This window comes from Varroa destructor, unplaced genomic scaffold, assembly GCF_002443255.2.
Source record: "Varroa destructor unplaced genomic scaffold, Vdes_3.0 BEIS01000001.1, whole genome shotgun sequence".
NCBI classification, from domain to species: Eukaryota; Metazoa; Arthropoda; class Arachnida; order Mesostigmata; family Varroidae; genus Varroa; species Varroa destructor.
This window is the reverse complement of record NW_019211454.1, coordinates 63,158,321-63,413,934: the sequence shown is the minus strand read 5'-3', so window position 1 is coordinate 63,413,934 and position 255,614 is coordinate 63,158,321. Positions and strand designations below refer to the sequence as shown.

General features: G+C 39.7%; 4 protein-coding genes and 5 long non-coding RNA genes across 21 annotated transcripts in view; 3 read left to right on the top strand and 6 right to left on the bottom strand.

The window, feature by feature from the left end:
* The window catches only part of LOC111243328 (uncharacterized), a 9,092-nt gene extending 4,029 nt beyond the window's left edge, over window positions 1-5,063 (bottom strand). Inside the window, exons 1-2 of the long non-coding RNA XR_002670424.2 lie at window positions 4,601-5,063; window positions 3,228-3,418 (exon numbers count right to left, since the gene is read on the bottom strand). This is a non-coding gene — a long non-coding RNA (uncharacterized LOC111243328). The remainder of the gene's footprint in view (window positions 1-3,227; window positions 3,419-4,600) is intronic.
* Window positions 3,685-7,242, top strand: LOC111243322 (MFS-type transporter SLC18B1-like). The gene is made up of 3 exons (XM_022788684.2): window positions 3,685-4,284; window positions 5,355-5,831; window positions 6,210-7,242. Exons 1-3 carry the CDS (start codon window positions 4,144-4,146, stop codon window positions 6,903-6,905), a joined length of 1,314 nt encoding a protein of 437 aa, XP_022644419.1. The 5' UTR covers window positions 3,685-4,143; the 3' UTR covers window positions 6,906-7,242.
* A 13,367-nt stretch (window positions 7,243-20,609) lies between these two features.
* LOC111243321 (cytochrome P450 4V2-like) lies at window positions 20,610-204,588 on the top strand. 5 transcript variants are annotated; one of them, XM_022788682.2, is made up of 10 exons: window positions 20,618-20,761; window positions 20,928-21,394; window positions 58,583-58,753; window positions 163,176-163,374; window positions 184,260-184,447; window positions 197,434-197,629; window positions 198,541-198,709; window positions 199,645-199,915; window positions 201,763-201,942; window positions 203,140-204,588. In XM_022788682.2, the coding sequence occupies exons 2-10, from the start codon at window positions 21,340-21,342 to the stop codon at window positions 203,313-203,315; spliced, it is 1,605 nt and encodes a 534-aa protein (XP_022644417.1). In that variant the 5' UTR covers window positions 20,618-20,761; window positions 20,928-21,339; the 3' UTR covers window positions 203,316-204,588. The 5 variants fall into 5 exon arrangements, 4 of the variants coding, with proteins under 4 accessions (XP_086832732.1, XP_022644417.1, XP_022644416.1 ...); XR_015318400.1 differs by lacking the exons at window positions 20,618-20,761; window positions 20,928-21,394; window positions 58,583-58,753 and adding exons at window positions 122,220-122,427; window positions 131,480-132,522; window positions 202,523-202,657 and having other exon boundaries at window positions 203,140-203,373; XM_086976606.1 differs by having other exon boundaries at window positions 20,610-21,394.
* LOC111243327 (uncharacterized) lies at window positions 39,899-46,576 on the bottom strand. Its single transcript, XR_002670423.2, has 3 exons — window positions 45,450-46,576; window positions 44,293-44,624; window positions 39,899-40,055 (listed from the first exon to the last, which is right to left on the bottom strand). It is a non-coding gene; the product is annotated as an uncharacterized LOC111243327 (long non-coding RNA).
* On the top strand, window positions 62,652-70,006 carry LOC147758956 (uncharacterized). 3 transcript variants are annotated; one of them, XR_015318407.1, is made up of 3 exons: window positions 64,340-65,720; window positions 65,904-66,085; window positions 69,867-70,006. It is a non-coding gene; the product is annotated as an uncharacterized LOC147758956 (long non-coding RNA). The 3 variants fall into 3 exon arrangements; XR_015318405.1 differs by lacking the exon at window positions 65,904-66,085 and having other exon boundaries at window positions 62,652-65,720; window positions 69,867-70,004; XR_015318406.1 differs by lacking the exon at window positions 64,340-65,720 and having other exon boundaries at window positions 65,737-66,085.
* On the bottom strand, window positions 67,584-97,596 carry LOC147758955 (uncharacterized). The gene is made up of 2 exons (XR_015318408.1): window positions 96,917-97,596; window positions 67,584-68,346 (listed from the first exon to the last, which is right to left on the bottom strand). It is a non-coding gene; the product is annotated as an uncharacterized LOC147758955 (long non-coding RNA).
* On the bottom strand, window positions 113,236-116,821 carry LOC147758954 (uncharacterized). Its single transcript, XR_015318559.1, has 3 exons — window positions 115,965-116,821; window positions 115,519-115,671; window positions 113,236-114,036 (listed from the first exon to the last, which is right to left on the bottom strand). It is a non-coding gene; the product is annotated as an uncharacterized LOC147758954 (long non-coding RNA).
* LOC111243324 (erlin-1-like) lies at window positions 188,639-196,381 on the bottom strand. Its single transcript, XM_022788688.2, has 4 exons — window positions 196,136-196,381; window positions 192,469-192,790; window positions 189,601-189,874; window positions 188,639-189,188 (listed from the first exon to the last, which is right to left on the bottom strand). Exons 1-4 carry the CDS (start codon window positions 196,240-196,242, stop codon window positions 188,902-188,904), a joined length of 990 nt encoding a protein of 329 aa, XP_022644423.1. The 5' UTR covers window positions 196,243-196,381; the 3' UTR covers window positions 188,639-188,901.
* Window positions 204,589-204,734: 146 nt separating the features above from the next.
* On the bottom strand, window positions 204,735-215,684 carry spz4 (Spaetzle domain-containing protein 4). 7 transcript variants are annotated; one of them, XM_022788679.2, is made up of 10 exons: window positions 214,658-215,684; window positions 211,910-212,058; window positions 209,600-209,899; window positions 209,025-209,188; window positions 208,413-208,514; window positions 208,068-208,225; window positions 207,415-207,662; window positions 206,293-206,373; window positions 206,039-206,161; window positions 204,735-205,628 (listed from the first exon to the last, which is right to left on the bottom strand). In XM_022788679.2, exons 1-10 carry the CDS (start codon window positions 214,706-214,708, stop codon window positions 205,439-205,441), a joined length of 1,566 nt encoding a protein of 521 aa, XP_022644414.1. In that variant the 5' UTR covers window positions 214,709-215,684; the 3' UTR covers window positions 204,735-205,438. The 7 variants fall into 7 exon arrangements, with proteins under 7 accessions (XP_022644414.1, XP_022644410.1, XP_086832728.1 ...); XM_022788675.2 differs by having other exon boundaries at window positions 208,830-209,188; window positions 214,658-215,683; XM_086976602.1 differs by having other exon boundaries at window positions 208,428-208,514; window positions 214,658-215,683.
* Window positions 215,685-255,614: the final 39,930 nt, after the last annotated feature.

Below are 255,614 nucleotides of genomic sequence, written 5' to 3'. Positions count from 1 at the left end.
TATATATATGTATATATATGTTTTTCACTCGTAATACGCATGTAATTGCTCATAGTTAATACGCTACTGAAACTTTAATCCAAATTTTAAGAAAGTCGGAAATGCTCTCTAAGGAAGAAACGAATAACTGTGAGCTCTTAGCCACCATTGCAAATGCACTAGGCTAGGATCTGTGTCTGTTGGGGCAACCTAACTTCCTTAGGCCTATGATAGCGTTTTATAGATCTCTTTGTACATACAGGACATAACTGTATAACGACGTTCCCCCCTCTATTTTTATATAGGCGTTATCTTCCTTAGATTAACACCGGCCCCACCGTCATAATATCCTGCACGATCCACCCAAAAATATGTCGCATCTGGGGGGCTTTGTAGCCGTATCGACATGGGCGTTTGTGTTATTACTCTCACTGTGAAAACACAACGGCTATAATCCAAGAAAAGCATTTAAAGCATAAGTCTTGTCCTATATTCCGCCGTTGTGTCCTGCAGAAATAGTACCTACCTATATACTGATTGGGCTGGATGCCTACTGGATGAAGTAGCCAAACAAGCCGGCAGCTGCATTTGCACTCAGTTCTGCGCCTAACAAAACTCTCCAGTTAGCAGTACACCAATAGTAGGTGGCAATGAAAATGCACGCCAACTCGACTAGGTGTTAATTTCTCCCATGAGGCTAGATTGGTGGACCAAGGATGTGTTGCCTGGAACGACTGAGTTAGGGTCTGTTTTCGGGAACGATTAAGGACAGACCGCCGCCAACCCATACAGCAGCCGCTTATCCAGTACCTAACGTCATCACTCTTAACCACTCTGGCCCAGCCTGGCAAGACCAAACCTTTCTAATGGCAGCAAGAGTCACGCATAGGCATACCTATACAACTATACACACAACGCCAACAGCCTCCAAGGCCGTTGTATCAACAACGAGGATAGCGGAAACAAAGCGGTATGGGGGAGACGAGCGAGTAAACCTCTGAAGTAGCTATAGCCAGTTGCAGAGTTGGTCCCGATGAGAGACTTTCGGCGGCGCGGCCACGCACCCGAGAAATACTACAAGGAATAGGTTCTACAGCAAAAAAGGGAGTCACCGCAAAACAGGCACTGGTTAACCTTTTACACGCACGTACGAACATCGCCGACATTACTACGACTGCTAGCGCATCTAGGAAGAAGGAAAAGGCCAATTAAATGCGGAAGATGAAAAAGGAGGGGGGGGGGGGGGGGGCATAAGCAGAAGGCTAGACCTGTTTGACCCTACACACCTGCTGGGGGCCGCGCGGACGAGACGTGCAGTTATTCTTGCTGTTTATATCGAGGTAAACCACAAGTCATTACACGGCAACGATGGATTGTACTGCCATAAAGTAAGGCACATCCTTTAGCAGTTATTCCTAAGTACAAGTTGTACATTGCAATGCCATACTGCAGTGAGTGTGGAACCTCTCTGCCCACTGATCCGCGATAGTGGCGGAAAAGAACAAACAATGAACTCGCAAAGAGCAAGAGGGAAAAGTGGTAGGATTAAAGCAAATGGTCGAAACGGAATGAACTTTGAGGGACGTAGCAACTGCAAAAGGTTTCGTTCGTAGCATGCAATGCCAGAAGCTAGGTGAAGATCACTGCAGAAAACAAGCCTGTACGAGATGTAACAAGATGTAACTTGTATTGCGATCACTACTCCAACGATGTTATCTATCAGAGAATAGGTCCCACAGGAGACGGAAACTTCGACACGTCTACAAAGGCTACCCAACTAGAAAAATAGGAAAAAGAATACGTTGTCATGGTAGATTTAGGAACCGTAGATTGTTCTGCGCTTCTAACTATTAATGGACTCATTTATAATATTATAGCGTTTATTATGACCGTATCTTTGTACTTATATTCTGGTAGAAACAACCTCCCTGTCGTGTACTAACTGTATATTAACATGAATAAATGATAAAACGCAGCATGGCTGAATCGTAGCCACGCCGCTGAATGTACAATGGGATATTTACTAGCATCAATAGGTCCAGAATACGAAGTAGTTCACCTGTGACTCTGTGTTTGCACTGGTGTATTCTATCTCCAAGAAAGGCGTGCTTATGTTAAGCTGTTACGGTTAAATTTGGCGGATTTTGAAATTAAATGATTATTGGTTTATGGGTCGCTAGCGAGGACCAGACCAAAAAACGAGGTCGCATTGGAGGGTTCAGTGGCGGTGTCAACTGGATTTGGATGTAAGATTATGGTAGTACCTATAATGGACATAAAGAGCATCTACTACTAGGCGATATTCGCCGAAAATGAGACAACAAAAGCAGATCATTCTATCAAGTTTCTCAAAAGACTCATGACCCGTTGGCCCGGTAATTGTCTAATTAACTGATGCCTTTGCCATGCCTCGAATACTTCCTCAGTCGAACAATAAAATGTTCAACATCGGCTTGAATCCGCTTATTCTCCCAGTCGAAGCCCGTACGATTACGGGGCATTTTACAGCCTGCAAAGGTCTACTGGCGTGCAAGCGCGTCCCGTTATTGATTCAGTCTGAGACGTAATTAATATGAAAAAAATGCATGGAAGCGCGAGTGGGAAATATATATATGGCTGTTTACAAGCTTTTAGAGCATCGGAACATGTGCGCAAAGGCAATGAGAAGAAGCACCGGCATGTATTCAGAAAATCATCATTCCAACCCAGATAATTCAATTTTAAATTCCACCGAATTTTACTTGCGGCAGCCTAATATATGTATGTATTGAATTATAGTTCAGTTACCCGAAATTTTTCATTTTATAGATCATAAACCCGACATCTTGAATAACTACGATATGCTATGATGCTTAAAAAAATTCCAGCCATTGACAAATCGAACTGGCTAAAGGGCTCGAACGGGGTGGAATAAATGATACAGATAGAACAATGCGTAGAAATAGTTTATTGGAAATCCGTGAGAGTTTTAACGAAATCTGACTGAAAATTCGGCTGGAAAATTATAAAATCAGATCAGGGAACGTCGCACTCCAGATACAGCTGGGTATCATTTCTATAAGATCTTTACTAAAAGCCCTACCATTTTATTATCATTATTGATTGCACGCCTTATTTGTAATATAGAAAATTTCGCGCTCCCACAGTGGGGAAGCAGGCTCGAAAAAAGCGGCATTGAAGGCCACTTTTACCTGCAATAACGCTACGTAGTTGAGAGGCATCTATTCATTGTTAGTACAGCCGATTACCTGTCAAGTTGGAACGACGTATAATTTTTGCGTTTTTTTCTTGCTGGCTGTTCAACTGGGTCAAGTACGTCCTTCGTTGTATTACCGTGTAACTTTAATGGCCCATTAGCAGCCAGCGTAGTCCTTAAGCATGAAGAGAGCGATCATTGCGCCCGACTCAATCGGAGGGTAAGTGCTCGTATTAGATATACCTGGTGAGGGAAATAAAATATCTCGCGGATATGTAAGTATTAATGGTACACCGCAGTGTGCGCCATAATTAATGATCTATTTTCATACATTACTATACAACTATACGCACATGGCGAACCGTACATTTGACATGGCGTTCAGCAGTTAGTAAATTACGTAGATCAAACATCCTAGTTTTAACGTTGTCTGAGTCGGCTGCGTTTCGCCCTCACTCAACCGCTCCTAGACATTTTATTGTCGTAATTAATAGATTACATGTGCATTGCTAATGCATGGCTCTTCGTGTGCATTGTTCGACATTCGTTTGAGTGCTCTTTATACCTCTGCCCCCTTGATTTAAATCGAACCCGTCAAGCCAAAGACGTCTGTCTTCCAGCAAACACCGCTCGGAACTCTACTAGCGAGAGACGGTTACGATCCGAGATGACTTACGTGAAAAATCTCAGGTATAAGCTGTGAGCTTCGTTATGTTCGACCATGTAAAGAGCCAGCTTCTATCGTGTCTTCGCTCGAAGTCTCTATTCACCAGCACCAAACGAAACTAGTAGATGCGGGCGTACGTGCTTACGTGTCTGAGTGTGTCTTGCAGTGAAAAGCCTGCCGTGATGTCCTTTCGAGTAAGAGAGTCTGAGTGAACGTTTAAGCGGCAAAATTTTTGGTTTAAAACTAAGAAACCAGGCAGGAAAGCACCGAGGACACTTTAACACATGAAAGACAGTGCTCAATGGCAAAAATGTTGACAAGCAGACAAATAATAGTGCTGATCATCGCGCTAGTCGAAAGCTTCATTCTCAGTGCCCACTATGCTGTGTTTATGCCTTTCTATCCAAACGTGGCCAAGGACAAGGGAAACACGCCATCAGAGGTGAGACTAGGGATACTTAAATGGCACAAAACTTCCAGTGTTATCAGCTGCGCACTAAATTTCTACAGTAATTATAGGAGCAGCTAAATGTTTCTTATTATTTGTTCTATAAATTTTGATCTGCTTTGACATCGAAACGTATTAGCCAGTAAGCTTCATATATGCCATATAGGAAATTTAGCAATCTGAGTAAACAATAAGTAGCACCATGTTGACAAATCAGCTTGGATGTTGTCGAACCGGCTCTGCATATATTGCCTTTCGGTTATTTTCATTACTACATTTTTTCCATTTCATCTAACGACATCTCACCTACCTGCTGCGCATTGCTCATGTGTACGAGGCACGCAAGATGGCGATCTTGTTATTGGGTTCCAGCGAATCCTGTTAAACACAGACGAATCTTACCGGATTTCGTCTATGAGCAGAAGCTAGAAAAGGACATGAGACGATTCGCACATTTAGATTGCACTTAGATTGATGCAGAACATATGAGCACTTCCAAAAGGGCACTGCCGTGACGAAAAATACGATTACATAGTCTCGAATAGTTTAAACTTGGGCACATACGTTAGTAATACATTTTGTCTATTACGATCATTATTTGCACTATCGTGCATTGAGAAATCAAAATGTAAGTATTGCCGCTAAAATCTAGTAGACTATCATGTAACCAATTGCTAACCCCACGTACGGGGGTTGGCTTCGAACGATCTTTTTGGAACGAGCGATTTGGAACTTTGTAGTTCTGTCGTGCTAGTTCGGTGAATCCGTAGGTAACTTCTATGAAAGCCAAATATCGTTTCAAGTCGGCACTGGTATAATCTAACATGGCTCAGTAGTTCAGGCCATAACATGAATTCAAGTTAAGTTTGAAACGAGGACAGAATTAGAATAAAATAAAAATGCCAGGCATGTATGCGACAGATAAAAGTTGGTACCCGATAGTTAAAACATATGTCTATATAAGCTCCATCCTGTGTATAGGTAGCTGACACACCTAACCTTGGCGTTCGGGCTTGTTACTTGGCCTTAAACTTTCGATGATTTGCTTTTTGGTCGGCTTTCAGATAGGAGCGTTCTTCGCTGTGGGTTCATTTGTGGGATTGGTTGGAGCTCCGGTCGCAGGATGGTTTCTCAAACAGGGTGTATCGCCTAAGAAAATGGTGATCTTTGGATTACTGCTTAGTGGTGTATTCTTAACTGTCCACGGATTACACATAAACTTATTTTCAAAAAGTAGCGATTTTTTCTATGCAAACGCAGTCACCCGGGTAATTCATGCGATTGGTCCTCTCGCAGCTACAACAGCAATTTATCCGATCGTTGCTGTCGAGATGGATGATCAGAAAGGCGTTTATATCCCGTTACTTGAAGCCGCTTATAATATGGGTCTCATGATTTGGCCAAGCATTGGGGCGATAATGTTTGATAACTTCGGCTATATGTTCCCTTTTTTCTCTGTCGGACTTTGCGCGATCATCATGGGTCTCATCGTAGCGGTCCTAATGCCTTCTCCAAAAAACACTACGGATGATGAGGAACAGGTTGGTTGGTCTTCAGCTCTTGTCGCCTGAATGTAAGAAACTCTAAAATGGGCTCCATTTTTATGGGCTTTTTGAAGTTGCTTAAGAAAGGCTAGATCATTGCTGATCCCATTTTTGTAAATATGTTATTTCTCTTTTGCAACATTATAAAAATCGAGTTGTTTTTCTTCACAAATATGTTCACTTAAATATCGATAATCTAATTCGAAAACTTCGCTTGAGTCCACAGATAAAATTGTATAATTAAAACATGTAGGTTATACATATCGCGTCAACGCATCACATATAGATAATGTAGTTCTTGCTTAACTCAATTGAGTTATTTAACTAAATGTAAGTCATTTATTTTTTATTGTATTTCTGATACTTTTCTTTCAGATCGGTTTTGATAAGATCGATTGCACCCTATTACTGATCCTAACAAACATCGGTGTCTGTTATCTCACTATTGGTTTTAACGATATCACGCTCTCAACCGAACTGAAAGCTGCCTTCGATTTAACGCACACTCAGGTTGGCTACTGCTTTGCGGTGTCTACTATCTGCTATGGAGTATGCATTTACCTTTGGGGTTTAGCTGTCGCTAATCCTAAGGGGAGATGTATTTCTCAGGGAACCTGCTACGTTCTATCGATGGTGGGCCTGTTCCTAATGGAACCTTGTCAGTTCATCGGGTTCGAACCAACTCTATTGGTGCGCCTGGCTGGCCAGGCCGCGATGGGCATCGGTTTAGCTGGCCTGTTTACCGCATCTCTTGTATCTGGCATGGCATACCTAACAGAGGAGCTACTGTTGCCAGACAACGTTGCGACACACGGTTTCTTCTCGGGCTTAATCTTTTTTTCACTTTGTGGTGGATATCTGATAGGACAAGGCGTATTTGCGGGAGTTATCATTGATATGGTTGGATACAATTCTGCTGTAATATTTATTACCGGTACAATTGGTTTCGTGTTTATAATCGATGTCCTATTCAAAATTGGGCGCTGCTGCACCCGTTCCAGAAGGCTAAACTATAAGAGGATCGGATCTGATTCAAAGGACACTGAACGTCACACAGTGCACAATACCTGAGCCTAAAATATCTACCAAACAAATTGTACCTTTCTCTTAAGCTAAATACAATATAGTAATTATCGAACGGACCTAGGTTAGCCATTGCAGCATTATGTTTCCAAACTACCAATTAAGATTTTTAACTTGACGAAAAAATTTAGCTGAATAATGCATTTACGGTATGTATATGTACAAAAAAGCACAGTCAATTAATCTGCTAGCAAAAAAAAAACGAGACAAGCACCTACTGTAAACAATTTATATATATTTTTAAAGGACATTTTAAAAAGCAATTTATCTTAAGCATTATCACTTAAATTGACTAAAGAAAATATATACAGAATAGTTCATCGCATATGGCTGTCGTTTTTACTTTATCAATAAACATAAAAATTAAGCATTTTTAGCAGATTATTCGGAAAGTAAGTAAGTACTTTTTGATCCTCTTTTAGCGTCAATATTGCTATAAAATAGGAATCTGGCTTCCACAGAATTTCTAGACGATACAGCAAATTCATTTAATGGCCTAAAAGTTAGTTAGGCACATACAAATTGTAAGTTCAGTTATTTTCTTGTAGTAAAAGTCCTATAAATGTAATTATAAACCAGCTCTATATATTAAAACCAGCTCACAATCTACTCATAGGACTTTCTGAATTAAAACTTTACGATATAGAGACACTCGAACGGAGTCAACGAAACTATCCCTTTTCGAAACCTGCCCATAATTTCAAGCATGAACGTATCGTCCACAGACACGTATCAATAAAACTTATTCTAAATTCACATAAATCATTTTGGTTAGGTTAAAAATAGTTAAACGTCCTCTGAGAAGATGTCGTCAACCCGCCTACTTCGTATTGACAGAATGAAATAGGAAGTGTTTGTTTTCAATTCTGAATGCAGGAAAGGCTTAATTTAACACTCGAATTTCTCGAAATCGTCTACGTTCGATCTTTGTCAGTACTTTCTTGTCAAAGTAGTGTTGTAATATCAATAACTTAGACGAAAAACTTCTACAAAGAAGCCCCTGTAGTTTACTCGCTTTTGTCTTACCTTCCTGACTACCCGTTTTACCTGATCTGTCAAGTTCAGGCTACAATACAATGGTTTGCCAAACCAAAGAGAAAACGAATGTGCTGTAAGGATCCTGCCCATAGAAAAACAGATCTTGAAAACAGCGCAGCTGATAACATCTCGTGGTGGATTTAACACCTAGATGAAGCTAAGTCTAACGAAAATGAAAAGTAAAGGCTCTTCTATGATATACGCGTACACGACTGTGAAACTTAAAAGTCTGCTATATAGAATTGGAGTTGGTATCGGTTGGATGTAGCAGTTACACATTTCAATGAAAAGTAAAGCAAGCCGATCCGCCATTTTGTAGAATCCTGTTAGATCTTAGTTTATGCTTAATAGTAAATAATATTACTCTCGTAAAAGATTATGGTCGATGTTTGGAAGGGGGTCGTGCAGTCGAAGGGTGTATCGGCGGAAATTCTGATTAGGCATAACTATCCGTAAGCTTTTATCTTGAGTATATTTCGTATGTTCGCAAAGATGATTTGGCTTCTGTTTCAACTCTTGTGCTAAACTTTTCTTTCTAATCTTCAGTAACTACATGGAACTCCTTTAGCCTTTGATAAATACATAAAACCAACTAAATGTATACACAGAAGCAAAACAGAAACGCGAAATATTTATTGATCAGCAATGCAACCACAATAACATAGCACGCCAACGCTCGAATCATTAAAGCCTGTTTGTCGGTGTGAAAACTGGATGGTGTATCGTCTGCCGATACTACAATATTATATAATATTGAACTCAGTGGTGTTGCAAACAATACAGCGTATCAGGGCCATGGGAAACGTACTCTACTAGTATCAGTCGAACTTGACAGCTCCCCGAGCGACAATTTTTGAGGCCGGCGAAACCCGCCGCGCCGAATTTTCGACAACGAAAACTGAAGTTCTGTCGGGCGGAGGCTGATGCGGCCGTTTTACACAGTAACGTTGGAGAAAGGAAGAAACGCAGACCGGCATCGATTCGCATAACAAGAAAGACTAACGGGTTCCATAAGTAGTTTCGGCTGTAATCAATTCGATACTCATTAATCTGTAGACGCAAAGCAGAAAACCCGACTGTCTGATTTACTATTATCGTAAAGATGAAGCTAATTCGTGTACCGTAATTCAAGCACGGGTGCCACTACAGGTGTCGTTCGTGTTGTAGTATTGCCAGATCCTGGTTGATTACTAGGTCGCGGTAATTATATGAACATTAAGGCTTATTGCTAGCCTTATAGAAGAAGAAAACGAATGTAGTAGAATTTACGATACTAGTTCACTATCATATACGAGCGTTTTTCGTTAGTTAAGGCACGATTCCGTACTTGAATCGTGGAGTTTATCACCTTCATACAAACAATCTAGTCGATTATTCACAGATACTTCGCTTATAAGAGATGTGTTCAACGTCTATGTTGTTGTGCCTGATTGGTAGGCCACCCAAAGAAAAATTGGAACGTAAGACATTTCAAATCAATTGAATTAGATAATCGTGACATGAATGATTGTGCCGCCTCTATTTAGCTAGGTCTTGGACGCCCGGCAATTTTTGTTCCAATGCCTCCACCAGGTTTGAGTGATTGTGACAAAAGCGCGAAACTAACGGTGACTGCGTATATAAACTAAATTCACGGATATACAAAAACAGTTGAAATAGAAATATTGTTGATAAACATGCTCATGTTTGATGTGAAGGCAAATATAAATAAATATACTAGATATAACTGGGCATAACGCATCACAGCGCTTATATATACATCTTACAGCGGTAAAAATGCTTTCTACGCTGGCCGGCTGTTCGTGAAGAGGGCCAAGCCAAGAAATGGGTCCCAGAAGCCAAAGCTTAGGTGCAGTCGGTATCCTAATGCCCGACAACTTGTCAACTGAAGGTTTATATATATATATAAAACACAAATCAGTTGATGAAAACTAGACTACAACAATGAGGCCTACTGAATGTTATACTAAGCAGTGATTGGAACGCCGAAATTTCGGCTTTCTCAGAGAATGATGATCCTGCGAGAGTCTCCTACAATAATTCGCGCTCAAAGTGGAGCTAGCCACAATAAATATAGTGGGTGGAAGGAAGGAAATACGCCACAGAACTATATGTCAGGCTACGCACCGTACAGGAGCAAACGATTTAATACGGCGAGGAATATGCTAGTCCGCTACCATATTCGTAATATACATAATAGAAGATCATGCGACATATACCTCAGAAATTTACAGAACCGACCAGAAAAAGAAAAACGCATAATTCTAAGGGGGACTATAAGACGAAATCTGAATGCTGCACCCCAACCTGCGCCACTAACCCAAGGAGGTAAAGTAAGCAATCAATTTATCAAACAACTACAACAGGTTACAAGCTAGTACAATCGTTTATTGGCTAAGCAGGCTTAAACCATACCTAGTCCCATCTGAGCGACAAGCACCCGTACTCAAAAACTAACTTACCCATATTTTTTGCATAGCGAAACAGGCGAAAGCTTCCTATCGTCCAACGTACGCACTCAGGCTAAACCATCGTCAGCCAAAGGCAGTAACTGTAGAAAATAGTTACGAACGCCAAGTACCTCCCAACGACACTTAGCCCAAATGCATATCCTAAGTGTATATTAATGCCAGTGAAAAAAGAAGAACACACTCAACTCCTGGAAGGATAATGCTGGAATACGAACGAATAAACAGGAAATCCTGTTGATAGTGCGAAGAAAAGACACCGACAGGAGTAAGCGCGATGTTTTCAACCGACTCAGATAAGCTAAGGCAGCTGAGATACGCATACGTAGCAAACCAATTCAATGATGTCCTAGCTAGAAGGGGTAAAATTATGTGCGAGTCGGCGAAGAGCAGCGTACCGCTAATGGTGAAAAGTCAGTGCAGATCAGGACCTCCACAAGCTACCAATGCATGAGAATATTCGCTGCCCTACATAGGTTAAAGGCAAAGCTGAAGTAAAGCACAATAAACGCAGGGACAGAGGAAAATGAAATAAGGAGGAACAGGTGAAATTGTAATATATACGTTAAATATAAACCAAAACATATCTTCGTTGATGCTACTGAAGCACGCGACTAGACGCATACGACAGGAACCCTGCATGAAATGCAGCTGCTACACGAATCATCGCGGTTTGTATGACAAAACAGCCCGATCCTAAGCGACGAAGACCCAGTTTTTTTAAAGCTTCAAAGTGTTCGATATAATTGTTCTTTTTTAAGGAATTATGATTGAGCTGATGAATTTTGTGAACGACATAATCACTATGTTCGCTTTGTCTAAATAGATTAATGTATGTATGGCTTTCGGTTTGCTTCATGAATGCGTGCAGGAGAGTCCATTGTCGAGATGGTTTGTTCTGCATTGAAAACTCAGAGCATACGTAGTTAAGACATTTGGTATACGAGGACACATTTGACATGGCCTTAAGTAACTTTAAGGCTTAATATTTGATATTCAACTACCTGACCTTCGAGAAAAATTACTGCTCACGGCAAAATGATTACTTTTCTATTCTTTAAACCCAGTTTTCTACCTGAGTAGATAAACCCCGCGTGCTCGTCCGCGTGGGCAGGTTCATTTGAAGACGCCATACTCCCAAGGGGAGTATGTTTACCCCGTTTAGCATCATGCGAGTCATTCAATTTCTTTCTATTCATTTTGATTGACGAAGACCAATGTGTGATCAGCGCGTAAATAATCTGAGAAAAAATGACCTTCTTTTTAATGCAGCTCAGCCATACACGTGGTTTACTTTGCAACGTTGAAATGGAATTAGCTTCGTTTTTTGCTACAGTCTTCAAAAATATCTCAGCAAGACCCTTTTAGCCACAACGAAAAAAACACCTGTTCGAACAACAACATATAAGTGGTAAAAGGTCTTCGTATACTTAATACCTTTTTATACACTGTTGTCTCGTGCTCGCACTCGATCTGCTCTTGCAACATTCTTAACAGCAAAGCAGATCAACAAGGATTTGTTTTTTTGGGGGTACTCACTAGAACCGACCAATTATAATCTCTGCAGAAACCAAAGCTACCATGATTGCCAGCATTGACGGGTAGCTCATTGTTGCCATGTGGCTGGCTTTATTCGCTCGCTTAACGCGACGTCGTCCTAACGCTCGATGCTATTTACGAACGAGCTCTTACTAATTTGGAGATAGGAATAATGAGCTTGGCGAAGATCATTTGCAACTGATATATATATATGAAGTTCAAAAGTCTACCGGGCTGTCGTAACATTATAGAAAATTCTTACAATGACCGCAAGCGAGGGCGGGGATAGATAGGCAAGTCGATAGACCTACTCTAACATCGAAGAATATACTCTAACATCAAGGCAAGAACAGATGGCAATTGCCGTTAGCCATTATGAATTATAATAACGGCAAACGAGATTTTCGGGTTGGCGCAAGGCTATCGCACAGAGGCGGAAGATAAGAAACGCGCCGGGCCTAGCAGCCGAGCGAAGCCGCGATTCAAAATTATCGAAGATGCAATCAGGGTTATGCTTAGGTGCATACGTTCGAGAAGGAGGTACTTCGAATCTTTCTATGGGACGAACACATCGCTTCAGCCAACGTCCACTTGACGGACCGATTGTTATTAAAGTAAAATAGGTTCTGGGGGGTCATACCTCCATCCACGACAGGCCCTCGACGACAGCGACAAAGTAAGTTATATACGTAATGTTGCTTCGAAAATATCGTTGTCGGTTAACTAAGGTGGATCTGCTGAACGAGTTTGGCCCGTGCACTCAATATTGAATGTCGCAATTAGTATAAGTAAGCACGTATAATAATAGTAAAAATTCGGCGACAGAAGACGGTAAGATGGTTATAATACGTAATGCTTCCACGGTAGTCCTAGCAACACTGGATGGACAAGGAATAACACGATAGCTGTCCGTCATTGATAAAGTCGACCTGCATACATAACAACATTTGAATGAATGAAAATTATAAAAAAAGTTATAACAAATCGAATGTAAATATGCTATTAGTACTATTCTGATAAATAGCTGAGACTCTTCTGTTCAACGACGTCTCTCTTCTATGATATCGAAAACAAAGCCAGCAAAGCAGACGCTTACTTACGTTTTGTGTTGTCGGAATAGACGCGGTCGAAGTCTAGCTATCCATGAATGACGCGCGTCCTTCTAACGAATTGCGAACGAGTGGCAATCATTGAATGCGGAACACAGCAAAACAGGCAATGGCCGCCATAATTGTTCGACAATGCCAAAACGCCCCAGGTGAGAGCGTTAAAAGTAGGCGCGTCGCTGCTGTAAGCCACAGGGAAAAAAGGGGAGTAACGATAATTCTTGAATCGTCATATGAATAGCCATCGGTTACAGCCTCAGTGAGTTTATACTCAATAAACTCGAATTGTAGGTTTAAATCAAGAGAGGTTTGTTTGTATTAATATTATTTAAGTGGTAATGCCACCGCCAAGATTAAAGTCAAGGCCGGCCCTGTGTAGTTCGTACGTAGACAAACATTTAAAGCGGTTTGGCCCGTGTTTGCGCGCGAAAACTTAACCTGTGTTCGTGCAGTGCGTTATCTTTGTTTTAAAAATCTACATAAACTCTAACAAAACTTTGTGTACATTTTAATGAATGAAAAATGGTCGTTAGGGAATAGCCAATTAGAAGCAATAGACACTCCATTAACGTTATACCCCTTCACATATGGCCATTGTTATAAATCCTAGCTACCATAATTTGTAACATTAAAGCATAAGTATTTTTGATGCGATTTGAAGAACTGCGCGCAGCGTCCACAAGGCTTCTGCTAAAATACAATAATATATCCATGAAAAATAATTTTCCCAGTGAGCCAAGAATGCATTGTACCTTGATTAGCTAAAACTAAAGGATATGTTTAACTAAATACACGTATTCGTTAGTGTATATGGGGTCAATATACCAACGCTTTATTTCCTATCTCTCTCCCCAAAAAAAAAACAACAATCAAAGATCTTGATTATACTAAGAAAGAACATTCATGCACTAACGGCACACTCCCCGCGGGGGTACAAAATATGCGAGCAACTTTCCTTTCGCATCGTATCTTATTAATAGTTTTTTACTTAAAGTGCAATTTTTTCTACTAAGTTAAAAAGTTGAAATATTATTAAGTTGATACATAAGCACAATTGAAGAAGCACGCAGTTGGCGTTCGCATCGGCTGTCGAAAGTTCCTGACAGCCTAAGCCACACTCCGATCAATAGTAAATAATTCTCCGAAGGAAAACTTGTCGTAACTTCGCTGCAGAGTTACATTTGCTGAACAGGTCAGCACTATCTGTATTTATGAAGGAATATGTTCGTTTAGCAGCGGAGTAGAGCGGTAGAGAAGCCCGTTTGATACGATGTACCTGTAGGTGTCGGCCTGTTGTCTGAAGCGGTCTGGTCGGCCTTCGCACGTCTCTAGCCTAAAAAATCTACAATTGATCCTTGAATCAAAAGACCGCTTGCCCCTTTTAAATTTGCTTATTCAAGTTTATACATGCGGATGTCTTTGCAGAACGAAAGTCTAGACGATTGGAAATTTATGAAAAATTAAATAGACGCAAATGTACGGGCGAAAACTTAGTCATTGAATGAATGATAACAAGTGTTCAACGTTGTAGATAAATGCTGGAAACATCAAGCACCGTTCTGCTAGTAATTTGGGGAGGGTTAAAGTAGAGCTGCTCGTGTGAATTTCAGTGCAACAGTATAAACCCTGTATTTTTCGCTGGGCAGGATTAACGTCAAAAATCATCATTAATAAATGTCATTCAGGCAATACTGATGATTGATATGATACTTTAAAAGGCCATTCGATTGGTGGCGTTAGTCTCCTATAAGGCATATAGCATTGTCAACAGTAAATTAGTATAGTCATTAAATTTTGAGCCGCTATCAACCGTTTTACGCGGGGATGATCAATTTAGAGATGTTATAGTTAAAGTTATGTACACGAGGCTTAGTAGACGAGGCAAGAGAAGTCAATTCTAGGAAAAGATGACCTACGACAAACGACTACCTAAATTTCCGCTGTGCCAAGTAAAAATAACCGAAGAATATTTATTCAATTATACAAAGGGCAGTTAATTGCTTATGCGGCAGGCTTTCGGTTGCCAGGACTGCAGAATGAGTGAAGATCAATCTAGGGGGGGACTAAACTAATCTTTCGTGAATTAGAAGCACGTTATGAGAATATAGAACGAGTAGTACTTATTTCATAGCCCAAGCATCTAACGCTAGTATAGGTTGACAATATAGGGTTCATATAACGACTTCGGTAATACATTGCGTACAACTAAGTAGTTTTCGTTGTTTCGAAGAGATATTTACGGCACTGAAAGTGCAGTTAATACCAACGAAAAATTGATCTTTTTCTAGATGAAACGCGTTCTAATCAAATGTAGGCCATCGTTACGGTGCGCCTTAAATGAACATATTTAAGTCGTAGTGGATGGGTCTCAAAGGGTCATGTGGCACTATTCGACAATAAAATACAGGAAAGACCGACGGTTAATAATAAAGCAACACTCAGCAACGTTAGATGAGAGGATTCTGTGATGCACACATAAATCTTATTGGCACAAGTTTTATAACCCTAATTGTAATGTTCTATGAAATAAAGGCCGTCACGAAACACCCCCAATAATGACAAAAGGATTTGAATGATTCGACCGTGCGATGGAAGAATTCTCAATCGTTGGAATCATACGCTGTGTTGAAGTAATCTACTGATTTATCCCGTGTGAGTCCTACTTAATGTTTATTTATTATTTATTACAACGGAAAAAAACGGTGCCTCTATCACTTCCAAGGAGAATTAAAAGCGAATACTTGCCAGAGAAGCTATAGACTAATAGAGAGCATAGCCTATGTTCGTACTGGAAGACATTCGGAAGCATTTGGGATAACGAAGAGATTTGCCATTGCGATCGCGAGAAGCAAAATGGTTTATGATTACATTCCCACATGACAACTTCCTTAGATAAGATCGTTAACATGTCTCGCGCTTAAGGTTGGATATACCTCTGCTATCAGCAATTCAAAGGTCCGTCTCCCGTCAAACCGCAATCGTATCAGTAGAATACGGGACCATCTCTACGGAATTGACCGCCAACTCGGATTCAGTTTTCTTCGGGATTCCACAAGGCTCTGTCCTTGGTTCAGCTATCGCTATAGTGCCGCACGAGGTTCAGTCTACAAGTTGCGGCACGCTTTTGGTATTCTGTTACACAAGCAACTTTTTCATTAGCCCTTGCCCTTGTAATTCAAAGTAAAGGTCCTAAACATGTACAGCTGGAGATGCACTGAAATGCTATAATCAAACCTTTGTCTTCTTGAAAGGAAACTGATCGAACGATATGAAAAGGCTTTTGAAAGAGTAGGTGAAGGATGAATGATCAGATGATAGTTTGTCATTTCGTAAACTACTATGTGGCCTATCCATTTTATTACGCTTGCGCTAAAGCCTAACATGCGTTGCTGAGTTATATAAAAACTGTGCAGGGGCCACGTACCAGTCCCTCTCAATATTATCAGAGGTTACGAAAGGGTGAGTGTACAATGCAAAGTTTATTTTGGTCAAAACATTATCAAAGGTCTCACAATATATTTACATAGGGCGGGCTCTTCATGAAACAATTTTGCCATTTCCTATGAAAAGGAGTTGCAAGCAGTATCCATCCAGTGCTACTTCTAAATCGCTCATTGACACACCATGCAGATCATTCCTATAACTTTATGAATTTGCAAAGAGAGTGGTCCTGATGCAACTTACGCAACCTGCTTGTGGAGAGATACAATGCTGCGTATTTTAGAAAACACTGTTGGACACCCTGTATAACAATTAATTAATAAATTGAGGACCATATTTATGTAAAAATTGGCTTCTTATGTATATGGCGCGCGCGTCAGTCAATATCTGCTTCCTTAAAAATAAAACCTGCTTATTTTGAAAAGAATATATACTTCCTTATACTTTACTCTTGGAAACGTGAATCGCTTTGTATAGATCAAGTCTGCGTTCTGAGAGCCGTCCACACTCATGCGTTTTTGTTGCCCACAAAAAATCGTTTAGTCTTCAAAGTGAGTTTTTAGACACCAATTTTAATCTGTTTGAACTAACCTTCTGCGTCCCAGGCATTATGAACGTCTGCCATGTCGTCGACATATTAGACATTGCAGCAGAAGCCCCTGTTAGCTCTATCTGTTTTTGCCTCCGTTACGCTAGGCTAGAAACGAGCCTAGCAAACCTCCTCTAGGGATTTGTCACCTTCGGAACAGACGCGGCAGAACTTGTTCTGTTTTGGGCAGAGACACGTGGCGGAAATCAAAGAGCTATGGAAAATCGGTCATGCGTGACCGTTTCTCTTTTCTGGTAACTCTGGAAAAATATAGCTTATCCTTTCAGGCATCTGAAAAGTTAGGTAAGCTGGCTGGCCATAAGGGCACAACAAACAACGGATAGTGATATATGGGGTTGCGTCTGGACGGTGCAGCCATAATGGATGTGGCGACGTCCTTTTTGTGGAAGCTACTGTCGAACCTCGCGATATCTCGGGGGACTCTATACAGCAGCGCGAAGAAACGTGGAGGCAAAGCGGATCATTTACATGAGCTAACGAGTATGCGACTACCCATCGTTGCCATTGTTGTGTCCTGTTTCCGCGTAAGTGGTCTCGTTGAAATGAGCATTATTTACGCGTAAATATGGAAATAATGTTTTATTTCTTTGCGATCGAGTGCATGGCACGAACATGTCTTATATTATATATGCACACGCCTGCTATTTTCATTAGGCCTCTGTAGTCAGCTCTTTAGCCTAGTAAACCGTAATGCACGTTTGCAGTACGTTCAAGTGAAGGGAGTTTAAAAAAATGTTTACGTTCTTTTAAAACCCAAAAATGCATTCTATTATTGGATTAACCCAATGAGTATGCATAAAAGAACAAACCACATATTGGATTTGTATGTTAATGAAAAAAACGCATGATTGAGCCGAGATATGTTTAACAGTAAATGGTGCACGGCTGCAAATAGTTTTAAGTTAGTTTCCAACTGAGTTGTGTTAACCAAGAAATTGATATAATAAATATTTTTTTCAACTTCTACAAACACACAGAAGCAAAATCAATGGTACTAACAATAATAATAATCATACTCTTTACTTAATCTTCTGTATCAAGTATGTAATACCTCTAGTAAGTGGTAACCCAGCGGAAAAAGCAAAATGGGCATTTCTTTGTGTGCATTATTACAGCGGCCGTTCAGAGTAATAAGAGGCTGTTGACGGATGCTGTGCCCTTGGATACAACCGATATTTTTTCCCTTTCTAATAGGCCAGAGACCAGACGTCGCCCACCACCGGAATCTAGGCCCGAGCGGCGCCCGGGGCTAATCAAGCCTCGGAGGATCAAACGCGACGTAGCTGATCAGCCTATTGGTTTCATTTGGACATATTCGGTAAACGGAGACCTTCATAGTTAACTGGATGTTTGTACGCACTTTGCCTTTGTCAACGCTGGTTGGCAGATCGTATTAAAGACAGAAGTCAAAAAATAAGGAGGTTATTAGGAAAACATGCTCAAAAGAGAGCGAGTTCCAGGATTCAGGCCAGAGTAGGCTAGACTAAGAGTCGTATATATGTTGTCAAATTAATATTCAGAGAGAATTCGGGCAGAAGGAGATAGTCTAAAAGGCGTTTGCGTCCATCTACATTAAAATAGATTTCCTTTCGCTCTGAGAAGTATGAAACCGCTGTGGTGATTTTAACGCGTACGCACATTCCTACCAACGTGAGTTTCGCTGAGGCTGCATAGTGGCTCCTTTAAAGAAGCTCTGAAGGCCACGTGGGCAGGAAAGCAATCATCTCTTCTTCAATACCTGGAAGGTCCCACAGAGATACATCGAGATACTGAGCTTGTGCCTAAGCTGCTAGGCGCAGCAGCGATAGCGTGGACAGTGTTACAGAAAAAATAGCGACATGTCTCAATGCAAAGGGAATTACCCGATCACCCAAGGACGTACATAGAGATGGACTGTAGTACACACATTAATGCCTCTTGCTACGCAGCTAAATGGAAAGCACGTTAGAAGCTTTCTTTTCATACCTGTCTCCGTACCTCTTAAGCGGAAAACAGAAAAAAAATTCAAAGAATACTGGATGCTTTCACAGCTGGCGGTCAAGTATAATGGGTTGTAAACTGCTTAATCAAAAAAACTCTGCAAATCAGTGTTATGCTAACAAAATTAATAATATTCGTGTCATTGTCCACAAAAGATTTGTCTTTATTAGGCAATGAACGCGAAGTGTGTGAGCGGTGCAGTCATCAGAGAATTAAAGAGACCAGTCTGAAAATGGTTTAGAAAAAAACTACTAAAAGCCAAACAAAATGTTTTAATATAGATTTCATTGAACTTACGTGTATCTTTGATTTATTATTAGCCAGCATTACAAGGCATTGTTGTGACCATTGTCAAAAAATGTTACTAGGAAATTGCTTATTAATTTATTTGGTCTAATTAGGCGCTTTACGTAAGATTACTTGTCTTGTTTCAGTTACGTGTAAGGAACCATATGAATTATTAAGTGACTGCGTCAAAAAACGTGCATGCACGTACAAAGACTACAGCAAATTGATTCCAAAAAAGTATAGATAATGCTTGACATTGCCTACACTGAAATCACTCACTTCCATTGGATACTTCAACGTGGTGGTAGAACTATGTCGATGGCTATCACCGCTGTTGGATTTGATCAAATGACCGCAACAGACCTTTATGGATTGCCCCATGATGAACAAGGTTATCATTTAAATGGCAAATGAACCTTTAGCGACATTCGAATCAGCCTACTACGCATAGGCAGATATCAGGACCGAGTAGTTTACGTGGCCTTCCAGGCAATCATTATTGACCGCCTTTTAGGCACCGCGCGACCGCTGCTTTGTACCATCCCGTTGGTCAGTCTATGGTAGATAAGCTCGCAAAGTTTTCAGCACCCTCGTTCTAATGTTCTTGAAATATTTTTAAACAGGTTATACATCGTTACTACGTAATAAAGAAGCAGGAGCCAAATTCCAGTGAAGCGATATTTTCGTGGGCGATAATTTCGTGGGTTTATTATGGCTTGCATATGGCATGACGTTAATTAAAAAAAAGTTATAATGAGTGGGTGGCTTCTAGTCTATAACTGAAGTTAAGGCACTTACAAATTAACATCCGAATTGTCTTGAAACAGTGCATCAGGATAAACAACAGCCAAATATATTCTACTGTGGAGGGGCCCATTAAACCGCCGCTTTGTGCACCCAAATCTACCTATAGTTCAATCCTAGCTCTAAGAGAAGACATGGCGTTTCCATTGGAATCGCTCGCCGCGATTTATTTCTTCTGAGGCCTAACTTCCCGCAGGCAACAAAAGCGACCGTGATCGTGGCTCACGTTTCTCCGAATATTTTCTTCCTGTATACTTCCGTAAACTTTCTCTCCGACTACAAGAGCCATCCCGGGTGTGAAACTGCCCCCAACGAAGCTGAGGGAGACGTTGAGGGCACACCCTTTCCACCTGGCTCTCTCCCACCACGACAAACAGCCAGGGAAACGGTCGACTCACGTTGGCTCGCTCGACTCGGTCCAACTCCTGCAGCAGTAGTAAACGCTAGTAAGGCCGACCAAGATCGAACTGATACTGGAGTGAATTTAAAGCTGCTCATCTGCCTTGTCTCCAAGCTCTGTCAACGACTCCTGTGTGGTCCAGTGGATCTAATCAACTAGTCACTAACGCGGTAACGCTGTGTTATGTGTTGCCAATGTACAACACCATAGAATCCATCTTCTAGAGGACAATCACACTAATAATTCGAAAAGTAACAGCAATAATTGATAAACTTTTTATTTCACGTGGATATTGTGGTTAAAATGTTCTTGGTTATATGGCTTTTTGATCTGCAGATCTAAGCAAAAAAAAAGCTTTCCAGTGTGTAGTTCTGCTGGACGGGGGCAAGTGTGTCTTGCATTGCGATTTCCTCGAGGTGCTACCTACTGGGTTCGGTTTCGGAAGCTCCACCCGAGACGGCGCAACCGGAAGGCGCGCAGGAAGTGACTAATGGCCTTCAACAGGACGGAAAAGCTTGAACTGTGCCGCCGTTGTTTCTATAACAACGACTGCGATTGCTGACATTACAATGATAAGCCTTGCGAACTGCTGCACGGGTTTGACTAGCGTGTAAAGTAAGACACAGATTTCTCTAGCTGGTTGTGAGAATCGTGAGATCGCAGGGTTGCTTGATGTGTGAGCCTGCTTATGTTAAAAAGAGGATAATAATCAAGGATTAGCGAACAGATAGAAAATAACTGAAACGCCATGGACAAATGGGTTGTAGCGGGAGCACTGCTAATAGCTACAGGAGTTGAGCAAGGTAGGAAACTCACATTCCTCATTAAACCTTTATACATATATAAATAATAATGTGCTTCAAGAACATGCTTACAGGTCTACGCAAATATAGGATTCAGAAATCTAAACTATAATACTAGCTAAATTTTAAAGAAGATGACGACCTTTTATTTAATATTTAAATAAACGCACGGTACGTTTAGCATACAATGTTTAGCTGCAAAGAAACACGCTGACGAAAAAAATGTTCAGTAACTTCAGAACACCTAATTCTTTAGTAAGTCTACTGTAGGCCTATCAAGTGAATGCCGAACCTTGATATTTGCCTTTGATTTATGATAACTCGCGTTGACTGCCGCGACAAGGGTTATTATTAAACAAGGTTTTGGTATTTTCTTTAGCTTTTGCTGTGGTTCGCTGTTGAAAGATAGAGGTTACCATAAGAGTGCATTTATCGTTATTTTATCTAGTAGTTACAAGATCTTCTTCCTTTTGCAAAAATGCCAGTATCGTGTTTTAGGTAGGTGATGCTGATTCATGACTGGCAAAGTCGCGCTAACTTGTTACGGAAAGACTTTATTTTCTTTTGTCTGGAGTGTCGCGGGCACCTGTTCCTTCACCAAGTCGAATGGTGAAGACAATCCAGTGTCTCCAAACATAGCAACTATCAAGCCTAGTATTTATCCAAAGCTCATAAAGTTCAAACTAGAATCTCTTACTTGCGATACTTAGTCATAAATATTTGAATTAGGGTAGCCTTCAGCAGGGAAAAGTGCAACAATGTGAGCTATCGATTTTACAGCCACTCCCGCAACCTATAGCCAGAACATCGTATAAGCCTGATAACAGGTTTATCCTGATCGACATTATGAGGCAAAACCCACAGATTTTACTGTTACTATTGATGAAAAGTATGCGTACGTGTAATCATAAAATTAAGTTATTACCAAGACTTGTCAATATCTATTTGCATTATTCTAACGGCTTAGGCCCACTCGTGCTGATAGAGAGCCGTTCATAGTTTACCTGTAACTGCCGAGATCACCTTTGTTTAGCCTACCGTTGTCACTTATTGTTGGCTATTGGTGCGCTGTCCTAAAGCAGAATATTGGCTCTGTAAACATGAACAACGCTATTTTTATAACGTGAAGATGTTATGGCGATGAACTGATAGTAGGCCGATGTACGTACTTCGCTGCTTGAGCAATGGCCACCCTGTGCCGTGTTTGATATCAACAATCGATAGAAACCGCTGAACGACTGGACAGGTAAGGACCCCCAGCCTGCGTGAGATGTTTCAGAAAATGCGGTCCTCCCTTCGCCAAGGCACAATGGAAGTTGAGAAAACAGAAATTCCTCCAGCCGACCGATTCAAATTAACCGAAGAAGGCCTTGGGGGCAATATTCATGATCTTCATTTGCCTGTCCCTATATTTCGAGTTTTACGTCTGGTATTGCCGTTAGGTATTTCATCAGACGGCTGACCTTCAGCGTGAAAGGAAGCATATCCAAGTTCACGTCTAGGTCATAACGTGTCCGGCAGCGGCAGGCAAACGAATTTGCCTGTCTGGCTATCTGTTAGAAATGTGAGCGTTTTTCAACACATTGAATTCGGATTGAGCGTATAATAACTAACTTGGATATAGTCAGGTAATATATTGTGTTTAGTATTATTTTCGAAAATACACCAAATGGGTGTTTTTTTATTTTGTCAGTGTAAAAAGACTAGACGTTTATTTAGAGAAGAGCTGTACTAAAATATAGGGTGCCTTTTATTTTCGGCATTCATAACAGTGTCATGAACGTACTTTTCGAGAACCGTGTCAACCGATTAAATCTATTAAATATTTTATTTAGAAATTCAAAAATTAACAATAGTAGTATACCTTAGGATTAAATAGGTTATTTTCTCAAAACGATAATATGTCTTACGTTGATTCGGTTCGGTTCCCGTGTCTATTCCTGTTTTGTCGTAACTTTTAAAAGCTTTGTCCCTAAAAGTTTGAAGATAGGAGGCTTAATTGGTGCTTCACGCCGCAGTATCTTTTTCTACTATCAGTATTTGCTCGACAGCAGAGAAATTCAACAGAACCCAAATGATTCGGTTCGAATAACGTAGACTTCACGACATAACTTCAAGGTGCGTTACTACAATTTCATCATGATCAAAGCTGTAATTAGATTGCCAACTTAAGAAAGCCCGGTGACGTCCAGGATTTAAATGTCCGCAGAAGCAATATCATGCTGCCAGCATTTAACGTTGCCTTTCTTCGAAAAATCAAATGAATGCATTATGCCAGATCGAATAACACATAGACACTCTGTGTCGGATTTAGTTCCGATAGCCGCACATGGTTCTGCCGGGACTAATATCAACTAACACATCCTCTCCGTTAAACTTAACTACCAGACCCAAACTTCATTTAATAACAATAAAATGGTAGGGCAAGTGGTATGTGCCTACGGATGGACTGGTCCTAATCACCTCCAGGTTTCCGGCCTCACCGGACGCGCAGATTCTTACTATCCGCCAGCGTCCGAGGCACTCTATTCCCTTCAGGACGTCTTTGGCTGTGGTCCTTCCGAGCTTTCACTCCGCACACACATGAACTCTAGAAGTTCTGCTAGCCCTGTTCTAGGCAACTCGAGAAGGGATCTTGTTTTGAAGAGGGTACCCTTTCTGATACATTTAGTCAAGTACCACCAACTTTGGTTCCGTTCTTTGTTTTCGCAACCTAGAGAGTGAACAGATTAGTAACATATGGCACAGTCAGCCTTGCCTCTTGGATTGCAGTGAACACATATGTCGGATGAGGTTTATCCAATCCTGTGTGGGTAAAACTGTTAATCCATATAACCTGTTATGGTCTGTGTTGCGTAAGTCTACCTTTCCTCCGAGACACTCCAGCAGTTTTCCGATATCTGGAATCATGTCACGGACTCCGGTTCTAAGATGTCCGGCATCTATAGTCGCCCATTCAACCTTCATGATTGCCTTGTGCTTAGCTTCACTGGAGCCTTCAGGAATCGCTTCCTCTCGTCAACCTTCAAGTCCCACGGGACTGTTCCAGCCAAAACAAAGGCCCCTGACGTACTGTCCTATATACTTAGGAAATGAATGCGCAGTGCAGTCGCCCCTTGTGTCTTATGGAAAAGCTTTTTACTTGTTGTGACACTTGTAAACGATCTGAGTCAAACTGAGAAATCAAAGAGCGCTATCGACTCGGTGACCTCGCTCATATATATTAGGCAAAATCCTTACTATAGTGTTCCTTATTCTATTAGCTTTCCTAGGAGTAGCCTAGTAAATCTAGTGCAGGTATATAGTTGGATATCTAACATCCTTTACCATCCTAATCTGTCTGTCTATTAAAAGGAGGTTTGTTCTCATTACCAATTTTTTCTGCAATATTGGTATATAGCTTCATCTCCGCGGCCATTTTTTGCCTGTCGTGCGACGGCCAGATCGTCTACATATGCCAGCAGCTCTACGCCGCTCTGAACGTATTTTCATTAATATTTTCCCAGCGGCGGAGTCCTGAGGGCCGAATCATGCATCAGGTCGGCCTTGGCTAGGATGTATCGCCGTCAGAACTGAAAGGTTTTTACAAAATCTGAACTGCCTTTAGGATAACGGTTTATGCTCTTCAACAAATGGTCGCGGTTTGTGTCTGATAATTGCTTTCAAACTTCTAGACAGCAAACTTTGCGGGCAGATCGGCTCAAACCCCCGTTTTTCTCCGGGTGAGTACCACTTCTGCGTTTTTTCATACAGCAGTGGGCAGACCTCTGCGCATGGTCCTTGCAGCTAATGTGGGCACTACCTCCGAAAACTTCTTTTATTTTGACCGCTATAGGCAAGATATCGTCTGACCAAATGCTTTCACTTGTTTGATCCGCTATGTTGCCCTGAAGATTTCGGCCGTCGTGATCGCAAATGGTCTCGTTTTCCTGGTCCGTTGCTGTATGTCTAAGCGCAAATGCTGTTCGTGGGAACACTTAGTCTCGGGAAAACGGTTTTTTTAGTATATGGACTCTGCCTTTTTCCGACATACCTAGCTTAGCGGCTCCCCTTATTTTCCCACGGATCATCTTGCAAAGTTTTTGCTTCCATGAATCCTCCTCGAGCTCTGCAAGAAAGTTTTTCAGACAGCGTTTTTGCTCTCACCTATGGCGTGCTTGAATGGGAATGGGGTGAACAGGCTCGCTATCATTTCATAGTCGCCTCTAGCTCTTTTGGTTGCTCCCTTAGCTTGGTGGCAGCTCCTCTGTGCTTCCGCGACCTAGGAGTTTTATCAGGGCTTGTGTTGCGCATATTTTTTTTCCTAGAGTGGTTGACCGGCCCGCTTGCTGGTTTATATGGCCTGTATGGCCTGTACAGAGCTTGCTATAGATTCTCAGTGCTCTTAACAATACTTTTTTTCTGATTACTCTGCTTAAAGCGTTTTTCAGTACTTCTGTGCTCTGGAATCCGTATTGGACTTTCGGTGGGGACGGTTGACAAAGTGTGTTCGTAACGATTACATATTCTTCGGTGATGACTTAGGTTTTCCCCTCAGCCGAGCACTTGCCATTCTGCGATCATTGCTACTATATCGCTGCTGCAACTGCGAAGATCTACGTGCCATTCCTACCCTGCCTGATAAAATGTTTGCTCCCATCCTTTGTTCATTACGTACAGATTAGTCGAAGCCACTTAGTCCAGCGGTGCGACAAAGTCTCCAGCAAGGAGAACCCTGTTTAGCTACGGATTGAAGCCATCTGATTAATTAGATAAGAGTTGTTCTCTTCCGGCGTGATATAGCAGAAATATACTTTTCCCACCCTTTCCAGCTCTGTTCAAGCAATACTTTGCTCTCGTCTTGTTTTTTTGTTAGTGGAAAGCCGTCTATTTTTATGTAGGCGCCCCTGTGCGTGTCTGCAACCTAGCCCAATATACTAGTTTTAAGTACTATGTTTGGTTCGCGTATAAGGATGAGCGTGTTCCCCTTTCATTTAATACCTCATCCATCATTGCATAGGCAGTTCGACTACGAATGCAGCGCGTCTGTACTATTTTAATCGGAACTATTGGCGCCGGTTGACACTTTGGTGATTCGATCCCCATAAGGTAACTGACACCTAATCTGGTCCGAAAGTCTAGTAGATGACAAAGTTATGCTCGAAACTGTTGGAAGAACAACGAATATCCCTAACTGGAGGATTAGGTCGAGTATGTAGACGACAGCATGGAGAAAATGGAGAAATCGGGACATATAGTAGACAACGTAGTTAACATAGCATTTTACCATCATAGTTCTCCCTTCGAAGCTCGATATTTCGGTGCTCTATCTTTGCAGGCTATAGGCCGGAGGACAAACATCGATTTTTGATGTGTACTTTACGAAATTTCAGAAGAGAAGACCAATTAAATCGTAGAATCGATAATGGTACTCATAAACCGCCGAATATCATTCTATCGCTTTCTGCATAAAATAGACAGATAACCAGTGCAAGCTTTAAGCAAACAATAGAAAGTATTGTTCTTGATATCCCGCCCTGTTACTATATTGTCCGCAACCATTCCATTGGCTTACGTCTTCGATTTATAATGTACTAATATTTTATAAGAAGATAATCTTATTGCTTGTGTACGATCGGAGTTGATGCTCGAAGAAATTTCTTCATACAGTTATCATAGAAAAGCATGTAGGTTAGAAAAGCTTATTAGAGAAACTGCAACTAGTCATAATTATGGTAGAATATAATAAAAGAATACTGCCAGCTTAAAAGGAAGTTATACTGAAACATCGGTGTAGAGAAAAGCTCAAAACATAATAATTCATATTTTGCATTACTCAGTTTAGTAGTGTCCTACACCTTTCGGTGACGTTTAATGTCGAAGTTATCTTGTTTGTCACTTAGATACAGCAGCCTACTTAAAACATGAGCGATGCATTATTGTACAGTAGGTCCTGTAAAGTCTACCCCATTGTAGCTTGTATTTACCGGCGCAGTGAACCCATGTATTTGTTGAATTAGCCCTTTTAGGTCGAGCATGAGTGTCGCATGTTTATATATATATATATTGAAGTATCAGCGTCAATGTGAGTTCACGTTCTGCTTCGGCCAGAAAAATGATCAATGCCTTCCTAAAAGTTTTCCCCTTCTTCTGCTGCCCAGCCTTTTACTTACCTCATTGGATAACATAGGCAGCGCGCTTGGTCGCAGCTTGTTCTGGTAATGATGGCAACGCTCGGAAGTGAACCGTCTATCATTTCTATGCTTGAGCAGCTCAGTAAACAAAGCGCATATAGAAAGGGAAAAGAAGGAATTTCGATCGCTGCCAATGGAAACGTGAGCTAGAGTTTTCAGCACTGATAACACGTAGGCGCTCTAATTTTTAAATTACGTTATAAACATAAAATATGCATCTATCTCATAACTATGTCCGCGGGTATTAATTGTAAAGCCTTCTCTCGTAGCACTCGAAAATAGGCCGGCTCGAGTAACGAGCATCCCTAAAGGGGCGGATTGTGCCTTCATCGAACGCGTTCCATAACAGCTCCCTTTATAAATGTACGCCAATTACCTCTGCTGCGATCGTCACCAGTTGTAGCCAACGTAATGCATTATAATAATCTTTTTATTGCAAGAACAAAATTATCTGGCCTCGATTTGATTGAAAGAAGTTGGTGACAGCAAGCAAATCGCCTTGTTATTCTGACAATTCTCAAGTGACTTATCGCAGTAGTATCTGTTTTTTTCCCCTTTTTTTTTTGCTTTGACAGAAACATTGCTTCGATCCAAAAGTCAGCTGGCCTGCCCTTATGCAACTTTCAACACTGCTTTGGCGTTACTATGACGCGAGCGTCTTAGGCGCAGTTAAAGGTAGTGGCGGAAAGATTTCGTAGCCGTCTAAAGCTCGAAAAACCTCGTTTGACTAACGAGCACACGCGTGCACCAAAACGTAATTCCGTTAGCTTATTCCGGCGCTATAAGTAGATAACGTCGGGAAGCCATGTAAATCGTTATATAGTCCCCCAATTTATTACGACCCCAGTCTACTTTGCCCACGGTGTGTTTTCTCCTTGTGCCCTATGATGAGCACGCTTTAGCTAGGAAATGATGTGTGGCTGAAGGCGACATCTCCAAACGGCGGATCGGCGTAGATCGCTCAAATATGCTGCAAAAATTAATATCCAATATTCATAGAAGGACGTCGAGATTTACAGTAGCGGCGATAGCGGGAAACGGACGTCGCGGTCATTGATGTATCGATGTGGGAGGGAAAGTGATATTTCCCTAGCCTGCATGTTGAGCTTCTTCTCTCTCGGCGATAGCCTATTAAACGATCGGCTTTGACCCACTGCAAATTAGATTCACGCTGCACTTAGGTAGACCAACATAATCCGAATGAACGATAGCCATATTCAATTGTAAACAGAAGTGGGCTTTTTACCAAAACGTTTTACTAAAAATAATAATATATAACAGGTAAATCCAATTGGCTTTTATTAAATAAACCATTGTTGTTTAACATACGATATGACTGTTTTGAGAGAAGGTTTGTATCAAACGCGTTTATTTTAAGAATTATATCTATAGATGTACCTCGAAAAATAACTTGTCGTTCGCTAGTACTCATAACGCGATGGTCACACGAAGTCAAGAATAGGTCATAAAACGTTCAAAGCAAAAAAAACTACCTTTCTGCTGTCCGTTCAAAGTATGGCTCGATATCCTATAACTTGTCAGCCAGCCATTCAACAGAAAGGTCAAATATAACTTTTTACTAGGCAACGATAGGTTTCGATCGGTTCTCTGTTTAGTAAGCGCTTTTCAGATCAATCAGTCTTGCTATGGAGTAGCTTTCCTTACACTGTTCATCTATTTTATGTTCACACAACAGTTGGGAAGCTAAGTTTAACTTCAAAAGAAGAGACGCTTTTGAGCTCACTTCAGCTACTTTTCACTCATCTGATACACTAACCTAAATGATACCAACCGCATCTTAGCCCTCCACTCTGAACTGTTTCTGATCTTCAACAACCTCTACATCTTAAAGAGCCGCCAAAGCAACCGTTCCCTGTCTAGAAATAAAAATACAATGGTAACCTTTGAATAATATAGCTAGTCAAAGAAAACTAATAGATCGAGTTATTATTTGACTTATTATTATTTTACTTATTATATTATTATTTATGACACCAGTACCAGTTTATACCATTTGCAAAGATATACTATTTTTTCACTATATTTGATAATCTACATTTTTTTTTGTAGAAAAATGCGGAACCTGATTATTTGCTGAATTGACATTGTTGATACATCTAAGTTGTAAGTAAGTAAGAGAGTACCTCGATACAAACCAAATGCTTTATTCGAAGATGCGTTCTGTAGAAGTGAAGGGGCCGCAAAATATTTCTCTTCTAAGTGAAGAAAGCAAAAAATACACTTATCCAGATAGCTGCTAATATGTGCAAAATGGCAACCCTATCTATACCTATTCTGTAACTCGTTCTTCAGGCTAATGGAAGAGGAAATAATACACACAAATTTCTTCACAGCTTAATTACCATTGCCTTGCTGGATTGCTACTATTTTTCCGAGGCGTTCCTATGTAATGGACTACTGATACTTACTGAGACCAAATTGTAAATAAGATCGATCTCTTTTCTCAAAGAAGAAAAACAGAGTGTTACAGTCAACAGTAAGACTGGCTGAGAGCGAGAGCATAGTGATATTATAGCGTATGATGGGATCATACGATGTTAGGGCTGCTACTATTGGCCAGGATGTACATAACATATGAGTCCACTAAAAACTCGCACTGTTAATGTACTTCCTGTGTTATAATTGGATATTCAAGCACCAAGTCCATCCCAATTCAGATTTTGTTTATTATCTAACATTATAACCTATGCCTGGTGAATACTAACTATTTATATTGTTGTTAAGTTTTGTATCCCTTCTCATTTGTTATCCACTGACCTCCTAAAACTAATCGGTTTAGGAAATTCCATGGAAAAAGGCAACCTTTATACAGTCCCGAGTGGTAACTTATTCGAACGTAAAAGGCCATAGAGACAGTGTCTCTTTTATTTCAGCAGAAGCCTAATGCGCTGTCAGACCCAGTACTACTGATTAGCTGTATCGCACCATATTATTTGTAACCCTGAAAGAGTAAAAACGAGATGTGGAGAAAATTTTGATCTGGTGAAATTGATATAGAACGTTTTTTAATGGACGCTATAATATATAAATCCGATTCTATTTTGTTTCGTTTAAAGTCAAATCAGGACAGCGGCTAGGACTATCTATTTTAAAGCGCACTATAAGGCCAAGAAAAATCTCAAAAGCTAACACACGCAATGCTTGAATGTTTCATATGCTGTGGCTATACGTATAGATGAGGCTCAGTGGTTTTCCAAATTGAAAACGGTACCCTAACTGTTTCGAAACACACAAACAGGATTTACACGTGACCGTTATAATGTTGCATAACGAATCATTTTCATCGGAGATAGCTGAAATGTCCTCGTTGAAACGTTTATCGATAACGTGACGCCAATTGTATTTCTATTCCGTTTCGAACGTTTGTGAGCATTCGTTTTTCTTCAGACGGTTTTATCCAGTAGTTTAAAAGATTGCTGTGATATGAGACACACACACGCACGCACGGACATATGTATAGCAAAGGTGTTCGTACAACCATTTAGATAAATGGAAATGAAAAAAAAGGCAATGCTTCCTGTAAGGTCCGTTTACGCACATGGGATAAGGCAGTAGAGTTTATTATTTACGAGTAGGTAGAAAATAGAAAGGATCATATCATGTTGAATATAGCAGTAAAATTGTAATTGTAATTTAAAGATTTTACTGAACGGTTGTGGCGTGAAAGCGTTTTGTGACGCCTGCGACGGCCTTGAGGGACTCCTCGTGTCCTACTCCATCAGTAGCATTCTGTTTTTACGGCAAATTCAAAATATCCATCAATTCGGAGTGTTTAGCAGCGCTGTCCGTGTGAAGTAGTGACTACCAGAAGTAGAATATTTTACTTGGCCCCCCTATTTTAGTGGCAACTCGGCGCTCCCGATTGTCTGAAGGCACGCCTTAGAGATCAAATTTTCTGCAGCCTCCTCTCGGCCTCTGCCTTCATCTGCGAAATGTGTTTCAGAGAAACTGTATTCCAAAAAACAAAAAAGAAAACGTCCGAACAGTGCACGTTGGCGTCGCGTCTGTCATGATTTGTCGTTAAAGCCAAAGCTGACGTAGTTTGTGACTCGCGGCTGCCGAATTCAGATTTATTCGGATCGCTGCGAAGTGAGGGTAGAATTGCAAGTCTTTTTTGCCGTTCGCTCCCAAAAAGAAGATGATGTCGTTTGAGTCCTTCTTCCTATTTGGTTGGGTTGGGTCGGGTCGGGTCGCAACAGAAGGAACGATGACCAAAAATTATGTTCGTATTCCATGTTTGAAGTAGCCGCGTACTAGCGGTTACCTCATATCGTTTGAGCAGAGATAGGGACCTAAAGGGGTACTAACCCATGGTTAAATTGCCGACCTCAACAGTAACAACAAAAATTGCCTTTGGTCAGCTGTTTATAGTTTTTGTAAGCAGAAGTGAATAACAAACGAACAAAAATAAATCAATTCGGATGCTGAGTATTTCGCTAGAATCAATTTGATATGGTCAAATGTGCGTAAATTGCAATCTCGCTAGCCTATGTTGGTTACAGATAGACCGATATGCACGAGTATCTATGAATTTCTCAGATGACGTTTGTACTATTCCTGACGTTGACCTAGCATAATATTCTATTGCTGCTCTGTTCAAAAGGACATAACGGTATTGATTCGTAGCGGGAACAACGTCAATGAGAAACGGGTCCATATACATTATTGTTAGCATATTTTGCATGCGTCGACCTGCTCTACTTCGGAAATCGTAGGAGAGATCTAGGATAATGGGTGCGTACAAAGGCTGCTGTCGTAGAAGACTCCAAACGTGTCTGCGTTAACCATTGTTATGTCGTTGAACCAGTTTTAAATGTACTGCACACGTATGTAGAGGACAGATAAAATAGGATGCTATTAGTACGATTGTTAAAAATCTTTTTTTTAGTTGCCTCAGTCATTTCAGGAGATGTTCTAACAATGATAAAACGTTAAATACGCATTAGAAAGATGCAACGTAAATTATATTGATGAAAAACTTTTCCGCAGCCATTGTGACTAGCTGTCTCTGTATCATGCTCATGTCCGCCTTTATGTCAACACACTTGAACACGAGGAGTAAACAGCTCTTGACAACTCTATGATATGGCACAAAATTGTATAGAGTTTCTTGGCTTTGATCAAATTCGACAAGAGTGTATCATTAATGACTAGCTTTTAGCAAAAGAGAAAAAAAATACTGTTGAAGATGAGTGTAAACGTGCCTGTTTCGTGAGCGGCACCAGCTCGAGATGGTATTTACGTTGACTATGTAGCAATTCAATTTAGACAGTACAGAGAACCACTTGTTAAAAAGGCATCTGTGTACATTTGTATACTTTATCGTCTGCTTGAGAGATGTATAGCATAATTGCGACAACGTTTCTTGTATGCTGGATCGAAAATTCAGATTGGTCATCTGAGTCGGTACTTTGAACGGCACAGATAAAAAAAAAAATAGAGAATTTGGTTAATAGGAAAAAAACTCTGCTGTAGTTTATGCATATTGACATCGGTGAGAAGCTATTAAGAGTAGTTTTCCCATAATTTTGCCTACGTTAAGGTGAACATGGTACCGACTAGTTAGATGTGTGTTAATAGCTAGACTAGTTGAGAGATTCGATCGTGGATCTGATGCGATTGCGTCATAAATGCAGCAACGTTTTTTCCACGTTAGTACTTGATGTCGACGAAAAATAAACAGATAGATTCCAGAACGCCGCTTTCGAAAGTTAGGGACCTCATAGGAGTCCTGTTTCGCCTTGTCCTGTATATCAAAGCGACAGGAGTTTCTCCGAAATTCACCTTTTATTGACGAAGTGGTAACCTCCTCGCTGTAAGGGGGATTTAAGTTGGCCGACGAGTGAGCTAACACATACAATACCGTTTTTATATAGCGTTCAACTCGCACACGTTCAGGAAATAGGTAAAAGTATTTAGATTTGATTTTCAAGTATATCTGCTATTTCATACATTAGGCGATACATGAAAGTTAATTGTTGTTATTAAATTCGCATGAATTTATATCCTATTAGACACCCTATTAGTCGTCTACCTGAATTGACGAACAACGCATTTGCTTGATGTAAATTCCGCTCGTTCCTGTCTCTAGGTTTTTTTTCGACCATCACTGACAAACTAACGTTGTCGTAGTTCTACTAAAAGCTTTCAAAGACACAAGTTTTATTTTGTGTGAGATTAAATCGTGGAAAAAATGCTTGACTAACTATTGCATCGTAAGGAGTTTTGGTGCCTACCAACATTTTCTTGCATGTTGACGACTAACATAAATGAAACGTTAAGCATGCGTTGGGTACTAGTTCCGACCTAGCGTATCGCCTTTTTTTTTTTGAAGAGGACTGAGACGCGTGCGATGATGAACATGCATGTACAACTTCGTTAAAAGCAAAAGATAATGTTTGTAAAGTACTATCAATTAATCGACAAAAACAAAGGTGGCCTTGTATAAGTTAGGAACGTACCTACGGCCTTCAGGAAGACCTCTTGTGGCATCGCTTTGATCGAACCGAAGCGTTATAGCAAATTCTAATCTACATTAATACTAGACTAAAAGATTACGTAGCGGTCACTGTTGTCAAAGCCCTAGCCCCAAAGATGGGCTAGACTGCTTGCTAGGTGCTGAAACAACGCTATCAGCATAATGAGCATAATCTACCCAGTTATCAAATTTGGGTACCAAGTTGAGAATTAATGCGATTACGTCCATTATATGAAAAACGTAGTGAAGACCTAGCTACTACGACGTATCTCAGTTATAGATTGGTGAAGTAAATGAATGCCATCGTCAACATGATGGTCTCAGGTTGTAACTTCACGCCTGTTTGAGAATATTGATATCCCCGGGCTTGCCAAATAAAAATTAAGGCGTTATTATCTGACCATGTCCTCTGTACCGACAGATTTCAGGATACTAGCGGGTCTGAAAAAAGTTAAGTGTTTGGGCGCATATAGGTTCCAATGCATCAGGATACCCATGGTGAACAGAACAGACTTGCTCATGCTTTCTCTCGATATACGTGATTTGTTATATAACAAACAAGCCACTTTTATCAGTTAGCATTTAGTGAAGCGTACTGTTCGTATACGGGGATAGCCATTCTTAACAGCCCTACAACGGCGGGTCACGGGATTCTCATTGTAAAGCGTAGCGTTTTAACATAATCATTGAGACAACCTTTTGGAATTTGAAGTGACAAGAAGGTTCTGAATTGAGCTCTATCTATGGAGTACACCAGTTCAGTGGCCAAAAAGGCCACAGTACCAGTTGATTATCTCATCAATGCGGCCTGGTTTATTGTTTCCTTAAAAAATTTCTCTCTGAAAACTCTCCGGCCGTCCGAACTCCGTGTATCTTGCTGACCTATGACACAATGGATACTCAGTCAGTATCCATTGTGTCATAAGCTGAGTCACACTGAGCTCAGGCCATTGACTGAGTCACGATGGTATCAACATGTACGCGTAGCAAGATCGCATCCAATCGTCTTTACGAAATTGTGTACTTGCCTTGCTCCTTTGCTGTACGTATATAAAACGGGTAGCATTCTATACAGGTTGTGTATCTAGAACGAGGTTAAGCGGTCTTACAGGTTGATACGGCGCTAGTTTGTATGCGTAGGGATTTATTTTACAGCGCATACAATAAAGTTTATGATTTTGTTCCATGTTTCTGGTCCGTATAGAGGTTGACAAGGCTCTAGCTCTGCATTGACAAATAATAGAACAGTCAAGGACAGCTACTTAGATTAAACAAAATCCACTATGGGATTATAGTGGCTTAGTCTAGTCCACACCGAGACTACAGATTGTTTTTGTTGTTTACCTTTGTAATTCAAATGTCAAATACAGATCTACCCTGTCATCTTGTTCAGTAATAAATCATAAGCACCATCAGAGGATTCCGCATTCATCAAACGCAGTATTGCTTGTATAATTACCAGATTTAAGCTTTTCTAAATATCGAATCGTACCTTGATTAAATTTGACTATAACCTGTGTAGAACCCCGCAGTTAATTTTAGCATCAGCTGAATATATCTACAAGAATTACTCAGCCCTTGCAGACTCCCGCTAAATGATTATCATCTACTGCCAAAAAAAACGACAAGCTGCTTTTAGCTGCAAACATGGAGCTTTTACCATCTAAGAACAGCTGATTTGAACTATGAGGTATAACGATACCTATAGTGAAAGCCATTATCCATTCCTTACATTAAGATGGTACCTCCGATCGCAATGCTTGTTATGAGTAAAGATCTTGTATGTGATGAGACGAATCTAGATCCAAAATAGTTGACTTCAAAGCCAAGAGAGCTGATTTTCCTTGCCGTGCAACGGAATAAAATTAATTCTAATGTTGAAGTTCATTGAAAACAGGACTGGACCTACAATAACTTCCTGACCGGTGCTTGTTATCCGTAGTTAGCGGAAGTTAATTCCATTCTACTATCCAACCGTTGATAGTTCGAAGTACGTCCAAAGGACGATTTGAACGGATATTTGTCGCTTCGTAGTTAGCATAGAAAGACATAGGTAAGAGGTTCTTGTCTTGAATGCCTTTCAGTTATTTACTGGGCCGTTTTTTAAGTCAGTATGTGTGTGATAATTAGGTCAACGTATGCGATTATTTTATTGAGCTTACTACGTGTTGACTGCTATTATCAATATATCTGTAAGTAACGTAAATTTTAAGCCGATACCAAAATTGCTTTTTGTGAAGGTGCACACTTAATTATCCACCGTCGACCTGCGACAACGCATCAGAAAATGCCCGTATATTACGAGATGCGTAGGAATGCATGAATTACTATTTTATTATCACTAGATATAATAGTATTTGTTTGGCCTTATGTAGCATGAGCCGAAGATGTCCGGCGTGTAGGTTCGAATGCTAAGGCTCATCGTACGCTCGATCAGCTCTACGTGCGTTCGTCATGATGTCCCTACTTGGCTTAAACACTTAATCTCAACTGTCTATTAAATACTTTACTAAGACATACATCGATCTCACTATTTCATAAAACAACAATAACTAGAACAAATTTTGGCCTTATCTCTAAATGCCGATCGAGAACTTCGTAAGGAAAGCGTTGTTAGTGCTATATACAATGAATAGGATTGAAGGCCCTTAACGGAGAGTAGATCATATGACGGCATTTTGACTGCTCACCAGTTAGTTGTAGCTGGTAGGAATAAACTTTGCTGGCTGACGAAAATCACATTGGGCATTCGGAATATCAAGCCCGCTTTAGTAAGTCGGGTGAGAATATATTAATGGCGTGATGTAAAAGAACTTATAGATATACATGGCTTTATGCCGATAGTTCCCTCTGGGATTCGCTTTTTGTTATTATCGACCTAATTGAAAACTGAAGGCCCAGTTTCCTTCATCTTCGGGAAACAACTATTTTTCATTTTCCTTAGACCTGCATGCATTTAGCCTTGTTACTTGTTCGTTCGTTCACCCTTTCTGTCGCCCCTCCTGCAAGATTATATGTGAAAAAAGTTAAATACACTTCCAGACGGAGAAGTAGCCGCAACAAATAGAAGACGTTCCCCCATCGTAGTTTGTATAATTATCAGCCAGCTTTCAGTTCTTGCGTTCACGTCCGCGTTTCACTTTCCACATCAGCCAAACGCTGAATCGAACCGTGGCTGCGTCCCTGAATGTATGCAGGGCCCCGTCCGATTCGATATACGTGCACGTGTGTATGTGTATTTCAGCCGATGAGCATGAATGCTTCATATATATATGTAGCACAATGAAAGAAGACGTTTGCTTGGTCGGAACTTCTAGCTCCAAAATGGCAACGTCTGTGCCAGCAGCAAACCCACTCAATATGTGGCTTTTTCAGCGGTCGACAGTAATAATGTCAGTGTCACTAAGAGAACTCTCGCAGAAGGTCGTTTGATATTCTGGCCTTTCCTAGGCCGCTAGGTACCGCCGAAAGCTCTTTGATTCTTTCTCTATGGCTTTGTCGAATTCTCGTTCTCATACGCGATGAAAACACGTCATTGAGTTAAAGAGGATAGGCTGTATTCAGTATGGCCAGATGCTGGTTACCCGTCAGCCAAGTCAGGAATGGCCTTGCATGTACCGCCCGCTTTTCCGCTTGCTGCCCATCTTACGTCGACCACAAAATTTTGCAGTAACAACTGCCCCTTAACAGACTAACGGGGCGGTGAAAAACAATACAATGGCATAATTGACGCCAGAAGGTTTGTTTGTTCTATGGACCTTGGCAAGATCTCATTTCTAACTGTACCCTTCCTTACATTTCGGTGGGTTGAGGACGGCTGGTCGATGTGGGTGCTACAGGCCATTAGATAGTGCTATGGCCCAATGTTGTATTTGCACACAAACTAAAGAAACCGTTTTTACTCGCACTGCATTTGTATCGCTTGCGGTAGGTCAGTGCCTATAGCTCCTTAAGCCTACACAAGCCACTCGCACGTGGGCTTCATTGTGTTTAAAACCAACCGTCAGCGACACAACAACATTACGGATACGAAACAAAGTCCCCCCCCCCCCCCAAAAGAAAACCCAATACGATAGCCAAACAAGACAAAAGTGTTGCCACGAGCACCGCTAATAGTGATGACCAACTGGTAAGGCGAAATTGTTCGTAAACAAAAAAAAAAAAACAGATCTACGGTATCAACGACGTGTGCAATGTACTACTTTTAGTCATACATATTCATCAAGTCACAGGTAATAGTGTAGACGTATAATTTTACCTCAGTATTTTCATTTGCCGCGACGTTTTTGCCCAGGCTCGAACGTCGTGAGCAGGGGGCGAGAATTCAGTATAAGACCTACGGACCTTATGCCTCAGGCCACCCGCACGATGGCTTAACTCCGTTGGGCTACTAGCGTGGGCCACCATCTATTATAGTTCCAGGAACTAGAATACGCGGCTTTCATTGACGCCCAAGTTCACATACAGGCTCAGACGACAAGGTTAGCAGGCGCAGCGGTCGTTCACCAAAACAACACAGTAGGTTAGCTAATATAGCCGTTGCAATTTATGGCAATAGATGTCAGCCAGTCTGATTTTCTCCTAACGTACATGTTGTTGAAACCACAACGGACAGCTTGTTGCAACAATCATTTCTTTTTCATATGCCGCTCTCAAATGATTAGTCATTAACCATTCTCGAGCACGCTTTCATCACGAATACCAAAATGGTGTTTAAGGATGAGCAAGTGACTGTGTCTAAATTTGTGTGTAAACCGTAACATATTATGTCTGGGCCAGAGTTCAACAAGGACGTAGAACAATAGAGCGACGAATTGCAGGCATAAGAGCAGTGGTTATATCGAATACTCCGTAGATGCCGTTAAGCACGTACAGGATTTCTACAGCCATTTACAATATTACCACAATGATGTTGGTTGTCTGCCCACCAAATCCAAAATCAACTGCTTGAAATTTATTCGTGTATATATATATGTATATATATATATATATAGTATAATAAAAAATTTAAAAAAATGGTATGATAATGAATACATGCATTCACTGTCTGGAAGATGCCAAGCGTTTGGTGCTACTGAGTTCGTGATAAATCTCGTGCCCTTCCTGATGAAAAAACTTGTTTTTTTTGTTAACGAAATTTCAAATCTAAAAATACGATAGTCTTGGCATTAATTCAAATCCTGAAGTGATTGCTCATAATTTCATCGTAAATACACTAAAATATGTGGGTAGATTCTTCAAGAAAAGTTTTCATGCAGGAACCCGGGTAGGGGTGGGTGACTGACTGTCGCTACGAGACGCTTGCATTATATTACGAGTTCGGCGTGAAAAAAACGATTTCTTCACTCAGGGTGCCTAGCAGTCGGTCACTTGTTACTCGGGGGGCGTGATGATATTTGTGGCACAGTGTCTCTTCAATTAGCGCAGGATCTGCTCCATCTATCAAGTGAAAATGCCTGATATTAACAACGTTCTGCGGCCACTAGGGAGGTATGCAGTATCCCGACAAAAAACATTCGCGACTTACGACCCCCGCGTGTCCTTGCGTATCGTTGATCACAACTCCCCAAGCCGTCAGCAGACAATAGAATACGGTTTCGACGCACGATTATTATACGATAAGAAATCGTATCTAGGTATTTTTTATACATTTATATATATCGAAGAAATTTCAGTTGCTAACAGTCATTTTGTTCGGGTACAAATATCCACTCTATTGTCATACCAACGGGCTAAGAATCACGACAGGGAAGCAACGAAGAGCGACAAAGTAATTTGCAAAAGTGCCCGTTTATTAAAGCTGTACGGTAAAAGTGATTGAACTGATAGCAGATCGTTTTTATTAGAAATATCAACAGCGAATCGGGGAGACAAAGCTCTTCAGCCCATTAGTTGAGAGTGTCCTTATAAGCTTGGTAGACCCGCATAAGTTATTTGTAACCCAGGGCTGAACCGTCCTCGGGTCCGCCCTCTCCCAGCAGCTCTTATGCTGAAACAAATTCACAGCACGATTTTCCTTATTTGCAATTGTACATTTTTTAACTATCGTATCACTATGGTAGAATTTAATTACGAGTAAGTAGTTTCCTATGAAGCAAATTATAATAAGATAGCCAATGTGCCAATTAACCGCAAAACGGAAACTAATCTATGTTAACCTAGCGATGAATCGATGATGGAGAATATTGGCAAAGTTGGTCGGATGGCCTATAACACTGTGTAAACATAAGCCTTTGTCGTTGTTTTGGAGGGAGCCCATGAAACGTTTACGAATTCGTTCCCAGTTTTGAAAAATAGAAGGCGTCCTATTTATAGCCAACGAACAGATGCAGATCTCCAGCAAATATTTAGTATTTATTTGACTTTTTGTTTATTTTAATATTTATGCAAAATCTATTTGTATGTATCCAAATGTATGTACACTATGCTAATTGTTAGTTAAATTTTGAGTCATAATATTTTTGTCCATCGGATGCTGCACACAGAGTTGTTTCACTTATCTGTGGTACGCAATCGCGGAAGGATATTTCGATAAAAGCGAATATTCTCACAGGAAGAGCGAAACTAGTTCCAGATATATTCGGCAATCTGCTTGAAAAAATCTGCCAGAGGGGTGCTCAATGAAGACACAATCGTTGTAAAGCTAAAGCTTTTATTTTCCGTCGGGGGGCAACGTTTGCTGTAGATATTTTTTGCAGACTACCTAATACGATCAGATTTACTGGCAACATACGCTACTCTTTCGTATTCGAATCTAACTTACTTTAACGGCTAGTTATACTTACAAATAACAGTCTTTACATATTATTTTTAAGATTAACCTATTTTCCCGTCGCCTTATAAAGATAGCAAATAAAAGCGGAATGATCGCAAGAACTCAAATATTATATCTCACCCTATATCGTTGTTATTCTAAACTATGTAGTTCTCAAAAAAGGTAGCATCTATATTTCGAGTTTTCACGTCCGCCATGAACGTTAGGGACCGTATCAGGCCGCTGGTTTCCAGCACGAAAGGAACAATCTGCCTATGTTTGGGTTCTAACCTGGCCTAATATAGTCCAATGGTTGCATGTTCGGTAGATTCAGTTATTTTTCGGATGCTTTCTGTGTGTGTACGACAAAGGTACAGGAACCGATTATTGGTATACAAGTGACTTGTTTAGAGCGTACTGGCCATATTGATTTAAACTGAGTTAATAAACGCCCTTCTTTACTTACTCTTCACCGGTTTTGAAAGCGGAACAACCCACTGGTTTTCATTTAACAATTCTTGTTCATTTTAGTGAAAGTTGACCTCCAGGGTCCAATCAGTAAATTTTCTATTGACCGCCGGCTCAAGATTTCACTTAACTTAATATGACATCGACATGCTATTTTTAAAGTTGTAACGCCTCCATAAATTATATAAGACATGGTACTAAATCTGTATTCATGTACTGACAACTTCCAACGTCAAGAATTAGCAAACTATTGAATTTGTAGTAGATAAATGGCTTTTTTAAACACAATCATAAAAAAAAAAACGTGAGAGTTGGGTTGCACTCAAAGAGACAAGAGAGAATTTTTTAAGGGCTTTAATTATGCGATATTTGCCGCAGTGCTAAATAAAAGCTTTCGATTAGAATTCTGCCTCGTCCATCTAGACGTATTAGAGGGGCCCACATGCAAAATGACCGGATATTTTGCTTTAGGGGTTCGACTGATCCATTATGTCTATGACACTCGACTCGTACGTCAATGTATACAACTAATTTTATATATCTGTAACTTCCATTGTTCATCTGCACCGAACGTGGTGCTGTTTATTGATTGGCTCGCACTGGAAATTGTATGTTGTTGGCAAAAACATCAGTGGGCAATCATTAGTTAGGTTTATGAATTTATCGATGAAGCAAATATCCAGGGACAACTTTTCTATGCAAGGGCTAGCATTGTTTTTTTTGAGTGCAGATGGTCTTAGAAGTACATTAGGGATCTAAAAATACTCATTTGATATTGATGACAAAGAACCCCTTAGCGTGAAAGGAACCCCTTTTTTACCGACCCTATTACGCCTTTTGACAGGCAGAAGGGGAAAAATCGCGATTATGAGCGGACGCTGATGCTGGCTAAATCTTGAGATGCTGCTTATGATGGTAAGATAGACTGTTTTTATGCATTAATATAGAACCTAGACAGCAAAAAGGATACCTCTCATGCACTCATTGGATAAAGGTAAAAACAAGTGATATAGAAGAAGAAGAAGAAGCCATGGAGAATGGCAGAGTGCTTTAACTCTAAGATCGGTCACAACTACGAAAACGTCTTCGATTGTTTACTTCAAGCAGCTAATATGAGCTCCTGATTGGTGTCCTCCTAGCGAAGTAGCGCCTGAGGGAAGATTAGGAAGGCTTGCTGCAGGTGCAAACGAGATAAGGTCAAATATCTAGAACTGCGTGATAGTAAAACAAAAAAGAATAGTGGCCTATATACTACTTCTATTCGTTCATGCGTGCACCAAGGGCTAGTTTAAAATACAAAAAAAAAACATCTAAAAATAGAGCTGTGGCCTAGCGTTGATCAGCGATCCTTCACAGCCACGATTCGAACATTATTTAGGAAGTAAACAGCTGTAACGGTTTTTTGAGGAAAAGGACCTGCGGAGTAAGAATGTAGCTATATGACGATGTCAACTAAATAAAACCGGTCTCTAAAAATCAATGTTTATAAAATCTATTGCACACCAATGCGTAGAAACAGCGAAGAGTCAATCTAAATCGGCTAATAAAATCCACACCACTTCATACCATTGAAACGCTAAGCAAAGCTCTACAAAATATCAAAATGTGCTAATTTTCATCCTTTTGGTTCGTCAGAATTTGTTCAATTCAAAATACCGATCTTCTTTTTAAGTTGGATCTCTTATAGGAAAAATGTGGGGTATTAACTTAGTTTCGGAAATACTTAGATCTCGCTGCTTAACATCGAAGTCAGATAGATCAGTTATATAGGTATATGAGGATACCATTTTGAATGATTTCTATATTTTCACTGTATGCGAGGTATCAGATCAATCGTTTTACCTACGCTATACCTCCACTTCGTAGTTAAACACGGGTATAATTTTTTTGTATAAATGTATAAGCTCGTTTTGAGCGCTAACTATATCTTCGTACAGAATTTTCCGCTAACAAGGAAAACAGGTTCCTTTCTGAAGCGACCAACTATTTTCAGTCATTACTAATTCGAGCTCTTCGCTTGTGCTTTTCAAAAAGTAGCCCTTAAGCACTTGCAGCTTGTTTCTTTGTCATTACGTCTATTTATGTATATTACTACTACTCATTACGTATGTATTTATGTATTATAGGCTAATTACTATAATATTAATTTAATTTAAATTATAATTAAATTAAATTATAATAAGCTGCAGTAGCAGCTTATTATAGCCTCGTGATTTCGTTGTTGTGCAGCGATCCGTGCTATACCACCTGTGATATTTGTTCTTTTTATCATCAGGGCAGTCGTATTGCTGGAGCCACAATCATATACACTGTGATAACAAATGTGTTTTAGGGAAAAGCTTTATTTATTTTTATTTACCTTTAGAGCATGTGTAAAGTGCGAAAATATAATCCACTAATATGCTTGTTTTATAGCTACGAGCCCTGTAATATTTCTACTGTAGTACCACCCCCGCGATGAACGCGGTTTTGTCTTGGCGTGTCATTGTGTATCGTCGTTATACTTCATGATGTACTTAAACACAAAAAAAAATGCATCTAAACTAGTGGTTCCTGACCCTCTATCTAATCTGATGTAGTTGCGTTTCAACGATAACGCATCTGAAATTTATTCGGGTATAGAATCTGCCTGGGAGACAGAAAACGGTGGTTCAATAGTTGGGACGCGTTATTCCAAATAAGAAACCCCAATAGTTTATCGACTCGAACCACGCATGTTACAATCTAATCATTACCGAATAATTGATTTTTTTCTTGATGATTTTCCTCTATGAAAAGTGACGATCGAGACTTAAGACTCTTATTCTTTCGCCTAACCTTTAGGGCGCACTGTTCTCTTTCTGAAATCTTTATTTTTTATTCCGAATTAGTAATCCATAAATTGCGTCGTTCGTTTTCCGCCAATTGTCTCGTACACTAAGACTACCTGACTCACACAACAATTTCACAAACAAAAAATCAGCAAAGGCTTTGAAACTGCTAGAAATTTAGCAGACTTACTTACCCTTGAAAGGTATTGTCGCATACCTCTCGCGAAGTAAAAATTTTCGTTTTTCCACATTAGTACAGCATGTCCACGAAATATTCAGCCTGTTATTTAAATAAATTTGAAATTGAGGAATTAATTCTCCCGTTTGTCCAGCTAGTAGGTTTCACACTAACAGGCGTCTTGTTGTCGTTTGCGTTTATAAGGCAATAGCCAGTTTAAAATGGCGTCTTTCCAGAAGACTCTCATAAACAAAAGCGAACATATAGATAGCGACAGTAGTTGAAGTGGAGTAGTCGGTTTTTTCTGTCTTCGGCACTTAATATACATGCAGTTCAGTTGCAGCGTTCCTATAAAAGAGGGATAGTTAATAAATCAATACGTTGCGGTGGCGTCCCGGTCCAAATTGTTTCCATAAAGAGGGCGCACGCGCAGGTTTCAGCTAAATCGTGTTATATTTAAATAATGCGCCATAAAACTAGTAGCGCAAGCAAAACATTAGGCCAGCACAAATTCTCCAATAATCCAATTTGAACTGAGGCTTTTGTCAGAACTTCTTTACCAATGATGATAGATAGCTAAGTAAATAAAAACATACCAAGTATTTATGATGCATTATGTTGTTGAAAAAGCACTTAAAGTTCGGCGCTATACTGTACGTACTGCTATCATCCAAATGCCACTTTTTTCTTCCTATGGAATAGTCTCCGCCAAATACAACGCACTGTGCCGTTGTTTCTTTCAGTCTTAGAATCCAGTATTAGAAATGGGTGGTCAACTTTTCTTTTTCATTTTTGGATCTCCTCAATCGTCTTAAATAACTACTCTTCCTGATATTTTTTTGGGTTTAATAACAGAAATAATAGTCACAGGCGGCCGAATCTGGCGCATACGGCCGTTGGGGAAATACAGATATCGAATTCATGTTAAAAAGAAGTAATCACTTTTAAACAAAGGCCTAATCGTGATGAAAAATATACTGTTTTCATCACTCAGTCATGCCACGGTCCGTCATGACTTCTGTAAGATATCTTCTGTAGACTCCCTAAGAGTGATTCGGCTATTACGCTTAAGTACGAGCTTTTCCGCTCTCGAAACATTTTCGTCCATACTTGCTATGGCAGGTCAGAATCGCTCTGCCGTGCGTTCAGAATTGATTGATAATTGTGACTCACCCTTCTAGTAAAATTTTGTACAGCATGAGCAGTACTTGCAAGTGCTTGATCTCGTTCTTAAGTCGAAAAAACAAGACATGGCCGAAGGTTATTCACTTCCAAGTGCTTGCAAAACAAGAAGAACACTACGAATGTGTATAGCAAACAGACAGGCAATACACTGATGTTTGATCAATCATCGATGACGAAAGCTGCCTGTAACTTGCAGCTAATAAGTTATTAATGTTCCGGATAAGGCAGAACAAGAAGCAATAAACAAATTTCAGAAGGATACTGTCTGACGCAGGGCTTTAATGTCACCAGAAATAAATGCGACCTAAAGCTCTTAAGATCGTTGTGCGATTATTGTGGCACTATTCGAGCTGACCAAAGTTTACATGCAGTCGAAAATCTATATTGATGCTGAAAGTCCAAGAGAGTCTACTATTCATGTAGGTCTAAGTGACTATTAAGGTCCCTTTTTGATGCGCAATCAACAACGCGAAAAGGACATGCATATGTTCATTACGTAAACGGTTTATTATCGCACTATATATTAGCAAATGGTGTATGGCAGACCAGAAGCAGCACCAAAAAACCCAATTTATGGCAAACTGGCTGAATCATTACGGTCGCTATTTCCTATCGTATTCTACAAGTGACATTTTTTCAATAATGCGTTGGTCTACCCGCTTAGTATCGAAGGAAACGCAGTTAGTGCGACGCCTAGAAAGAAATAATTATGCTTGAACAAATTGTATCGGAATATCCTCCTGTAGAAGTCGAGACGACAAACAACGCGGTTCTACCCGCGACGAAAGGAGACGGCTATCATGATGCGTCAGCAAGGGTCTCCACTCAGTCGGAGCTCAACTCGGAAGAGGCAAAAGAGTCCTTTCGGATTTATCAGGAGGCCGTTTCGTTGGGTCTAGTACCGACTCAGCAGGAGATGTACGAACGCGTTGTTACTGCTACGAAGCTAAGGCGCTCGATTCTAGGATTCTATATAATTGCTGTGATTTTAATGTACTTTATTTTGTGGCTGTTCGTTTTCGCTCTCGTACTTCCCGATGCCAATGAACTTCTCCGAACTTATGCTCAGCTGGCGGTGACGCAAACTAGGAGGAAGACGTGCACGCCGGAATCTTCCGCGAAAAGCCCTCTGGTTATTGTGAATTTGGAAGTTGTTGTGTATAACAACAGTTCTGACAGTAATCAAACTCTGCTCTAAAATTCCGGCTGGTACGGTTGAGTATGATTGAGCGAAGTAGCGGCTATGGTGCTCCACAGATCTCGAATGCCGACGCTATGGCGTGACTGCTGTATTCGAATATGACAATATCGGTCGGCAGTGGCACCAAGAAAAGATGAGAACACGTACGCGTGTATGCGTTCCTAAATTCGTCATGAATACGGAGCGGTTTGCGCATTATAGGAATCAGGCGAACGATCTGAGTAATATACAATCGGTATGAGTACATTCTGAGTATTTGGTGCGATGAAAAACGGATCCGTATGGTTACATCGCATGGAAACAAAGTTCGGTGGTAGTAAGCCCATTGCACAAGTTACATTGGAGTAGTGCAAAGCTATATCTGCTGATGCTGTGCATAGATAGTGTTAACGATAAAGTAATCATTAAAATAATATCAGAGTAAACATGATGAACCCCAATTTAATTCAGGTGGATAAATCAGTAGGGTCATAGCTGAACGAAATAGGGTAGCCAGAGCATATATAATAAACAAAATTAAATAGATAAAAGGCACCTGTTATCTTCTTCTTAAGTTTTTTTTCAATGTTGGCTAGCATTACAAGTTTAGAAGCCTTTTTTGGCGAAAATGGATGAAAACCAGAGATCTACTATGCAGGTCAAAACCCCTCGTTGAATAGTGTTACTGACTTTTCAATGTGGCTTCATGAGCAGCGAAATGTGGTGCCGCCACGTGGTAATAAGGATAGTGTTGCAATTGTAATAGTGGTAGTAAATTTAACGTTAAGTCCCAGGGAAATCTCGACCATTGGTTTTCAGCTTAGTTGGAGCGTGTGTGTTGTTATTATTATTGTAGACTTTACTACAATTGACCAGAAGTAAAAAAAAAAACGAGTATAGATACGCCTATATCTTGGACGGACAGCGTCGGAGGTAAGAGTTGGTGATATATATGTACTTTTATATATTATATATCTTATATCAGATAGTTGTCGAAAATTACACGAACGTATATAAATCATGATATCTTATTAAGTTGGTGGTGTTTAAAACAGTTTATTTTAAAATGGAACGAGAAACGTAGGCATATTCTCGTTCCAAAAATTGTACGAAGATCAGGTTTACACTGAACAGGAGAACCGCTATTAGGAAATTTGCCCCTATAAATGAAATGGCTAAGCGTGACTGAAAAATTTAGAACGGAAACGGATATTGCAGAGCGGACACATTATATGGCGTGTTTTTTAGCACTTAGTTCACTAGAACTCAACTTTTTTTTAGAATTGTATCTGGAGTCTACAAGATTTCCCAGACAAGAAGTTTACTAAAGATTAACAAAATAACACAAATAGGCCACGCCAAATTCCGAATAACGATAAAAACGTGTATACGTGTACTCTCCGTGGAAAATGCTAGACACAGCTGGGATAGATACCAGTTCTCGGCCAGGTTTAGCCGGAGTTAACTGACCTTCCAGTCGCCTGTGTCTGTCCAGCCAAAAACGGCGTTCTATGTAGGCATGCGAAACAGTTGCTTTTTTTGTTTATCAGACATCATCAAATATCGATCTGGCTTAATAATACGTTAAGGCTAGGTTGACCATGGAATACTCAGATTCATCAATGCCTATCGCAATGGTGTAAATACTCGTGTGAATCACCCAATAAGTACAACACAACTTATCTAACAGACATAGTTTTTAAATAGATTTCTCCCTTAGTCTCTTGTTTTTCTTCTATATCGTTAGCCTTTCTCTGATTAAAGTTTGGCACACAAGCGCAACTTCGTTCTTTTCTCCTTCATCACGCCACACTTCTGTCCGCAACAGAAAATTTGAAAATGGAGTATACTCTACAAACTACATAGGCTATTTAGATGTATACGTGCAACCGAACAGTTAGCACCACAGCTCCGACAGGAATCGCTCACAGAATACCGCGAATATCACAGCTGGAGGCAGCTCTTCCTGGATGCGATAGGACGGATCGTACATCACTATCAACTTTTCAGGACTACCCCCGCCCCCCACGCATTTACAACTGGTCGTAGCGACTTGAGGTAATAGCAAGCCAGTAACGTTGAGTTGCGAATCAGGCTTAACAATGACAGACAAAAGCTTTGCTGGATACGCACATTGTACTAGACTAACAGAAAGTTTGAATTACTATATCTTGAGACTGTGTGAAGATGACTGTGATCCGCTCTGACAATTCCGGATTTGAATGTTCGCTAGCTGAAACGCAAAGACCTGCTCTCGTTGTAGCGTTATTGATGAGATGCCTTCTCCTTAGGCCATGGTTCTGTCGTCCAGCTTAATTTTCCTGTCCGCCTTTTTTATTTAGACTCTATGTACATATGATGTCGATTTATCAACGACGTGTCGGATACGAAGCGGGCAACAGACTACATTGTTCAATCGAAGCTGACGCAAGGGACAAACTGGAGGCGGGGTTGAAAAGAAGGTCCCGGGAAGATAACATAGTGCCACAAGAAACAATGTCAGCAAATCACAAACTGCAGCCGAATGGCCAAATGCATATGTTGCGCGATGTTTTCTGATCACAGCATTTTTATGATTATTGGATATAAATGAATAGCAAAGTTGCAACCGATAGCAGAGGTGCCGGAGGCGCGCAGATAGGAGTGTCAAAAAGGGTTGATGTTATCGAAATAACAATAATAATAAAGGAAGTTTCTATATCCAATTTAGCTATGGCAAACGGTACGGAAATGACGGACATCGTCTGCTATCGGATATGGCAGTTTTATATGTGAACGTGTGGATACATTATATGCTAATGTAGGCGGCAGACAGATATTTTTAAGCAACGATTCTATAGCCTATGGCCACGTTAAGTGGTAGGGTGGAAATCAAGTGTTAAACCCAGTATATAAATTATTATAGTCCTATATAGTGCTCCGTCGTTTTAGTAGATGATAACTTTTCTGTTCTTGCATCTCAAAGGCCTCTGATGATTGGTCCATACGTACTAATTGTATTGTCGCCGCGAAACCCACAGAGTTAATGCTGTAGATGACGCGCGCTATAAAAGACCAAAACCCAGAACCAATAAGGTATTGTGTCTGCAGCAAAAAAAAAACGCGCACGACTATTAATGGCTAAGGCTTTCGAATATATATATCCTTGCCGCCCTCCTTTACAGCTGCCAGGCCGTTGTCGTCTTTCCACTATTTAAGCTTTTCCTTCTCTAATAGTAACAGCACGAGTAAAGCCAGTACGAGCGGTTGCTATCGTAGGTCTAATAGTCGCCATAATATGTGCTGATTATTACGAGACCCCGCCTATGTACGTCCATGCTGTATGTTTGCCGTTCATGGTGAGTATGGGAGCAGAGCAACATGATGACTAACCGGATCCGAGAAATAATTTGACCGTCGTCTTGGCAGATTATTAAAACGGTCATTGTCTAGATTGAGAGAGAAGAAACGAAACAACGACAGGGGACCGGGCAAAAACGGGTTCACACGTATGCGCATTATTTCTATCTCATTGAACTGAGAACAAGTCGCTTTCTTACAACTCACTTAAAAAAAACTGGGCTCTATGTACGAATGTGGATAGGTTAACTTGCCACAGCTACAGAAGTGTGAGCCCATGTGAACGATGAACCAATTTTTATTACGGGCGATGGTAATTTCCTTGTCTGGTCACACTTTACACTGGTCATACGAGCGTAATATTCAGTTCAAAATGTAGTCTACTAAAAAGACGCTAGGACAGCATCTAGATAGTTCTATTGCATATGTATCGAAAATACGTAATATTTTGCGATATCTGGTGATGGTGTGGGAATTTAAACGAGAGAAAAAAAAAAACGGAGCAGCTAATTTGGTCTAGTTATAGGTCTTGTGCTTTTACCTGAAAGAAACCAGCGAGTCAGGGGTAAAATCCTAGCCTGAACTAGTATGGAAGGGAAATTCAAGATCTGGAGGATCATGGATACTCGAAGTGATAAGCTTTTTGAGGTCTGAATGGACGAGATAGCTGCAAGGCATGAGGAATTGATCATCTAGGCTTTGCATCCGAGGTGAGAGGTGCGAATGACGTTAGGGCGTAGGAAGTAGGGTGACAGAGTGCAACTTGCAGGTTTCACCAAAAAGGGCAATAGTGTTGAGATTTATAACTAACAGAAAATAGTTAGCTGGCCGATGCCTTTTAGAAGAACCACGGGGATAGTTCTCGATATTCTGACTTGAACGAATATCGGATTAAACAGCTCACGAAGCAGCATCGTCAAGGAATATGAGTTAAAATAACGCTTGTATGAAGACAGCATGGCCCAGCAAGTCGAAGGCTTTATTGATATAAAAAATTTGACATTTTTTCCGTACCTTTATCAGAAGAAAGTAAACGTTTGTTGAATCAGAGTTTCAATGGATGTTAACATTGATTGGGTGTCGCGCAGGGGAGGTGAGAATCAGAATGCCGAACAAAGGCGCTAAATCAAGGTTAGAGCTGGTAACGACGACAGGCAGAACTGATTATATCACGTAGAGAAAAAGAATGAACAGAGCTGGTTGAAAAAAAACACATTGACTTTACAGTCTCGTCTAGGTTCGTGTAGGGCCGGAGTCTTGTATAGCAGTGGCTGGAAGGCAATCCTACACACTTTGATTTTCCATATGGTCGTATATGCTATCATAGCAGACACATTTGGATTATTTAAGAAGATTTATATACACTGAGAAAGTTTTGCCAAAGAAACATATTATTTCTACGTCGTGCGTTGTGTAAGACACTTTCTTACGGTAAGAAGAATACGTTTTTTTCATGTGTAGAAGTACAAGCAGAAATACTTTCGAGCCGAACTATGCGGTAACAATCGAAACACGACAAAAATAAGAGGAAGGTGTATTTTAAAATGAACAATCTAGAAAAATTAGCACAATTAATAAATCGACCTGTAGTTGATAAACAATGTGATGCTGCTGTGACATGTAGTAGAAGCATAGGATGCGAGAGAGTATAACGCAGGTCATAAGCCTACTAACCGGCCAACTGGAGATGTTGACTTAGGGAACACAAACTTCATTCAGTTAAGTTAAACAACAAAAACGTTCGCAAAATAACTTGATGGTGAAAAAAACGAAGCACTTCCTATGCCGAGCGACTTGATGACACACATTAACGGCTTGATGACGAAAGTCTACAGGACCTCTACCGTAACCTTTATCGGTTATTGCTTTAATATTATATCATGCCAAAGCACAAAAATGTAGCATCGAGAGAATTAAATATCGGGTCCCCTGATACCGTTGCTGATTATTTTCAACCAAAGTTCGCTTCCACGATCGTGCTGCAAAAGGACAAAAAAGTAGATTTACGTTGAGCTGTGTGAGGACCCTAAAAAGGCTACTGAGAGTAAACTAGGCCGTGTCATGTTGTATCTATATTTTTACTTTATATTTGTTGGTGTCTTGGATTTACTTGTCAATAGATATCACGCGAAAGACAAATGTGATCTAAACCAATAATTCACTTCTACTAAAACGAAGGCGAGCATGTTACAGGCACCGGGCTGAAGAGGTCGGCAGATAAATATTTCACCAACCGCATAACAACCAAAAAAAGCTGGGAAAAATATCAGGAAAACCCAATTGCAGTAGGAGTAACAAACTTTCATCTAGAAAGTAATACCTATGGGCTTGGGGTGACCATTGCGATCAAATCGTCGCTTCCCAATTACATCACACAATAATCGTGTAATAACTGCAAATATTTCATTTCTCTTATATAAAAGTAAGAATACTTCACGTTTAACCGATACAATTCTCAGCAATACGCGACTGATTCAGCATTGCATACAAACTTGGCCTATTTAAACAAATTTCTAAGCCTTAAATGATCGAAGCGCTATGAACTCTTAATTGCAATGTTCAAGTTTACTTCCTTAAGACAAAAGTAAGATTTATACATAAGAAACGGTGTATTAATAAACATCTAAAAAAATATTCGTTTCTCAAGATCAGCTTTTTTACATATGCATACATGCGAATGTCCACAAGTATATCCTGTACAAGTTAAACATTCGCACGCTCAGTCGTCGCCCTTTTTAGTGAGGTACAGGATATGTACCAACAGCGTACGGTTGTGTGCCTGTTTCCATATACCCCTGGGGTGCGGCATCAGTACTTGAATCCGCGCGCCATTTGTCGATAAGGGGGAAATCCGCTAGGAAAGCGCGTAGGCTAGCGTACGTTAGCGGTGAGAACCAGCTTGACCTGGTTTAGTCGGCTGGTTAGTTCGTGGGAGTGTGGCGTCTGATGGTACCCGTGATTCACGATTAGCGATTAGCGGCAAACGAGAAAGTCGTTCTCGGCCCGTCTTTCTACTCGGGAAAATGGTTGCCCTATGAATGTGAAGAACGGTCAATAACTGCTAGAAAAGATGAATGCAGCGAAATATCCGTAGCCAAATCGGGGGAAAAACGGAGAGAAAACCGGGCGCTGCTATCCCATCGTGCCGTCCTGGTTTCGGATATATCCTGATTAGGATCACATGCTATAGTGAAAAAATTGACAGTGAATTATGGCCTGGGCCTGTAGTGGATTAGAATATTCGAATGTATTTGCAACAGGGGGTATTGTAAACTGCCAGTAGTATTGCAAAACTCGCAGTTTGCTTTTCCCTTAGCCCTGAAATCGAAGCCTAACTACCAATTTGCACAGAGGCCTTAGTTCGTTTCATTTAAGCTAGAGCACTATGATACATTATTTGTGAAGTGATGACTTACAAAGCTCACGGAACATGTTTGTGACACGGTACACTATTATAAAGCAAGCAAGCTGAGCCTCAGCGGCAGTTTCAGGCCAAAGTAACTTTGCTAACAATTTTCAAAGTGTGCTCCACATTTCGTACGAATTTATTCATAAGCAAAAATTTTATGCCTTAGGCCTGCTTTAATCTGGTGCGTCACTCTCGAGAAAAAAAACCGTCTAATCTTACTTCGATCACTATCCGTTTCGTTATCAATACACGACGCTATGCTTTGCCGTAACAACGACATGATTAACAATTTACCACCGTGGCTGGATCAGGGTTCGCCGCGTCTGATGAATTTTGTCTCCGCCCTATACCGTTCGCCTATTTTCTTTTAAATACCCCATTTAATGCCGCCACACAAAGTTAGAATGCTATCAGACATATCATGATTGTAACTTCAGTTGGCTATATACTTAGATCCAATTTTATACTATTATAGAAGTTTCACTGAGGAGATTACGTAGCGGAATGAAAATAGTCCCTTGCTTTTGCTGTCGGCAAATAGCTTTAGTAAATAATAGTAGTAACTTAGAGTCGGTTGCAATTCAGTGAGTGAATACCACCGGAAGGCTGAGACTGATGTGGGAAAGTGGGAAAAACCGAAACGCGGTCCGGATTCGTATGAACTGAGAATAGGAGTCCTGGAGAGCCACTTTAGGGTAGAGGACGACGTTGCCGATAGAGAGCAAAAGTCGTCAGCACTAATGACATTGTTCCTCGTAGAAAGACGGGCTTTTAGCTGATTGTCAGCATCCCTACAAGTGCGGACCTGTTCCGCTGTTTACACGATAGCTACATTTAGCTCTTGTCGTACCCATCGACTCGCTAGCTGCGATAAAAACGGTAAAAGAAGCTGCAATAATGGTGGCCAAATACACAGCAACAACAACAACAATGATAATTGCACCGAAAACAACAGATGCAAGATAGGATCGGTCTGCCTCCTGTAATGGAAAGAGCTAAGGAGAACAGTTTGTATACGAAAAAACCGATAGGCGTTTGCTCATACAGTAGCGTTGCAAAATAAATCATAAATAAATGGTAGAATCATTAAATAAACTGTAGAAACATCTATATTAAAAATATACATATATACTTAAATGAACGGATGAGCTAAAATCGACTTCGGCATTAAGATATCAACGTTTGATTTCTCGTTCTAAAAACAACGCATGTTCATACTGTTGGAAGGAGATCTGTAGACCCAGCTCAGGTCTTAGACGAGACATAAGGCACAGGAACTGCTCAATAACTATAACAGAATAATACTGCAGACGATATCGTGTGTTGTATTTACCCTGGCTACGGTTAGAAACAGAGGTTTCTGACAGTCAACTTATACTAAGTCAACTGTCTCACCTATCCAAAGACAGTCGTTTTGTTTAATTGGAGCTAGGCGTGAATATATCTTTAACTAATTTTAGACAATCTTTATAGAAGTATCATGTTTGTTGTTTCAAATGCGCATTTTCATATTATTAATTAGTAAGATAATTTGAGAGCAATGAACAGGAAACTATTTGCGATATATCTACTCTAAGAACCCTATAAAAAAAAAAAAAAAAAAAAAAAAAGGTACTTATTTAACAAACTGCAAGTATCTCGGTGAGTAACGTCGTTTAGCAATAGCTTAACTTTTGAAAATTTATATCGATTTCCTTTCAGAGCATGATAGCGCTCGAATATATATGCGTCACAAGAATCACCCTTTCATACATATATCAAGTAGACAGATCTGGAAAAAGGTTTCGTTGCGTCTTTCAGTGGAAAAGCAAATTTTTACAAACATAGTAATATATTTGGTCGGCAATATGCTTTGCCTAGCAGGTGTCCGATGTTTTCGTACTTCGTGTAGCAGGCTTTTTGTGAGCCTGCTAGAATGTCGAATTAGGCCATTCGAACGGGTATCATGGCGTTCGAAAGCCGATTTGTGTTTCTGGTGATCGCTAAACCGTACGCGACACATAAACATACACTCATTTAACTTCTGCTTTCAGCTTTCGTGGACAAGCTGTGAGAATCTATTTATTACGTTTATTGCACACCTATTCGAATACTAAAATAAGGAAATGCAAGTTATGCAAATGTTATTTGCTCTATCTATACGAGAACGACCTAGAAAATAATTGATTAATGTCATGGGGCATTATCGTCCTTGCGTTATGACTGTCGTTTTTTTAACAACTTTCAACAATAGGCTGCAAATTTTTAGATTGAAGTCAGCTCGCCGCACTTGGTGGATCCTCGAGTTGCATATTCAGTGAGATAGTGCATAGGAAGGTGTAAGGTATGAGCCTTGCTATGACACACAACACGCATGGACGGGACAACGTAAGCGTCTCGAACGACTGCTACATCTTCGTTCTGCACCTGATCCCAGCCTTGAAGGCTGGCCTTTATTAGTCTTGCATACACCTGCCTTCAGGCTTGTCTTGCTGGTTGTCATAGCTATCTTCAAGCTGTATGGCACTTCTGGGAGTAACTGCCAATATCAATATGCGAGAAATAAGCACTGGCCTCAACAGATAAACAATATCACACTCTTCCATTGTCTCCAAATGCTACTGAAACAAACTTGACAGCAAGTATGATATACACCAAGCTGAAGTAAAGATAATGAACGTAAAGAACTACTACGTACAGCAGATTGTCTCGTTCTCACATTGGCCGCCCAAAAGCGTCGGAAGAAGAGCACGTTGAGTAAACAACACCCATTCAGTACCAGGACGTGTTTTGTTTTCGGAGATTACGCAATAATTGCTCTGGTTAATTTTGTCTGATTCTTGATATATTTAAATTGTTTTATTGTTTCCAAATGATCTAACCATAACCTAATGGCAACACGGCCGGAGGAACGGCAAGCCATGATAGCTATTTTAATGATTTGTATGTATTTAACAATTAATATTGGTCAACAACAAATTGCACGACATAAAAAAGAGGGCGTTTGTTGCTGATTTTCTATATGGCAGTCGTGCCATATAGAAAATCAGCAACTGTGTGTCAATATGCTGTTCATTGACTGCATAATGGAACGTTTCGACACTATTTTTACCTCAACGGATCCTATAAACTACTCTCACTTTCTGAAGAAAAGAAGCCAGTCAACATTCAATCGACTTGGCCATTGCGGACAAGAAGCTATGGAGACTGCCAGTCATCATGACGCAACAGTATGAGCTGGGTTTTTCTGTGCATTAAGACGCTTGCTTCGAAGGGTAATAGCGCTAGCTCTGAACCTTCATGTAGCAATAAGCCAGTTTTCACTTAAACGGCAAGCTTGCTTCTGTGCGACCCTCGCTGTAGGTCGATAGAAGGTACACGATCCCATTTCGTATTTTCTTCTAAACGTTACTGACCTAAGTATTAGCCTATTGTAGCACATTCAGACACTTCATGGAACTAGAAGCGTTTTCGTTAGAAAACCTGGAATCGCTGCCCAATCTACAACGGATAATAAGATCCTACATTAACGTGTTCGAAATGAATGGTCGCGTAACAGACTCCTAAGCCAATCAGACTAGATAAAATATTTTGCAAACGAGCACCCCTTCGAAGGTCGTACACCGAAAACAGCACGCAGAAGTGTTTCAATTTAGTGAATGAACATCTTCCGTAACAGGTAAGACCAGCCTATACATAGGGTTAGGTTAGTTCTAAAGGGCACTTACCGAGAATACTGCATTGCTTAGGTTGGCAATCGAACAAAGCTACTTTTGGGTCAGAATTCAACGATTGAACAATTAATTCACTTAATGCTGCCCATTGATTACTGCCCTTGCATATATATTCGATATGCTGGGTAATAAATTTGAATGGTTTTTTTCTTTCTAGATCAAAATATATAGCGATCTCATTGTGTTTCCGTAGCTCATTCGTCTGACTTGTTAGTTAGCTTCCTTTTATACATTCATATTGATTACAAACATATCCACACAATGTTGAAATTAATTTCAATAACTTTGATGCTATATACTGAATGCCGAGTGCCATATAGAGTCGACGGTAAATGGAGGGAAACGGATGTCACATAGGGTAAACCTAGGACAGAATACATAGCGAAATTTTTAAGTGCATGATTAATCTTCCATCTAGTTTGACGACAACAAGCACAAAAATTAGGTCAGGTCGGAGTCCAACGCAAGAACGTAGTGATGATACAAAAGTGGGCGGATACACAAATTTTGTGTTTATGTTGAACTGCTGTAATGTTGAAGTGAAAGATTTTAGTGAAAGCTGGATGCGCCCCTGTGCACCCCACAAAAACACAGATCAGATTGTTCGAAACATATTGCTTTTTAAATCGTATTGTATCGTAACGTATCGTAAAAAACGTATCGTATCGTAAACAAATGATATTATATTAGCGGGATATATATACATACAGAACCAATACACAGGACAATTACTGGTATGACTCGAACACCGGTAACGTTAGAGTTACTTGATATCGATTATTCGAGAAAAATGGCCAAAATGAAATAGGTTAAGTGCTTTTACCAGGTGTCTCTATATATTTTGATAGAGAAATATACATTTTAAAGGGACTTAACTATGCGATTTAGTCATGATTGAATCATAGCGTTTGGTCCCCGTGATAGCTTAATCTGTAACATACTTGTCTGCTAATCATATTGTACGTTACGGTCTAACTTGGAACCCGGACATATTTGAGAAGCCACCCGTCTATATAAATCAACGTGGGTAACCCTCTAACATTTCAATTATCGCTATTCGTTAAAAATGATGGCACTTCCGTGTACAGCCTTAAAAAAAGAAGCTGAACCTGACCAACCAGACCCTATTCAGCGACATTCAATATAGGGTTCCAAAGTCGTGATTGACGGCGATCGTATCTCGAGATGCGTTTCATAGCGGACAGTTGGATGTCCAGTGTTCCATGAAAATTTCGTATAAACTTTTCGTTTCGGAACGTTTCACGTTATTATGGTTACACTGTTTGAGTGCGTAAACGATGTCTAGATCAAAATGATCGTACACGGATAGACCGACTTACGTCTAATGGCGTCAGTTGGCATGAACGAACGTCGTTTATCATAAACTTTCCTGGGATATATCATGAAGCGGTCTGCACTCAAAATAGATTACACTTGTTCTAATATTTGTTTTAATGCTCTTTTGGTGGCTATATTTTAGGGGTCGGGATCAGCTGTTGGATATGTAATTCTGAGTACGATACAAAGTGCTCGGATCCTTTCGACAACAGAACGTCAGCCCTAGTCGACTGTGCCAGAAAAGATAGCCAGAGGATTCAGAACATGGGGTTTCCCACTGAAGGACAGGTGTGTCGTAAGATTATCCAGAAAGGTACGTAAGCAGATTTTCATGGAAGTATTATTTAAGTTTAAGCTTGAATTCATTCAATCAACAAAAAAAACCGGTAAGATTGTGCGACCTGTCAGCACTGTTTAATTATTGTCTGCGAGGTCGAATCATTGTCGATTCACTATTCGCTCTTACCTATATCTATGAGTTTTTTATTTCAAGGTTGTAGGTTTTGTATCAAGTTAGACTTGGTGATTTGCTTCAGGTCCTAATCTTTTAGTATAAACTCCATAGTGAATTTTTTTGGATTGCTATAGAAGGTTTACAAGCTCGATAAAATTCATAACATATAATAGCCTCAAATGAGTGGATTCATTTGCACCGTACCACCGTACGAGATGTCATAGGTAAAATAAAGAAGCGTGTGTACTTTCTATTTGTTCAAAGCGGTAGTGGTTGACTGAAAATGCTTTCCATTACAAGCTTTTTACTTTTCTCTGTCTTAAGCACACGTTTAACCTAGCTTCCTTTAGTGTATTTACGGCCCATGCGCACACCAAACTCCTATGCATATTTTTAACGTTTCATTGAAAGAAATTCTGTCGAGTAGAGTCGAAATCGGCTCGAAAAGTTACTCGTTCGGAAGCAAGGGCAATCTAACAGCGAAGCCAGAGCCATCCGGGAGTGTTTTTGGGACTCTGCTGGAATTCTGGGCTGAATTCGACAAGGCTGATGTACGCTACATCCACAAGTAGTTCGGACATCCCATCTCGGTATAGCTCTCTTATATATACACATGTCTACCGGCCTAATGGCAATGTCCCTCTTTATCGAAACGTCTTTGACAATATCATGTCGCTGGATTTACGATATGGGCCAGCATTGCCGAGTGAGAAACAAAACAAATCTAAAAGCACTTTCCCGCTAGCCATTTTCCCTCGTGTGTCAAATAATATCCCAGCCGAACCCCCATTAGATTCAGACGGTCCACACTCGGCCTTTACTTGGCAAGTTAAAGAGCAGTAGCCAGCTGGTCTTATTTTAACCCCACAAAGCTCAGGCGCCAGGCATTCCACTGTTAGTCTGTGAACCCTATAATAGGAAAGAGCCCTATAGTCCCACATAGAGTCTTATAGACACAGAGTTAACTGTAACGGTAAGCAAAAAAAAATACAGTAAGAGGCTCACACACGATAAATAGGTTTCGAAAATGAGGGAGCAAAAAAAGCAGTTATTAATTATGGAAAATAGGATGAATTGCGATTGTTACAAGTCTAGCTTGGCCTAGTGATAATATATTATGGCTGTTATCAGAGAATTAAGGTGCCTGCGAGAAAATCTAAAATATTCAACCTACTATATAGAGGGCACACATCACGCTCCAAATATAGCTCATAATCTGAGGTGATAGAAAACAAATAATGTGTAAAAAAAAATGTATTTCAATACAGTTGCCTTGAGAAACAATACGCGAGGCGGAGCTGCGCACTGCCGAATTAGGCGGCAAATTAAAAAAAATCATTCAGCCATAAATATGTACAATGGTAACGAAATCGTCTGCTTATTAAATAAGGTATACGCAGCTCTTCTAGCGATAGCACACAGCATTAAAGGACTGGCGCTTACCATGGGAGGATGATATACGCTACATTATCCTATCTCTGGAGGAAATACTGATGTCGTACTTGTCTGAACGCGATACGCCAGAGCGGGCCTGAAGTTTTCGCAAGTTAAATATTATTATACTTTTCTTCAATGTGACGCACGTATGGGTGTTTTTACTTGATACAATTTAGTATTCCAGTTACCGTCGAATTACGAAAAGGATGTTCACTGCGATATTTTGTAAAGTAACCATTTAATCCAAAAACCAGAACAACATACTCGTTTAAGAGTTTCGTTTGAGAGCAGGAAAAAGCATCTACCTAATGGAACTTTGCGCCATAGATAATACACACTTAATTAACAAAACCAGCTGCTCGTAGCTATTATATTTTCACTACTGGATTATCTACCTACGCTTAGCATGTAAAGATCTATTCAAATTAAGGCAGGTATATACGATATATACTTCATATGTATGTGCCTATTTTACTTAAACTTCGGATTGACAATTTGTTTTGTAGACTGCTATACGGCTGCATCGTTACGCGGATTAAACAAAGCCTTTGTCGTCCTCAAAAATTAACTGTTCAACGTAGTGTGCCGGGGCCCTCTCTAGCTTGGGCCCTGAAACCCAAGTATCTAGCCTAACGACTGAGTGGTAAGTAAAGAATCCCAATCCATTTATTGCTGGGACCTGACAGAATCAACTGAAAGGGCAAATCCTCGTATGGTACCTGACTCACTTGTGATCACATCTCGAGACCAGTTTGTTGCGACGTTCTACAGACAGTATTTTCGTATCGTGTTGTTGGGTAATTAAACAATGTCCCTTAAGTGCATCTGTCGTAAGAGAGCGATCGGTGTATACAATAAAGTCATATTATTAGATTTCTATCATTACGTTCCATTTTTTAATGTTACCACATTCATAAAGATGGCGATTAGGCCGAGCAACGTCTTAAATGAAATTCACTTTCGGTCCAGGAAACGGAACGAGAAAGGACGCGTCTGAAATAGCACTACACAATACCTCGGTACCTTGTAGAAGCGTTCACTTTGTTCAGGTCTACTTCGTTGAAGACATACTGTACTGTGTCTTGCTGACTACTACTTCAGATGACCACTCATCATCCTCTAAGTATTTTTTTTTTCATTCAAATACTCTATAGTTCAATAGCTTTTAAAGCTGCCGACATCGTCCTACACAAGCATGTCAGAAACTACTCAAGGAACAATGGGTCCTCAATGTTCGTGTTTAACGTACACGAATATAATAGATTAATTTTGTAATAATAATAATAATAATAATTAACGCAATGGAAGGTTTTGCCGTTATGAGGCTGGTACATTGTCTTTCCGTATCATTTGGGTTCTCAAAAGCTTTCGAGATAATCAAAACATATATTTTTTTTATATATACAAGTAATGGTTGTTTTTAATTATTGTTTTTGTTTTGTAATTTACCGTGATCATTTGATCCACGTGGCGAAATTTTGCTATTTGAGTTATTCGGTTATTTGAGCTCCTTAGATGGCTCTTTCGGTTAATACTCAACAATATTTACTATTTACCTTACATTTGTTCTATTGTATAAAGGATGGGGAAACAGTATCGATTATTACAGTAAGGGCCCCATAGGCAAAAGATTTCAACTACCTTATAATTACCTTCTTTCAGAAATAACTTGAGTCGGTTCTAGACAGGCTGAAAATGTCGACTGAAATGCATTTTTCAGGCCAGATGTCTTCTTTTCGAACTGAACGAGCCATTCCTGAAAAGTATTTTGAGCCATAGGGTCCTCATGCTTCATTTGTTCCCTGTTTTTTCGGTAGCTTTTGAAAATGCTTCCACCATGTATATCTGTTTCTGAAGCCTGAGAAAGCGATGATCTTAAAACGATAGCAGGGCTCTTATTCAGCCGCCTAACACTATACAGGACGTTAAAAATAGGAAGTTCTAAAGTAAGGGTAATGGGCAAGAACAGACATTACGTATACACTAATGAATGTTTTGAAAAGACTATCAAATATTAACGCGAATGCTTAGCATAGCCGCTTCTCATTGCTCATGCTAACGAAGTGATTGAAACGTGTCTGAAGCAGAGATATAGGTTAGAAAGCATGAAATGTTATAAATACACTAGGGAGGAAGGCTAGTTATACAATAGGAAGTTAGAGACCATAACCTGTATGTACGCTTTCGAGTTATACCTGAACAATTTATTTGTCTGGGGGCTAAAGTGGGAACCAAGCTTACACCAGACTAATAAGATGGCGTCGCAGTTTCATTCGATGAAGATTCCACCATTTGAGTTAATAATCTATTCAAGTTATTCTGGAACCACCATTTTGCCAAAAGGAATATGTATATTATTATACCACGACATGGTAAAGTTACTTTGCTGAACAACATTAATGTAACTTGGCATGAAAGCGTTCATCGGCGTGATTATCTAATAAGAATTAAAAGTTGTATTCTCTCCTTCTTCGACATGAACACAAGATCTTCGGTCTATTTGTAGATGAACCGTAAACGCTTATTGACCACAGGTATTTTTGTAGCCTTGGGTAAAGTGAAGCTAATTAGGTTTTCAATGCTGTGCTCCCTTACTCAGTCTATAAATGACATCGAGAAATATTTTATCAGGGTATCCGGCTGAGCTGCGTTGTAACGCATAGAACAATACAATTTGTACCGACAGACTTATGCGACTTCAACTTCAGGGAAATCTATGCACTTGAAAGAAAAAGCGAAAACAGTGGATGTTCGATTATCCTTTCGGTTTGTTATAATTGAATCCCAGCCGCTTTATTTTGAAAATCGTTTGAAGTTAACTACATCGATTTATCATGCATAAACAGTGGGGAATTGCCTACTCTAGGCTACAACTTACAGACATATAGAATTCCAGATTTTTATCGACCATTTCGCCAGCAACCCATACTTTTTCTATTCTATCGATTCAAACGATAATTAGCTACTGATGCATAGAAATTGCTTCCAGAAAATGTTACGAAACACCTTTCCAGCAGGGGAAAAAAGATTTCATTGCAGTAACTATAATATGGTAGCCTTTCAAACATGATTTAGGGTATTTTTTCCGCCCAGTTTCGCAGTATAAAACGATGTGTATTACATTAAAACGATGTTCACGGCCCGTTCGTCCATATGAATATAGGTGGGCTTACGGGTGTCAATGGGGGGTCAGACTAAGAAGAAAAACAATGTGAGTATATTCTTGCCTTCGTACAATATCTGCTCAAAAGTTTAAAAAAAGAAGCTAATTTGAGAGAGAGAGAGAGAGAGAGAGCTCTTCATCTAGAGCGGGTTTTACTTAACTCGGCCAGAAAATTATGCTTTGGTCATATCTTTTCTATCCTTCAATGTGGAGCAGTATGGCTTTTGCAGGATGAATTGTCGTCTGTACAGTTGTTTTCTAGCGATCTAGATTTAAATGGGTAAGCATATCGTATAGCGACTGGTATTGCTTTTACTCGCAAGAATAAGAAGGACGAACTTTTTTCTTATTTTTACAGTTTGTCCAGTTTTCATCATACGTCCAGCAGGTTCATGAGACGCATCATATTCTTCGAATTATCAAAAAAAAAAAAAAATAATAATTTCTAACGTGGAAATCAGATTTAGGTTAGTTCTACTAGGAGATAGTCGTTGATTTCCCAATCAATCATTTGGGTTAGTTCTTAAAAATCAGCTGCGAAATGACTGTCATTGTAATAATAATCATCATAATCATAGTAATGAATCGTGTGCTCTTTGGATAGTAAAACATATATAAAGTGAAATGTCCAGCTGCTCGTATGTTCTCCTAGCGACGCACCGAACAGAACTCCTTTCCCTACCCGATAAAAGTGTTTCTATTAAAGATTTAATAAAAAACGACAATTTAACTTAAACGTCTAAGACATAAGCACAAAGTTTATAGAAATACAATATTCTTATGAGTAACGCACCGTTAATCAAGCCACTTATGTCCATGCTATTTTAGTTAGAGCAGCTTCAAACTCCCTAACAAATAGCCGATATGTGTTCATAGGAACTTTAACATTGTTGTGTCATAAGTTAGCTGAATGAACATTTAGTAGGGTGAGATCGTTGAAAAATATATCGAAGTCGACATGTCGACGCATGAGGCTGTGTTGTTAATACCGTCACATTTATTCTGCCATCTCAGCACGTACACTCGGCCACAGTTTTTGCTGACTAAAAAAAAAACCCCTTTTTGTAGCAGTAGTTATCGTCAGGACTTCATCATGTAAACGGCGTTGAAGCCTTCAAAGGTAAAGTAAAACTATGCTGGGCCCAGCTTTGAGTATACCACAAAGCGATGCTAAAGAAAAATGCGATGGGCAATGCAGGAACTGAACAGGGAGCTAATAGAAAATATTGAACGAGCCGAATGAGTAGCTCTTGTTAACATAACGTAATAAAAGGCCATCTTATCATACAGGTCTTGAAGTTTCGTTTCTTTGATACCAATACGTCTCTCTACAAATATTTCGTTGATTAAGTAGTGCTAGCATTAGTTATAACAAGTATAAAAAAAAAACAATTATTGTTCTTCTTGGGGCTGAGTACGTGATGGTGCAGTGGTAACGCTGGTGGTAACTCATAAGGTGGTCTAGGTTGGAAACTGGACGTACGGACCTTGGTACGAGTGGCCGGCCGCTCGAAACAATGCTCAATAGCAGTCCGAAACTCAAAACGTTTATACAAGTACCGTTTTGGCCTCTGTAGTATTTCTCCTTAATCGAAATCTATGTAAAACAATAACCGCCATATGAAACAACTGCGACGAAAGCAACAATAATTGGCTAATGGGTATTGTTGATGCTTACATTAGTAGATTTCCTGCTAGAGTTTCTTCTCATTGATAATATGCACGCGAGACTGCATTATTAATGAACACAGTAACGTTACACCTTCAACAGCTGTTAAATTATACAAGCGCATATGAAACAAGCGTAAAATGGAAAAACCTTAATACGTGACTATACGTTAGCGTATTCGGCGGCCGTAGAATGCAGTCGGTGGCCTCTAACCCATCGTTTTGTAGTGCCGGCGCGAGTCGGTACCAAAAGTCAAACGAACCTAACAATGCGTAGGAAAAAGAAAGACAGCGCCTTAAAAGAGACTTAAAGCTCATCTGTCGTACCCTTGCCCATGACTACCTAGTCGACGTGATCGTCGTCCTCTAAAGATATGAATGAACAAATGGAGATCAAGTAGCCAGTTGAACGTATGTGGTACAGAACGTCGTTCTTACCAATTTGATTGATAAAGAAGGCTCTAGGCCCTGTATTGTTCGTCTGCTCTTTTGTTCATCCACAACTCAACTATGGCGGTAGCCCTCGCCGTGGCAGCAGCTCCGCCAAACGAAGAAAAGGTAGATAGACATTCAGACGATCACCTGTTACTTCCCGTTGCCGTGTGACTACTCCTAGAATGTACTCGTATTTCTACACGATGGCATAAGCACTAATCCATACACACTTTCGGAGTTTTCATTCGAAGCAACATAGACGACGTAGATGGTTAATTTCTCATTCCTTCCTCTTTTTACTGCCAGTAGGCCAATGGATGTATGGCAAACTACGCGCGTTTCAACACGACCGAAGGATAGACCGCGTCGTTTGAGCGTACTTCAATTGCACGTCTAACACGCTACGCAACACTTACAGCTGGTAGCCTCAAGCATAGCATCTGTGTTGTGTCTGTTATGGTGGTAAAGAGACAGCTTCGATTAAGATGGTAATGGGATTGAATTCGATGGTTCTGCAGTTATTGATTATGAGGGATTTGTTTATTTAGATTTTACCCTAATCATACCTTGTTGATTAACAAATCTACTAAAACAAACGAATGTTATGGAGTATTTGGATTGCTTAGATAATGGTTATTTTTACGTAATTCTTTGTAAGATATAAACACATACATGGAGAATATGCCTAGTGGATTCTCTCTCTCTGTATATAAAGGTTTATTGTTAGATTAGACAGATATTAAAAAAAGCATGTATCTTCCACCATTACATTGCTACTGAACATGTTACCTCTGCGAAAGACTGTCAATATTTGCCCATAACACGCTGTTCTCGGTAACTACCTGTTGTTGCGTATCTGTTTAAACGAGTCTTCTCTCTGCTTTTACATTACCCTGCTGCTCTCCGGTTAATTTCACGTTTCCGCATATAGCATTTATACATACGATGGCGATTATTCTTTTCAGTTTCCGCTTGTTATAGCACTGTTTTGAACAGAGACAGTGTACCTTTCACGATTCAGTGGTCTGCCAGTGGCCTCCACCGTCCTCTCTGTGCAGTTCCCATACTGACGATGGCAGTCTATTGAATTTTTTTGAAATATCAGTAATATATAGAAAGTGCTCCGTATGCCAACCTTTTAGATGCTACTCAGAAATAACATTCGCAGTATGATACTAACGCTAATACATGCTAGGCTGATCTTATCTGTTATTGATCGCATTAGAATTTTGAGAAGAAACAGGGACAAATGGAGCTGTTTGTAATCTGTAGGATAAATAGATGGTGTCGTATGGCGAAGAGGTGAAAATTACAAGGGTAAACGTTATTTACATTTTATAGTGGCGGTTGTCCGAAGTGCCTTAGATTCGCCACCCTTTCAAGCCAGCCTAACCTCCTTTTTTAGGTTATAGCTAACGTCCTTTATGAACATTTCTTTATCCAAAAGAAGAAAAAGTTCGTAGGCGCTGTCATCTAAACTGTACAAACAACATGATTTTGTCCCTTGTTGCCACTGTAGCTGTTGTCATCGATGCCGTCTTAAAATAGATGGGAACGTCTAAAGAATCCAAAATTAGAGATGTGCCTATACAAAACCGATTCTATCCTAACTGACGTCCACCCAGAACCTAGAACAAGCTTCTAGTTGCTAAAATGGGTAAACACTTAGTCTCCGGCTAACTCCTCATGTGGTGAGTTGCGGGTAACACGCTTCATCCTATACAGTGTTTGAAACTGGACTTCACATTATAAAGCTATCTTAAAATAGACGACGTTCGGAAACATATTAGGCATGTAAAAAAAGGGGGGTTTGAAATATTTTTTTACTATTTAAAACGTGGTAAAAGTTAAACGCTTAGGACTCATACCTTTGTCTTTCCTCCCAATTGTTAGGCGCTGTTGGCAGAGGACTGAGCGACTGTCGCTAACAGTATGAGAAGCTAACCATGAACACAATTATTTTTAGATAAATTATGTTCCAAAGGGTATTATATATAATCAATAAGTAAAGCTTTTTATTAAGAATTTTGGTAAGACAAGCGTTTACGACCAACGAAAATCGTAAATGCGTACAACATATAATTTTTGCTGTCATGACTACCGTTACTAGCATTTTTTCGTATCCTTCCTTCAGAATCAAAAATTTTCTCCGCGTTGTCAATTCTGTTCGTTCGAATGACCATTATCTAAAAATTGATGCATTTAGCGTCCCTAGACGTTGAGCGAAGTATTGTACGGCGTGCATAGAAGAAGTTCTCAACTTTATTTTAGGCACGTATAAGGCGCGGGTTTCACCAATGGTTTTTGCTCCGGAGTTTAGCTCGTTTGCTAAAACCCGCAGATTTTCCAAAGAGTTTTCATTTCAAATGCAAACAAGTCTTTTAGCTACTTTCTCTCGCTATGATAAAGTCCCGTCCTTTGCTCGCCAGTTGAACGTTACGGCTCCGCCCATCGGCTGATGTGCCAGCTAACTTGTCGGCACATTACAAAATTCCACTTTCGTCTGTTCCGGTGACACACGCGTCGATTCCGTGCGTCGCCCGGCCTCGTTGGCTGAACTCGCGAAGGTCTGCAACCGTCGGCCTGACATAGTGTGCAGCGCCAGTTCTGTCACACCATCCTCGTTTTTCCCTCATAGGACGTTCGGGGTCCTCCCTGAGCCTCGACAGTGAGCTTTTATCTTAAACCATCATTACTCTTTGCTGCTGTCCTAAGGACGAAAACGACCGCGAAGCTAAAAAAAAAAGCACTACGACAAAAATGTTAGTGTAGTAATGAAAAAATCGGGGTACAGCTGCTTTTCTTTTACCAAAGCCCAAGATGTACTAGTTATTGTTGTCTATTTTAAAGGGATAAATCGGGATCAGGTTAACTAACCGCTACAGGTCTTAGCTATCTTATTTTTATGGAATATGAGAAGAGGCGGGTTTTCCTTCTGCCATCGTTGGGATATTCGCAGCTCTCTCTTGATTTAGATAATATATCTACTATTAATGGTGAATGATTCGGAGTAGCGTGCGTTAACTTATAGTACGTCTTCGATGCTTTATTTGTCGTCTGGTCGCCCACGCTCGTGAATGGCCCGCAGCTCGTTAGACGAACACCAACACATAGCCAATTTAAATATGTAGTTCGCCTTAATGGCAACCGTCGAATACTGAGACCTTTAATTAGCACTTGGAGGCTTCTACAAAAATGTAAATGTTCAGTTTAACTGGGGAACGACGTGTTCTGTTTGAAAAACATTTAGCTTCCTCAAGAATGTTATGAGCTCTACCGTTGCTAGATGTCGTCTTCGAATGTAACGAAACCACGAAATAGACTATACTTTCTGCATCTGCATCCACAAATCGACTTTATCCTGCCATATACGACGATATATAGATACAGCATGGTTTAGTTGAGCGAATAGGTGAGGATTACTCTATGCCTGAGTAAGTTGATATCATTCTCGATTTTAATAAAGTTTAAGTTTAATAAATAAAACTCATGGGGCGCGTAATAACCTTACTTCAAATATATAAGATAATATAATAGCATAAAAAATTTTGCTCATAAATGATCTCGACAATAAAATATAAAGCCGGAGAAACACGTTCGTGCTGTTTATTTACAAGCTCAATCGCCACTACTCGTGTGTCTAAATAATTTCGGATAGAGCTTCAATCAGCTATTTAACCCCTAGTATAGTTACCCTGGGCTCCTGGACTCCCTTCGCAATTACAGGATTTAACCCGTGACGAAGTATTGATATCAGATTTTAAGTTGGGCTTGTTGATAGAAAATATGGATCAGTCAATCAAGTTTGTATACCTGCAGGAGTATCTGCGATGTAACAAATAGGTTGCACTTGATTTATCTTAAAGCACAATGCTTTGTTGATCTTTAATTGAAATATATATGATCTGAACGTCTTTTTGAACGAACTTTTGAAGCTCGTTACTCAATTAGGCAAGTTATGTGAAACGATGGCCAAAGGCAACTATGTCACGATATGAACAGGGTTCATATGGGAATAGTAAGAACTCTTCGGCAACGTTACGGTAGACGATTTCCTACTCAATCGAAGAATATTCAATCAGAATTGACGAACAGTAAAGTATAGCCTTCATGAAGATGCTAATGATCTTTTATTGACTAACTAAAGTTTATCGATTTGTCAAAAGGGTATCTCTTTTGCAGCAGTAGAAACGCGACTAGATCAAAGACTTCGACGTTTCGCCGGCTACTGTAAATTAATTTTTTGTCCTTTGTTTGACTTCATTTTAGTTGAAGGAAAAATTCGCATCATTCGGGACTGCGGTTACATCATCGATAGAAGCGTTCATGCGACAGCTGTTAACCCGAATGGAACACACACGCAAATTGGCGATTCGGCCTGTATAAAGCGTGCAGGCACGTTTTCCGTACTCATGCAGTACTGTTCATGCACGAGTGATGGCTGCAACGCTGGCGCAACGCTACGGCCCGCGGCAGCGATCAACGTCGGTTTGTTATTGGTGTCCTTTCGTTTGATCTCAGAAAGCGCCAGCTATTTGAAAGATGGCTTGTAATGGCAGTATAGGAATACAATTGAAATGACAATAATACTAATTAATAATCAAAACCAAGACGCACCCGCAAATTGGAATAAAAGTAAATTACCAAACATAACAGTAAGAGCGCTAACGGCAGCAACGTAGAGAATGTATATAGTAATCAAGACGCTACTTATATGTATATTGGATGATCTACGTAAACTTTGGTGCTACAAACAAATGAACCAATGTATATACACGCGGAAACAGTCATACTAGCTAAATCAGGATACTTCCTTTATGACCGTGAACAAGCGCAAGATCAGATGCCAACCTACCACACAACGAGTCAATCAATACGAAAACAATTATGAATCCACCGAAACTTTCAGCTATCGAACGTCGACGCTTACATTGTGATATATGATCGAATGAATTTTACCGTACCGTACCGTACCTACCGTAAAGTACTGCTAAGCAGTAAACGGAAACGCGACGACGTTGTATTAGGTGGCTTGGATGGATGTACACAACAAAGACAGAGTAAGCAAATGCAAAATATGCGATTTGTAAGCTGGTGAAAAATTGAAATAATCCATCGATGGCAAGCCTATCGGGTAAATCGATCCTAGGTTAAGACAGTTTTGATACCATAATTGGGCAACAATAGTTCTGACGAGCCAGTTCATGCGCTTGTTTCGAAGCTGGTCTAGTTGTTTATCAGTTCCTATGGAACCTCATATTAAATGGCAAAGAAGACAATAAATATTCACAATGTTGCTTGCAGTTAGCGTTCAACTCTCCTAGTCAAACAGTGCAGGACACGTCTAGTCATGGGCTGGACGTACAATGTTCCTTGGCCTGCGATACGGTAACAATAGGTGTAAGCATGTCAGACAAAGGCCAAAGAACAAAAATAAGTTCTAGCTGAGGATCCGATTGAAGATCGAAAAGAAACCTTTCGAAAGGTTGACAATGTTCTTAAAGTTGAAGAGTTAAAGCTGAAAAAATCTATATTCTACGCTATAAAGGATATGCGGGCGGACGGACGGAAATAATCAAACAAATCTATTTCCGAGCTGATTTAAGGATTATAGATGTTAAGCGTGATACGATGGTAAGTTACAGAGAGGGGGAACAGAACAATCGGTGCTGAATGACCAACATTAGCGTCAACGGAAAATAGGACAAAGCGGTTGAAAACTTAGTCTCGTAAGATAGAAATTTACATTCGGCTTGTGTGGCATTTATTATGGGGTATCATGATAAGGTTGCCGTAAAGGGACGACGCTAAAAAATGAAAACACTTGAACAGAAACTTAAATAAATTGATTTGTAGGTACATGTGCCCCTGCAAGTCAGACGTATAGGTGTAGTACGATATTCACGAGCGAGAGAGAAGGAAAATCTTGAAAAATGTTTCGATGCATGGTGTTGCTCATTTGTGAGGTAGCACTGAAAAAACGGATTCGGTGGAAGCAGACCAGCGATTGATGCACAACGCTAACAAAAAAACACAGACAAATAGACAAACACGAATACCGATTTTATGCAACCATACTTTGCTAGCGGACCACAACAGTCGTTCCCTCTATGTAAATTGAGCAGTCAACGTAAGAAAGTTTAGAGAAATAGTCCAGCGACATGGTAAAGGGTTAATTATACTGATGCCGAAAGTTATTAATGAAACGAGTGAGAGTACGATGGGTATGCTTGTATTGCGAGTGTAACAAATAATCAAAAAGAAACCTATACACAGAAAATGCACTTCCAGTGCTAATACCCAATCATTTTTGTACTCAATATTTGGTGCCAATGGCGGCATCATAAAATAACCATATCTAATAACGGACGAAAACAAACGAAAAAGGAACTTGTGAAAACTATGATGATATTATATAATTACCACAGTAACAACCCGTAATATAATACGTATATATATATATATATCCTCACGGCAAAACGACTAGATAATAAAATACAGGGTTGTATATTAAACAGGGTTATTTCGAGCATACACTTCGGCGATTACGGATGATGCAGATCTATGACAATGGTAAATTAGCTGGTAAAATCAAGATCACTATCACGCTGCCGAGGTTCATCGTATGCCTGAGGAAGTTATCTAATGTATATACTGACAGGCTGTCGTCTATGCCATGTAATGTGTTTGGAAAGACAGTAAATCCTATCACATTCAACTGCATACGGTGCAAACCATTATAGAGTTTCCAGGCAAAAAGACACTTTCTTTCTAATGCTAAGATATTGCAAGGGCTTTCAAGACCCCTGTACTTGTAATATTCCATATGACAAATAAAATGTAATGATATTACCGATACATAGAAACAATTAGATTCTAAAACGGAACTCGAACCTCGTTCGGCATTTTGCGGCCTATTATCCAGCCGTTTGGCCGTGTTGCTGGAGCTCTGACCGTCACACCCTGGGGATCTGAAAGACAGGTGATGATCGTCACCAGATTTTCGTTTCAAAGTAGATCTGTTTAACTCTGGTTGAATCTTGTACGGATCCGCTTAAAGCTAACATGACCAGATACAATTGCTGAATATCAGACATTGTCATATATAATAAAAAAGGGATACTAGCAGCTATAGTTGACTCCGGATAGCCTTGAGGATAAGAAAAACCTTTTTCGCGAATCAGGACCTGTGGATGAATAGGTGGATATCGATAGCTTAGCCACTGCATAAATTATGCATGACACCGTTGCTCTACGCTATTCTTCACAAGCGTTTTCTTTATAATAAAACTTGATCAGACAAGACCAGCTAATGCGGCCAAGGCAATAGAGTGTTCTCTACCACACAAATCAAGAAATGAATCGTTTTTTTTTAGAGGATGTTGTTGCCTGTCAATTCAGTCGAGCACCGTGGCCTTATCATCCATATACATCATACCAGAGCGCTCACAAGCGTCACACATTATTCACAAGTTAAGATTTCGATAGCCTAAGTAGTCTACGCGTAACACTACTCAATGCTAACACGAGGAACCTAGTTCTGACCGAATTTAATCATAGTGTAGTCAGTATAGGTCTAGTTCAATTGCAATTTTGATATAGGCTCACCTTCGCATTGATATAAGTGCGATTTCTATTGAGTCCAATTTGCAACTATTCGGACCATTTACGATCTGACAGAGCCGAATCGGAATTATCTCTCAGTTTCCACGATGAAGAAGTGAGTTAACTTTGGGTCCAGTATCGCCTTCATGCCTCTTTTATATGTGCGAGTCGCGTGCGAATGGGGTCATGTAGAATACTGACCCTCTTGCTTGGTCCGTTGTCAGTGCTTGCATGATGCCAGGCCACATAGGGCGAAAGAAGAACAATGGAAAGGGGAACGCGAGCGACAATCATCACGATATGGTATTTTATGTCGAGTGTCTCGGACAGGCAAACTGTCCAGTGGCGAAGCTATGAAGGCCAACTTTGCATGTTCATCCTCTATGATTTATGGAAGCGTATTCTTGGCCCACACAGCACGACATAACGTTTGCTGCTAGTTGTTCCTTTAGAGGAGCGGCGGATAATCTATAGTGATATAGAAGCGGGTGGGCCCGAAGGGAGCACGGCTAAATGGTACCGTGCTTATGGCCTGGAACTGCCACAACCAAAGCGACGAGGGATGGGAAAGCCATCGTCATCATCACTGACTGCAGCAAGGCGTGGTCAAACGTGTACCTGGAATGCGGTGGATTTGCCTGCTGATATGTAGAATTGGCGGCCAGAAGACTTCCCTCTTTTGCCTTCCCTTAAACGCCTGGAAACGTCATATCCAACACGACACGTCACTGTGCGGTGTGCAGAGAATAAATTCAACATGAATCACACAATGTCACAATCAAGCAATGATTATTTCATAGGTAGGAATGAAGTGGAGCAAATTATTTCAGATCAGATCTATATATAGATATTAGATCAGATCTATATATGTATTAGATAAGATAAGAAAACGGTTTCAAGACTCGTTTCTTTCGCGATGTATTATTATGCGATTCGACAGTGTCAGCCAGCGAAAAAAAAAAGAAAATAAATAAACGATGACGGGCAATGAAAAGACACTTCACCAGAAAATTGTGTGATCTATTTTTAGTTCATCTAATTAAATGTAATAGCATGATGACAACACTTGATAGATCGTATGTTTTCCATCTTTAAATGGTTGTAACAATATGATAACCGTTGATTTAATTCAACCGAAATGAAGTCACGAAAAAACTAGAGTATGCATCAACGATTTTTACGGTGTCGCCAGACTAGATCTAATAATGTTCCGTAGAAAATTTGCCTCTAAGAATAAAACTTCAACAAGAAGTAGATTGGAAAAATGTACGTGTAACCGGACAAACAGCGTCATCTTTTCGACGGAATGAAAGTAGCTAGATGTGTAAAAAAAAACCTGATTTTTGAGTAAATATATATGAATGGCATTGGGAATTGCCTGGCTTAATCTAATTAGTTTATACGTATCAACCACGTTCTAAATTAAATGGATATTTCTGCTAATTACTGTAAAGCTAAGCTTTTAAATCTATAAAGTAACTTCATCGTGTAAAGATGATGAAGTGTCTAATTTTCTTAAATGTGAAAACTGCTGTTATATCTTGCTTAATTAAATAAATATTAATACTGTCCCCCCTGCATCACATATATATGTTTCGTTAGTCATTCTCCCACCTGTTACAAATATATAGTTCAATACAATAGAGTCCCCACTTCTTGAAACAGGAAAAAAGAAGCGCTCTTCTTAGCGCAGGAATATTCCGCAGTGCCATATGTTGACGAGCAATCTATAGAGCATCTATAAATGGCCTGGGATCTACGATGTGATTACAGATATATACTATGAAGCCTCTTTTAATCTGTTAAAAAAGAGCAAGCGCATCATTAGAAGGTGGCATTTTTTAGCGAAAAATGTATGCGACACAAGGTACGGTTCTCGAATCTTTATAGACGGGCAAATCAGATCATAACTATAGCAGGCCGGACAATAGAATTGTGAAGAACAAGGGTAAACTTGTTCAGTGTGCACGAAATGTTTTTCTCCTTTCTTAGTTAGAGAAAATAAACGTTGGTCATCAGTAGCCTCGAGTGTCCCTATTTTGTTTGATACTCTAGCGCTTTGGCGGGGAGGAACAGTACTTTAGGCTCTCCAATGTTGGGGTAGTCCTCACTCCTTGTTTAAGTCGCCTAGCTTTCCTAAACTAGACCGATATTATTATTAATGTTCATTATATTATTCTTCTAAGGGAGACTCACCTTATTTTTTAACCATCGTTGGACATGTCCGAAAGAATCCAAAGTTCTCTTGTTAATCGAAATCAGAAATCTTATAACGAACAAAAACAATCACGACTCACTCGTGATCTCTTATGAAATTCATTGACGAAATAAATTTTCAACAGGATTTATGTAATTTTATCTTTTGCCATTATCTTTTACATCGACTGTGTAGTTTTATTTTTTAAAAAAGGTTTATTATGAAAAAAAAATTGCCTTAAACTGTGGGTATTTTCCAAGTTGCAATATAGAGAGCTCGGTGAAGATCACACAAAGTCAGAGATCTGGGCCAAGCCGGGTTTGCAGCAATATAAATCGGGGTCCTTCGTAGAGTGCTGATGATTTTTGGGGAAAGAGCTTATCCTTTGCCAATATATACTTTTGCATTGGCTACTTTGACGACACCACTTCAACATAATTCCAGACAAGGTTTTTTCCCTAGGGATTACTGCGTTTCAACCCGAAGCATAGCCAAAACATCATAATCTTCCTTTGAGCTATAACGTATCTTGCCGCTCCTGTCCGAGCGTCGTCAAACGCTACCGTAACTACTACGCTTTGGCGATGATTAGCAGATACTCGTTTCTACCTTTAGGCTCTGTAGTTTCATCGTCATAGTCGCTGGATTTACAAAATACCGTAAGCATCGCCTAGCAGAGGATAAAACTACTTTCGTCAAGTACTAGAATTTTGTTGATTCAGTCTTATCCAAGTAGCTTTTTCATTTTTCTGGGTTACTACACAATATTTTATTCGGTGATCAATAGATAGTAATGATACTATTTACTGTAGCAAAGCTTGGCTAGAAGCTATTCGATTGTACGAAACAGACCGGGGTTAGCAGCGGTATGGGAAATCGCAGAAAAGGTTTAGAAAGTAATTTCGAATAGATAAATAAAATTTGATTTACAGTTCTTCCATGTATCTTGCCATAAGGTAATTCTAAGATGTTTTTAAGCATTTATTATGCCTACAATGCGTTCGGAGAGGATGTGTGAGAGTCTTTCCTCTATGACCTCGTTGTTATGTTGAGCTTGACAATGAATATATTATAATATGTTTCAGTGTATGAGCCTGAAAGTTGATTTGGCCAAAAAAACTAAGGATATTCAACCACAAAGGTGATCACAAAGAAGTTCTCCTCGTTCAAACACCAGATAGTTTTAGGTAAGTCTTCTGCTAATTAACTCGTATAAGTGGTCATTGGAATGTATACTTATTCAATCTAGTTGTAAGTGAAAAGAGTGATAAAAACGAGGAGAATCTTTCATAGTAATTAGAGTATATCATATATATGTATAGATTCTTAAACAGGTAGTACATGATTTTATGTTAAGTGTGAACGTTCTTCCACTTTCTATCAGTGGAAAATAAAGTATTGAAATAATCAGACAGTCAGATGTCACGTATTGGTCGAACATATATATATACATATAGCAAGATAATTTTGATTATCTATACTTAGTAAGCAGTGTAAACGAACGTCCCGATGTTTTATCCTTTATTACATTTGGATGCGCATCTGATTTTTTGACATTGCTTGATCACTACGTTGACTCACTATGGCGCTACATGCACATAACCCATATTCCGTCTTTAGCCAATTGTAAATATTTTGGTCATATACTATTAACAAATAAATGTCTATGAGCACATTTGTGAACGGCTGCTGAGTCGAGTAATCTGGTTATCTTTAGGCAACGGCGCTAGCCTCTACGTTCTAAGCGTATAGTATACCATAATTGATTGGTACCGTTGTTACGTAAACAGTTCCATATAGCCGTCCGGCTATATGGCAACAAGGATTTACCTTAGGGGCAAGAAAGGTGTAGCAAATTTCAACGAATCCAGCAGCTATAATTGTTCAGAACTCTCAGAGCCAACGATGAATGTATTGAAAATAATCAAACATTTCTTTTTGCTTTTCAAGCTTTCAACTTGTGAGACATACCTAGGCTAACTGCATATCGAGGCTATCGGGCCGTCGTTTTAATATAGCCGATTAGTACAAACTTGGTAACTTCGAACATGGCTTGCTTTAAGAGCGATTTCAACGAATTGGTATTTAGAAATATGCTGAATATCATGGGCATGTCAGGGGCAAAGGAACTTCACTCATGTAAGCAGCATGACACGCAATCGAACAAGTATATCATTCTGTACTCGGCTCATGATAATGACGCTATGATGATGATGAAAAACGTTCTTTAAAGAAACTGAGTTTCAGGAAGAATGTTTTTAAAATCCAGACGTTACGCTTAGTCGTTGAGCCTGTTGATTCTATCCGTGTTGGCAATTAGAAACTATATCACCCGATTATTCCAATATGTCTTTGGAACGGAATTGCAATACGACGCTCAGTGGAGGACTGAAACAATCGTTCGTCATGGTGCGTCTGTTGTGCACACGGATCTTGTGTCTTACAAGGCTTCTATCCACGAGGCCTATAAGTAGGGCAAAGCATCGTCTCCTGAACTATACCATCCTACTTAGTAGTACATTAGTGAAACTCGAATGGTGCATACTACAACAGGCTATGATGTCCAGATTTAACAGCAATGGAGAGTCTGACCCGAATGGTAAAGTTTATTTTTGTGATCATAAGGTTACTTTCGCGTTCGATGTTCTCGGTGGCAGCTGCCTTCCACCGTCGAACGAGTGGCACCATTCGATAGACACATACAAGAAAACCGAAGGAAAATATATGCTTGCTCTGTAGGAACTGTGTTCAAATTATTAAACTTTGTCCGGCTAATATTTCAAACCTGTCCTAACAATGACCTGAGCTTATGTAGCATCAACTGCCAACAGGTTGCTAAAAAAGTGTGTGTCAAATTATCGAAATTTCATGAAACAACTAATAAATAATAAGCACGCTAACATCAATATATTTTAACTCTGTTACAGAATACGGGTTAAAGGATCTTCTACTCCAGAGAAAAAGTAGTTCGGCGGCTTATATTGCCGCATGCGTTCGTAACGGCTGGAGTTCACTACAGCTACTGAAATACATCTAAACCAACTATGAACCCATGAGGAACGAACGTTAGAAATTATTTTCCTCTGTCTAGTCGTGAAAAAACGACATGATGTTTATAATTTATAATAAATCTGCACGAAAATTTGTGTATACCAATCCAGCGTACATATCCTACGAATTGATCATCCATGCCTTTTTTAAGCTGTGACATATTGTGCCGATGGCATTTTAGTAGACCATACTGTGCTTATTTAATTGAGGCATGCGGCGTACGATATTGATCTTTTCACTTTGTCTACTTTGTCTGAATGCACGTTCGGTAGACTTGCAGCAGCTACAGGCTCAATACATTTTTTCATTCGCCCCGACATATATAATACTTACTTGTTGTTCGTTATTGCCTGTAGCCCGCTGGGCACGTGCCTGTACTAATTTTCATATCTACCTAATTTTGCCTATATTCCCAGAGGCTAACAGCAAGTGAGGCTGTTTGTGAATTGGTTGCGCTGAACGCATTCACGCCAATGTCGATCTATGTATCCTGGGCCTACGAATACATCTCTGTAAGTCCTGTTGTACTCTGCATCATCGCGAATATCTTGCCGACGTCCTTTTCAACACTGCTACTAATAAAATTATTCGACGGCTGGCGCTACTGCTTCAGCATCTATAAGGAAACGTAGTAAAGGCCACGACGTCGGCAAAGGTGACAGGCATGAGCATACGTCCTATCACGGTTTTCCATTTCCACATCCGATTCGCCCTGTGCTGCTTTGTGTAAATTGTTTTTTATGTGTTCCATATGGCGTGTGCACTGCGCCTCACGTGCCAGCCTCGTCCTACACATCACCATCCGTGACAAGCGGATGGTCGTCTGGATCTGTGCAGCGCCTTCATCGTTCCTTTGGCTGCGTTGCGGCAGTTTTACTGTTAGCGAGAGCAGCTCTGGCTACGGGATTGAGAGATAGACAAGCCGGCCAATTCCTTTGGCCTGAGCTTTAGATTTCCCAATTCTCAGCTGACATCGCCCCAACTCCTTCGCCACCCAGGCGCCCAGTTACATGCAGGGTGTGTCAGGCTTCGGGGACGGCAAACCTGCAACATCTTCGTAATGTGTAAGTCGTTCGAAGTAGAGGGGTATGACTGGCCTCGGTGGTCTTGACAAGGATACAGGGTGTAGAAAAATTGACGTGCCCGCAAGCTGCTTGACGCGTTACGGCAAGAAACGAATGAAAAGTCCCAGTTTTTTCGACACCACCGACGAGCTCAGTACTTCACTTTCCTCAAGATAGACATGCTGGAACACATACGCAACAATTGCACAGACGCAATGTAAATATGCGTACCAAACACGGAGACAAATATGGACAGTGCTGTCTTAACTGATCCCAGAATGAAAAAAATCAAACGTACACAGTAGCAAAGACCATGAGAAGAAACTTCAGCTAATCAAACATAGCCCCGGGCTATGTTGTTTGAATTTGTTGTTACTACCGTTCGTAACTCATACTAATTCGCTTTAGCTTTACCGAAATTATTTACTAATAACGGCATTGGGAATGTCACATTTCATTGTGTGACGGCACAAAAAGACGATTGTGCTTCTCTCATTTTAGACTTTAGTAGATTTTAGTTTGTTGAAGCGGATTGTTGCATTAAATACACTGCTTGTTGTAGTAACCTGCATGGAATACTTAGGGCAAACATAATTTCGTTGCAATACAATGTGGACTGAAGCAGTAATAGTATTACCATTTAAAAATTGGAGCAAGCTTTATTCCAGCTAAGCATCGATGCATTTGGATAGGACGTGTAACCTATTTGTCACAGTCCACAAATGGGTCCCTGCTAAGTATCCTATAGCGTGACTTTGACTCTGTACGCCGACCTCGTTGCCGGACCTAACTCACCTTGTTACTAGATGCATAAAACACCTTTAGCTAAAAAATCCCGTGGAAACCCTAGCATATGCCTACCTGCGTCTTGTTTACAGTGCCGACAGCTAACTGGGGCCGTTCCGTAAGATACGCGAGCATTGAGGTCTGAAACTTCGTTGTATGATACATAAGCACAGTCAAGCGGCCCGGGTGTTGACAACACAGTAGCTTGATTTTCCGCGACAAAAAAGTTGTAACTAACTACATGGTAGTCATAGTGAGATATTGAGAACGAGAATATTAGGCCGTCAGAAGGCCGTGATCCACGTTGGTCCATATTATCAATGACCTTCATCATCTTCACAGAAAAGTAATAATAAATACTCTCGCATTCCAAAAAACGGCGCACATACAATGGGTATTATGAAAAACTGAAAAAAAATCATAATCGAGAAAAGAAATATGAATTTGCTCGATTTTTTCGGACATTCCAAGTACAAATAACAGTTTATTATACTACCCTTTTTTTTGGTAATGGTTAAGGTTTTGCACTGAAAATGGATTTAGATCTACTTTAATACGTACTAACACAGTAGAAATAACAAAGGCGAAATTAGAAAAAAATTTGTCTGAAATGCGGTTCAGATTTACTCGTGCAAAACTTTCAATCGTCATAAAAAATAAGGTAAAATGTTTAAGCAGACCTATTAAGCTGTTGCGAGAGAATATGGTGATTTTAGACACTTTTGCTCTAGTTGGGCTAGAATTATTATTCTTTAATTGTGTTGCTCTTTTTTATTTTTTACACATTTGTACCCGGACTCTGGCAACTTCCGGAGAGCCATATGCCTTCCATTCACGTTCCCATGCAATTTCTCTATTTATGCCCTTTTGAAGTAAATTAACGGTGGAATATGCTCGGCATAGCTGCTTTCTTTAGAGCATAAAATGCTTCGTAATCACACGGGCTTAGATCGGGAAAATAAGCAATTCGAAGATATTCTTTTGCTTCGTCTTTGAAACATGGTATTAAGATCTGGCGTTGTTATTAAGTATCCAGATTGCGCGCTTGCGAGTACCAGCGAGCCAGTTACCTTTTGAAGGATCCCAGGTAGTGAGGTGCATTCGTTGTTTTACTTTCAGTACATAGGTATCTTGTAGTAGCAGATTCTTTGATGTTGATTGCAACTAATAATATAACTTTACGTCCAAACCCAATCAACACTGAAGTGCTTTTCATTTCTCTTTAGGGGACGCCATCTCCCCCTGGTCCTTTTTCATAACTAGCGGCAGAGACTAAACCATGCCCCGTCTACAGCAACTGCATGTTCCAGATAAGTTAGTTGCTAACTTAAGTCAATTTAACTAGAGACTTGGAATCAATTCATGGGGGCAATTTTCTTTTATCCAGTTTCCGCATTTACTAAAATGCCAATGTTTTGGCCAACAGATCCCTTAAAATCCAAGCTCTATTTTCTCGCAAAAAGTCTCCTCAATTGCTGCAGAGTGTCCTAACATCTGGTGATCTCTTTGCTAATTTTCAACAATTCAATCTCCATAACAATGTTGCCGCCAATCTTCCATGCATTTTCGCAGCGCTGCAGTCCTTGAACAACGAAAATTAGATCAATGAAAGTTGGTTTTCAAGATCGAAATATATTTTTCCTTTGCTTTAACTCTTTTCTCTCAAAGCAAACCCGACTGTGTTTCACTGTTCACAAGTTTCTAAAAGACTGAAGTATTTTCCAGCTAAATTTTGTACACTATCTACTATGTGTAGTTCAAAAGCTGGTTAATTTTATATATATATATATATATTTTTTTTTTCCGTTGGGTTCGCTTGCCACTGCTCCGTTATGTACTTGTTCGATTAATATGTAAGCATATGTAAATTATTTATAATATTAGAACCACAACAGCTGATGTTGATGAAGCATTTTTTTAGAAGGGCACCAAATTTAGTATGGCATTTTCTTTGTTCGTTAAAATATCGTAGCGTTCATGATGAATAATGAATAGTTGCCATGGCTACGAGAAATGGACGTAGGATCGGAAACGAGCCAGTAAACTTTATTCTTTAGTTGCACATACGCTTGGCGATATGGCCATGCTTTATACCATACAAGGAAGCTTTAGACCCATGTACCCCTACACTTGACAACGTGGCGCAAGTAAATAGCTTACAACTTAAGTAGTATGAACTTAGACACACATTAAGCCTTCTATGAAGTTCTTTAAGCTGATAATGCTTCTCAGGTTTAGTAAAAAGATTAATTTTTTATGGCACACCGTAAGCAGTTATCTTCGCCGACTCCCGTCTCGTCGACGTCCCGACTGATACATAACCTCTACAATTTTTTCAATAGTTAATACGACTTTCCTGTTCTACAAAGTAGCCGCCATTATTTAGAGTAAAATAGTAAGAATACCTCTGTTTCTAAAAATTAAGTAAATGTATGTCGCATGGCGGAAATTCAGTAAGGTAAAGCCGCAACGTTCTGATGAAAACTGCGCTAAAAAAATTAAAAAAAAACCAACGTGAGGATGCGACAGGGAATTCAAGGTCGATTCAAGAGCCAGATTACTTTAAATTGGCAGAAACTCTATCATGGCTTTAAACCGTTTCGGAGTTCGCCGATAGGCGCTGGGACGAACGGTAGTGTTCTCCTTCAGCAGATGTCAATAGGCGAGGTTCAGCAGAAGTTTGTCCGTGTTATAGATGTGCCAGCGTATGACGTCGTTTAATAGTTTAATCATAAAAACAAATTCACTGAAAAGACCACTCGAAGAATAACGGTAAGCCAAAATGGTCAGACACGTAAAAAAGAACCGGTTTGTGCGTATTACGATATCCTGCCATAATGCTACAGCACGTCAACTGACCTTTCGCCACTTCTTCTGATCTTCGCCCTTTCGGGTAAATCAGCCGTTTTATCTCTGAGCTGTGAATGTACTTACGACGTTCAATGTATATATGTGTGATATCACTATGTAAGTTCCCGCAATCTCGAACACATAGATGTTGGCGCAGCATGCTGCATGATCGTCGTCTCGGAAAAACTATTCGCAATGAAGAACGTAGAGATTGCGGCTTTCATAAGCAAAATAAATTGATGTTTTCGTTGTTTTGATTATACCCGTAGTGCGTAGTTGTGAAGATATCTTATTTTCGGTTATATCATTTGTGCATTAACCGAGTATCAATGGAAGGGTTTCTTCTGTCGTCTCTAAAACATGGAAGATCCATACATAAGGTAGGTTTTTCGCCATATCCTCGGATAAACCCATCGGCATATTAACCTTAAAGCCCCGTAGCCTATTTGAAGAAAAGTTGGTGAGGAGTTTCGGGTACGCTTTATGTAAATAGCACCCTATATTCTTTACGAGAACTTGTTTCCGGAAATATGATTGAGCCAATCTATCGGAGCACTTATCTTAGTCTACCTATTTGCCCCTGACATTTGCTTATACGCCATTTATTACTAAACCGGCTGCTTGTCCTCCCAAGCAGCTGAATTGACGCTGTCATACTGAATTGAAATATTGTCCAAATTCCCTTTGATTTTAATAGTAATATAATGTCGTCGGTGCGTTGAAGCGCTGTGTGATATTTTAAGCGTTCCATGATTCTTATATTGTGTCGCTGTGCATGTATACTTTTACCAATAGTTCTGTAAAAAAAATAATTAATATTCTGAGTACGTATTTATTTGAATAATAAGCGTTATGGGTTCATTTTAAAGTTGTATGTAATTCATTGGAGGTGATCAATATCTAGACTAGAATAGACATACGAGTTATCGTTGATCGCCGGTCGTTTCTGTTTTGCAAAAACTAGGCAAATGGAAACATTTTCACTTATCGAGAGTCTGCTCTCGTTTCGTTCGAAAGAGGTTGTGTCCGGTCCTACCAGGAAACGCCAGAGTATTAGTTGTTTCGACCGAATCTCAAGACGACCCCATTATACTTTACCTCCTTCGGCGGTTCGATATTACGTTGAGAAGACACTAAGCTGGAGGCAGATAGGGGTGACACTTAGCAAAACGCGATAGCTACCAGCGAGCGGACGGTGAAAGGAAAGCAAGAGGATTAAACTGGGGTAATATTTATGTCGTCAGAAAAAGGGTTAGGGCTTTAGGGTTACTAAAGTACTGACCTCTATGAAAATCCATATTTTGTGTAGTTCTCTCTTGAATAAATGCAATGAATTTGATTTGGGGGTGGAACACAACTACATTTAGTTGCAATAACAAAGTAGAAATTGTGAAATAGTGGACTTAATATACTGGTCTCATGAAGTGGGTCACTAATATAGGCTGCAACTGCGTTGCGGAGGTTGTGGCGGATCATTGCTCTATGACTTTTCCAAAACCAGATATCACTATAGTTTGAAAGAGAAATTCAATACGGATGTTGATTGCACATAGCAGTATGAAGAAATATGTTGTCGGTGTTGGTGCTTATCGGTGGCGTTGAAATAAATTCCGCATGTTCCGTGATGCTGGAACCAGTTTCCATACAAACTGAGTTCACGACCTTGATGCCAAACATGACAAAACAGCAGGCTCACGAGCGTAATTCTATACTAAGTCATGTTAAAGGCCCTCAGAAGGCCAATTAAGGAGACACTGCTTTTTGAAGGCCCCCGAGTGAAATTTTGAAGAGTCACGAAGTTCATTTAAAATTACCTTGTATTTGTACCCTCTCCAAAAACGTATTAGCGATTCTTGAAGTAGTATTTGAATGTACTAATCCGGCACGTATCTTATTGGACATGCCAGGAATGCTCAGTGTCCAGTCATCGATATAGGTAAGTGGCTGTATTAAAGAGGGCAAAAACAGAACGCAATATCATCTGAGGCGTTTTGCGAGTGGAAAAGTAAAGCGATATATTAAGCGGAAAAAATCCCCAGTTTTCGACCACTTAACCGGACATCATCTCCGTGCTGTGATATCCCTTCGCGGAGATACGGTTATCTACCACACGATTATGCTTAGTTCGTTCAAGGAGCTATTCATGACAAGTCGAGTTATCATTACTGGAACCCTAGAACTAAGGCTAATGAAAAGGGTAGTTTGTTAAACGTTACGTACTATTAAACGTATTAAAGGTCGATGGTTTCGCCAATGATAATTTCACCGAATACTTCCAATATAACTAATAATAACTATTTAACTATTAATAGTTAGAGAAGTACAGAGTCAGTAAATTTCGAGTGTCATGAATGGTCACGCATTGGTTTTTTCAGGTTTATTAACTGCATCCTTCGTATATTTGTGTACTTTTTTGCGTGTCTTCAATTTGCGATTTGCGCCGCTTAATAATTCTTTCCGTTCGATAAAACTGTTACATTGAAATTAAAAGAAAGCATTGGTCAGCTCATTTAGCATGGTTCTTAGCTTCGTTTTCAATTGGCCTTAAGCGCTACAAGGGAGAATTAAGAAAACAAGGGAAGCGTTGACTGAAATCTTCGCAACTACCCCTCAGTTCAAAACGGCGGCATATAGAAACTGTTCTGAACTGAAGCCTTTCATTTGATAAGCCTTTGAGAATTCATTTAGATCATAAACTAATCTGATGAAAACATCTTGCTTTTCAGTTCCCTTTTAGCGCAACGGCGTCGATGTATCTATGTCGCTCACTATCGCTGGCTTACTTCTGGTACTTGCTAACGGTTAAAATTAATTTTTGATGAATCTGATTGAAATTCTATTATTTTACTATTTCTATTTTTTATATTTAAATGTTTTTTTGTTGCGTGAACTTTATGATAATGTTACACCTGTCGCATGGTGTCGCACTATAAGATGGCAGTCCTAGTCTTTGAATTAAATACTGTGCATATATGAAGGTGATTAAGGGTAATTGTATAGGTATGTACGTGGTACATCGAAGTTGACGTTAGCAACTTTGTTCTGTCATTTCGCATACTCACGAAGTTGTTTTGAGACTTTTCACAAAGTGCACAATAAATCAGCGACAGCATATTTATTTTGTGCTGTTGGATTCAACTCATCGTTCTTTAGTTTACAGAAAAGGCGAAAGAACAACTTTTGATTGCTGTACAATTTTGTTTAGGCTTATACGGACGCATTGACTCGCGTAGTTATTTGTTGAACAGTGGTAAGCTATTATTTACACACTCGTATGGAACGACCTGCCACTTTCGATCATGTGAAACCAATGCCCAGTTTCTCGAAGTACTTTATAGCAAAAACGTCCTTAAATAGCTTTAACGTGCTCCCTACGGAGGATCGTTGTCGGTGTTCACTCTCTGGCCTAATTAGGTGTTTCCAACTATTACTGTCCCTTTCTAAATAAGGTTGTCTTTTACCTCCGGCCTTAAGACGGCGAAATAGGTCCTCCATGGCTATAAGTCGCTCTACCTATTTTCCGCTACTTTAAGGAAGCTTCAATCTAGATATAAAGTTTACTATTATAAAACCACTTTTTGATGATGTCCACACCAGAAACCATACGCCTATGAAATGTTAGCTTATCCTTTAATACATATCTTTGGTAAAACATCGATTTTCTAGACGGATGCTCGATTTGTAACCTAGTTATCTCTATAAGATTAGATTGCAGGCATACGATGTGATCCTCATCAATTGAACTCCTGTGGCACGAAGCTCAGCTTTACTATTCAGCTATCCCTGCTTTCAGAATAGGCTTGAAACATGTTATTTTTTTCGGCTGGCAAAATTTTATAATAACAAAGATATGGAAGGGTCTTGTTTAGCTCATACGGTGCTTTTGCTGTTTATACAATACTGCGAACTCCCTTTCCCTATAGGACAATGAGGGCGCAGAAAGACTTGAGTGTTTAAAGGTGTCGTACTTCACTCAGCGTGGCCCGTATGTGACTACTGAAATCCTACTTAATAACAAGAATGATTGTTAATTCTTGCAGTTCGAACAATAAGCGAAGATGTTCTATCTAGCAATCTAGTTTTCTCGCAGCGACTTGGACCTGGGCCTAGGGATTAACTAGCAGCGAACAGTGCTGAGCCTTGCACAACGACACCTGCTCAATTCACTTGCAAACGAGGAATAAAACAGTACGCTTGGGTCACACTTACAAATACCCTTTTTTGATTACACTACACATAGTTTGTCTACATCACTGACAATACAGCTGATTATAGGCGAACTTTCCAAGACTAGGTCACATTCTGGAATTAACCCAACAGGGTCCGGGTAAGGGGACGTGGCTTAAATCGCTGCAGAACAGAGGTCGCAATCCGGAAATATCTTCTTCTTCGTATGTCAAGAAGCATTTCGTCACTGCTACTGCTGTTGCGCTTATTTGCTGGATAGCGTTCCTCTAAAAAATACTGCCTTTCACCTTGTGTGAGACCAAGAGTCCCATGAAGATAGGCGAACAGCGATTCCCTGCCTAAATCCCTTGCCTTCTATGCTTCTTGCTCGATAACCAGTCTATCCCTCAAACTCACACTACATGTCGTTGTAGTGTTCAGGTGCCACTGGAATAACAGTGTTTAGCTGGAACCTGTTTCTCGCCGTTGGGCAAGGGCTTTTCTAGCCTCACCGCTTGTTTCTGCCCATGTTTTTTCTTCCTTTTTAGTGTGGAGATCTAGAGTCCTGTCGTTCGACCGCTTTGAAAAGCAACCTGAATTTGGACCTTCGGACGATGGCGGTAACGCCAAACCGAACAGGCTTTACGGAAGACCAGAGTTTAGCAATAAGGACCCAAATGGGCAAGGTGAGGACGTTAAATGGTTTGTCCCAAAAAATGGTAGCAGGCAAGACTGTACATGCAGAGCACATAAACTAGCGGAAACAAAGGCCATAAGGGATTCGGTGGAGTGTAGTAAACCGCAGGCGATGAAGGCCACTACTTAGCAGCACACAAAAACCAAGCAGCCAAAAACCCACTTTCTTGTATCAGATGGGCGGAGTTGTTGATAGGACGCGTTGTTGTGTTCAAGCTACCTTTGCTGGGACTACCGTGATTAGCGAGGAAACAAGATGACATCCTGCTTGCGGCTTCTAGCAGCGACAATAATAATTGGAGCTAACGTGGGTCGGGACTATCTACTTCACGAAATTATTTTTAGTTATGTTAGACTTAATTTAGATTTGCCAGTAGGGACACCATCGTTAATCGCAACAAGCGGGTCAAAACGTAACAGAAGCGGTGTTAGATTCTGTTGAAAGATTGAAATTCTATTAGCACAAAAAGGTATGCACATGTTTAGGAATATCGATGTTTGGCGTGGTCGAGAGCCTAACGTTAGTGTGGGAATACACGCTCTGTTGATACCCAGTGGCGTTCCAAACACGTACACATTTCTGCCGTTTATGCCTTAATCCTCCTATTCAGTTTGCAATGATTAATACAGTCGTATTCTATATATATATATATATATATATATATATATATATATATATATATATAACAGCGAAAGAGCGACTAATGTAAAATACTAGTAATTTTTTCAAGTTTAACATCCTAGTTTCGACATCCCACGAGCGACTTTTTTTTCCCGCAAGTAAACGGTCAAATATCGTTCGGACTTTGATGGATAATGACTGGAAAATATACGATCCCGTTTTAACATTTTTAGTCACGGAGCCATGCATGTGGCAGCAAAAAAATCCAAATGCCAAATCTAATATAGCTATTGGGGGTATTGGTTTGATCCAAATCAACCTCTCAGTGTATTAAGCTGATCCTTTAACGCTAAGTATAGTTCCCCCTTCGGAAGCATGATCAATACCTGTGCTATACTGTGCAGTGCTAACGTATCTGCTTACCTAAATTCGAAAACGGACATAGACCCTGTGCTGTGACCTAGTCATCTAACATAATATTTAACGACAGCGCTAAAAGTAATACTCGAGACATCAATTCAGTCATTAGGAAGGACCACAGCTCACCAAATTACGTCGCTATTGCGCTACGTATCTCAACGCGAGCTGCGCTATATCAACATTGTGGGTTGACAATGAAGTCGTTTTCCTAGACAAGTATTTCTGATTCGCGCTACGTGCTACTATATTTACGCAGTGGGTAACGTGGTTGCCTGCTAAACTCAAGGGCATATAGTGGTCTAAATTCGAATCCGCGCGCAGATACTTCATTTAGGCCTGGAAGCACACCTGACGGAAGCGCGAAAAAGTCGAGTTTGTGTTTCGTGAAACCTTCATTCAGATCGCAGTCGAAAGTTTACAAATCTGTTTACTTCATGCCAGGTAGAAGGTAACTAAACCAAACTGATGAGTTTATTACCTAAGTTCCCAACGATTGTTAAACAGGGTTATATAATAGTTTGCACACAGTTATAGAACACAGTAACGCAAATTGAGTCTATGAAATACATATCATATTATTGTAATAAAACGATTGTTCCAAAAAAATTTCGAGCCGATAGCTGTTACGAGGTATTCGTTGGATATCCCGCAGGATCGTTAGAAAATTTTAGCGAACAAAAAAATATAGCTAAAACGCGAGAAACCTTCCTTGCTGCGTGCACCAAAGGTGTACAACTACTGCCACGGGTTAGCTGTACCAGAATAACGTAATTGGCGCTATGGGATCTCAGATGAGTTGTAACGGGATGGTGCAGATTCCTAAGTAATCCATAGTCCGCTTAGCTCTATGTGGTAAGCATTTCGCTCGCTCGTGTTGACACAGGGTATCATGAAATAACTAACAACGAGTACGACTTTGCTAAAGCAATATCGACCGGATAATTGGTGGTGCGTACTTGAGTTAGAGTTTAGATTCGGCTTGTCGTAATATCTATAGATAAAATTAGCATATCTACGGTGAATTAGACGCGGAGCATTCCCAGTGGGACCGTTTACCATTTACAACAAGCACTAACTGTCTGTCGCACCCAAATCTCTTTTATGGTGCAAGCTTTGTGCGCATTTTCTGTGGGAGTGTTGTCCCGGAGCGACCAGTATCTTTTTGCCGAAGGATCACCTCCCACTAGTGCGCAATTCCAACTTGAGCTCGTTGACTTCATTTTTGCGAATTATATCACTATTGTAAACAAGTAATCTTTTCAAAGTAATATTCGTTTAGCTTTAAATGGATGTGGGCCATTTTTGGAACCGACTTGCGAGATGCGTGCCGCGTTACACAAAGGATTACTTGATAGGGGACTCTTGATTAAGTATCCAGATTACTGTCGTGCTAATTGCTCCAATTATTTCCGTACGTTCTGCACTGCCGAATAAAGTGTGTCTTGTAGTTAACGGTAAGGGGCGAAGCCCGCCAAGACACCTTATTATCTACCCTACTAAAAAGCCAAGTCCATGGGTTTGTCCGGAAATGTTATAAAAGCACCCTCTTGAGGGCATGCATTGAGCTGATCTTTTCTGAACGGCTCGGTGCGAAAGGTGGAGCCGAGCGTGTAAATAACCGCTTGCCTCTAGGGCAAGTTTCTTTTCCATGAAACCTAACATAATTTCGTTGGTCATGAAACGAGGCCAGAAACAGCTTCCTCATTTTGCATGCCTGAAGACAGCATCGCACTGTCTGCTATAAATATCAAAGCGGTCGCCACCGTCATCGCGCTGATGTATCGAAACTGCGGCATAAGTATGTGCAATTATTGGCCAATAGTAACATAAGGTCACTTAGAAAGTTTGCACACTACCGAGTTAGACAAGAGATAGCTCCGTATCTGAATTGAATATTTGCATGAGGTTTTTAGGTGAAAGCTACAGGAGCGTCCCCCAACTGCTATGAAAAAAGGCACTAAGGCTAACATTTGTTGCCCCAAACCTTGCTGAGATTACTACTCAACTCGATTTGGCACATTTCAAATGCACCTCGTAAAAACTCCGTAAATAGACGAGCGTCACCTAGATGTTCGCAGCAACACTAGGCTGGGCCTGGCAGAGGTTCATAAAGCAAGCCCAAGCAGACGCATACGCAACCAGCAGAAGGCTCGAACGTCCTAATCTAATTCTTCGCATCAATAATGTAATGATAAATTTGTGCAAAAACGCGACTCCGTCCATCGATTTCACTGGCCTTTTAGATGCTTTAGAAGCTTACTTTCGTTCTGCTAATTGTGGTGATGATATGACACCTTAACATTAACAACCGCTATAACAATATATTTATTGCTGCAATAACGAGGATTGACCGTCGACGACTAGTCGTTAACCGGCCGATTGGGGACTGTCGTACCCTCAGAACGGCAACTGGCTTTCTTTAATAATAAAAGTATTTTCGCGTCCTAACTATGCTACCAAGCGGAATGCGATCGTCCCGCGCTCAATCCTTCCTTAATGTCGCTGCCGTAGCCGAATTTTTCAACTATTCTATTGAGGTTCGAACCTAGGCAGCAGCTTTAAGGACGTGTTAGACTATTGGTGGGAACAACGCAGAATAACGGGGGTCCTTAGGTAACAGTGAGCGGCGTGAAGGTCTTCTTTCGAAAACCCGTCTTCGTCGGAGAAACCTGACGTAGAGCAGTTTTATGAAACTCTAATACGAAGAGACCCGGCGGTTGGACTAACCGCGACTTTGAAGCTCCTCAAGAAATACGGATTTCAACCCATAAAACACTTCGAAACGGAATTGTATGTAAAGTTTCGCCTACCGTCGAGTTCATCGTGAAGCCGATCGCTAAAGGCATTACGCTAACGGAAAAGTCGGGCATCCCGAGCAATCAGGAGCCAGCCACTTCATAGCGATACCGTTTTACCAGCCTATTCGCTTGCAAGTGAATTACAGCAGTCCCCACATAGCGAGTATTAAAACATGTTAAATACTACTCGATGTGCTGAGCCATGAAGTAGCTGGCGTTATCTGTAACGATGACATCTATACACGGACGTCATCTATTTTTTACTGTTCATTTTTCGCGATGCATGCTCCCCGTGACGTCAGAACTTGATAAGGATATAAATACAATGAGGGCCGGTCATCAACCAGAATCCTATGGGCGACAGCGTGCATCCTGAGAAGCTTCTTCGGTGCTTTGAATCCGAATAAGATGCCCAGATTTGTCACGCAAGAGCTTAAGAGGACAACAGGTGGCTTAAATCAGGCCCATGTAGCTTCTATCCAGTATAGAATTCGAGCAGTATACCCCATGGGCAAAAACGTGCAGCGGAAATTTCGGCAGGAAAGTCGTGCATACCTAGGCTCTAATTGAAAGCCGTAGACAGATGTTTCTCGACAGGCCGCTTCTTGACATCAATTATCCGGACCTCACACGCATCGGCCGGATTTATGGTTACTACGCTATGCGCCATTATGAATGCACCTGGGAGATGCTATGCTCTGCTGCCAGTACCCATGTTAATACCGGCTAACACCTGCAGGCAATAACTGGCTAAAAGTAGCTGCAATCTGACGAACACTGAAGCAGGCCACACTGTTAATTGGTCTCTCATGTGTGTCCCAAAAATGAAGTTGTACATTCGATTGTTAACTACAGCAACTGTTAACACCCACTTGCTTCCCGTCGACCTTCAGCTGGGTTCCTTGCAATAGTTAGACACTGCTGCTGGGCATTAACAAGCTCGACAGCCCGCATCACATATTGGTGCGTTCCAGAAACACTGCTGACACGGCCGTCAGTGACGGGATCTAGCGCGGTCCGTGCTAATCCAACCCTCTACAACTTGACATCGACCTCAAATAAACAGGGCACCAGTTATGATGAGCTGAGCAGCTGGGGGACCCGCCTGTTGACACTTGACGCACGTTGCTCGCGAATATGCGCAGTCGATTTGGAATGCCCCTCGGCTAAAAGCTGATTCCATTCGTTATCTGGCGGCGTATAGCGTCAAACCTCTTGGATCAAAGCGTCCGATTGAGCGCTACAACAAAGCTTGAGAAGGTGGTAGGCTTCGCTGTTATGTTGTACATACAAATAGCGCAGTCATAACTGAACCCCACTTTAGCGCTCACTTCTTGTTTAAAAACATTACAATTGTCCGACACTGCCAGGACCTTTATGTCGCAACCTATCAGAGCGAGGGTGGGTAGGTTCTGTAGTGACAGCACCGCGACTTGGTCGAGGGGTCGTTGCCGCTCCGCCGCCAGCCGTGCAATTCCCTCTAGCGACTGGACTGAACGACTACTGTCGAAGTCCTCTACTTCTTTAGTACGCTAGATATTCTTTAAAAAGCAATTAACCCATTCTCTCGCCTTTCGCGGCCTTATCAGCGCTGCCACCAATTTATAGCAGCGACGAGGCTTCATTACTGGCGACAAACAATTACCCGCCGGCTGGACCATATTATATACCAATAGAAAATTCGTTTATATATATATATATATATATACAAATGTAACAGTAAATGAGTTTCCAATTCATATATGTGTATATATATGATTATCCGTACGTTAAGCACCTTGTCTTGAAAATGTTTTTGCTAGCGTTTCGTAAATGTAAGCGACAGCTATTTGGTCATGAATGGTCAAACAATTCTGATGTCCTACGCCCTGCGCATACTTCCTGGTATATAGCAGCGCACACGTCTGGGCAGGTTTGCAGGTATAATAGCAAGAAGATAGGTTGGAAGTATCAACAACTGGCGGCAATAGCAACAAAACCACATACGTACAAACTGTCCGCTTTTGTTCAGTGTTGTAACCAATACAGCATGTGTATGAGAAGTGCTCGTATACTCGTATCGTGCAAGGACCGGGACGGTTTCCTGCCTTCATTGCTTTCAGCGAATGCAACGATATTTCGCTTCTCGTTTACTCTTCGTCGTTGTCGTTGCAGGGCAAATTGCAACTTCATGAAGCGCATGAGGCACGCTTTTAACTGGCCCTACAAAGGGGCATCGGAGTATTATGGATCTCGCTGGCAAACGGCAGTATCTAGCAAAAGACAGGTCGGCAAACAGTGTCCGTATTAGTAATCGTGTGTGAAAAAAGTAGCATCAACATCAGGAGTCTTTTATCAGGAAGCTTTCGGGGTTAAATGTCGTTATTAAGCACTATCATAGAACTGTGACTTAGGTTTTTATTGTAACCCCTTGAAGTAGTCAAATATGCGAGTCAATATCGGACCCGATGGATTGAGATAAACAAACGATATGGCCTATCTGATATACTTATATTATCAGTCAAATTGACTTTCGGTTAGCAGTAGAACAATCAAATGTCCTTAGCGTACTCTTTAAGCACAGCAACAAACTCCATTAGTATTTGATAGCACGTAGAATGTAGGGGCCTTTGAAAGGACGCTTAAGGATTCGCAGATAACTCAAGCGTTGTTACTGAATATAGCCAAAGTGGTGTTCAAATAAGGGAAGTAGAATCTCTCACTTTTCAAAAAGAGTAATCCTGTCCTATTCAGGATGTACATAAATAATTTAAATGTCTTACTCGGTAACCTCTAGCAAGATTCAAAGTATCATCATCGTCCGAAAGGGTCTCATTAGTTCATTAACTCGGTAGCTCGAGACTATCGATTGTTGTCACTTGAGGAAGTCTATCATTTTGCGTCTTGATTGACCGAGTCTGATCTTCACTAGGGGTTCCTGTGCACCACGTGATCTGCACCATTTGCCAGCTACGCTCTCCTATTAGAATGAGCCAATTTTTGATAGCAACGGTCCAAGATGGCGGCACACATTCGTTTACTTGGATCGTAGCCGTGAGAACAACTTATAGCCTTGACTACAGTTGATCATATATTATCTGTGTAGGTGTTAAAGGCAAACGTTGCTTTGTTGTGTTTTCTAGTTTCACATGCGAGCTATATACCGCCCAAAGGCTGTATACAGTCTATAGACTGTGGCTGCTTGGCCCTGAGACATCATCACGAACTCCGCATCCTATATGTCCTCGTCTGACGTTTTTCGCCTTCATAATGGTGACACGCATGATAAAAAAGGAAGATTGCTGTTCTGGGACGCATCAAACGGTCGCGGCAGTAGATTCGCATTGCTTGGACGACGCTCAAGTAGTAGTTGTTAGCGTTGACAAAAGAATAAGGTGAAACTGGCTGTTTTCGTTAAGTAACAGGTTAACAAGCCAAACAGGCGATTGGCCGGTAGAAGTGTGCTATGCTTTTCTTACTTTTGTGGGCTAAAGGGCTGCTGCTATAGAGCAAATGCATTCCGTTCTTGGTACATAACTATATTAAAAATATGACGGTAACTGAAAGAAGGAATGCAAGCAAGCAAACAGCTCGTCTCCTAGACACGACCTGTTTGTAGTTAACACGGATAAGTAAGAAACGATAAAAAGCCCTTTTCGCTACAGCTTTTACTCCAGTTAGAACCATAACGACCTTTGTTGCTGGCTTTTGCCCATTGGTTTCCGCCACGTTCAGTTGGGTTAAACCCACCTCCACGGTATTCGTGTTTATCCTGTTATTCAATTCTCCTTGTCCCGCACCGTTATACTAACCAGTTAATGGACGCGAATGGAGCTTCTGACGTAAACAGCCACTTAACCGCAGCCGGTCCTATTCGGTCCCGAACATTAGGTTTTTGTACTACTGACACTGCCGTTTTTGCTATAACGACATATATATATAATTCTACGATTTCGAATATGCCCGCCTGCGGTTACGATAGGGATGGGTGAGTGCACATCTGTATCGCCTGGGGCAACAATGTTGAATATCATAAACACAGGATTCCTCTCCGCCATCGTTACTAGTCGACAAGACGTGACCACCTGCGGCAAAGTGAATTGCCTCTGATAACACATACATTCATATCCATAATTACTATTTTAAGGGTGACAGTTTGCATACACAGCCGTTAGATGGCTCTATACAGATAGCCGCATATCTGCAGCTCTACAAGGACTGGGTCGCTGTTATGAAAAGAAATAGTTACTGATTGATCGTAAAATGTACACGTAGATAGATAGCTTTGATACTTAGGTAGGCTTGTTTACTGGACTGGTAAGTGTATATTATTAATTACTTTGAACTATAGTGCTATGATTAAGATTATTTCTACCGAGCGGGATATAATTGTTATGTGATTTCTTAGTAGCTAGTTTTTCTATTTGGATATTTATCGTTTCGTATGTATCTTGGTGGGCGGGAGAATCATAAGCATAATATTTACGATTTCGTTCCAGGGGTCTTTTCGTTTGCCATTTCCTTTTGTTTTATTCGAAAACTGATAAAAGAGGCCTGAACTAGCTGAATATTTATTTGGAGCCTAGGTTCCACCTGCGCGTAGCAGGAATTTGCAGGAACATTGGGATCATTTGATCATCTAATTAGCCTAAATGACAAACTAGTTTGCATATATAATCAGTAGGAATAATTGTGCACGTTTAAAGTCACCTCTCACTCTGGTAGTATGCGTTTTCTGTTAATGGGCACGTAAGGGAAACTTTAATAAAGTAAATTAGAACTAAGCTGGTCATGCCGATTGTAAGCATTGAATTTCACAAATCACAGCACGAACTTGTTTTCCAGTCAAAGCAAAAAGTGCTAGTAACTGTTGGCCATCGTTAACAAAAATCTTCCAATTCCATTTATTAAACATGCTCTATCTTTTCTACACAAATATGGGCTAATGTATTTTCGCTTGAATACGACACCCGAAGCTGTTTCCGTTTATAGTCGGCTTGATATGCCCCAGAGTGTGGCATTCATTCGTGGTCCACGAACAGATGAAGGCGCACTTCTATAGCTGTGAGAACGACGGTACTCACCTTGTTATTTCCTTTGAAAGCTAGCACCGCTTCAAATTTTTCGATGAGGTGAAGCGGAAGAGTTGCTTACTTCTGTTCACTCCGCACGCACTTTTGACGTCTGTCGATAAGCCTTTGTACCTTTCCGCATTCTCTCTTGCACATAGATGCTTTTTCAGATTGCTTCTATGTAAATTCAAACGTATGATTAACAACGATTTTGATGATCGTCCAAGATGTACTTCGTAGTACTCTGCGCCCCTCTTGTACGGCTCTTGTACGTTCAAATACGGCGGTATACCACATCTGTTGCACCCGACGCGCATTATACACATATGTCACGCTGCCTTTCCCTTATATTAATTTAGCTTTGGTACTAATTGTACCCCACGTAATGTGGTAGGTTAGGTCGCCATTTTTGTTAGCGTACCAAGCGCCGGCCCAAAATGTGGAATCTCGTCCTGCAATTGCCTTAATTGTGACTATTGTTGACACTATTTTCCAATCGTTGCCGTTCCTGCTGTCGACCGATCCGTATCACATCCCGGATATTGATCTTACGCTAGAAAAGCCCAGGGTTGTGTTACCATAACAAGCATGAAAATCGTTTTAGTCGCGCGTATCGCTCGAATTGCTAGACCACTCCATCGAAAGCAAGGCCTTTCGATTCCTTTGCTTATGGAAAGTACTAGCCGCCTATATCGGGCGGTTTACAACACTGTTCTGTTGGAAGGCGTCTCGCGACTCCCGAGCAATCGCCCCTTCTAGACACAGGTTGCACTAGGTTAAGTGCGCTAGAGAGTGTTCTCCCTATATTGTATTGAACAAGTACTGTTCGAAGCGAAGTATTAGACAGCCAATTAGAAGCGGATAGAAAAGTGGTCTTTACAAGAGCGGGATAAAATTACAAAGTATTCGGTTTAAGGGGGTAGGAATGGTTTCGACTAATGATTTTCGAGACGACTCCGAGGTTTACCTAACATAATGTCTTCGAAAGAATTTAACGAAGCAAATTTTCAATCAGGAAAAAGGTCTACCTCTAAGGGAAAGTCGATGCGTAGCAGAAGCCCGGGATCTCAATCTTCACTCAATTGAAAGCATTCCCTCGTTCTCTCGAACCCGTTCTGTTCTTCGATAGCGATATTTTTAAGAGTTATATCATGCAAACATCACTACTCGGCTTGTTGACTAAACCAATCTAAGTTCAACAATAATGATCTCTCTGACTGGCACGACATATCTCATCTAAATAAAAAAAACTTCCGCGCAACATAATTGTGTTGGCATACGTTCCACTGCGGTACACGTCGTTGCGTACGAATAACAGAGGACATTTGCTCTTTTTTTTTCGTTGCCTAGTTCCGCGGCATTCGCTCAGCTAACGAAACGTCGTCGCAATAGTGTGGACGATGCCATTTTTACCTGATGCTTCCAGCGGTATATCGATATCCAGCCATACGAGGCTGTTGCTACGCCCCTCTGTCCTTGTCTCTATTCGACATAGATGCACTTCGGTTATAGCAGAATATACTTATAGTAGAAGGCACTGTTTTCATGAAATGAATACATCGTATCGATTAAGACCTACAACAGCGAACAGACCATTAGTTATAATGGATAAACGCTGAGGCACTTAATAAAAACGAAGACGACGACGACGACTCCGAATGCAGTGACTGCCCTTCGTAATAAGGAGTCAAAAGTGTACCATTAATAAGTCTGCATAGTATCGATTACTTTGGATTTTTCTCGCGTCAGTAAACAGTAACGTGTATAATTTTATTAGCATTTTTCATGTTTAACAGGACTACAATCTAGGATAGGTTTAGTTTAACATGTACCGCTCCAGAGGTATGATGTTGTTCAAATTTGAAAAGGCTTGTGTATTATAATAACGAAGAGAGATAGATTATTTTTTTCGTGATGTTTTTCAGCCTAATTTTTTACTGTTTCGTGCGATATTATATCAAATCTATGTAGTACGACTGTGGTCATTGGTGTTTTTCAAAAAAAAACAATTAAAGTTTACGAATCCAGAATTTACGAATTGACTTATACGACTACCGCTGACACCCGCCTTTAACGCGCGCCTCGAGATCAAATTCTAGGTAGCATATTATTAAAGCATAGAAATGTCCGAAGACGGGATACTCATATGCCAGTAATTCAAACCGTCCAACACAAAAGGAACATAACTTGCGTTGAAGAAGAAAGTGTTGTCTTCAATTTAGTTATAAATATATATATATATTGTGGGTATAAGGTCGACGCTCGCCCTAAGGTGGAACGGGAGGTGGAATTCGCCCAGTATCAACAGTTTCCCGATTGCAAGGTTTGAAATAAAGACGTAACCCTTGAACAGTTTAAATCGATTTACCAGATAGGTTGCATGGTAGACTTGCGTAAAGTGTAGATATTTTATCGTATTTAATTGTGCTTATGTTATTCAACGGTTTGTTATCTGCGCGGATTTACGCGGAGTTTTTCATAACTTTCTAAACAACTCCGAAGTAAAACAAATCGCGTGATGTATATTGGAAAGTTTGCGTGTAAACTATAATAGCTATATAGTTATCTCGCAAAAGCAGCTCGTTTTTACAAACTTCCATCTGACTTCAACCTGATTATTATATGCCCACTCTTCAGTAGAGTTCATATTCGAGGAGTATCCTGTGGGACTTTCAATCTATGGCTAGTTCATTTAGCAGCGGGGTAATACTATCCAATTGAATATTTGGATTGTATTCTTTATTAAAAAATTACACCACCTGAGTATTTGGATCTCTGAATTTGTAGTCTCACAAGTCTGAATATTCCGTTTGCTTCTCACTGGGGCAACGCGTCGCCACTCCTATTACACGTCCCCTTAATAATGGGACAGTGAAGATCAACGTTTGGTTTTCAAAGGGTCCATTCAAAATATCTTGCAGAATGTATCATAGGCCTATGATAAAATTTCTCAAATGAAGCTTATTCAGTGTTACTGAGACAATGATATCCAAACAGCCAATTTGTAGTTCGTTCAGAATTTATTAGAAAACGTATTTGTTTCATAGCTAAACGACCACGTTTCAGTTACCTATGTGGAACGTACGATTATATCCGTCGTATACGCCTTTCGCACTTCAGGCGTAAAGGGCCTACGTCTGAAATGAGACTGTTCTACTTCATCGCCTGCACCATTTCTGCACATACTTTAGCATATACTAGTTTTCATGCATCGGGTGTTCTACCAGAGCTCTGTTGGCCAAAATATTTATCACGAAAGGAATTTCCAAGTCACCTTCAGTCAACGCTAAGAGAGGCCATATAATTTGAACGCATGATAGCTCATCAGAAGCGGCGCAACAAACAATTCCCAAACTCTCACATTTTTTCCTATGGAGGAGCATCGTATGCGCAGTACTATAGGTGAAAGGAATCGAAGTCGTCGAGGTCTTAGCAACGAGCGTTGTAAAACAATCTGTGGCACTTGAAAATATTTTAAATGAATTGCTAAATATAAACACTGATAGAAAGCCCATGATCCCAAAATGTATTGAAACATCCATACTTTTCTTATTGCTCCGCTCCGTATTCACAGCGAAAGCTCAGCAACAAAATTTTTGTAAGTGTTGGATGGGTCAAGATCTCAAAAATCCTAGTGGTTGTGTTGTATGCGTCACTTAGTTCAATGGCTCAAAGCAGGATTTAGGGAACAGGGAGAAAATCATTCCATTCGGTGTACCTCCAATGTCACAAGCATAACACTACTTCCAATACTCTACCTAAATGCCGTGTCCGTTCGTCGTTGGACGTAGCAATGCAAACGCAGAATTCGCTATTTGAGTCCCCTAGAAAATAGTTTCCAATTGGTTTCCACGAAACATTGGCTGGCGATATCGATGGCGCGGAAAGCGTCCCAACACGAGGTTCGCTACTATTTTGTCAAATACCGAAACGGATAGTAGTATGCATAGGTTGAGAATAACAATGTTGGGACATTATGATGTTTGTTGTGAAACGACGTATGCCTTTCTTTGCTCCACGTCTGAACCCAGTCAAAATAGCCAGTTCTGGGTGGAGCCCCAACTTACTAGTGGCGCAATCTGCCTAATGAGACTACAGCGCAGGATCTGCATAAGCTACAGTAACACACCGGCCACGTTACATTGGCGCCGCCTCTAACCTTTATGGATACAAATAAGCCAACCCCCATCGTTCATCTTTTTTTCCTACGCTCTCCTGAAGCGGAACTCGCTATCGTTGAGTATTTCACGCTTTGACTTAAAGTTACACTTACTCTTTCGATCCACGTTCATTAGTTGATATCGGCAGCAGACAGGGAACGTTCTCACCTTACAATTGCGGGGGGGGGGGGGGGTAAATGTCATAGGAAATGATAATGGCCGTAAGAATTTTAAATTTAGGTTCGCCTTTTTTCTTATTGTAAATGGTGTTCCGCTAGTGTCTAAGAGTCTGACCGCAGTATACGAATATATAAATGAAAGTGATCTATCTATATTGGCAAGCAGACAGGTTATTACTGAAAATACGAGGGTTGTCTAGTTTAGTCTTTGTGGTTATATAGCAAAATCTTTTTCAACTCATTGCAAAGCTTCGGAACGCTTTTCCCGATGGGTTTCAAAGGTTGGATTATCATTTTCGATGCCGGTGCCTATTACTGGTCGTAGAGCGAGAAGACAGTGATAGAGATCTAGGGTCATATTAAAAGGAATCCACCAAGATTAACCCGAAGAACAAATACTAGAATCGTTTGATTGTATTTTAATAGGATAAATAAGGTATGGCACCTAACTTGGGACAAATTTTGGTTGGCTGTTTGTCGTGACGGGCACACGCCTGTCTGCTACTTCTAATACTAGATAAAAACCACATCGTTATAAAACAATATAACAGACTTGTCATAGGGTACAATTGTGCGTCGTTTTAGGAATCAATTAGCAAAAATCAACTAGAACTTAACTTTATCTCAATACATCGAAAATGAGAGGCTTCTTGGATTATCCCAAATAGACGGTGTACTTTGCCGCCAATGAGTACGCTGTTGCAGAAGAAGTTTTCAGCAGGTTTCAGCGCAGCACAGCGGAAACTTAACAACAATGAAAGAATACAGAGTGCTGCAAAATCATACGCTGTCGTTCAAAAGTGCATTTCAAATGATTATTTTGTTCCTATCAGGGCATAAGTAACGAAATCTGCTCTACGTAAACCTAAATGCCACAGATTGTTGACGAAAACCTCAAATACATGTCATATGTCATAAAAATCAGACAGGTGCACTCTGTTAATGCAGTAAATGATCATACACTATTATTGTTCGAAATAAGATCAGGAGATCTTATCGTTTGCTACCTAATTTTCTCAAAAATTCAGCAGCAGGTTGTTTTTAATTTTTCTCTAAAAAAAATGTTTGTCTTCAATGTGAAAATGAACCGAGAAGATAATTGCTAGAGGACGCGCAAGGCAAAAAAAAGGAATGCTACTACTTTATTCGCCATATTTCGTATAACTCAGTAGTTAAAAAGGATTTATGTTGTATACAGAAGAGCCAAAGATGCAATTAGCAACTTTGTAGTCCTTGCTTTAAGTTATACAATTCTATAAGCAAAATATACTGGAAAAATCTTATTTGACGCTAACGGTCTTTCAAACCTTACACACCCTCTATCATACGACATAGAGCGACGTATCTCTGGCGGTATCCTGCTTCAAGCATTTTTCGGATATTTCCGCGCTCTGTGGGACACTGTCATATTAAGCGTATTGCCTGTTTCGCGTCCCTCATGAAAATTGTTTGGTAAACAACAAAAAAAACTATGAGCCGTTTGTCGTTTAACGTAGCTGAAAAGCGTCCGGCAGGTAATTAGTTTATAAATCCAAAGGTCAATGAATTGCGATGACTGGAACAGGCAGTAGCACCCCCTCAGCAAACGAAAGAGCAGGAACAAAATACACAGTCCTAAATAAATGTGTTCCTAATAAATATTTCATCAACTCGTTCGCTTTTGATGTTATTGTCACAAATTCGGCTTTTTCCGCCCACCTATCTATATATCGCAAACAGACAGTCGTTAGGTCAGTGAAGGTAGATATCTCTTTGGGGACACGGCAGTTTCCGATGGATCCTTGTACCCCTTTTAGGCTTTAGTAAACCTTTGGAAAAGTATCAGCCGTTTGAGCGCGGTAGTAAGATTAAGCAAGGAACAAGAACGACCACTGCTAAATGCCGCTAGCAACAACGAGTTTACGAGGTATAATCGTAGCTAGGATGTAGAATCGTAGCATAGGCCTTTTTTTCAACACAGCTGAAAGGTATAGGGGGACGATTTCGGGCATCATTCATCAATTTCAAATCGTATGAGAGCTGCATGTGTTCGATGCCAGAATATCATCGATTACCTGAAATGAGGGGGAAAAATGTTATGTTTGTCTTGATGATGATGATATATTCATTTTATTGAAAGACAGAAAAGTTTTAGAAATTAACTGCCATAGTGCGCTTTTGAAGATTTAAGCTGGTGTAAGTATTCGATATTACCGTAATAGTAAACATCTCGAGCAGTACGCGTATTATAGTATATCAACATCACCTATATTGAGTTTGAAAATTCAAATCAGAGAATGATCCTGTTTGCAGCAATCACTGTGTGCATATGTAAGCCTACTTGAAAGCTATTTTTGCAATTTAGAAGGTCCGTGTTTTTTTGCATAGCAAGACGCAATTTGTGCTTCGGCTAAAACTTATCACAAATAAGCAACTTCTTTTTTTACGCACCCCGTATTTTATCCCTTTATTTCAGATATACGCCACAGCAACGCCTAGTGGTGTCCTCATAGTGTAGTGTTTTGCCAGGTCTATCGTACGTAGTACGTATTTTTGGGCGGTAGATTCCATCTTTATATGTATTTGTTTCACATCATTAATGGATCTTAGCAATCCTTCTGCTAGACGCAGCCATTCTTCACTGCTACGTTGGTTGTACGGACTGTGATGAAACGTGGTGAACTTATTACGTTAAACCATCAGGTACGAGGATACTGAACTGCAAACTTGAATTCGGGTACGCAAACTATTTTGCTGGAAAATTCTATTCTACATAATATTAGTGGTCCAGAATTACAGGACCCTGCACATAAACCAATCTAGGTAAATTTTTCGTTGCCGAACTATATCTATCATAGCTTTTACTTTCGTCCACACTTCCACAGTGAATATTTTCGATCTATTTTCAGTAGTGGCTATTTTTCAAAAAAAATATTAAGCATACTCTTAACTACGAGCATATGGCTAGCCAGAGAATTCAATGGCATCGCCAGCTGCATTTACCCCTGACTCGAGCTAGCTTCCTCGGTTAGTCTAACTAGATATCGCCTCTTTAACTCATAAGTTAAAATTAGCTAAAACGAGCTTTCAAAGGCAAATTAGGGAGGCCTGCTGGAGCTCGTCAAGATAACACCGTTACGAGCAGAGCAGGTACGCTCGTCCTACCGGTACGGCTAAAATGATCCTTGTTGAAACATTGGTGTGGGACCTATTCTGAGCAATTAAATTTTGCTACTGCCATGAGCGATATGAATGCATATTATATCGGCGGCGTTAGTGAAAATAATAGCCTCCGGATAGTCTAATCAGGTAAAATTCTACGTGTGCTCATTACAGTGGTTTCCATGATACGATTCGGTTTTTGTAAAATACTTGTTACTGGCAGAAGTTCAAGGCAATGCTTGCCTTGAACCACTAGGACATGGTTCTTGTCCTATTCTGTACCATTGAAATTGAAATATGTCTAATGCAATAGGCTCAAACCCACTTTTGTGTATATATGACCTCTTGTAAAACACACACATGCAATTTTCTACAAGAATTGTGTAATAATACAGGTGGGTGAGCTCTTCGGAAATATATTCGTTAGCAAATAAAGCTGTACTTTATACTGGCGTGTTTATACCCATGAATTTCAATTACAGTTTCTACTGTTGGAACACTGTTTGTATTTTGAGCGCGTTATTATAAACACTAGTAACTGAGTTAGAAAAGTATTGACGATCCTACGAAATCCGACAATATAAACATGGCTGTCTCTTCTAAATCGTTTTCCTACTTTTAAAATGCCTAATTTCGCAAATTTTTTTTGTAATTATGCTTGGAATTCATCTTGCTTTACCAGGCAGCTGTTCCCTTGCCCCACAGAAATACTTCGCATTTATGTGAACATGATACATATATGTATCTCACCATATCTTAAAGCTGATCATGCGTGTACAAGTATCTGTGACGAAAATAAACATTTACGTGTATTCTGTGTATATATATATGCATATAGAGGTAGCCCTCGTCACCAACCTTAGAGGTGAAACAGCCATGCAGCTTATGTTGGCCTCTAAGCAGAACAAGCAAGCTCTTTAAAATGCAAACGGGCTTTCTAAATCTAAAAGGAAAGAAAAACACTTCCAAATGTGACAGGGATCTTTTTCATTATTCTTCAGCATTTTATCTCACAGAAGTGAAACAGATCGTCAGCTGTGCTGAAAATACAAGTAGGGCTGCAAAACATTTCATAAGACTCAGACGAATACAAAGCCCTTGTTATCTCCAACTGACCTTTGATAGTTAGTTAGTTAGTTAGTTAGGTATTGAAGCCTACTTATACGCTAAATCATGTGGTAAAAAGATATCATGTACAGAAGACATACAAATTTATAGCAAATTTTCATGTATGCACGTTATAAATTGAAAAACAATTTTTTTAATCTCTTGAGAGTCAGACTTGTGGGAGCCATTCCGCTCCGAAATGACGTTTTAAGTTATCGTAGAACTGACTTAATTTTTGATCGAAACCTATATGGAAAAGTGCTTAGAAGGGTGCAATTAAGGTAAACTTGCCTGGATAGGAAACTAAAAGCCTTCCATAGGGTGAATAGCCTTAAATCAGGAGTTTCCTATTTTATAGCCATGTATGTGCCAGCGACAACCGAGTGTACTGTGTTTTCGTTTTTTAAAAGACCTCGTCGTTTTAGCGGAGCATATTGGTAATGCTACGCGTAACTTGGAATATACAGCTATGCAGAGACCCAGCTGACTAAAATTTTAAACAACTAACTAATAAATTCTGGTTAAAATCGATCAACGAAACCACTTCATTCTATCGGGATTGCCCACGATAAATTTTTAATATGTCAATTTTTGTTCCGGCTGCACTCGGGATGAGGTAAAATAGCACCACTTGTTACTGTACATAATATATGAGAAATATATAAAAAAGCATATATACGTAAAGGGATATGTATGTATATCGTTGTTTTCTACACGACGAATGGCCAATTGTGGACTCATCAGTTAACAATATTGTCTGCGTTTTTCCCATACCGCATGCAGGACCGACCATCCAATCATAATAGCAGTTTTTCTGACGTGTCGATTATATACGTCTTATGCCTTTGTCAGCTATATAGATAGAGTATGAATTTTACATTGGAAATTCTGCCGGAAGAGCGGAGCAGTTTCCTCGAAGGACAAATTCAGATGCGTCGCATCAGACCAGTCCACCATGTAACATTAAAACGATTACGCTAGCGTTGACCTGTGGAATACTGGTTAATAAATAAGATAGAATATATATGCAAATGAGAATGGTAACCAATAATCATGCAACAGTGGTAATGTTGATATGATAACTTGGCGCGCCGATGCTACTGTTTCAGGAAACGTTTTTTAAGTGAAAATCGATAACTTTTTTGCGGTACTTGTTTCGATGGACACCGGAATAGAATGCGTTCTTAACTTACGGCAGATTATTAATTTTTGTGCGCTGTGCAGGGAGAAAAACGCAGTCGAAGCCGAAAGTGAACTACGGAAATTTCGTATCTAAAATCTACATTGAATTATATAAAGTAATGTACTTTAGGTGCGTATATGGTATTCTAGATTTTTCTAGCTACTATGACGCTATGTTAAAGCATATCTAGATAGGTGAAGGTTGCGTTTTTTTTTTTAATTAATTAAGTATACCAGAGAGTCTTTACAAATAACTATTTGCTAAGAAGATATCTATTCCGAAGCTGTAAGCTTCGAACCGCTTGGAGTTAAATATAGACGTAGGGACCCTGTAAAACATCATCCCAAACCAGAAGGAATTAAATCTACAGCTTTGGGATTAAGTGCATCATTTGCATACACGATTCATTTGGCGAGCAGTATTTTGCTGAGCAACTGAGAGACCATAAATAATATACGTTGGAAATTATATTAACGCAGTGTTTTCGGTCACTATATCTTTTGCTTTATAACACTATGTTTAGAAAATGACAAATCTCTAACTTGCAGCTTGCTAAAATCTCAAAAGCTGTACGATTTCTGAATAATGCTTCATAAGCTAGTAATTATTTAGTTACTTTCGTGACGTTTTTCACCTGCCTAATTTTACGCGACCATATAGGAAACAACTCAATTAGCACCCGCTAAGTTTATTTCAAGAGCTTCAGCAATGCACAGATTACGATTTTCTATCTTGGGAACTGTGTGATTCCAGTAAGAAACGAGAAAAATTCCATGTAGTATCCAATGTTATGGTACAGCCTTGACGAAGGTACCATCGAGAAGCCAAGCACGTTTGACTATAGATAGGAAAAATCACCCACGTTGAGGGTTACTAGACGGGCAGTACCTCCATGCGTCGAGTTCTACGTCCGGTATCGCCGTTAGACATTCCGTCAGACAGCTGGCTCCCAGCGCGGAACGACCCTAGTTTAAACCTAGAGCACAATACAACGTATCCCTTAGATCTGCAGGCACAGACCAGCAGGACCTGGTAACGACAAATGTCCTGAAAGTAATGCATTTTTAAATGTCCACCAAGGTCACGCTTTGAAAAGAATCATCGTATTAGATTCTGATGTCGTAAAATCAAATCAGTCAACAGTAGAACAGTTGCTTTTCACCATTTCGTCTCCTGAGGCGGTGGGATAGAATCGTATGTGTACTACCATTTTTCACTGATGTCAACAGAACGCATTAGCAAAAATAGTAAGTAAATAGGCCTGGTAATAAACACATTTAGCAGTTGTGGTGGAATTACGCTCCTTGACGTTGGCTGCACGCTGCGAAGAATATAAACATTAATGGTATCGATATACACCAGGACCTGCGACCTAAAGAAAGACAGGAGGCAAGACCGCAGGAAACTCCAGCCAAAACGAGATAAATCGAATGAATGTCGGCTCTATGAACGGCTGACGATAATAATGATGGAATAAGTAGCCAGTTAGCCTGACGAGACAAAACTGAATATTGCAGTGTGATATACGCGATGAGCTCCCAATCAAGCGATAGGGCGCCTCTAAGAGTTTTACAAAAGAAACGATGGAACAATAACAACAAGCCGTATTACATTAGTTGACACTATTTTCTGCGTATGAAAGACTAAATGCACTGTGTTTGTTTGTGTGTGTGTGTCCGTCCGTCAGACAGAAACAGAGAGAGAGAGAAATTCGTTATTACAATGGTACACATCTGAGATATCTGAATCTGAATATCTGGATCTGCAAAACCTTCTGGCAAAATTGTTATCATAGACATGGTCGCTAGTAATAAAAAATCAACAAAACTCAAAGAAAGTCAATAAAATCTACCCCGATTAGGATATTCCCAGGGCCGCAATATATTGACAATACGCTTATCAAATTTATATATGAGAACTTAACTGCAGCTTAGGTAAATACAGACTAGATGAAAGCCTATCACCATTTTTAGTTCTTCGCTCTGAAATGTCACTGATCTTCCATCCGTATAGAAACCTTATGAATTGCTTTTTAAAACGGTATCTAGGACTATTTTCGGGCTTCAACTGAATACGTCTTATCAAAAGAGACCCTCGAGACAAAAAGGCAGTAAAAACAATAAACTATGAAGAGTAGAATGCCCCTTTAACGAAGTCATGGTCAGAGTGATTGAAACAGCAGAAAAGGAGAGCAATTTTAATGAACTATGACGATAGAAAATCACCAAAAAGTACATTACGCTGTGGGCCTAAACAAGCCGGCAGAACTTTTTTTTTTAACAAGGTCTACTGTGTTTTTCACACGAAAAAAAAAAAACGAAATTCATTTGCTCAGGAGGACACCTGCAAAAGTAGTTCAGTGAACGAATTTTAGCGCTTCATCATTCAAGTAGATTCATCGTGTTGTTAAAAATCGGGTTGGCCTAGCTAATGAATGAAAAGCTACTGAAAATGATGTCAAATAGTCTTCTAACAATGCTCGATCAATACTAAAAACTATTAGAGACCAAATAAAAGCAATCAAAAAAACGTTGTGAATCTTGTAGGTAGCTGACTCTCCAAGCACGGTACTAACAGCGAACACGGACTAAAATACGTACCTCTGAATAGTTGTTTTTGCAAGAAAGCTTATATGCTTTTAGTTATCATGTTGGATCAATTTTGATTATAAGTCTAAATATATTATAAATGAGATAAAAACAATGAAATACTTCGGAGCATATCAGGATAACTGAGCGAGACAGCCGAAGAAATGAGGTGTCCTACCTCGTAATGTTGAAGTCGTGCTGCATATTTCGTTTCTTATTTATGTGGATCGCTAATTGGATCCGGGTAGTTTCTAAGATAACAATTTAACTCGACATGATGTTCTTATTCTTTCTTCAAAAAGCCCGAGTGAGTAGGACCCACTTTTTTTGTACCATAATATATATTTGAGTTTTACATGTTCCGCGCTCGACACCGCCATTAAGCATGTTGTCATACGGCCGCCTTCGATCACAAAACAGTCCCCGTGCGTTCACACTCGGATTTGAACCACGTGTCTCTAAACTTCATCACGCAGACACGCTGCCCACTATGCCATCACCGATAAGCGCATACGAATTCTATGTATCGTTTTATACGCTTATTCCTGTTGTCGTGGTCGTCATAATAGTTCCTTTGCTATTATTGTCGGGATCATCACCCTCTTCTCAGGTTTTATTTGTTTTTCCGCAAGTTTTGATGGGCGATTCAACGTAAATGTTTCCGCTAGCGTGTAGTGACCTTTTCAATCAAACCCGGAACACGTTTGATGCAAGCGAATTACCAAAGCAACGAAACGTATTCCAGTTATAATGTAAAAGATCAAGCAGTAATGGCAAACAGCTTTACTCAGTAGTTAAACTATCCTATTCGACCAGCACTCAGATGCTGGTCGTTCGTTAAAAGCAAACATGGAAAAATGCTAGTGTTTCTCGTTTGCCGGATACTACGTTACAACTGAACATTTACTCGATCATCCTGAAAATTCAATTTTCCCTCCTCTCCACCCTAATAAAAATCTCGTGGCATTGCTACCGCATAAGGAAAACTGGATTGGAAAACGGGCCAGATGCATTATCATTTGAGCCTGTACGCCCTTAGGTCAATACTCTGATGATTTCGCGATTATTGTAGTACGATTTTGCCATTATGTCACTAAATATATTAAGTCGATCAGTGTGAATTGGGAGAACAGTTAATCTCGTTCAAAATGGCTCGAATTTTATACAGATATTATTTTATACGGATTTTCGTAATTCATTTGTATTCTTCGAAAGCTGAAATCGTTCATTTGGACAGATCCTTCAAACCCCTAGCAGAAAAGCATAAATAAAAAGATTCAACTAGTTTACAAATATGAGCTTTATATTGGAACTGCAGCGGCCGTATGTATACGGCCACTGCAGTTCCAAAACATATTACGTACGGTAGAGGCTTTACTATGAGAAATAGCGTGAAAAAGATTCCAGAAGCAACCGTTTACTTTATCATTTAAATAAATGACTTGAGCGAGGATTGGCAATAAATACGCAAAGGCGTAGGTCGCCTTTATGTGGTAACAGTGGCCCATTCCTGCACTGAGATGTAAAAACAATGTCCGTGATCATCGCAGGCAGTTAGGTGGACGTAACTTAACCAGTGGAACATTACTGAAAAGCAAACAGACAATTCCGATAGCTCATGGTGTCTATTTGATGATCTAGCGTAAGTATCATCCACAACAGTTTCATTAGTCCTGAGTTTACGGCTAAACTGTACTCTCAATAATTGGAAAAGACGAGGAATAAATTTTGCGTTAAAAAGTAAAACAAAGTTGAACCACTCGAGTATACAACAACTCTATGCCTAACTGTTGGTTATGGCACACTGTCATGGTAGCAGGGGCTACCGTTCGGGTCCTTCGGTTATCTAGCATACTCGACGAATGTTGCTTCCACAGATTACCATATTTTTTAGAATACCAGCAAATTCTTAATAGACCAATCAGGCATGACGGCGGCATGACTTTTCGAAATATTAGTGATTCTCATACCTCAGACCTCTATAGTGGCGTGTTAACTAGGTAACTATTCATAGTGGAATCCATAGTTCAATTACAAAAGAAAAATAGGACCTATGCTACGCAAAGAGCTTTAGAAGTAAAGTCTATTTTCGATTTCGTAATAAACAGTCTAGTCTTACACGCTTCAGAAGTCTGCGTCCTGCACGAAAAATACAAGCAGAGACGAATTCCGTAATCTTGAACATCTCTCAAACATACGTATTTTGCGTATTAGATATGGCAACAACGGTTTCCTCTATATTTCTGTTCAGAAAAAATACTTTAACAGCCTCAGGGCTTGCCTTGGCCTTATCCTACCATTTATCTAGTTTATTGTCGTGCATGAGCTCCTGGTTTGTAATAAACATTCTTATACGTTCGGTAGAAAATCGTATATTTGAACGGAAGTAACCACAAACCATAATTCTTCAATTCACTGGTTTGTCCTTCTAAACTGTTACCTAATTTCTTATGCACTGGCAGAATTTTATCGTAATGCGAAACGGGGGCTGCACATCATATTTATAGATATATATGATGCATTAGGTGAATATTTTTTTAAAACGGGTACTTTTTCTCCTTTCTCTCTTAAAGTGTAATAGTAACTTGGCGCTATTTAGTCGATCGTGTTCAATAAAGGTCGGAAATTTCGGAAGTTACTTATTTGTATAAACTCTAACTAAATTAGGCATACAATTAGAAAATGTGATGATTCGTTGTAAAAATGGCCGACAATTTACGAAATATAGCTGTGCGACTATTGGAAAATAAATTATCGGCAAAAGGTGAATGCGAACGTGAGCGCGGTTACAGATTAACAATGTAACATATACACATATGGCAACCACGAACAACATTACATAAAAAGTACGAGGAAGGGGTAAAATCTTGGTGAGACTCCAATAAAACAACGTGATGACTGTAGCAGGGTATCGGGATTGGGGTATAAAAGCAAACATACAACCCCCCAGTAGCATATGGTGTCTATGTAATAACTGCGATCAAGCTGCAATAAAAACTAACGGGTTCACCAGAGCAATAAATAAATTACCTAAGCCAGGCCAATGGCGTTACTCGACACAGAGTTGTGATGGAGTTAAGGAAGCAAAGTCTCTGCAAAAACGCAGCGAATATACGCTTAGTATTACAATAGGCGGCCGATGGAATAATTGCAGAAAGGCAACATGACTGATGAAGTACTCCTACGGGAGAACGGGATCGTTGCAGAAGTGGTACACGATAGATGGGTCGGGTAATTACTGGGTCAGCTGTTACAGTATCCGTGCTACAGTTAACTTCTTTTTTATTGGGTATTACATCGACGAGTGAAGATAGTTAATATCGAAGTAAAACAAACGCAAGACAAGGGCCCAATAGTTCACCTAATAATAATGATATATGCATGTTATATATAAAAGTCGGGTAAGTTAGTTTCACTGCTGACAACTCGAATGCATTGGAATCATCGATTGACTAGATAATTTCCGTTCCATACCATATTTTTCGTGAAGTAGGAGGTACATATTGATCTCTTATTTCTTATGCATGCATACCTTTTTGCCAAATAAACGTATCTTTTTCTAATTTGTAGATCGAAACCTTGACACTCATAGAACTAGCCTAGCTGCGATGCGTAGGCATAACTTTATTGCTGACTAAATATCAGTTCGGCTAGGAGATGTTTTTGCAAAGGTCACGGTCGGTGGTAAATACTCATCCGCTTATATAGAGCAGATTCACAATAGATACCTATGCAGTGCTTTTGTTATAGCTCCATCTCGGTTTATTTCAGTTTACCTTTCCGATGCTTAAAGATGAATCGTTGGTGAAAATTGCCAGGAAAGCGAAAAGCTTACGCGCCTTGCCTCTTATGATAGCCAACAAAGGGCCATACATGTTTGTACGTAATAAATAATAGCAACAAAGGCCAGAATGATAAAAAAAAAACCGTAGACGAATAGAAGGCCCCTTAACTACATGCGTACCAAGTAATAAGTCTTTATTGTGTCGAGCACATTTCATCATCAAAATAGCCTATTTATTGCGATCGTAGTGTTCACGGCTTGAGAAAAGATCTTCAGTACAGAAATCCTCGACAATTTGTTGTCAATAATTTCTTCGATCACTCTTAGCCTTCTTGCCACTGATGCGCCCGTCACCCTGTTGATGGTCGATAAACGCGCCGAGTCCCCGCAAAAGGGACGACTACCCAAAAAAAGACGATGTCGAAGCTACTGAAGATAAAAGTTGCATTGCGTCTGTTCCGTTTAGGAGTGCTGTCGTAACAGAATATAGTAAGCCCACGACTTCACCATTTCAGCGGCGAGGGTACATCAGCGATTACTAAACTAATCCTCGACAGACGGGTTGCCTGTCCGCAAGCGCTCACCTACGGACTACTACGACATCGCGATTATTTTTATTACACTAATCGTTGGCCGTCTCCTGTTGTAGAGCACTTATCGAGTACTCTCTGTTTACCGGAGGACGTCCTTGCCGCCGCAGTTGAATAGTCTTTCTATATTTTTCTTTCTTGAGCAAGCGATTGGTTCCTCCTTGTGTGAACTTGACCGTTTTCAGGGACACACACCATCCCTGGCGGTAGTCGTAGTAATTGCAGCGGCTTCAACAACGGCAGTACCGTTTGCTGTTGCTTGTACGATGACAACGGCCCATCACGATCCAGCCGTTACTTGCGACGTATTATTGAGCCGTTGCCACAGATGATTCATTCGCTGCCCTGTTAATGTCTAGTTGTCGGATGACATCGCTTCTTGCTAAGTACGCTGTCCTGCCTGAAATAAGAGCGATTTGTCATAGAATGAAGCAAACAGAAAGGGACCTGAAACCAACAAGGCAAAAAAATTTACTGCGTCCATCGCTATACTTTGCACTATATGCAGTAATCTAATTGGGCGAAGATTGTTGTTGTAACGGTGACGTTGGCGAAAGCAAAACTAGATACGATTTCCAAGTTAAAAAGGAGAAGAGCAAAAAGGGCATGATAAAACAATTGATTTCGAGATGCCCGAACCGGTTGGGAATAGGTTAGCAACGCGAGGACGTCCAATCGCGGAATGATACCGACACAGCGAGAAACCATTTATGCCGTTTTCAGTCCGTCATAGCCTGAGTAAAGCATATTGTGGCCGTAGTGTAGGTGCTAGTGTGGCTCGCCGTAATAACTCTTTACGTGAACGAGAAATAAAATCAAATGAGCGACCTGTGGTCCCAATAGTAGCTTAAGCGAGTGCAGATTTAAGATATTGTACAGAAATAATTGTTTCGAAGTATTTTTCAAACGGGTCTTTTTTACGCCTGGTTAAATACGTGCTGCTTTTAGCTTTTACTTTAACAGTACTTGTTGTGATTGGCCGTTTTTTTTCTTATCATTTTTTCATTCAGCTATAAGGACTACGACAACAGATAGAAATTTTTTCCGTTTTTTATTTCCGTGTTAACCATCCGACAGGCAATCAAGGTGATGTAGTATGAGATTTGGCAAACACTCATGTATACATGTGTCGTCTTCCTTCATGCCGTATCTTTTATAATTTGTTATACTAATATCCGTCAAGCGATCATCACCTTAGCCTCGTACATACGCTTAATTGTTCAAAACTAGATAAGGCAAAAAATCTCAGCTGGTTCTTCAGGCCAGATCCGAATTCATCTATGTAAACTCTAGTCTAGATGGTCAGTGCCCTATGGGAAGGTAACTGACAACGCACGGTTAAGTGCGGCTTGAAATAGGGGAGCTGGTTGGCTTTTGTTGGCTCTCCCAAAAAAACAAACGTTTCACTTTAGACGGCAGAAAACGGGTCTCACATTCAATTGATAATGTTCTAGGAAGGATTGTTGCCCGAATTCATAGCAAGCTTCCAGAGCAAAATTGCTTTCATCTATCATTCTTCCCAGCATTATTTTTAGTATGCTCTCGTAACGCTAGTTGAAGTATCACGGTGTCGCTGGTCCGTCGCACTCACTGACATCGTACCGATTCTTTGCCAACTGAGGCTGTGGGTCGCGCAAAATGAGTCGAACATGTTTCGGCCATTAGTGGGTCGCGTCAATAAATCAATTGCATCTGCCCCATAATGGCGATTGTCCAATGTGAGTGTGTGTGTATACGATTGCTTAGCTAATGACATAAACATGAAGGGATTTTTGGGTCCTAGGGACAAACTCTGGCTTTCTGCGAAGTATTTAGCGCGACGATAACAGCAGCAACAACAGTAGCGTTACGAAATGAAATCATTGAAACTAGTTGTACTAACCGGATAAGGCAGGCCAACAATTAATGATTATTCTGCTTCAACTCAGCGCCAAAATTTTTCATAGTGATTTCAATCTTCGCTGGCAGAAGCGCGTCGTATCGCAATAAGTGTCCAATCCGAATGTTTATCATCTGTCACTAATAAACGAAAGGGCTGAAAGAAATAGTTAGGCCCAATTAAAAGGACTAATTCTTAATTAAAGTAATTAAGAAACGTAGTACATTCAGTGGGTAACTGTACTGGATTGGAGCTAATTATTTTTATTTGGAGGACCTGCAAGCACCACACGGCGAGATTCCCAAGAATACAAAAAGCTCAATGTTATCCTTTCCTATAACGAAGGCCACGATGTCGCATTGGCGTGTAATAGGCCCTTCGATAGATCTATGCAATAGCTATGCTTACGAAACACCTATTCTTAGTTAAAGTTAAATTACTTGACTTACATTGACACGAACTCTCTCAGGGGATACGATCGCTCTGAATTTTGGCAGAATATTACGCCTGTAGCAAGTTGTGGCCTTAACACATGAGATGTAATCATTTCAGGATTATAGTGAACTACGTTATCTTCGTTTTGTTAAACTTTGCGTAAAAGTTCGAGGATAGGTTGCAGATTCACTTCCCCAACTTCGCATTGACACTTCCATGAGATAGGGTCCTGCAAAACCTGGAAGAGAAGCTTCGTTCTCTGGCGGGGCGTTCGTACTGGCCTCGCATATGTCGGCACGAGTTCAAATTATATTCTGTATAACTTCGCAACTAAATGCAGAGCTGTGATCGGCTATACATCGTAGCTCATAGATGTTCTTACATTCAAATCTCTCACGGCTTTATGTAACTTGTACAATACTGTGTCGTACATTTATATGTCCAAAATATTCAGATAATTTTACACCGAGTTATTTTGTCAATCTTGAAAAATTAGATTTTGAAAATCCTTTAAAATCTACTATAGCGATAAGCAAGCTTGGATCACACATTGCCACATGGTCTACAGAAACCTTTGTTCAGGTCAAGGGTGAAAAGGTAAACATGATTAAGCTTATGTACAATATATACATTACAGAAGCTGACATAGATCTTTGGAAGCTCTCAGACGTGCTTCTGTTTTTTCTGAATACTAATTGTTGACATGCGTTCGATGGTTCTATGTCGCGGAAGTTGCACAATAGTAAAGCAATGTGGCCTATTTCGTAGTTTCGTCGCTCACCCCAAATCGCTTGAGGGTTCTTTTCAGTCAGGGTGTAGTTGGTGAAATTAGCTAGTCGTAATATTTAGCTTTTGGCAACTTCCACAGTAAGAATTTCCGTCCAATGCGATAACTCGGAGAAAGCTCCTGTCAGTAAAAAAAGCTATCAGAAACTACTATCTGGAAGTATGAAGTTCCATGTCATTATTTCAGATAAGAGGGAAATAGCGCTAACCTAAACACGGAGTAGTTATGTTTGAATTGAAAGGAGTACATCTCGGACGATGAATTTCTTTCTATAAATGTTCACTGCCCATTACAATCAACATTTTGCTCTATGAGGTACAAGTGAAGAGTATCTTATAGGAGTACAAATCGTTTTCCTTTTGATCGGCACCGCAATGATTCGTTTCCTTGCGGACGAGAAGTCAGGCTGGATGGATGATCATGATTGGTATACAGGACACAACGATAATATGGGATATCCGTGTCTGAGACATTGTTTGTTAAATCGTTGTAGTCCACATTGGACACCTCGAATTACCGTGTTTTTGGCTAAAATTTGATGCACATCGTTGCTGTTTGTTGGATCGGATAGTTTTTTGAAGATGTGCGATGCTCAACGATACTCTGTCTCGGGGAACATTTACATTACAATGCGATTTTCTTCTCAAACGATTCAACACAATGCATATTCTGCTGATTATGTGTATATATATATATATATATATATATATATATATATATATATATATTGCGTTGATCGGAATTATATTATTACATCAACTGTATGTTATTACCACTCTTTTCCCGCGCACGGCATATTAATCATTTGTGAATGTATCTTATGCTTATTTCATGCTTCTACACAAGTTCTTTTTTTACAACAACAATAATCGTTTTGTCCTCTACAAACCTCCGAAGACGAAATGGAGAAACGCAAAACAGAGCTCCCTAACAAACAGCGAATCACCTACGTAAAAGTATCGTATCGCTATGAAGTATACTTTCGGTAAAACTTCTCAACGGTACAAAGGCGACAAAGTTTACAGTTTAGCCACCTCCACTTACATAGCTATCTGTTATATCTGTTATTTTTCTAACAGTTCGATATGTAGTTGATATACACACAGAATGAATACCGAATGGATATAAAATGTCAGCATGCAACAAACAGTAGCTGTGTGAAAATGTAAATCGGCTAATGTTTATGAAACGAAACCGGTTGCCTGATCTTGTTAGTGCGCTAAGTATATCACGGTTGTGACGTTTAACGTACTTCCACATTACGGCGTATAATAGTAATGACAAAATCCTCGAAGCCGCCAAGGCCAAGTCACAGAACAATGCAGAGAGAACAAAGAGACTCTAACCCTGACTCGTTCAGAACGTTTCTTTCGGGTAAATGCGCTATTTGAGATTAGTCAACAGTTTTGTTTTTTTTTTTAACGAAAATAGAGTGTTCGTGAGAACAGGGTACCTGTAGCCGCGTTCCTTTGGCTTCCTTCAATGACGCGGTCGCAAGCCTGAGCAAATAAGATGATATCGACCTCAAAGCTGTAAGTTTGCTACTTCAGCTAGGAAGATTTCCGCTGAATTTCGTGATGACCAAATGCGTCCTTGTTCCTGTTAAACACAAGAAGAAGGACAACTCCGCCTTTTCAGCTTGTATAGCTGAAGAGACAGAATACAACCCTTTCAAGCTGACGCAACATGGCGCGACTGACTGCACGGTGTCACTTTCAAACTTCAAAAAAAAAAACGTGCAAATATCTAATGGTGTAAAAATGGCGTCCGATATAACGCTCGAGAAATTTTTCCTCCTTTTATAAGCTTAGTATTAACTGTCAGCTAATACAGATCAACCGATAGAAAAATATTCACACATTTACCATAAATCCCGTCCATTGAAATGTACCTTTACTTCAAGGTAGCAAATACTGCATTCGCGAATAACGTTTCGAAAGGAGTTCAGCGCCTCATGGGATGTCCCGTTTCACGTGTACGTCCAGCAAATAGCTTTTCGGAAAAGCTGTCGCGGCTGAATAAACGGTAGTTTCCAGTCGTTTAAACGGTTTGGAGAAGTTAATCTCTTGCTTAAGAAGAAGTGTAGTCAGATTTCGCTACTTCAGCAAATCCTAGTTAGTCGCCGAGTCATGTCTAGACCCCTTTGAAAATGTTCTAAGCATACTTCTAGAGCCGTCTTTGAAGTAGATTGTCAGGCATGGCAGGTGACAAAAACTGCTCTCAGAAAGCGTATGAAATACATACTTTTTGCAGCCGAGAATAGAAGAAACACATTCGGCATAACGCAAAGTTGAACTAAATTTTGCAAACGTTTTATCAGTGATAAAATACAATACTGTCGCGCCAATTCGATACTGGAAATAGAATGGAAGTTCAACTACCAATCTTAATTTACTTGATATAGAAAATCGACTAATACGAGTCAATGTGCATAGTTATCTATACGGCAAAACAATACATAATAAGGAAGAGCCGAAGTTTAATTTAACTTTAACAAATAGAATATTGAATAGATTGAAATATCCAAGTTCAGCCGCCATAGATAAAAGATCATGAACCATCTACTTAACGACACTAGGGAAACGAAGCCCTGTTATGAGCTGTATGTATATGTGTTAAAAAAAAAAAGGTACTGATCAGCTCAAGACAAAATTGAAGCGAATCTTTTTTAGATAATATTTCTAAACTAAATATTCGCCCTTTCGATTAATCATCTTCTGTCATTTTTCTTCTAAGCATATAATCTCGTCAGTGGAACTTGAAACTTCCTGAGTGAAAACTTTCGACCATGAATTTTTGCGTGTCCCCATCAAAACTTAATTAATATCGCTGAGGGAGCTTTACAAAGGCCGAAACAGATGATAGTCTGATATTGAGGCTACCATCCTGCGAATGCATTGAAAGCTACCATTCAAGTTCTTTATATGTTTGTCAAATAGCTGAAAATGTCTGTAGTTTAGCATTGTTACGGCGGAATATGGCGCTTCTAGGTTCACTAGTTCTGGTTGTTTTTTTTTCAATACCTTGTATTGTAAACACATAATTTGACTTTGTTTGGCGTGGGTCTGGGCTTTGCCACAATTTTGGCTCGTTACTGTAGAGTTTTGCGGCGTTTCGTATTGAGAAATGCGGTCGCGTAAATTATGCTGTGCAAAACCGTGTAGCATGCTAGCATCGAGCTTCTTTTTGTAGCCAGCCATTTTAAAATGGCTTAAAATTGTGTGATGGTAAATGCGTAGTTTATTGGTAATACCTGTCTGTAATAGGTGTCAACCTAGAAAGTGTCAACTTTTATAACTTGTTTCGTAACTGACTGGCCAGGATGACGCGCATATCTTACATCGAAATTTCCAGAACGAAAGTGATAAAGTCATCTTTGGGCCGTCCCTTCCGATAACGTATCTTGACCGTGAACAGCACAAAGTTATTTATAGACGTAGACAGCATCTGTGTCTTTATCGTAATTTGAATGGTAAAATATTAACAAATTTTTGCGGAGATATCATTTATTTATGCCGACCTCAGAATACATATTATCTAAGATCTTAAAGCCATCTAGCTGGAAATACTTTTCCAATATATATATGCATTACTAACGGTAGAAGTTACGTATATATATATATACGTAACTTCTACCGTTCGTTGTTATGGGATGGAAATACCTGAACTTGTTCTCTTGAACCCCCCAAAAGATCTCAATGCTGCGCAACCTGTATTCCGACCTGTATATGGCCTGTTTTCCGCTGAATAGTGCAATTTCAGACACTTGGATAGTATTGTACAGCTTTATTAGCTGATTTGAATTTTAAGAGATGAAGTCCTGCAGTCTTATGTTTACCTCAGTAGTGCAGCTGCGATCCTTCTTTCAATTCTTAACGACCAGATTTCTAACGACCAGCAACACAAAAACTTTTCTCAATGACGTAATAATAGTAGTGACTCTCTGTAATGTCTCGATCGATATTATTTGAAAGCACAAAACAGCGAAAGAACACAGGCATGTAGCTAGCTCTCCGCGCTGCTACATTGTTTTGCAATGGCAGCAAACGGCAAATTTTTCAAAAAGGAAGGGTTTTTCTATTCTGTTAGACATAATTTTTAAAGAAAGTTGACATTACGAAAACAAGAAACAAGTTACTGGTATGAAATTGGTTAAAAATTCGTTAGGTGACGTTGCATGGATAACTTCTCAAATGTTTATTTTTAATTAATATCTGCGTTAATTTTTAAAATGTTCCACTAATAGAACAAGTATTGTGTAATGGCTGTCAACTGTAATAAAACCCGGTGGAGCTAATTAAAGCTCGCATAAGTTTTTACTGGTTTATTTCACGTATTTATTTAATAATTTATTGTTTTTTTCCAAATAATTAAATGAACTATTCTGAAATGCACAATATTGCGCACTCCTTTGTAGGGGTGCATTTCTTGCAAAGTATATTTGAAGCTAAATTGGATGGTTAAGTGACCAAGCTAATATATTACAATGAAATTACACTGCAGGTCTAATGCAGGTTCTTTGCACTTAAATTTGAAACTTACTTTCAACGATACAAGTTAACGATACTTTTCGAAACTTCTATAAGCATTACTTTAAATTGGGCACTAAGTTTAAAGGATACGTTTTAGAAAGTTAGGGAAGATCGGATTTTTTGGACCACCAATCTAAGTGAAAATGACTTTACAAAAAGGAGTCGTAGTTAAGCGATAAATAGTGGTATCAGATGTTCGAAAAGTAACGCATTTTCATCATTCTCAATTTAAATATAATTAAGCATATATAGTATTAACATATATGCCTCATGTTTAAGAAATTGTAACAGCATGTAGAAATTTAGGCAGTGTTTCCGACAATAAAGGTCAAGCCAGAGAGGAATAATTTTTCTCAATAAGTGATTGAACTTAATGTCATAATGCAATAACCCAACCTTTTTAGTTACCAGCCCTTTTCAACGATTATAAATATTTGAATTTTATTTTTTTTACCTTGTCTCGGTCCTTCCGTGCTGTCATCTCTTTTTTCATTCTCTCGTGCCTGTAAATGTCCTCGATTTCCTGACAAGGCGAATGAATAACCTGGAGCGAGCCGGACTCTTGAAAACTGGCGCTTCGAGGCTGAAGGCTTGTGTGCTTGGCGAAGCCTAAAACAGTCTTTTCTGCGGGGTGGCCATTTCGATGCCGACCCCGATAGAAGAGTCCTTTTAACCAAGAACACGAAGAAGCAGATCTCAACGAAGCATTTCCGGGAAATACGACGATCTCACGTCCAATGACCTCTGTATATGAACACAGTGAAGCGGGGTGCTGGAGACACAAAGTCGGTTAGCTGTCGGCGTCAAGTTCGCGCGCACATCTTTGAATTTAAAGCGAACTAGAGAGAAAGAAGTTGGATTCATGAGATGCGATTGGTCGAGAGATAAGCCGACCAACAGTTAGAACTGTTGGACGAGATGACCCTACACTCGGAAGGTCCGCACTTTGATGCTTCATGGACGTCAGCACGGATGTAACTATCGACAAAGTATTAATAATACCACCAATGTGCTGTGCAAAAACTACAAGATCCAAAAGGATCTTAATCCATTTTTACAACTGTGCACTGTTTCTAAGAGGAAGAAAACACCTTTACTTTTCGTCTGTAGGAAGCTTTGCAACTTATGTAATGTTGGGCCGCACGCACCGTTCTCTGTGTAAGTTCATTATCGTTGTTGTCGGTACTTGCTTTGTCAGTCATATAGTCGCCATGGTATTGTTGAACGCTACAAGGAACGTATAGAAAACAAGAGTCACTTTTTGATTTCATCTAGTGATAAACGTGCTGATGAACCGTCCAGCTTATTTTATATATTTTTAGACATCAGCTATTCGTTAAGAGTGTTTTGATTTTTACACAATTATACAGACACGCTAGCTATGATATCCGTTCTGTTACAGCGAACCCACTGCACTTAAACACGATAGGGCATAGAAACTAATCGTTCAGGGCGTTCCAAAACTTACCTTGGGGTTTGTATGTACATTCATGAAACGAACATACCTACCTAGCTAAAACAATCTTCCCTAATCTCCATATACTTAGCACATAGCTTGCCCTAAACGCATAGCTTAATCAGTCGAAGCCAAAGCTGCGCTTTATTCTATTAAGTAAATTTTCACTTCAATTATTTATGGCATGGTCTAAAGAGGCTGAAGAAAAATTACTATTTTGGTGCAACCCTACCGCAACAGCCGTGCAGCATTAACGTGTAACGTAACGAATTGCTTCGAATGTGTACTCTACGAAGATTCGGAAATCGAAATTATCTAGAAAGGCGTCTGTCAGCCGCATAGGGTGTGACAGGATAAAAACACATCTTCAGTACGCCTTACGTAAGCCTGGATTCGTGAATGATTAACATAAACATGTTTAAGTGAATCTAACAAATTCTGAGGAGTCCAATAGCTGAGATCAGGACGATACAATATTCCGGTAGGATTTTCCCGTCATGCTTGCATAGGCTAATTATTTCTTTGCATTTTCCACATCATAATACCTTAGTGGTAATTGATTAGAACTGTCAGATTAATAATATCATAATAGTAATATTTTTTTAATTTATATATATATATACGTATATATAATACAAATTTAAATAATAAAAAAAAATAAGTAATAGATTAGATCCACTAGAACCAGTCGTTTCGTTCGAGGTAGTAATGCTTGCATCACTTATTGTTACGACTTTGCTCCATTGTATATGCGCAGTTCAGGAACCGACAGTTACCAGGAAGTTATAGAATTGAGCCATTATATATTGCTATTACCACGAAGCAACTGACTGATTGAAGCGCGAGCCATCTATTGTAACGTTTATGTACAAGCCGCAACCCCTCATGCGTCCCTTCAATAAATTCACAGCGGAACCAGGCATCATTGGTATTTTTTGCAGTTTCTGTACGTGTGCGGGCATTCGCTTGCGTTTCTGTTACGATGGTCTATGTCCGGCCAAGGTGCTTTCAGGACTGATGCCATAACTGGAAACAGCTTTTACCCTTTTAGTCAACGAAATCTTATTCTCTGCTTCTTCACCCATCAGCAGTATTGTCAAAGCTGTTGCTGCTAATGTCATGATCGCTGCGACGAATACTTGTTATCTTCTGTTTGAAGATCAAGGGCAAATGCGACCGCAGTGCAATTTAAGCTGACTTCAACGCGTAAAACTAATGATGCAGAAACACTGTCAACCAAAATACAGTCATTGCAACACAATCAAGCATCGCAAACGGGAAGACGATGAATCGAAATAGGCGAACGAACAAGGCGTGATATTTATTCGTAAATTGAGCGACTAGCTGGGACAAGGTTTCTTGCTATACCAATGCACAATAGGTAGTACAGATACTGTATGACATAATGCGGTACAGGCAATCAACTTCGGGAACGCTAACATGATCGCAACTAAATATGTAAGCAAGTCAATGAAATAGAAAATATTAATAACGTCAATTTACAATTCATTAGCTATGATTTTTGGGTACGTCACACTGATTTCATTCGCACATTACACATTAAACGAAACGCGGAATACCCCCTTAGGGCTAAATGGTACGATATTTTTCCTATCACACATATAGAGATTGGTACACGTCGTGTTTTCTTCTTGATAATTCTTAAAAAGAATTGGCTAGAATGAGGACATTTGCTTTGTCATAGGCCAACACTGGGCTATGCGAATATTCGCCATTACTTAACCTATCTACAGTATCAATTCTACATTCATTCATGTAAACTACACATTTTACACACTGAACATTAGATCTGGCCAGGCAAAAATATTTTGGGCGCTCTTAAACATGAACGCTAGGTGTCCATACGGCACGACATGCACGTAACAAAATAGAACAAAACATATTTCCGAGTTGCGCTTATCACCGAGAGTGTTCACCCATCAAATCATGCTCACTCGCGTAGCAAGCAGCGATACGACCTTGCATGGACTCTTCTTTCTACTGTGGATTTGGCTTTGTCTGAGCAAAGAGATCCATTTGTGTGCCTGGTTGACTAACGTAGTCATTATTTCTATTGAAAACAAAAACTCGAGAAAGGCAAGAAAAACACTACACTGACGTACTTTGTTCGCTTGTGACTTCCGAGAGGCGGGAATACTGCTGGGCATGGCTATTTTCCCAATGGAGTCGTGTCTTACGGCACGTCACCGGTCCTTGAGTTCGCCGCAGATGAATGGCTCAGTATGGCTAAGTAAAATATACCGACCGGATCATTATTAAAATTAATCGATAATTACTTTCCTTATCCAAGCACTGCGGTTACGATTCTCCATACTTTATGTACAACGCATTATAAAATATGCGAACGTTCAGAGGCTTAGATAAGACTTCTGCTGACGTAAGGTACTTCAAAATATGAGCCGGCGAAGTTATATTCAGCTAGCACGAGCTGCATGCAGTTTGGGAAAAAATGTTTTCGCAAGAACCCGATAGAGAATCCATAAACAGAAGCAGCTATTAATTACTATATGTGAAGTTAGTTAGATCTTGCTGTTCATAAAGAAGCCAAAAGGCTAAATTCGTCAAAAATATATAATAAACATTTACTCTTTATTTACAAGCAACTGGTGAAGTTCGACGAAAGATTTCTGACGACTTTATGTCTGCCCTGTACTGGGCGCCTCCATGCGTGGCAAGAGATAACAAAGCCGGCGATCTGAGTTAAGTAACCTAAATAACTCATTACATTATAAAGGATACATAATTTTTTTAGGTGTTTAAAATTCAGCCGATATTTTTATGTGTGCTTCTTCTTGACTAGTGAAAGCGTCCATCAATCTTAGTCATCATTGGTATATTTCTTGCTACTGCGAGGGTGTCCTATTTCTTTATCCTATTTTATTTCAACAACTTATTGTCTCAGTTCAGGACACTTCAATGCAGCCTCCCTTGGGAAGTTTTGCAATCTCTTTCCTTTTCTGAATCATGTTCATTTCCTGCTTGATTCGCAAAACCAGCCGGTCCAAAGGTTTCCTTTACGCTGTTGCCACATAAGGCCGCTCTTATTGAATTTAGGCTTCACTCCGTGCGGCCGACATTCGTAGCCTATTACCGAGTTTCAGGTCGCTAGAGTATCACTGCGAGACCTTCAATCGTACTTTTTTTGAGCAGCGGTCAGCTGTCATCGGCCATTGGCTAGTGCATGGAGGTCTGAGATAGTGTTATAATCTGAAAATCAGCACGGCGGTCCCAAACGGTGTACGGCGACTGGAGAAGCCCTATCTTGGCTTGCGTCGCTTTCCTTGTCTTCACTACATCCTTCAACTTACCCGCCCGCTATTCTCCGTTGATTAGCAAAATCAGTATGAAACGGAGTAAGTGAGTTTGCCTTCCTTCGTACTTGTGGGAGTACTTTTCACTATGCCTGCAGGCATATCAGCTAGTCTGCTAAAACTAAGCTAAGCACTGCGTCTGTCATCGGCTGAGTGCAGACGCTGGAATTAGAGTGAAGTGTCATTTCAACAGGGGTAGAGCCGCGCACCGAACGCTAGCCACGAGAAGATACGGAAATGAAGGACCCAACTGGCCATTTTACGTTTTAGGGACTTCATGGGTAAACGTTATCGGCTTAGCGCGGCAGCGGTGATGGTAGTGAAGGAAATAGTGATAATTCAATTACAAAAACGACGGGGACAATTAGCCTGTGACGCGACTCGGACAGATTAGTTCCTCCTCGATGTTCGGCGGTAAAGCATCATTTTAACGGCACTCAAACTGTCCCTTTCGCAGCTAAAGTGCTTGAGAAAAGGCTGAACGGCATGACATTCGGGCTAGGTCTTGCTCTTTAGCCTCTAATCTCATGGTGTTACTGGGGCAAAATTGCAAATGTTGCATAATTGCGAAATCGGAAGTTTGAAACTGAGAGAATGAACTCTTAGATCTAGCAATATGGTACATAAAGCAGCTTTCTATGCAAATTCGCGCTGTACAGGCAGTAGTTGTTGAGTGACAGCGTAGCTGGGTGCCGGTTCATTTGCGGTGTACAATATAACGTGAAATGTAATATTATAAAATGTGTACATGTTTTAAATTGCAACAAGTCACTGTCGAAATTGTTACCGCGTTGGATATAGTTAACGGGTACCACATACGTTCTATCTCACGAGTCGCTCTTTTACCTACTGTAACAGTAAATTTTCAGCGTAGGAATGATAACGAGACGGCCGGAGTAGAATGTTGTCAGACTCCACAATTATGTGTATGCCAACGATGAAAACGCGACAGTTTCTTTGAAATTAGTTTGAAAAAGCAACCTGGCTAATTTTACCATTTAAGAATAATTTTTTGAACCCTTTCGAATATACTCGGCTAAATTGCGTGAAGAACTAGCCATGTGAAGGCCATGGAATGAAGGGACTCTAGTTGCACCTTTTGTATATTTCCAAAAAACACTAACACAGCAACAGTTAGTAAGCAATGCTCTCCATCCCGATGGCTGTTCCGTTAGTACCAGCGCGTGCGTTTGCGGGAAGCAGAAGTGCAACCGCACTTGAATCCTTCAACCTCAACATATCCTCTTTCCTGTCCTCGACCTTTACTATTTACAAATAAGGATTTCATTATGATAAGACAGGCTTACAAATGACTAGGGAGATTATTTTTATTGGAAATTAAATAATTAGCCATTGCACATGTTATATAAGAAATGATGTTGGCAAACGAGTCGCATTCACGGTGAACTTTTTTCATGGGAAATCAATCAACTTAGGCCTGCTATTGCTGTTCTAATAAACCTAATTCAATTCATCTAACTGTTACATTGTGTAACGGGCATAGTTATCATAGTCATTTGCACTAGAACTGTTTATAAAAAGGTTTAGAGATGCATCCATGCCGCGTTGACTTTCGTTGGAACTGTTTAAATATGAACCTTCCAGAAGCTAGCAGAAAGCTAAACGTTACTACTTACTTTGAAACAAATAGCTTGGAACTCGAAACATTTATAAAAGGCGGCCATACTCAGCTACGTAGATGACCCATTATCACGTGCGGTGTAGAGGCCCTTGCCAGGGGTGGAGTTCCTGTCATTGGATCACTTGGGGGTGGAGTTCATAGGCTATGACCAGGACTTACAGTTCGGCTTCTAAAAACATTTTTTAGGAGCCAGCGTCATAGGTGTAACGTCTTTTGAATGAAGTTAGCAGTACATCTTTCGCCTACACCGCAGTCCAGCAGAGGGCAGCGTCTTCGTTTTGGTAGACATAGGCAGAGGCAAACAAAGAGCAGTTAGAATAACCAGTTAATAGAGCGATATTTTGACGTCGATCGGAGTTGGCAAATGCGGTTGCAATATACACATCAAATATAACTTGCATGGCTATGAAACCCAATTTGGCACAGAAGTGTAACAAACGGATTTTAAGAGACCTAAGCTGAACTCTTATCAGAATATTCCAGCTTCCAAAATAGCACTTTTCATGTAGAGGTTTTAGATTTCCCAACAGCGACGTTTCTTGAAACGTATAATTTAGCTGAAGATGAAATTGAAGTCGTAGAATTGTAACTTAGCTTCTGACGAAAAGTGCGTCCCTGCCAGGCGCTGTTGACCGTAACAGTTTTACCGCGGTTTATTTTTTTTTAACCCTTTTTGGAAGTTTATACAACCATATTTACCTAATTTCACTAAAATCTCTCTGATCATTTTCAGAGATACAATCTGACCCAGTAATACATAAACGAAGTACGGCCAGAGCCGCTGGGATGTGTGTTCTTTTTGGCAACTTTTAGGTTAGGCATGGGCGGCCTACAACTAGATGTTCCTGAATTCGAAAGCTATGAAGTCCAATATTAAGACTGAGCGCAAGAAAACTTGGTCTAGTTCGACCCGTCAGAGCATAGAGCGCGTGATTGGAATCTACATATGTCTGCGTTTATTAAAATATATCAGATAATCATGTCAGAATCCTATAACGCGACATGTCAGCTCAGTGTTTTTACGCGATATCAGCTTGAAGCAGCGTTTCGTATTATTCAATACGCACAAATTATTTATGATGAGATGAGTATATTCGGCCTTAGTAAGCGAGCATCCATCCACACGCGTCCTTTAGATTTATCCAATGGAGTTTGAGCCTCTTAAGCAAATTGCTGAACACAATGTTATTAGATGCACCTTTTTTCTTCGTCTTAGGCCATTTAATATAGTATATCTTATATAAATAAGAAGAAATATATTTAAGCACGTAATTTTTTACCTTTTATATCTGTAATGTAACGTACTAGAAATTGTACGTTGTATTACAGGCAGGACTGTACGTAGAAAATTCTGAACATAACGTTTTAGAATGAAGTTAAACGAGGAAGCAGATACAGATATATTGTACGTCCAATGAATTCATGTTTTGATAGCGAGGCCTAAAAATATTGTGGAACATTCAGATCAAACAATGTACTTGAGGAACGAGTAGGTTCAGTGAAGCAGTTTCTGATGTGTTTCTGATTTTCAATTGTACATTTACTTGCCATAAAGGTGGTGGTGTTTCATTCAGGAGGTGAGTTATTTCCCTAAGACACAAACATTGCGGTAATATATTTTGGTATATGGTACTAAAGCAACACATAATTCTCCCTGACCTATTTATATACGAACGTTAGACAAATAGATACCATTACGTACAAAAGGTATAAAGCCGTTGCCAATGTTTCCAAAATATGCGAAATAATTTCTCCAGTTATATCACATACTTACTTGCTGTTTGTCGAGGTTGAACGATCACTATGGTACACGCTATTATAAATCCATGTTTATACGTCTACTTAGACAGAAAAAAAGCCCCAGACCGTACTTAGGAGAGATGAATATACCTATTATTAGATCAAAACGATCAAAATAGTATTAGATACATACTATACAGTACCAGACAAAGCACAATTCAGTGATGTCTGGTTTGCATAATGCATTTGCCCTCAACCTCCAAAAAAAAGCCACAAAGCAATTGCAAAATCTTCCGACCTGAACAAGAGCTTAGAGGTACTATATACGTACGCCAAAGTAGAATACTGTTCGACTGACATTTTGCAGCGAAGAAAAGCTTCTTTGACACCGTAATGTAAAACGATTGTCTTTTGTAATTTTACTTTTCTGTGATTACTCGTTGAATTAGGCTGCATATTATTTAAGTGTTATTTCACAATAACGCTTAATCAACAAATACTTAAATCTAATTCTAAACCGTTTGTCTTGAGATAAAGGAGGTGCATGAGTTATTGAGTCTCCGTGGGAATTTATGAGATATCTTTGCCCATGTATATGTATACATACATATAACGCGATCATTTTAAGTGGGTGACAAGTCACAGGAATAACGGTGAGAGAAGTTTGTAATGAAAACGAGATAAAAAAATTTATAGAGAACAAAGTAACAGCCAACATCGATGTATATCATACAGAAGTATGAGCCAATACATTTACGCATGACCGAGATACCCAAAGCTATTTCCTTTTATAGTCCGCTTGCTGGGACCCGGGTGAAGGATTCATAATTTGTTCACGGACAGATGGAAGCACGCACTCTGATGGTGAAAAGCACGACAATACCGACTAAATCGCTACCATTTTTGCTACTTTTCGTGTGACTTGGAACCGTATTGAAAGCACATTTCTAAATTCCTCAACGAGAAATTGTGGTTGCTTCTTTTTTTTCAGCCTCAGCTTGTACTTCCTGACACTCTTTTTCAAGCCTCCATCTTCTTGTCCTTTCTAGATTTTATTTTTTTCGCATAATGGTTCCGAAGAAAGGTCATTCCTGTTTTCCGTGCCTCTGTAGACCCGAGTATATGATCAATAACGTCCTTAAACATGATCCAAGGACCTTCTGGCAATGTTTCATACCATGTGATGCACCCTGTTTGTTTCACTGAACGCGCAGAATACGGATACGTGACGTTGCCTTTTCCCCATCTTTGTTATGTAGGTTTGGTACTGATCATATCCAGCCGATAGCTGCGTGCTATGGTAGCTGAGATCGCCGTTGTTGTTGTCATACTAGGCTGACAAGTCTGACATAAAATACCTCGTTTAGTTTCCTGGTCTACGGTGTCCCGTTCCTGGTTGCGTCCATTTTTCCTACGACTTCCGTACGGTTTCTATTTGGGCCGTCGACAAATCTATAAACTAAGCTAGACATTGTTTTGCTTTCTTCCTCCACTTTAAGATCCCAAAGTAACGTCTTGGCGAGAGCGAAAGTCGCCTTGGTAAGAATTTGCTCTGGCTTCTAACTGTTATAATGTTTAGTATGTTGATATGGTCAGCCGTTTCAGACAGAACCCTGGCCTAATCCGTTCACGGATTCTCCGCTTTTGGCTCACACCGGTCGCAGACCTCTGTGCATGAGGCAGCCTAACTTCATGTAGGAAAAGGTAGCTGTCTTCTGAACAATCTAATAATGTTGACAATCTTGTTGACTACCACAACGTCTTTAAAAGTACAACATAGCAGAATGGTGCGAGCTGCCCCGCAGTGCACCATCAGCAAACAAGCAAAAGCCCGCCTGTCTTTATACCGTTACTTCATCGTTGCCACTGTCAAGGTCGTATAGCAGCAATACTGACGTCGACGCCAGCCTTCGCAATGACTGGTCGTAGCTGTCGACGCTAATCACACAGTCACACATAGTTCTAATAATGGTAGCAGTTTATTTACAATTGTTCCGTCTGCTGCTTTTCTGCTTCCGCTTTCAATTGTCTCCCTTTCAGAGCGAGTCGATCAATTTCTCTACAGAAGAACACCAAGTGAAGAAGTGCGGAAGATCTGCAGCAGTAATAATGGGAGAGACTAGTCTGACAGTGGATGCTCTTAATCGTACGGCAGAAACAGCACCGTCAGCCAACAAGACGAGCAGGAATTAACCTGGACGAAGCAATAGCAAATGTGTACTAACGGGTAATTCCTGCTAGCGACTGGAGTAGCAAATGCATGAACGACAGTCACAGTAATATTTGACAATTGACACATTGTTCTTACCGCATGCGGCCGCTGTTCAAAAAAACGGTTATGGCCTGGAGAATTGTGGTAAGGTGCGGACCCTTAGCAAATTGAAGCTTCCTCTGTGGAACGGTTGTGATTGTACAGTGATAGTATCTTGAAGGATAGCGAACGGATTATACGAAATGAAGCAGTTTGGATGCATGAGATAAACAATTACGAAAGGACACAATACATTGACTGATTAATTTCGTGTATAAGGATCACGGAGTTCTCGTGTGGTGACGAATGTGTAGATGCGGACATAACAATAAACAGAACGAAATACCTGTGAACCGTAATTGATTACCGTAATTAACTGAAAATAAATAGATTCAATTTAGTCATTGCAATGGTGTCATCGACGTGAACTAAGGAATCACCGTTAAGTGGCTTGTAAAAGCGATTACAGATCAAACAAAATCCCTGTTCGATTTTCTACGCTAATTTAATGATAAAAGTATACCCATTAAGGGGTCTAGCTTAGGCCAGTGTGCGTGTGTAGAGTTCTCTGTTCGGTATCTCATCATGGAGGCAATACGACAAACATTTGCTGGCCTTAGCGCGATTCAGAAGACGGCTGCAATGGTACTGGTAGCAATATTCGCTTCATATTTGTGTCTCTTCGCACACCGTTATTATCGAATATGGAAAACGCTTAGGAATATGCCTGGTCCTTTTTCTCGGGGATTGGCGGGCTACATACCGCCAGCATATAATATATTCTGTTTAGTTCTACAACATACGTATGCTGAATTCCTCGAGACTTCGACAGGTAAGTTTGTTATTATCTTTTCTGACACGTTACTATACGAGCAGACTGTAAAAATGAAACTGGATTTCGTTTACGTGATGCTCTCTTTGGGAAAATTTGGGTTAATGCCAACTTTATAATCTCTAATACTGAAAACAGTGTGCGAAAATCTCTATAAGGAAGATTTTAGTATTTGTTGGTATAATCAGTTGGTTAGTGTTCTCAACTCAGTAGTGATAGAACTCGATGTATCGATAACATCCATTTGGGGGTGCTTTTAAAATAGACATGTTAGCATATACTACAAGCATGAGGAAACCTCATTTAGGATAAGTACATTTTTTATTATGAGAAATTACGTTCTTCTTATTATTTGCGGGAAAGGGTACATATAGAGCGAACGCATTAAAGACATTCACACACTTCTTTATAGTGTTGACGCGATACATGAAGTAAGACTTCGACGATTCTGTGATAATTAATTGTTTGGTTCGTAAATCCTAATTCAAGTGAAACCGCAAAAATACGTTGTTATGCGTTTCATTTTAATTGTTTTTGGATATAGAGCCGTGTTTCCCTCCTACCGTCTCTCGTAGATATCTAAAGTTAGTTGAATTTTTTAAGAGAATTTGAGTGGTACTTTTCATGTACGATCAGGCATTATCAAAGCCCACTTTTTAGGTGGGTCGAGTATGTGATTCAACCCCGATGGTTGGACATGCGTCCGTTGAGACTACAACTCACTAATTCTCAGTTTCCCGGATCTTCGTTAAAGTGTACTTCGGGTCGGTGGAAAATAGTAGCAGGTGCTATCGGATAAACTGACCGGAGATGTCTAAAGTGAGTTTATTTCAACGAGATTCTGTACTACGCAAAGCTTTAAAATGTATTTAAGCTTTTGGCATTGTATTTTGATCGCTTGTAATGTTAAGAACGAGGTGACTTCCTGTATGCTGCAGATCGTGATAGCCAATTTTACTCATATCCGCCTGGTATTAATCGAGTTAAACACGTGCTGACGACAGACCGTTTTTGCAAAAAGGTTGGTTTAAATTCTACAAAAATAAGGCTTTTAAGGAAAAAAAAAAACGTTTTTTTTGCCTGCCATGTAGAAGTACTACTTACTTTTGCTATTTTTAGTATTTCGACTGCAGAAACTGCTTGCTGATTTTGAGGTTTCTTGGACCAAAGTACTTTGGGCATAGGTTTGACTTATAAGGCCTCCTGTATTGTCTCATATTTTAAGTATAATGAATAGCTGCCTAAATTACCGCAACTTTCATATATTAAGATCTCACACCTGTTTACTTGAGGCTGCATGTTTTCTATCGATTTCTTCTGAATATTCTGTTGATTTCCATTGAATATTTTCATCAAAAACAGTATGAACATATCTCTCCTATTTCGGCTGGGATATTGATTCAAATTTTCTCCGCTTTATTTATGACAGCATCATATATATATATATATAGTCATTTTGTCGCTAAACAGTCACGTTTCTCCGTAAGGAAAATCCTCATGGAAACCTATCATTGCAACTAGAATACAAATAGTGTATTTTTCGCTATACTGCCACTATTTGTGTTAGTTCGAGCCTAACGCAGGCTTTAATCTTTTCGGTCGCTCACGGACCTTTTCGATATCCGACAGTTGAGCAGGATTACAGTTGCTGTGTTGTCCGCTGTGTTCTACATTGTCCGAGTGTCCAATAGTAGCACGACCTACTTTAGGTTCTGGCATTGAACTCGATTGGTCGCCACGTTCATAAGACACATTTTCTCTAAAATGGCATTGCGATCCTGGTAGCGCTGTCTCTTTCGTGCCTGTCGAAAGCGAAAATTCAACTTACTACTGCTGACCATAAACCTAAGAGTACATTATAATAGATGGCAGCAATTTATATAATAAGTCGGGATATTACACACTCATCACACACTGCGTTCTTCCAGCATCGAAAGCAACATCTCGTAAAATCCAGCCCGCCATACAGATCTTCCAGCTTTCTCCCCCGCCCCCGCCTAGTTCTTACGCTCGTGTTTGCTGCTAGCTGCCTGGTTAGAGAAAAGAGGGGTCCAATGAAGCGACATGAGAACGGTGCTCTAAATGAAAGCCTGCCCAGACCCCTCCACTCGACCCCTATGTATTTCTTTTGCTTGCTTTCACCGGCAAACAGACTAATGTAGGCAGTCGGTCAGATCCTACTACGATGCGCCCCATTATTCTTATGCCATATATAGCTTGCCACTTACTGCTAAGCAATACGTTGCTATCGGTCCTCCGTTGGGGCGTAGAAAACGGAGAAATTTTGCTTGTCGTAGTGGAAGTGGCATCATCTCGTTGAGTTTATGCATTCTGTGCTCTGTTCACCGACCCCTAACGATGCTGGCTTGTGGGCTCTACTAATGTTTTTCTCCCACTAGTGAACATGGTGGTCGTATGTAGCTAGGCTGTCTAGTATATTAGCTCTGTTACAAGCAGCATCGTACGTTCACTTGCGAAGACAGAGTAAAAGCACTTATCTATGGGAATGTGTAGTGTAAAAGTAAAAATACTGATAGTGTAGTTCTACGCGACACCTTATTTCGTTCATATGGACAGCAAATACTTAGCGTGTCATAAAAAAAACCTAGTTACTATTTTTTCCCATACCGGTTCTAGCGTCGTGCCCTTGTCTGCAAGTCCCTGATCTCTAACACCATGCAGAACGTCGTCCTAGGACCCAATGTACTTCGATGTCTAACAGTGCCCAAAAAATTAGATAAGGCTTTTGAGAGGAAAAACAAGTTGTGAAATCGCAGAATGACTTTAAATAAAAACAGATTTCATGCAATCAATATAAAGCACATACGTCCACAACTGTACTTCCGAAATGAAACGATCGAAACTCTGATCAACGATCGTGAAAATATTTACAACCTCTCAATATAATGGAGATGATGGATACTGTTGCAAAATTCGCAGTAAATATTATAAGTATGTGCTGCGACTGTGTTCCACGGCATTTGCTTTACTATTCACTTACATCACAGCTGCGCAAGCAAATTCCGAGTTCGCCGTTAAGCATGCGGTTACGTCGGTCGGGGCGCCTTTTCTGGCTAGACAAAGGTTTTATGGCAACTGAAAATAGCTACCATGCTTAATGTTTAATTACCCTACCTTTAACGCCAATAATCACCACCTGACCATTTTTGTCTTTCTGTAGCCTTTTTCGTGCGAAATGCCAGATACACACATAGACAATCTTTGACATAACTGGCGCAGTGGCGGCAAAGAGTCGCAGTCATCAAGATGCAATGACTTTCACATCGTTTTACCCCGCGTATCATCTGAATGATCCCGTATGTTGTTGGCACCGCACAGTAACCTGGATAAAACGCTGGAACGGATACGCCACTTGCCGCCTTACGTAAACCTCGCCACACATGCATGCAATTGTATGTAGTTTCGGGTATCCAAAGCGTTTCCTACGACCCGTTCGCCTTCGCAGACCCTACTTACCCTCTCCTGTTTTTCGTTGTATTCAATGGCAAGATATGAAGCGCCCAGGCATGCCTTCGCTAACTCAACGTGACGGGTCACGAAAATTGCTTACATTTTTTTTCAAAGCAGCATCTCATATATCTACGCTGAGCTAGCTAATCGGCCCTAGGAACAACGCCTCGACGAATGGGGAAACTGATGAACAACTGAAGGTGACACAAGCCGATTAGAAAGCTAGGATACTGACCGGATGTAGCATTAAGTTACCCGGTGTGCCGGCATGATGGTGCCAACGAACTTTACTTTGTGGAGAATTAAATAGTTCCGATTGGCTACGCGGGGCTGTATCGAACACCTTCCGGAAAGGTAGAAAAGGACGAAGGCGAACATTCAGAGGGTGGGAGTCGCTTATTGCTATATAAATGGCCGTGTGACTATTCTCTGCTGCTTCAAATGCAGGCTACAGCGCAATGTTCATTGTGTTACATTAAGTAGATGGATTATTTGACAAGCTGCTACAATAAGATGGAGCGACAGATGTAGGAAGTGTTGAATTGTCAAGATCTGCGGTTGTTGGATTACGACAAAATTTGCGACTATATGAGCAAAATTTAATTATGCATTTTCACACAAGTCTAATTTAAAATTAGTAGATAGTACAGGGGTACACTTCGGATAAAAAAGGCTAGCAAACGAAACATCGACCCTTGTAGCGCCAGTTTAGTTTCAACGGAAGTTGTCTGTTTTCTTAACTGCAAACATTTACTTTTTTCATAACTGCAAAACTAATTGTAGTAGCTCTTTTTGCTACATAGAGAACTCGAGTGTAAATATTTGTCTAAAAGTCACTTGCTCTAAACTGATGATTGTTCCATAATAAAAGTTGCTTTTCATTTTTCGTTTGGTCGAGCTTAGTCGAGAAATGAAAATTTTCAGCCCTGCGTACAATCAATATCTGTACGTTTGAAAACAGCGTAACAATGAATCCCATCTCTACACACGTGGCCGGAAAACTTTAGGTTAACGATAGCCAGGCTTCGTTTACAAAATTAAACATGCTATTTGAAGGAAGATTTCTAAGATATAGCCTTGCGAAACCCCTTATGGTCACACTCAGAAGATCTGAATAGTCTGTCTCAAGCTCATCTATCTGAACCGAAGATATGCCTGGAAAGAAGACTGCATTTTCGTCTGTAGGACATTGATGCTGTCACTGTAATCTACGTCTAAAATACCGACACGCTTAGTCCAATAAAGTACACCGTGGAGAAATACCGAAACTATTCTGATTGAAGGTAGTCAAATATATATATTTCTGTTTTAATTTTATTTTATCCACTCCGTCGAATAACTACTTTTAAGGTTTCGCATATCTAACTAAACTATAATAGATCAGATCGAGCATATTATGAATAATAGCACAGCATTCTTCTTGACTGGATAGGTAAGTACATCGTTTCAACCTGCTTCCTTGCCTGGAACATACTTTCGAACGAAATTTTTGCTTGGGCCTAACACCGCTCCACCCAAAAATGATAATTTAAAATTTGGTTTATATGTATCTCCCGATATAAACATCTCCGGTTCTATTATACTAGCAATAGTATAAAAAAGCTAGCCCGCTAGCCTTATACGCTTCCTGTACGAAGCTTATTAAATATAGCATTTGTGGGCGCCACAGAAAGAAGAGTGGGGTGCCTGTAATCGTAACAACAACATATTCATAAAAACCAAAGATCCTAAGGTAAGGGTACATTCCACGTTGTTGGTCGGGTTCTGTCCGTTCCTTTCGGCAAGTCCGCGCGGTAGTATAAAGGGTACCGTATTTGCCTCTCCAAATCTTTGGGATACGTTGTGGTCTTAGTTCGAACCCGGGCAAAGACACACCGCGTGTGTTCGTGGTGGGAGACAGGTGTCTGATGGAATGCCGCAGGACGAAACTGGATGTAAGAGTCGAAACAGGATGGCTCTTTTTTCGTACCTACATTAGGTTATACTAAACCACAAAGAAAAGAGGGGTTTTTTTTACGAATTTCGGACTGCTTTTTTTTATTTAATTATTGTTCACAGGTACACAAATTAAATTCGTATTAATATGTGTGCTAAACACGCACGGCCCTGAGCCCAAGCCCGTCCGACCCAACTAAAGATCTTCCGAATTGATCGTACACAATCCTAGAGTGAACCATATAAATTTACCACCTATGTACACAGTGTAGTGTCTTTAATTGTCTAAAAGTTATTAAGCTTCATACCATTATACGTACCTCTTCGCGACGCTCTTCTCTTGAATTTTAAGGACTACTTTACGGCTTGGCTGCCGTACTAGCTATTTCTGTAACGAAAAAGATGCTTACAGAGTTTATATTAGTAAAACTTTGGCGCTGGCTGCGTCCACCAGTCCCTTCGGTTTCCGCTTACTCATCCGGGGAGAATCGTCGGACCGAACGTTGAAGCACTGAATGTTTTTAGCGTAGGGATATTTAGCAGCAATGAAGTTGAATGACGGTAAAATAATTCAACACCGCGGGATGTGGGGAGAGGTTCTTCGTTGGCCTTCTGGTCCTGATTGGTGCATCGGGATCTCGCCAGCGGACCGCCATAACAGCACCATGTGCAGAGTTACGCGTGTTTTAGCGTTTAGAAGAACAAAGGGATTTGATGACGGTAAAAGCAAAAAGAGAGAACTAGGAACAATTGTTTCACCCGTTAATGGAATTCACTGCGTTATGCTGATATGTAATGTCTGAATCAATCACTCTCGGTCTGTTTATATCAAGAATATAGTTTGTTTCATCATCTAATCTATAATGAGATAAGCGGAACCAAGCTAGCGAGCTTTCTTTTGTTTCTCAAGTACCATTTTCTGCGACACCTTTTTATAACCAGAAACGTTGTAATTTATGCTAAATATAAATTAGTAAAAATGTGATACAAATTATGAAATGAGTATCGGTTAACTGGTTTGGGGCAAACGTTTGGTTCACCGTATGTCGCTGAAGCCACTGCTTTGCGCTGACAAAAGTCAAATCGAGATAAATCGTCTCATGCTATCAGTTTATAATCTTAAACATCTACTACGTACTTTTTTTCATAATGGTCATCATCTGCCTATCACCACCGCTCGTATAACTTGACAAGAGGATTACGTGCAAGCAATTCTTATTTCACAGTTGCTTTTACATCCATACCTCTTCTACTAATATATGGGATCGCCTTCGTCCATCTAATAGCTATGTCGAATGTTGATTTTTTAGTTCGTAACTGCAGCCTTTTTACATTATAGAGATACTTGTTGCAGTCAACCTGTTTACGTTTAGCGACTATTATTATTATTATTATTATTACTCAAAAGAAACTGACGCTTTCACGCATTTACCTATCAAAGGCCCAAATGCTTCTTCACTATATGCCACGCTATATCAATGGCATTCCAAACATATGGTGACTGATAGTTGAAAAATAAGTTGTCATTTTCTATTAAAGGTGATAGTAATCCAAAACGAAAACGTATGAAGATGCGTACATACGATTACTATGTATTTAGTGCGATTGTTGTGTATTCTGTATTGGCAAAAAGTCTCAATCTCATTCATTTATCCAATAACTCATTCGGGAGGTATTTTTGTCTTTATTGAAGCTTCGCATAATACAGTGACGTGGGACACTCCGGCTCTCACCGTAGCATTTGATGTAGGTAGCCAGGTAAGTGGAGACCGTCTCTTCGTGTGGATAGGCTGGGAGAAGGTAGGATTTAATGCAAAATCGTGTTCGCTTATCACGTTGGGGAACTGAAGATGAAAGAACGGTAGGTTACGTACGGATTCTTAAATTACTCAAAAGTTCTTGGACAGATGCCATGGAAGTTGATTATTGTTTAGCTTGAATAGGAATTGTACTTTATCACCATCCTTTACCCTGCATTTGTCGATGGACTAGCTAACCAAATAGGTGTACCTGCCTCGGTGTGCTTGGCCTTTACTTGGACATCAATAGCGTTACACAAATGCCAAGAACAATTTTCTCGACTAGCTGTATCAGGATCTAATCTCAAAAACGTCTTATCGTTTCTTGTGCATTCACATTTGATATTCCAAGTATATTTTCACAATCAATACCTCAGATAGCCTGTGCAGATGTACTACTATACGCCGAGTACACATCTGTAATAGGCAGTTGGCCTTTTTCTATTTGCTAAAGTTACGATTTGAGTACTGCGAACGCGATCAACCTCAGATATGGTATTCGGTGTACGGAAGTTTCAGATGGCAATGCCATATATAGCCTAAAAGAGGAACTAGTAGGTACATATCTTTTATAATACAGTTTGGTCGTAAAATAGGAAATAGCTGAGCTAATTAACATTAAACGCCGATCAACAATGCTAGTCAGTGTCAACTGGGACCAAGTTCGGTAAGAAGACCCGACAGGCTTGAATTAAACGATAAATCGTCATTTTCGAGTTACTTGACTTTGGAGTCAAACGGAGCCCTAAATATTTAGACTGATATCCGCGAGATTACGAAGACACCTCGGCGTCGATTTGAGTTTGTTCCAAGAGTTTGTTAAATGTTTGTCGTTGATGCTACATTTGAACTTTCACTATAGCGGATAACAATCCCTTCCATCAGACAATGGGACATAAGCATGTTTTCTACTATTTCGAATTTCAACAAAGCTATCGGATTCAAATAACAGCATAATCATAATATGGCCTTCTTATGGCACAAATATGTATACGGTTGATACAGGTTAGGCAAGTTGTCTGCTAAGCGTACTAATTCGCTATTACCTGAAATAGCGTACAATAACTGATTCATTTGTCTAAAATATTACTACTTAGAGCAGAAGAAACGTAGGAATAGGAAAGGCAAAGTCAATATCAAATATATGATACTGATTTAGCAGATATGTCTCTATTTATATGTAAGTAATGAAAAAACGTGTGTTTTACTTGTTTCTTTTTTGTGTTCGTGCCAACCGTCATCTTCTAGCCTAACTTCGATTTCGTTTTCCCACAAAAAAGCTTCATCCAAAAAACAGTTCTTTATTTTCGATTATCCAAAGTCTATGGAACTATGTGTCGCAAACGGCCCTTCACACTGAGCTATTCTCCCATCGGAGTGTCATGACAACTCTGAATAAAATTAACAAGCTTAATTCTCATGCCACTTTCAGTCGTCAGCATCTACCGCTTGCTGGGAAAAGGGACTAGGCATATTTTTGCAAACGGTTAGCCTAAATTGACAGCAGAAACATCACGTGACTGTTAAGCTAGGGAAAATTGCACATTTTTCCTCACACCAAAATCAGTTTGTGGGACGAAGTGCTTCAAATAGAACGAGCAAACGTATGCCCTTTAATCAAAGCAATGGCATTTAAGGCAATTCTACTCCTACCTGTTAGATTCGGTTAATTTGGACGAGCACGTTTGCTAGAGGTGCATAACGTACAAGCTTATTTGCGCGTTCCCGAACGCGGCCGAACGCATTTGCTGTGGAAAGTCGTTACCTCGCGGGACCTTCATTGTGGTATTTCTATTCAACCACGTATCGCTTTGAAACATGGACGCGGGATACCGAACGTGATACCACAACTTTGATGATGTAACTCTTTGTTCACCTTTATATTTGTTTCTACCATGCATTTTTAAGCTGGTAATATCTTTGCTTGAGATTTGTCCCATTATCAAATCAGACGAAGTGTCTACGTTTTTAGTAAATGTCTCTTGACGCTATCTATTGTAAGTTTTAGTTATAGCATAGACAACGTCAGAACTACTTGTATGACCAAGTGGACTTCTCAGTTAGAGAGATACTACTTGAGGAACCAGCTGTCGAAATAAGATTCCTCGTGCTAATTTAATGTATTCGTTCTATGTGGACGCAACTATCTTCTGGTCACGTTACTGATAAAAATTCTACAAGGCTACATCAGAGCGTACGAAAACACCTACTTGACACTTGCCAAATAGTTTTTGTCCGAAAAAAAGATCGTCCTACAAGCTGTGTCGCTGTTCTGAAGTTTCCGTTCGCAATAATAGTTTTGTGGTAAAAATTTGACAGCTAGGTAATTTGATGATGATCTATCGAGGATTCAGCATGCCAAGGTACTGTGAGACATTGAAAACGGACATTACGTTACGCGGAGTAGCAAATGCGTGACAGCTTTGTATATTTGACGTGACCCATCCAATAATAAAAAAGTACGTTTCACGAAAAATACTTTTATTCCTAATTATATTTTAGAACCCTTCGAAAATAGGTTTAGTAAAGTCTAGCCCATCTGTTTAAACACTTCGTGATACTGTGCTAAAAACGGGAAGTCATACCGTGATTGTATCATCTGATAACAATCAAATTAGAAGCACCGCGCTATAGCCCTTTGCTACCGACCTTATCTTACTGTATGGTTCGTATCCACATCTCTGTGCAGTGAATGCGCTTTCGCTGTGATACGTAATGCGTATTATGCCTTTTGGTAAAGATGGCTTTGGTGGTGCAGTTGTGACGGTGGTCGTTTCCCATTGCGAAGCGAAATGTTTTGCCACAGCGTGGTGTTTTCTCTAGCGAGCTCTTGCTGATACCACTAGCTTTGCCTGCATCGATGAGAAATTATTATACATATCATGAGCATGGTATGTTGTCACCCGTGACCCCAGGGCTCGGATACCTAACGTTTATTGGTTAAGTGTGGCCCAGTATTGTAGGAATGTGGCCCATTCCACCTGGCCGCCCTCGTTCCTGTTCTTGTTGTAGTTTGTGTTGCCGCCAGCACCTCAACCATCACAGGAGCCACTGTCGTTCTGAATTTGTACGTAAGAGCCCCATCTGAGCAGCTTCGGCTGCGTGGTCAGCTAATCAGTCCTGAAGGAAGAACACGCTCGAAACAGGGCTATGTTCAGGGGCTGGCTGGTCGGCTTTCGCATCGTATCAAGTTTGATAACAGTCAGAGCGTAGTACGTATAATAAACCTACATACAATGATGTGATGCATTTAAAATAGGCTTCGCTTAGAAAGTGAATAGTTATGGTAAATGGTTCATGAGGCAGTATAGCGAGCATACTCAACGAAACTATTTCACCTACCGCGTCTACATTTTGGACCCGCTAGCTGGTAATCTTATTCCGCTGGGTGTATCACGAACTCACATGAGGTTACACAGTACGCACAGACATTCGGCAATCGTGCATATGCCGTGAGCGAAACTTGTTTTCTGCACGCGGAAGTTTTTGTCGTAGTGGCCATATTTTAATTGAAACACCATAAAATTGTTTGTCTAACGAATCAATGATTGGGTTTGCTCGCGCAGTTAATAAGAGAGCGTACACTTTTAGTTGGCTCCTAGTTGGAACTACTATTAATTATTTATATTTTTAGGTTACAACTATAATCTAGTTTATAAAAATAATATAATACCCGGAAATATAAGCTAGCATATGAACATAAATCCATATCGCAAGTTTAACGTTGAGGCCTTTGCCAATGAGCGCTAGTGTAACATTAAATCATTGTCGGCTAATGCAAAGTTTCTTTCGCATAATTCCATCAAAAGAAAACCCACAAGTGAATCCGGCGGTGTTTAAAACTGAATAACTTTTGAACCTATTATAAGCTAAAATGATAATTTTAATCAATATGTGTTAAAGGAACTCTACTTTATTATTTACACACATCTCTCGACGCTACAAGGTAACCATATAAATATCATTCGCGTTCCCATACTAACTTTTCCATCTAGGGCTCCTAGAGGTAAGTTGTTTTTTTTTTCAGAACAAGGAAAGTCCTATAAAAGAACAGACTTAGAGCAAGAGAATAAGTGGGTTGGAGCCAGCGTTGGATATTCTGTTGCTGATAAGAAGTAACTGAGACATGGCGATGAGGTCTGACGTTGTTATCAGGTTACCAGTGCTTTCTATTATCAAGAGTTCCATATGTCTCTTAGAAACCTCGAGATAGTGGGCTACATTGATATCTTTATTTTTGACGATTATCTCATAAGAATAGATGCAAGTCCGTTGTGAAGTCCGTTGCAAGTACTACTATCACTTTACGTAAGAGCCTACTCGACACTGCCAACGAACTCAATTTCACTTTAGACCGACGTCATTTTCTTTTCTAATTTTTCTCCGCCTGGCCGTAGAGATTGAACCGCGTCTCTTCCGCGGCGATCGTACGCTCCAAACGAGTTCCTTGTTCCAAAATCGCATGTAGAATGCACTGCACAAATTTCCAGCTGACCTGGAATCAATTCACGTAGACCCGTTTTTTTTCAGATTTTGCATTAAAATGCCAGAAAAATTTGCTGTAAAACGTTACTTATGAAATGCCTGTCTTGGCGAAGACTTCCTAAAATGCCTTAGATACCGAGCTGTACAACTATAAATAACCTCTTCAATTGCGCCAGTGTGTTCTTGTCTTGCGGGACTCGACATCTGGTAAATTCCTCGTTGGTCTTCAACAATCCAGTCTCCATTCTTGAAGCGTTTCCTTCAATCATGCTGTGTTTTTGCTTAAGGTTTCCTTGCCTAATGTCTGCCATCAATTTTCGGTGAATTTTTGTAGCGCTGTGGCCTTTGAACAATAGAAGCTGGGCTTCCGAGCGTTAAGTTTCACGCCTAAGATTTACTTTTCCTTTCGAACTCATTTTTTTAGAGCAGACAAAACTGGTTTTTACAGATTTCTAGAAGATTGAAATGATTACCAGCCAAATGTCGTCTGCTAGCGGCGCGTAATTCGAAAATTAATTAAATTTCAAAATTCGCCAGATTCGCTTATAATAAGTTATTAATGTAGTCTCTGAAATAATATTGAACATGTTTTTAGCTACGCGAATTCCTGTGATGACTTCGTATCACAAGCATTGCTATATGGATACACGATGCGACAAAACCTTCTACTCTAGCATATTGTCACTATTCGGTTTGATGTTGCTTAGCTCAGAACGAAAATTACGACTGAGGTGTCAGTAAGCTAGTGCCAACTATAAATATAGTAAGAATGCCTTTGATGTGAAAGATAGCAGCCAAAGTAGCCGCGCCATATAATTCGAAACGAACTAGTTACATGATAAGTATCATGTGACATTTATAAAAATCTACAATATTTCACCAAAATTTCTACTATATGTACCAATAATGCTGCCATAAGCTATTGGCTAATTTGTTTAAATAACTGAGTTCTCCCGAAGTGCAGTGGCTCTATTTATTTTGTTGGTTGACTCGGAAGTGCGTACCTTTAACAATTACTTTGATTTGAAGTAATCTGCATATGCGCTAGGATTGTTCTACTGCGTCACACATTATTTTAGAATATTTGATATAAATGTAGGCCTTAGAGTTCGGTAATTGTGCGACGTTTAGGACCTCTCGGACAGTTCATGCCACGATTTTCTCTTTGGGCATTGCTGTACACTTGTCATAATTTTCAGCTTGTAGCACTGATTTATGGTCTGTTGTCTTGAATAATTTCCGTATTTAGTTGAATGTATAAATAATTACATAAACAGAACAGTTCTGAGATTAGTAGTGTGGACTTCTGCACATATAATGATACCCGCACGTTGTATGCAAAGCAAGTATAGTTAGCAAATATGGTATGTAGCAAATATAGAAACAATCCAACATATAAATCGTTCTTCGAATTATTCTATTACGGATCGAATCATCTTTTACAAACATGCTTAGCGTCTAACATATATCGCAAAATAATCGAGAAAAATTATGGTGCAGTTTATCCCCGCATACGACTTCTTTCCACCTACTTTTAGATGACAGTCATCTTCCTATTCCCTCCGGTCGAGTGCAATATTATCTGATTATTTGCGAAAGGACAAACAAGAATTCCAAGAATCGATTTAAGATCAATAGGAACAAGTTGTTCGATGGTGTCGATGGTGGCGATCAGTGTCAACAATAGCTGGAGAATAGGACAAAACTGCTACGACGGAAAATCGCCAGTTACCCTAAGCAGAATAGCGGACTTGTTGCCCAATCTACCTGTTCGTCGCGTTCAAGAGCATCGAAAATCAACGCTAAAGTGAAACAGTAGGACACGGAGTATTTTAGCAGTATATGGCCTGTGTTTCTCCTCTAGAATTGAACTTCTGGTAGCATTGCCATCGCCCTGTTGTGTATCGTGCCTATTATAAGGGCAAAGAACAAGAAAGAGAAGCTCACAGGAAACAAACGGGCGGACAGAGCACCGCCTCCAGAAAAAAGAGACCGTTTTGAGTAAAAGGAGGCGGAAAGCTCTGTGGGTAGGCGTCAAGCTGCTGTCAGGATGTCTGTGAAAAGGTGTACGTGTGTTTCTGTGTTGTATGTACGGGCAATAGAAACCCCACACAACGATCAAAGACTGCAATTGCAAAATTTGGATAGAGTAACATGCAGCTACATACAATGCAAACTGCGTACCTTACCGACCCCTACCATACAGTAGTGATGGTGGTGGTGAAAGTGTCTTGTTTTTTTTCAGGAACTTTTTGTCGACAACCATCTCTACCAGAATGGAATAACGACGTAGCTAATCAGAACGAATGAAACGAAAGGAAAACAGCTCCAAACACGTTACTAAAATGTCAAAATACGTATTAATATTTACTGCCATAGTATACATATACAGGATTAAATAAAAATGCGTCCCGTGAAAGCTAAACAAGGACGCCTAAAGTGCGTTTCTGCTAGTTTGAGGACAAATGGTCGCCGTACATTGAGACACAGCAATGGATATTAACATTATCTAGTTGTCGAATAAATCCGTTAAAATGGTTGAATACATATATATACAAGACAGTGTCACTACATTGTTGTCAGGAATTACCTATATACTTTCGATCGTATGAGTAGACTTCCTAGTTACGGGTTCATACGATACATTCCAAGCAATCTCCAATCTGTTCATCTCATTCCAGATAAATCGTTCTAAACACGCTTATCTAATTCCCAACTAACATCTACGATTTATATATACGTCGCTCAAGTGAAATTACTAACAATAATGTCTTTACCTAGCTCGGGCGTTTGCTTTGAGTGTTTTGCCGCACGGACTCGTGGCGGCTCACTTAATTATAATTGTGTATGCTTAATTAATGATGCGGCAATCCGGGTAAAAATTCAACAGAAATTGTGTACAGCAGGTGGGTACACTGCAAGTAAACAAACTGCATACTTATGAACACTATTTTTATCCCGTAATTGTTTCGTTGAAAGCCGTCCTTCCTGTAAATACAAGTTGGTTCCCGAGGGCTCATAGGCGTTTCCCATCCTGTACCGTCCCTAATACACTATCGGTAACACGAATGAGTCGATATATTCTGCAATCGCCTATGCCTTTAGCTATGCGTAGCTGCTACCCAGCTGTCAGTCATGGTAAGATTAGAATTACCGGCTGACCAACGAAGCCAGTAAAAATAACCACGATATAACACCTTAGACTCGATGTACATATAAGAACCAGCCAATCTGAACAAGCCCGCCACCCAGAATGGGTGCTGTGAATTTATATTTAGCCGAGTAGTATCGATGACGACTAGTTGTAGAAGGAAAGAGTGAGGACGAAATAAAACGAAGCCACTGAGGTGGATCTCGGCCCAAAATGGATTGGAACGTTCGATCGTCTGCGCTGGGCCAAACTAGCCCACTTGCAACCCTACAACAACGATAGCGAAGGCCAAGATGGTTGCAAATATTACGATATCAATAAAAAACACCTAAGCAATCATTCTGTTGATGAACGTCTCTCAAAAGTATTACGTTCGTGTAACCGAATTAGGTGTTTAGTATCAAGCGTTCACCTACTGCCTCGTTCTAACTTTAAGATATGTGGAAAAAACGTATTCAATAGCTTAAACGCCAGCATGTTGCACTTATAGGTTGGGAATAAGCTACAAGAGAGTATTTGATAAACCGATTTCTATTATGGTTCTCGAACTGGTAAATTACTGTATTGTAATTGTAAACTTCGACGTTCTCAGACTTTGCGAGTAACGGTCCCTGATATGGGACTGGCTAACCTTAAGGACTAACAAAGGTATCGTGCAAACACAGGCATAACTTCTGCAGGTATAGTAGTTTGCTTGTGAGATTTGATGTCGAAGGCTTTTTCTATACCCTGTCGAACTTTTTCGACACTTATCGGATCCTTAGCTGTTGGCAGTTAGCGTTGTGTTGCTCAAATCCATGATTTTCATTCGACAAAATATTTTTACATGATTTTTTATGTCTATAATAATGATTTTTTAATAGCTATTCAGAATTAATTTCTTGCCACAGGCGATAGAAACTGAGCATAGAAAAATGCCTAATTGTCATTCAACAAAAGGTGATCATGTACAACGTATTGTGCTAAATGTCGACAACGTCTCGGCGTGTCCTGAACAAACGGTCCCATATGGATCGGAGGCGCTCTCGTCCCGTATTGGACGGAATCAATCATGTTAATACCAGCTGAAAACTAACACGTGTCTTTCTGTCAATGTTCTAGTCACTTTGGAAAATTAGTGAAATTGTTTACTAATAAAAAAAAATACATTTTCTGTTAGATATTTTTCTACTTTTAACAGATAGATTTCTGTTAGATAGATAGAATTAGATAAAGAGACTTTGTTGTTATATTCTTTTTTCACAAACATTATAATTTCGCAAACTTTTTATGGTCATATTTTTCATATATATAAATTTAGATATTGAGATATTAAACATAAAGATTGGACGGATCAATATTGCCTCAAGTCTGTCGTAACGTGAACCGACGTACTTATTACGTACATATATGGGCCTACTAGCAAACGAAATGGTTTTTGCGGAAATATAGACTGTAACAATCCATCGCTTGGTGACGATGAGAAAGATTTAGCAAATAAAAAAGGATAGAAGAAGATTTAAAGGCCTGTCCGCATTGTACAGTTGTTTTTTTTTTATCTTTTAAACCTGAACCATTGCTTTCTCCAGCTGCTTTTCCCATATCTGCCTAACGACATTAGGTGCACAAATAGATAAAATCATGATTAGAAAATTATGTTTTTTTTTTTTTTATTTAAGAATCGCAACCCAAAAAGCAAAGCTGAAATTTAGCAATATAGTCGGCTTCGAAATACACACTAATAGTATACTGAAGTAACTGAAATGTTGAGGGGTTCTAGCTGATTTATATGAAATATATGTGCGAGACAACGACGACGTTTAAAATCTGTCGAAAGTCTTATAGCTTCAAGTTACCAAATGATCGTTTGATTTCCATTTTGCTAAAAACTCTACGGCATATTTGCTGAAGCCAGCTATTTGTTGTACTGATGCGACAACGTATAATACGTAAATCGACTCATAATTCATAATAACAACAAACCGGTATATGTATCGGCAACTGTCAGCAGCAGAAAAAAAGCTGATATTTGGGCTAAAACGCTTCTCTTTCCAATTTTGAAGGGTATACAAGTACAGTACCTCGGACGAGTCTGTTTCTGGAGTCATAGCGAGAAGTTCCCCTTTCAATCCCCCGTGCATATTGGAGAATCAAACCATTTTTAAACTGCTATTTAGAAAAAACTGCATCTTTTTTGGCTCTAAATAAAGAAACATTTATATATAATATATAGCTCAAGCATCAATGACTCTGTACATTGCTATCAAGGAAAAGTCAAATGTTAAGGTGAACACTGCTAAAGGTGGCATACTGAGGCCAAGGGGATCAAAATGACTTGTTGGCTAGCTGGGTGGCTACATTATGTGAGTTGTCGCATGATAAGTCTTTATTTAATTAATTTTATTTAATTAGTTAGTTAAAATTAGCTTTAATAATTTAATTATGACAACGTCATTTAGTACTGTTGCTCTTGTCAATACATACCGATTTCTAGATATTAGTACTCTTAAGAATGGTTTATTTTCAGCTCATGTAGCCCAGACGGCTTCTTCGTGTGCTCTGTCTGCGCTCTGGCAGACGATAATCTGCAAAATGCAATGGTTTTTGGGTAGCACACGAATTATCAGCTGATTTACAAATAAATACACGATGACTTTTTGTAGGTAGGGGCAGTGTGAGCTTATCATTTGAAAGATAGAGATAGTTCTACATCCGAACAAAGTGCACAGCATTACTTTCTAATTTTGTGGTATGAAGGTCCAGTGACCCTGAAATGTAGCATTTTTCTCGTCTAAAATATACTTTTAATTATTAAATATTGATTAAACATGTTTTTAAAATATAACAATTGCCATTAAGGAAAATTCTTAGGCCTTTGGAATAGAGTTAATCGATTTTACTAGAAAAATCATGGCAGCCTACCATCCAGAATGGAGAAATAAAAACATTCGAACGCTTTTCCCTGAATTGTTTGACCCCAACACGGTCTGCTATGCACTGAATACACTTTGATAATTAACCGCAGGAAACAATAAGAAGAACTATTGTTATCCCCATAATTTATTTTATAGGCTAATATTAGGTTGGTGAAAGAGTAATGACGGCTTTTCACCTAACAAAAATGAAGCTTTTCATTTTAATTCCGACAATAGACAGATATGTTATGCATTCTCCTTATTTTTTCCTTGTTCATTTACCCAACAATTTATTTATTATGCTGGCAAAAAATTTCTGGCCTGGTGTTGAAGAGTACCCTTTGAGTGAAGGTTGAGCCTTTGTTCACTGTCAGATATAACAAATCTGTGAAAACTGTTACGAGATTTATGGAAAAATCCATTTCTTATCCGTCGGCACCCAAGTTGACTTTGCTTTAGTTCTTCATCATCTCTGATAGCTAAATTCACTCATTTGTCGACTGACCTACGTACAATTAGTTGCCGATTGACTCGTTTTTGTTACCATTCTGCAGGGCATAAAGTATTGCCAATGCTACGAGTAAACTCTTTCCTTATAAATATCTCTCGAAGCCATTTATTCTTTGCTGCGCTTCATATTGACCTAGACACATTTCTTCCCGTAAGAATTTGGTTCTAAGAGCCTGTCATAATGATTGCATATTATTCGATATCGGGTGTTAGAGGTTGGAAGAAGCCTTTGACAAAGAAACGTGACCTTTCTTTATGCGAGGTTTTTAATTGTTGAATAAATCCCATCAAATAAGGAAGGCTGACTATAGTAGCATAGGCTTAGTTCGTCATCATAGCCAATTCAATCGTTTGCAGACCGTCTGCTTTCAAAAGTGTCCTCAGGCGATCTGCATCAATGTCAAACGACGAAGCGCGGCCTAGCCTTTAAAGAGCCTATCTGAGATGTCATCTCTGAACTTAACAAACTACCTCCTCTTAGGCCTGAACTCGCCGTAGACGGTACGTCCATGTCGAGTTGCTTCAGTAACCTCTTGAGCTCACCGAAAGCAAAACAAATCAGACGTTAAAAATACTTTTTTTTCATTAGGAGTGTTTATTTTTAAACCTTAAATTTGAGGTAAAATTCTATCAACAATACATTGAAATTAGTGAGTTGTTACAAACGAGTCTGGTGGACCTGAGGCTGGATAACTTCTGAACTACAGGCTGATAGCAGACGAGCTTTGGATACCAAATACTTGGGTTTTCTAGGAAGCTGTGAGCGAAAGCCGGTGGGGTTTGCTCTGGAAGGAATGAATTCAAAAGGAAGAACGTATTTTAGTCTTGAAAATCAATGCTCAGTGGTCAAGTTTTTGCTCCTCAAAAACCACAACGGTACAGAAATCCGTCGAAGAGTAGTATGAAGATGTAAGGCAAGGAGGCTCTATATAAAAGCACAATACATAAACGGTTTCAAGAACAAAGTTTTGAGTATCGTAGGTTAGCAGGTAGATGACCAGACGTCGGGACTCGGAAGAGCAACAACGTATTGCCACAATCGCCGAGGCTCTTTATGAAGGAACAGCTTGGAGTAAAAGCCTCTGTCGACTAAAACTGACATCTCACATGTAACGTTTTGCAGAATTCGAAGAACTGCCACAGGTCCTGGAGACTTTTTCCAAATGTAGTTTATTTAAGCCTAGAAGGCTGAGAAGCAATAATAAAGTACGCTGTCATACATCGAATAAGAAACTTTCGTTGGCGTAATACTCATGACGAACACTTATAAACCGTTCTAGTAGTCGGAAGAAAAAGATTGCAATTCGAAAAGATGAAATTGGTTAAATGTAAAAACGCGTTTGCGCCGGTCGTTTTGCCCACAGAGTTGCTTCAAATATCCTATCTAGAAGTCTATAGTTATCCAATAGACACCTACTCGTACACAAACCCACAAAATTTACGGTTTCGGTGTATCATACTCACGGTTTTTTTGTGTATTTTTTCATTACAATACCCTAACCTTGGTGGTGCTGCTAACATTTATGTCGCACACAATTCAACAGTCAGCAATAGCCCAGAAGCTTCAAAATGTCTGAAAATTTCCAGTGTTCGAGCTTTATGATTGGCTGGAGGAAGTAGTCAGTCATAAAGATTCAAGAGGACGTCAAATGCCATCAACAACCTGCGACCTATAAGGTACGAATAAAAGGCGTACATAATATGTGGGTAAATCTAGCTCATTTCTTCTACCATGGTACAACATACAAATTTGGCCATACAAATTTGCGGGAACTTATGCTTAACTGATTTTAGTTGTGCAGCAAATTGTGTTTAAGGTAGTTAAACGGAGAAATATGGAAAAAAGAATTATGATTATAGGTTTATTTTTTCAAACTTATACACTGGTCCTACCTTTAGTAGTACAAAAAACAAGCGGATCAGGAAAAACAGGACCAAATCATCATAGCGCTTTAGATTTCTTCGAGGTCATATTTTGCGTGACAGTATATCACACTATGATTTTTAGACACCTACTATTAAGTCACTTATGGAAAAAGTGGCTTGCGAATTCAGGCAATCCAAAGCAGGACAGTATTAGTTCTACACGCTATAGTTGTTTATGACAGGATGGCTTATTTTCTTGTGATCCATATAGCATTTGCTTTACGGAAATGTCGCCGTTCCATTACACGATTGCGTATTTCGTTTCAATGTAAATCTATAATATTCTCTCTCTACGCTGCGTTGTCATTATCCTATCATCATCCAACCTTTTCGATGGTGTACCTTCACTGCCATATGACTATAGCATTAATTAACTATTTTGGTCGATTAAAATAAAAAAAATAGGCTTAGTATTAGCAAGTCAAGCTTTTTTTGTCATTCAATTAAAGCGTTTAGCTTACTGTATTCGTTGAGTCTTTTTTTAACACAGAAGACGTTGTCTATCACGTTCGTTTTGTTAGTGATCGAATAATCGCCGTGGAACCTATGGCTGTTGCAACGGTTAGGGTACAAGTGTTTACATCCTTACACAAGCACTCGCAATAGTTTATCGTACAGAGACTTTGTGTTTGAAATCCTTGTTTTCTAAGGATCTCATTCCAGGATGATGGAATGAGTACCAGGATGAACGTCCACCTTCGTCAGCTAGCCTTATGGGTTCGATAGTGTCCGCTAGCTGAAAATTCAATTCAGTTCTAAGAGCTCAAAAAGTAATTGAATTGTCTAGTGTACCAAAAAGCAAGTCCATGGATCACTTTAAGGATGAGCAGCAAGTCCTACCAGAAAACTCTATTTTAATTAATATTTTAATGGATACTGGAGCAGATCGCTAGACATTTTTATATCTCCGGAAGCTTCAGCCGCACAGAATTTTATTGCCAAAAGACGCTGTCGGTTTTGTAGCTTAAAGTTTGCTGATTAAGTCTCGATCGAAGTTTCAAATATAAAATCGCACGGTTAAAATCCTACAGATCCTTTCAGCTCGTATTTTGTACAACGTAAAGCCTTACCTCATAATAGTGGATTTCGTCTAGTACAGTATAATGTGTACAGCATCCTCGAAATCAATCGAAGCTCGTAACGAAGTTAGAAGGTCACGCGTCTAAAGTAATTTACTGTTTCTAATTTAATGAGTAAGCTACAACGTATTATTACCGACAAAGGCACGTTACTTGTAACTGAAAAATTGTATCGTCCTCGTGACTTGAATTAATTAAGTCCCAATGAAACGTAGGCTGGGGATACCTACACCAGGTTCCCTTTGTATCCTATCACAATACAAATAGTTTAATCAATAATGACAGCAACAATGGTATTAGAGATGGAAGTGCCGTTTTGTATAAAACAAGGTCGCTCTATTTTAAATGTTGCGTGGACGAGAATATCATTAAATTTCAACCCATACCCGGAAACCTTTGCTGCGATGACCACTATGAGAGGAACACACTTTGATGATTACTGATTCGGATGTTTTGCATGTTCTAGTTTCATCGAAACATGAAGACGCTAGATCCAATGCAGAATAAATAGAACGCTTTTGAACAAATGTATTTATATATTTAATCGATACACAGAGATACGTTAGGGATCGAATGATGCGACTATGGTTCTGAAGGAAAAACGTTTTAAATGTAAAAAAACGCTTCCCTACCTATTTTTGAAGCCTTAGGTTCGTCCTTGGTTTTTCCGCCAAAACATGGCGAAGCTGTACCGCAATTACGAAATTAAAGCACTGTGATAAGATCACCCCCACTAAGTTGTTCTCCATATGATTGTGGATAGGTCAAGGTTAATTCAGAACTAGGTGAATGATATTGCAAAATTTGATGCTACAGTCTCCCCAGTAAAGTATATCCAAATGAATATTCAGTTAGAAGCGGGTAATTGAAACGAACTAATCTGGTAGATTAACTTTCGCCTGTAGCACTTCAATGACTGAAAATGTAAGTTTTATAAATCAACATAACTTTAAAGCAACATAAGGTAACCTGAACCGCACTAGTTATCCTACTGGAAATTCTATCAGTATGATTAAGGTCTGCTCAAAGTTCTTGTTCGTTAAGGCAAATTGAGGTGCTTCATTAGGGACGGACAGGTTTGAGCTAAACTCTGTAACAGCTACATAATTTGTTTTGTTTTTATGTTAATTTAAAGGAGAAGAAATTACGTTGGAAATTCGAATTCACTTCATGCCAGCACCTTGATTCGACCTTCACACCAAATAACACGGGCTCACTTTATGATAAAGTCTGTGTACAACCAATTGCTCCCTTCAGAATTACTAAATCCTTACGTAAATGCCATCTGTTTTTAAACTGCACGCACAAACATAATATGTGTACGATATACTTGGTACTTGCCAGAGAGGACTTCAATATATACGTATCATCGATGTATTAATCTATTGATCGCAAGTTGCGAGGGTCTTAGGGTACCATTGTATATTATAATTTTTTCTAACAAACAAATGTATACTGTATGCATATGTATAGTGTATGTATTGACAGACTAATGTTACGAAATTTCAAAATCATCGATGAGTTCCCTGTATGATTCCTGAACACCCGCGCAGGACGAGCTGCAAATCTAATTTATTGTAACGTTTTAGGGTATTAATGCGAATTATTCATTCTTGTATAACAATAACAATCTGTAAATAGCAACGATTTCCTCCACGTTCTGTACCTATATGTACGTGCTACAAAGCGCCAAGTAAAAAATCATTCAAGGTGATAAAGCACATACCCGTCGCACACATAGACCCGCAGCGGAAGACAATAACTTTGGTCATCAAACGTAAGCAGTAATGGGGGCCGCACAAGTAACCGGCTTACGTTCATAACGACCTTTTCAATCAGCAGGCCATCAGCCTGTCTACCCGTCCACCGGAAGAGTTGTTATTTCAAGTTCATGGTCGATGCGCGTTTCTATTGCAAAATCGTTTTGCCTTTGACATGGCAGCGCGGTCGGTACTAGTGTCAGCTGGAAGCAGCTAATGCTGTTACTTTGCATTCAGGCTATGCTACGGCGGAAATAGCATTTTTTATATCTAATTGATAACGATACGGACGAAACGAAAATCGTCTTTTAGCTGAATATATGAGTGACTGCATGTTATTGATACATATGTCTGTCTGTGTATTACTGTCTCAATATGTCGCAACAGAACGCTGTGCGGTTACCCAGAAAGCGTGATAATGCTGATATGTAATCGGTCTGCAGACTTGACTCGGAAACTTATTAGTCCTTTCGTAATAAAACAATAACAATACAATGAACTTAATACCCATCATACGCTAGCTGCTATGGATGTGAGTCGGCCGCAGCAAGTGGCAACTGAAGGCAAACGCAGTGCGATCATAATTTCGAATTTTTCTACGTATATAGAAGCTCTTATTGAGATCGTCATCAACTTTTTCTAGGTAGCATTGGCACTACTCTAACGACTTAAGCCTAACGCGTAATACCTATTTTTCGTGAAGAAGAAGAAGAGTATTGATTATACTATACTGACATATATTAGTTTACGCAACAGGAGATACGCATTATGCGTTCTACAATATTACTTCTACAGAAAATTTCTTAGGGTAGTGTCGTACAACAGCGCGAAATGCTAACGCAGCGCACGATGACAGAAAAAGAACTCTGCTTTATTGTATGACGTTATCAGCAGACATTATTACTATAAGTAATGCAAATGTAAACGTTTATCGCTAAAAATTCTATCTATTAATACATGTGTTTATATCTTAGAGTTAAAAGCAAGCTCGTCTGCTTGTACCTGCGCCTTTTTGTGCAGCTCCGAAATATCAAGGGCCACTACGTTCTACTTGGCAATCCTTTTTACGTGCCCGAAAAAGTTGATCGATTTTCACCTCCTATGCAATGTTCAACATCTGGCATACAACTGCAGTACATAGCATCGATCTTTCACTTAGAGCCTCTATGATTAGTATTATTATTACTCATATTATTATGATTATAATCAATGACGGTGTTTTATCGTAAGCTTCTCGACAACATAACCGTGTTTTTCACTAGAGCGCAGTCTTGTAATGGGTTTACACAAGTATGGTTTACTGCTGCCGCTAGTATACTTGTATAGGTACGCTTAAAATATCTTTTCCAATAGACACAATTGTATGCGGAACAACGGAAGATGTAGGCTTTATGTTTTAAGACAAATAATTTTCGGGGTTCAGCCCGGCTGCCGCGCCAACTCTCGTTGACGAGAGATTGCGCTGGGTGCGCCGCAGACATTTCGAACGGTCGTAGTGGTCGTTGTGACTAAACATTGTAATAACGAGCGGAACAACATCGCGGACATGCGAAGGTATGCTACCAGCAATACTGCTCGCAATCTACGACCGCTGGGGAAGCCACTTTATACGTTTACGCTTCTATTTATTCCTCCGTCGTTGTCTTCCGGTTGCACGTCCACGGTTCCTTTCTAGCTTATTCTGTAGTATTTCAAATGTGGGACGCGCGTTAACGCCGGTCCATTCACACTTTCAACCTTAGAACGAATATAAACTAACCCGCTCAGTAGTATCACGGTAAAAGTCTGTCTGAGAGAGACACAACGAGCAAGCTCAAGCTATGGCAACTTTTGCTACGAGCGTGGACAATAAACTGAGGCAATATGTTACCACGCGTAGGTTGCACGGGTCCTTGATATTGTGTTGTTACAATAGTAAATAAAAATTATTGGGGAATGTTAAGTCTTCGTAATAGCGGAACATTTAATATCCGCCCGGATGATTAAACAGCGCATTCTATAGCCGTTTTAAATTAATTTGCCATTATCGCTAGGTAACGAGAATTGCTTCTTCAGGGTACCTATGCATGCGATCTGTATGGCTATTTACAATAAGCTACGAGATATAATAGAGAGGCTGAACTGTGCGATCGACGAGACGGATCGTCCAAGGTCGCAAGACATCCCCTATACAATCATTTACCATTTCTGCTGGCTTGAGCCCAGCTACTGCTTAGATATTGCTCTTTAGTATTACGTACAGATATTCACTGCATACGATTCCAGAGTTAACGGAGTCCTAGCCGCTAGCCGCTTGAACCGAATATAATCTAAGCCAAAAGAAGCACTTAACAGTTCGCCCATCCCAAAATTAACGCTGCAGAGACACGACTAAGCTAAAGAAGTAAAATCGTTATTATAGCTAGCACACATCCGGCTGACACTCGTATATGCCTTATCGTCGTGAATAGACTTAACGAATAACGAATTCGACATTAGGCCTAACCCCTCACGGCACTTAGGTAGCTATGCTGGGCCTGCTGCCACTGTTGTGTTTCTATTGGCCCACTTACTTTCGTTTCGTCCCGACATTGCAACCTTCTCTTCTATGTACTTTCAAATTAACAATGACGCTTCGCTTGTGCTTTCACAAATACTTTCGGTGACGTCACAATTGCAAAACCATGTGAAGCCCTCGGTAACGACGATTGTTGGTTGCTAGCTGCTGGAAAGTTAGCTGGCTGACTTTTTTTCTCGATGTGAGCATCCGACCGTTCGCGTCTACAAGCTTAGGCCGGTGTGACTAGTGTTGAGTTAGTTTAATTACCAGGATAGCAACAACGATCATTTTAGCTGGCACTTATAAACTATGCTTATTGTACATGTGCTTCTGCGTGAGAAGACGCGAATTTGTGCTGAGTGTCGGCAAAATGTCGGCCAGCGCGAATGACAACGACGGCAGGATCACATCTATTCCTTGGATGGTTAGAGAAAAACGTCAGCCATATCCTTATTAGGACGTTTGGTTCTAGGAGCTCGAAGCACAGAGTACGGTGTCCCTAGATGGGAGCCCCAGCTCTCTTGTCAGCAACGCGGGACCTACTGCCCTTACAGACCTATGTTATTGTTGTCGAGGCCTACCTACTCACCATCAAGGCCATGTTTGTTTGTCCCGCTCTTCTGACAGAGTACTCTGTTCGTCCACAATACCGATGAAACCAGAAATAGCTCTGCTGGACTAGAGTAACGGTAGGACAGAATAGAAGAGAATATTAGTGAAAAAAAAAAAATGCAGATTTCCATCTTTGCCAGTAGTTAGCATATAATTACCTTTAAATATTTCCTTGATCTTTTGAACGTTGGTTCGTCGTAAAATGTGAGAAAGGATTATGAGCAAGCTCAATAGTGATAGGAGGTCATCTGTAAAGGATTATGCCAAAATAATTCTTTTTCTTTCGGCAGGATATTAACGACATGCTAATCGTTGCGTGGGTCTGTTTTTTGAAAAAGTGCGTATTGCAAATACTGCAAACTTAAAATTAAATAAATAATAATTTACGCACAATGCCCGATTCAGATCTAGTTATGCTTGGAGGCGTTTTTCGGTTACATCGCAGGGATTTAGATTAGACAATGAAAACAAGTTCAACATATATATATATAGTTGATACATTGGTATACACATACCTATCGATAAAAACCAACCTGTGCTCTAATGTAAAAAAGTGTTACGACTCCAATTGTGATTATTAAACCTGAAAAACGCTGCAATGCGAGCAGTGACGTAATAAATAAACTCGCCTAGGCTGGCTTAGCTGCCACACGACCTCGCAAACATATCTTTAAAGTATTTACTTAGTCTGGATATATACGTGCATAGTGTATAAATACAACCTTTGAGTAATTCGTGTGAGATGAAGTACAATGATTTTTCTAATCACAAACTGACAAACGTGTATACTATTTTGTATAATTTGAGAACAAACTTAGAGTAAGGGCACCTATCGACACTCCTTGGCGCATCGCGTCGTTATATCTCTTAACAAATATATTAACTACATAATCATTTATGCTATCATTTGTATTTGAGAAATTTGTAACGCTGACTTGAAGGCGTACAATTAAAACTATGAATTTTTTTGCGTTTTCGTTATTAATCCTCGCCAATCCTTCCGTAGTGTCCATCTAGGCAGGCGACAAGTTTGCTGCTTGCATATGGTACACCAAAAATACATATAATATGTATCTAATTTATACAGATCCGTTTTAGAAGGCTATTTTTCTCGTTGTGAATAGAGAAAGTTTGTCAAAAATATCACATTTAAGCAGCTCGATAATATGCCTCATATGATTTGACTAAACTTGAGGAGTTTTTTTTTCATTACAATTTGAATCATTTCAAAAATGATCAACATTTTGAAACTTTATTTCATTAAGGAAACCGAATGTAAAGCGTAATTCCATTTAGGCATATCTTATTCAAATATAAGGGTGTCTATTTGACTGCTTTTCTTCTGTAGTCCTTGTTTTGAAGAATAACCTACAGACACCCTATTCATACAAGCGTATTGTTCGTAAGGTGGCACGCACGCTGGTCAGACCATTCAGGATTTAAGAACATTTTTCATTGAACTCATAGCATTGGTTCTAATCTATTCGACACTCCTAAACTAGTTCTATATTTTAGAAATAGTTCTATACTAATCCATTCAAAATCACTCGGGTTGGCTATAAGATTATTAGCAGAAGATTAAATAGCGCTTTAGGTGGATACTCTAGTAACGGATGGGGTCATAAGCCAACTTATCGTCTGCGTTCCTGCATACACAATAACTACGGCTCATGAGGGCCGCCCGTATTGCAGATGACCAGATCGAATTTAGGAAACCAATGGCAGCGTGACCAGCTTCCAACTTCTTCTAATTGCTGCCTATTATTTTCTTTGTCTTGTGGAAAGCAGAGCCTATGTCAGCTATTATATCGTCCTGTATGCAAGGGAAGTGGCCATATATTTTTTGAAACCTTTAGTAACTAGTAACGTATTGGCTAACAAATATAATACTAGTAGAAAACCACATGGGGTGTGAAGGTTTTGAATCTGTGTCGCGTGTGCAGGTGTTATCCTGTTCAAGTCATTGAGACAGTTTTATATTGAATAATTGTATATCATCTGAAGCTCCATACTGTTTCCGCTTCTCCTAAATAATTTTGTTACCCTTATTTCTCCGAATTAATCCCAGGACCTAATTCCTATTCATAAGCGACCGAATGGACATTTATTCTAAACTGAAACCTAGATGAATAACAGAACCATCAGCGTACACGCTTGTCTTCATCAAACGTTTCAAACCTTTCCGTCGAGCTAACTATGCCGCAAGACCTGAGATTAGGACAAGGCTTGCGGTAGAAATGCCGACTGAACCAGAGTCGAAATCAAAGACGGAAGCTTGTATGACGCGATGTTTCTCAACATAATTCCATGATAACATTCAGTTGACTACGTAAAAACTGAACGTCGTAGATCTGACGAACTCAGATTACTGCATATGTTTTCTTATCAACTGAAGGAAAAGACGGGCTTAGTAATGTTTACATGTTCCCGGTGGACAATACGACCCCAGGGGATGGTTAGCGTTGCGTTGTCTTTGCCTTTGAAAACAACTACATAGAAGGGCTTTATTCGTTCATTGTGGATTCTATTACTGCGATAATACGTACAGGCGATTATAAAGTTTTTCCGTCGTTACACCTTTGCTGAATAGCTCTTTGAGGAATCCTATTAATTCTTCTTCTAACGGCACAATACACTGAGGTCTGGTCGGTTACAGAGATTGCTGATGCTCACGTATATGAAAGCATCTGGTTAACACAATGCAATCTACCTTGTGTTTGTTTGTTTGTTTGTTCTAGCCTACTAAACTATGCCACTTAGTATGCGTTGGAAAAAGCTATTTGGGGGTTCCGCGCGGTGTTTCTTAGTTTCCAACAGCTTTTCTACGTTCATATCGGTGGCCAACGGAACTACACTGTAGCAGATACCTGGTCTTAACCACACAGCGAATGCGATACTCCATTTTTACTTCGAAAAAGTTCTCCTTTCCCACTTATGTTTATCAGCCAAATGTGATAAGTCTAGTCGGCACAACAACTTCTACCATCTGAACTAAATGACGCCAATAAAACAGAGCTAGCCTATTACGCCAAGTAACGTGCTACATTTACTAGATAAAAGCTGCAAGAATTGAGGAACAATTTGGCGATAACCGTACTCATCTGAACTCTACAAAAATATTCCACACAACAAGCTAGTTCAGGTAGGGACTTTGACAAACAATAAGAGAGCATTGGTAGGGATGAACTGTAGCTAGATGGCTATATTTCGCTCACTCATAGAAAGAGTAGGATTTGTGTATATTTACCCCAAAACAAATCGGAGTCAACCCTTTTGCGCGAGTTCAGTGTTACAATCTCCATGCGCGAAATGTACCATCGGCACGACAAGAGACGACTGAAGAGGATAACGTTTATTGCGCAGAGAATATAACGCTCAGAAGTAGATTGTAACTGCTATATTAAAGTTACATAGTATTGACCAAGCAATCATTACCATAACAACTTTATCAACATTTTACTTACGTTATACGTACAACGTTTACTACGTTAATGTAACGATTCAGTGTTGGTGAAACGTTCTTTTCAACGATCGCCGTATGCTAGTGACGAAGGTCTAGATATCAACATATCCTAAATGAACGTGGAAATAGTTGGCTAACAAAAATTTAGTCAATATCTGGTCGCCGCTATATTGAATACGACCATAGGTCGTAGATGCCCATCGTCGTCTGATACGCCATAGCGAAATTCATTGTTTTCAGCTGATTGACTTCTAATCGTTTCGGTCAATAGATAAAATGTAGTATTTCGGCTTGTCCACGATTCGAGGCCCAAATCTTAACACTGCCACTGAATTTATAATATATGATGATACGAACATACAGTGGGCAAATTATTTTTTTACCCATACTTTGTCTCATTATAACTATCTATTGTCATTCGCACGTCAGAAGACAAAACAAATAATAACTGACCCTGAACCGATATATGACCCATAGAGATATAAACGTCATGAATTTTACTGATTGACAAATATCTGGTAGTGTGCGCTATTGGCAGGGCAGAATGAGCACGGTTGTACGCAATGCGGACACAATTATTCCTTTCCATTTGCCATATCTAAGTAGTGCATCGGGGACAATAGGTTTTTAGGTGCAGAGAGTCCTTTAACCCTGTCGCTCTAATAAATTGAAATAGGCTTTTCCACAAATCCCTACACATTAGAAATTGAACTAGGTGGTAAATGATAACTGCTAACTCGGAAAGGATGATTTCGAGCTGTCATAAACACTTATTTCGAGAACTGCATACTTCTATAACCGCCAATCATCACTGTTAAGTAGGGAAAGGGCTTATAACGTAACGTTACTTCAAGTTCATTAGATCAGTTGGATTTAAAGGGCTACAATTAAGAACAATTTGGATTTCTAATCTGCATTAGCATTTACGCTTACTTGACGGTATGCTTGAAGAGACGATATGACCTTCACTTTAGAATTAGTCATAAGTATAAAGTGCACTCCTGTTTCTAACGTCTCCTTTCTTTGCAGGGGTGTTTCAGCTGCTAAACGGCCTGTGTCATTGGTTTGAACGGGACAGGATATTTAAGGTCTATTTGGGTTTTCAACCGGCAGTTTTGGTTTACAAACCTGAAGCTGTAGAAGCTGTTCTCAATCACTCGACCAACTTAAAAAAACCCGTCCTTTATTCGCTGCTCAACTCTTGGCTTGGAACTGGGCTGTTAACAAGGTATGTAACGAACGTTCTCCAAATAGATTCCAAGCTTCAGCGTTCAAAACTGCGAGTCGGAATTCCTCGGACCTACTCCGCGCTTTTATCGAAGTACCCTAAAGGATTAGTTCTTTGAGATGCTTCTATGACCGAATATTACTTTCGCACCTCCTCTTCAAAACTCATTCTAACAGACTGTTGACGCTGAACCTCCGGTAATACTAGAAAATATATTGTTTAGCTAGCTTTATATATTTCATAATGGGTGGTTCAGCTTTGAGTATAGGAAAGTTCTACATGGCTATTCCATTAGACCTAAAGAAGATACATCTTCCAGAATGTTTCTCCTATGGTCAAAACGTAATTTTTATTCTTTCATTATTGAAACTTTCTGGCAAGAACCCCCCAAAAACAATACTGACTTATACCAAGTAGGGTAAGAAAAATTTCTGACAATGCGGTGATTCATTTTCGAGATATTTTAAGGAACTTTGCTTGTACAACCGAATCATACGATGAGGACCTAAAAGTGGGGAGGGTTGGGTAGGCAGCACCTTTCGAGACATAAAGGCAGGTGCACCTTAGAGGAAAACTATACGCGATGGATGGTTGATCGCAATGGATCAAACTCCTTATTCTCATTCAACCTTCGACTTCGGAATTGGAAATTAATAATACCACTTTACTATATGATCCGTGAATGATTTTGCAATTGGAACCCCCTCTTTTAAGATTTTCTCCCAGTATATAAGATGTAGAACTTAACGTGACGGTACAGTCTCAAGATAAATTCAGTTAAAGATAGTCAAAAGATAGATCAGTGTAAATATATTCAATCATTATAACTGCCGCTATGCGTCACAGTACCCAAAGTGAATTCACTCATTTGAAACGCGCGCCGATAGGAACTGTTTACGTATGCGCTTAATTAATGACATATCAAATAAAGGCCTATAATGTTATTTACCTACCAAACCAAAGTCGGCATAACAACCCCGTTAGTATAGGCCTATGCTAACTTAGAAAGTTTATTGGATTCATAAAATTAATGCTGTCGTTCTATTCAAAGAGAATACTTAATAACCAACCTCCATCTGAATGGTTGTGGAAGTCACCAATGCTCTATTATTCTTTGTAGAGCTTTTGCGATAAACTCTATTCAATACATGCGGTATATATAAAAAAATGTCGCTTTTCAATGTACGCGTTCAGATACATAGGTATTAATAGAAAAAAACCGGCAGAACAATTTATGGTTTTCACATAAAAAGGAAACGATGTGCTTCTTTTGCTTCCGTAGTGACCTTAACCTTAGACTCCTCTTAACATTAGCATAGCTTTTAGGCAGTATGGTGCCTTTGAAAACGCTGAATAAATGTGCATGCGTAGCGCAAAGATACAGGCCGTTATTTCCAGACAGATGGAAAACCTTTGGAGTCTCACCCTTTAACCAAGCCCTTCATCTCATGCAAACATTAAGGGCATAATCCTTCACTGAAAGGTTTCTAACCAACTAGGCCAACGTACATATGAATCCATGGTTATTTCCGCGTTCCAATCGTTTAAAGTTAGATACCGTTAGTAGTGTAAATCTTATGTCACGTTAAGACAGTGATGTACCATTCAACTTGGTGTGTAATTGAAGACGTCTGATCCACTACTAGCATTAGATTGGATTTCTCTATAGTAACTAGAATTATTGATATGATATGACAGTAGGTATTCGGATGTAATGAGGGTTGCATCGTACGTTATGCGGGCTAACGGGAGGCTCAATGAACATTTCAGGTATCAGACGTTCAAATCTTTAATATTTTGTTGTTTTCCGAATGACGAGAGTACTTATCTTATAGTCCCGGACGGCCTAAAGGTACTTTTTTTTTAAATATCGATGATTCTAAATGGTAGAAAAGGATCTATTCGGCGGGTGATTGATGCCCATAAATGCGTATTTAGAGCTGTTTTCTACGATGGGTTCTCGGTTCCTATCTGCGTGTATCACCATTAGCGGGGATATACCTTTGACACATACACAATTGTCTGATGTAACATAGAATGTCATCTGATGATAATACATTACTGAGTCATTCTAGCATTTACAGATATCGTGTCAAGCTGTCGGTCTTAAGACAACTCGAACTACGAGAGCTAAATAAAATGAGTGTCCTTTTAAAGTTGCTTTCCAAAGCTAGGTGTTAAGCCATCCGTTGAACTTGACTGCGTTCGTTCAGCGGGCGCCGCGACCTCTCTCTCAATTCTAAATACTGTCGCTCCTGGGTCTTTTTCGGGTAGTAATCAAGTAGTTGACCTTTTTTTTAAGATGAAAAATAAAGCACGTATTTTTTCTTCTAGCGTGCTGCTTGGCAGTAATTTCATAAAATGATTACACTTATTAGACTCTTGACGGTCCAGTTTACAAAGTAATTTTTAGAACTCAATCCCTTCTTGATCTTTTTACTGGTACTGGATTTACTGGTAGGCTTAAGCATGTTATTTGGACCTTTATTGAAATGACTGAATGGGCTGATAGTAAGTCTGTAATACTCTGAATTATTTAAAAATTAAGCAGTTTCAAAAAAAAATAATATTATTACTCCTGTTTTCTATGCTTTATATTTTCCGCATAGATCTAGCAAAAAGGAATAAATGACAAGATTCAACAGGAAAGTAGAAAACTGGCTATCTACCACGTTGTGCTTGAGAACAAACATTGCTGAAATTGGGTGGCGTATGAATGATCGTACTACCTACAGTAGAATGTGGATCGTGTTCACGTTTGAAAACTATTTCGTTATTGGTACGTTTTATTATTAAGCGTTTTATGAGTTCTAACGTAAAACATCCAACTGCCTTGGCCAATTACGTGCGACTTTGCCTGAATGATTACGATCGTTTTCATATTTGTGTGACCTTTTTTCAATCATTTTTATTTGACGAGCCGAAATACATCGACTGTTCGTCGAACATTAGCTTCAAAGATGCTGCGGAAAGAAAAGGCATCGTTCGTACGGCGCAAGGTATTGCCAGTAATCGGCCACTCGGTCACCTCTTCCTAACAGCCATGAGTATCTCTAATGTTCCGCATTTGCAATTGAATTAGAACAAATGGCTTCGGCGTAGGCATCGGAATTTGGGAGGTAGAAAAAAGCTATTTTTCGTTTGTTCCAGAAGTAGTGGTTAGCTGTCAGTTGACAGAAATCATAAAGGCCTTTTGTCAGCGTTTCGGCGAAGGCATATGGCTCGAAACGCACGCTTACGTGGCCTCATTTTACAATATTAGGTGTGACAAGTCACTGTAGCCATTTCTACATAACGAAACCAATACAAAGTATTTTATGCACTCGCCTTTTTTAAATTTCAAGTTCAAAAGGCTGCGTATCTAAACTCTAGAGCAAACAGTCTAGAATATCAGCAGCAGATCGCACTGCAGTAACGCAGACGCTTATTGAAATATTGGCATAGTATGTCGATTTATAGGTGTTAAGCTTCTTCTACGATTGTAAACGACAGAACACTAGTTCCATCTTATCTGAAAATGAGCGTTGCCGATTGCTTGAGAAATATCTTTACTAGAATACATCGGAAATAAACTTCCTCTCTTTGCATGTATTATTCAATGTATTCTAAATCTTATGCTGGTACATTTGTAAGCTGATTTTATTCAAAACCTTTTTTTTTTACCCAACGAAATGTTCTTCAGTTTACCGCTTTAAAAAGTGATAGCGTAGAACTCACGGAATAACAATGATAAAAACTTGTTTCTGTATTGTTTTCCTGTTGTTATTTCAATGGACTTCTATACAAATTCCACTCAAACACAAATTCACGTACTGTGCAAAAACTAGCCAGATGTAATGAGGACAATACACAGCAAATCTAAGGTACGTCTGAGGCAACGTATTTTCTTTTTATATGTTAACCCTTCCTCTTTTAATAGTATACCCTATTTTTTAACCCATAAAACAAACATCTCCAGTTTAAGGCCCGAACCTGTTGTTAGGTGTTGTGGTACCGAATGATCCTGTTTCAATTTAGCCAAATATTGCTAGTTCAGGAGTAAAAGAGGCTTTCTCTAGAACTTACTAGACGCAGTTCACTTAAGTAAATACTATTTTTTTTTTTTTATGGTCGGCTACCTGGCTAGACTTAAAGCAGGACCTAATTTAGTAATTTTTGTCGTTTATAGCCAATAAGAAGTTACTTGCCATACACAGATGAGGTAATTACGCTGCGGGTCCATTAGACGAAAATATAGAACTAAAGCAGGTATTTAACGTTTTGGTTGCGGTAATAATATGGTATACAAAACAATCAAAATGGAAACAATTCATTCACATTGAAGATTTCATAGTTGACCTAAGGGCGGGCCTTTTCTTGATACGCCTTATTTTGAGTCGAAAACGAAATCCAAGTGGGTTTAGCTAGTTTGGTAATGGTAATAGCGAAGCTTTACGCCCCTTTTTTTATAATAAACTCCTAACAGTGGTAAAATTCGGCTGTATTATTCGTTCGCAGTAGTAACTGTAAGACTCAGATTCGTTTTGTTAATTTGTTCCGCAAATAGTTAAATAACATAGATTAGATTAGGTAAAAAGTCAGGGGATCACCCCAACTGTTGCTTTCGTGTTGTTTTAGTGTACGTCTAATAACTGTACTAACGTAATTCCATAAATGTCAGGCTAGATCAGTCGAGTTCGCCTGGATTTTTACTCGAAATCTTAGACGAAAAAATAACCCTTTACCACTGTCAGTATCTTTAAGCGTTCGTTTACCGTTCAGTCGCGGTTTCTAAACGTCGCCAAATTAGAATCAACATCTAATATGTGCAGTGGTAAAATGTAAATTCAATTGTCAAGGCAATACCTCCCCCTGAATTGTCGATCCTTCATGTCCACGTTCGCGATATCTAGTGAATCATAACTGGCCATTGTTTTTGTACGGAATATCTTTAAATTCAAAGAACAGAGTAAAACGGATCTAAAACATTTTGCTCTAGGAATTCGGAAAGGTCTTCTCATCGCCGTAGCATCTCTTTGCCTTAGGTTTTACTATAAAAAGTCGTTATTTGAAAAATCGACTTCTAACGAATGCGAAAAGGGACTAGACACTGTCCTCTATAGCCAGAAGAAGGTTTACTTCATTCTACTGACTGTACATGAGAGCCGCAAAAATCCTGCAGACATAATGAGATGCGTTTTGTTACTAAATTATCTCGATTTTCACAAGTACATATATGTCTATAACTACAGCGGCTGAACGCGTGATGAAATCATATAGATCACTGTCTTCATATAATCATTTTCTTCTTATTGCTAGTCAAATATCACTACAAATGTAAAACGAATCTCGTGAAGAGAGATTTCATGGAACGCTTATATGTTTCAAAGTAAGGCTCATCACATGCCGCTAGCGAAATAAACAGCCACGGTGTGCATCAAGCATCAGTTAACTTACCCTTATAAGAGTACTATTTTTGTGTGAAGATTCTCATAATATCTTTTAGCAGCGGTTTCTCTTCAATTGCGCCCGCTTCATGGAGGATATTATTGATAGTTGAAAACGTAGCTTTCTATTTTACCTACTTGCAACGTTGTTCTCAGATCGAATGTTCGCAAAAATTCCCTTTAAAGACTTCCGTACAAATGTGTAACTCTTTGCTGTTTGAGTTAGCTATCTATCCCGTTGATCCTAAATGCTGATAAAAACGTGACTTCATCTATGCCGTAGAATAAAAGTTGTTTTTAAGACAACTTAATGATCACGTACAAAACAACAACAGTTGATCATAATGGGTGATGCTAGAAGCATTTTCAGAAAGCTACAGACGAAGCCTCGCCGTTACTAAACCCCTCGACAACTCGTTACAATGTAACGAAAAATCAAGAAAATTGCGGCTCAAATTAACCGGTTTCAAACGCGAGAGAAAAAAAAGAAGGTGTATTTGTCAAAATGATTATATCTATAATGTTTAACTTAAAGTGCTATTTTTCTAGTATAATACGATGCCTTCGCTATCTGAATCGGACGACTCCACAATTGAATTGGCACACTCCAACGTGTTATTTACAATTCACTTTTACGGACCCTGAACCGCACATTGATGTACGCCGTAACTTACGACACACGTATTATAATTTGGATAGATTATATTAACTTAAATAATTTCAATAGCCTCTAATAATTTAGCTAAGCATTTAAGCGGCTTCAAAATGAAGGCCTCCTGACGCCTGAACAAAACTCCGGGGAATCGTAAACAGTCGTAATCGATTTACGGTCGATCAGACTCGTCCGTAATGTACTTAAAGATAATCTTGGTAGACTCTATAACAATTCAGTGGTAATAAGAAGCTCACCACGTGCGTGGATGCTTTATTAGTGCTTCGTACTGCCTATTTCCTCAACTGCTACAAGCAACTCTTTCGAACATCCAGCCCTATTTGTAAATATAGAGCTCAGGGGAGTTCCGATGGAAACATTTTGCGATGCGGATATCTTCATCTTACTTCGGATGAGTGATCCTCCATCTCAACTAGTTAGAGAAGTAGAGTATCGCTTTGGGTGTGATTGTTCGTCAAAGGATCTTCAGAAATTTTATTCGAATTTATTATTCAATCTTAGAACTCTGCCTGTTAACAGTAATTTTCAATGTGATGCGATAAAGCTACTTCCTCAGATCTGCAGGAGTTCACCTATCTTCTTCAACAGACTGCAAACACTTGATCCAGATAGCCTTGCTCATTGATCGTTACTCAACGAGCGGTATGTGAATTTAAACATACTGCTTATTTATGAAGGAAACGCACAAAACATTTCAAGTCACAGCAAACCATTGGGAACCATGGTATCAGACCAAAAAGCCAAATGGGTCATAAAGGGCTTCGTCGCAATATAACTTGGTCCCACTGAAATCATTGTCAACTGTTTTTCAATTCCTTCCTATCTTTCGAATTGCTCGAATCATTAGTAAGTGCTTTAGACTAGATACAATTGAAAATGCACATTATTTTCCTTTTCTATACTAGTTTCCACGACAGATACACGACATCAGAAAAGGTAAATCTATGCTTGGTGGTACATTGTCCTGAGTGGAGCGGCGTAACTAATCTCAAGTATTTTATGAACGACAAATATGCATTTCATGTTGCCGTCCTGTTGCAGGTTCTTCACTGTTTCATATTGATTTTAGCATATCTTTCTTAGTTATCTCTAATCGCTCTTAATAGATTTTGTAGAGCCGGTAATGAGCTCTGATAATAGCACAGTTCCCTCCTACACGAACGTGGCGCTAACTGCGCTCCTAAACAGAAGGTCGTGTGCCGTCCCGAGCCTGAATTCGGGCGCAGTCCTTTGAGCTCTTCTAGTACTATCCGATCACATCATGACAATAGTTGGTGCTTTTGAGGCAACCAGAATGTCGACAGAACGGCCACTAAGGCAGTTATTTCAAGGATCGTCACTCACTAGAATAATTTACATCATTCCAAGGCGTATCCACGGCTTTACCTGTTACTGGCCCTCAAAAATTATATTGATTGACTCTGAGGTAAAGCTTAAGACAGGAGAGGATGATGCTCATATCATAATGCCCGCGGTGCAAAAGTGCAAGGAAGAAAGTTTCAATAGTCTATATACTACAAAACAAAAAAAATCAAGTTTTGTGACGTACCTAAATCCTCTCTTGTTGGTAAGGTTACATATGTTTCTGGGTATTTTAAATTGTACCTAAAATAGCTACCATTTATCTTGCAAATAGTTCCATTAGATAGAATCATATTAGAAATTACAATTTGAATTTAGGATTAAAAAAAGCAGTAAAAAAATATAAAATACATCCTTTTATTATTATTCCGGTAAATGTCAGTTTTGCTAAATTCAAAACCCAGATCAACTAATGGTATTCGTTTAGTACGAAAGAAGCAAACTTTAGAACACAATATCCTTCATAAATACTTTACCGTGAGGTACGTTCAGATTTGTTTCTTTTGGATGCTAAACCGTGTCTACCTCCGTAAAATAACCCGAAGTTAATTGAAAAGAAGGCCTTTGGATGAGTGGTTAGCTTGCGTCGTGCTGGTTTACCTCCGAACAGTTTCTAGATCATCTCTAGTAGAGCTCTACCGTTATTCCAAGTGCTTCCTGCCTATCTTACATAGTGAAGCAGGTTAACTGTGCCGACCCTGTCACGTTACCAACGAACTTGAGTAAGAGACATTGAAAGGATCTTTTTTAGGGATATGTATGGGTTTAGAGCTAAGGGATATTCAAATCCAGGACGCGTTAACGACGTTCATCGTCAAGAGCCCATTAAATATTTATCTAAAGATAAATTAGGAGTTTCGCAGCTAACGTTTCAGCCTGAAATACAAGAGGAATGTACCGCAAGTCCCAGTAACAACAGTACAAACATTTATTTGCAATAGTATTGCCTACAATGAAGACATATCATGATTTCCTTATATGAACCATTATTTTATTTCCAACTAAAAAACGCTGAATGAATCCTTTCTATATAGAAACTGCATTACCCACATTGGTGCAATTTCTATATTGAAAAAAGCCGAGCTATAGCTGTTCCCAAAGTGACCGGTCTAAATCGCAATTCTGTCTCATATGAATCAGGTAATACAACTAAGATTTATACGGTTTATAGCTTTCACAACCACCCCAGCTCTTCTTTTGATACAAAACACTATTCTCGTAGCGTCCTGCCCCAAGCGCCCTTTTCTTGCTCTATACTAACACTTTCCTTTCCTTTATCATCTCTATTTTCATTTTCTTGATGCTTGAAAGCCGCGAAGTCACCCATATTGCCCTTTATACATGCTTGTTCCCTTGTCCGAAGTTAGCAACGAGCTATGACTCCAAGCGTCCAACGACGTCATGGTCAATCAGAAACGTCTTTCAAAGACCGAGAACCCGAGATTCCTTTTTTTTCTGTTTATACAGATTAGGCTGTCGCTGCCCATGTTCACTAGTGAATCAAGTTTTGTGCCCTTTTCAAAGGCGGTAGATGGTCAGAAGGCGCAGGCTACAGACGTATTGGTTCCACGTTGTCGTTTCCTTTAGTTGGGACGGAATTGAAATGCACCCTCCAATTGCTCAATGGAGGCAACGTGGCTATAATACAGAAGATAGCGCTGGAATAGAGCATATCAGTGCCCTGCGAGGTTCGCTAAGTCTCGTAGGTAAAGCGTACGCCAATAAAATATGTGAAACGTCTGCATTTCTATTATATCTACTAGAGTACGCCTCCATCTTACCCAGCTTTTCCACAGCCTCAATTTTTTTATTCTCCTTCCTTTTATGCTGGTTCTTATTGAGTGTATGAGTGGCTTTATTCAGAAATCTATCGCTGGTGAGCAAACCGACAGTGGGACTTTTGAATGGGTTGGTCTGGCTTGGTTGACGCTACGTCTGGCCGTTTGCTGCCTTTTACCATTTGCCTTGATCAGGTGTTGCGTCCAATATAAATGGAAAAGAAAAACTGGGCTCTTTCTAAATTTCCCGTACCTGGGAAAGGTTTGCGGAAAATAAAGTTCTCTGAGTGGGTCCACCACGATTTGAAGGATCAAGCCGCCATCCAAGTCAATGCAACGTCATTCACCGAAATCGTTCGATAGAGTTGAGGCTTAAAGTGAATGTCAGTACTCAAACTTTTTGTTTGCGACAGACCCATGACTCCTCGACTACACACCGACCGAAGGCCATACGGAAATAGATGGCATATGTGTGCATATTAAAATGCGCGTATGCGTATTTGTGTTATTATCTATACCAACTCGATCATCCGAGTTCGATGTTCATGCACTCTCAAACAATCATCAGCTCTAGACACGCTCGTTTCCCAGTCCAAGCACAGCAAGGTTAAATGCGAAGTTCATTAGTTCCGTTAGTAGCTACTGAAAACTTGAATATCTCAAGAGTCACATCATTATAACACGAAAGCAAATGTAGATTCAAAGAACTCGAGGAATCTCTGAATAGCGGTAAGTATGCAGACTGACAAAGATGTGTCGTATTTAAAACTATAAAAAAACGACCCTTTGCTGTTTAGAAGATACGTTCGAAGCGCTTTTTCTTGGATCCGCCTGTAGTCTCTGAAAAAGCCGTTGTGACACTAAATTGTGATGAAAACTTTTTGTTTTCAAAAACGAACAGCTGCTAATGGCATTATTAATTAATGGCAAAGGCAAAAACCCACAGAAACAGGTCGACGAAAACATTACTTTGCCATTATAATGATACTCTTTTTTAATATTAGCCACCGAATCTTACCTAAACATTACCAAAACATATTTTCCCCTTCAAAGTAATCGTTAATTTTTGTATCAAAATTTCAAGTGTGTTTCTGCTGCAAAAAGCGTAAATGCTTTTTAAAGCAATTTTTAGGAATTCGAAAATCTTGCTCGAGTTTTTCGGAAGCCGCATGGAAGCTAGCAACAAACGTAGACAGTCGATTCCGAGGCGAAAAAGGGAAGTTTTTATTTTTGTTAACGTTTCACTTAGCGTGAACAGAGTAGGTAACAGCTGATCTTCGCTTAAATTGCAAAAATGTTTCCTTTATAAAGAGTTTATTATTTCGTTTTCGAAGAACTTCTTTTATGTAATATGAATGCAAAGTGCACGCATGCCCGCCACCACAGGCAGCCTGCCGAATTTTGCCCGCTGTGTAGATTTAATTCAACTCAAAGATACCTATACTGCACGACGGCAGAAAAATTATAACTATAATAAATTTTTCAACAGTTCATATCATGGTCACAAGATCGGTGGCTCTATATTAAATCTGTGCTAAGAATCACAAAGGTTTGAATTTTACCAAGTTGAGGCTTTCTAAGAGCCAATTGACATCTGTTCATAAATATCTCGATTCATCATGTTCAAAGAATTATAATAGCTAGTGCCAAACGATCACCTCATTAACGAGATTAGCGTTAATATTTTAATACATTTTATGTTGTTGTTATTATTATGATATGAATTTCTGACAATAGAACATTATGTTGAGATCTGAATAATCTTCCTATTAAAAACCCGCCAAGACTTTAAAGGAAATGACATTCTATGTGTAAATTATTGTCTGTATAAGAGGAAGCTTTCAAGTATATTCCTGCATTTTTTCCATCGTTATTCAGGGTGTGTGAGGTAAAGTGCTGTCGTGTGATAGGACTGGTTTACCTCTGTTCATTAACCATAGCATCTTCATGGGGAGTTTTTTCTTCATCTGTTTCAATTATTGATAATACGCTTCAGCCATAATTGGCCAACCCAAGCCTCAAATGATGCGGCACTCATTTATAATTTTTTTCTTTTCACTTATATTGATCGTGGTAAATAAGTATGTTAATAGACTGCGCAAAAACTCTTCGATGAGGCCAGACAGATGGCGCCAGCGTCAGGTCGGCTTATCGTATCTAGCTGAAACTGTCAAGATTATTGCTTTGATCGTCGAACATGCGCCCTGTTATTTTCATTGAGTTGTCATTAGAGGTGCAATCAGTCATGGATTTTGAGAAGATGCATGTTGGACAAATTCACCATCTTCATGGGGAAAAGCGCTACCGAGACAAAGGAATTATTTTCTAAGGCGGGCGTGCAGTAAGCGTTACCATTTGCTAGTTTAAGTTTAATCGCTTCAGAACCGAAGATTTCAACTTGAACGACAAACCACGCTTTCGACGACTACAAGGAGGAAACGACGACACTCTACAGGCACTCCTTAAACAACTGCAGCACAGGAAAGCAACCATTTTAGAACAGCGGCCAAAGTTCGCCAGCGGGTCGACGGATGGGCCGCTGCCTAAGGTAAAGCTTTTTCATTTCACGGAACACATTGATTTACAGAGAGACAGACGAAAGTCGTAACAAGCGAAGGTCATAAGTTTGTCTAAGATGTGTTTTACCGTTCAAAAGATACAATAAAGTAATTTAAGGCTTCTTGTCGACCTAATATTTTTACATGCACCAAACCTGAGTGCTAACATCCAACACACTGAGATAAGTCGGCTTCCATTATAGGCCTCAACTAATCGTTACTCACCTTTGCAGGAGGTTTTTCACGAGACGCACTCTTGAGTTTAAAATATCTTTTCTATAATTCGTCACGTAAACATACAAAGATTACGAGTACGCTTCACTCTATGGTCGTTGGATGGTGCAGCTTAAGGTTAGAATGAATCTTTTCAAGCGACAATTTCAAGTAACGATCAGATTTGCAAGCAGCATCTGTAGCGAAGCAGGCGCAAAGGGGAACGAGGGTCTGCATCCGGTAAGCCAGTACGTGCCTTTTTTAAGTACTCTCTACTACAGCTGAGTCCAAACGTTCTACGCAAGGAACAAAGCACTCACCTACGAAGATAAAGTGTGTGGATTAACCATCATACGCGGTCGAATACACACATAAAAGAAAAACTGGTTTACCTGGAGTTTGAGCTAGTTCAAAAGATCCAATATCCGAATCAATGGCTCTCAATGTTTTTACTGGCCAAATCTACACCGAATAGAATAGTTTGTAGGGCTAGCTGTTCGTACCTCTAAGATAGAACCGATATTCGTAAACCACTCGTAATTGTTCATGACGTTATCTGATTGAAGAGTATTAATGCATGCCGAATCCAACAAAAGAGGCGCGAAACATCGCACCTTATGTTGAATATGAGAATAAGGCACGTATTGACACGTTTCCTACTGAACTACCTGTGAATATTGTGAGAAACCGGTCCACTGGTCGCAAAACTGGTGATCGGCTAGCGGTTGAGGCTTTCATATTGTAACCAGGTCCGAATTCTACATCCGGATCTTAACATGTTGCATTCGCCACTAGTCATGCCGCATCCATGCAGCACCCACACGCCCCGACTAGGCCCCTTGGAGTGTACCAATGGTGTTATAACCTTTTTGTAGGGTCTGTCTGCCTGCCGGCCGGCCGGCCACCTCCCTAGCGACTGCACGCCGTCGCCGCAGTCTTTTGTCCTTGTGGAGTCTACAGTCTGGATCTAGCTATTTCGTATAGTATATGACCGTCTGCCCCCCACACCGTACTTAGGTCATTTTTCCGCTTGAAGGAAACGGTAATAGTAAAATGGTAAATGTGCAATTATATTAGCAGCTAATCATAGAGTTGAAGTAAAACGATTAATTACATCTCAAATAGTTCCAATTAACGTTGTAAAGGAAGATGAAAAAGTTCCTAAAAAATAACTGCGTAGATATTTGTCTAGAAAATTTTAATCATCTAAAAATACTATTGAGAATCGTATTGACAAAGATTATCTTATTCGTTGAAATAAAAATATCTAGAAGTAAATCTACGAAAATATGAATCTCAATAATAAATATCTTCGACATGCGTCTGGTTTTCATCGTTCGCCCTCCGCAACGAAGCCCTCTCACGTCACCTGCTTCAGCGCGGACGATTGCGTGGACGACGACCTTACACCGTCACCGTTATTAACGTTACTTCAAGAATGGTCTGCTTTCTGCGGCGGTATGACCGGTGGCTTTTGTGTTTCTCATCCCCGAACAGCTGGCCGGTCTCCACACTTTGTTATTCTGCTTCTTCCACAGGCGTAGTCACGTTGCGCTTCGTCGCCGCTACCAATTTTATATATATATATATGTAGATGTGAATTCATTCTTGAAAAAAGAACAAGCAATTGCAGACTTCACATAATAAAGGACAAAAAGCGTAGTCCTGTGCTACAAGGATGACCTTTAGATAGTAACAAAACTATAGTCGCAGTACTGAAACCATTAATTTAATAGAGCGACATCAAGTTTGATCGCTGTATGACGTTATTACATCTCTTTTTTCCGTGTATTTGATATTCCTTTCGCTGCCAAATGTAAGCGGTTCTGTAATAACTGCAGTTAATTTAGCCAGCAGCTAAAAGTTCGTTTTCCATTCCCTCGCCTCAGGTGTCTCCGCTGCCGTTCTGCGTAGTCAGCATCGTACAAGGAATAGGTACAACCTCGAGTTCAGCCGGCGGCCACGTTCAGTTGATTTCCATCTCACTAGATGTGGACGTCGTCCATTTTTATTAAACCTTCGTTTTGCTTGCGCGAATACGCACACGAAGTCTCTTACGGGCTATTCTGAAACTCCGGTGCTATTGAATAGCAGTAGCAAGAGATTCAGTATAACGCTCGACGGACGGCAGCAGCCATCAACATGGGGAGTGCCTATCCGCGGCCAACAGCGGGTTTTCTGCTATTACATTGCATTGCAGTCTCTGTGTATATGTGAATGCGTATGCGCTTTTGTATGCGTCCATTATTACGTAAGTCCTTGCTTTTGTTGATGGAGTTTAGATAAGTAGTCGGCAGGGCGTGTCCTGTAGCATTAATATTTATTCGAAGGCCTACTCGATTTTCGGCGCGTCCAGCGGTAAAATTAACACGCGAGTTGTAGCCTTGGCAGTACCAGGAGTAGTAAAAGTAGAAGGCCAGGTATCTTAAAAGTTCGTGCGTTTACTTCTTGTTTTCTTTTTTGAAAACAGAAGGAGGCATAGATTCATGGCGAGCTACGTAGTAATTGCATAGCTTTCGTGTAGCTCGATTCTCGCTAGCATTTGCGCACGAGCCACGCTCGGTGTAGGACGGAAGATATTCGCAGTGAACGGCGGTAGCAGTCGCCAGCGCATCTTCACCCCTTGCTCTTGTTCGCATGCACGTGCGCAACATCGAAAGACACGCTGCGGCACGGTCGCGTAGTACACTCACTTTGCACACAGCCATAGGGATCACGAAGCAAACTATAGCATGATTTTATTAGAACTATGACACACGGCTAAAAGCATATCGCGCGTACGTTCCAGAAACGCTAAGTTTGCGGCCAGCTGTAACGCATGGTGAGTGGAGCTATTGGCTCTGCGGGAGCTTCTAAGAAACTGGGACAAACCTTTTTACTTGTTTGTCTTTCCTCCTGTAGTGCCTTTACTTGGCTCTGATAAAACCTTCCGTCTTTTGCCTGTATGATATTGTGGACACATGCAAACATCTCTGCCTTTCATCGCTTTATAGACAATAAGCCTATCAGCGTATGAGTGTTGGGCTCGCTCGATGAATAATAAGTTGAAACAGTCACTTCGGGCTGAAGTTGGTGTTGCGTCCAGACAGCGTACCGGAAGTGGCGGAAAGACACCGTAATCTTTGTTCAGAACGTGCTTAGATCAGAAATGTTCCGAAGAAGACAAGGAGTAAAACGATAAACCAATTAGATTGTAATGAATCATGCAGGTCACAATAGGAAAGCCAGTGAGGGCTTATATTCAACAGAGCGTTTTAGTCAGTGTTTTCATAAATTACATTTTATGCAATAAGCAGAATGTTTTGGAAAAAATGAGTCGAGGTCATAGAAATGTCTCAATGCGGTAAAAGTCTACAAGTTAACAAGCGTATACCAATGCTTTTAATTGCGTAATCTTATTAGAAAGATCCTATATACTTCCCTTCGTAATCCTACATCGAAACATAAACGGTTGCTATTGCTGGTAATAACGAATACATGCGCAGCTTTGAGGCTGTTGTGCATTTACGCATCTCTTCATTGATTTGCACGACGCATGCACAACGGACGCTGTATAATACTAGCGTACTGCTTTAGCCATGTTGTTCTATGATGCTGTTCGATCAGCCCCGCTAATTTCAGTTAACTCTTTTCTCTTATTTGAAGTTTTCGTGTGGTAGTTGCGCCACCACTCTGTTTCAGTGAACCAACAATATAGCTTCACTGATCCGGTTTTTTTTGTCGCTGTTGTACTTGTCTTTTTCTCTTACTCGCTTAGCGACTTCGCTATGTCACTTCAGTAACTCTAAGCCCGTTTCACTGAGATATTCTACTGTTGTGTTTCACTCATTTACTGACCCTGCAATAGTTAACCCGCTCTTCCAATTGTGTAAATTATTCCGTGCCAATCTTACAACTAAATTGTTAACATGTTTCCTTTTGAGACTAATTACCGCAAGATAATATGCGTATATGACAACGAACGTATCTTCGTACATTTACATACAAAGTTAGCCATATAAAAGTAAATTTTGTATGTAAGAAAACAATTAGACAATATGCAATAGCAACTAGAAATCGTTTAGCATTATTAAGCCCCCGTTTGTTCGCATTGAGTGTCGTCAAGTTTGTAGTATCGGAAAAAGAAAAGTGTAAAGAGCTCTTGTTCAGACGTTATTGAGGGTTAAAATCCTGATCTATCATTTTACCTACTTAAACAACTCAATTCTTTCTTAACGTAACTTATCGCCAGTTCTGTTAGTAAAAAGGGTTATACATCTGGTCAAAACCTCATATGAATAACTAATTGAGCAAAGTATCGGTAAGACTTTTAAAAGAAGATTACGCGCACCCATTCCACCGTGACATACTGCTTACCGCTTTAGATATTCTTTTTTTTTTTTGCCTAAAGGAAAGGGTATTTAAGCTCAGAATGTAATTGTCATAGTTGGTACTTTAATGCGCTGCCGCGAACTGTAGAAATACGGGCTGTCTTTATAAACAGTCCAATATGAGAAGCACAATATCTGTTATCAGATATTATTGGAGCAATAAGGTGGTACATTAACATGTTGGTGTGAGGAAAACAATATGGAAAAAGGGTTATCTCTAAAATAGTTAGTTTTTGTTGATGTATGTATATGTATATACTGTGCGCCCATGAAGGTGTTAACTGGTGGGCTTGTAAACTCACGACACGAAATGCTCACCTATTTCTTGCTTCTTCCAAGTGAAATAGATTATTTCTTTATGATTAAATCAATCAAATTTAAAGTTTCTTTTACATGAATCCTGTAGCGCTATACGGAGTATAGATTTAAGATGGGCCCATAGCAAAAATGCCAACATAAGCACAATCCACCAAAAATTGGATCTACTAATTACGTCGTTTTTTAGTTTCTTTATGTAAATATTTGTCTGCGGACTTCCTAAAGATACAAACCGAATGGTACATTTGCTATTATTGAGTCTGACCTAATAACAATAAATATACTTACATCGCCACATACAGCATGTGTATAGGTAAAAGCTTCGACCATACAAGCCTATAGCTAGCTTGGATGCTAGTGAAAAATTGCGCGAATTTGTCTCGCCTACATTACCTCATAATCACGTATGACAAGCGCGTAAAAGCGTTGATCAGCATCCTCATCTCTTCGCCGTTGGCTGAAGTTAGTTCGGTAGTTGTACTCGTTACTGCATTGGCGAAACAATATCCCATATATGAATTCTTGGTAATAGAACGTGCTTAGTCTCTTCTAGGCTTCAGATCCAAGACAACGCAACACACAATTTACATATATCCTGACGTTCATTTAATCCAACGGATGAATACTAACTTCATGTCGGCCGACTAATAATTGCCGAGATACCTGAACCCAATGGCTGAAGAGCTGGTCAAAAACAAGTTAATAAATTGAAAAATGACTAATAGAGCGTACGCCACTTCGATGAGAAGTACCAAGGCATTAATGCGCGAAGACAGCATCGTAGCTCTTTTAAGTTGTTGTCACAGCTTAATTCTCTGTGCACTGTGCCGAAAGGCATTAGATCTGCTGTATCGTTTAGGCCACAACATTTTACTTTGCAACAAATCCCAAGCTTGGAAAGGTACCCTAGTATTATTATCCCAGTATAAATGCATTTTTTTCCATTGTGCATTTTAGATCCTTCGTCAGCGATTACGAGATTCGTATTTTCCACCGAACATAGTAAAGTCCAGTGTGTAAGCATAATCCCAATAAGAACAGAACAGTATGGTAAGGCAGCAGCTCTCGTAGCAGATACCGCATCACTCGATGACGTCAGCTATAAATATCGAAACAAAGGTCGAAATATAGGTCGTTAAAATAAACCTAGTATTCTTGAACTATCAAAAGCGGTCCACTGAATGAATTGCGAGACACAACGTCGGTATCGTAAAAAGTGCCCGATAGTACCAACAGGATGTTACCTGCTACTTACGCGATGATCAACGAAACAAGTCCACGCTTCTCGGTAGGTTTGCAATTGGCCCCTGGCAGCTTTCCTCCTGGTGAATGAAATTCCAAATCTGTCTGAAGAAAATCTTCGTAAATTTTGGCCAGGCCGAAATATCCGGCAGTACCACCTCGTCGACAATTTTGTCGTCTAGATTCATGGCTCGTGCCGGCTTGTTGTCCGCCTTCTCCACAGTGCGTATCTTCACCTTTCATCTTGGCTTGACAGAAGTGGCCACACGAAAGTCTTAGACTGCTATGGACGATCTGCCAATTTCTTCAAGGCATCGTCTTGCGCGAAAACTTCATATATAATTAATTATAATAATTTTCACTATATACTTCTTCCCATTCATAGTTCATAGACTTACCCCGCTACTTTTCTACGTATCTATACATCTATTCATTATTTATGCTTACAAAGAAACTATAGAGGTAAGTCTTGCGAAATGTTTTGTTCATTGTCCACTACACTTGGATTGGTTTGTTTTAATTTTAGTTTAATGTTTCATAGCTTACGACTCATTCAGAGTAGCGGCTCGCGTGTGCGTATTGAAAATTATGCAATTAATTGACGTTGACAAACTGAAATCTAGTTGTGAGCGCGATCAATAAATTAGGACGGTTTTTCGGCCTGTTATTAGTTTTTCGCACTGTCTTTTAATATGGTTTTTAAGACTATATAGAAGAATTTTCGTTTGATCCGTTTGGGTGTTCTCAGACCTATAAAACGATAATCATAGAGGAGATATATATAACGGAGCAATCATATAGGGGATTTCTTGTAGCAACTACGTCCTAAACTGTAACCTTTTTTAATGCTCAATGACCTCTCAATTTCAAAACAAATCGAAACGCTGTGTTATCAACGAACAATTTCTTTCAGGTCACCAGAGCTCAGGACTATCTAGCAATATTAGACAATAATTAATAACTAATTTAAATGGTATTAATGCAAAAAAACTAAAGCTAACTGTGAATTCCATCATGTAGCCATTTTCCTAACTAACTTGGGGTAATTGGTAGCTGCTACTGATAATAGCTACTGTATCCTATTGCGAACGGCATATCTCGTCGGCAGGTTATGCATATTTAATGATTTTTACAAAATCAAATAAAACTTTGACGTATGTCATAACGTAATAATCGTTTTGGGTGATTTAGCTGAATTGCCTGGGCAAAACCGCAAGGATATGGTTGTTGGCGTTTTAAACATGTGACAGTATTGCAGCGATTTAAAAACAAAGATTATGAAAATGATTGGGCTGTCCACGGATACCTGACGCTTTCAACAGAAACGTTTAGAAGCATAATGTCATCAATGCTAACAAGTTGGTAGGCTCTACTATCAACGAAATGGGTAACACATGAATGTAATTACACGCGGGGTGGAAAAGGCACTTTAACAACTATTTAAATAAAAATAAACGATCGTGCCGTTTGATGGAAGCTTATTTTAGTACCTATGACAATTAAGTTTACACAGTTGATTTGCGTTGTCCTTAGCCGCCTCGTCCCTGCAAAGGCACGGGCGACTTTTTTTCTCTCTGATGCAAACACGATTGGAATAACAACATGGACGCAACGAAATTTGCCTTACTCATTCACCTGAGACCATGTTGATCGAACTGCTTAAAAATCTTCGTTACTCTTCACAGTTCGAAACTTCAGATTCGAGTTTCAGAAGTATGAGTTTGACAGCAAGATTAAAATAGCTGCGTTAGCCTAAGAATGATAGATTGAAATTCATATTGCACGAAATATATGCTGGTGCACCCTTACTTTAAGCATCGTCAGTTGACTCTAAAGGGTGAATGATTGTGAAATTTTTCCTTGCCTGCCTCACGCAAAAATACAAACCTAGGCTTAGATTGGATGAAGGGTTAAATGTAAACTTATAAAAGATCGTCCAAAAATAGGCATTATCAACTTATAGATAGTTGTAAGAAATGTAAATCCGCAATGGCTGCAGCAGCCTTTTTCATGTTTTAAGTTTGCGAATACTTGATGCAATTTGTACGCACAAAGATATATTCTTTCTGAAAAGCTCATATCCGATTTAAACTGTAAAGTGAATCCCCTAAAATTAAAATTTGCTTTTCTAATGCACATCGACTTGAAATATTGGGCCTCAACAGAACCTTTTCACAATCCAGGTATAGGCCAAACTGGGTCGTAAAAAAAATCCGGAAACGCAAAACCCAGCCAGGTTGGCCCGCGCATGTCCACAAAATTCGCCAGCTTCAACACCCCTGGTTACCCATGTTTAAATTGGAAGTTATGTGAAGTTTTATGATGCCTCTGTCGAAAAAGACAATACAGGATATCAGTTTCGCTTTTCCGAAAACTGTTTGCCATTCCGCATGGAAAGTTCTGAGACTGCGCCTGAGGTAATGTGAGTGAAATCTTCTTATACTATTATTTTATCGTAAGTGTAATATTTATGGGCTAGCTATGACCTAAAAATGTGTATATCATGTTCAGTTTCTTCGGTGCATATGCAACCATATAGGTTTGATAAAGATTTTTAACATCGAATTTCGCTTGGGTAGGACGCTTGGCGGTACAATACGACCATGTTTTAAAAAATGTGTTTTTAAAACCAGACATCGGTTACCCCCCAAATCTGAACTCACCCTGCTCAGTTCGATTTATATAGATGTATTAAACCAAGACGCTATTTCAACCAGCAAATCAAAACGACGAATGCTTTGATAGAACGAACAAAACTTGTACGCTTAGAAAGTAGACCTACGTCATACTTCCAAGGCGAGCTGATGTAAACTTAAAAATTTTGCTGATGGTAATATCCACGGCAATAACTGACAGATAGGCCAAAACGGATACGATATATTGCCTGGATGGCGTATGTGCTTCGATTGTTTCAACTTCTTCTCTTCGTTATTTCCTTTTTACAGCTGGGGCAGCAAATGGCGTTGCCGCCGAAAGATGCTTACCCCTGCCTTTCACTTTCGAATCCTAGAAGATTTTCTCCCTGTTATGAACGAGCAGGCGGAAGTTTTCGTGCAATGTCTCAACAGGAAAGCCGATACAAGCTTTGACATCGTACCCATGATCACCAAATGTACACTGGATATCATTTGCGGTGAGTACCTCTTAACTATATGTCTGCTTCGTACTTCAATTCAGCCGAAATAACTTCGATAATCGAGCGTTTCATTCTATCTTACGATATTAGATAATTTGCCAAACCGTAGTTTGTGCGCAGACAGTGTTTTGTTCGGCAATGTGTTCAAACGAATAGAAATTTGCCCTATGCCAAAGTTATGTGTTGGCAACATTGTGGGTGGAAAATTTACTGAGATCAATACATTAACTGATTGAAGTCTATCTTGTGGTAGCCTACATACGCATGTGGCTGGTATTGCAAGCGTCCCCCTTTTGAAAGGGTAGTTGCGGTTAGTTCAAAGATCAAGCCGGTATACTAACTGGAATCAATCAGCTTGGTTTCACAAGGTAAAACTTCTCCGTTATATAACTGGTATATTACTATGAAGAGTGTGACAATGTTCAAGGCCAATCCATTTTAAGATAATAGGGTTTGGCAAACGAGGAGGACCAGCGGGAATCGACATTCATTTTACAGCTGAAAAATACAAGTTAGAAAGAACTGATGGGACAACAATCAACGCAGAAGTACGTGAGAAATACCGGTTCAATCGAAAAACTGTACGTGCATAAAAAAAATGTCTCCCGGAATAATTGATTAAAGGTAACTAGTAATTATAATAATTCGAATGATTACGAATTGTAAATTACTCTGCTTTACCTCACTGCTGTAACACGAGATCGTTTAAAAACTTTCCATTATAACTGGAAGTCTAGAGGTGCCTGCGTGAAGTTAAAAACCTGCTCTTTCATATGGTGCCACAAAAGAGAAATGTCTAGCGATATGCTGAAACAAATCCCGTTGCAGTTAGTAAACACATGACGTTTTTGTTCCTCACAATCGTATATTTTCGTAAACTTCGTAAAAGGAAAGTGATTGTATTTCACCGAGGTTATCTGCCTATACCACGATAAACACTCAATGTAGCGACTGTGAATCATAATAACCGTCAATAAAAATGATGGCACATGTTTCCTAACACTTCGGATATCTCAGATTCTATATGTGTGATTTTCTAAACAGGACTAAAGCTAGAAGGTTAGCTGTCGAGCTTAGGACGTTTCGACGTTGCTGCGCACGTCTATTTGAACTCAAGCATTAGAGGCCGCTTGATCATAAAATGGACTTTCCGTAATAGTGCAAAGGGTAACGTCTTTATTTACTAGGCTTGGGGACACGTAGTTCAGGCTTGAAACAAAGCACAAAAGCATTTCTTTCGGTGCTCGGAGCCAGCCGTAATGATGGTATAACACGAAAAATATTGACAATGGAGTATTTTGACAATGGAGACTGTTGCTCAATTATTTTGATCACCCGGCTTAGCTATCTTTGGTCTATAAAAGTCCTTTTAATCTTTGTGAATCTGATATGTTAATGCTATTATTATTTTTATTATTATATAATTATGATATTTTTAGTGCTAATTTCTTTTGGTGAGGCTGTCCTCATCGGCAGAAATATTTGATATCTTCAAAAACGTGTGTCACTACTTCAGTCGGTACGAAGTGTTTGCTGAGATTAAGAGTAGCTATCGTGCACTCGTTGAGGTATAAGTTCACCACTTACATTGACTATTTCTCGAATCCTGCCCAGGTATCTAAAGTGTTGTGTTACGAGCCTCTGCAAGCCTTTTCACAAGTCTTGTTTCAGAATAACTCTAGGTAAATTACAATTTGATTAGGCCCAAAGAAGTAGACTCTCGACCCAATGTAGAGGATACTAGTCCTTCGGAAATAATGGTAAGTTTTAATGTAATGTTCAGAAGTTAAGTGTGGTAATTTTTTTTCCATTAATTCGTATATTGTGTCTCAAACAGACATTGCAATGGAGCACCTCGCAAAACAATTCTTGTCATATAACTATGAATAAAAGCTTCATCGGTGCAAAGAACTCTGATGCTTGATTCTCTTTGGCGCTTGTTGATTGGCGACAAACCAAAGGCACCACCTTACATATATATGTATGTTACGGGAGAGTACTCGAATAGATTTCCATTACATATTGTTATTCATTTTTGTTTTTAGGAAGTTACTTTTTCGCTTTCCCGTCTCGTATATGTGCATGTAATATACTCTCTCTCAATACATTGCATTGATCCTAGCTTCTAGTGCACACAGTACAACACAATTTTTGTAGGTTATTTTTTTACTGTCTACCTTCCGTGAATGTTTTCACCGATGACACTAGATTACATTTAAATGAAGTTATTGCCATATTTGTTTATACAGCTAATGCAAGATAGAGTAATATTTCTATCTACGAATTATTTTCGAATAGAGCCGAATCCGTTTCTATATGGTAAATCACAATTAAATCATGGCCGTGCTCTATAACATCCTTTAGCACAGCTAGTTACCAACGCAAACAAAGGCTCCCTTTTATATATTTTTAAAGGCAAATAAATTTTTTAGTTTAAAAAATATGCCGCATCTAGTTCCAGGTTTTAAAAAGACGCAACTTGGGTATTCAGTGCGTTTGCGCACCCCGTACAGAACTACAAATCAGAAGGTTCGAATGTCTTGGGTAGCAAACTTCGGGTGGTGAATAAGTACTAAAATTATTTTTAGCAGCGTTACATATCTGATGATCTACAAGGTGAATAGAATCTATATATAATATGGAACAGGTCCAAAAATAGTGCTTTGGTCGATCTATTTTTAGAGACAACGGATGTTGAAGGAACCCCGGTATTGTCGACCTGAAAGGGGGTCGAACGTATAAACAGCTTCTGCTTAGCTCCCATATATGATAGTATGTGAGTGAACGTATCGTTATTAGGATAGTTGAACGACCTTCCCATAACAAGAAAGGTACCTGTTACAGCATTATCGACCAACACGAACGATCTTACATCCTGTAGAATAGACCATAAAACTAGCTCTATTGAATATACAGTGCGAAGGCGAAAGATAAGGTTATACGGATGCAAGTAGGACAGAAGATGGTATGGAATACATTTTTCTAGGAGCTTTACGAACAAGATGACAACCAGAAGCTCCGTACCTCAGGTGCAATTTTGCACTTTCAAATTTACGCCTAAGTGGCTGTGAGTTATTTTTGCAACAGGTCGGCAAATTATAAATGACCAGGTTCTCGTAGTGGAGTCTTTAGTATTTCTCAAGTTTGCTGTTCGAGTAACTATCCATGCAGCTACTATACTGTGCCGTTTAGAAATAAGTAGTTAATTATATCTTTGATACTTTTTAGCAATAATCCTAAATCTTAAATAAAATATTTCTTAGTTGTTCTACCTACTTCTGTAAGAAAACAGCTTAAATTGAAGGTCTCGTGTTCGCTCAAAGAGGTACAAAACGAGGTGAACTGACGCTAAGTTATGGGCTGTTACGGTGAAGGAAGTCTTGTTGAGGGCTGTTGCGTTGCATAGATTAGTTCAGAAATTTTTAGTAAAATAGTTATAAAATCTGATTCAATTTTAATTACTAAACGTGCTACTAAACGAATTGTTTCATTTATTAAGAAGAATTGAAAGGTACAGCACTAAATAGGCGGCAACCGGCTAGTAGTCTGCCAAAGTAGCCGTGGTATATTACCCTTAGAATGACCTTTATGACGTATAGTGTCCAATAGCCAAGTTAATTTATACTCGAGCCCAGCTAGGGAGCTTCTGATACTACTCTAAGCAATATTTTTCGTCACTTATTTTCGAACAACTAAACTGGACTGAATGGTCCTTCGTAACGGTTTCTAATAAGCATGACTTAATCTAAACATTAAATTAAAACCTAAAATGCAGTTGAGCCCAAGGCTAAACTTTTCGCTGCATTAATTCCCTGGCTACGTACACCAGGTCATTCTACAGCAAACCGTTTTGTTCGGTATCACTTAACATTGCGATATATATGTTTATTTCTGCTTGCCAGCCTAATTGTTAGCTCTAATTGATCATTCTCCGCCCTATAACCACGGAGTCCTTAACTAGCCAGTTTTTTTAGCGCGAACGCTTCTAGCGGCTGGCTATATATATATATATATATATATATATATATATATATATATATATATATATAATTACTATTCAAGCTAAACTAATATAAGTTACATTTGCATCTACATGCAGGGGACTGCAACGTCTACAAAGGACGTCTGCCAAGTACTTCCTTATTTTACATCTATATGCATATTATGCCAAATAAAGACGCCAAATCATTTTCTGTACATTACTGGTATATATTTATTATATTACATGTAAAAAAGCTTGATTATTCAATGAAATCACATATACAGTCACCCTTACATACACGACTCGCATCATCACTCGGAAATCGCGAGCACTCACAGCGTTACGGCTGTAAACCGGTGCAGCTTTTACAAGAGTCACAATTTTAATACAGTCATGTTCGCCCCATTTGCACTACACCCGTCCTTTTTTAAGACTGAAAGAATAACATACGATATTTTGCTGTGATGCATTAGCTGTTGTTACTGATGTTGTTAACTGACACTGGTTTAGTCACCGGCTGCTCTTCTTTCGAACATGTCTCGTAGAACATATTCGGTATGTCCTTACCGAAGTAAACCTTGTTGTTTGCAGCAATGGCTTCATATCGGCGAAGTTCAAGATATTCCTTCGTGAGCAGTTGAGCATTGCCGGCTGCTTCGCGCTCTTTCGCGTAAAAATTCGCGTCCGCCAAAGCCTTCTGCTTCGATAGGTACATTTCGTCCTCAATGAGGCTCATCTTTTTCAACGTTTCTTGTTCTAGAAATAGTAATCGTAAATTAAATAAAATTTATTAGAAAAAACACCTCCAAAAGATAGCAAAAATGTTTAATTGCTAGACATTATCGGCCACATAGAATTTGCTAATACAATAGTTTGCCAAATAATTTAATAATTATATCAAATAACCTGGTAGCGTGACTGTAGCGAAGCAACATGCTCTACAAACAATTCATTCTACATATGGCCAGACTTCTGTGTCTTGCTTTGGTCTTTGTCACCTGTTTTAGGATATTGTTATAAGATGATTTTCATTTATATGGTAAAAAACAATAACTTCCAATAATATCTCCATAAATGTATCTTAAAAGTAATTGTAGAGTATATTTAACTGAAATAGAAAAACAGAAGAAGTGCGGTTAGTGCAGCCTACCATAGTGTAGCGACTCACCTGAAATTTTCTGTTCGTGCTGAATTTTAGCCACTTGAGCATTTTTTTCAGCCTCAATAATTGCTTTTTTTCGTTCTGTCTCAGCATCTTTTTCGACGACCTTTTGACGCTGTACCGAGATCAGAAGCTTTGTCTTCTCAGCTTCCATTGCCTCATAATCGCGGCGAATCGTCTCAGGGATCTTTGGCTTTGTTACTCGCACAGCCTGAACATACAAGCCCGGAGCTAATATTGTCAAGTCACGCTGAAGCGCCGTTTTAAGATTTTCATCAATCTGAAAGTAACAAAAAACAATGTAGAAGATTATAAGTGTGTTTAGACCACACTCCCAGCACTTTCAAACCGTTTCCTTCATATCGTGTGCTTATGATGAATACCACATTAGTGTAGCAATTTTATATATCAGGTTATCACAAAAGAACATGGCAAACTCTGAATTTGATTAACTTTCAAACTGTGCGCTGCTACCGAAATTTGGCTGCTAAATATTCCAGTCTTCTAGAAGCTTATGAGTAAAAACTGAGTTTACTCCAGGAGAAATACGTAAAAAAAGAAAATATCTCAGTTTTGGAAAATATCTAAGTCGTCAAATTTTTATTGCTCAGTGACCACAGAGCTATCCAAATTCGTTGAAGACTGGTGAAACATCTGGCAGGGAAGCAATAAGCAGAAGTATGTGAATGATGGAACCGTTCCAAAAATGGTGATTGAAAAGTTGAAGATCAGCGGAGAAGTCACTAGATGTCAAATTAGAAGGACAAAATACATGGCCGCTTTTCACGAACCTAGAGCTTTGAGTCCAAGGTCTCTGTCTGCCAAGACGGACATTCCACAAATAACATTTTACAGCATTAGAACTCAAATACCGAAAATGCGGAAGCTGAGTAAAAGAAATTGACTCCGGGCTGGTTGAAAATGTGTGCAGTGTTTTTCACGTGCAATTCGCGGAACTCTAATCATAATGAAATCTGCCTGATTTCATTCTACGATCAGCCGGAAAGGGGCCAAGTGAGAGAATGGCGTCACTCCTAAAAAATTGAGTTCGATGGCAGCGTCGATTAGATGGTTAGTCAGGTGATGATAGTATTTACAACGGAGATTAGGAGCATCTGCTCCTATGACATATTCGCCGAAAATAAGCAATAAGTACAGCTCGCTATCCCGCGTTCCTCCAAAAATTTACGGACTATTGGCAATCAAAAGTACTGGTTATCTAACAATAATGCCTGATCTTATCGCCAAGCCTCGATCACTTCTTTAATTAAGCAAAAGAACATGCAAATCTGGCTACAACCTGCTTATTCTCTCAATCTAAGTTCAGGGCTTTCCTCGCCCTAAAAAAGTAACTACTAAACAAATCTACCTTACTAATAATTTACTTTCACATAGAGAAGCCATAGATAGAGAAGTTACACATGGGAATGCGAATGGTAGGTAAAAAGATAACTAGAAACTATTAAAGCACTGGAACAATTGTGTAAAAGATAAAAGAGAGTACGAAAAATAAAAAATCATTCTCGTACAACTAGTTCAAAAGGTATTTACTACGAGATCTCTAAAGTATCTTCGATCCTTTACGGTTGTCAACAGGGCTCAAAACCGTCGAAAGCTAACCATTTAGTACATATATTAACTATACGTTTAGTTCAAAAGCTTTAAAAACTCAATCCAATACTTTTTGACGAGTAAATAAATATACATATTATACATTTTGATTGTAGATTTCATCTGAACACTAAGTACTGTAGTGAAAACGACATCTCTTGAAAAGATAGTTCTTGTGAGAAAAATAAAACCTTCGCATAGATTCTGACAAAAATGAGGAGTACTACATTCTTTTTTGAGAGGTTCTCCCAACCACACTTGAAGATTTAAAAAACATGTGAATGCAAATACTCGTTGGTTTTTCGAGCTCTATATAACTGGCACAGACTTGGGTCTTAAAAAAACTATTCTTCTAAAAAAAAGTCTTCTTCTAAAAAACAATTGCGAATTTCTGCAAACACCGGGGTCTCCACATTTCTTTCTAGCTTCGTTTCTCGAATGCAATATTTACATCAAGTGTTCAAAGCTAGAATCAGTTTCATTTTGAGATATCAGAATACCCAAAAAACGCAGCGGGTAAGCGATATCACGCCTCTCGCTTATCTGCAATGGAAACACGACATAAGTGACACAGGGGAGAGGAGGACGTGTAGACCTTACGATGATAAAAAAATAATGCTGAATTTGAATGAGGGTAGTTGAAAGATCGGAACAAGGTAGTGGACTCACTGAAATAATGTAATCGAATTGCTGAAAAAAAAAAAGTGGGATAAAACAGTAGAACCCCCTGCTGAGTTTACTGAAATTACTGATGGGAAAACTGTAACAAGAAGACTCCAATACCGAAAAGGATATAAGGAGGCGTGAATCGTGCTTGCTACGTACGTACAGTACGGATCGCATACGAAAAAGGGGTGAAAAGGTGCATGAGCCTCGTGTTTCTAGCTTAAAAAAATGGGCATATGTTGTAAGTGCTTGGTGCTCCTATGTATCATAAAGGTGAATGGTGAAACCTAGTGGGTAGCGATATAGTACGTAGACATCCAAAGCTAATAGCTCAAGTAGAAACTTCGGACTCAACAATGAACTTGGCCGTAAGATTTTCATCTTATAATCTAAAATATACTTCGCTGCATACTAAATACGACTGCAAAACACCTTGTTATGCATTACATAATAAAAGGTAAGATCATATATCAGTTATAAACACAGCGTCATTCCAACGTTCATATATATTGGTATCATTGCTCAACAAATCATAACAGACGTAGTAAATATAAACACTTGGGTTTATTTGTATATAGAGGCCTTATCTGTCCTTACCTGATCGAACAGATCAATGTACACTTCCTGTAGGTTATGCCGCGAACAAAATTGGTTAAGCTCGTGGTGCACTTTATTGAAGATTAACGTCTTGTCGTAATCAGCTGTGTAGTTCCGCACAATCTCGTAGACGCTGTCGCGTGCTAAAACGTTAACTACTTCGATGCGGTCAAAGTAGATCATGACGCCTCCCGAAGTTCCGCAAGGGACATTTTTCACTTCGTCCGTTTGCATCGTAATTTGAATTGAACGATACGTTGTTATCAACGGTATCATCAGGTGATAGCCAGGATTTGACGTTGTCTTCAACAATGCCCCCCCCCTAAAACAGAGTGTTGTGCACGATTAAAGGTTAGATCGAAGGAAGATTAATTGGTATATATGTAATTGTAACACATTATTAGCAACAAATTGGAAGATATTAGTGGTATAATCAACTAATGTTAACACGTTCACTAATTCATATCTCATATGGGATCTAAGGAATTTGTTTGTAAAGTGCATGATAATGATCACGTAAGGAGTTAAGGTTAAGTACGGGCTAAGTAGTGCTAACAACTTTTAATTTTAAATCCATAACAAATATTAACTCGGTAACATAGGCGTAATATAGGTAATATCCTTTTTAACAATGAAACTGATTTTGGTTGCTCATTAGACAGATAGAGGCTTGAAAAAACAACTAGTATCTCTTAAGTATTTAAAAAATTCTAAGTCAATTTTCTGTTGAAAAATTCAGAAAAAAAACAGTAATTGTGAAGAAAAAGTACACCTTTATAGTGTATATGTATGTTTATAATATAAGTGTATCCTTGGGCACAGGGTAACGTTATTTCCCAAATGTCTCCGCCTTGAGGTCGGTATTAATAAATGATGCAGTTCGTAACAGTGAGCTTGCCTAATCTGTAATGCAAAATGTGTCGGTAGTCTAAGTATTCTGCCGACTAAATAGGCAACAAATGCATATAGCCGTTTGAGGGGTATCAAGGCCAAATGCGGCGGTTTACATGTTAAACAGAACGTTAAGGAATCTGTTTTGTGCACTCGACAAATTTCCGCATTTTTTCGACCCATTAAGGTATATAATTAATATAATATTATTAGTGCATCGCAATTATTGCTGCACAAAAAGGCTGTTAAACAAAACTGCGCGATGTGTGAGTTGTTTTTTAAATTATCAAGACCGCATAAAATATAAGAAACGTCGCGGACATTGCCGTTGAGCTGAGTCACCCATCTGTGCAGCATTCAGCGAACCAATAGCTTGGCATGACAGCACCTTACGACAATGTCTGAATCGACCGTAACTGTGTGCCACGTCATGGATACTAAATTCTGCGTAAAAATAACAATATTTGACATTCTAAGCAAATAGGCCATAGCAATAATATGAAAATATTTTGGTGAAAACTTGCACAGGTTTCTGCTTCAAAATGCACACTTCTCTCGGGTGTGCTTGTTTATCTTATGTAGGTACCAGGTATTGCCGTTTTTGTGTGTACAATGACCTAGGGCTATACATCATATGATAAACGCCTCTTGTGCCATAGAGGGTTCAAAAATTGACGTCAGCCCTGCAAGCGCTTTTGTCTTCAGTTGCGTATCAGGTTTAAACAGTATGATCCTTCCTATTTCTAGTAATATGAAAACAATTGTCTTTGTAAAATGTAAAAATAAATCCGCCTTCAGCTGTGGCGAAAGCTGAGAACACAGTTGTGTTCTATTCATAGGCTTCAGAAAAATTATTGCACCAAAAATTTTACGTATTTCCTAAGTTTTAACGGCTTAATAAACCTTACAACATCAATCATAACCGTAGAACATATAGACTACAATTCCAATTTATATTATTAAAACAGTATTGTTCTTTTTTATAGCTAGATGGCTTTGAAGTCATGTGTCTCACGTAGTACGAATCGCGTTAACTCGACGTTGAAGCCAACTGAAAGCTGAGAGTAGCAGATAGGCTAAAATCGTGGGTATACTTACAACTCTTAGGATAGAGCCTTTGAAGAGGAATGGAACTCATACAAATGCATTGTTGTAATTTACAACTTCAATACAATAAAAACAAATGCCGCCCAAATTATGCCGTTTATAACTAAGGGGCGTCGCTCGAAAAAACGGTCCAAAGATGGTTTTGACGCTTTTGTTCTAGGAATTTCTATGTAGAGGATGCTCCTCGTACTAATCAACCAATTACGGTAAAAGTTATTGATGATATGAAATTATTTTGTAAGCTGAGCAAGATTGAGGTATCCGAGTTGCTATAATATCGACAAGGAACTAAACATCCATAGCCAAACTGTTCTGAAGAAACCTAGCTGCAAAAGGAAGCTCGATGTTTGGGTGCCGCATGAATTGTCGCTAAATCTATGGAAGCGCAATAAAATGAAGATATTTCTAGACCTGTTGATCACGTGTGGTGAAAAGGGAACCATGATCGGCAATAACGCACAAATAAAAAAAGGTTCTCCACAATCTATGACAAAGCCCAAACTAACGCCGAAAATAATGATGCTACATGTTTGAAGAACTGGAAAGGAATCGTGTATGACACCTGGCAAACCAATTAACTCGGACTTTTACTGTCAATAGCTAATAAGACTACAAACCACTGAAAAAAATCGACCAGGACGAATGAACAAAAAAAAGGCGTCGTCTCCCACTGGGACAATATCCGACCGCATACATCGTAAGATACTAAGTAAAAATTGGGAGAACATGGATGGGAATCTGCCGGATAGCCCAGATCTGGCACAACCGACTACAATTTGTTTCTGCAGAACTCCTTTAATTGTTTTAAGCTACTTTCAATGGCCAAATGCAAAAATCAGTTATCAATTTTTCGCCCAGAAGTCGCGGAAATACGGTGATGGTTTAGAAGATGTTACTAGAAAGTTTGACAAATATCAAAATGGCATTTATTTAGTTTTGTAATATTATACTAAAAATGTTTGCTTCAAATTTAAGTTAAAGACGGTCAACACTTTTTCGATAGCCTATTTAAAACTGGCTTATGTGACGGATCATGGTTCACGCGCTTCGCGGATTATCAGGAAGCGTTCTTAAAAAGCAAAGCACAATGCATGCCTTGCATTGAGCTGGGTTCATAAATACCGCTATTCGCTACAATTCGGCTATCTATATCACGCTGAACAAAACATTGGCCAGTTGCTTACGATAGGCGTACGCCCACTTTTATTTCCCCATTTCCCGCATTCTTATTGGGAGAATTCTCGTGATACGCAAGCTACCTATGGGGTAAACATGCATACTCTGTCGCATTTTGCGTCAGGTAGAGTCCTGAGACGTCCTGGCGCACAGACAGTTTAGAAGTCGTGGACCTAGCGAGATGGTAAGATGTGCTATACGCCGCATATTTCTGCGTTCTATTTTCAGCCAACCGTCATTCCCTAGCAAAACCGCCAGTTGCCGGTGGTGGTCGACGGGTCTTATAAAGTTCTATATTCATCTTCCACACTTTCATAGGATTAAAATAGGGAAAAATAAAATTAATTTACACTGTCACGGTTCTCGTATTTTCTTATGTAACAGAAACTCCTACAGCCACGTGCGCTTATCAGCCTTGTCTCCATGCCACTTCTATGTTAAGTTGTCGACCCTCAACTTGTTGGTCTAGATAACGGATTGTGTTAAGAAGAACCTGTAGTAGACGCCGATGTGTCCCTCTTCTATCCGATGCAACGATATGGACATGGTGCACACAAGGGCCCCAAGGGCCGCCAAGAGGGCCCGGGCGTCCACAGGCATCACTGCGTTTTCTCGCTCGCAAGTCACTGAACACTTCGTCAACCATCAGACGATCTCCGGTCCACACTATCATAACCACTAGCCACCCTGAAAAGGTACAGCAAATCAGCTGCGCCTATTATGCGGATATGACAATCTGGCGGAAGAAGGATAGTGCGGAACTGCTAAGGGATAAGGCTGACCGCACCATATAATGGCGCAAAAGCCGTCTGTTTATGATTGTTTGAGATTCGCTGGTGAGAGACAAGCGTCGTTTTCGCTCTTGAAGTTGTAACTTTGTGTTGACTATCCCTATCTTGCGGATTAACTAGAGTCGAGTTTCAAGGATGGCGTGGTCTCGAATACAGGTTTGACAGTTTCTATACATATTTCCATCTAAATTACAATTAGTACCCGGCAGTATAAAAACATGATTACTCGTAGAAACACCAATCAATGGTATTTGAGATATTTCGTTATGGAATAGATTTTGGACAAATATGTCATTTATCAATCACTAAATGATAATATGCAACATACTCCGATTTCTGAATCCTACGAGGGCCTACGAGTTAAGCAGATGCGTATTATCATTCAGGTCTCAATTTGCGTTGTCATTCAGTCAATTATCACTCGTTTGTATCAAATGTAACAATCCTCAGAAAGCTATTCAAAAAATGACCATAGCTGGAAACAGACTAGAAGCAAAAATAATTTTTTTATGAGATGGGCTATCGAAAATATACTGGTTATGATGTAATGTAAACAAAAATTTCATCGCAAACCATACTTTGTATGTCCATTGTGCCGATAATCAAAGCAACAGAAAAATATGCAAAAAAGGGAAACGTTAAGTACTTTGAATTAACAAATCTCGCCATGACATGCTCTAGGCTGCATTTACTAAAAGGCTAATCTTCAATTTAGTATTTGGCCCAGGATAAACGCCGATTTCTAAGCCGTAGCTATATTTATAATAATTTGTGTCAAATATATATATATATATATATAATAAGTAATTATATAATAATAGCAGTAAGTCATTATATGTTGAACTCTCAACAAAAATAGAAACATCATCTTGTAACGTGAAAATAAGGTTGATTAACCAATAGTTTGCTAGGCCCTAAACCGTGTTACCAAACCCCGAACAGTCAGCGGGTTGAATTTGTGGACTATTATATAATCTGTTAAACACTTTTGTGGTTTCAGAAACTGCAATGGGTGTCAGAATCGGTGCTCAGACCGGATCAAACGCTGCTTATGTCCATGACGTCTATGCTGTGGGTCGATTTTTTCTGGAACGAATCGTCAGACCATGGCTTTATCCGGATTTCCTATACCTGATGACACAAGAAGGCAGAGCATTTGACCGCCATGTTAAAGGAATACACGCCTTTACCAAAGGGTTTGTATAGGCGGGAAGCCATTTGACATTAACGGTCTGTTCGAATCTGTCAATTATTGGCCCAAAAAGATAAAAATTAGAACCATAATAGATGAAACATTTCTGTGAAATAATAATATCGTGCAGTGATGAAACTAGATGGCTAAGGCAGTTAAGTCTCAAAAGACTGAACGGTCGTGGTTGCACTGATGGGCCTTCTGTAGCGTTGGGGACTTTCTAAAAAATATAGGAAGCCCTCGTAAGGCGAGAAGGATATAGGTGGCAGCTATCTTCGCCTTTTAAGTTGCTCTTTAAGTGAAGATGCTACTGTTTTGGCTTTTGGACGCGGCCAACTTTTATACTTGTTAACGGCAACATTGGTCAGCAAGTATACTGCTCTAAAAACCAGAAAACAACCCCATGAAAGAGTCGTTTAGTAATCTGAGCATGATTTTTTTCAACTCACAGCATCAAAAATTAGATAAGCGTGAAATTTTATATTGTTTTAACATTATGATTATCCCAGGAGATGCAGTGGACGTTAAGTGAGAATAGATTATTGATGCGCTTAACCCTTGTAATGCTGCAGGACCTATTTACTACACCGAAGGAAGTTCCTCATGTAGCCAAATCTTAATATCTATTCAAATAATCTAGGAGCAAAATCACTCGAAATTTGCAAGTATAAGTAAGAATTTAAGTAAGTGATATATGGTAGCTAACTAACCCTAAGGTAAAACCTTTTAGTTTTACTGGAGTTGTACTGAACGTAATTATTCCACAATAGGACTAATTACGTATTTCTAGGTTGATTCATTTATCTGCTTTACTTGTCGTTTGAGTTCATATAGTTGTAGTGATGAGAAGGTTTGCGTTCTGATCAATGTCTGTTTCTTGCACGAATGCACCTGTAATTGACTACTGCTATCTAGCGTAATCAGAGAAAGGAAAGCGAAGAAACTTCTAGATCGGAGTGTGGGCGGTTCGGACTTCAAAAAACGTTTAGCTTTCCTAGACCTACTTTTGGACGAACACCTAAAAAATCCGCAACTTTTGCCAGAAGAAGATATTCGCGAGGAAGTGGATACGTTCATGTTCGAGGTACGTTCGTTGTTGTGCCATCCCTCCGGGTGTCAATGCACCAGTGTCCTTTCTAATAGGTGTCAAAAATAACTTAATTAAAGCACCTGCTGATTCTGAATTATCTTCTAATCTATAAAAAAAAAACAATTTATGCAAATATAAATTTCGTTTTACAATGTTACACTACGACATACACCTGAACATCGGACTAACCGTTTCGAAAATGTATCATTTCATGGCTTTATTTTTTTAACCAACAATTAAATTACCTGCGAATTCTGACTTAAACTACAAAGAACTTAGAACAGTGTCATTTTTCGGCCAGATATGTATATACACATGTATATGTGCTAACGAAATCGTTAAATAGGGTACGCTATCATTGGTTGATTTTCGGAGTGTAGCCGGCCTTACGAAATGCATGTGGAAAAGGCCTCTTTACTAAGTAGTATTGTTTATTTTTTGCCTTTTGTTTAGAAGTAGCATCTTAATCACTGTAATACGGGGGGCCCTGTTGTTCTGTTCAATACTGTAAGACGCGTGGAAAAATATTGTCTACTCCACTTTTGACAAGTGTGGGTCTACTAAGCTCTTCTCCTTATCTAGTACTAAATATTATGCGTCGCTTGGTTATGTAAAGTGGAAAATTATTTAAACTATTTATTAATATTTAAAAAAAATAAGAACAAAAAAAATAAATAATAATTAACATTAAATAATCATGCGGGTGTTTATCAGACTGATGAGAAGAACAACACATTTGAGTAATCTTGTTTTTTTGAAATAATGACATACGATTTTGTATCAAGTATATATCGTTGTGTCGTTAGGTAACGACTTGTTCGGCTGGATCCTTCAAGTTTGGTTTTGAATGTCCTTTAGATAAATATGTAATGATGCATTCATTCACACTTGGTCCTTTATGTTGTTTGCGTCGGAATGTAACTATTTAGGGTCATGATACAACAGCGATGGCTTTATCCTGGACTATTTTTCTTCTTGGCCACAATCCCGAAGCACAGCGCAAGTGTCAGGAAGAACTGGATCTCATTTTCACCAAAGACGGACACACGGGTAACAATAAGAACGATGAGGACAGACGGCCTGCGACCGTGGATGATTTACGTGAGATGAAATATCTCGAATGTTGTATTAAGGAAGCTTTGCGTCTTTTTCCTTCTGTACCGATTATTGGACGAGAAGTTCATACGACTTTCGATGTCAGTAAGTGTATCTCAAACAGAATGCCACTTGAATTTCGTTACAGTTCTAAGTTTGTTGGTGTCCTGAACAAGGAGTACTTCTAAGCGCCTTAAGAGCTGAAGACATTTCATAAGATTACTATGACAAAGATAATATAATTTTTGTGATGCTTATTGATAATATCTCATTTCAGCCTAGAAATATATTTTGTTTCATAATAAGTATGCCTATGTAAGCGAAACACTCAAATGCAGTATAAGTTAGCAACAGTAGCTTATACATTTGGACTTACTAGATGCGATCACTGTTGAATCTACGAAAATTCGTCGACACCATGCCAAATAGCCCTGTTGACGGCCCAAGCACATAATGAGTTTTTGTGAGTACGGCCAAAATTGTGTTTAGTATCTAGGCATTTAGTAGCAGATTTAAAAAAAAGGCTCGAGAATTTATACAAAGGCTGATTAACTGTTTCTCGCTTAATTGAACGTATGCACCTCCACGACAACTTTTACTCCACCATTTTTCAATCACAGTCCATTTGCGCTGCGTAATAACAAAAGTATAGTATTATACAGCAACGTACAAGGTAGCGTGTTCAGAGAATTGGAGAAAACTTTGGCAGGTGGTTTCCCCTAATCAGAATGCGTTCGTTTCGCACTCCTTGGCGTTTTTAAACCTTGTATTTTCAGGACCTTTGCCCTGCTATCAGCCTTTTTTTTATATAAGCTTATTTTAGTAAACCTTTAATGAATTGACATCTTCCAGTATCACGTCTCACATGCTTGTCATCAAAAAGTTACTTGGAGATTAAAGAAAGAATATTACGAAAGTGATTAGTAAGTGGTTTAGGTCCCAAATGGAAGCTGTAATTGCGGCGAATGGTGGCTATGTTGACATTAGGATTGATATTTCAACCATATGCAAAACCCTGCTAAATATGTTTTTTTTTTTGAAACAGTCTCAGAAACAAAGCATAGGGAAGAATGTCAATTTAGACTCGCCACTATCGCAAAAGCTGGTTGGCGTTCGTTCAACGCTTACCAAAATAATTTTTTACAATAATCTTCGCCGAAGTAAAAATTTTAAAAAATTTTTACTTTGGCGAAAGTTTTTTTATCTGTTTACTTCGTAGCATTCTCTAATTCAAACTATTTTATACCGATCTTTCAAATATACAAGATATTTTTTAAGATCATTTTGATATTCGATTTTGCACCTCTGGTGTAATCAAATAATTAAGATGTGATCCCGAACTATTACTAAATTTATACACGTAAAATTCTATAGTTTTTAAATCCGAAAGCAGCAGCACAATGTCTTAATGACTGCAAAGGAGCCGTCTCAGGCCTTTGATGTACATATTGTGGATAGATTCACGAATCTTTGCTTTTTCACACTTGATCTCAGTGGAAAGATATGCAGAGTATGTGAAATTGCCTAATAGATATAGAGGGGATTCATTTAATCAGGCAGAAGGCTTTGATGTACTTAAAATTGATGGAAAATTTAGGTTTTGAGATGTTTCGGAAGAAATTTTGGCATAACCCCATCTACCGCCTTGAAATATCCAGAACGTGTAGCAGATTTTATACGTAAAACACAAGGCATACCAATTAGAAATCAGGAGTTACGTGCAAATATATATAGCCTATACGTCAAGCCCTTGATGATATATGCAGAATTAAAGAACTTATGAAAATGATATGTTATATCGTTATGTATTTTAAACCTGTAACAAGCTCCCTTATGCAAAATTTAAGCTTGGGGACGTACTGAATGTTCCAAATGTGTTTTTATTACGCTCGTTTCCTTCTATTTATTTGTAGTATTGATATAATTTATGATGCAAAATTGAACGTTTTCAGGTAACTATCGGATACCCCTGGGAAGCGTAGTATTGGTGTTTTCTTATGCTCTTCATCGGGACAGCGCAACGTTTCCTAAACCAGAGGAGTTCGTACCCGAGCGATTTCTTCCTGAGAATATGACTGGCAGACATCCGTTTGCCTATATTCCGTTCTCAGCAGGACCTAGAAATTGTATAGGTGAGCAAGTTAGAAGATTTACTGTAAAGATACCAAAGAATATATTCGTTACAAATTCGTTATTTATAAGAAGCGAGATCTCTCATTTTAATTGGCAATAGTGACTTTACTTGATTCATTAACTCAGCGAAGCAAAATCAAAACTATTATGTGAGAAGGAAAACTAATAATAAGAACAAATATGCATTTTATGCATATCATTTAGCTTTGAGAATTATTATGAATGTAATGCAAAAAAATAATATATAAACATTAGTACTATAATATAGTACTAATGTTTATATATTTTTTATGTTGATAGATATATATATAGGTATTCTCGTCATTAGCTAGCGACTGTTCCTTCTGCAACGTAAGACCAGATTACGATGGCATAATTATAAACCGCAGAACAGTTTAAAAACTGTTCTGCTGGGAAAAATCGGTGTAGAGCAAATCGTGCTCGCATAACCAGTATCTTTAGAATAGTACGTTCAAAAGGGCAGTCACGTTGATAAGAATATATTCAAAGTAAACGTCTAACTCGACCAAAAAACAATTGTTCCAGCTTTTAACTATGTGTGTAAATACTCATTATTAGACTATCATCTTAGTATATCTACCCTTGTGACATACGGCGTACGAGCAACCTTGTGGTCGAGCTATCAGTTTATTTAAGCTGATATACAAAACATCGGTGGTTAGATACCGGGAATGGAACGTTTTTTCCAAATACGTACGTAAGCCGCGCTGTCTCAGTTCGAGTTTTATGCAGCTAACATTATTTACTGCTTGAGTTGATAGATCCGTGTGTATGAGTTGTCCAAAAAATCGTGCCGGATTAAAAGGCATATTTATATATTTCTTGTTATACCTACTTATGACTAGTGACAATTATGCATTTACCATACCCGTTGGTTTCGGCTATATTCGAAAGTTCACTCCATGCCTAATTAAGGATCCCTAGCAATATATATATGTAAAAGTTCTTAATAATGACCAATATTTTCAGAGATTTGAGATGTATTTTCCTTGATTCCTAGTACGGCCGCCTGGGACATACATAATGCATCGACCGAATGCCATCGTGGTATATGTATTAACACTTCGATACTGTAGAGAAGATTTGCTTGTTTATCTATTGTTGCTAAATACTAATATGATAATTTCTTTACGGTTCCATTCAAGACTTAATAAAATGATCCGAATTATTTTCAGGTCAACGTTTTGCACTAATGGAGGAAAAAGTTGTTTTGTCAAGGCTACTGCGCGATTTCTCAATTCGGTCATTAGTTGGAATCGACAAACTTGAAATCTCTGCGGAAATGGTTCTCAGATCGAGAAATGGAATGCCAGTGACTATTACTCGAAGGAACCAGAACATGAGAAAGTAGTAATAGAAATTACAAATAAATGAAGTCGCCTTAAGTGAATTTAGTGACTAAGCAAGTTTTCATAAAATAATTATTCCTAACACGATATTTTTTGATACATATGTTTTTCTGGAGTAACTTTTGATTTGTCAAAAAAAAACACTAGACACATCGTTTGACTCTAACCCCCTATCAGCTGCTGCTCCATACGGCTATCCCTATATCCAACATCCCTCTATTATATTATACAGAATTTCTCGCCTAAGCTATTATATAAAATTCTGTATATGAGGTAACGGAATTATAGAGTAAAGCCAGTATGAAGAGCAACCGACTCCAAAGTCACTTGGTATTGTTGGGCAAATTCCTTAACTTACTCATTGGTAAATATACTTGGACCAATTGTAACAATCGCTATGGATATTTACCAAACGCAACAGATATTCTGTTCATTCAGTTAATCGAAATGAAACTTGTAAAAATAACAACAAGTTCGTAATTAGCACTGCATGGGTACTTTTTAAACTATCATATTATAATAGAATCACTTATACCATGGTATTGTTACTTGTGAATGTTATTGAAAAAAATTGGTTATTTATTTAGCGGCGTTATGTTAGAATTTTTCATGTCAGAATATTTGCAGCATATAAGGCTAACATTCGGACATTTTTGTTGTTGTCATTCATTTTTCAAGATTTGTTCATCTAGTTTACTGTTAATACGTTCACTGAAATTATAAAACACAAACTGTGGTTGTTTCAGAAAACCTGCCTTTGCTCTGCTTATCTTACTATTTCGAATAAATATCCTAAGTAGTTACGAGGCTCTGCATTTTGTTAGAAAGCTGGGACCAGTAAGGTTTAACTCTTTACCTTTTACTTAATTGACTTGGGGTAATCTGCTCTTCTGCCTTTGGCGAAAAAGCTGTGACTGGCCAGATCATGAAATGTGCGTTATTTTGTGTTTGTTCTGGTTCTAATCTAATCCGTTAGTAGCCACTTATTTTTTTTAGGGTTACAGCACGCTGACGGAGATATCTTCTATACACAGCACCCCTATGCTTATTGACAAAATGAAACCGGGTATACCGTGAATGCGTGTGAAATGACCAACGGCAACAAGCAACTATATATAAATCTATACCTAAACGTTACGAAAATATTGTGTAGATAGTGCAGGCGATTATTTAAGGCACTTATATAGTGACTATGTAATTTGTGAAGTGACATGGATATCACAAAATAAGAGACAGATTTAAGAACTAGATTTAAGTAAAAATATCTCTTTTGAATATACGTGTTTTGTTTATTTGATCACATCTCTCGTGTATATTTTTTATACACACGTGTATATATATTTTTAATATACATATCTATATTAATATACATACCTACTTCCATCTTCGCTTCAACTGTAGCTGCCCACTTTTGGTTTTGTCCTATATTTTAGCACATAAATGGTAAAATATCAAAAATTTTCAAAAATATTTTAAAGTTAATAATTGTATAAACAACTGTAAACTTTAGATTGGTGGAATTATCATGGGTAGGTTAGGAAGGACAGGATCGTTGACATTATTAAAGCATGAAGTATTATTAGCGTATTGTACTTTATTTTTGCCAAAACGCATTGGTTTCGTCAACAAGCTACTTTTGGGATCACCTTTAAATTCTGTTTTTCCTCTATCAGTTGGTACGTCCCACTGCATCTTCACATTTACTATTTGTTATTACCTGCAATGACATACATATTACCTGGACATACATAGCGTTGATGGTCGCCTCTGGTTCCGAACATAAACGGCAATTATTAGAATTTCGGAACGTACTTTATTTCGTCTTTATTGGCTTCTCAAGAAGAGAATTACATTGTTTTGCACGAACCTAAATTGACTCAGTTAAACAAATCAAGACCTTTAAAAAGCTCATGAAACGACCGCACTTCTTAATTTAACATACAAACGATCTAAATAACTTTCGGGATTGTATTTGTAAGCCGATCTCTTATTCGCAAGGATTCGTTTCGTATGTCCTGCATATTATCTAAGCATTAGCTAATGTCCTCCCATATAAAACTGTGTCGTTTTTCTGCAAAAAATAAAAATTTCTATCAAAATATATTAAAAGTCACGGTACGGCAAGTTATAGTTTAAAAAGGGCAGAAAGGCCAAAAAGATCATAACAGACGCAAACACATCCTGCAGGGAATCGGAACCAGTCGGAAAATACTCCGCGGCAGTCATCATGTGGATCGAACGCCAGCAACCGATGCAGTCGGAATTGTTGCTCACATCGGCACCCCCGGCGACATAGCATCTGCTCCTTGTTGAATCTAAAACAAAATCAGCGGAATGAAGATAGTTCTGTAACCAATGAAACGCCTGTCTCATGAAGATCCACCGTACATCCATAAGAGAAATCACAGTAACAAATCAGGTGTCATTTTTGCTTGATAAAAAACCGGTCATCAGTAAGAAATCCTACGAAAAATCTTCTGCTTTTTTTTTGCGACCTCGCTGGTAGAGCGTTGGAAATGTCAATTGTTGTTGGAGTTACCTGCCTGAAATTTGGATAACCCATGATTCGGCCCTCAGCTACTTATGCATGCAAAATCAAAAATGCCGGCATAGATTGTGTTGTTTGGCAGAACTAGCTGCCATACTTCATCATGCTCTGAAGTGAATAACTGTGTTTGTTCAGCACGAAGGCAATTACCCATAGATGATTTGCGACGTTACTTACGCGCAGGTTTCCGAATGGATGTATTGTTCGAAAGGGTGTACATTAAGAAGTGCCAGAACCTCGCCACGAGTGTTGTTGGCCCAATATGGGGATACAACTTCTTCATTCGTTGGACACGCAGCACTTAAAGGAAATAAAGCATGATAAAGATAAGCCAAAGTGAATAATATTATTTACTTAGAACACAATTCCGTGTACCAATAAATCGGTACGATATGTCGCTACTTGTACAATTATTATTCAGACCTACTTACATGCCCTTAATTTGATCCGCTGTCGATTGATCTTCTTCTGTGGGCATAGGTCTTGGTACATCGAGAATTGGCGGAGGTCTCCTACAAGCAAAAGTTTTCAGATCGCGTGAAAACGAAGAAAAGACTGAAGGAATATGTGACGCAAAGACTACGGTTGAACCTGTGTTTACTGAGGGAATCTTCTCCTTTATTAAGTAGGTTTGTATTACTGATCAGTGTGTTGTGAAAGAGAACGAAACTATAAAAGAAAAAGCTTTATTTAGGAAGAGCGTACCTCGAAATAAGAAAGTTAATCTAGAACGTAATCTTTTATATTTGAGGAAACGGCAAAGTTTATTTAACAACATTAATACCAATGCTTGATCGATTGTTATCGATCAAGCATTGGTATTATATCAATAATATATATAAGTAATATTATGTCAACAATAACACGTTGATTTACTTAAAGAAAAGTCTCTATAGGTGGAGTTTTTTTTTGGGGTCTCTTTTGGGGATTATTTTTGTTTTTTATACATCTAATCGGCACATACAGAGCGTCCCATTGCCCTGTCGAAACTTGTTTTAAGAACAAACCTTCTATCGCGGGCAAAGAAAACTGTTATTTCGGTGGCAAACGCTCGAAAACTCTGATCTGTTTCCACACGGCGCCAAAACGTCCTATGAGCGAAACCAGTTATGTGGTCGACCATTAATGTAAAAAACGGCCATTTGATAAAGCCCGTCTTTTCTAAAGTGAATAGGCTAACCTACGGAACAGGAAGAATTATCGCATTTGAGGCTCAGAAGGCCTGAGGGTAATAGTAAAAAGCCTGTTTCACCTTAGAAACTGACTGCTTTGCACTCTAGATTTTGTCCATTATATACTGGGTCCAATAGTTTGGTATTGTAATAAGCCATTTAGGGGAGAGTGTGTTCCATGTGACAAGCGAAAGGATGACAGGAATATAAAACCAAAATGACTGTGTTCTCCTTTTTCAATTCAGACTCTGTTGACAAATGTCATACATATCGTATATATGCTTATAATTCGTTCTCATTTGATGTCAGGCGTTCATACATGATACAAAGTAGAAACTGTCAGGTATTTGTGACAGATCGAACATTTGATACGATTTATACCTGCGCGATGGTACAGTGTTGCTGGAAACGCTTGCTTTTAGAGGCTCGATCGAGCTCTTAGTTGCATTTTGTTCATTAATACTGCTCCAGGAAGAATCATTTGTAACCTTTGTAGGTGTGATAGACGTTGGCGTTGTTATATCAGCTGTAGGGGACGTTCTTAACGTTGCTGAATCGTCTTCGCTGATCTTATTCGACTCCCCAAGCCGTTTAGCGTCAAGTGGGACGTCGATGGAAGAGAACGGCAACTGCAAATAACGACGTAAGTTGCATTTGCAGGTTGGCGATATATTGACTGTTGCCTTTATTGTACCAGTTTTTAAGTGTTGTCACGGATAGTAAGCCGGAAATGCCAGAACTTGCTTGATCAACAGTCAACGTATACTCTTTGAGCGCGTGGCCTTGAAAGACATCTTTATCTATTTCCTAAATCCGATTCAACTCGTCCGGCCGTAGCTAGACCAAAGCACGTAACGAAAGATTTAAAAGAAATCGACAGCAGCTACTAATAAAACAATTGAAATACATTAGTGGAGTTTTTATTCACATAGATTTGAGTTTACGGGAATATTTTAGGTATTCTAGAGCCTAAATAAATTGATTTCAGCAATCAAGTTTATGTATTGTAAATTAACATCTGCGTCGGTTTTTACCTCATCGTCAGGTTGCCGCTCGTCATCGGTATGTGGTGTATACATTGCAAGTACCTCTGGTAATTCTGTCGTTGAACTCTTCATTGGAATGGTTGTCCATACCGTTGCGCCCTCTAAAGGCTTTGTTGTAACTGATGGCTCATTTATTTCAAGCAAACCTGACCAATATCATCAAATATACTCTGATTTATTTTAATACTATGTAGCTGACAACGTACGCTTCGTCTAATGGCATAAAATGGGACAAGTTTTGTTACTTATGAAAAGAAGCTCTCAGCTGAACCGTGCATAATAAGACTACTGACAGCTAATATACTATATATGCGAATGGACGAAAGAAGTTACCTAAAATGTACATACTTCCGGGCTTCTGGTTCGTTCCTGGAGGTCTTCCTGATGCCATCACGCTTACGCTTCCTTCAGACGACACCTCTAGATTAGCTGCAACTGTTAAGTAAATTGGCAATAATGGCATAGCATCTGACTTAAGTAATAAAATCGATTTCGGGCTTGATTGAAAATCTACTAAAACGGTTCAGTTATTTATTTAGTTATTAGTTAGTATTTACCAATACGAAGTGTATAATCATTGCAAGTATCATACAGGTTACGAGGTCTTTTCGGCTAGCTTATATAATTTAGAAAGGCTCTGAAATAAGAGATGGACTCGCTGTATTAATAGGTTCAAATCTTCAAATAAGTTAAGGGATATATTTTGCCAAGGCTTTAATGTGTAATATTCTTCAAAGATACAGGACAAACCTGCAATGTTACTGAGGCCAATTGGGGCTCTTTGCGTTGTCGGATTAGGACCAGTCTGCATTGTCTCAGCTATCATTGAGGTTGTTTCTACTTGGGGGATCGTTACACCCTTCTCGACATGATCATTATTTAATTCAGCCTCCTCGACGGCCATTCCGAAATCAGCATTAGATGTTTCCTGCGCGTTGTAGTTACCGCGGCTCTTAGAAGAAACGTTTTCTTGCGGAGGATCTGGCTGTGACTGCAACGAATGACGCTGCGTGTTTTGGTCTGGAGGCGTTGGAGATGATGGCAAAAGTTCACTATCAGCACCATCTTCTGTTACGGGAACAGAGAGTGGATCGTCGAAAGATGAATATCTGTTTCGTAATAATGAATAAACAAGTGCAAAAAACACCTTAATGCGATCGGTCAGCTCAAATTTGCCTGACACACACACACAAACACACTCATACAATTAGATTTATCGTAGTGAGTACATGGCCAGAGCATGTCCAGCATAGTTTTGCTATTCAGACCCGGTCTTCAGATACTCCCCAAATGCTTCTTTGTTTCTAATTCACCTAGGCCATGGCTGTGTAATTGGTTTAGGTTGGGGCGCTAACAGTGTGCAGTGAGATCATTATTTAGTTTAAAACTACCTTGTCTTTGTCGACCTGTTTTTATAAACTTGATACCATTTTTAATAGACATGGTCAAGATGTCCATCAAGTGACTACCCCGCAGAGGTTTGGCGACACCCAGTGATCTTTCAGCACGAGACGACATACCTGCTATTAAAACGGACGCTCCGTCGAGGCTCTATTGTTGCTTGTTGACCGTTCATGAGGTTTTCATGTTCACCGAAATGTCCAGCTCTCTGAACTAACGCACGTAATTCGTCAATATTTTGAAGATCTTGAATATCGTGCTCGTTCAAAATTTGCAGTAGGCGACCGCTGCGCGCAGAGCTGTCAAATCTTTTCCGTTCTTGTACAACTTCTTGCGTGAGTAGCTCCCCTTGCCTTTGGTCTCCGTACATTCGTCGCATAAGACCTTGATTCTCGTAAATGTAGCGTCGAACGGCTTTCCTGTTAACGCGATTGTTCGCTTTAAATTAACGAGTATATTGTGAAACTGTATTAGCGACAAATGTGCAATAGCACATACATATTTCTGGGGTCAACCTAATTAATCATAGCGCGAATAATATGCCCATAGACGTGAAAGCTCTCTATAAAAATATTAAAAGCAAACCATTTAATTTACAGCCCTATTTAAAAAGATATCTAAGCAACAATAAGCTTCTCACTCTAGACAATCATTCTGTTCCGAATGACAATTAACTTGAAGTCAAAAATCAAGTGATAAAATTGTTTTGTCGAAAATCGAGCACGCTTTTTTTGGATGGGCGATATGGAAAAGCCGACGTTAGTACGCTTTCTTTAAACTGAAAGCCATTTTCCGTGATTCCAGTCATTGCCATAGTAACACACGCGGAACTAACTACGTTTGATTTACTGCCCTCGCGTTCGTACCTAGCTTCCCGGTGGATCTAAAGGTGTCAAAGCATATACTCATAACGATATACAGTTTACAACGTCTTAAAATGATCAATCATAAAACAATGATTGCAAAGATGCATTTGTGGAGAGCCAGTATTGCTTGAGCTGACTCAACGGGCGGCTACCAATGGAGTTGTTTTAATGAATAATTTTGAGAAACTTGCTTTGCTAAATAAACAAGGGCTCCACTTTCTCTGACTGTAGAACTGAGTAATTTTTTTAGATTTATTTTGGCAATCCTTACAGGTGTACAAGTCTGGCCTTTTATGCCTAAGTGGCGTCATACACTTAGAAGGAAAAAATTTATTTTTTTCATACTTTATTTTTAAATAAAGTGTTATGAAGCCTTCTAGAATTGTCAAACAAGCTTGAAAAAAGCCGGTGTTTCTGATAGAAAAGGATTTTAAGGCTTGTATTACCTCTCGATAAAAGACTGGTATTTTTTAGAGGGAAAGTTGTATAAACATTACGAAGGACCTACGAACGAAGAAATCACTTTCTTCGGAGTCCTACACAAACCTACATTCAATATGCAGTCTTATAGTTGACAAAGTGACCGTATGACAATAGAGTAGAGCATGTAAAAAAAACCTTTAAAGCCATCGATTCTTAAAGCTGTTAAAGTATACCTAATAATTAACAGGAAAGTTTATCCATTTTTAACGGACAGAATATCAACTCAACGCTTCAAGCTTGTTGAGTGAATTACCAATTCGTAGAAATAGCTGTTTTTCCTCTCGCTTTATAATCAGTTTCGCAAATGCAAGACGGGCTTTTAGAATCATGTGAATAAAATGCGTAACGCGCAAGAAGTACTGACTGCGTTCATTGGTTGAAACTGTTGATACATATTTTCGGAAGAAGACAGGAGAGGTAGTTGTGATTATTCGCGTACCGATCCAAGTAATAGGAACAACACGAGGCAGAAGTACCGTTATGTCCTTTATACAGTTTGCCGGATAAAACGGCAAGAACCGTTCAGCGCTCGCATCTGTTTTGTATTAGCCCTTTGGAAGAACAAATGTCATCAACGGAGCCCAAGTGAAAGTACCGCTCGAACCGTCGCTGCGTACCTCATAACGAAAACAATTTGTATTTGTGTGTGTGTATGATCAAGGTGCAGTTTTCTGAATATTACTTGGAAAATACCAATAGTATTTCAAAATGTTTAAAAAGTGACCCACAGTTGTGCTCTTACGAAACTCTATAGGATTGTATTACCTCCGGCTTACTGTCGGCTTTTATTTATGGAAGTTTAAGTAGTGAATCATTGGTGTTAATTATCTTGTATCTTTGTGTTGACTAAATAGGATGTTAGAGATGAATCATAAAAGTGCTGTTGTACATTCTCTATAACTAAAAAATTAGTATGATGAGACATTATAGACGATAAGTTGCTTCTATTTGTTGACGAAGAAAATGTCTGAATGTTCTTACTAGTCCTACCGTTATTTTCATCCTAAAAATGTGTTTAAAAAAAACTTCACACGTATATGATAACGTGATCAACCTAAGAGGTACGGTGCAATGACTAACCATGGATAGCTATCACCGGGTTCGACACAAAAGCTTCGTCTCGAAAGGTCGCACGGAGGATGCACAAAGGCACGAGCTCCCAGTCGAGATCCGCAGCTCATTTGGCTTCTACCAACTACAGTGTATATCAAGCTACACACCACCAGTACCTGGAACACAGCGGTATACCAACAATTACGAAATGCCAAATACATCTCATTATAGCTTATGCATAATTTGATAGTTGGTCACTTAATCACTTATGATTGAAAGTAATTTATTTTCTTCTAATATAAACACCATGAAATTGGATAAAATAAGAGATAGTCTTTGGATATATCTTATCTCTGACGGAAATTTTATGGAATAATAATATACGGGCAGCGGGTCAAAACCAATTTAGTCCATGCCAAGTAAATAATTTAGCCTTGTTAAAATCTGTGGCTCTTCAAATACTTGCTCATTCGTACTTCCCAGCTGACGTACACAAAGGAAAACCAAAACGTGTATTAGCCTACGTCACGACAGTCGCCACGAGATTGCTCAATAATTTCGATCCTAACCGGCGCTTGCATAGAGATATAATTGAATAATTCCTTCTATTCTATTTGTGCAGGATGCGAGGACGTACATCCTGTCAACACCCCTCTATTTAAAATGCCCGCCATTACGCTTATGATACTACTGCGATCATGGCACAGCCAAACGTTCGCTGGATAATGGGCTAAATAAGGAAAAACATGGTATTTGTTGATTAAGTAAATCCACATTTATACAGCATTATCATGAGTGGATTACAGCCATTCTTTTATAGAACTAAATGTAGGGCTCGTTATATTTGTCCAATTTTTAGCATTGTAAATTGTTCATGTACTTTATTATACGAATTTATAATTAATGTTTATATGCTACATGATTGTTTAGCTTTATTCGATGTACTCATTGTATGTTCTGACTAAACTCCCACATCGTATGCCAGTATCGGCAGAGCGGCAAGCACCGACGCACAGATAAGATATGCTTGTGGGATTTTTGTTGACTCTTGTGGCACCTAGCTATTAATCCACCGTTTAAAGCAATTGAGATCTCTACGAGGTCTGTGTTCATATATAATACAGTATTTGGACAAATCAAAATAAATAATTTTACGAACTTTCTCACTTCTCTCAGTGATCTCCTTTGTTTGGTTCGATTTGACCCGTTGTCCGGTATGGTAAGTGCATAGTTTCTATGCAAAACTTTTTTAGTTCTTTATTAGTTCAGCTATAACATACACATGAAACTGCATTAGCGCCGAGAGTAACGGATTAGAATGCTGTAATTATACGGCAAATATCGTTTTCAGGAATACTTTCTGATAGGGTTGGAACAGTGGTAGGCTGTATTTATGTCACATCTTAACACGCCATATCATAGAGGGTACAGCAGTGTGTCTGGGTCAAGCGGACGGAGCTTATTACCTTTCGAATATATAGAATGACTCTATAGGTAGAGCCATCAATGTTTGAAAACAGGCATTTGAGCAGAATTCAAGCCACGAACCATCCTTTTATCAAGAAGGTCAAATGGTGCTGAAGGCGCTTCATAATATGTTATAAAGTGCTTACTCACTCAGCGCTGAAGTCGAGGCGCTTACTCAGTGATTGCCTCGGACAAACAAAATTCAATTCTTTGTTTGCCTAAACGTAAATTACATTCCGGCGTATGCTTTTCGCGTCTTGTTTTATCCCGATCTTTCTTTCGCTAACTCTAACCTATTAATTCGTGAATAGAACCTCATCTAGAGTTTCAGCTGAAGCGCACGGTTTCAGAAAGGTGCACTGAATGAACGATGAAAAAACAAAATAATAGAATTAGTACATCTGTTACTTAATCCGTAGCAGGCAGACCCAGCTTTTCTGATGATCTTACCAACATTATTATGATCGCGGAACAAGAACAAGTTAAGTGACAATAAAAAGGCCTAGTCATATGCCAATATCTACGTGAAACACGATGTATTAACGCAGGAGCGATTGCACAAATCATATCATATTTTCTGAAACTTATATAACGCGTTCATATAATTAAATTTCGTTATTTGACCAGTCGTGTACTAGTGTTTGGTCTTTGATGAATCGGTTTGCTCGGCAACGACAAAAATGACCTTCCCGAATTTATAACAATAAATGCGAAAGTGGAACTGAACATAGGTTGGCCATGCATTTTGGGCAAATTTGCTTTATTTTTCTCTAATTATCTTCGCTGTATACTCTACTATTTAAAATGTCAAAAAGGTGTACGCTGGTACCCGTATACTAATTTATTATTATTATATTATATTGCTCCTGCATTTCTCGTAAACAGGTGTATGCCGTACAAAAGCGTTAGACAAGATATTAGTGATGACGACACCTATTAATCATCAGAAAATAGGGCACCGGGACGCAAACCTCGACGACGTCGGGGACTCACAGCGCATGGTAATCGTCGCTTAAACCTCGGATACGACGAGCAGATCGTGACGATTCAACACGCGTTAGATGATATATAGATTTTTTTCAGCAAAAACCGGCGGTTGATCGGTATCGAAGAATCAGCTTTGCATTCTACACATGCTATAATGAAGTGATAACGTAGCGCGAAAACGAAGCGTCTAGATAGCTTCTTTTATATGGATGCAATAGGATATTATAAATGCATTTAACTAAAATATTCTCAAAATCGTCTACTTAGATACATTTCTGCCTATCAAATTTATTTGTTGGTTTTAGATGTTTGAGCACTTACCGTGAAGTACCAGACGGCTTGAAAACTGAGCATAATTTGTGAAAGTAACATAATCCTAGACACTACTAGAAGACATTCCCTGGGAAACGCAAATTTTCTTTGCTACGCTATGTTTTCTTGTTTAATGCGCGCGGAGCACTGTTTGAAGATTCACGCTTTGCGAATATGTCACACAAATCCGAATCAGCATGAAGAACTATCTAGGACTATGCAAAGTTTACATTAGAGTAAGCCAACTCAGTAAAGTACATGCTCCAAAGTAATGCACAGCGAGATCCAGTTGTGCTAGCGCATGATGGCAGATAACGCCCTGTTCGATTTTGTCCTTCTATTATTAGTTCGAAACTCAGACACAGACAAACAGTATGCCACAGGGAGCCGAAACACCGACCGATCGATCGATCGATCGATTGATACGATGCGTCGTCTACCTGACTCTGGCCGGCTGCGTAAGTCTTCGATCACTTTCGCTGACATACGAGGAGACAGAAATTGGGAAAACAGGCGACGACGGAACAGCGCAGCATGGTTGAGGCCACACCTCACTCGGCCCCTCAAAGAAATATCGTCAGCAGCGATCGTACCGTTAGAGCAGAGTCACCAGGGATCAGTGCGAAACAACACAGCGACAAAAACGTCCGACACCGACGATCAGCATGAACAGTTCAAGCTGGAGGTCTAGCCAGTTGCAGCCCTAGTAACATCGTCTTTAACAGCCAGCATCGCGCTACCACCATAGACAGCTACTGTGCTGATGACTGGCTGCGAAATCGCCGTCTAGAAGTAGAGCAGAAATGACCCGCTCCTGCGCCGGCGGTGTGTCCGATGTGCGAGTTTTGTATGTGTCTTTCTGTCCGTGTGATCCGACGTGTTGCCCGCGCGCGCGACCGACGCTGAAGTGTGAGCCAGTGAAGTGACCAAAAAATGGTGCAGCATCCATTGATGCAGCAGTCTGTCCTGAGAGTTCGCTCTGAACAAGAACGTATAGAGGAAAGAGACACCGTGATCGCTGATGGCTCCACTCCGCTACCGCAGTGAGTACCGTTGCTCTGTTACTGGTGCCTGAGCTGCCGCTGTAGCAGAAGCAACTGCTACTGGTCGAGCCCTGCCGGTTCGGGTGTCCTTCTTGCTCCTGTGCCGTCTGGTCTTATTTTCCTGCACTGCCGCTGGTGTCATTGCTGTCCGTCGCCCGGCCGTGCCCGTATGAAAAACAACGTTGCATGACGCCTCTTCAGTAGCGCCATCGCTATCATAGCTACTAACGCTGCTATTGCTGCGGCTGCCTACATCCTTATCCCAGGCACTGCAATTGCTCTTCGTTCATCAACACCAGCAGCAGCTGGTCCCGCTGCCGGCACTCTGGGATCGGACACTTTTATGTGCATGCTTGCGTGTTCGTGTCGCTGCATTGGTTCATATGTCACATATTTAGATAGATCGTTTCGCAGCGGCTTCGTGTCGTGTACCTCCGCGATGGTAAACGGGCTACGATGATCATCTTCTATGCGAGCAGCTAGACAACTAGCACTTGCTGGTGAGACGGTGCCGTTACAACGCTTCCGGGACTCGTCGTTTATGCTGGCGGAGGCCCAGGCCTCAGGGCTCCTGCTAATGCGATGATGTTAGGTAGATGTCAGATCAATCACTGGTATTTTCTTTACGTTTTCACCTCTATTTGCCGCTGTACACATGAATATCTTTTTCTGACAATCGTTGTCGAAAGTCGGATTAAAATCGATATCCGCTATCTGTTGTCAATAGCTACACTACTACGAATAGTGATTTTCTTAGCTGGGTTTTTTTACTAAGCAAAAAAGAACACAGTTTTGAAGATTCGCCCTTTAACCTTTAAGTTTTGTCCATGCACGAGATGTAGATGCAGATATGAGTATAATTTGATTACTTCGATAGCAGATACAAAGTTGCGTGTATATAACTCAATTCTATGAGGACTTTTTTTTTAACAAACGATCCAATGGATATGAAAACGCGCGATGAAATATAGGGAAGTACTTATATCAGATCTGGCAAAAAAGTTTCATTTTTTTGCTCTCTTTTGAATGCCGCTATTTTTTTTTAAAAAGTAAGTTTTCCTTTAAAGCTATTTCTTTGGTTTCCTACGACTTTTTTTTGCTATTCGGACAACAAACAGGCCCTTTAACAAATGCAGAAGACATTCGAGGAAACGATTTATTCGCAAACTTAGTTTCACACCTGTTTTTTCCGTCAGCCTATTCTCCAGGTCGTGCTCCATGGTTCCGAACAGCATCGATCTTTTAGCTAACTTGGATAGCGTTGAGTTTGACGAGTTAAGTCGAGTTACCATCTTCATTAAAAAATCGTGTAGAAACGCAATATTTTCGAAGTGAGCATTTAAAACATGTCCTTTCCTTTCCATTTTCAGATGCGGGTCGTGAACAGAAGTTACTTTTCTTTTTGCAACAAAAGGATACGTATATGCCCAGACAGTTGACAATGCCACTTCCAATAAGCCTATGTCAGCTCTGCCTTCCATAAATGAGCTAGCTGAATTGAACTGAATTTTCATGCAACATAGCTTGCAAGACATATTCATCGACTTCATGAGGGTGTCTTGAGCGTGGTTTGTAGCTTAAATTTGAATCTTCAGACATAAGGCTAGGACGTTTGCAAACGTTGTCCAATATTGCTCTTCGCTTTTGAATCTCACCGGCAATCCTTGCTCTCTCAGTTACACACATTCACAGAAGCATAAATGAAACGGATTTTGTCAGACATGCAGTTTTTTGTGCATTCGGTTCAGATTCAGATTCAGACAAAATATGAATAGTACTAGAAGTACACTGCAGCTAAGAGACAAAGCGTACTGGTTCTCAAAGCAAACAGGTAAATCAAATGCCCTAGTAGGGAAGCTTAAAGCTTGCTGGCATTGTTCCCGACTGAATTAACTTGATCTACGTAAAAATGGTTTAGAGTAAACTATTGAGAATCAAGAAGTCTATAGACTTATTAGGTTGAGCTACTGCATAAAAGGACTGGTCGATAAAGCAATGCAATTTAAATGGTGAGTACACATATAGCGGCAAAAAGAGGTATGGTCCGAGGACGACGTTACGCCTCTGAGGCCGTCTATGAAGCCTCGTGTATTTTTGCTTCCATGTCTCGTACAACAGGTGATATATCTTCCTTACTCATGACAGCTCTTGAGGTTCGTTACGCTTATCCATGTCCAGGCTCATTTTATGCAAATAACGGAGGATCACGAAATGTATGGCTGTCAAAATGCGATCGATACTCATACATGGATTTCTTTATTTGGAAACGTAATCCTGTCGTTCATGCTCGTGCATCCGGACCTAGATTTCTGATTCAATGAAGCCTTAGGTCTGTAATTAACGAAGTGCTTGCGAAATGCTTGAAAGACGCAGATGCAAGGTTGAGAATTCAGGCGTTCGGCTAGTTACGGAGCATTGGACGTGTTTTGTCCAAAGCGACACAATGTTCCACCTACCGCAGAAAATGGTTCCTTTTGGCCACGTTCCAGCGTAGAGGGTTAAAGAACAGATGAATAAGGATTGGCGCATTATAATGCACCGGCTGAACCACTTTATAGATCATGATTTTGAAACGTGCGTGGGCATGCATGCTTCACATGCAGCTATGGCGAACAATGTTCGGTATATGCTGGGATTCCCCTGGCAACAATCTTCACATCCACAAATTGGATTTCTGGACATATCCGCTCAGTCTCGAATTCCTCGACCTATGCCTATGGCTTGCCGTCCTTAGCGGTCCCTCTCACTCTTGCAGGCGTTAGATTGCCGCTTGCTCATATCAGGCATACCGCTTCCATCGTTCGACGGTCGACACCAAAAAATCTACACAACGGTAAAGCTTTCATTTCAAAGGATCTATGAAGCAAAAGGTAAAAAAAATAATCCTTCGACGTCGATGATGAAAAATCAACCAGAATAGGTTAGCTTCTTTGCTTTATCGGTGAAATATATGCATAATTTGTTTGTCGGCGGAAATTATTTTGTTTGAAGTGAAGTCAATCTATTGGGCTCTGTAAATTTAATGTCTAAGTTCTGAAAGAAAAACATTTTCGGTTTTTTTACATTTACAGCAACATCGTTTATTAAATTCAGTCATGATTAATTTTGGTCACACTTGTTCTGATTTTGATTAATGACGTTATTAGTAAAACTAGTCTCTAGATGGTCTACAAGCAAACTTACATTAATATCAGTAGGGATAATTTATCTGTTATCTTGCGCTTGGTGTTACGGATACAATTTCTTTTTATTATTCCATCATTCAGTGTAGACTATTTGAATACGCGATCGTTTCGAGATGCTCACGGTGGGCCAAATAGCCAGTTTTACCAGTATATTGAAAGATAACGTTGTGCACTTTATTATTATTTAAATTGACTTAGAACTTCTTGTAGTTTTTTTTGTACGTAACATATAAAAACTTTTTCTATAAATTTCGATAATGGAGAACTGACAAGTATACGCGGCATGGTCGCGTCTTTTAGATAGCTAACCAGATCTAACTAGCGTATAACAAAGTATTTATGTACGAAAAACGGTTAATGATTCGTGTTTCTAAACAGAGTGAGCTTTTCAGAGAGAAAGAAAACGGCATGCAAGCCCGGGGTGATATCACTAATACAACCATCGATGGATCTGTTTTTGTCTATACCTAAATAACCCTCGTCATATAAAAACAGTAAACAGGAGAACCTGGACTAAGTAAAAACACGTATACAAATAGTTTTCCAGATTGCTCAAAATAAATGCTAATCGATCAATAAGCGCCATTGTGATAGAATGACGCACACTGGCTTATATTATACTTAGAGGTGTGGGAAGTCATTATCTTCGTGAGTTTTCCACCGACTGAGGCGTTCACAGATACGATATATCTGAGGGGCGCAGCTAAGCTTGTGCTTGGTGCCCCGTAGGTAATTTTGGATAGTGATCCTGTGCCGCATGGTGTAGTACTTTCATCGGATATTATTTGTTTATTCTAAAGTATTGAATATAGTCCTCGAGTCGTTCATTTTCGAGGCTAAACAAATTTATCGTTGTCAATGGCTTAAATCGTTTCACCTGCGGACAGTGAAAATTAGTAGGAAGATTTGACTGTCGGACAATTACCACTGAGCTATTCGATTACGAAAGAAAATGAAAAAAAAACAGTGTATAGTTCTGATTATATTACATCGTCTAAAATCTTTCCGTTAAGGATCTAACTATTTCTCAGTTCTCCTCAAAAACTGAAAATAAAATCTGCCAATAATGAATTTATCTAATGTGCTCATAGAACATTTGCTATAAAAACAGTAGAAGAAGAAAGCGCAAAATGTTTCAACGCTGGTGTATGTCTGTCAGTTATTTTTCGTTTTCCCTCATTTTTTCCCAATATTTCTAAATCAATGAAGAGCTCGATGAATTTTGGCAAGTTCTATGACTGTGAAAAACCTAAATGTTTCGTTTTACGACAAAGCGGACACTTTTCTTTTTGAAATAATGATACAGGCTAAATAGTTCGAAATATGTAGATAATACGGCTGTATTTTGGTTGTACTAAGTATTTCTATAGAAAAATCTTATTTCACTGTTAAATCACAGGGTTCCTAAAGTCAACGATAGGGTACGAACTATAGTAATCATTCAGCAGTATGTAGGTTGTGCATAGGTCTAAATTATATTCGAGTGATGCGGCCTTACCTAAAAAAAAAAAAGGTTTGCATCGTACTTTAAATTCTATATCCATTTGAAACCATGATATTATAAACCTCCTACAACGGACAAGTAATAGATGGATAATACGTAGATGGGATTTCAAGCCTTATAAGCGGACCTGGAGAAATTATATAGGATATCCAAACCGGACTTCGGTTATCCGTGGGTTTGTGAATAACCCACAAAGTGTGCTCCCTTTGTAAAAAAATTAATATATTTATGAGTCATACTTACATTCTGGAGTGAATACATTCCCAACCGCTTGATCCAAAGTTTCAAAAAATAGCCAATACCAAAAACCATAATATAACAGAGAAAGGATTTCTATTTTCCACGATACTGTTGTCGTAGTACTATATATCATATATAATAGTAAATGTATATATTTCACTACGCTATAAGTATTGAATGTCATTTTCCATAGAACAAACCTGATGCGTTCCGTTGTTTGTAGTCGGCGAAACATATAAAATGACCTTCGCAGCAAGCAGCGGCAGCCTTGCCGTACATATCACCACTAATGGTAGCATTATGGCCACTGTTAATGTCCCTTTTCTTTTGCCTAAAGCATCAGCAGCAGTAGCAGCATAACGAAAAGGGAGAACAAAGGGCTGGGCAAAGGGCAAATGGAGTTGAGGGGGCAAAGAACAACGAAGGTCTCTGGCAGAAGACCAGAGCAAGCTCATAAAGCGAACGGAGAATGATGTTTCGGCTGCCGCTGCTACGATGATGATGAAGGAGTTGATGCCTGTGAAGGCCTCACCACAGCGACGTGGGGATATAAAATGTTGCTATTTCAAATTGCGTCTCTAGAATGATGCACATGTTCTACTCGAGCTACCCTATCCTCACGTCAACCGTTTTTCTATTCTCGCTTGCCCCTGGAAGCCGCAGTCATAAACCAAGTCGCGGAAGTTAATTTAGGATCGGATCGCTGCAATGACCCTGTACGGTTCATTTATATGAGTGATATCAACAATAAAAAACAAGAAAACAATGAGAGACGGGGGGAAGAAAAGACAAGCACAGTCGATTGGGGAACCCCTAAGCGACTGAGCTTGATGTAGGTGTGAGAGCCATAGGGGAGGATAAGTCAAGGACTTGGTTATGTTTGTCCTGAATGGCAAAGAAGATTTTTCGTTATGTCAAAATAGGAGTGAAAATTAAAGGCGGCTAAAAAATATTTCCGACAAATGTGGACATTTTGATTATGACTGCAAACATTAGGTAAAAAAAGGATAAATTTGTTAATCGGTCTATATGCTCTTGCAGTTGTCAGTATTTTGAACGTTTCTCTTTCTTCGTGTGCCAGTCATTTTGTTTGTTCATTTTATTAATCAACTCATAGTTAAGTCCAGATTACCCTCCAAAAAAGACGCCATCTATTGAAGTGGTTTCAAATTTGCCTAGTTACAGTCAATTTTTTAAATAAATTATCAATATTAGAGTGTTTAATCTAATCTGGCATAGTCGTAAGCGGCAGTGTCAGCATTGCGCCAGCCCCGAGGAACTTTGTCGCAATACAGATAGGAAACTGATGATCGTCTATGGCTCTCCATCACTTTGCTGTACAAGCTTAAACTGAATTATTTTAAATTATGTAGTTATTACCGACTGTGGTGGTCTGAGACACATAAAAAATTCGAACCATATAGGATATTTGACCTGATGACCTGCTTAAATAACTTTTCTGAGCTGACCAACTTGCGCCTAATCCTTCACATTCAACTAATTATTACCTAGATACAGATGTTGACTCAAGACGGTGAACGAATACAATACAGGCGGTTCTGAAGGGGGGACTGCCATACAATATATTTCGTGAATAAATACTAACTATATACCAGCGATACATAAATGCCAAGTAATCATCTAACGAACATTGCCTTTCAGGTTTACGTCCTAAGATTTTACTGCAGTTAGCGGCAAATAAGCGCCACTTCCTTAAAAAATTTCAAGAAGATCATAGTCGACACAGCCAACACGAGTGGACAGTGGTATGATGAGTTACATTCTAATTTGCATCGAAATCAATATCTGGTTCATTTCGTGGTCCGGAAGCCGCTGTCTGCGAAATATCTTCTGCCAGCGTTGCTTCTAAGCTTCTATCTTTATGCAGTACTACGACAATAGTCGCATATGTGTCCCAGGCGCTGATGGAGGTTGCTTTTGGCCGTCGCGAAACTTTCGCATGCGTGAAGATGAACGAGGCCCAGTTTCGTCGCAAACCGTTTGATATTCGTGGTGAGTGTCTGGACGCCGGGTTAGCTGTGAAAGCGAAATTATTAACCGCGTGTATAGTATATTTTTAGTACATATATAGCAAAAGGGCAGCTTTCCCGCCGTTCATGCATACTCTGATGCAGCTATTATTGAATTTATAATGCTCGTCGAACACTTTTCGTCAACCAGCTCGGAGGGTGGCAAGGAAGAAATTGGCTTACATACACTATGCATACGTAGAAGCAGACGTCGATCCGACCTGTCCGACAGCCAGTAGACTTTTAAACTGAATGGGTTTAAATTTGTCTGTAGATCATCCTTATAGGAAACTCTCTGGCTATGCGGATAACGCACACGTTTGGAAAACGAACTTGTCTCTCTTAAAGTTTCAAGGTATAACGTGTGTTTTTCAATGAAATTTATTCGGAACCTCTGTATGCGATGGTAGAAACTTCGAATTAAAGACAAATGACTTCTTCAGACTATAATATGAAATAATTTTTTAGCCAGAACGTCGGCCCAACGGTGTACAGCGAAGAAAAGACTGCACGCAGAATAGTTTATAATTAATTGTCCAGGGATATTTGTCTTTGACGCGTGCGCGTGCAATGGTTCAAGACTTACAGGAGCTATTTGTTGAGATGTTGTGACAAGCTACTAAGTCCGGCTAATAATGACCTGACCACACCAGCATTTGTTAATTTCGAAGGACCGTGCTTACCATCGTGCTATCGCAAGTTAATAGGAAGCACCTAACTAGTATGGCGAACTTCCCTTTATAGATAAAGTTTCTTGTCTTGATGGATCATTTCGTTCTTTTTATACTCGTAGCTAAATCGATACAGATAGTTCCGCTGAAGATGTTCACCTGACCGATTCAGCCTTGAGGCGCTCAAATCTTCTTCAAGATCTTCGATAATGTCCGCGTTATCATTATAACACTATTTCTGAGGTCAACGAGTCATTATTGAGTTCATGTTCACTAAGCATTTTCACACATTACGTTTCAGCAACTTTTACTCACCTACACATGCATTTATGTCGTCGGGAAAATAACATTTTCGGGAAACCATGCTGAAGTTGCGTCAGGGTAGCGTTGTTGATTCCCTCAACTCCGCAACCTCATAAAGAAGTCTCGATACTTTTCTGATCGAGAAATGCCGACAGAAAGTATTTATTTTATAAAATCATTTGTAGGTGAATGAAACAGACGTAGCATACCGTCTCCATGGGCATTGTTACTATAGATAACCTAATCACATAGTTTTAACATTGTCATACTACTACCATTCATTTTATCATGCTGTTGCTATATTTGTTTATTATAAATGCGTCAAACGCTATCACTATCTTACCGTACGACAACGTAAAAAAGCAGCAGATACTAACATAGGCATCTATGTGCATATAATTACAATGATGCACATAAACAGTGAATATATTGATTTGCGTCGAATTAGTATGCAAGTTGTTGTACACAACAATTAATGCAAAATACATAATAAGCAAGTACATAACGCAACATACATAAGGTTTCGTTGATTCCTGTCATATTAGTATTTCAAAAAGGATATCATCTATCTAGACAAGGGGTATCCTGACTTTGTATCAGTGGCCTTGCTGCAGCTCACTAACGAGGTTACAAGCCGTTATGACAATGGGCAAAGCACAGAGACAAAAACGTATCTGCCAGCGCTAACGGCATAGGTACTTCGTACGGATGACAGAGTAACTATACGCTGGCATAATAGTCGTCGTGGAGAAGGATTCAGGGCGGCCAGATAGAGTAATATACTGTCGGGTAAGTGAATGTCGTTTAATTCCCTACTGTGCGATCCCGTTATAGTCTACAGGAAACAATATGCCGGAGCGACACGCTCGTTGTCCGACTATCAGCCAACCAAACGTCTAGACAAAAGTTTCCATGATGTGTATTATAATGGGATATTATTGAGCATACGTATCGTTTAGAAACTCACTGAACGGCAGATAAGTCGTTATCTTCTTTCTTTTACTACATGCTAGCTTATTTCTTTCTACCTGAAACAGTCACTCTTTTGCGCGTTCATCTTCGAGGTCGCATTTACCGATTGCTTTATTATACAAGCTTCGACACATTGCTTAGGCAGGAATACGCAGCAAAGGTCGTGCAGTACACTTAATTGTATGAAGAGGCCCTTGTAGAGGGATGGGCCTAAAGCAGCAGGTAAGCGGCTGAACGGATGGTGACAGCTTTTATATCAACAGAAAGCAAGTTTTCCGGGCATCGTAAATAACCGGTAAAGTGGAAATTCGTCATCGAAGAATATAGAGGGTACAATAAAACTTTTTCTTCGAGGCAGCTTTGACGATGTTCACGTATATTCCGGGCCGGTTTGGCAGGATTTTCGTCTGAACGAAATGCATAGTACAGAAGATGTTCAGGCTGCATTCATTGCACATGGAACATCTATATTTTAAGAGTTCTTCCGAATTGAAATTGTACTCACACTACAATGCCATTACAGTCCGTTGATAGGCAGGTAGAGCGCTTTCCGGTTATCAGAAATAAACAACAACAACAACAACAAAAAAAAAAGGAATCGAAAACACGAAGCTTTTTCAAAAAGCGCAAGAACCTAATAAATTCTGGCTTCCACCACAATTAGATGATGCAAACATTAAAAACACAACGCCGTAATGCTTCACTCGCGGCACGTAGATGACATATGCGCTATGTCTTTTGGCACATGTTGCTAGAATTCCACTTATTCTGAAGAATGTCAGGCATCTACCATCAAACAGATCTAAATATGCTTTACAGACAGATTAGGGTGTACTGACTGATATCTTCGTTCGTCTAATGTATTCACAATCACGTGTAGAACTTCGCCTCCTAGTACACAGAGAGACAGCCACTTTTGCCCCACTACTAGCGCTGCCGTTGGCTTCTTTTATCTAATTGAGTTCAGTACATTATAGTGAACGAAGCAAGTGACGTCATGTCAATATCTTATCTCTTGCTCTGTCTCTAAACGAATGAGGTGAAGTCCTTCGCACCGTACGACGACGTATAGGGGAACACGTCTTCAGGGATCTGCCTATATACGTAAGTGTGTGGCGCAAGGAAGCAGCAGGATGGGAGAACCTCTTTTGTGCGTGCGGCCTTCTTACTGCTGATGTGAGTTGGCTGCTGCTACGTCTATCCGCGTGTGGGCTAATCGGCGTATGATTACATACGTTCACTTGCGTCTCGGTTGATAGACGAGTTCTGTGAATGTCGAGGGAGACCGAGAAAACGACGGATTCTACCGGGCCAAGCCCGGGCGAGCTGCATTGAGAGTGGCGATCAAGCTGCCCGTAGCCGTGGTAACAGCAGTAGGCGTAGTAGCAGCTGCTGTAACAAGAACAAGCAAATCGACGAAGTATTGTTAGTCCTGAAGTATTGTGGGATGGACCCCTTTTGGTTCTCCTTCGTACGCATTTGCTATGTCTCTCTCTGCTCACTCTATTTCTCTATCTCTCTATTCCTTAGATCTAACAACCGACTGTTCTGTTCGGGCGTTCGTACAACGAGTCGCACCATGAGAGATAAGTCTAGCGGATCACAATGCAAGTGTTATTTCTCGGCCTGCAACCGATAAGGCTTCAACGAACAGCTCAGCCTCGATCGTCACTGTATGATAATGCTGCACAAAGGTAAAACTGCAAGACGATCGATTATACGCCAGACGGTATGTGTCTTCCTTCCTGAGAGGAATAAGACCGAATACGCTAATGCGGGAATGAATGAAAAATAAACCAAAACAACTAGAAGAGCTAATCCTTTTTTGTCGATCCGTCGTGACCTTCTCTCGTTACGACACATCTATATAGTTAAAATGACAAATTGGATCGAGCTCATTATCGTCGCTAGGTCTACGGGCATAATTAAAATCACGCTTTCTATAGAGGTTAACAATGGAACAATTAATATTTAAATAACTACATACCCATTTTAAGACTAAAAGTATCGAAAAAAACATTGGCTGTTTTTGGCGACAATTTTGCCACCACCGAATGGCCATGTGGGTTAGAGAGGAACATTGGACAAAATATATGCTGGGCTTTTCGATAGTTACGCTCTAGAATGATATGGATATGTTAATAACTATGGCAAGTGTAATATAATGTGTTTTTTAGAAAAATTCATTACTAGTCAATCCGGTCAATGAGAGACATTACTTTCGATATTACTTCTAACTTGGATTCATCGTGTGAAGGAAATTGGGAAGGCAAGAAGAGGAGGCTTCTACCAGTTTAACGCGCATCTGTTTATTTGCTTACTTCCGTTAGATCTGAAAAAAGACTATGATGAATGTGGAATTTTATTTCCAGATTTTCGCAAACTATTGATTCGAAGTATGATGCATCAGACTTCATTTCACATGGTTTATATAAACATACAGAGTACTATAAAAATCTTCAAGATATATTAGTAAACCTTTAAAGTATTTGTTTATGAAAACCTTATTCAATTTCATTTTTAATGCACTTGCACGGAATCCTTGCTCGTTTAAGAGCGTATCATAGGTATATAGAAACGAGGCTAGTCGCCGTAAGGAAGTGCGCGGCAAAAGTTTGTGGACATAGCTTTTTTTTAACGATTTAGATTCTAGTCTTCAGGCTCTGCACCACTTAAGACCATCATCCTAACACGATTCATACAAGTGTTAAACCAGGGTACCAGCTCCATTGCCGCTGTAATGTACTCAGAGAAAAGTGTATAATTTAAAAGCCTAAAAATATTCCGAAGTCTCTCCATTGTCATTTTTCGTTCGATGTCCTCTAACTATCTGCAGGAGTGGTAATATGGCAGTTAGTTGAACTTCTGAGATAGTATCGCTTCAATCCAAAATATCTCAGAAATAAGTTTCTTACGCCTTTGAAGTAATTAGATAACTTTATCCTGCAGGTTCATGACGTCGAAATTAAATATAGGAATAGACTTCGCGCTTGTCCTCAAATTTCTCTCTGGTGCGTTGAAGGCAGGTTTTGTAATAACCAGGGGCACAAAGCAAAGGTTTTCCGCTTACGCTGAGGTCCGTTTCACATTCACCATCCGTGAGCATCCAGCTTGTCATCATCGCCTGGCAAGTACGAATCTTTTTATGGGCGTACGGCCTGTTAATATTACTGTGTCTGTTTGACGATTCAGACCAGGATTTCCTGTTTACAGGCAGATAGTACTAAGTCATGAAGCCCATCGATGCTTAGTATCCGGTTTTCGCATCGCTTTATTTGTTGCAGTGGTTGTTCTTACTATTTAGGTGATACCTCTGCTCCGATGGTACGTGTCGTACAACCTACCGAAATCTCTGGCCCGAACTTACATTTTGACGACGTTTGAGAGGACTAAATCTATTATTAGAGATCGATGCAGCCTATGAAGGTTGAAAGGTTTTTAGTTTGAAGTCGAGTGCAATTGTGAATGGGTGTCCCGGTTGGTTTTACCGTTGAAATCTACGACGATATTTATTTGTTTATTTTTCTCCTGAATCCACAGCATCTGACCAATATTTTTCGCTGCCCCTGCGTTCACCACATCCATGGGCAAATTAGCCTCTTCTGAGAGAAACTGATCCAGTTTCTTGATGCGAAAATAGAGTGTGCGGGTAGAATATCGACAGACGCAGCGGTGAGCCAATTTTTAGATGAAAAACATGGGAATAACCGGCGATTACGCAATACCAAACTCGCATGTATCTGTGCATATGATTTATCGAGCTAACTCTTTCAGCTTTGGCGGCCATTGGCGTACGTAGCTACTAAAAACTTTATGCTAATTCTCTAAATTTCCATGTAGAAAGCAGAAGCACGCACTTGAATTTTAATCAAACCCATGACCAATCATCTATCAAAGAAAACAAATTTAGTTATTAATAATAAAAGTATTCCTATAGTCTATCGCAGCTGAATTACATTAATTAGATTGCTAATTCATGATGCTCTGATTTTTTTCATGAACATTTATCATGCCACGTATGTATTTTGTGCAACCAATGAACTAGGGCATTTACTGCTAGCTGCATCTTGGTTCTTCGTTAGTATTGTTGCATAATGGTCCGCCTGTGAGGAGAGCTACGTTAGTTCACGCATGTGTTAAATGTCGGTGGGCGCGAATCTGCAAAGGCTCTCTATCCTTCTGAACAAATCATATGCCAAAAATTACTAGCTTGCCAGATACTGGCCGCTGCTAGAAAGATGATTCTACTATTTTCCTGTTTGCCATTTCAGCTCGTCGCATCACCGTTGTGTGGGTGCATCAGGTGCCAAAAAGGACAGAAAGGTTGGAGGCGTATGAACACCACAAGCGGCGCACTTGCACAACTATAAAGGCGTACGGCCGCCGAACGATTTCCGCAATGTGAACACCGGATGTACCAGCGTCGGAAGTAATACCCACTGCTTTCCGTTTCCGGAAATTAGCCATTCACGTCGGAAGTCCAATGCCCAATGACGTCCCCCAGAAGGAGCTCTGGTGGTCTCTATCTTCTACAGCTTTGGGGATCCTTACCGCCCCTCGTGGCTACTTTACCATAATGTTGAGCACTACGGAACGTACTACGTCAACCTCCTAAATGCTCCTTCCATAACGGAATCACTAAGTCAGTGAGTTAGTCACATAAGATGGGGGAAGTTTGTCGTTTTAGACAAACATCGATTCTTCACCACATACTTAGATAACATAGTTCGCTTACTGTGCACTAAGTTTTTGATGTAGACTAGTAGCATAACAATTCTCGTTTTACAGTAATATTATATATTGACCGCTGCACGTGTATATAATATATAAAGGCTGTACTTTCGACTTGTATAGAAACCGTATTTGCTTCAGGGGATCAAAAATCTTCACTTCTGTATAAAGAGCCTGGCTTTTCATGGCTGTCTGTTTTAAATAGTTGATAGTAAGTACGAAATGAATTATATATTTGTTGCGCCAAAAAATGACTTTCCACAATGGTCGTTTAGATAAGTAGGACATAAATTTAGTCACGGTCAATAAACCGTCTGTACTCACCTATGTGAAAATATTAATATGCTGTTAATAATATAAGGTTATTACATATAAACTGAATCACATCTGAACGGATTTGGAGAACTCTTCAAAGTAACCTCAAAAAACCGGTTTTTCTTCTGACAAATCACAGATGTTCAAAGACGCAACTACAAATCTTCTTTATTGAATCGCGTACATATACGTCGAAGGTCGAGTTTCAGTAGCAAACCTGACTACATATAGAAAAGGTCCGGTTAGTTAAATACTGTCAGCCCAAAAATGATTTGCTTTAACGTGATCTTATTAGTCGCAAAGCTCAATCCGTATGTGTCTCTATTGATCAAAGCACGTAAGTTTCAGTTTCTATCTTTTTACCTATATGGATGTATAAGCATTATATCTATCCGAACCGGAGATGCAACAAGTGGTTTTGCGCAAATCGGTATCAGGACATGCCAAAGGAATGAGAACGGGCATCTGTTAATAGATTTCTTGAAGGAAGCGTAACAAATAGTAAGAGATAGAACAAACTCGTATACCTTCGCCAATATGAATGCTGAAAGAATACGCAGAATAGATTTCAGTGCATGATGTAAGACGTGTGTGCTACGCATCTTGCTCTGAAGGTACTTGTTCCCAGAAACGACCAGTCCGATTTCTGGTCCGAGAGCTTGTGTGCTTATTCTGATACATTACTGCGATGAAAAATGGCATAGAAAGCACGGACCAGCCTTTTATACGCTTCGTCCTTCTGGTACCTCCTTTTGGAAGACGTAACATACGTCGAATCATTCTTCAGCCTCTTGCTTTTGCATGAATATATCGCTGAGCCACTCTGAATCCGAACCAGAGGCCAAGAGTTTCGTTTACGCGGGCTTTGTTATTATTATATTCCTGTTCTTAACGTAAGAGATCGTTACTTAGGTTGATTCGTACGTCTGCTTTCTTCTCTTTTCTGTATAGCCGATAGCTTATTTTCTTTCTAGAAGTTAGGCAAGCGCGTCAGTATTTACATCAGCTGGCTAGGTGTATGTCCATTCAGCGTAGTGAGTGTATATACGTAGATGTGCACTAAATCAATGTGTGTTTGTGCATACAGAAGGCCCTTCGAAAAAACACTCGAAATTTCTGTGGACGGATCTGAAATAGGAGGGCGAAGGACGCAGTCAATTGGAAGTAGCTCAAAGCCCATGGTTTCCTCCTGTTGCCTTGATGGAGAGGAGAATGAGCCTAAGGCAAAAGTAGAAATTGAGGCACTCCCGAAGTCCCGTTCCCGACTAGACTCTTCCTCTGTTTTAGGAAACTCTCAAACGCAATTGACCTGGGTCAATCCTAGGCTGTCTACTCGCCATACGCTGCCACTATTATCCAAGGACAAGCATCTCATGCTCGATAGAGCTCAGCCACTAGTCTGAGTTGTCGACACAGCGAAGAGACGCACTAGCGGCCACGGCCATCTTGTAGCGATCGGATGACGGTGCGCCAGCAGTATTCTTGCTAGCAATACCACTATTCCAAGCCAGTAGCATAAACTAGGCAGCCATTACGTATGGTTCCTCTACGGATGGCAATACCCTTCTTCAAAAGAAACTGGAGGGGGAACTAGATAGACAAGCAGAGAAGATCCAAAAGACGAGGTTAGCTTTTAGAAGCACAAACGAGAAAAAAGAGGGTGCTGAGAAGGAAGTAGGGCGGGCGGGCGGGCGGTCGTGCGGTCGGTCGGTCGGTCAGTCAGGCAAAGACGTCTAATGGTCACTCGCTATAGACAATGGATTGTGCTTGTATCGCCTGCGCAGTGAGGAGACTAGCTTCGCACTACGTTCGTTCAGTCACTTGATCCCTTCGAGTTACCCTCGACCTCATTCTTTCTTTCTGTCCTGTATACCTCACACAATCACTCAAGGAGCCGCCGTATATTTTTCTTTCTGTCTCGCATTCGTTGGTCGTTCATGGCCTAGAGCATGTTCTTTTCCGCGACAGCGATGGCGGCTGCAGTCAGGCCCGGGTAGCCACGCCAAGCTATCCAACTTCACGCATGACTCAACAGCCATCTTGTAGGAGTCCGACGGCCCCGATTCTTCGGTTAGTATTTGTTCATCAGCCTCAGCCACTTTCGATGTAGCCCGTCCCTCTATGTAGAAACCATCACCAACCCAATTTTCCCCTCCTACAGCTTGGTGTATTGTCTCACTTCTTTGCCCACCCGCCCTCTGTGTAGTACGTGATGATCCACGATAGCGCAACAGCGCCACCACCAGTAGTCAACATCCTACTTTCCATGCCCACTGCTGCTGCTGCCGCCTCTTTGTTCTTCTTTCCGTAATGCCCACTAACGCCCTTGCTCCTTTCCGGCTTAGAACATTAGTCAGTCCCTGTGAAGAACGGCAACCTCGGAAGAATTGCAATGATGTTACTCTGGTCCCCGCACTCGCGCTCCTTCAATATTATTTCTTTGTTTTTGTTATTCCTATTATTATTCGCTGCTTTCTTTTCCTTTATTCGAGCTCCCTCTCGTCAATACTTACTCCCTTTGTCTTTTCTGCGAGGTCGTTCATGATGCGTTGGGAATGCAGCGCGCCATTGTGTTAGAACGGTTGCGTCGTGGGACGCTGTGGTACGTTGCTGCGCAAATGCAAAAAGAAAGGAAATGCTGTCGCGACGAAAAGGACGACAGTTTGACCAAGGGTTCTCCTAGTGCACGAAGCCTGCAGCTAAGGAGAAACACTGAGTTCCATTCACTGTTGTTTCCGCAGCAAGATAGGTGTATGCGGGGGGAATATTAGAGCAAACAAGGCGAGCTAACCCTTTCAAAAAAGGAATTTAACTATATAAGAGAAGATAAATTAGGTAGCAGTTTTCTTGAAGTATACATATACGCCGTAACTATATGACTTTATATATATATATACATCAAGTTTTTTCATTGAAAAAGTGTATGGCAGTACGACGCTCTCGACTGGATAGCCGTAATTACTATAATTATTGTTTGAATTTCAAAAGTAAAAGTATTACACTAAACCATATAGTTTTAGCCTACTGGAGCGATACAAACAGAATGGTAAAAGGTTAACCATAGCGCAAAGAAACGCCGAACTATTTACATAGATAGCTCATATATTATTTCTTGCGTATTTAGTTTAGCTAATTATCGACGCTTATTTTAGTTACAAAAGGGCGCTCAAATAAAATCACAGTAAAGATTTGGTGCCTAATCTCTTTGATCCTATGTATGCTTGCTTTCGGACTAAGGTAAAATAAAAAAAAAATTAGTGAAAAACAATAAAATTGGAATATACATGAACACTCACTGAAAAATATTTAATCCTGTTATGTCCGAGGTCAACTGCTATAAACTATACGTTTCTGAAAACGTTTGCTGATTTTTTTATGCAAATAAAATAACACCTATGTTATTTTAGGCATTTCTGCTCAAGTAAATTGAAAAATAATGATAGTAGTAATAACAGTAATAGTCATAATAATGATCGTGATATCTTCTCGTGTACGTAGCCGAGTTAATGGGCTTGATCGTTTCTAATCTAAACGTCTCGTTCAGTAGAAACAGCCGCAACACCGTAAACAAGCCGTCACCTTCACAGCGTCGCAAATTGGTCGTGTCCCATGGGAGAGAGGAAATCATTCTTCAAAGTTTGTTGTCATCTGTGAGGCCTGAAAACTACAAAGACTAAATAACCGTCTATTCTACGCTGTTTAAACTTTTATTTTCTCAAAAAAGTATTAAATAGCGGAGAAAAACGATTTTCCTATCGATTTCATCTGTTTTTGCCTGATTACAGCGAATATCGCCAACTCAGAGGGAAATCGGCCCCGAAGCCGGAGCTGAGCTGTTCTCCATGCCACATATTATACTCGTGCCATGTATTCTTCTGTACAATCATCAGCATGTTTTATGATGTTAGTTAGGGAAAATCCTATCTCGCATAAATAACAAGAATATCAAGTGGACAGAAGGAACCGATGCCTGACGCAACGGTGCCGCAGACAGGACACGCTCATCCGTGCTCATGCCAACTGGCCGTGTCCTTCAAACGCTTAATGTGCAAACTATTCTGCAGCGGCTAATGCACGTTTATCCGTCTTTGTTAATAGACAGCACATGTGTGTGTGTATGTAAATGGCTTGATATTGCACTAGACAAGTACATTTCCACTACGATAGTTTCTAATGGAACACACCAACACGAAATGGCAGATCGCAAGGCGACAGGTAATAACTAACATGAGTTTTGGGGACGTTCGTTCAAAACGCACCAATGCTTGCAGTAGCGGGCGGATTTAGCATGAACAGGGCAATGCGTAGTATGTGTATGCCTAACCCTGTCAAGTTTTTTTGTACAGACCTGTTTTTCCTTATCAAAAATTATTTGGTCCTCATTTTTGCCTAATCTATCTGATATATTAAATGCCTTTATACTCCCGCATTGGTTATAGTGAAATATGGAAATAAGTAAAAGGCCAAGTAACGAAAAAATGTTAGAGATGCTCATTGACCTGATTTTCATGGCTCTGTATAAAATAGCTGCGGGCTAAAGTGAGATTACTGAAGATACTGATGCTCAATCAATTCTAGTACTTTTTTAGGTTGTGTAAGATGAATCTTTAGAACACATGTTATGATTAATATAATTTTTTCCGGTATCTTCATTCTAAAGGCTCTGCTGGGGAATGATTATTGTTACATATTTTTGTTAGTATTTAGGCAAATATGTTAGGCTGTCACAAGCGAATTTTGAAATGAAACAACTTTTGAACTATTTAGGCTGCAATGATGATCTTTTCACGTTTGCTAATCGTACCTTGCCTTATTTTTTGCATACTTAGTTTAGCGCTCTGGCAGTCCTAATTTTATATGTGTCTTCTTTTTTGGAAGTAAATGGATAGTAGGGTATGCTTATCTACCACTTGCGCTTTTTAGGGCATTCAAACGGTCCTGCATAGGGAGAATAGGCAGGTTGAAGCCAGCTATGGATATGGAAGCCAGACTACGAAGTAGTTGAAGCATAACGATGAGGTCTGGTGTGGTCATCAAGTAAGCAGTGCTTTCGATTGCTATGCTAACGGTGCATAAGTCTCCTGAGTGACTCAGATTGCATCGATTGTTTTATTTTTAGGGAATAGCATAGTAACGGATTCTTTTAGCATTGGCAATACCTTACATCTGAACCTATTCGATATCGATTTCTCTCCATTGCATCGCTATGATCTCACCTGATCCCTTTCTGTTAGCGGTCGAGATTGAACCATGCCTCGTTCATTGCGACCAAACACTCCAGGCAAGTTTGTTGTTAACTCAAGTTCCAAAAATTGCGCGCGGGATACATTACACTTTGGTTTGGTGAGAAGTCTCCTAGATTGCGGCAATGCGTTCTTGCGCTTCAAGTCCTGACATCTGGACATCTCCTTGTTGACCTTCAACGTTCCAATCTTCGATCTTGCATCACGCACCGTACTTTTGCACTCAGCCTCCTTGCCTAATGTCTTCATCAATCTTCGGTGTACTTTCGCAGCGCTGCAATCACTACGAAATAAAAACCTACCACTGAGCGTTGGCTTTCGAGACTAAACTTTTTTTTTCTTTTAAACTCAGTTCGTCCAAAGTAGACTCAACCGGTTTTTATCTGCACGTTTCACGCAGACGGGAAAATACACTGGTCGAATTTCGTCTGTTGGAGACAAGTGGCTCAAAAGTTATTCAACTTCAAACTTCGTTAGAGTTGCTCGTAACAGTCTAATAGTTAAGTGCAGAGGATGTAGACGCTGAGGCTTGTCTCGTAGTTAATTCTCGTTTTTTCCGGTAAAATCCTACAAGTGCCAAAGCAATAGCTGCGGCTTTGGTTTCGTGTACAGTAAAATTTTGCTTTAGCTCGCGTAAAAGATGTAACATCATAACCGTTATCTTAATGATTCCTCATTATACATTGGATAGTAGCTTTTATATTATTTATAGCCATTTTTATAGCCTTTCAGGCAAGGCCCTCGAAGTAATTCTGCATTGGTCGACAGAAACTGGTAATTCATTAGTAGATAAATCTCGATAGATCGGAATCGACTGAATAGATTAGGCTCATACGTTTGATTTTTAGCTAACACGCTTTCATACAAATGTACGTGCGTCCAACAAAAACAGTACGTCTTCTAACGTGCACTGGATCCCTTGCCTTTCTTTCTCGAGATAGAAATTCTCGCTGGCTGCGGATTGCAAAAAGGCGATCGGTAGACAGCAGGAAAGAAATCGACGTTGTAGGACGTCCCATGAGACGAAACCGAAGCAGCTGGCGTATAGTGTCTGTAATGCGAGGCGCCAGCACTGAGCGAGCATCCAAACGTGGTTCTTTCACCTTGGCAAACTTTGCTCTCCTTGGTGCAATTCGCAAAATTTACATAATATCTTACTGGTGTCAACCGGCAATCTTGGTCCTTTGCTTGGGCTTGTACGCGCGCGTCTGTAACGTTTGCTTGTGTAAGCTTGCGTAGCTGCGACGTGTGTATTGGCCCGCTATGTTATGCGGCAATGGCCTGATACTGTCGTCCGTCATCCCCTAAGGAAGTGTGTTTAGCATTTCTATACATACGGACAAATCCAGCATGTTTACCCGGGCGGCCTTTGTGAAGGCCGCGATGGCTTAGAGATATTTCCTCCGACTCATCGACCCTCAGCAACGACAGCAAATTAACTCAATGATGAGTCGGCGAGACCGACAACGTCAACAGTATTCCACAAAACAAAATTGCTTCAAAGTGTGACGTGCAAGCAATACTTCATGTCGAACATTGTAGGGAATAGACGGCTATAAAAATTACAATTTTTAGAATATAATTTCTCTCCTAAAGCGAAATAAACAAGAATTTAGGCGTTTTCCTTTCCTTAGGATTTTCAACTGATCTTTCCGTTCTTGTCCATCTTTTTAGTGTCAGAATATTTCTATGGCAGTATAAGTAGCTGTGTCAACGATCATCAAAAATCACGTTCAACTGGCACGCTTGTGCAGACCTGGCTCTGTTAAAATGAATTCAAACACTTCTAGACAGCATTTAATAATACTTCGTAGATATTATAAAATGTAAAGAAAAAACCTTAAATGCAATCCTAATATGTTTACGATTGTAATATTTATGTAACATAAATAGTTACTGCCTAACTTTTGATCGGTGTAATCGTTTACGCACGTGCTGTCTGATCCATGCGCATTTTCAGCAGTCTTAGTGGGTTCCCCTAGGCATGCTAAGTATGCCCGTGCACCCCGAGATATGGGAAATACACGATGTTTGCAAAGGGTTATAAGCAAATGGCCCCCTTTTCGGGAATACACTAATCGACCCTGTGAGGCCACCTACGCGCTGCTTTTTCGAATTAAAGAGTGAACGGCGGTGCAGTGACTTACATGCCGCCGGTTATGCTCAATACATTGACGAACATCATAATAACGAGCCCAGGCGCAATATAAAAAGGACAAACAACAAACGCAGGCGTGGTCTGTGAATATTCCATACGATTCGAAAATAACAACACGCTATCTACAGTCTGCATTTGTCGGAGAATTTACCAGCATTCGAAAACGGCCACATTCTCTATCGCCCCCGAAAGCACTGTCACTAAACAGCCTAAAGGTTTGTACGAAAAACAAAAGATTATGTGAGGCAATGTTTGTGTGTTCTTCGAAAGTGTTACAGTAATACATGATGCCTATAAAACTAGCGATAAGGTTTATCCGACAATGGATCGGGCGGGCAAGTGGCCTCGTAAACTGTGTTCAGTGCTAAAGTCAGACCGGCCAGCAGAATAGTTCATGAAATATTTACATATGTGTGCGTTAGAGAATGAGCCAATGGGTCTTGTGATATTCCCATTTCATCGGGTGATTAACCTCGAAAGGCAACGGACAAACTTACAAGCAAAACAGAACCATGTTACACCTATGGCTGACCATGAAATGCAAAAAACGCCAGAAGATCCTCGGACAGCCCGACGCCTCCACCAGCATGCAAAACAATGCTAGTGGCGCGCGTTGGCGGCTATTGATACGCCGCCGAAAATGGACATCGGCAGTTTTTTGAAACAGAGAAGTAGATTGACAACCCCGATGGCCTTGTTTTTACAAGCTGGTTATTATTAATGCATGGCTATTGAAGCAAACAGATATATCGGCAGGGTGGAGGGTACTTCTAAGAGCTTAATTATTTTGCGACCAGGGTCAGAAATACATGTCCTGTCTGTTCCTTTCTTCAACCAGACCTGCGAGGCAGAAGATGATAATATTGCGAAAACAACGGGTCAAGAAAATGCCTTGGTTCTTCCGTTTTTAACATCACGGCCCCTTGTCGTCGAGACTGATTGATGCAGCTATAAAGGTGAGGTGTTTAAGGATATTGCTTACAACATCTCTAGGAGGATAACACATTTTTAGACATGAGAATCAAAAGGGAAGGAAGCAAAAGATGTTTCCCAAAGATTATCGATAATTACAGCACGAAACGACTTGAACAGCGAACCTAGCTAGCTCCTAGAACCGGACTGTCACCGCCAAATGTTCTAGCAGCCGGGTAAGCTTCAAAAAGATAAATCAGGACCAAACGAAGCCACCATTAAAAAACCATCGATGGACAAAGCAGCACCAAGTCGAACCGTTGAACCACAGTCAGGTGGTTCCACTCGCGCCACCAGTTTAAGAATGCGTGAAATAGGTTCTAGCAGCAATGGCAACTAGTGGTCCGGTTCCAGTACGTGACAATCGTTTGCTAAAACAATTACGGAGCCTGCAGCAAGGCCGATCTTTAGGAGACGCAACTCCGACGCTCCTTTTCTTGGAAGCCCTGGACAATATCGACATATTCGTGTCAACTGGGCAGCTAGCCTTGTAAGCTTGCGCTTATACTCTTCGCATTGCCTTGCAACGGCCGACGCCGTTTTAGTGAAGGCATCTTCGGTTTCTCCAGTAATAAGACAGGTGACCTTATGCCTAATGGTAGATAAAGTCATTGCTTTACGCAGCCAGCGACTATCAGGGTATGTTCAATTGGCTAATTTGGAATCAATGAATGCATTGGTGAATAAAAGTGACAGTGGACTGGAAACGTTGTCGTCTCACTCTGCCTCTTCTCTGGTTTTTGCCGGCAACTTCAATGGCCGTTTCGACCCGCCGAAGTCAAGCCTTTATTATTTTTCTATATATATAAGCCATTACAGCTACTGTACTACCGCTCGCGGACTATGGTTGCTCGCTTTCCGCCTCGACGCTGGCATTTTTAGGACATGCAGGATTTTTAATTCTCAAATTATCGATGTATTTGCAACGAGCATAACCAGGGACAGTTTCAGAGTAAAGATCATTCATTTTCAGAACATGCAAACCCAAGAGTGCACTGATTAGGGCGCGCAATCGACTATACGCAGTGTTGTTGAGTTCAAGGTAGCCTTCGACTCCGTGCCCAGAGACCAATTTGTGCTCACATTGGCTGAGATGGGTGGTCCTATGGATGTGCTCAACCTCATCGCTGGAATTCTACACGAGAACAGAATAACGTTCAACGACGGTGCGGCCGAACTTTTGTTTCTCACACAGACACTTGGCGTAGCCCAGAAGGACAACGTATGTCCACTCTTATTGTCACCTTGCTAAAGGGCCTTTCTGATCAAATAGGACAACTGAGGCAATCAGTCGAAGTCATCTTGTATATTTACAAGTTCGTAATATACGAATTTAACAGGCTCCTAGTGCAACAGTCTCTAACTCGGCTTAACGCAGCAGTTACAAGTGTGAGGCTGATCGCAAACCTGACCAAGCCGGAGACGTGAAAATTCGGAGAAGAGACAATACAGCGGCAATTGATACACTGTACTTTCCCGGATTGCTTATGTCGCTTTACTCGATAGTTTAGTAGGTAACGTATTTACCTGCTAATTTTAGGGACACGCTGTGGTCTAGGTTTGAACTCGAGCATAAACATATTTCGTTGCGTGCTAGCAGCTAGTCAGACATAAAATTCGGTACATAAAGAGGTTGCCTGTGCTAACCGGTTTCCGTACTTGGGATTGCTTTTCTTGGCGAGCGGCTGAATTTTCCCTGCGCTGTAACCAAGATGAGCAGGAAGGCAGTACTGGCTACATAAGCGATCAGATCGCCTCATCGCTTGTTGCTTGCGGTTGCATTCAGCTTCTTGGACCTTAGAATAGTCCCGATCGCAACATCTAGGATGCATGTCATTTGGGAGGATCTTACAGTAAAGGACCTCAAACAACTGAATCGCATCAAAGCCTGCTTTTTTAAAGGAATAACAGGAATCCACATAATGAGCCGAAATCCTTTTTGCGTGTCTCCTAGGCAACCCGCCGCTGCTCACCTAAGGCCTGAATCGTCGCTTTGAATTCCCAGCAGTGGAAGCCTTTAAGGTCAACTTTAGGTTCTGGGGGCAAAAATTTACGGCTACTGATGGAGATTTCTGTACTTCGAGTGCGACGAGGAACAACGAGTAGAAAGTGACAAGCCGGCCAAAAAGCCATCTTATATTTCGCTTTGCTGTGCATCGGAAACTGAAGAAATTGTAGGCATATTGAAAGCATCTGGCAAATCTGTTAAATTAGCTTTGTAAACTTAACAAGGTTCTCGGACAGGTGTTTTCAATAGAAAAAAATTTACTGTATGAGACATTGGAATACCAACACTTCATTAGATTTTACGAAAAGAAGCGGTCTATTCCTAATGCAGTCTATATGTGGTTGCATCATATAAGGCATCAATTTGATATATATAAATTTAATCACGATTTATCTAACTTGAAGTAAAAATCAATTGACTGAAAAGGAACTTCGATAAGAATCTGAGGGGCGTTCGGTAGATAACTTCTTAAGCCTGCATAATACCTGCCAAGCTTTTTACCTAAGATTTGCATATAACTGGCGCTCATCTTAACGTTCGGTACCGATAAAAATGTGGATGAAAGCCATGCTAAACTAAGGAACCAGCCTTAGTAGTCTCCTTATAACAGTTAGCGGCATTGAAAGGTAAACAGAAAATATGAATTCTTTTTCCAAATTTTATAACGCCTTTGTACTTCCGTTAGGAGACTTGTCAGGAGATTGTTCGTTGCATTCGATTCTATACGCCCCACGTAAAATTTGTTAAGTTAAATAAGCCAGGCCATTAATCTGCTTTTATCTATATTTTACGCCTAGAGACCAAGCGTTAGCATTACAGTCTTTCCTATTAATACACCTCTTTATTATGTCTCCGAGCGCTGGACTAGAGAAACCGATATCCGTATTAAATTAGGAAGAGAAGAAACGCCTAAAAATTCAGCTCGAAGGTACACTTTAATCTTGTACATTTGACCTGGTATTTAAAATACCAGTGATGTTAATAGGGAAAAAAGCCTACCGGGATCTTTTGCGTTCAGATGCTTGATTTACAATATACAAAAATTTAGAATTCCCGCTTGTAGAGGTTACGTGATCAGATGATGCGAAATGAGTAGATTAAATTGATCACAAGGATCGCATTTGTTAGAGGTAAATCGCAACCTTAGCCACTTGTTTGGTCTGTCAGAGTTGACCTGACTTTTCGCAGAACAATTTCCTAAAGCAGCTAGTAAAATATTAAATAAACCGGGCTATTACACTCACAGAAACGCATAACAGAAGCGTCTGGTAGGGAGGCTGAAGCTTTTAATCTATGTCCGAGATGTGGGATTCAAAATATCGTAAATGAAAAACCTTGCAGGAACAAACTCGTTAAACAGTCATACGTAATAGAAATTCAACAAGTCTAATAATCTGTCATATTCAATTATCGCAATGTACAGTATTACAACAGAGTCTATGTTGGATTCGTGGGTCATTTTTGTTCCGCACGCAATCCTTGGCATCACCGGCATCCTCTTGCATCAATGTGCTGCATCAAACAACAAATGATAGTAGCACAGTCGAGGTTAACAGGCCCAACTCGCCGCTATGAGCCAAGACAAGGAATCGACCCAGTTTGGCAACTTTAGCCTAAGTCCTTCAGCGCCTACTCGCCTCTCAGTTACATTAGGTCAGCACACGTGCTCATAGAATATGGGTCAAATATGAATGCGTAAAAGTAGGCCATATAAACTAGTAGACATTATTATAGAATGTTACAAACCCTATATAAATAGGAAGAGGTGCTTGCTGATTAGCCATATTCCTTCAGTAATGAAAGAATATTATAACGTTGAGACCTGGCCTATACGCGTCGCCCAAAAAACGTTGGTACCTGCCCTAATGGTGAATCTCTGACTTGGGTTCCTCTAACGAAATAGATTTTATGTCCTAATCAAATCTTTTCGTCCGTCTACCTCATCACTGGTAAATCAACATCGTCAATGCATCAACCGCTGTCGAATGAACAGTCCATGTCTCTTTGCTTGCAGAATGTAAGCAGATGCAATTTTTAGGGTGACGTCCTATAAAAATGCTTTCGAACGTAGCCGTTGCGTATTTATCATGAGAATCTTTATGTGCTGGGGAATTTGCATACCTTATTAGACCTTAACCACTAACAACTAGCTTTAATTCGCGCACATGGGTTGGCAGAAAGATCATTTTCTAAAGGAGAAAGCCATAGCATTGACTTTATTTTTACAAATGTGTCCACATCGTTTATACTCACATGAACTCCGTGCAAATGTTATAAATGTGATGATTACAGCTCGACAGAAAAGTTTGGACCTTTTCCAGTCACCATTAACACAAACCTTCATTAAATTTTATAATAAAATTTATAAATAAAAAAAAAAAACTAAATGTGTGCCATTTTGATTGATGACCTTCTGGCATTTTTCTGGTAACGCCACAATTTTACAATTGTTGTTCCATGTACGTCGATGATGAGCGCGTAGCCAATAAATTATTTTCTAATCCCGTCGTTGAGACTGGAAAAAGACCCGTCGATTTTTTTTAATGACCGATTGTTATATTGTAAGTTAGAGGTCCGGAATAATCGTGTTGCTAGGCGGCAGCAACTCATAATGCACGATTCTTTGTCGGACGTTGAAAGCGTTTCCTTTAGCGTCAGTCTTGGCCTTGTTACAGATTATATAGCCCATTTACAATCAGGTGTGATCAACCATTTTGAAAATGGCTCGATTTCGCGGTTCTGCTGGCGGAAGCTCTGCTGGTAAAAATACGATCGAGTAAATTCTTTCGCATCGGTTCGTGCGGCGGTACCTAAGCATCAAGCTTTTCTTTGCAGCCAGCTTTATTCCGACAGTGCTTAATGGTGGATATTTAATTCATTGGCGATGTCATAAAGAGTTACGTGTCAATTTTGCTCAACTTCCGCGACACTGTGACTGGCTTCTTTCGTAAATGGTCGATCACGACATCGTTCATCTCTTTCGCGTCGAAGTTTTCGGAATTAAAGCAATCTAAGTCTTGGGCTGTCTTTTTCCTCTCACACAGGAAAGACAGATTTTTTTCCGGGTTTGGCCAGCTTTCACGCCTTATCGTAAAAAGTTAGTTATTTTTGCAGAACCTTGACCCATCTTCAAGGCGCTTTACCTTAAATCTATCCAAATGCATTCTAACAATGTCAGCACATCTACATTTCTATATCTAAATTCCAGCCTTCAAGTTACATGAACGCTTGTTTCATACAACTTGTGTGTGTGGGTGTGTGTGTGTGTGTGAAATGTGACTAAAACCATAAGCAGTCAATACCTTTTCTAACAAACCAATATATAAGTTTGTTCTTGTGGTTTTTTAACATACACACGATGAAAGATTCAAATACTGACTCAACTGATGTGAGTACCATTGCATTGCTACCCTTAAAATATATAAAACAGGTCCTCATAGTGCAATAAACCTTCTGTCTCGATGCTGAGAAATTTCAGTCTTCATGAATAAAGTACTATTGGTTATGGTATAATAGTAATAATGGCCATATATGATAATTCGTGCATGTAGCGAAATAAATTTTTCAGATTATATTGGTAAGGACAACGCACAACAAAAGCGCTCTTGCAATTAAGGTATGCCTTGTTTAATTTCTATTAATCGTTTTCTACCTACAGTTCAACAAGGTTAATTGTTGTATCATCAGTCACCAACATATCGAAGTGAACCAGAAAACAAGAACAAACATAGATTGAAGAGACAGACCTTAACTTGTACCAGCATTCGTTGATAAAATGAGTGCAGCACTCCATAGAAGCGGCACCACGAACTTGATGAGTTTCGCCGCCCTAACTTAACAAATGGCCCCTACAAGTGCATAAAGCAGCTGGTTCATCTGCATGGGCAAAGCATCTCATGAGACTACCAAGTAAAGCGCGTCTTTCATAATGACTGGAAAGCCTAGAGTTAAAAAATAAATAGAAATACAGTAAGCGAAGACTAGCAACGCAAACGCTGTACGAAGACCACTGACACCAGTCTCGACGTTCAAGAAGATTCATTGGCTTAGTTTGTCAACAATAAGATTAGACACTACTACAGAAACGAGGCGGGCTTACTCTTCCCGAAGGGTAAAAGAGTCGAAGATACGTGCAGTTTCTTTGGGGATCCCTTGGCATCGGTTCGAGCAATCCTGTATGGTCTTCCCCATTAGCCATTACAACTGTGTACGATTTGTGAAGTTCGTCCTATCGAAGAAGCTAACTGATAGCTTTAATATCTGTATTATATTGACTGAGGTCGCATAAAGCAGAAGCACAATTTATCGCAATTAGAACGAAATGAACGCGGTTGTTGTACTTCGAGTGTAGTCATCTTTTGCTTAATCTACCGCATGTAAATTCAAGCTTTTCTTATTCTTACCAAAAAAGCCAATATTCCGAACAGTTTGGATCATGGGGGACTGGCATCTAAGCGAATACATTTTTTACACCCAAAGAAACAATTTCAAATTAGGTTTGTCACAAAAAATTGCTGCCGGGCCTTGTCTAACAAACAGATATTGTTGCAGAAAGGAAAAGCAGAAGACTCAGTTAGTTAACGCTCATAGGTAAGCTTACTTTCGTAAAAGCTAGATCAATTTTAACATTCACTTAGATTAACACCTAATCTAAATATCGCCACAATGAGGAGAAATATCTTAGAAAAAAAGATCTTGAGCATCAATCAACTAAGGAATGCATTATATATATAATGCTTATCTTAGCGCTTTAATCAGGTTATATATATTTTGTGGTTTTTTACCGCGATTTAAATTTATTTATACTAATTCGAAATATCCAATATCTAAGATTGATTTTATTGCGTTATTAAAAATCAACGAAGTAAACACTGATAAATCTCTAATTAAGTGACGGAAAAGTAATTTGAATCATTTATGAATCTGTTAAGTCCCTTATTTATAAATGGTAAAATATAAAGGTAAATATAAAGGCGTGATATAAAGCGTAAACAGATAACCTAATAATTGAAACTAAATTGCTAAGCAATTTTGCAAAAAAGTCATTAAGCTTTCTTAATAATAATTCAAGGGATTACGATGCTGTAGATTTCACGGTGCAGTTATTAAGCATGGTCGACGTCGAACTAATCAGTGGCAGAAAAACAATACTGGCAAACTGGACATTCTTTGGATTATGGTTTTAGTATTATGAAAGATTTCACTAATAACAACATTTCAGGCGATCAGGAAAACTACCCTAACGAAATGGTCTCAAAAAGAAGGTGTTATTTGCTATCATTTGAAACATTGGATTCGTTTAGAGGTCGGAAACTATACACATACGTGTATCACTACGAGAACCTGACCCATTTAAATCGAACCATTTAAAGCAACTAGACTGGGATCGGGCTTCATATATATGGACCAGATATACGACAATGCTTTTCATTTGGTAGATAAATATTTTCCGCAACATTTTATTAAACGTTCTACCTGGGTTAAAAAGCAATTCAGATCATCTAGCTAGATACTGTTCGACGAGTTTCTGCTCATGTTGCTGATGACATCTATTACTGGTAGCGGACATCAGCAAACATCTATCTTGATCCGAAAAAAATATCCGAGAGGTAACATCGTTCCTTTATGATATGCTGAAAAAGAACATTGAACAGACAGCATATCCCAATAGGAAGTCGTTGCGAATTTCATAATCTAGTACAGCAATCCCAAATCCATGAAATGGGCCTTCGTGGTCCGCTCCAGGCGGGCCAGAGGATATCGTCCTGAACGGGCTCGTCGGAAAACGATATCTTTGCAAGTCGACGAAATCGGGTGATTTTTTTGCCCTGAGTCCATGAGCCTCAATATCCTAGAGCTTAGAAACACTATTTATTTCGAGTGGTAGGTTATCCAAATGGACGCGGAATAACCGGCTAGATCCAAATACGTACAACTCGACGACCGCATCGCGAAGCTGTTAGCCTACTAGGCAAACAAAACTACAGTCGCATGCGGACACGATACGCTGTGTATGTGAATGAATAGAGTTACACATACATTATTACAAAAATACCCGGACTGTCTATACTTATATTGTGTACATTATTATATTATTATAGGCTAATAATGTACGGAAAAGCTTCACGAGCAGTTATCTTGCATTGCAAAATAAATCAAATGATAAATTTGAAATTAAAACACTCGAAAGTTTAGCGACAGCGTTCATTAGCACGGAACGCAGCATTGTCCTTGTAAAGGCTAGGCCTATATTATGGTGTGCTTTCCGTTGAAGATATCTGGATGAATCAGCAGAGCTATGACTGGTTATAGCCTCGATCTGTGTCTATCACAAAATATAGCACCAAACATAAATAGCAACCGTAGCAGGAATTCTTGAAAGGAGATCGACACCGCTTTTAGCGTTACAACAAGTTTAACTTTTTGAAACGTCAGTACCACACTTTGTATTGGGTTTGCAAAGTTTTTCACAGGTGCATACGTAAGACAATTTTCACTAAACGAGTGCAAACCCCACGTGCGTTCAATGAGTATTTGTCGAATTAATTTCAAACTATGATATAAACCCCGTCTAAAGAAAATCGAGAACTCTATTGTTTTTTTATAGAGTCATTCAATAACGCTGATTCCAGGACCTGGCTACAGTTATACGGTGCTCGATGGAATACCGCTGTGACGGCCATAGCCATCTATATAATGCTGCATATCACTAGGCCTGTATATACGCTTGTAAGCTATGCAGGACAGAGTAGATTGAGTGAGTTGCCAGAGTAGCCCCCTCGTATGGCCTAGTTATCCGTGTTATAAGACCTAGAACGTATGTCCTACTATGTCATGATCTGTCGTTCGAGCATATTCAGCGACGTAGCAAAAGAAAAATGAACGATAAGCAAAAAATTGCATGGCAATTTCGGACTGAAGCTGCAATGTAGAGAAAAATTTCCACAACCGAGTACAGGTTATGCAATCCTCATGATGCTGAGGACGTTTAGTACACATTTAAGAAATACTCTGAAGTTTGAAAAGAACAGTAAGAGTTAACGATCGCACTCAACCAACCAGGTCTCCTGACATGTCAAAATCGTCCTGTAGTTAGTGTTGAAAAAACAAAAGAAAAAAACAAAATCGACCCTGAACTATAGCCAGAACAAATTATCGTATTGGTGGGTATTGCAGTTGAAAACTCTGGCGGAACAGTATACAGGCTAGGGGAACCCTTCGAAGGCTTGGTTGCGTATAGTATCATTCTGTATTTTAATCTTTAAAGAAAAATAAATATAGGGTACCTCCTAAATGAACGCAAAACAAGGAAGTAAATAGAAGAATAAAGATTTTTTTGTTTCGGTAATTTAGCAAACTAACATTCGTACATGTTAACCTAGTGGAACTTAAAATAACATCAAGTCTACACACTTCTTGCAATTCCCCTATATTTATACACAAAATTAGGCTATTATTTGGGACTATTGGTTTTCTTTTCGAGAATTCTAATTGCCAACAGATTAGTAGCAGCGTTCACATATGAAAACGTTAAACTGAACGCTGAGAATTACTCGGGATAACGTCAGCTGCTTTACTTACATCAGTATGCTTTTTCTTCTTCGGCAGTAGCAGCAATAGCAACAGCATCTCATCCCTAAGTAACGGTTCCCTACTTGGTAATGGCCAGGTCCCCATAAATTTTACCATCGCTCCGTTGGCCGTCCGTCTGTCAGAGTCTCTGGCTGCGGAATTATCATCACCTCCGGAGCACAGCACCGTACTCAATCTCCCTCCGCTTCCGCCTCACTCGCTTGACCTCCGCCAAGAGTAACTGCAGTGGATAGCGTCCTGCCCGACTGAGGACTAGAGAAAGTGTTAAGATGTTATTGTAAAGAAAGCCAGACCCCCTGCGTTACAGAGCGAATATTCCGCTCCGCCGCTCGTAAAAGGTTCTGCGTGAAAATCTTAAATCCCTCAGGGGCTCGAACGGCAGCCAGCATAGCCACTGCCGACGGCTGAGGTAGAGAACGGCTCGCTCTGAGGCAACAGTCAGTGCTGTCGTCGCCCTTTAGTTAGATACCTACAGCAGGCCAGGCGCAGATAGAAAGACAGAGCAAAGTTTTAATGAAAGGACTGCAGGCTAGCCACACTTACGGGGCGTGAGCATACACTTTAATATTGTCAAGGGTATCTGACTGAATGACTTAGAGGCGGAAGACGATGATGAAAAAGAGAAAGACCGCGACTTTTAAGCCTCCGAATCCCTTTATAGTCCGTCTTTCAATTAATACACTTCAGTGGGTTGCTTGCTAGTTATAGTTCATAAAGGCATATACCCCGTGGGTGTACGTGGTTGTACGCAAACTTGTGTGCATGTATGGGTGAAACGAACCGATGAGTGTTTTGCTCTACTGGTGATGTACATAAATCGGTAAATCAATTTAGGACACGAAGGTCAAAGATGTGCGACTAGGATTACTGGTGGTCCATTGGGACAGGTGTGGACTCGGAGTAGGTTGATAAGAATGTGCTGGTATCACTACACCGGGGAATGGTAATTCTCATTAGCTATTTATTGTTGTAGGTGTTTTGCGTCGGTGCTGATATTATTATAGTGGGGGCACGGTAGAGCCATTGCCACACATATTCTCAACTCAGTTTTGACTAGGAACTGAGTGTTGTATTGTACTATGACGAAGGAGAGGTAGCGATTAGGATCCATTGTCTGTTGAGCGTAGGCTTAACAAGGGCGATAACCGTTATGTTACAAGACCCCTGAATGTGATGTAGGCTGCTGAGTAACGATTAGAGAAACACCTTAATGAATTCCTGCACGCTGAATAATGAGTATTTACCGGCAGTATTTGTCGGCCATTATGAATAAGAACAACAAACGCACAGGTTTGATCACCAGCCAATGATCAGTAAATTTCTACATTTTAAAAAATGTCAATACGCCGTTTTTTGCTGAGAAACGTATGTTTTTTTTCAGTCGACGCTGATTTCTTTAGTGTTGGAGCGATGGGTAACGACCAGTGAACGGAGCTCGATCTTTCAAACCATCACGCGATTTACGGTCCATGGTTCTCATCACGTCCTGGATACCAGGTCGGATTTCTCGTCACGAACCCGTTGAAAAGCGCGTATGTTAAACTGTATAATATGATGTATAATATGATATATATAATGATATATAAATGTATAATATGATGCCTTCAGATACACTTTTTAGGCAACACCCAATATTGTTAGACAAGTTTTTGACAAAGCGTTTTGACGTCTATGCAATATGCAATGGATTGATATCCAAAATCAGTTAAATTCGAGGCTTCTTTATTTTTCAATACCTTATATTATAATACCACTATCATTCTAGCAATATTATTTTCTTACTGAGTTCTTAACGGTACAAAGCGACAAGGGGAAAAAGTATATTCATTTACCCTGATTGATTTGTATTTCATTTGATAATTAAGTGATATATATATATATATATATATATATATGAAAATATCTATTTAATAGGATACAATTCATACTTACGGAAGCGCAGCTAACGTAATTTAATTTTGTTGTTTTTATTTGTTATGGCCAAAATAAAATTATACAATGTAATTTTCTTTTGAATCTGTTAAATAATTAGAAGTACATAACAACATTAGAAATCCAAAAAAAAATCAGCTATTCTTTTTGCCATTTCTTTTATGGCTGGCAATAACGAACAGCTGTCTGTGCTCACAATAGGAAACGCACCTAGATTTTAAATCCTCTTCACCGTACTAATCCGTTTACCAGCCCACGAGTTATTATATATCATTTTGAAATATGTAAAAACAGAAGCAACATATGTATCCAGTGTGGAAGAGCCAATCAGTATTATACAAACGAAAAAATTAATAAATTATGTACAATAAATGAATTGTTCAGGTTCCTATTGATCCGACAGATTTTACAAAACGCCACAATGGCGATTGTATAAACAAATAATGTAAAATTTTCTATTTTGTGAGCCGGTTGCGAGCTTTTTGAGTACTCCATGCGCTTCCTGAATAGCGGCGTTAAGTGCACGGGCTTGTGGATTTGCTATGACATACAATGTTGAACGTGCGTCAATAGCAGATGACTAAGTAGTACAGAGTAAGTGTGGACTTTTCTCTTCTGTTATTTAGAAGATTTAGCTTAATAATGCTAAAAGTCAGAAGATGCTAAGAATGAACCTAATATGGTTAAGACGTGTTCAATGTATACGGGCGAAAAGTTAGGCTTATAAAAAAAAAAAACAAAAAAAAACAAATACCCTAAAAAGTAAAGCTTAAACTTTTCGACATCTGCCATTCATATAACCTAATGCGGTTACATCACTTTAAGCTTATCGATTAAAATAGTATATCATTTCATCGATACATTTGGATGTAAAAGGTAGCACAGCATATAAAATGGCCATGCGCACACAATCCTGAGTATGTGCGTCCATTGGCCTGTGCATATTTAGTGTACGTTTAAACAATGATATTAGCTTTATAACGTATCAAAAATAGCCCATATTCCCATAATATTGTATTGTGTTGTGTTTACTATTTTATACAGGTAATAATAATAACTGTTCGTTTATCTGAAACCTAACAAATACCTACTAATGGATATATAGTCGTTGTTCTTGTTTTTAGAGAAATGTACTAATCCCATAAACCACCACTGGCGGATTTACGTGCCACAAGTATGCTACATTAAAATTAAGCCCCAATAGGTTCCGTAGTTGTAAGGCTTATACAACACTTGCACTATTTACAAAATTCCACGATTTTCGTGTAGCAGTTGACCTTAATACTTTCAGGCTCGACAGGAAGTCTCGAAATAATGCTATAATGCTTTCCTAATTGGTCTCATTTAACTAAGCTTTCCGCTTAGACTTCCTTGAAATTGCGAAAACTTTGTCCGTGATGTTCCGTGCATCCTGTGCTAGCCTGTAGAAGAGAACATACGGGTTGTTCTAAATGTGCCATATTTAAGGTACGACAAGGTTATCATTACCAAAACGTAATCGCACGTTCCACGTAACTGCGACATACGTTGCAACACCAAGGTAAATAAAAACGCATTACCGTAGTATTATGTTATTGTAGCATCTGCGCAGAATTACAACATGACACACGCGTGTACACGCATACGTAAAGTATAATATTTGGCATCCTTCTTGGCCCAATGTCCCACCAGTAATTATGTGACTGAGCTGTGCGAGCACAGCCTTATCCCTTCTTTCAGCAGCTGGCTTCCTGCCACAGGGACTCGCTGGCTGCTGGTCTTCATCTTCTTCTCCACCCATGTCGATTCTCTTCTCGTCGACCCCCGGAAGTGAGTGCCTTTAGTCCCTTTCAGCCGTCCACAACTTCCATTTTAAGAGTCACCAGAGCAGACTTGGCAGCCCGGCAGCATTGGCTGCCTCTTTTAGGAGCCGGTGGCCACTGACTGCTACAACAGTGGCTCGAAGGGTCAGTTAAGCAAACTGAAGGAGCATCAGGGAGGGCCACACCAGTGGCAATACGTTGCTGCTGTGTTATGGATAGAGCCAAAGCAACGTTACTGTCTTATGGAGATAACGTTTCACCCTTGAGGCATTTGACAACTAGGTTTTTATGGACGTTTCCAAGCGGTATTAGTTGCCTCTCATCCTGCCGCTGTTGACGACTTTTCTGCCTAAAGCGTTTATAAGCTTAAACTGTTTTGGAAGGGGGGGGGGGGGGGAGGACAACATGATGACTTCTCGCTCTCTTTTGCCCTTCCATTTCTTCCACCCAGAGCGGCTCCGGTATCGACCCACTCTTCGATGGATGCTATGCGTTGACTTCGCGTATCCCCAGAAGTATTCACGATAGCTCGCGTTTGGACCTTTACTACTTATTCTTCGTAGATACATTAAAATATTTGAGTGGTTGAAAAGTTTGCTAATCATGATTTGTTTCTAGCGAGTGGCCACGCATAGTCAGTTAATGCGTTCTCTTCATACACGTTTAGCCATTTCTGTCCGATATCATGTGAATTGGCTGCAATGAATAACTGAGCCTTTTAGAGCCTCTGCATAGGCTATGGACACTTAGCGAAACCGCTTTGGACATGTGCAATTTTGCTCCTAAGACGCTAACACAAGACAAAAAAAAAATACTGATTTATACCAATGTCGATCTTTCGTCTTCGACGTTACATAGCTTTTTAGGTGGCGTCTCTTAATAAATGAACAATAATTAATCAAGCGAATTCTGTCAATTGCGCACATCTTGTTTCAAGTAGCGATTTCTGTTAAATTATGATAGGTTAAGCGTAAGTTACTACTTGTAGTGTATTTTAGGCTAGAGAAGCGATCTCAACCCTAAAATTATCAGTTCCCACTCGATTTACGTATCCTATCCGTAACATGTGATCCTGATTAACGAGATCCTGATTAACCGGTATCCTCCGTAGGTGCACGTCTTGGATAAGATTATCGGCGTTTTAGGATCGGCTGGCGTTTCAGTTCGATCTAATGACCTCCACTGTTTACCATAAATTGTATTACATTATGTATATAGAACGTACCCATAAATATACGTATGTGTGTATAATAACGTCTATCGCAATGTTGTCATGGTAGTAGAATGAACGTTATTAAGAGAATTTTGCATAATAAAAAAAAACCTCTCAAGGTAAAGGATGTCAAGTTTTGTGACCGTATCAGGTAATGAGGATATCAATTAAATAAGCATGATAGTTGTTTGACTGTACGTCTTTACTTTTCGAGCTTTGTCTACATAATATTACAGATACTGACTTTGTTAACAATCACCTTCTCATTAACGGAAGACGTACGCAGCCTCGGAAGGATCCATATAACAGTGTTCGGTATGATGGCTAGAAAGTAATCGTTGATTGGGGAAAGCTGCGCAGCGCTTAGATAATATTAGCGTTGACTAGAAATAACATTTCAAAAAGGTTAAATAGCTGCATCGATACTTAACTAAATACAGAAATTGGCAAATAAGGAGGATTTCAGATTATGTTTGCAATAAATGATATGTATTCTTATATATATATGTATATATATATATATATATATATATATATATATATATATATATATAATATACAAAGTTTTGTCGTTAGATTCTAGGTCCTACAAAGCATCTTTTAATTTTAAGACGTGAAGTAGTGACGTATGGGCCCTTGTTATGGACCTGTTGTTTACCGAGCAGGTAAATATGATTTGGCCGTACCAAGTAACGCTTCATCGATCTAATTATCGCTTTGTTGTCAATCTGGAGCATGCTGCTGAACTTTGAATTTTTTTTTATTCGATGCAAGGTATTGTTTCTGATTGCCAAACAATTTTCTAACCGTCATTAAACTTTTTCCTACTGTTTTTTACGTTGATGAATATCTCATTCCTGTAAACCTCTACGTACCGGAACACGGTCGCTTCAGACTCTTAAGCTTTGAAGGGAATTTCTTGTTTTCAGTGAGTTTAGACTGAGAATCCAAAAACAAGATTCAAATCTATTTAGTTTATCTATCCCCTCAACCCAACTGTTCTTATATTTCTGCTTCAAAGATAATATTACGCGGATCCAAAGTTATTGAATTGAACACAGTGTTGACAAAGCTGAAGCTACTAGCTTTCTTAGGTCATCTGGGACTCTACCATTAGACATATTTTCTATCGATCGTCCAACATATCCTGCCATATATCTAACGCCTTGTTATCTTTCTATGATTATGTTGGTATAGGCGTGAGAGACGAAATTAGCAAAAACGCTGACACTTTGGCCAGGCGCCAAATGTCAGCTGCTTCCATTTAAAGAACACCCATTCGATCCGCCATCTGCCTGTGCGTGTTCCACCTTTTTCTATGGAAATCACATACTAAGGGCAACCACGCGTGTGTGCAGCAATTTCATTAATCTTTAGTCATGACATCTTCTTTAGTTTTAAGTGGTTCAAGCGATCTGTGCAATTTCGTAAATCTGGCTGCTTGATCAGCCCGTGTGAGGAAGGGGAAGGAGCTAATTTCGCAAGTTTTAGATTCTTGGCTACAGGAGACGTTGTATTCGCAGAGGATTACCTAAACGTAGCGGTGTTGGGTGCCGATGTTGGCGCTAGGGCAGGCCTTACGAGGAGAATTTCTGTCTGCCTAATTTCTACTTATTCTTACGCAACGGTTGTTTCCTTTGTCCGTTGCTTTGATTCGCAGGTTGGTTTACAGCCCAAAGTAGTCTGACCTTTAATGTGAATAATTCAATCCTCTTTTGGAAAACCAACCTTGAACCAACATAGCCTTTCTTAGTTTTCTATGTACGGATACCACGTCAGCTAAAACATCGCTGCCGTTATTGTTTTTGTCGTCCTTTAAGGTGTATCTTGTTGATTAATATATTTGACTAGCTACTGCATCGACGGCTGCATCATACGTAATGAACGCACGAATACCGGCAGCCGCCCATTGGTTCCCGATTGGTGTTTATTTACGTTTTTTTTTGTCAGCCCTTTTCATTCCTACGATTTATATAATCAGGCTTGTTTATTTAAAATGGTGCCAAGCATTTTTTTCTGAAAGGCTTTTATTAGGAGATTCTAGCCGTGACAAAATGAGTGCTCTATATTTACACAAACGTTGATTGCAGTAGGGCAACGTGTTGTACGTCAGTTCGATTGCTTAGACAGGAAACACGTGCTCTAGCATATATTTGACTTAATTTTCACGCTAAATTGAGCAAGTGCATGGCTCTACTACCATAATAAGCACAGTGTGGTCCAATTCAATACCGCAAAACTCGCGGGTGTGTCAAACCTATTTCATATGTTCTAAGATACCCCAGGCCGAGTTCAAGGGAAAGCAGGTCGTGCACTAGTCCTTACCACTAGTCTTAAGGTTGCCATTGTTTTCGACCAGCATTGGCAAATAGTTTTGTCCACGAGCTAACGAAATGACAGTAGGAGGTTGACCTGTCGTTCCTCAACATTCAACTTTATCGTAGAGTTCACGTGATACCACCCTTATATCTTAATAGTTAGTTTTTTTTTTCATTAGAGTTGGCATTTCTCAGCATCAACGACTAGTCTGATAATGAACAGTTGTGCCTACGGCGCAGCAAAAACAACGGGAAATCAGCTAGCTGCTTGTAACATAATTATGTCTCGCGGATCGATTGACTCTGCGCGGCGAGCTACAACTAACTACTCAAGTGATGTGAAGAAAATATTGGATCTGACTTGGAGATCAGATCCGGAATTTTATACATTTGCAATACATTTAACTCTAAGATGCAAACCCTTGTTAGGACACTCTCGTTGGATGATCTTGTACTCTCTGATTATATTGTCGTAGAAAGCTGGTTAAGCCGTTGTTTCGTATTCAATAGACTATGCGTTTAATTAATGTGCTTTTTACACTTGAGTGCAAACTGAGTAACTAATGAATACGTTCTTAATAACCAGATACAAATGCTTGTAAAGTTTTTCCTACCTTACCCTTTTTCCTACCAGGACCCGTTTCAGAGTCGTGGCATTACGTTGGCACGGAACTTTTTTGACCGTAAAAATGCATCGTAGTGTTGTAAACTACTATATGCTAGAGCGCCTATA

Bases quoted from the DNA above. Each gene is read 5' to 3' on its own strand.
- LOC111243322 (XM_022788684.2), top strand. From the start codon at position 4,144: ATGGCAAAAATGTTGACAAGCAGACAAATAATAGTGCTGATCATCGCG. The intron at 4,285-5,354 runs GTGAGACTAGGG...GTCGGCTTTCAG, and splicing joins AGGGAAACACGCCATCAGAG to ATAGGAGCGTTCTTCGCTGT. The intron at 5,832-6,209 runs GTTGGTTGGTCT...CTTTTCTTTCAG, and splicing joins CTACGGATGATGAGGAACAG to ATCGGTTTTGATAAGATCGA.
- LOC111243321 (XM_022788681.2), top strand. From the start codon at position 132,276: ATGGAGGCAATACGACAAACATTTGCTGGCCTTAGCGCGATTCAGAAG. The intron at 163,375-184,259 runs GTATGTAACGAA...TCCTTTTTACAG, and splicing joins GGAACTGGGCTGTTAACAAG to CTGGGGCAGCAAATGGCGTT. The intron at 201,943-203,139 runs GTGAGCAAGTTA...AATTATTTTCAG, and splicing joins AGGACCTAGAAATTGTATAG to GTCAACGTTTTGCACTAATG.
- LOC111243324 (XM_022788688.2), bottom strand. From the start codon at position 196,242: ATGCCTGTGGACGCCCGGGCCCTCTTGGCGGCCCTTGGGGCCCTTGTG. The intron at 192,791-196,135 runs GTTCTTCTTAAC...ACTCTGTTTTAG, and splicing joins CACATCGGCGTCTACTACAG to GGGGGGGGCATTGTTGAAGA. The intron at 189,875-192,468 runs GTAAGGACAGAT...TGTTACTTTCAG, and splicing joins ACATTGATCTGTTCGATCAG to ATTGATGAAAATCTTAAAAC.
- spz4 (XM_022788675.2), bottom strand. From the start codon at position 214,708: ATGTTACTTTCACAAATTATGCTCAGTTTTCAAGCCGTCTGGTACTTC. The intron at 212,059-214,657 runs GTAAGTGCTCAA...GCTGTGTTCCAG, and splicing joins AAGCCGTCTGGTACTTCACG to GTACTGGTGGTGTGTAGCTT. The intron at 205,629-206,038 runs GTAAGTAACGTC...ATTTTGTTTTAG, and splicing joins ATCCATTCGGAAACCTGCGC to ATTCAACAAGGAGCAGATGC.